This window comes from Molothrus ater, chromosome 6, assembly GCF_012460135.2.
Source record: "Molothrus ater isolate BHLD 08-10-18 breed brown headed cowbird chromosome 6, BPBGC_Mater_1.1, whole genome shotgun sequence".
NCBI classification, from domain to species: Eukaryota; Metazoa; Chordata; class Aves; order Passeriformes; family Icteridae; genus Molothrus; species Molothrus ater.
The window spans coordinates 8,932,407-9,193,154 of record NC_050483.2 but is presented as its reverse complement, the minus strand read 5'-3'; the positions used below and the strand labels follow the sequence as shown (position 1 = coordinate 9,193,154).

Sequence of the window (260,748 nt, the reverse complement as noted above, 5' to 3'; positions counted from 1 at the left end):
GACTGACCAGGAGCATCCCCTTTCCTCCTCTTCTTTAAAATAAACAGCTTGGTGTATTTAACCAGCAGCATTCCCGGCTAAGCCTGCCTGTCCCAGTGGTTTTTGGGATGACAATTCCCTGCCTTACCTTGTTGAGCCCTTCCATGACCACGTAGGGGAGGTGTTCGTGCAGCATGGCCGGGGAGATGATCACCTCGTTGAAGGCCTTGTTGTCCCCCCAGATGGCAAAGTAGGTGGGATCCTCCTGCTCACAGCAGCTGGAAAAGGGGTCCAGACAACAGGGAAAATGGGATGGAAGAGCAGGGCAGTGTTTTGGCATGTGAAAACAGCAGGATGCAGAGGGAGAAAAAGAGGAAAAATAGAGGGAGGAGCTGTTAAAATACATATTGCTCCAAAATCCTGCTTTATGGGGACATGATTATGTATGGACTAATCATCATCTAAAGAGGAAAAGGACTTTGGACAAGGGCCTGGAATAATGGGAAAAGGGGGAGTAGCTTTAAGCAGAAAGAAAGTGGGTTTAGATGGGATACTGGGAAAAAATTCTTCCCTGTGAGGGTGCAGAGGCCCTGGCACAGGTTGCTGCCCTATCCCTGGAAGTGTTCCAGGCCAGGTTGGATGGGCTTGAAGTAACCTGGAATGGTGGAAGGCATCCCTGCCCATGGCAGGGGCTGGAACTGGATGATCCTTAAGTCCCTTCCAACCCAAACCATTACAGCATTCCATGTGCTGGTTTAGATTAGATATTGAAGAAACTCTTCCCTGTGAGGGTGGTGAGACTGGAAAATTGGGTTGGATTTCCAAGGGAAGTTGTGGCTGCCCTATCCCTGGAAGTGTTCAAATCCAGGCTGGACTTGTCTTGGAACAACCTGGTCTGGTGGAAGGCATCCCTCCCCATGATCTCCACAGTCCCTTCCAACCCAAACCGTTCCATAACTCTGCCAGCACAGCCAGAACCACTGGCCCCCGTGAGACAGCGGGGAAGAAAACTCCCTTCTCCTTGTGTCAGGGGGAGTTTTGCATCAAGGATTCCAGCAGGAACTGCAGGACTCACCAGCACTGCTCGGCAGGGTGGTTGTGCACCACGTGGATGATGCGGCCGGGGGGGTACAGGGGGGTGCTGGCACTCAGGGCGATGGTCAGGTCACTGGGATGTGTCCAGAGCCGGTTGCTCGTCACCGAGTTCTCCTCTGGCTCCTCAGGAAGCTCGGATTTGGGAATGCACTTGGTAGCCCCCACAATGATCCGCCACTGTTCCCACAAAGAGAGAGAGAGAGAGAGAGAGGAGGGAGGATTTGAGGAGAGAAAAGCAAAAAACCAGTTTTCTTTCACACAGGAGGGATTTGCCTAAGGAAGGTGTGTGAAACACCACCAAAGGTGTCCAGGAAAAACACAGTGACACTGGGAATAAATAAGGAATGATACAAGGACAGGAAAAGAGGGAAGCTGGATACAGAGATGATCCAAATGTTTCTGAAAGTTGATTTTCCTTTCCCAATTATTTACCCTCTCCAGGTAAATTCCATCATGTATTATCCCTAAAAATCTTTGTATTTAATGGGTTTTTTTCCATCTTGGTGCAATGGTAAAGACTGGGGAGGGACAACTTCCCACATTTCCTATCTCCAAGACATGAGCAGACCATTTATCCTGGAACAGCATCACCCCAATGTTCTGACAAGCACAGGTGTTGGACTTTCAGCCTGTTCCCAGTTTTAACTGGTCAGGAAAATCCACACTCGGAATACAGACTTTAAAAGAGGCTCAGACAGATAATTCCCTGCTCAGTTATTTGGGATGTGTGATGGTGAAGTTTCAGCAAGTGAGCCAGAATGATCCCACTGAGCTCTCCAGCTCTTTCCATCATTCCTCTGGTTCCCTAAATAATGATCCTGAGGAGGCCTGGAGGAAACCCACCCTTCTTGCCACTAAAATTCCCCCCTGCTCAGAGACATCTCCAGGTGTTGGTTCTTCCCTCTTACCTTTGGTTTGGTGCTTCTTTGGAGAACATCCAGAAGCTGCCGGCGAAATCCCTCCAGCTGAGAGAGCCCGATCCTGGAAGAGAGGAAGATGTGACCATGGAAAAGAGGAAGATGTGACTCTGGACAAAAACAGGAGTGGTTATGGAAAAGAGGAAGATGTGATTCTGGAAGGGATTAAGATGTGATTCTGGAAAAGAAGAAGCGAGTCTGAAAAAGAAGAAAATTATGGATATGGAAGACAACACCTGGGCAGGGAACAGGACAGGAAGGATATGGAGCACGGTAAACAAGGCATTGTGTTTAAAAGGACATTAAAAATAGACAACATGGAGCAGATGGATTCAGAAGTGGCATCAACCAGGAGCAGGAGCCAGGAGTGAGAGGCCCAGGGAATTACAAGGACAATAACAAGGATAGGATCAGTGAACAGGGAATGAGGGAGGTGACGACGAAGATGGCACAGAACAGGTGAGTTGGAAAAGTGTCCTGGAGCTGAATGACACCACTGAGTAGATGACAGGATGGACAGGATCATGGCATCCAGGTAATTTCCAGGTTGCCTGGCTCAAATCCCAGGTTCCAAATCCCTGCTCAGCAGAACTTATCCCAGGAGATAAGGAAGGTGAGGAATGCCAAGGCACAAGGAATGAGCTGGTTTGGAGATGAAGTGACATGGAACAGGGATTTTGGGACAAACTGGTCCAAATGAGGTGGCAGCCTATCCAGGACAGGGCCAAGATAACGCAGGAAACCAGGAAAGTGGCACATCTGATTTTCCAGGTACCATAAGGGGGGATTCCAGAGGTAGGACATTCCCCCTTTTCTTTCACACAGGAGGGATTTGCCCATAAAACCCCAACAAAGGTGTCCAGGAAAAACACAGTGACATAGGGAACAATAAAAGGACAGGAAAATGAGGAAGCTGACGACAGAGATGATCCAAGTGTTTCAGACAGAAAACAGATTATTCAGGACAGAACAGCAGAGATTCATCAAGGAATTCAGACAATCCTCCACTTGCCTGGGCACCAGATCTTTGCCAAGCACCACTGCAGTCACAAACTCCTTGGAATACTCCATGGCATCCTCACTAGAAGAGAAACAGGAGCAAGAAGAAGCAAACAGTGTTTCATTCCCAATTCAGTGGCAGGGAAACCAGGGGCACAGACCCCAGTCCAAGCTCCAGGCTTTGGGGATTTGTGCCTTGTGGAAGAAAAGTCTGATCTCCACATCCTATGGCCCAATCATTCACCTGCACAAGACTCTGGATATAGCTGGGAAGGAAATGCTTGAACTGAATGCCTCATAGTCATTTTCCCATAGTTTGGGAATGGTGGGACAGCCAAGGAAGAAGATATTTCCTGCTCCTGAGGCTACAAGGTAGGATGAAATACCCCAATATTTGGGAGAATTCAAATGGCAAATTTCTGCAGCAACCTGACTTCCAAGACAAGAAGAAAGAAATCAAGATTCCCACTCTGAGTTTCCTGGAGAAATTCCCAACCAGTCACCATGGGCAGAGGCTGCCTCACTGACCTAGGGATGATCATGGGCATGACACAAGTCAGGAGCTAGCAAGGGATCCAGGAGTGGAAGTTTGGAGCAGAAGGTTGTACAACTCTCCTGAAATATCCTGCTCTGTGGCTGCAGAAGACCTGGGAATACTACAACAAGGAATGCCAGCATCCAGATTCAGCAGCAGGATGGTTTAAAACCCTTGGCTGCTCCCGGAATATGATGCAGGAACTACCAGGAGAAGCTTCTCATGATCCATAACTGATTGCAAGGATCCCCATGGCATCTGTCAGGACCAGGAGGACCTTCCCTCACTTCCCAGCAATCCAATGGGATGTTTTGTTTGGGAATGACATGACCAGAAGGTCTGTTCTCATTTATAATGGGAGGGATTCACAATTAATCTCTTCCTGGTTTTGCCCCACAGCCAAGGGAGGGAAATCAGAACAAACCCTGTGAGCAATTTTTGGCTGCAGAATGGCAGAAATCACATCCCAATTCCAAATTTTTGGAAAAAGAGTCTAAACAACTGGATCAGCTGCTGCAGATGCCTGCATTTGGTCAAGTATCTCCTTTATTTCCATCTATTCAGTGGGAGGGGGTAGAGAGTAAGGAAATTGCACCCATTTCCCATTAAATTTAGACCCATGGATAATTCAGTTATAAACCAGAATATTTGGGAGCCATTTGCCATCCAACTTGAATACCAAACTATATCCCAGAGGAAACACTCAGCTTCTCCAGGCTGCCTTGTCCATTTCACTGCTCCCTAGAGCCTCACAAGCAGGATCCAGTGTATCCCAACACCTACCTGAGCAGCCCACCTGGGGGGGAATAAGCAAAGCACTTCAGGGATGGATACTGGGGACGCAGCAGGAAGGACAGGATGGCAGCTGTGCCAGCTCCAAGGGAATGCCCAACCACAATCAGGCCGTAGTGTTTTGTTCCTCTTCCCTAAAAAACGTGGAAACAACAAGGAATCGAGGTCAGATGGGAAATGAAATTGAATTTATCCCCCAAATCTCTCCCTTTCCCCAGTTTTGGAGTCTGTTTCTATACATGAGCACTCCAGATTCCAGCTGAATGGCTCCTTGCTTGTTCTGAATCATGGAATCATCAGAGAATCCTGGAATGGTTTAGGTTGGAAAGGAAGGGAGAGATCATTCCAATTCCACACCCTGCCATGGGCAGGGACACCTTCCACTAGCCCAGGCTGCTCCAAGCCCCATCCAAGCCATGCTGGAACACTCCCAGGGATGGGGCAGACACAGCTCTTCTGGGAAACGTGTGCCAGGGCCTCACTGGAGGCTGGAATTCGTTCACTTCTAGAATTCTACATTTGGCCTACTGGGACTTTCCTGAAAGAAAGAAGGTGGGAAGAAAAAGGGAAGGCACACCAGCTATCTAAATTATTTAGGATTTGATGGGAGCTTTTTGTCCCTCCTGATAGCATCCAAGTCCACACAGAAAGTGTCTCTAAACCTCACCGGACACTTTTCTCTGGAATATCTGCCCTTGGCAACTGTCAGAAACAAGGTCCTGGGCTGGTGGGACCTGGGATGGCACTTATGGACCTAAAGCCAGGAAATATTCCTCCTGAGTAACAAAACAACTCCCATTTTCCTTTTCTAGGCAGAGAGGAATGAAGCTCCATCCCCAAAAGCTGGATGCTGGTTTATCTCTCCCTCCCATCCACCAAATATCCCAAGGCAGCACTTCAGCAACTATTTCCAACATATAAACCAAGGTAAGCTGCTTCCCAACATCTCCCCTGAGTCCTGTGACATCTCCCTGCCACCAGAAATGTGCCCACAGGGACAGTCACCACCGCATTCCAAAGAAAATCTCCATAAAAATGGGATTTTAGTTCCTGCTGATTTGGTTTTAATGCTCCCTGTCCTTCATTGCCACCATGTGGGACTTCCTGCCTCAGGAAAAGGAAAATAATCAGGAGCTCTGCACTATTGGTGCTTCCAAAATAAAAAAGCCTTGCAGAAAGTCTGGATGGGGATTGGAGCAACCTGATCTTGTGGAGTGCTCTCTGCCCGTGACAGGGGGTGGAATGGGATGAGCTTTAAGGTCCCTTCCAACCCAAACCATTCAATGAAATGAGTAACTAGCTGGAAATCCTGGAATTAAAGGAAGAGCTGAGAAATTAATACAACAGACTCAGGGACATGGAGATTCCCTTAAAACCCAGTTTTTTATGGAAATTCCATCCTCTGTCCAGAGACAACTTGTACTCACCAAATCCCGCCCAAAAGCTTGGGACAGCACCATCTCCTGCTCCAGCTTCTTCTTGATGTACTCAGCAGACAGCACCATTCCCTGTGGGAAGCAGGAACACACAGCAGGATGTAAATGGGATCTCAACATCCAGAAGGTGAGGAAGCTCTGGAATGTCCCTCAGCATGGATCAGGATGGAGGGAGAACTGATTCCCCTCTGCATTTCCAAAGTTTTGGTGCTTAAGGAGTAAAGGCAGTACTTAATTAAGGAACACTCCAAGGGCCTATTCCTGGGCTTTTAGGGGGAAAACTACCCCAAATCCAATTAACTTAAACACAGGATTGTGGATTTGATACTTCAGGCCAAGGGACCTGGGGCAGAACAGAGAAATAGACTTGGATATTCTAAATATTGGTTGTTTTAAAGCCAAATTATCCTATTCCAGGTAAATCTGGGATGGAGTTTTCAATTTAAATCTGGGAATAAAAGTGTGAATCATTCTAATAGAGATAATGATTCAAACACCAAAGGGAAAAGTGGCAGCACAAGGAATTAGTTCCTGCCTTCTCCAGCCATCAATATTAAGGGGATTTGGTTGTCAGAGGACATTCATCCCAAATTATTAAAAGTTTTTATTCCCTAGAAGTCAAGGAGTGCTGGAAGTTGGGAAAGATCCTATCTGGATCTAAACATTCCTCATCTCTGCTGTTTCTCAGATTCCAAATGTAATTGATGCAATTCCAAGTGCAGTTATAAACAAGCAACTGGAATTTGGTTTATGGCATAAATTCCTGATAATGCTACAGTTTAACTCAGTGGGAAGTGAACCTGAACTCCAAAAAATGGGGAGACATGGGGAAAATCATCTCCTTGGCTGTTTTCCTTTAAATCCCTATCTTAAAATGGTGTGAGTACAATGGGAATGTTACTGGGGGCTCACTCTTCATCTCAGAGATAGGCAAGGATTCCTGGCTCCAAAAGCAAAGAAAAATACATGTAAATAATAATATATAAAACCTCAGTTATTCCAGAGAGCTGGATCAGGGGTTGGAGTTAAACACGGCAGGATAATGAAAGGGAAAAATCAGAGAAACATCAGGGAGAAATCAGAGGTAAATCAGAGGAAGAGCTGAGGGGGAAAATGAGGGGGTGGAAATTTGGTGGGAAAATTGGGTGAGAAAACGAAACCAGGGATAAATAAATCAGGGATAAATCTAAATCAGGGATAACAGTGCTGACTCTCTTGCAGCAGTATCACCTCATCAAGCCTCCAGAGATCAAGTTTTATTCCATCCTTATGGAATTTCTTGGGTTGTTTCAAAGAGGGGCAGAAAGGCATAAGAGAAGCCAGTGAGGAAAAAAGCAAAGAAACATGGATTTTTCCAGGTCCTCAGTATCTGAGATGTCTTTGATCCCAATGTGGATACTGAAGAGGGGAAGCAGGACAGAGGAGACCCCACTCCAAGGAAATGAGATAAACGGCATGCTGCCACCACTAAAAAGCACCACAGTGGTTGTGCCTTGTCCCAGCTCCTCCCCAGCTTCCAGAAGAGTCTCCACTCCCAATCCTAATGAGAAGTGAGCAGCAGGCCACTGATCTAAATTCCCACCGCGAATTTGGGATTCTATTTTTAGGGAGCGTGACCCAAATCCATGGTGATGTCACTGCTGGGATGTTAGTCAGCCTTTGGGACGTGTTTTTGGTAATTATATCCTAATGGAGACAGGGATTTTAATTATTATGGAATGAGACTGTAAACTTCCATTTAGATTCACCATGGGAAAAATTCCCTAAAATTCCTGGAATCCTGGTTTGGGTTGAAAGGGACCTTAAGGATCATCCCATTCCATGGACAGGGACATGTTCCATTAGCCCAGGTTGCTCCAAGCCCTAACCTGGTCTTGGACACTTCCAGAGATGTAGCATCCATAAATTCTCTGGGAAACAAATCTAATTTCAAGTTAATAAAACTATTTGGGCTTAATTTTGCAAGTTCACATGTAAATAACCAAATGGATCAAGGATTTAGGGAAAGGGAATAGAAATATTTCGCATTGTTTTGCATCCCAAAGGCACAAAACTGCTATGAGATATTTGAGATTTTGGGGGAAAACCCCCAGAAGGGTCTATTTATGAGAGAAAAATGTTGAAAATTCTCATTACTGGGATCATGGCTGAGCTTCCAGGACTTTCCAGCAGCTCCTTGTCCTCCTGGTTGGCTCAACACCAGGAAACAAAGCTCTGTAACATCCTATTTTCACTAACTTTGTCCTGGGAGTTCAACAATTAAATCTGGATTCACCCCTTTGGCTGAGGATTATTTTTAAAATTAACTTTGTTATAAAATCAGTGGAGTTTATTGTAAAAATAGTGAAGTTGGATTCTTCTTTGAGTTATAATCCCTTTTTTTTTGCATTCTAATCCCTAAACTTTAGTTCCAGCTCTATTTTTTTGATCCAGAATAGCTCAGAGGCCTGATAAATATTTTTTTTAATTGTGACATTGGAGCTGTGGAGTGATAAAAAATTTCATGTAAACATCAAGACTTGGAATTTTAGGATGGCTGACAGACACCCCCGGGGATGGGTGGGACAGAATTAGCAGGAAAACACCCCAAATGAAACAAATCCTGGGAAAGCTCCCACGTAGCCAAGTCCTTGTTTCCAAATTAAATGTGTAAGTGAGACATTGGATTTGTTTGGATATTAAACTTGACTCCTAGACATTAAAAATGCATTTAAAATTCCATTATCTCCCTTAGTTTTCCCTTGGGAATCAACAGCACATTATTGTCTGCAGATTAATATTGATAATAATTCCAGAGAAAGTGAATATTTCTCTCCTGGCAGCAATCCCAAAAAAGAAATAACACAAAGGACAAATAAAAGCTCTGTCTGGAACAAAGGGAATAAACTGATAGTGTTTCATGGAAGTCGCCAGTGGAGGAATATTTTCATATAAAGATCAAAAGTAAAGCCAATTTCTGCAAGGATCTATTATTCCTGGATTTTCATTGAATCATGGAATTCTGGAGTGGTTTGGATTGGAAGGGACCTAAAAGCCCATTCCAGTCCCATGAGCAGGGACACCTTTCATTAATCCAGGATCCTCCAAGGTGTCCCAGCCTGTGGCAGGGGTTAGAACAGGATTTGTAAAATCCCTTCCAACCCACACTATCCCAGGATTCCACAGTTCTATTTCCTAAAGCAGAGAGAAGAGGTTTGGTACTCCAGCAGGACACCATGAGGCAAGCTGGAGTTCCCAACTCATGGCTTCCAAGGACTTCCAAGCTCCACATCCCACCTTGAGCAACACCTCCTTCCCCCCAGCAGCACTTCCAGCAGCTGCTCTGTTCCTTCCAACCCCCACTCTGGATTTTCCTTCCCCAGCTTGGCACTGCAGCTTTGGAAGCTGCCAAATTCCTGATCATCTTAAAAACTCAGCACGTCGTTCCTTTGCCAGACAGGGGCAAAGGTCAGCTCTGGAATAAATGGATTTAGCCAGCCAGAGCTGCTCACAGACACAGAGCACCCGTCTAATTTCATGGATCCGAGTCCTGCCAGTATCCTTTGAGGACATTCCCATCACAGCAGAATTTTAAGCACATTCTCAGGCTTTTGATTGAAAATTCCTTAAAGGTCTTTGGAAGAAAAAGTCGTTTGAGTGGCTCCAGGAATTTCATTGTGGGTCTCCACGATGCCTTTCCGAATTTGGAATTCCCTAATTGCACAGAGTTTTTAATTACACGCCCAGTGATTTTAACTGTTCCCACTAATTATTTAACACCTCAAAGCCCTTTCTGTAACTTCTTTTTCAAGTAATTAAGACCATTTGGGGGTTTATAATTAAAAAGTGAAATAATTTTAAAAATCCATGGGGTTTTGTTTGGTTTGGGATTGTTTTCCCTTTGTTTTCCCCACCTTGTGTCCCAGCCACGTTCCATGGTGCCCCTCAACTGGCAGGCGCTCCGCGTCCCCCGTCAGATCCGTCAGGGCATCCTGGAAGAAAAGCAGTCACCTTGCTTCAGGTGAGTCAAATCCAAATCAGGATTCCAAACTGGGAAGGGCTGCAACTCTCTGGAATACCCACCAAGGAGGCCACTGGACATCCCACTTACTTTTGGGGACAGAGTTCCCCGGATGCTGATGACCACCTTCTTCTTGTCATGGTCCACAGCCACGTAGAAAGGGGTTTCATAAACCTGCAAGAGATCAGGAGACATATTCCTGTTGGAGTATCCTTGGGGAAAAGGAGACTGAGCATATGGCAGGATTTGTGTCGAAGTAAGAGAATTTTTTGATGGAAATAGAAGAGAAAAAGGCTTCATTTCCCTTCTGTGTCCCAGTAGAGCCAGAAGAGGGTAAATCCTCTTGGGAAGGGGGTCTGGGGTTGTCCTTACGGCGTCGTGGCAGGAAGTGTAGACGATGTCCACGGAGGTCATGTTCTCGTCCAGGAAGTGGCGGCGGATGGCGATGGCGTTGCAGCCACAGCAATTGTCCTCCTCGATGGTGACACCGGGAGCATAGCGCGGCCGCGACGGGCACAGGCAGCAACACCTGCGGGGAAGCAGTGCGGCTGTGAGGGGAAAAGGCTGGATTTGGAGTGGCATTCGAGAGGAAAGGGAAAGGTGGGCCCTCCAAACCTCATCCCGATGGCAGCGAGTGCCAAGTGAAGGATAAAACCATGAAACAGCCTCAAAATCTGGGATCAGGTGCAGTTTTCCTTTTGAGCACCAGAGAGAGCTACAATGCAGCCAGTCCCCAAGGAATCCAAGGATTATGGGATGGGATGGCTCCTCAAAAGATACTATCCTTGGAAGCACAGTTTTCCAGTGCCTCAACATGGAAAAGCCAACACTGACCGAGCTCCAGGTTTATTTTTAGGGAAAAAACGGGTTTAGAATCATCCCAAAATAAAAAGAGAAGCGCAGGTTGATTTTCCTTCTTTCTCGCTCACAAATAAAAGTATTCCCAAGGAATCACATTCCTCCCAGGAAGTGCCAAAAGCTCGTCCCCAAATTGAATCAGTGACAGAATTCTGGCAGCTGGAAACAAACCCTTGCACCGGGGCAAAAATTCTGAGCTGGAAAAATCCAATTAATCTGAGGGAGCACAGCCCAAGCCAGGCAAATCTTGGAGGTCTTTTAATCAGGACCCAAATGTCAACTCCCTGATTTTTGAGCTCCAAGAAGCTCTTTTTGGACTTGGTGTTGTGCCAGGTGAGTTGTCTCTGCTGGCTGTTCCGTGCTCCAGAGAGAATGGAGCAGAGGACAGGCTGGTTTACGTACTAGGAACTGGAAGGGATTCAGAAAGCCTTTGGAATATGAAGCCCAGAGAGATGGAAAGAAAAAACACGGGGAAAAAAAGGCAGAAAAGAAATTGAGCAGGGAGGAAGCACCAAGGGGATGAAATAAACGTGGGGAAAAACAAAGGGTATTTCTAAACGTGGGAAAACCAGGCAGGAAAAAAGAGATGAGGGTGGGCACTCACGAGCAGGATCTGGCCAGGCGGCAGAGTCCACATGTGGGCTTCCTCATGAGGTAAATGGGCCATCCATAGGCAGCCAAGGCGAAGAGCATGTAGTAACACACCTCCCGGTACCGCTGCATCTCTTGCTGGAAGACACGGCACTCCCTGAGCCTGTTATCTCTTGGAATTTCCCCCTCCATTCCCTTTTTCCATAGTTAGGCACGTGCTGAGTGCCAGCCCCCTCTCCCAGCTGCGCTGTGGTGACTGAGGAGAGCGAGGTGGGGATGCCAGGCAAGAGCCACCCCCTCCCAAAGATTCCTCTGCCTGATTTCCTGAGGAATTCTCTGGGGTATCCCACCATGCTGCCAAGGAAGCTGCTTCCTGCAGATTTGGAAATGAGCTCCCTAAATATCCCCTCTCCAGCAGGCCAAAGGATGCCTGGAGAGGGCCACAAAGCCAATGTGAAGCAGTTGCATCCTATAAAAGCTCAGTTATTCCAAAGAGCTGGATCAGGGGTTGGAGTTAAACACAGCAGGATAATCAGAGGGGAAAATCAGAGAAACATCAGAGAGAAATCAGAAGGAGGAAGAGCTGAAGGGGGAAATGGCAGGGGGATAATAAGGGGGTGGAAATTTGGCAGGAAAATCAAAATCAGGGATAAATCAAAATCAGGGATAAATCAGACAACTCTAAATCAGAGATAAATTAGGGATAAACCAAAATCAGGGATGAATCAAAATCTGGACTAAATCAGGGATAACAGTGCTGACTCTCTTGCAGCAATATCACCTCATCAAGCCTCCAGAGATTAAGTTTTATTCCATTCTCATGGAATTTCTTGGATTATTTCAAAGAGGAGCAGAAAGGCATAAGAGAAGCCAGTGAGGAAAAGAAAACAAGGATCACAGGTGGGTTTGGAGGATTCCACATCCCAGGGACTTACCGCATTCTTCAGATCCAGGTATTTGGTGTTCCTGGTCACTGGCATTCCAGACAGGAAAGCTAAAATGTCATTGTTTGCCTGGAAGCCACAAATACACAGAAAAATTCCTCTGTGTGACAGCAAGACAAAAATCCACTCTCAAATATCCCAACCAGGCCCCTCAAATACTTCCAATGGTTTTATTCCTGCCTGATTTGAATCTCAACTCAAGGGGGAAAAAAACATTAAAATAAATCAATTTCCTACTGGGCTGACAATGCACAAACCTCAGCAGCAGCTCAGAAAACTGGGAATTTTTCCTGACTCCCAAATCAAGGGAAAAACTCCAATAAAATAAATCCATTTCCTACTGTCTTGACAACCTGCAAACCTCAATAGCGGCTTGGAAATTCAGGAATTTTGGAAATTTTAGCAATGTTTCCCCCTGCAGATTGCTGGAGTCTTCTCCATATCTTTGTACAGTGGGAGTAATCTTCCCATTCATTTCCAAGTACCTACAACCCCCTTGGAGGTGTTTTGGCATCAAGACGACTTCCTGTGTCACCTGCCTGGAGAGGATCAATCCAGATTCCAGACTTCCCTCAGCACCAGCTGAACCCTTTGACAGGGAAAAACTCATGGAAAGCTGCTGAAGTTGCCATGATTTTTCTTTCCCACCTCAGCGAGCGAGAACAGCCCGGAGATGAGGTGGGCAGAGCCCTGCAGCTGTTTCCCAGGGAATCCCAGAGCAGCTGGGATTGCAGGCATTGCCAGGTTTGCCCACCTCGTCCAGCACGGCGTTGCGCTTGGCGCGCTGCCGCTGCCGCAGCAGAACCAGCCCCGCGATGATGTCGGAGGGGACGATGTCCAGGTCCCGGAAAAATTCCGCAAAAAGGTAGGCGATCTCGGAGTAGGCATCCTGCAAAAGCCAGGGAGAGAGGGCTTGGAGAAGGAGGAGGAGGAGGAGTTTGGGTGTGGGAAGCCTCAAAACAGGACACAAAGTGAGAACTGGACTCGTTTCTGGAGCTCAGCCTCCAAAACAGGCACAAGATTCCTGCAGGGAATGCCAGATCTGGACTAATCACATGATTATTGTGTCTTGTTTGTTTTCCACAGTCCCACTCAGGGGCTGGATTTGTGCCGTGTGTGGGCACCTCAACATCCAAACAGCTCACAGAGGACACAGGGAGAGAAAGGGAATGGTTTTGGCTCTCTCTATTCGACCAAATAGAGAAAATGGAATGAAAACCAAGCAAATCCCAATCCAGTGCTACCTCAGAGTCATCTTTTCTCCTCTAAAGCAGAATAAAGGCCATTCCATGAGGAAAAAACACTAATTTTGTCCTATTTAAGAGTCTCTTCAACTCTAACTTTGCCCTGGGATCCTTTTTCCCATATTTATCCCAGAGCTGAGATCCTGTTGTCCAAACTTAACCCAAACCTGGGAACCTTTCCCCAAATCTACCGCAGACCTGAGATCCTTTTGCCCATATTGCCAGGCTTTTCCAGGTTTATTTTGAATGACACCCAAGCAAAAAGGCATGAAAAGTAAAATCTGAGACACTGAATGCAGAATTCCCAGGAATGAAGGTGACCAAACCCAAAAAAGGAGGGAGAGAAATGGAAGTGACCTGACAGGGTCAAGCAAAGTCCTGAAGCAGAGGGAGAAAGGCATTTTGAAGAGAAATGTCCTTTTTCCACTTTTTGCTCTGTGATACAGGGAAAAAAAAAAACCACAAGACCTTACAGGAGAATATTTTGGGAAGCTGGAGAGGGGCTGGAATGTGGGCCAGTGCTGACCTGTCATTGCTCCAGCCTAAAGACAAGGATGATCCAGAGGCTGGAGCAACAAAACGTGGAGCTGTACCCACCAATGATCCATATTTGACTCCTGCCATCCAAAACTTTTCCTACAAGGATGATCACAGCCTTACCTGAACCTTTACCCTGTGTTTTCATAGTATCCTTCATCCAGCATCAAAACCCGACAGACTGGAGTGTTGTGGAAACCCTGAGCACTCCAGGACGGGATTTCTCCTCTCAGTTCTTTGACCATCAAGACAGTAAATCCCTTCTCTTCCCTGCAGGAATGACCTACATCCTTTTATCCCTGCCAAACTCCTGGCATGTGGGATGACTTTCTGTCATTTTTCACTTCCCCACAAAAGCCAGTTAAATCCCCATTAAGAACTGGGGCTCCAGGTGCCAACTCTCTGTGCCAGCAGTGCCTTTGGAAAGCCAACGGCATTCCAACCGCAGTATCCTTGAAATCCTGACCTCATCAATCCTAGCATGGCTCCTGTGAGCTCACAAGAAATGCCAAGAGCCTCCAAAGGAAATAGGACAAACACCCATTAATCCAAAGTGGCAGCTACAGCCCTGGATGCTGTGACAAAAAAAGGCCCTGATGGAAGTTCAGTGCATATTTTCCGCTCCAAAGGAACAGCTTTCTGTGGGAACACCTGACATTATTCCTGTTTGTCCACCTGGAGTGCTCTGCTACAAACCCTGAAGGCTCTGAGGCTTCAGACTTCACCCCAGATCTCTTCCCCAAAGCCATGTCCGTCCCATAAAACACTTTTCTAGCCCAGAGGACAATAATCTTCTGCTGATACATTTTTTTTTTCCATGGGGTCTGGGATGGGCAGCAATGGATTCATTTCTGATCCATTACGTGCTCATTCATTCCACATGCTGCCATGCCAGGACACAACGTCAGGGCTTGTTCCTGCAGAGAAAAGAGGCTGGAAATTGCTCAAAAGCTGGATGTAAAGTGGAAATTCAACAGCACGAGGAATGTGAGGCATTTGGAATCCACTTTTATTCCAAGCTTAACAAAAAAGAGAAACAGTCACTGCAAAATGGAAAGTTTGTTAAAAAGAACTCGAAATATTTGGAATACTCTGCAATCCTGAATAAAATGGGAGTTGTTCAGGGCATTCAGGTGCCTGTCAGGGCTCCCTCTCCCAGGATGCAGCATCCATGCTGTGCCTCAGGACAGGAGTCTCCAGCACTCTGGCAAGGTGACCTGGATGTGCTCTCAGGGAGAAGGGAAGAGCCTCTGCTCTGGAGCACCAAGGAAAAGCTGCTGCGGGAGCTGCCAGAGCACAAAGCTCCCTTGGTCTCAGTTTTCCAGATGGATTTCCAGATGGATTTCCCAAGCAGATAAGCTGGGAGCTGGCAGGCCTGAGCTTGAACTTCCCAGAAGGACATTCCCAAGGAACATGGTGGCATTTCAGCCAGGGAAAGGAATCCTGGGAAGGGCAGCATTCTGAGATACAGTGCTGGACTTTTGCACAAGGGCTGTGACAATTCCTGAAGCCTTCCACACTCTGGAAGCTGCACCTGTGGACAATTCCACAGCACTCCCTAAGAAATGCTGCTAATCCAATTCATCACCTGGGAAGAACAAACGTTCACCTGACTCTCCTTTATTTTTCCACTTTCCCTTTGGAGCTTTCAATACCAGTCTCATTTCTCTTCCTCTCCACGTTCACATCCCTTCCAATGTGCTCCTTTTCCTGCTGCATCCTTTTGGAGCATGAACTCTGGGCTATATTTAGTGAGGACACGGCGGCTGTGGTCGGTCCCTTGGTGTTTTCCCTGTCATTTTCCATGCCCTTCTAACTGGAGTTAAATGTCTGGGCGGATTTTTTGGCCACTGCTGGTTTTGTTGGAATGTCCTTGATAAATCCCAGCTTTTTCCCTGAGAGGTTGTAACTAATTCAGAGCTCAGTGTCTGCAAGTACACAAATCTCCTGATTTTTATGACTTTCTCCTCCCTTTGGGAACAATTCCCTGGTTCTGCTGGCTCCTTCAGGAGTCCTCAAATCCTCAGAAATTTTAACTAACTTAGTTAAATCAAAAGCAATTTTTCAGCACCAAAGTTTGACTTGCCTCTCCAGCAGATCCTCAGGAATGCTGGTGAATTCCACCCTCAGGCACAAACCTGCTCCTAGTGATTCTAAGGAGAATGGAATAACTTTGGGGAAGGAGTTTCAAAGCCTTTACCCTTCCCTGCCAGAGAACAGCAAGGGAAAATCCCAATGGCAGCACACAAAAATTCCCAGTGACCTTCACGTGGATCTATGGATTGGACAGTTTTTGACTGTCAGGAGATCCAGAAGGATTTTGGTGATTCTTCCAGGTTTTTGTTTTCCCATTTCCAAAATCTCCTCCTTAAGGGTGTGAGACTGATGTAGACAACAGGAGAAAGTGCTCAGGAAGGGGCTGATAAAGGGAAACAGGAGCTGCCCAGGAAGTGCTGCCAAATGTGATCCTAACCTGAGGGAAAACAGGGATTCCTCCCATTGATATTTTGATTCCCAACAGGAGAGTTTTGGTACCCACCGACTGGGAGTCCTTTGTCCGTGTGCAGCAAAGGAACACCTTGAGCCTGCGTGTCCAGCTGCTGGCTTGTCCCTCTTCCAGGCGGTGTCTGGGAATAAAGGGGAGAGCAGGAATGTGAGGAGAGGCAGAACATGGTGTAGGATCCAACATGGAGTGGCACAGCCTGTGCTGTCCCTGGAAAAATAGGGTAAGGTTCCCCCAATCCTGCTTTTCCCCAGGTTGAGCCCCCTGAGCTCCCTCAGCCACCCCTGGTGCTCCAGCTCCTGCCCCAGCTCCGTTCCCTTCCCTGGATATGCTCCAGAGAAGTGTGAACCCACAGGATCAAGCACTGTGTTTGGATACCTGGTATCCTGCCTGATTGGGATGCATGGAATGAAGTTCCCGTTGCAATTTTGGCAGCTGCTCCATGTGCCAGGATATGGAACCACTCAGGAGGAAAAAGTTTCCTCAGGGTGAGGGAGTGGGAATGGCACAAGAGACCCTGAGCATTTCAGACATGCAATTTTTCCCAATCACAAAATCAAGGAATGCTGTGGGTTGGAAGGGATTTTTAGGATCACTGTGTTCCACCCCCTGCCACAGAAGTAGGGACTGACTCCGTGCCAGAGTGCCAAGCTCCCTGAAGTCCACAGCTCCTCTTCTTTTTTAGGGAAACACAGATTTAATCCAGGTCAGAGCAATCCAAAATAAAACATCATTCCATTTTCTGGCAGGGTATCCCATCAGGATAAGCCCAAGCCCAGAAAGTGGTTTGCACCTGGAAGGAAAAGATGCTGGCAAAGGAATATTTGCTTGAAATGGAAGGAGCAGATTCCCACAGGGAGCCATCAGCTCCTGCCTGAGTATCTGAAAACAGCTCTCCATAACCTTTCAGAAGAGGAATGGGAATATGAGTGGCGGCAGGGCTTTGCTCCCCCAGATTCCAAAGAACTCCAGAATTTCCCTGGTTGTGTTCAACAACCAAGTGTACTCTGAGCTGTTTTCCCTCCATCTTTTCCCAAATTCTTTCTTCCTAACTTCCAAACGTTCAGTAGGAGCTCCAAAGCTCCATGGAAAAGCCTTGGCACAGCAAGCCAAGCCTTTTATTGGGTTGTTTCTTTTTCCCAGCCCACACACACCACGATGCCACTGGGAAAGGAAAACCACCGTGGGACACAATCCAGCCAGGCAGAGAACTTCCTCATCTATTCCTTGGAAAGGATTTCTTTCAGCAAGAGGGAGAAGTTGGGAATGTATCCTTTGGAAACAATTGTTTGAGCAGTGAACAGTCACATTTGATGTTTGTTTTTCACATCATAGCCCACAGCGTTTGCTTGTTAACAGCTGTTAACATTCCCTTTCCAGAGGGAAAATCCATGAAGAGCAGGAACAAGCTCTCCATAAATACTGGAGGCCTGGAGGGAAAAACCCAGCCAAGGGAGAAAGGCCTTCACTCAGCTTTCTGGGATCTCAAAATTCCCCACAGAGGAGAGAATTTTGGGGTTGGTTTGAATTTACTTGTGCAAGCTGTGGAACTTGGATTTGCTTTGGAAAAATCATCACAGAATTCTGGAATGGTTTGGGATGGAAAGGACCACAAAGCTCATCCAGTTTCAGCCCCTGCCATGGGCAGGGACAGCTCCCACTGTCCCAGATTGCTCCAAGCCCCATCCAGCCTTGGACATTTCCAGGGATGGAGGAGCCACAGCTGCTCTGGGAAAACCATTCCAGTGCCTCACCACTCTCACAGGAAAGAATTGTTTCCTTGGATGCAGTACTACATCCACAGTATCATCCTTCTTATCTTCCTGGGAATGTCCTGATTCCAAGCAGCAATCACCTTGCTAGGCACTAATTCCAAATATTTCAGGCCACTGTAACACATTGGAAAGGTCAAGAGGAATATCTGGCATTCCACAAAAAAACCCCAGGCTCCTTCTCACAGAACCTGATGCACTATCCTTAGAAAAGCCCAGTTTCCCTCAAAAGGAACATCATTCCAAGTCATTGGAATACAGAAAAATACACAAACCCAATGAAAAATGGGATATTTATGGAGTGGTTTTTGAAAGCCTCATTTTTTATCCCTCGGATCCCGATGCCCGCCAAAGCCACATTCCTCAAGGACAGTCACAAATCAAAGGAAACAAAGCCTGTTTGTGTTGTCCCCTACTGGAAAAAATCCTTCAGAAAAAGCTTTGCTTGGTGAAAAAAAAAGCTTTTTCTCTCCCCATCTGGGGAGCTCCAAGATGGAATCAACTCTTAATTAAAAGATTCAACTGCCAACACAAATGGAATTGTTCCTTGGCCAAGACTAAATAGGAGAAACCACAGGGCAAAAGGTTGGATTTTGGAGAGGAAAAAAAAGGAAGAAAGGGGATTTGGAAGGAGATGCTGCCTCGAAGTAAGGAAAATTCAAGCACACGCTCACTGTTTCCACAGAAAACGCTGCTATGGGATACGGACAAACAGGTTGCTGTGGTCAGCAGGGTCCATGAGGATCCACAAATCCAGTAATTAAGGCAGAATCCAGCTGGATTCTGCATGGCTTTGCCTCCTTTGGATACAGGTGCTCACACACAGCACCTGACAGGGAGCTGCATCCTCCCAAAATCCCCTTCAGCAGAGCAGAATGGTCCCTGCAGCAAGGCAAGGAGAAGGGCAAGATCCCAAAAAAGCAGGACACCCTTCCAGAAACCTTGTCCTGGGAAGCTGTAGTTGCCCCATCCCTGGAAGTGCTCCAGGACAGCTTGGACAGAGCTTGGAACAACCTGGTGAATGGAAGGTGTCCCTGCCCATGGCTTAAAGGGCTTTAAGATCCCTTCCAGCCCAAACCATCCTGGAATTTCCTGGCTTGAGGAGGATTTTGAGTGCCTGTAGCCATAAGGACACAGCACTGGTAATGCTGAAACCCTTCATTGGTTCTTTCCTTAAATCTTTGTGTCCTTGGACAGAAGGGAAATTCAGTCTGCTGTGAAGACAGGCTGGGAGAGCTGGGAATGTTGAGCCTGGACAAGAGAGGGCTCCAGAGAGATCTTAAAGTGCCTAAAGTGGATCCAAAAGAGCTGGAGAGGGGCTTTGGACAAGGGGCTGGAGGGACAGGACAAGGGGAAATGGCCTCCCACTGACAGACAGAGGGCAGGGACAGATGGGAAATTGGGAAGTGATGCTTCCCTGTAAGGGTGGTGAGTCCCTGGAACAGATTTCCCAGAGAAGCTGTGGATGCCCCATCCTTGGAAACACGCAAGGCCGGGCTGGAGCTACCTTTTCTAGTGGAAAGCATCCCTGCACATGAGAGGGGGTTGGAATTCAATGATCTTTAAGGTCCCTTGCACCCAAGGCACCCTGGAATTCTGGGATCCCACGGAATGCTGCCTCACCTGAGGTTGTAGGTCCTTAGGTTGCGCTGCCGGCGCTTGGTGGCGCGGAGCTTGACGAAGGTGCGTCCCGTGGGATCGAAGACACACAGCACAGTGATGCACACACTCAGGATCACCACCCAGTTGCACACCACCATTCCTGAAAAAAAAAAAACCAAAAAACAGGAGTCACGTGCTCTCCAGCCCTTACTTCCCACCCCAAAAGGAAATCCTCTGGAAAGGCTTTTAAGCCACAGCTGGATGAGTCTTCCGGCTGTTTTATGGGGCCATTAAATGCTCCCTGAGTATCCGGGACTGCACCATTAACATCATCCCCACCAGGAGACTGGGAAAGGCTTCCAGGAAAACAGTAAAACCATTCTGAAGGGCAAAAGCGGAATTTACAGACTGCCCTTCCCTGGGAACACAGATCCCTGCCTGAGCGCCGGCAGCACAGGCGGATGAATGGAACGACTGTTCCGAGCAATAAACAGGAAAACAAGCCCCACATTGACAGCTCCCAGCCACTTCCCAGAGTCAATCGGCACAGGGGAATGAAGGATGCCCGCCAATCCTTCGGAATGCTCCCAGGCCACATTCCCGCTCCGTACCCAGGGTGACACTCTTGGCTGTGATGTCGTTGCAGGAGGTGTAGTACTGTGTCAGCCACACGATGCCCACGATGGCGTACACGAACTCAATCACCAGGATCGCTGGAAAAAACGGGAACAGCATGGATGACAGCAGCCTTTTCCCTAAGGATGAGCTCCTCTCCCCATTTTCTCACGAGGAATAGGTATAAAAATGCTTTGGAAGGGCATGTGTAAGGAGATGAGCCTAAAGTGTGACATGTTCCAAACAGCTCCGAAAAAATGGGATCGTGGAGGGGTCAGTGCCCTTGGTTGTGTCACAGGTATGAATCAGAGATCCAGACCTTCCTCCCACGCTGCTGGAAAGACTCCCTGAGGCAGCAGGAATGACAGGACCCAAACCTTAACTACCTCAGACAGCTGGCCTGACTCACAGATCCAAAATATGTGAGTGTGTGGATCCAGGATTAATCTGCTCACTATGCTTAGCAAACATTCTCAGCACCTTTGCAGCCCTTCCCATAACAGTTCCAAGGAGACAGCGCCTAAGGAGCTCCTCAGTTTTGCATGTGACTGACAGCAAACTAGAAACTGGGGATTAACAGTGCTTCCCTGGAACAAGAAAGCTGGGAAACTGCTCTGAAGTGCCCATCCTCCCACCTTCTCCCCAGAATTCCAAAGAACATGTGGGCAATCAGGTGTGGAGAAGGTGAATACCTTGCTTGGGATTGCCTAAATTTTGGTGGAGCTGAGACTAAATCCAGCCTGGCTTATCCCACTCACCCTCCTTATCTCCTGCTGGCACAGAATCTTTCCATAAGTGACATTGCTACAGACCTGGAAAGACCAGTTCCAGGAGACAGAGCTTTCCTGGGCAAGGAATCAGGGCTGGGACTGGTTCCTGATGAACCCAATTTATGCCTGAGTTAGGTTTAGGTTTTGCTTCCCTTGGCTCCTCTCCCCTTTGCCTGCTGCAGGACAGGAGCAGCAGGAGCAGGGATGAGACATTCCCAGGTTCACATTAGAGTTAATTCCCTAAATTCCTCTGCATTAAACAGCACATGCTTAAATTGGGATAGTCACATGGACCTTGCCCACACACTGGTCACGCTCCCACTTCCATCAGCACAACTGATCAACCACCAGGAGCAAAATACCCAGGAAAAAGGGAATACAAGACCCAAAATCCAGAGGAAATCCCACTCCTGAGCACACGGAGAGTTTAAGGAAGAAGAAGGGATGTTTTGGGGGGCAGGAAAACCTTTCTTTTGATTCTCCCTACCTCCTCCACCCCACTTAGTCCAGTTTTAACAAACTGCTTCCCCAGGGAGACTGGCTGGGAAGCTGGAGAGGGAGATTTGTTTGCTGTTTGCATTAATGACTTGCACTGAGCATTCCAAGTCTTCCAGACTGAGCTTTCAAGCAAGGTTATCCTTATTTTAGTGGATTCTGCAGGAAAACAACCCAGCAAAAAGCAGGGATGCAAATGGATGATTTGTTTGGAATGGATTTGGCTCTGCATCCCCAAAGCTTTTTCTCTTAAAACCTTTCATTTGGCACAGAAAAATCTGATTAAATTTCTGTACCTGGAAGGCAACAGAATCCAGGGAAAACAAGCTAAAAGGGAAGGAGGGATCAAGGAATAATTCTCTTCCCTGTTCTAGCTTTTGGAGAGGGAGCAAGACAGGAATTGTTTATAGGAAGAAAAAGGGAGTGAGCAGGTGGAAAACCTCTTTTCCTCCCAGTGCCTGGAGGGATGGATCAGGTGAGTCAAGAGGCAACACCTGGGGGTCAGAACCTTTGGGATTTATTCCTCTATCCTTGGAAAACGTAGTGGGGGGAAAGAGAGACAGAAGGGGAGCAGATTCCACGAGAGGGAAAGGAGGCTATTTGGGACATCGCCTGCCAGTCTGACAGCCGTGACAAGGCGCAGCCTATGGATTCATCGGGATGCACGGCACATCCTGGCAGCCATCTGGCCGTGCCAGAGGAGCCCCACTAGGCAGGGAGAGGAGGCTCCAGGGCAGAGCACAGGGAAGCGTGGAGGCTCCGGCCGCTTACCCAGTCGCACATAGAGGACGTACTGCATGGAATCCCGCGGCTCCGTGTACAGGATGCTCCCGCGCATGCTGAGCCAGATGATGGCCAGCTCGGCGATCATGCAGCTCAGCAGGATTCCCAGGTAACCCCGGCCGTGGTCCACCAGGTTCAGGGAGCACGTCTCATTGGGATTGTACACCAGCCCGAAGAGCACCACCGAGAGAATCACAAACCTGCCGGGCAGGAAAGCCAAGGAAACCATGGAATATCCCACAGCTCTCCCCTCCTCAGTGTCCCACAGCCCCTTACATTATTCTTCATTTGGGCCCCAAATCCCCCAAAGCCATCCAGAGGCCCTGCTACCCCCAGCAGAACCATTTCATCCATGCCACATTATCCTGTGGGATTTGCCACTCCAGAGAAGTCGTGGCCTCCACATCCCTTGGAAGTGTTCAAGACCAAGTTAGACAGGGTTTGGAGCAACCTAGTGGGAGCCGTCCCTGCCCATGGCAGAAGGTTGGAATTGGATGGTCTTTAAGGCCTCTTCCAACCCAAACCATTCCAGAATTCCATGCCTGTTTTTCCTGAGCTTCTGTACAGAAACACGGTCCTAAATTCCAGAGGAGAATCTTAGGCGGCACAGGAGGATAACAAGAAGCTCTGGTCAGGCTCTTTGGAACTAGGCTAGAACTTGGAACAGAGCTAAGCTACAAAAATAGAAGTTGGAAAAATGGTGTTCATCAGGAATGCCCCAACCAAACTTTCTGGCCCCATGTAGAAGCGCAGGGAGAATTTCCAGCCATGCCAGAAATAGCCAGAAGAATTCCTGGGTGAATTCCAAGTATCCTTGTGCCCTTCTCACTTACCAGGTGGTGTGAAGGAGGAAGAGGAAGACGGCTGGCAGAACCAGGTCATCGCTGCCCACAGACCAGCGCCGGCGGAACACGACAATCCCTGGCATGGCTGGCGGGTCCTGGGAAGTTCAGCAGGCACAGCACTCACCTCCTGGAAAAGAATGGAAGCAAAGCTGCTGCTGAGCCTCTCCAGCCCCCTCTGGAGAGCCCCACAACCTGGGAGCCATCCTGGTTTATCCCTGAGCTGCTTCCTTCCAGCACCAGGGGGCATGGCATGCTCGGGAAGGAGGGCTGGGATTTGAAGGAGTGGGAAGTATTAGGTGAAGCCGGTGTGTAACTCATCCAGATCCACTTCATGGGATTACCTGGAATCCTGTTAGGCTGTGATGGTGAGCAGCCACTGTGGGATTTGGGACAGGTCATCCTGGCCTCAAATCTCTGGAAAACCCTGTTACTGTGTTTTTCCATGCACAAACCTGCTGCCAGGCTGTTGTTGTCCAACAATTCTCCCCCCCACACTTGGCTCAGGAAGCCAAAACATCCATTAACAGCCAGTGACAGCATCTGGGGAACTATAGACTGGCTCCCAACAGCACTTTCAGTGAGGATATTGGCTCCTAGGAGATCTCCCCCTGGACCAGCAGGAGCATCTTGCCAGCTCCACATCTCCATCGCATCCGCACCGGCCCTGACAGGCACGACCAATTCCAAGGTGGAAGACTGAGGAGCTGCTGTTCCTCCCTGGGTTTTGTTTGTGCTCCTATTTTTAGGGCTTCCCAAACCCTTTGGAAAATAGAAACAGGAGTGGTGCAAAGTCACGAGACTGCACAGGGCGCTCCAGCCTCCTCCAGCACAGCCATCCCACTCCATCCCAGCTGGCTGTACTCCAAACTGCTCCAGAGGGACTCTGGCAGCACACCTTATCCCACTCCTGCCTTCCTGGCTCAACACATGACCCACTACCAGGAATTTTCCTTGGTTTTGTCAAATCCAGGATGGTGTCTTTGCACTCTTTCCACAGACACCAGGGATTTCTAGATTGGAGGATTAGTCCTGTCCCTCTTTACATGCCCTAATCCCTGTCCCACTTCTTACCTGTGCTAGCAGGGAATGCTCCACCTCACCTGTGCGTCTCTGCTCCAAGCTCTCCCAGTTGGTCCATCTCAGTTCCCAACTCCACCAACCTCCCAATTCCCACATGCATGCACTGCTGCTGGAGTGTTCCAGCCATGCCCTGCGGTGGCCATGCTGTTCCAAAGCTTCACTTGCAAATCCCTAAGTGCTCTTGGATTTTTGCCTCCAGGAACCCAACAGCAAACAACCAAGTGACCTCATCCATTACTTACAACAGGATTTCCAAGAGCATTCCCAAGAGAATATCACCTGCAATACTTCCAGTACCAGGCAAAAAAACCCCCACACTTAGATATGATGCCCCTAATTTAGTGCTGTGGGTAAAACAAATTAGAAAGAGGAGGACATCCATAGAATTCCAGCATAGCTTGGATAGGAAGGGAGCTTGAAGATGATCCAGTTCCATCTCCCTGTCATGAATTGGGACAGCTCCCACCAGTCCAGGTTGCCCATGATTTAAACTAAGTTGAACCTTCCAGATAACACAAATGTTGGGTTTGAGACAGCCCATGGCACCAATTCCTGCCCTGTCCCACTAAATCCAACCCAGCAGTCAGGTGTGGTTACCTCACCACTTCCCAGAATATCCCAAATCCAGAGTCTCCTCTCATGTGCCAACACCCACAGCCACTGGGATGGATCTTCCAACCCATTTTGACCACCCATTACTGAAAACCTACACAATCCCCTCAAATTCCAGGAGATTCCATAGTTAACAGGCCGCTTCCAGCCTGTCACTCAGTTGAAGGAAATGCTCCATTCCACAAACAAAGCAAATGCGAAATTCCAACACCATTTGGATTCCCACTTCCTCAGCACAGAATAATCAGAGCACTGGGTACATTGCAGCTCTACCTTCACTTCTCTGGCCATCTGGAGACTCCCTCCCATCTCCATCGTGCCTGTCATTCACCACCCAGGATAGCTGGGATATCACAAACCCTGGATACACCTCCTGCACTTCCCAGCCCAGCTCCGTTCCCGTCATCCCTCGGCTGCATCCCACCAAAGCGCTTTCCTGAACTCTTCCACCCCTCCAGTTGGGCTCTCCCAGTTCCCAGCACCCTCTCCCAGTTTGAGAAGCAGGATATCAATGACAGCAACAAATATCCAATGTGGATTCCTTATCCACGGCAACAGATGGGGACAGAGCGGAGAAGCCTGTCACTCACTGTCACATACGGGAATACTCACTGTGGAACTGTCACTCCACTTACCAGGCTCCCAGGGCAGGAACATTCCCAATTTATTCCCAAAGATTCCTGAATTTAAACCAGGAGGTTTGGGGCTTTGCCCTGCTTTGGAAAGGAGGGAGATGACGGAAGGCCTGAGACTGGAAAACCCACCAAAAAAAGCTCTCACGGTGAGGACTCTTCAGCTTCATCCCAGCACAGCATATCCCAGGAACTGCTTTAAGATGCTGAAGATATAATCCAGCAGAGGAACCGGGAGGACCGGAAGGCTGGAGTGCAAAGAGCCCTGAGACCACTGACCCCAGCTCTGTGACAGCAAGAACCCTCACACTGTCCCTAAAACTGCTGGAAAGAGCCAAACATTCCCAGGATCTTGAAAGCTGAATCCCAGCACCAGCAGCCCCCAAGCTCCCAACACTGAAATAAGGGAAGCACATGCACAAGGAGCCCCCTCAGAGCCGGGCAAGACCTAGGGAAGCAGGAACCTTACATGGCATGTGGTCCAGCCGCTGCGCATCCTTCTCTCCCAGAAGGGTATTTCAGGAAAAGTGCATATCCAGGAAGACAGGCATCACAAGCTCAGGAGGGAAGAGCAAACTCTTCCTGCAGCCATTGAAAATCCCACTCGGCAAAGGGAAGCACGGCGTGGGAACTGGGATCTGCCTGCCGACAGAGCCGGGCATCATCCTCAGAGCAACTCCCTCCCTGCACCTCATTTATCCACCGGGAATGCCGAGAGCCAGAGGTCGTGACTCCCCCCTTCCACACCCCCCAGCACCCTCTGGAAGGAAGTGACATCATCCCTATTCTGAGGAGATTGTACGTGGATTGTGGGAAGGAGGACTGGGAGCGAGAGCGGGCGATGCTGTCAGAGATGCGGAGCCGGGAGAGGAGGAAAACCCTGGAGCGGCACAAACCTCCTCCCTCTTCCCACCGAGAAAGCGGGAGCGCTGCCGGGAGCCCTCGGACACAGCCATGGCATCGGGCTGGGAAAGGCTCCTGGCCACCGACTCTCCCAGTGAATGGCCAGGGGGAGGGGACTTGGATGGGACACAAAAGGGACACACAGAGGGGGCCACCCCGGGCACAGAAAGGAGAGACTGTTCCAGAGGAGCCTCTCCCGGCCTTTCCAGCCGTTAATTCCTTGTGACATGCTCTGGGCTATGACAGGATGTGGGGGAAGGGGAGAATTAGCTGTCTGTAGGGAAAGGCTTAGGGAAAAGAGCAAGGGAGAAAAACGCTACAGTGAGAAAACATTCCAGCTAAACCTTGGAGACTTAGGCTAATCCAACAGCCCATCCCATCTGACATGAGCCTCCTTAGGGAAAAGTACACCAGGAAATAAAGCTGAAGGAAAAAGGCTGTGCCTGGATCCTGCATGCCAGGAGCCCACCCACACCACAGCAACACCCCCGGAGTCACCCACTCCCTCCACCCAAATCCAGGCAGGATTTGCTCCAAGCTCCCAGAATCGCAGATTCCCGAGGCACCCACACAGCCCAATGCTCCAACCCCCTGCAATCCTCATCCCTGCATCCACAGGCTCATAACCCCCTGCAAATCCCCATCCCTGCAATTCCCTTTCCCTGCATCCACAGGTTCACAACTCCCTGCAATTCTCCATCCCTGCATCCACAGGCTCATAACCTCCTGCAAATCCCCCTCCCTGCAATTCCCTTTCCCTGCATCCACAGGCTCACAACCCCCTGCAAATTCCCAGTCCTGCATCCACATACTTACAACTCCCTGCAATTCTCCATCCCAGTATCCACAGGTTCGTAACCCCCTGCAAATCCCCATCCCTGCATTTCCCTATATCCCTGCATCCACAGGTTCACAACCCATTGCAATTCCCCATTCCTGCATCCACAAGTTCACAACCCCCTATAATTCCCCATCCCTGCATCCACAGGCTAACTCAGGATTCCCACTTCCATCTGCCCAAAACCTTCCCTTGTTCCCGACCTCCTGCTGTTCAGAGCAAAACATGGGAGGACAAACCCAGGCTGAAATCAGATCTGCTGAGAGTTTTTTCTCCCTCTGCCAGATCCCTGGGGATGTCTGCATGGAGGAAGCCCTACTATCCCAATATTCCCTCCCTACCTTTTCCCTCAGGCACCTGATGGCACTTTCACAAGACCCAGGTATGACAAAGCAATCCCATCTCATCTCTGCCAGCACCCTCTTCCAGCTGGCCTCTGCAAATTCCAGAGTTCTCCAGGGTGACTCACCCAAGGAAATTCCCTCTAAACAAGCCAGATGTTTGCCTTCACTGCTCAGGGCTACAGAATTCACCAAAAAGATTGGATTTGTAGGTCTCAGTGGATGGTTGCACGTGTTGCTAAAGGACAGAGCCCTTTGCTGTTCCACAGAAATCCAGCACCATGTCCCAGAATGCTACCCCTCCCAGGATCCCTTTCTCTGGCTGAAATGTCACCATGATCCCCAGGAATGTCCCAGTCCCAACCTGCTGTCCCTGCTGGGAAGTTCAAGTCCAGGCCTGCCAGCTCCCAGCTCAACTTCTGAGGAAATGGAGCTGGAAAACCAAAACCAAAGGAGCTTTGGGTCCTGCCAGCTCCCATAGCAGCTTTTCCTCAGGAGTGATTTTCTGTTCCAGAGCAGAGGTGCTTCCCTTCTCCCTGAGAGCACATCCAGGTCACCTTGCCCAGGTGCTGGAGACACCTGTCCTGAGGGCACAGCATAGATGCTGCAGGCTGCGTTTTCATTCTGCAGGATAACAAACAGTTCACTTCCCTAACCAACAGAATTGTGGTCCCATCAAGTCACCCCAAATACTTCCTTCCCTCACCAGCATGTCTCACATGGAATATGAGCTTCCCATTTCAGGCTGGATCATTCCCTTGTAGCTCTCAGAACCTTCTCGTTCCCATCAAGCACTTACTGGAGTTGACGGAAATCATCAATTCCAGCTTGGATCCAACCCCATCAGGCCCCATCCAGCTGTTCTGAAGGGTTTTTAATGAGGCTCTTTCTGTTTCTGAGTTGGTTTCTCACAATCTGGGAATTGTTCTCGCCTTCCAGGAGAAGGGGGATGGGTGATATCCATACAGAATGTCCTGAAGCTGGCCAGAGGAATTTGCATGGTGCAGCTCTGCTCTCAAGCCAGGCTGGGAGAGCTGGGATGGCTCAGCCCAGAGAGGAGAAGGCTCCAGGGAGCCTTAGAGCCTCTTCCAGTGCCTAAGGGGGCTCCAAGAGAGCTGGAAAGAGCCTTTGGAATAGGGCATGGAGGGACAAGACAAGGGGAAATGGCTTCCCACTTACATGGCGTGGGTTTGGATTAGATATTGGGAAGAAATCCTTCCCTGTGAGAGTGGTGAGGCCCTGGAATGGATTTTCCAGAGAAGCTGTGGCTGCCTCAAGCCTAGAATGACAAGTCCAGGCTGGACAAAGTTTGGAGCAACCTGGGATAGTGGGAAGTGTCCTTGTCCACAGCAGGGAGTAGAATGGGATGAGCATTCGATGTCCTTTCTAAACCAAACCATTCCAGGATTGAATACCAAGAGGGGAAAAATTCCATGGCACCAAAGGAAGGCAAATCCTTTCTGCCATTTCCAAGGGGCAGGAAGTATCTGCTGCAAGCAGTGCCTGCAGGAATTGCAGGGAAAGCTCTTCCCAGGGGGAAGAAGGCACAGCAGCTGCCGGAAGCTTGAGAGGAGAGCTCTGCCCTCACCGGAGGTGATTAAGGGAACAGACCTCTACTTTAAGGAATATTCCATGGATTCATGGAACATTTAAGAACCATATTTATAAGCAAATCCCAGGCAGAGATCACTGGCAAAAATCAACGGGGATTAGAATTTCGGGATATCTTCATGGCTACTTTGAAGATTCTCCTTGATAATCTCCCATTTTCCAAGGAGAATGGAATAAAAAGAGTCAGCAGCAGAGCCAGGGAATGAAGCTTGGAGACAGGAAAGGTTCAAAGAGCCTCCTGTGGCTTGGCACACTTTGGATGTGTCTCCCTCAGGATAAGGCCATGGCACCACAATCACCTCCACAATGTCATTGGGACAGAACTAATGGGATCAGCTTGGATCTGGAACTCCAGCACTGCCCACTGACACAAATTCCCAAAATAATCTCGGAGTATCAACTGACCTTCAAAACACAGGGAACAAGAACTTACCTGCTTGGCCCACTAGTTTAACCCCGAAATCCTGGAATAAATTCCTTGTAGCTGCAATGGTGAGGAATACAGGATCAGTGTAGCTGCTTCCCAGATGGCCCAGCAGTGATCCATCTCCATCCACCTCATTCCTCCCTCAGACTCCTTCCCAAAGCCCCTTTGCCATAAACACAACAAGGTGCATGTTCTCCTCGGTAAAATTCATCCCCTTTTTCTGTAACTCCAAACTCTCCTGCCTAGGGTAGAAACAGGTCTCATGAATCCCACATTTCCCTCAAACACGCACGACATCTCCTTTCTGTTACATTGGGAATGATTAATTTTTAATAAGGAGACTCCAGTCTGCATCTCCTTGGCATGGACTTGACCGCAGCAGTGGAGTTTTCAGGAAAAATGGGACTATCTTGCAAACCCTAATGGATTTAGTGCAAGAGGATGGACAAATCCCAAAGATGCCACTCCCAGCCATTGTTCCCAGTTAAAAGCAGGATAAGGGATTCACTGAATCTAAAAGAAACAAGGAAATTCTCCACTTTGGAATGAACCTCCTCCCAACAACTGGGACCAGTTCTGAGACTGTTCCCAGGGATCCCAGTCCTAGAAACCAGTGACACTGCACATACCAATGCTGCACATCCACTGGATATCCCTGCACCACCCCATGGGCCAGGATTTGTCCACAGCATCACCATTAGGGCTGGAAAAGCCACCCAAGATCGAGTCCAACCATTCCTCCAGCCTTCCAAGGCCACCTCTATCCTATGTCCCCAAATGCCACGTCCACATGGCTTTTAAATCCCTCTGGGGATGGGGATTCTACCACTGGAGCCTGCTCCAATGCTTTAAGACCTTTTCCATTGAGGAATTTTCTCTAATATCCAACCTAAACCTCCCCTGGTGCAATTTGAGGCAATTTCTTCTCATCCTGCCACTTATTCCCTGAGAGCAGAGCCTGATCCCACTCGGCTCCACCCTCCTGTCAGGGATTTGTGGAGAGTGAGAAGATCCCTCCTGATCCTCATTTCTTGCAGGCTGACTCCCCCAGCTGCTCCTTGTGCTCCAAACCCTTCCCTGGACACGGTCCAGCACTTCCATGTCCCCCTTGGTGAAGGATCCACAGAGCTTTATTAATTCCAGACCTCAGCAACCATCCCTGGGCATAAAGGAAGAGGTTTGTAGGGAAAAGTTTATAAAGACAGGGATCACCGTGAGATACTCCAGCTGCCTAAATGAAAGGGAGAATAATGCTTGGAAAGGGATGGAAAAGCCTCACTCACACCTCCAAGATTCCCAGGACTTTTCTCCTTGACCTCGACAAGAGCACACCTTAACTCCAGAGCTCCAAACTCATCAGCCTATGGAAAATCCAAAGCCTGCACAAACACCTGGCTGAGAAACAAGGGAAGCCACCACTTTTTCAGGAATCTGGGAGTGGAGAAGGAACTGTCACACACAGTCCCAATGTGCTGCCAGGAATGGAGTTAAAAACAACCCCCAATCGTTGTCTCGATGCCGGCAGCTCCGCAATTCCACCCACAGTTTGTGCCTGCAGAGCCCACGGGCAGCTTCCCGACCACTCCGAGCTCGGGCAAAAATAACGGCCAAGTTGCCACGGGGGAAAATGTAATAAATTCCAATTAATTTGGGATTTCAAACAGAACTCCATGTTCTACAGGGGAATAAAATCCCCTACAACAAGGAAAGCTTGGTTTGAATGGGGTAGGGAACACAAAAGGAATACCCAGATGAGGTGATGGATACAGCAATAAATGCTCCCAGCATCCCAAATCTGCTCTCCCAGGTGTGGAACAACAGCTCCCTGGATATATTTACTGGGAATCATCGATCCTTGGTTTTGTTGGAATATCCCACAGCTACACACAGAACTTGGTAATTCCTGGTTGGAAAGCACACTGCCTCTGAGTTATTTATAGCCAAAACTCCAAGGGCTGGATTAAGCCAGCCAGGGCAAATCCAAGAGGTGACCAGTAATTACACAAGGAGAATTTTGGATGGAGCCTCATTTCTTTAGGGAAAGCTATTTTCCACTACAATCCTCGCAAATTCCTGACAGTTTTACTCCACCCTGGAATGCTTATCAGCTCAGCCTCCTTTTCAAAAAGACAGAAAAAAAGCAGAAGGAGCAAATATCCAGGTGAGATATTGAATTCAGAGGCGCATCCCTGTTCTGGCGCATCTGGAAGTGATGTGCCTTCTTCAGGAAGAGGGAGGAGAAGCCCAGGCATTTCCAAAAGGAACTGCATCTCTCCCCTCCTGCAAGCAGCTTCTTGGCTCCCTAATTTACACTAGTGGGCAAACAGTTTTCCCAATAACTTGACTCATTGCTTCAGGAATTCCCTGGGGATGAGTCACATGCAGGGAAAGCCACCGGGAGCGGCGCCGGGACCACCGCTGCCAACACGAGGAGAGCGAAAGAAGTGGGAGAACACAAAATCCCTGCCAAACTCGGGAAAACTGTGTGGTCAACACCATTCCTTGGCACTCCTTCCCTGCTCCCCCCTCCCCACAAATGTGCTGGAGAGGAGAAGCGCATCCGGAGAGGCGGCTCCAGGCTCTGGAGCCATGGGAATCGTCAGGGAGAGGTTCCCTCCACGTGCATCTGCCCGCATAGGAGGCAATGCTGGCTCTGCACATCTCCCAGGAATGATCCTAAGGAAATTTAAACTAGGGATTATTTCCCTCCCTCCTGGAGCTGAGGGGGAAAGAGGGACACGTGGAATTCCAGGGCCTCCCACTTCTTACTCTACTCCCTGCTCACCAGCATTCCCAATTTGGCCTTTTTTCTGCATCACATCCCACAACTTATCTCAGGAGTTTTCCTCTTCTCAGATTCCATGACTAAGTGGTTAGGCAGGTACATGCCCAGCTGCAAGTCAAAAATGCTGGGAATCAGGGCTATCTGGAAAGGTTTTTTGGGAATCTAAACCCAAATGCGTATTTTCTCAACACAATTTGTCCTCATTAAACAGGGATCCTGGATCTGTGACACTTCCAGTCTCAAAAACCTTGGGAATGGCTTCAAACAGCCTAAACCTGACGTGGACATGACCTATTCCCACTTTCCTGATGCTGCCTGTTTATTTCTCTCATCGTGTCCCTGCTTGTTTCCTTGGCTGAGGACATGCCTGTATCCCACATTCCTAGAAATCAACCTGGAAAGAGGTCATGGAGGTCATACTTCCCAAAGTCCAAGTGAAACTTCCAGTGGAAGCCACCAACAGCCTATTTGAGGACTTCATCCTGTGGGAGTATGTTCAAGAGGGAACATTCCTGAATGCTATGAATTCCCTGAAAATGCCATTTCTGTGCTTTGCCTGTTCCTGTAACGCCCCAAACCCTCCCAGATTCCCACTTTCCAATATCTTGGGAAGCATCAATCTTACACTTGATTAAGCAGAATCTGCTTCTTGGCCCCAGTTCCAGATTTTTCCCAGCCTCCAGTGAAAATCAAACCAACATCATGATATCCTGGAATCAGTTATTTCTGTAAGCTCATTTGATAAACCAGAACCTACAGGAATATTTATGGATTAAAAAACAAACCCTGAATTCATGTTTTCCCAGCAAGATCCGTGAACTAATCGCCACCATCCAAAGGACTGCTGCTATCCAGGGGCTTCTTTCCACACTGAATGATCCACTTTCACTTCCATGTTTACCCTGGAAGCAAGGATCAAACAGCAAAGTCCCGTCTGGGGAAGAGCCAGGACAGGAACACCTGTACAGGTGGGAATTTTAAATGCACAACAGCAGAGAAGTGGGAATTTCAGCCCAGAAATGTTCATGGCTGGGATATGGACATGGACAACATCCTCCTCCCCTTTTTCCTAAGCTCAATGGGAACATTTCAAGCCTAACTCTGGATTTCCAGCTGCAACTTCCCAAGAAATGTGCTTGATGTGCTTCTGACCCTCCCATCCCAAGGCTTCCACCTCAACGCATGGGAATAGCCCTGGTAGTAAAAGAAAGCATCAGGCTGAGCATTCCCAGCAGGAGAATTCTGCTTTATTCCCACCTGGAGAACAGTTTTCTAAAGGAAGCTGCCAGCTCTGCCCCAGCTCCCACAAAATTGCTAATTACAGTGCAAATCCAAAGAAAGCAGGAGCAGGGAAGGAAGGAGGGAATGAGGAAAGGAGAGGCAGATTCCGAGTCTCCAGCTCATCCAAATGACAGCTTGGGAAAACTTTTCCTGCCTCAGTGCTTGCTCCTAAGAATAAATCACCTATTCCAGTGCTGCAGGACCCCAAAATTCCAGCCCCCATGGAGACCCTTGGGAGCAGCTCCCTCCTTCCACACCCCAACAGCTCCTCTCTCATCCTATCCCAAAAAGGCCCATTGTCCATTAGGAACATGGAGCTCACTGAGGAAGAGCACATGGAAAACCACCAACAGTCCAGCACATGCAGCTCCAACTCTCTCCCAAGTTTATGGAATTAAGTCCCAAATTCCCACCCCATGGTAATCAAATCCTGGGACTTACCAGCCTGCTTCTCCTCCATCTGGTGCTTGGGATAAAGATGTTGGAATCACCACAGGGAACAAATAGCACTGGTCCCACACCTCTCCAAACCACCAGGACCAACAGACCAAATGCTTCCTTCTCCTTTTCCTAGGAATTCCTACCCATCCAGCGCCTCCCTAATGACAACCAAGCAACCTAGAACTGCAGTCCTGGGCTGAATCCTGCCAAGCTGAACTCTCCAGACTCTTCCTCAATCCCAGATTTGTGATGGAAAGCAGGAATCCTCTTTTCCTTTTGCTTATGTAAGCAAGGATGAATCAAACCCAGGCTTCCCTGATCCTGTGTCATATTTAAGCCTTAAATATACTTATTTTTCCACATTCCCTTCTCCTTGGACACTCCAGGAGCTGCATTTCTGAATCCCAGCACACACATGCCTCCTCCTCCTCACCACCCACAGCCTGCACGTGGAGCTGATCCACAGTTTCTCCAGGCCCTCGGGATCTGTGCTCTCCTGGCAGCCACAACACCTATCACTCCCCAGCAGGGATCCAGCCCTGCCCACTGCTCCCCAGGGACAGCCAGGAGATAGGGATTCAGTTTCAAGCTCAGGAACTATTTAATTCCATAAGGCAGCTTTACATCTCCTCAATTTCCACAGGTTTTCCAGCTCTGACTCCTGGAATTACTCACACATATTTACTCCAACTTTTTCCTGCTGACACAGATTCCTTGTGCCTGTTTCTCCCTGTGGATTCATCACTACAGATCCTGGAGTTGGAACTGCTGATTCCTGTATCTACACTCTGATATCCAGCAAACTCGGTGACACAGGAAGCACGACTACACATTCCTGGCTGCAGCCATGGCACCAGGAATCTCCTGCTTCCATGCTTATTCCCTAATGGACACTCCTGGGGTCTCCTTGATACACTGACCTTGCTCAGCCTGGAGAAGGGAAGGCTCCAGAGAGACCATGGAGCTTTTCCAGTGCCTGAAGAGATTCCAAGATTGCTGGAGAGGGACTTTGGATAAAGGCATGAAGTGACAGGACAATGGGAATGGCTTCCCACTGCCACAGGATGGAATTAGATGGGATATTGGCAAGAAATTCTTCCCTGTGAGGGCGATGAGACCCTGAATTTCTCAGAGAAGCTGTGGCTGCCCCATCCCTGGAAGTGTCCAAGGCCAGCCTGGCTGGGGCTTGGAGCAACCTGGGCTAGTGGAAGGTGTCCCTGCCCCTGGCTGGGGGATCGACCTGGATCACATTCCAGATCCCTTCCAACCCAAACTATCCTGGGATTTTTCTCCCTGATACCACCAGTTTCCATACCCTCCTCACTTTCCCTTGTTATGGGGGAGTCCTTCAGCAGGGCTTGCAAGGAGCTTGGAAAGTTGTCACTCCAGGGACACTGTCCCTGCCCTCTCAGCCACCAGCTCCAGAGCCAGAATTCATTTGGAAAAGCTGGACAAGAGGGAGGTGAAAGGAGGTGAGGCAGAAGCAGAGAGCCCATGTGACAAGAGCAGAGCTGCAGCCGAAGAAATCCCTGGAAAAGCATTCCTTGGCTCCCAGCAGCTGTGCAGGCACAAACTGAATGGCACAGATTGGAACTGACTGTTCCTAACAATTGGTTATACCACAGAAAACCAGGAACAATCCTTCCCAAGCAAACAGGGAGCAGGAAAAATCAACTGGCCACGTGTGGGAATGCACCAGCTCTGGAGTTGGGGAATGCCAGGCTATGACAGGAGGTAACTAGAAGAAGCAGGAGATGATCCAGAAACTAAATCAGCCATGTGATTCCTAAAATATAGATAGGAGGATCCCAAAACTGAGATGAATGTGCCCCTCCTAAAACTATCCCTAATTCCAGATGGCTTGGGTAGGAAGGGACCTTAAGCTCATCCCATTCCAGCCAGCCCCTGCAAAGACACCTTGCACTATCCCAGGTTGCTCCAAACCCTGTCCAAGCTGGTCTTGGACACTTCCAGGGATGGGGCAGCCACAGCTTCTCTGGGAAATCCATTCCAGGGCCTTGCCATCCTCCCTGGGAAGCATCTCTTCCCAATATCCCATCTATCCCTGCCCTCTGGCAGTGGGAAGCCATTCCCATTGTTCTGTCCCTCCAGGCCCTTGTGCCAAGTCCCTCTCCAGCTCTCCTGGAACCCCTCTAGGCTCTGGAAGAAGCTCTAAGGTGTCCCTGGAGCTTTCTTTTGTCCAGGCTGAACATTTCCAGCAATCCCAGCCTATCCTCAATTCATGTCTGAATTGAACAGGAGAAACATCCCCTTTCCAGCAGGATCACCCTCAGGGCTGTACCTGGATTTCCCACCTGGCTGCTGGACATCCTGGATCATGGCCAGGTGATCCCAATCCTTCTCTACCAAATTCAACACCCCCACAGCTTTTGGAAAGCAAATCCATTTTTCCAAAGACAAAATGGGCTCAAATCTTGTCCAGGGAAGTTGGCAATCCTCAGAAAACAGGAAGGATCCCTGCTCCAACAGCACAGGGATGCATTTTGCAATTGATTTCCCCTCCTCCAGCAGACACGAATTCCAAACAAATTTCACACTTCAATTTATAATCCTAACAGGATTATAAGGAAAAAATCTGTTCATTGGGATCTACTTCAGGACAAGCCCCTGGCTCCCAGCCCAACCAGTTTGAAGCTGCTGGAAAAGAAATTCCTTTAGAAATTCCTTTTTTCCTCTCATTCCCGAGGCAACGCGTGGCCATCCCGGTAATTAAATGGAGTGCCTTTGCAGAGATTCCTTCGGCAGGATTGGTCCAGGTGTGGATTTTCCCTGCTTTCCTTTAATTATCTTATAATTAACCATGAAGTATCCAATCATCCAGAGCTTTTTCAATTAAGCTTCAAAAGGAAATGCCTGGAAGAGCTCTTGGTGGGAATGCTCTAATCAGCTGGGAAGAGATCACAGGCACCAGAGTTGGGGTTTGGTGACTCATTCCGTTATTGCCAGGACAAGTGAACTTCCAAAGCTTGAAAAAATTCCTTTATTCCACCTTTTTCAGTTCACATCCTCACCCCTGATCAGAGCTCAGAGGCCTGGGAGCAAGATGATATTGTAATTAACACAGTTGATTAAAGAATAATAATCAAGCTCTGAAGGATCAGGAATTATCCCTGCCCAAGTCCGACTCTTCTCCATCCCAGTCCTGTGCCTCTTTTTGCCTCAGTTCCTTGCCTCAGCCTTAAATTCTGAGCACAGGCACAAACTGAGATCTCCTACAGTTCTCTTCAGGGCAGCAAGGGAAAATACTCCCAGACTTTTTGATAAGGAATAACAGGAATTTTGCCTGCATCCTTGTGGAGATGTTTTGGGATCCCACAGCCCAGGGGAGAGGCAAATTGTCCTCAAATGACAGGCTGAGACTTCTGTGTGTCCAACAGCACGGACAAACGGATCATGGAATTGTTCAGGTTGGAAAAGCCCTCCAAGATCATCCAGTCTAACATTCCCCAGCACCGCCAAGGCCACCACAACTATCCCAAGTGCCACATCCATGCAGATTTTAAATCCTTCCAGGAATGGGGATTCCACCACTGGAGCCTGTTCCGATGCTTTGCAACCCCTTCCATGAAGGAATTTTCCCTAGTATCCAACCTAAAACTTCCCTTGGCACAACTCCAGTGTCACTTGTCACCTGGCTTGTCAGATGGCTTTGATTTTTTTTCAAAACACCAAGAGAATTCCAAAGGTGTCTTGGAGAAGGGATCTCTTGAGTGCTCTCCTAACAGCTCCCAGAATTCCAGGAGCTTCTCACACACCTTCCCAGCCAGGTTCCTGACAGTCTTTCCCACATTCCACAGACAACACACCTTCTCCAGTGGGGAAAAAAGAAATCAATCAATGTCTCCAACTGCTGACATTCCTGTTTTTGCAACTTCCCATGGATATTTAAGGATTTATAAAGACCCCATGGATATTGAATGATTTTATTTTTACTGCAAAGAGGGAAACAGCAGAGCACACAGACCCAGGGAATATCCAGCTCCAGCATTCAGCCTGGAATTGTCCAGCACAGGATGAACCCAAGCATTCCTTAAGCTGGAAAAACTCCATGTCAACAGGTTTCTTCCTCCCTCCACCATATTGGTTGCTCCCAGCTGGGATCAGTGTCCAGCAAAAGATCAAATGATCCCTCTGGAGTAAGGGAATCAGGTTATGGAATGACACTAGGAATAATTCCCCCCTCAGTTACATGATTTCCTGGCTGGAATTTTCAAGGCGTTCCAGCTGCCAGACTGAAGCTGGAAAAGGGAAAAAGGACACTGGGATGACCCCATTCCTTTCCATGAGGAAGTTTTAAATTCCAGCACCAGCAGCTCACACATCCCCTTCTTCCCTCTCTCCCCAATAAGCCAGGAAGGAGACAACACACCAAAATGGGAAAATTCTGTGTTTCCACCAGGAAAGCAGCGGGGGATAGGAAGGGACAATCCAGGCTCTGAAATGTGTTGGGATAAAATCTCACCTCCACCCTCATCCAGCTCTTCCCAAGTCCACCACAGGGTTTAGCATTACCAGGATGGGAGCCAAAGAATCCAGAGGTAAACATCCAAGAGAAAACAAGGAGGGAAGGGGTTGGAATCACTGGAAAAGCCAGCAGGAGCTGCCTCTTTAACACCCCTCCCTCAGCTGCCAGCACCCAGGAATCCCATTCCTGCTCTGGGCTGCCAGCAAGGAGTGACCTCTGGAGAACACAGATCTGTCCACCAGCAGCACAACTCACCCCTTTTCCCTCCTACAACGATCCAACACCCCCATTTCAGGGAAATCTGAGGCACAATTCCGTGATTTTCTGCAGGGAAGAACAGAAGCTCTGAATCCCCCACGTTTCTGGGGTGGGCTTTTCCCCCGCTCCAGGAGGAAGATGAAGTCATGTTCCCAAAATAGTTCCAAGGAAAAAGGCTCCAAGGAAGGCAGAGCTCCCCTTCAACCAGAGAGCTGAAACTTCCCTGCCCTCCAAAGGGACAGATGAATTCAAATTCCATTCTGCAGCATTGGAAACATGGAAAATTGAAGTATTAAAGTACCAAGTAATAATTAATAACAGCCACTAATTAATCAAAAATCCAAATTTAGAGGGAAAAAAAAGACAACCCCATTATTACAAAATAAGGGATGACAACCTTCAGGCAGAAGTCCCAAATCCCAGATTTATGACCAATTAAGGGATTGGATCCCTCAGGCAAGAGTCCCAGATGCACTGACCACAACCCAGCCATGGTGCAGTGGCAGAAGAACCCTAGGGAAGCTCCCACAGGGAAAAACTGCACAGCTGCTTCAGTCAGGATCCCAGCACACTGAAACCCAGGCCCCATCCCATGGCACGTGCCTGTTTTCCAATTGGATTTGGCTGGAAACGTTTAAAAACCACAGTTCTTCCTTAACTGACCTCTCATCTTTTTCCCATTTCCATTTTCTAAGTGAACTTTGGGGCTGCAATTCCTCTTCCCTCACACAACGCAGACGTTTTCCTGAATTCCCCCCCCCCCTCCAGCCTTTCTGAGCACACATGGGGCAATATTCCCAGGAAGAGGCATGCAGACAGGACTGGGCAAAGTCCCATATTCCTTGGGAGCTATTTAAACAACAGCTGCACAGAAACCAGATTTCTCTGTCCTGAATATCTTATCTACTTCCAAGGAGGTGGGAAAAGCAGATTCAGGAACAGCTTAACCTGGAAAAGCCATCCCAAGGGGGTTTCTAACCCTGCTCCACAAGCATCTGGAATCCAAGATGGTCTTTTTGCTGCCCCCCTCCCTAAAAAAAGGAACTCTGAGCTGCTGAGTCAGCAAAAAAAACCCAGCAGGGCGGATTTGGGCATCTCCTTATCCAACTTGTAATTAACTCCGAGGCCACAGAGCAGCCTGGAATGGGAAAACTCAGAGCCAGGAGCCAACTGAGAGAGAAGGAATCTTGGTTTTCCACTTAAGTCAGAAATTAAATGCCTTTCCTACCTTTTCTGACAAATCTTCTTATAAATGAGAACTCCAAGCCTTGCAACTCCCTGTTCCCATAGGAACATGAGAACTTCCAACCTCATCTCCTTTTCCAAGAGCAGCAATGTCTAATGGAGCCTCAGCAGCTGGAATACTATAAACACTGGGAAAAGTAAAAGAATAATTCTCTCATTTCTCCTCCAAAAAGGGAGCAGCAGCCACAGCCCCAGGGGCCACCAAGTCCTAAATTCCTCCCTTTTCCTCTCTCCTAATGGGATTTTTCTCACTTTTTCTCCCCAAAAAAACCCCAGAGTTTCAACAGAAACTCCATTTTGAAATGCAAATTCCTTGGAAAACCCTTGCAGTCAGGTGTAAGGAGCTGAGCAAACACCAGGATAGCTATCTCAAGTACAGAGCAACAAATGGTCACGTTGTCTGGGAACAGGATCTCCTGCTTATCCAGGCCTGGACAACCAGGAATTCCAGTATCACACCCTCTGGCACAAAACCTTTTACCTCTGGACACTGAGGCAGAAGATCCATCTGCTTTCCTCCTATCCATGTAAAACTTCCAGGCCCTGACACACTGGAATGGTGAAAGCATTCCAGAAGGAAAAGTGGATTTGCTCCCACTCTCCACCCAAAACCTTCCCTAAATATTAAGGTTGAGCCAAACAGCACCTGCTGGAAGAACAGAAAGGCCAACTCACTGTTTATCGGGAATGCTGAGCCCTCGTGCTCCAGAGCAGAGGCTCCAGGGCTGTGTTTTCCATGCCAGGCAGGAGGGAGTGTTTTGGCCCAGCCCCAGGGAACTCGGAGCTGAGCAGTTCACCAAACAAATCCACGTTAACATTGGGATTTTGGTGTCATAAATCAGGTGCTTTCAGGTGAAAAGGTTCCGGATTGTTCGGACCACACCCTTCCACGCTTTTTGCACTCCAAAGGGCAGCATTTCCCAGCTCTGGCACACAAAAGGCAAAATCCTGCAGCTACAGGAACAGGCACCAGGATGAGTTCTTCCCATTCCATCTGGTTTTCCAAACCCCCTCTATCTAGGCTTTTCTGGAATGAGAAGCCTCAGTTCTTAGCAGTGGGAAGCGCCTCTCACTCTCCTCAATCCACATCCTGCTTCCAAGTGTTGTTCAATTAAGAGTTAACATGGAAAGGAAAACGAGGAGAGCCTCTGGAAAATGACAGGATAAATACAAGGGCAGCTGGGAACACCAAGGACAACAGGATTCCAATATCCCTGTGGGCTCCATCCAACTTGGGATATCCTGTGATTGACTCGTCCATTGCACAACACCCCAAGGTTTTAAGAGGATAATTGGCTGAGGACAGTCCAGGATCCCCCGTGTTGGAGAGATTCCCACATTCCCTGGGGCGACTCCGCCTCTTCCTCAGCCTGCCCAGGTGACACCTCCCCAGCACCTCGTCCACCCGGTTGGAGCTGCCACGGAACGCTGAACTAATCCGAGCCTTGGGATGAGCATCCAGTGAACAAACACAGCGCATTCCCTTCCGCTCTCCTGAGCCAGAAGGATCTGGGTGAGCCCGGAGTCGTTAAAAGCCACCTCGGATCAGTTCCGCTGCCTGAATCCCCTCAGCGTATCCCAAAAACCCGGAACCGCGAGTCCTTACCGGGCTTGCGGATGTCGCAATTCCAAAAGTTCACTTCCCTGTCTTGTCACCCACCAAGAGAAGGAAAATCTGGCAGGATCATTCCCCTGAGGACCAAACTAAACCTTGTGTGTCCCAGGGCATCAAGGCAAAATGTGAGAATCCTTGGAGTTCCTACCCAGAAATGGCTGGAAAACAGGGTTCAAGCCATTCCAGGGAACAAACAGGTAAGGAGCCAACAAATCCATGGACACAAAACATGGGTTATGGTGTGAAGGACATGGGAAAAGTTGGGAACATCAAACCTCTCAGGAGTGCCTGGCCTGCACATAGAGAATCATGGAATTGTTAAGGTTGGAAAAGACTTTTAGGATCGTCAAATCCAACAATCAACCCACTTACCCATGTCCCAAAGTGTCACATCCACATGGATTTTAAATCCCTCCAGGAAAGGGGACTCCACCAGTCCCTGCTGCCCTAGGCAGCATCTTCCAGTGCTTTACAACCTCTTCCATGAAGAAATATTCCCAATATCCAACCTAAACCTCCACTGATGCAGCTTGACGCCGCTTCCTCCTGTCCTGTCATTTGTTCCCTGGGAGAAGAGCCCAATCCCACCTGGCTCCCACATCCAGTCACAGAGTTGTAGGGAATGAGAAGTTCCCCCAACCCTTCTTTTCTCCAGAATAAAACACATCCTGCAAACTCACACGTTAGATAACGGAGAAACTTCCAACACTGGCATGTTCCCGATTTCCCTCCCCAAATTCCTGCTCCCCACCTCACAAGGGAATTTCACCAACTCTGCCAGTATTCCCAGGAGGCTCCGCACTTACTCAGCCGCCCATTCCCGAGAATTTTCTGCAGCTTCCCACGTGCTTCCCACCTCCCAGCTCGCCTCTCCTCATTCCTCCGCCCTCATCCAAGGGGAACACAAAGTCAGAGCAAGGCCCCAGAGAGTCCCGAAATTCTCCTTGCCAGCTGGGATTCCATAAGGCAAAGGGTTCCATGCAACAAATCCCTTTATCTCAGGCTCTATCAGGCCTTGGAGTAACCATGGATAACACTGGATTTGGGGATGTGCCCGTTTCCTACTGAGTTAAATTCGATTATGGCACTGGAGGTGTTCAAACGAGCTCAGGGAGAAAATATGATCCCTTCTTTTTTTTAAAGGCCAAAAGACTCTTTTCCAAAAGCAACACATTGATCCAGGAATAGCCACAAAATTTAGAGGGAAGAAGGTTTTCCGGACAAAGCAACCTGTGGCTTCCCACAGAAGTTTTAACACCACAATTCCACAAAGGGGAAGGGAATTTTGCCCCTGGATTTGTCAGTGAATTTTGAGGAAAGCTCTAATCTTTCCAGTTTTGGAACATGGATGTCTCTTTTTCCACTAGAAAATAAGGGAGAACTGACAAAGGTAGAGGGAAGAGCAATCCCACAGAGCACAAAATCTCTCCACGAAATTTTCCCTTATTCCCTACTCTATCCAGGGAAGAAAATGAGCAGCACAAATCACAAATTCCTGCTTTTATGGGAAGTTGTTCTCCTTCCTCTGACAGGGCATATGTTTTCCCCTCTCCAAGGAAAAATCCAGTTCATCCCTGAATGCTCTCATTTAGGGAAATGCTGGTTGTCATTAGCGGATGCTCTGGTGCCATGGAGATGGTGACAAACAACTGAATCAGCCGGAAAAAACCCGGAGTCACAAAAAGGGGAATGTGCTTCCAAAGGTTAAACGTGGCCCAGAGGTACATGAAGAACATTTATAGGATCTGGATATCACCAAGAAAGAGGGTGCCCAGGGAAGTTGTGGATCCATGGAAGTGTCCAAGGCCAGGTGGGATGGCGCTTGGAGTTGCCTGGGATAGTGGGTGAGTTTTAAGGCCCCTTCCAACCCAAATCATTCCAGGATTCTAATCATGGCATCCAAGCAGAGCAGGATAAAGTTTTTCAGGACAATCCCCGGCTGGCTGAGATGCTGGAAGCTCCTAAGCAGCACCTGCCTTGCTCTGATTTTCTGGGAGGTGAAACAGTTCATTTCCCACAGGAGAAAACAGCACCAATTTGCAGGATCATTTATCAGACCCAATGGGAAAAGCCAAGCCTCCAGAGGCTCCCAGTTTGGAGCTGAAATCCATATTCCAAAAATACATCCAGGCTGTGTCAACACCATGGATCTGGGCTGCAAAGACAAGCCATGACAAAATAATAAATTTCATCCCAAAGGATGCAAAGCTGTGGAAATTCCAACTTCCAGCAGACATGGAGCAGCAGGACACATCCAAATGGGAACCTTCCAGGGAAGAAAAGCACCTTTCAGGGAAGAAAGGGCTGAATTCCATCCCAACCTCCCCATTTTCTATTTGCTGCACTGAACTATAATAGGAATGTCCTGAATTTTCCTGTTTCTTCTCATTATCCAGTTCAAATGTTTTAAGGTGGCCTGAGGGATTCAGCATTTTATTCCAAAAGAACAAGGATAAGGATTCTGTCCTGCAGCCTGCCTGGATGTAAAATCAGGATCACTCAGATCTGTGGGGATAATAAAGCCTTCAGGCCAAGAAATCCCAAGGAAACAGGTTCCAGAGGAAAAAAGTAGTGGAAAATGCTCATTTAAGGTGGCATTCCCATATTTACTGATGGCTATGAGCGAGCTGTACTGGGATATTTGCCACTGACTTCTGATGAAATGGCAAATTAAAAACAACAGGAAAACTTGAAGGCTCTAAATTACATCTTGTATCCTGTTTTCAGGGAAAAATTCCTATTGAGCTCAAAGCCAGCCCTGAAGAAACCACTTGTTTTAATTCTACACCAAGGGAACACGTAGGAACCAAAATCTCAGCTGGAAGGGAACAAAAAGCCAGGAATTTTCAGGCAATTCCACAGATCTTCAAAGAGGAGCTCAGAAGGCTCCTCAAAGAGGGATAAATGCCAATGGATGGGGCAGGATGAGGATTTTCAGGGATCTGCTGGAGCACAAGGGCAGTGAAGCAAGGATTTGAGTTAAAGAAGAAACTCCTGGATTAAGAGCCCAGGACAGAATTCCTGACAGTCTCTGCCTGCCATGCAGATTTCCAGCTCCTGCTGCAAGGAAGAGGAAAATAATCCAAAGCTTTTTTTAATTTCATCTTTCCAAAGAGATCCAGAGGTAAGGAATCCATGTGCCTTCCACTGGAAAGAGGGGAGAATGGAAAGAAAAGGAGGAAGAAGGAATGCCTGAAGGTACAGGGCTCATTTTTCCTGAAACTCTGTGGGAATTACTTCCTGTATCCAAAATCCCTGCTAGGGTCCAGCAGCATTTTTGTCCATATTTCAGGGTAAGATATTCCTCAGCAGGGCAAACCTTCCCATTTTTTACCAAAACCTGGAAGACCATTCTAATTTCTTCCATTTTCAAAGTTCCAAGCTGGGTGGGTGCTGCACCTGGCAAATTTTCCAAGGATTTTTTCTCTGATTTCTCCCTAAAAATCCACACAATAAGGTATAGAAACACACCTGAATTAACAATATCATGTATGAAATAACAAAAATATCAGCTCCAAACTGGCCTGGAATGAAGAGCCTGATTGACTCCCATCTATCCCAGCAGGAATAAACATCCCAGCACTCTCTGCAGATCCCACAAAAGTCCATTGTCACACTTCCCATGGCACAAAGGCCACTTTCATCTGCTCCCAATGCCCAAAAAACTCCAGCCCTGCAGCTCCAGGAGCAGATTAAAATGGTTTCACTCACCCCATCTCAACTGCTGCGTCTTTAACTGGAAATTCCTCAAACTCCAGGGCTCAATCCAGCACGGGATGTTCTTATTCATCAGCTGGATCACTGTTGGGAGCAGAGGTGGAACCAAGGGTCATTTATTTGGGAAAGATGGAATGAGAGGGAGGAAAAGCAGGGTGTAGGGTCCCTAGAATAAAGCTGTGTGGTCTAGGGGAAGTAAAAAGGTTTAATTCTCCCCCAAAAAAGTCTTCAGACAGGACAAGGATGTTTGGGACAGAAGAGAATTCCTGCTGCCTTAGTCCAAGGAAGTTTCATAAATGACAGCCAGGCCTGGGAATGACTGGAAGCTTCTCCAAACTCTTCTCCATCCAAAGCTGAGCAGCTTCCCAAGCTTTACACTCTCCAATTTGAACACTTCTCCTCCCTACATCCTTCCAGCTGCCTGGAAAAGACCCCCAAAAACCAGGATTATGCCACTTTAAGGAAAAATTTCTAAGGCACACAAGCCGTAAATCCTGATTTTGCAAATCCATACAATGATAGGGCAGCTCTGAAATCCAAGTGACCTCGTTTGGAGCAGCCAGCTCTCAATTAATTAACTTCCAAGGGGAGGGAGAGCAGAAGGAGCAGGACTGAGATTCCCACACAAAGTCCAAAAAAACCCCCTCAAGCAGAAGGGTTTTTTTCGGTTGCTCTAATTGTTTGTCCAGAGAATTTTAACAAAGTTTCCAAAACGTAGGAATTTTTTTACTCCTCACATTTTTGGTCATTGGGAGGAGCATTTCCACCCTTCTCACTTTCCCTCCTGGCACAGCACTTCCCTTAAATCCCATCATTGCACAACTGCCCCTCCCCAGCCCTCCGAAAAGGGAACGGGTGGACACAGCCCAGAGAAGCTTCCCTTTCTCACCACCCTTTTCCCAGCAACCACAGAGGGATTTACAGCATTCCCTCTCTCCAGGATTCAGATCTGGCTGTGCAGGTAGCAGGCAAAAAGTGCCCTGTGTCTTAATTTAAATGGGAATTCGGGTCAAATCAGGATTTTTTTAGGTCAGCACTGTCAAAGTCAGTACCTGCAGTACATAGTTCATATCCTTAAATCCCTGATTTTGACCCTCTTGAGTAAAATTTTGGACAGCAGAGCTGACAACTCCCAAATTTCCAATTTAAATTCCTACTCAAAGGGGGAATTTTATCCTGCTCCTTGCTGAAGGGTTTCGGCTGCAGAAATTCCAGGTTATTTGTATCATCTACCACGTAACAGATGCTTTTCCACATCTCTTGTCCCTGTTGGGCATTCCCGACCCCCTCAGCCATTCCCAGTCCAAGCTGGCACTGCTGGAATTTCCCCAGCAGCTTTAAGACCCCCCATGCAACTTTCATGACCCTGAAAGCCAACACCTGGTACAACAAACACCTTCCCCCAGCTCAGGTTTCCAACTTGGAAAGCTTCTTCCAGCAGTGTCCACAGGATACACATTTCAGCCAAGCCAATGCCAGAATCACAGAGAGTCCGAAGCTTTCCAAGAGCCACTTCCCACAATTTCATTATCTCCCATTTAAGAATACTCAGCCTGACCACAAAAACTCGGATGCTTCTCCCTGTCCAGCCAGGAGGATGCAGCAACTCATCCCCACTAAGTTTCATCCCGGGGGGAGATGAATATTCCCACCTTGGAATAGTCCTTTCCTTTAAAACCATTCCCCAGAGTTTTGCTGCTTTCATTTCCCAGGGTTCTATATTCCACCTTGGTGAATTATTCCGTGATTTCCCACCTGGAGCAGGCTCTAAGGACCATGGCATGCACCAGGCTCGGCAATCCCCATTCCCATATTCCCAGTGCCAACTGAAGCCTGTCCCAAATGCACCAGCAGGTACTAATTCCCAGAATTGGGCACAGCGGGAATTCTGGCCGAGCAGCCTGGCAGCATCCCAGCTCCAAGATCTCGGAGCGACATTTCCCTTACTTTCATAAGGATATCTCACTTCTGCAGCTGCCTGCGATCCTAAATTTGGGAATTTTACGGCCACGGCTCAGCATCCGCCCGCGTTGCTCAAGTCAGGTACCGTTCCCTGCGGGAAGTAATAAAAGCTGGGAGCAAGAATCCCTGTGTCACACCCACACCGCAGCTTCTCCTCCCTGGACATCTCGCAGCACCGCTCCCGCCTCCCACCGCAGCATCCCGACTCCCGAACGGCGGCATCACCTTCACGCCTCGCACCTGCCCGGGCCAGGATGGCGGCTTCCCAGAGGCGCAGGTGGAATCCCACCGCTCCCCACGGGGCGCAGGCCACACGGAGCGGGGCCCTCCCGCCGGGAATGCCGCCCTTCCTGCGGGATCCAGACCCCTCGGGCAGCACGGGCCTGCAGCCCAGCGGGGCGGGGGGCGGCGGCGGGCGCTCCCCCGGCCCTGCCAGCGCCCTCCCGGCTCCCCCGCACCTGCCGCAGCGCCGGCCCCCGCTGCCGCGCCATTCCCATCGCCGTCCCTCACCTCGCTCCCGCTGCCGCCGCCTCGGAAGCGCCGCGGCCGCCGCCTCCTCCATGCCGGGGGCCCTGCGGCCCCCGATTCTCCAACGCCGCCTCCGCCCTGCCGGGGCCGCCCCCGCCTCGCCGGGGCCGCCCACTGCGCCAACTGCGTAAGGGCCGCTACGCAACCTGCGGTCGCCACGGCAACCAGGGGTGCGGGGCGCGGCGGCGCCGCCTGGTGGCGCCCGGCGGTAGCGCCACGGGGCGGGGCAGTGCCGGGCCGGCCGCGATTCCAGCGGGGAATTCTCGGGGGGATCCAGGGAACCCCGCCTGCTGCGGGCAGAGGCCGCTCCTGGGCCGATCCTCACCTGCCCTGCCCGTATTATCACAGAAAGATACCACTGGAATCACGGAAGGATCCCACAGGAACCAATTCCCTTGGAAAAGACCTCCAGGACCACTGAGTCCAACCTGCGACAATCCGTGCCTTGTCACCCAGCCCGGAGCGCTGAGTGCCACATCCAGTCATTCCTTAAACACCTCCGGGGATGGGGACTCCACTACCTCCCTGGGCAGCCCCTTCCAGTGTATCATCACCCTTTCCATGAAGAAATTCCTTCTGGTGTCCGATCTGAACTTCCCGTGGCACAAGTTCGGGCCATTTCCTCTTGTCCTGTGCCTTGTTCCCTGGGAGCACAGCCAGGTTCCAACCTTCCTGCCCCTCAATCAGGGAATTCAGGGAGCAATAAAAAACTCCCCTCAGCCACACCTGGGGCTCTCCCAACATCCCTTCCCTCTGGAAAACTACCCAGCACAGCACTGTGGTCTCCCTCATGGAGAGCACTCTGCTTTCCATGCCCAGCATGGAAAAGCAGGCCTTTCCTATCAGGAAAATATGTTCCAATAGAGATGGAGAGCTATTCACAAGGGTATGGAGTGACAGGAAAAGAAAGAATGGCTTCCCACTGACAGAGAGCAGGGTTAGATGGGATATTGGGAAGAAATTGTTAGACCCTGGAATGGATTTCACCAGGAAGCTGTGGCTGCCCCATCCCTGGAAGAGTCCCAGACCAGGCTGGACCAGCCTCGGAGTAACCTGGGACAGTGGAAGGTGTCCCTGCCTGTGGCAGGGGGGCTGGATCTGGATGAGCTGTAAGGTCCCTTCCAACCAACCCCCTCTTCCCAAAAAACCCTTGTGAGGAGGGACACACCACAACAACCATCCCCTTTGGGAGGAAGGACAGCGATTCCCTTTGAACACGGCAGCTGCCATCATCCAAGGACACAACTTAGATGCTCCTACTGCAAAAACAAAAAGGCATTGAAAAATAGCAAAAAAAAAAAAAAAAAAAAAAAATTGAAAAAAAAAAATCTCTGTCCCAGAAAAGCTGATCCAGCAGGTAATAGCAGCACATCCTCGCCTGCCCATTCCTCCTTAAAGCAAGTGGAGCAGCCTTCAAATGGTCTGCTGGGTGATATCACCATACCTGGGAAATAAAACAGCCTGACAGGGGTGGAAAAACATTCAGGAAAGGCTTTGAAGCTCCGGAATTCATTTGTGCCGAGGCCTTTGTATCCCGTTCAGGCAGAAAAATCCCCCTCACGCTCATTCCCAGTCCCTTTATCTTCCCAGACAGGTGCAAAGTGGCTCCACTTTGGATGAAAAGCTGCTGCCAAATTTAGCATTCCAACAAATCGTTTCATCCAGCCTGTGGCACTTCCAAGGTCTCCCTTCGGCAAGATCCGCTCCCGGCTGGGCAGGCACCCCTGGAAGCCCCAAAACCTGGAGCAGACAGAGGGAAGAAGCTCAGGAAGACTGGAAATTATGATTTTATTCAGGGAAGTACAACCAGAAGCCATCCGAGGCTTTCCAAGGGGTGGGATAGAGCACATCCCAGCCCAGATCCTGCCAATTAAGGGACACAAGGCGATTAATCCGATACAGCTCAGGATTTCTGCCTTCCAGCAGCTCCAGCTGCCCGTTTCCAGCCTGGCTCCACCGAATTGCAAGGGCCAGACCACATTTATAGCCCAGCTCCAGGGTCAGGATTCATCCCAGTGACCCCCAGGGCTCCGTTCCCTGACTCCTGCATGGCAGTGGCACCATTTACAGGCAATTTCAGAATGTTTTGGATAAACTCGATGCCTTTTAAAGCATTAAGGGAAGGATTAATGCCCTCAGAAATCCCATTTTTTCCCCCGCTGTCATGACACGGAGGGCGGGTGGCGAAGCATTTAAGGGAATTAAGGAATTAATTTGAGGCCTGTCACAAAAGACATGATTTTCCCTGATTTTCACATGGATCTGTCCCCACCTCCAGCCTCTGGAGTAAATCCATTCATTTCAGAGCTTCCCAACCTGTGGGAAATGGTTGAGTCTGGGTTTAAATGCCTGGGGCAATGGTGTGGTGATGTACACACATTCCTGGGAATCCTACACCTTCAGAGGGATGTAAGGGAGAGTTAGAGCATCCCAGACATCCATCAGCTGGGTTATCCCTCTGGATAACCCAGGTGCAGTGTCTACATCAGGGCATCACCAGCCATTTCACAAGGAAACCTCCAAAGGCCCCACTGGCTTAAGGAATTCCTAGTCCTTACTCACCTCTGGATGGATCTGTGCTCTTTGTGCAGGAACGACCAGGGAATATGAGGGAGAGGGAATTCTGTGGTGTTCTTCCAGCTGGAGCATCATTCCTCCACACATGGACATGGCTCGGGGCTGTTCCACACCACAGCCTTGGAATTCTCCATATCAGCTCCCAGGAAAAGGCTGGACCACTGTAGGCAGCCTTGGAGCTCTGGAGATCCCTGCAATGTGCCAGGAAGGATTCAATCAACAAAGAGCCCATCCAGCTGGGTGTCCTGAAAAAAAAGCCAACAGATTCCAGGGTTAAGGATTCTCCTAAACCTAAAAGCAAACCAACCCCTCCCCCAGGGAATTTGGACAAGGAGCAAGGCTCCAGGAATAGCTGGGAACATGGGAAGCTTTATATTATTATTCAGTTTGTTGTCATTGCCACCGCCCCCAGGCGCAGCACATCCAATCCCGCTGCTGCTCCGGAATCCTGCTCCTGTTGGGCTCCCAGTCGGAGTCAGACGCTCCGTTACTCCCAGGGTAACGAGCCCCTCTCCTCCTCCATCCCAACCCTGCCAATTTCCCTCAGCTGCTCCATTAGGATTACAATAAATCACAGGGAAATAGCCTGAACAGGGCTGGGAGTGCAACAGTCTGCCTGGAGCAGGGATTCCAGCATCCAGGTTATCCAAACCCCCTCCTCGCTCCTCAACCCCTGCAAACACCAGCCTGGGCTCCATCACCGGCACAGGCTGTTCCAGCTGGCTGAATTCCAGGGAGTGACAGCAAGTGTCGTGGGAAGGTGCTTTTGTCCTTCTCAAAGGGGACAGGCCACCAGGGAAAGGTGGACAACAGCGTTATCCTGGCATTTCCTCCAGGGGAAAAAATTCCAGCGCCTCACTCACTGTCTCTCTAGGGAATATCAGTTACTGAAGAATTGAGGTTGGAAAAACCCTCCAAGATCACAGAGTCCAACTGTTCCAAGGCCACCACTAACCCATGTCCCCAAGTGCCACATCCACACAGGTTTTAAATCCCTCCTGGGATGGGGACTCCACCGTGGGCTCACTCTTGGCACGTAGTAAACACACCCGTGCGCACACGGCTGGGTTTGGCTCCACAGAAAAAGCCTGGAAAGGATTTCCTGTTCCAATGCCTTGCAACCCTTTCCATGAAGGAGTTTTCCTCCATACCCAATCTAAACCTCCCCTGCCACAAGCCAAGGCTGCTCCCTCTGTGCAGCCGACCGTAATTCCACACCAAATTCCCACCAAACCACACAGCTGCCCGCCAAGATTTGGGAAGCGCTTTAAAAAACCACACCAACAGGCATCCCTGTCTCCCATTCCCATGTCACCAAGCAGGAAGTGCCTGTGTTTGCTTCCATCCCCATGGTGGCTGTGCCTTCCCAGCCCTCCCTCCCTCCCTCCCTCCCTTCCCAGCGTGATTCCCGCCCGCAACTCTCTGGAGGCATCAGCCTCCATCACCTCCTACCAAAGCGCTGCTAATCCAGTGCCTCCAGACTGTTCCTGCTCCTCAAATCCTTCATTATCCCAGCAGATCTCCCCAGAAACCTGCTCTTCCCCGATGCCCCCCAAGCCAGCACCTCCTGGCTCGACCCTCCATGCAATTCCCAGCCCCTGGGAAGCTCCCAAAGCAGGGATGAGCAGCTGGCAGTGTTCCCCCAGCAGGAGCAGCTGCTGCAGCTCTGCAGAGAAACAGCATCACTCAAACCTTCACTGAAAATCATTCCCTAATGGAGAGGCTTCTCCTGCACTCTGGATGTTTGGAAAAATCTCCCCCTCCAGCTGCCTCAGCTTTCCATGGCTCCTCCAGCACTGGGAAGCGATCTGGGGGCTCCGAGCTGCTGTGCCACCCCTGAGCCTGAATCCCTAAAAGCACTTAAGTCAGAGGGGAGACATCCCAGTCTCATCCCATCCCAAACCTAGGGAGAGCTGGTCCAGGGATAAGCTGGAAGCCCAAATTCAGGCTCAGGCTGGCACACTGGAGGCTGTAATACCAGCCAAAGATAGGGCACAAATTGGGAAACCTCTGTCAGGCACCTGAAGGGATCAGACATGGAATTCTGGAATGGTTTGGGTTGAAAAGGGCCCTAAAGATTATCCCGTTCCACCCCCTGCTGTGGGCAGGGACACTTCCCACTGTCCCAGGTTGCTCCAAGGCTCCTCCAACCTAGTATTGAACACTTCCAGGGATGGGGCAGCCATAGCTTGTCTGGGAAATCCATTCAGGTGACTCACCACCAGAATGGGTTCCGGTGGAATCCACGGATTTCCCCTCCTCAGGGAAAAATTTCTTCCACAAATTCCCGAGGTGTGGGCAGCACCAGGTCCCACTGCCGGGTAAAAGGGCAGAGCAAGGCTGGCACATTCCCAGCTCCTTCCCTTGGGCACAGCTCTTCCCATTCCCACCTGCACAGGCTGGTGACCTGTCCCCTCCTTAGGAACCCCCTTTCCAGCCTCAAAGGCGCTTTCCTAGCGGGATCCCTCCCTTTTCCCAGAGGTTCCCACGCCGTGGGCTCACTCTTGGCACGTAGTAAACACACCCGTGCGCACACGGCTGGGTTTGGCTCCACAGAAAAAGCCTGGAAAGGATTTCTCCCACAGGTTGCATCCTGGAATTCGGCACAGCCCTCGCTGCTCACGATTCCAAGCACAAACTCCTCTTTCCAGCTGCTTTGCTAAATTGGTGCCAGAGCTAACTCTGGAAGCCAAGCCTCGGAGACTTGCTATCAATCCCGCCAGCACTTCCCCCTCCCAAGGACATTATCCAGCATTATCCAAGCTGTGACTCCTCAGCCCAGAAATTTCTCCCTGGGAAGGAGCCATTGCCATGGAAAAGGACCATTAAATAACAGTTCACTGGGGTTTCTCACCACTGCTCAGCAAAGCTCAGGGCATCTTCCTGCCTGGCAGCTCCAGGTGGCTTTTCCTTTGGGAAAAATGAGAGGATAAAGCAGTGCTCCAGGCTGTCGGGATATTTGCCAGCATCCTCCATGCTCCCCCTTGGACAAACCCATCTTTCCATAGCTTTTTCGCCTCAGGTTGTGAAAGCCTCGTTGTTCTGCAGGGAATTAAAAACAAAAAGAATTGTGGATATGAACCCTAAAGGCTCTGAGGGGAGGAAAATGCAATCCCCCGAGCTCCCCTGAGTCACAGGGATGTGCTTGCAGCCCTGGCAGCCGCTGGAATTCCCGGCTCCATCCCGGCCCTGGCTAATCCAGGTGCAATAACAACGTGTCATTTCCCTCATCTGCTTCACCCCCGCCAAAATTCCTTCATGTTATTCCTCCTCCCCGCCCACCTTTCAAATGCCCTTGGCTCCATCCTCCTTCGGGAGGAGAGCTCCAGCCCAGGAATGAATCAGGATTTTAGCAGGAGCTTTAGGGATGTGGGATGCCTTCACCCCCACAAGCAGGAGCGCTGGCCTTTTCCCAGGGCTCTGTGGCATGAACACAACTTCCCTGGCTGGGACTCCAAAGCCCAGGAATTTACCCCGAGGATGAGCTGCTTCCCGATTTCCAGGAGCCCGCTCACCTCCTGGGATGGGAACGGCTGCGGCAGGACAGGGAAATGTAGGGATCAGCTGTGTTGTTCCTGTCAGTGCTCCAGGGAAGCAGTGTCGGCGAGCTCTCCCTCACCAGGCAGCACCTGCAGCCTCCCAGGCTCTCTGGAAGCCTGGAATGCTGCTGTCAGATGTGGGCACAGCACGGAGGACGCGGATGCTCCGTGGAGGATTCGATCCCTCCCCGCAGGCCACGTCTCTGGACATCAGTGGGATGCGACTGGAGAGCAGCAGCTGGAGCCAAGGCACTTGGATAATTTCATTAGGTCAAACCCCTCCCTCCTCTGCTTCCTCAGGATCCTGCTCTTGCTTCTGGAGGCAGGTGGACTGAACCAAGAGGTTTCCCATTGAGGATTCTTTCCTGGCTCTGCTGCTGGCTCCTTTCCCGCTCCTCACACCAGGCTGCAGAGCCATTCCCCACTTCCCCCGGACCTCAAAGCCTTGTCTAACCCACTTGGCTTCATCCCAGCTCCCAGCTGCCGGAGGGGGAAGCTCAGCTCTCACCGGGAGACACGGCTGCCCGTGGAGATCCCAAATCCTCAATTGCAGCACAGCTCTTCCACAAAGGCCTGGCAGAGACCTTGGAATCACAGCCCAGCAGGCAGACAGGAGATGGACCTCAGAGCAAAGCAGAGGCTGGAGACCAATAACTGGGAATAATTATCCTAAGGAGAAGTTCCCAGCTCCCTTCTGTACAAGTCCATGAAATACAGCAGGGAATTGTATCTTAATCCAGAGAGGAGGAGGCTCAGGGGGGACCTTCTCCCTCTCCATGATTCCCTGATGGGGGTCAGGCTCTGCTCCCAGGGAACAAGGGACAAGACTCAAGTTGCCTCAGGGGAATTTCCCTTTGGATTTTAGGGAAAATTCCTTCATGGAAGGTTTGAATCAGGCTGTCCAGGGCAGTGGTGGAGTCCCCATTCCTGGTGGGATTTAAAAGCTGAGTGGATGTGGCATTTGGGGACATGGATTAATGGTGGCCATGGCAGAGCTGGGTGGCTGAACTCATTCTTGGAGGTCTTTTCCAGCCTGAACAACTCCTGAAGGAGAGGAACTGGAAAAGATCAGTCTGGAAAAAAAAAAAAAGTGCAGCAGGCAGGAATGTGAGCAAACAGCCCCTGTCCAAGCTTTGTCCAAGAATCCCTGGGAGAGGAGCGTGCTCTGATGTCAGGACTCTGTGCCACAGTGACAGGAGATGGGCACGATCCAGAGAGGCGAAAAGGGAAGCGGGAGAGGGTGTGCCAGGCAGGATCCGCCTCAGACACTTAATGAAGGAGAAAAGGACGGATGGTTGCTAAGGGAAATGGGACAGATGGCTGGCACCGGGAACTTGCTGACTCTCGGAGACTCCAAACTCTCTTTTTGGGAAATGGCAGGGCCGAGCAGGCAAGCACACAGCGGCCAAGCCCTGATGACCACTTCCCCTTCCCCCCATCCCGAGTGTCAGGACGGATCACGCCAGGAGCGGAAAAGGTCACGGAGGCAGCGGGAGCCAAGGCTCATTTGTGCTTCTGCTCATCACCAGCGCTCCCCCCGCCTGCCCTCCATCCCTCCCCTTCTCCAGGGGTCACCAGCACCATCCCACAGGCAAATCCCAGCAGGCTCCGGGACAGTGACCGGGCTCCCAGAGAGGGAAAACCGCAGGATGCTGGCTCTGGAGCTGCTGTCTGTGAAATCTCATGGCTCCTGGACATGCTGTCTCCCAGATCCGTTTACACCTCTCCCTGACATTTAAAACCATCTGAGCCTTTTGGCTTCTGCTGCTGTCATCTCTGTGCCAGGGCCTTTCTGGCTCTAAAAAAAGGCTGGGAGTTGATTTCCCGGCAAACGCAGCCCTCCCAACAGGTCTCCAGGCACGGTGGCAGGGCAAGGGGAAAGGGGGAGAGGGCGGGAATCGCTGCTGCCACGGGGGCGGGAGACGTGCCAGGAGTCTGTCAGGTCCTGACGGCCACAAACAAGGCTCTGAAAGCAGGAGCTGGAAGAAAAGGGGGGAAAGAATCCCTTGGCAGCAAAGGTGGTGGAGCGCCAAAGCTGAGGCACACAGCACCGTGCGGCTCCAGGCTGGGATTTCAGGGATCCAACGGGAAGATCAGGGGGGTTTGGGGAACTTCTGCCCACCTCGGGCTGTTCCCAAGCACTGGGTATAAAACAGAGGGACTTGGGGAGGAAGCACCTGAAAGGTCTCCCAGAGAGCTGGAGAGAAACTCTGGACAAACTGGAGTGACAGGACAACGGGAATGGCTCCCCGCTGCCAGAGGGCCAGGTTAGATGGGATATTGGGAAAAACTTCCCTGTAAGGGGAGTGAGGCCCTGGAAGGGATTTACCGGAGGAGCTGTGGCTGCCCCATTCCTGGAAGTGTCCAAGGCCGGGCTGGCTGGGGTTTGGAGCAGCCTGGGACAGTGGAAAATGTCCCTGCCCTTCCAACCCAAACTATTATGGGACTCTCTGAAGGGAAAGCTCTGGAAGCAACAATTATGTCTCCCCCATCCCACCTGTTCACAGGCATCTCTTGGAATGAAATCACCCCAGAAAAGTCCACTGCAGTCCAAAAAGGACCCCAAAAAGTCCACTGCAGATCCCAAATTCAGTGACCAAGAGCCCATAGTGAACCTTCACTGGGCACTCATTCCCAGCAATCCCACATCCTACACAACCTGGGGGAAGTCCTGAGCAGCAAGGACAGGATCATCTACTCCCCAGGATTGCTCTGCTCCTGCTGCCAAGAGGAGGAGGAGGGATTTGCTCCAGCCACCTCGGCACTGCACAGCTCCAGCCACACAGCACCTCCACAGCCCTGCCAGGAGCAGCCAGTGCCATGGAAAACATGGAAATCCCCGGATGCTACAGAATCCAAGGATGACAAAAGAGTTAGTGTTGGAAGGGGCCTTTAAGATGACTGAATTCCAGCTCCCTGCCATGGGCAGGGACACCTTCCACTATCCCAGTTTGCTCCAAGCCCTCTTCGACCTGGCCTAGAGCACTTCCAGGGATGGAGCACCCACAGCTTCTCTGGGAAACAATACAAGGCAGCTGATGCTCCACAGAAGGATGGAAGGACACCGGACATGCCACCATCACCCTCTGGACTTCCTTTGGGCCACCAGAGATTCCCAGGAAGGGAAGAAGATGAGGAGAAGTGCCAGTGCCAGCTGGGAGTTGCTCTTCCAGCCCATTCCTCTGGCTGTGTGGGCAGCTCCATCTTGGAGCCACATTCCAAGGAGCTGCTCGGAGCAGCAGCTCCTGGATTCCGTGCCAAGCTGCCACTGGCTGCTGTTGAGATAAACCCACACAAACAAACAGATGCCTGGAGGAGCCAGGAAGATTTGGAATACAGCAGCATGGATGGGCTGTCCCAAGGCTGGCCACTCTCCAGCTTGTCCCTCCCGGTGATCCCGGTATTCAGAGCTGTCACCAAGCACAGATTGGCCCAGTCCCTCAGAGCATCAGGGAGTTTTCCAGGGGGTCACACCCCCTCCTCTTTGCCAGCAGCTCCAGTTCAATTCCCACGCAGTGGGAATGCCCAGGGATTGGGTGGTAGGGGTTGTAGGGAGCATCCACCTCTGGGTAAGGAGGATTCCAGCTCTCCTGGAGCCAAGGGAACAAACCCCATGGACACATCCTTGTCCCATCCCCATTCCTGACTGGTGGAATCTGTGGGAGCAAGGCCAGATGGATTTGTGTCACCCATGCCACTTCCAAGGAGGACACAAAGCTGAAGTCCCTCATCCCAAGACACTGACACTGAACGTCTCCCAGGAACAAAACTGCCTTAACACTCAAACTAAGTATTCCAGGAGAGCCTGATCCCACACACATGGCCAACACTAAACACAGACCCTAAAAAACCCAAGGATGCTCTCTCAAACTTTTTAAACCCTTTACTTTCCTCTGCATCCACAAGGAATTCCATGCCCTCTGTCCCTCCTGCCAGGTGCTAATGAGGGTTTCCCTTCCCCTCAAGCAGGAAATCCCCCTTTCTGGGGGAAGAAGGTCAAGGATGTGTGCCATGGACACATCCTTGTCCCATCCCCATTCCTGACTGGTGGAATCTGTGGGAGCAAGGCCAGATGGATTTGTGTCACCCACGCCACTTCCAAGGAGGGCACAAAGCTGAAGTCCCTCATCCCAAGACACTGACACTGAACGTCTCCCAGGAACAAAACTGCCTTAAAATTCAAGGGAAGTATTCCAGGAGAGCCTGGTCCCACACACGGCCAACACTAAACACAGACCCTAAAAAACCCAAGGATGCTCTCCCAAACTTGGCTTTCCTCTGCATCCACAAGGAATTCCATGCCCTCTGTCCCTCCTGCCAGGTGCTAACGAGGGTTTCCCTTCCCCTCAGGCAGCAAATCCCCGTTTCTGGGGGCAGAGGGCCAAGGATGTGCGCCGTGGCCACCCCTGGCAGGCACGGAGCCAGGGACACGCCGGCATTCCAGATGTCCGGCTGCCGGCACAGTGACTCCGGCTGCGCCAGGGCTGTCCTGCAAATGAGCCCGCCAAGACACAAAGAGCCTGATTTCCCAAATTAAGCTGCTGGAATTACTCATCCCAAAATCAGCAGCATCAGCTGCTCGCCGTGACACCAATTACGCACAGCCACTGCCCGGTGCTGCTTCCCACTCATCCCAGCGCATCCCTACTACAGGCATTCCTAAGGCATGCAGCAGTGAAAAGTCAAGCAGGAATTATTTTAAACCAAAAAAAGGTGGATTTAGATGAGATATTGAGGAGAAATCCATCCTTGTGAGGGTGGAGAGGCTCTGGCACAGGGTGTCCAGAGGGTTGTGGCTGTTCCTGGATCCCTGGAAGTGTCCAAGGCCAGCTTGGATGGGGTTTGGAGCAGCCTGGGATAGTGGAAGGAGATGATCTTTAAAGTCCCTTCCCACCCAAACCATTCCAGAATTCTTCCAGCAGAAGTGCCACCGGCCTGGGACGTGGAATAGGCACGAGGTGACAGGAGAAGCTGGGAGAGCTCCAGCTCTCTCCACTGCTGGACACAGGTGAGGACACAGCTTGGAGCCCCCTGGAGCAGCCATGGATCAGGGGGAGGCTGGGCTGGAGCAGCAGCTCCAGTGAACCATGTCACTGATGCAGAGCGGAGCTTTACAGGAGCCTCTCCTTGAAATGTTTTTTGCTGGATCACCAGCCCGGCTTTCAGGGACACTGACTCATCCTCAGGAGTGCTCTTGCTGCTGGTTGCGCTCCGGATCAGGCAGCAATTCCTGACACACCTCCCAGCTATGGGGGGAGCATCCCTGAATCTGCCAGCTGGATTCTTCTCCTTGACAGGGGCCAGCTGGGATACCCAGAGTCAGGGAGTCATGGAGTGGTTTGGGTTGGAAGGGACCTTAAGGCTCATCCAGTGCCACCCTCTGCCACGGGCAGGGGCATTTTCCACTATCCCAGGCTGCTCCAAGTCTTGTCCAGCCTGGCCTTGGACACTTCCAGGGATCCAGGGGCAGCCACAGCTTCTCTGGGAAATCCATTCCAGGGTCTCACCACCCCCACAGAGAAAAATTCCTTCCCAATCTCCAATCTATACAGGTGCTCAGGCTGTGGAACACATTCCCCCTTGTCCTGTCACTCCAAAGTCCCTCTCCAGCTCTTGGAGACACTTTAGGCACTGGAGGGGGTTCTATGGCCTCCCCTGTGCCTTCCCTTCTCCAGGCTGGACACCCCCAGCTCTCCCAGCCTGTGTCCATCCCTCTGGCATCTCCATGGCCTCCTCTGTCCTCTCTCCAGCAGGTCCACAGCCTCCTTATAGTGAGGCACCCAGAGCTGGACACAGCATTCCAGGTGGCATCTCACCAGAGCAGGAGAGAGGGGGAAAATCCCCTCCCTGAACCTGCTGGCCATGCCAGGGAAAAATTTGTGTGGGAAGAAAATGGAGGAAAAATCCTGGTCCATCCCCCAAGGCCCCCCCGTGCTGCAGACACAATCTGGGAAGTAACTCACCTTCTCCCAAAGCACTTCCAGCAGCTCCAGAGCCCCAGCCTGCATCCATCCCAGCAGCACAGCAAGGAGCTCACCAGGACTTCCAAAGGGCTGGCAGCCTCCCTTAATTCCCCTTTTATCCCACCTCTGCTCCAGCTGTGAGGCTGATGGGCAGCACCTGGGATGAGCAGGGAGGGAAAACAGGAAAAGCTTTTACCAAGGGCAGAACCCCAACATCTCAGGAATTAAAAGTGTTTTGGGAGCCTCCCACTGTTTCTGGCCTGTCCATCCAAACCTGACAATGCCATGCTTTCCACCTCCTCAGTTTCCTGGGGATAATGGGCCCATCCATCCTCCCCTCCCACTCAGGGGTGTCCAAATCCCCTTCCCGATCTCCAGGCCCCAGCCCCGCGTGGGTGCAGCTCCAGAGGCTCTAATGAGGGAGCTCATTTACTGTGACCTAAATATTCCCTGTGCTCTGCCTGCCTGCCTCGGCACCTCCCTCACCCATGGAACAGGAGTGGGATTTCTGCAGGGGAAGAGGGTCAGCATCTCCCCATCCCAGGGTTTTTCCAGCCATCCCTCTCTCTGCTCCCTGCACGAGCTCCCTGTTTGGGGCAGCCCCAGATTCTCCTCCTTTCCACACCCCTTTTTCCCTCTGGGGAGCAATCCCAAGGGAAGGAAGGGCTGGCACTGCTGGCAGCCACCCTATCCCATGCCCAGCAGTGCTCCAGGAGTGGGACAATCCCATCAGGGAGCTTCCTCCCTGTGGAAACCATGGCCAGCAAGGAACAACGGATGGGGTGACTGCGGTAGAATATTCCAGCACAACCAAGCTCTCTTCCTGCTTTTCCAAGGCTGTTTCCCTTGGGAATTCACAGCTAATTTAGCCAGAGGTCGGACTCCCTGGGCCTGGGCTGAGGGAGGATGCAAATGGGACAGGTTGCTATAAAAAGCCACCAGCAGCTGCTTTTTTTGGAAGTCAGGTATTGATTTTTCCTTGTGGAGCTCTGACTGGAGGGCACAGCATGGAATGGGGGTGGGACCCTTTCCCGAATAACAGAGCTGGGAGTGATCCCAATGGTGGCACATCCCACTTGGATCAGGTGCCAGAGGTGATGAGCAAAGCACAACCCCACCACTGGTTACCAAAAACGACCCCAATCCTGCACCTGCCCCCTCCTTTCCAGACATCCCTGTGATACTGCCAGGGCCAAGAGGGATTCCTGGATGTTCCCACCACTTTAGGGACATCTCCCATGGAGGAGCAGCAGGCTGCTGGGCTGGGGACACGGTGCCATCCATGGAAAGCTGTCTGGAAGCGCAGCTGCAGCTGCCCTGAGGGTCCTGGATGTTCCCATTCCTCCTCTCTCCCTCTCATTTTCAATACCTTTGCCAGCAAAAGGAAAAATAAAGGAATTGCTGCTCGCAGCAGAAGTGATTTTCCACTCCCGCCTCTCTCCCACACTCGGATCAGCCAGGACCGTGGCCTGAAATCACATTCCATGCATTAACATCAATCCTTCCCAGAACCCCCCCATGCCGGCGGCGCTCCGGGATTTTCCGGGATGTTTGGTGGCTCTGTGCGGACAGCGGGCCCCGCTGGCGGTGTTCCCATGCCAGGTGGGCCGGGATTGCGGCCCCGTCCCATCCCGGGTGGTTGCGGGAACGGGGAGATCCGTTCCACCCCGGAATTCCCGTCGCTCCGTATTTCCCGGGATGCTGGGACGCTCCGTGCCCGGGCCGTGCCCCGGGGCTCTCCCGCGCATCCCGGGCCTCTCCCGGTAGTTCTCCCCGGGAGCCACGAGGAGGAGCTTTCAGACCGCACCGCCGCATCCCGGGGCTCCCGGCGCATCCCGCTGCATCCCACTGCTCCCTCTTCCCAGACATCCCAGTGCTCCTGGAGCACCCCTGGACCGCCAGGGATCCTGATGCTTCCAGACCTCCCGGTCATCCCATCTGTTCTCAGCGTTCCCGGTGTTCCTGGAGCATCCCTGCGCTCCAAAGAGACCCAGTTCCAATGCATCCCAATGCTTGCAGTGCATTCCAGTGCTCCTTCTGTTCTCAGAACTCCCAGTGCTCCTGGAGCATCCCTCTCATGGATCCTCATGCTCCCAGTGCTCCCAGTAAATCCCTCTGTTCCCAGGGTTCTCCGCGCTCCTGGTGCATCCCAATGTTCCTGGTGTGTTCCAGTGCTCCCACCATTCCCAGTGCTCCCAGTGCATCCTGGTGCTCTTCCCAGGGATCCTGATATTTCCAGTGCATCCCAATAGTCCTGTCCCTCCCAGTGCACCCGGAGTTCCTCATGCTCCCATCCCAGCAGTCCCAGTGCTCCTGGTGCCATTGGTTCCCCTTGGCCCTCCACGGCCATTCCCAGGGCTGCATTCCAGGGATTCCATTCCCCAGCTCCATTCTCCCACCTCGGGACCCACATCTCATCCCTGTGGAAAGGCACTCAGGAAGAGCTGGATTCAGAATGGGATTTTACCACAGTTCTCCAGAAGCTTTTCCAGCTCCTTCTGCCTCGCGCTGCTGCCCTGGGGCTTCCTCATGGATATCTCCTGTGTGCTGGCATAGTGACCCATCCCGTTCTTTCCCACTCCTTCTCATCCCATCTTATTCTTTCCCATCCTTCCCCTTCCCATCCCACCCCATATCCCATCTCATCCCTGGTGAGAGTGTTGGCATGAGGGAAGTGATGGGAGCATCTCCAAGATGGGCGCCAGCATTCCCGCTCCTGTCCAGCTCCAACCATCCCGTCTCTCCCTGGGATTTGCACTTCCAGCTCCTCCAGGATGGATGCCCATCCCATTCCTGCTGGCAGCCGGGCTGTGGGATCCTCCCTGGCAGCGCCGGTGGAGCCGTTCTAAATCCGGCACCTGGGATTGGGGTGGGAGGATTTGCGTCAGCCGGTGACACTCGGCTGAGGAGGGGGATCCCGGCGGGATGAGTCACACAGGGAGGAGTTCCCCGGAGCAGGATGGGGCCCACAAGGGGTGAGACACTCAGGATGAGCTTGGAAGGAAGGGGAAGAGGAGCCTTTCCTGTTCCTGGAGGAAAGTCAGGCTGGGATTGTGGGAAATGCCATCCTCCTGCCTCCTTCCCGCAGCCCCCTGGGATGGGGAGACTCCCTGGAGCCCAGCAGGGCTGAGCCAGCATCAGTCCTTCCCTCTGCACTTCCCAATTGGAATAACCTGCCCTGGGTGTGTTCCTGCTGGACATGAGGGAGTGGGAGCTCATCCACACTTGGAACCCCAAAACACCAGCAGTGGATGGGAGACCCTGTTTGGGGCTCCTCAGATGGGCACAGCCATCATATCCCATCCCATCCCATCCCATCCCATCCCATCCCGTTCTTTTCTCATCCTATTCCATCCCATTCTTTCCCATTACTTCTGATCTGTTCCTGTTCTTTCACATGCCATTCCTTTCAATTGCATTCCTTCCCATTCATTCCCATTCCTCCCCATTCCATCTCCTACACTCCCATCCCTCCCCATCCCATGTCATCCATTTCCATCTGTTCCTAACCTATCCCACCCTATTCCTGCCCCTTATCCCATCCCATCCCATCCCATCCCTCTCCCACTCCCCTGGAAAGGATTCCCTCCAAGTGTGGGCAGAGGCCACAAATGAGGGCAAGACCCAGCAGACCCCAATTAAGTGCTGGCACTGTCCCAACTCCTCCCATCTGAGCCTGGAGTGCCTCCGTGCCCAGAGAATTCCCATCAGGAAAGCAGGAGGAGCAAATTCTCCCACTGGTCTAATCCCTCCCAATGTCCTCCTCTGGCTCTTGTCTCCACTTCCCAATAAAGCCCCTGTTGAACATCACAGACACACCCCAGCCACAGGGATGGCTCTGGAGCCTCTGGAACACCGAGACCTCCCTCTCCTTCCTTGGAGAGGAATCAGGAAGAGCGACAGGCGCTGCCGGAGCGCTGCAAATGCTCACCCAGGCAATGAAATGGCCCGTTCCCAAAATACCCACCAGGATCACACATCCAGGGAAGGCAGCAGGTGCTCGACAGCACTAGCAGGATCCTGCTGCCTTCCAAATCCTTTTTGGGAATTCAGACAGCCTGCTGTGCCATGGAATGTCTCCATATCCATGTGGGAATAGCGGGTAGGGGCAGGAGAGTGGGTTCATCGTCTCAGTGCTCCCTGCCGCGGCAGGAATTGCTTTCCCGCACTGCGCTGGAGCATCGGGAAGCCCATCTGGTGCTGCCCGTGCCAGGAGCTGGGAATTTGTGGAGCGTGCCGGAGGTGGCCGGTGCCGGACATCTGCTCCCGGCCTCAGGGAGCGCAGGAGCGGGAGGGGAGCGGCAGCGGTGCGTGACTCCGGAGCCGCGGGCTGCTGGAAGCGTGCAGGGAGCTGACAGTCCCAACATCTGCCAGCAGCTGGCACGGAGCCGCAGCTCTCCCCATCCAACACAGCATTCCTGGGATGGCTGCTGTGCTTGGATCAGGGCTGAGCACTGGCGACTCAGGATGGAGCAGGTCCTTTTCTGAGGAGCCTTTTCCAGTGTGCCCTTTCCCACTGCAGGACACGAATCCTCCCATCCCGCTAAATCAGGGTGCCAGAGGCTCTGGTGATGGTGTTGAGGAGGGATCAGATGGGATTGGGATTGCTGCGTAACATCTTTTTGGAGGAGAGGATGGGATGAAGTTTCTGTTGCCCTGTGAGGTTGTGGGAGGCCCTGGCACAGGCTGCCCAGAGAAGCTGTGGCATCTCCGTGCCTGGAAGTGTTCCAGGACAGCTTGATTGGGCTTGGAGCAAGTGGAAGGTGTCCTGCCTGTGGCAGGGGGCTGGAATGAGATGAGGTTTAAGACCCTCTCCACCCCAACCATTCCAGAATTCCATGATCTTCAGCTGTGCTGCTCACACTGAGAAACTGGCCCCTTCCCAAGCAGCCAAAGATCCCAGAATCCCGGAATGGTTGGGGTTGGAAGCGACCTTAAGACTCATCTCTGTCCCTGATTACATGGGAGCTGTTAGAGGGCTTTGGCACAAGCTGTTCCCAACAATCCTCGGCCATTAAATCCCTTCTCCCAGCCATTAAGTGCCTCCACGAGCAGCTGTTTATCTCCAGGCCGGGATGTCAGGTGGGTTCCCACCTTGGCTCTTCTGTAGCTGGCATGGGATCAGCCTCCCTCCTCCCTGCTTCTCCCACCCCCTGATCCTGCCTTTCTGCATCCATCAGAGGCAGGTGCTGGAGGCTTTTCCAGCTGGATTTGCTGCAGCACTCGTGGGGCTGGACTTTGCTCCGGCGCCTGCGGCAGGACGGAGATGTTTGGATAACAAGCGGATGTGGCAGTGCTGGCCATGGATCATCACCCCTGTGCCATCGCCTTCCTGCGCTCCTCCACCCCTGGCTTGCCATGAATTCCCAGCATTCCTGGTTTTCCCAGAGTCCTTGGTGTAGCCAGAGTTTTTTGGTTTATTCAAGCAGCGCTCACCCCATTTCCCTGCCCAGACCAGGCTGATGGGGCTCTGTGGGATTTTCTCCCATGTGCCAGGTTTTGGTGCCCACTGGATGAGGATTGGGTATGGCTGTATCTTGGCATCACCCTGGGACCGTGGGATCCCGTTTCCAAATGGAATATTTTCTGGAGCTTTTTTTCCTCCAGGCTATTTCTGTCCCCCCCCCTGCTGCTGCCTTCAGAGGGAAAATCCAGGCTTCTCCCAAGGCTTTGGAAGGAGGGTTCACCCCAAAATATGTCTGGGGAGGCAACAAGTCCGAGGTGGCTGTGCAAAGATTTCCCAGGTGTGGGAGAAATCCATGGAGCTGCTGGTCAGGGCAATGGCTGCAACAGGAATGTCTCTCTCCAGCCCTTTCCTGTCTGATATTCAGGCAGATCCTTCATTTTCTATCTCTATCTGATTTTTCCCGATCCCACTGACCTCATCCCTGCCCTCACAGCCATGAGAATCAAAACTGCTCGTCATCCATCCATCCATCCATCCATCCATCCATCCATCCATCCATCTGAGGCAGGAATGATTTATCCCTAATTGTACAGTGACTCGACCTTTCCATCCTCCTAAAAAAACCCCGGAGAGGCACTTCAAGAGCTCCTGAGAGCCAGAGAGCTTGGCTAATAGAGGTCACCACTCATTACGGAGCCGTGCTCCGCAAATTATCCAACATCAGGATGCGGAGAGCGGTGGTTTCGGATGCGCTGAGAGCTCCTGGCTCCATGTTGGCAGCACCAGAGCACTTTGGAATGGGCAGGGAAAGGGCAGTGCCTGCGCTGTTCCTCCCCTGGCCAGAGTGTCCAAGGGCAGCTTCTTCCAGCTCTGCCTTTCCCAGGCATCGACCGCCGGCGCTCATGAAAAAAAGATGATCCAAGGCTGGCGCTGAAGGGCTGGGAAAGCAGCGGGTGGGAGGATGGGGTTCAACAGGATTTCAAAGGGGGGAAGAACCACTCCCGGGCTGTGTCCCAGCATGGCTCTTCCCCTGGCAGCACCTGGAATGCAGAGCGGGATCATCCAGACATCCTATGTCAGCATTCCCAGCTTCCCCTGGGACAGCATTCCGTGTGCTGGGAGCACCGATCACTCCCAAACCCCTTCCCGGCTGGTTCCAGCCTTCCCAGTCAGGATCCAAAGGCACAGCGGGGACTCTGGGAGTCGGGCCCTGCTGAGTCAGGGCAGCGGGGCTGGAGCGACTCCATCGATCGAAACCTGATCCCAAATTGGCTGCGCAGAAGGACCCCGGCACGACCTGGCTGTGAGCTGCAGGAAGGACAAACCCTCCCGTCTCCGCAGGATTTTGGGAGGCAGGATCCACGCATCCCTAGCCCAAGCTCTCTGCAGAGTCTCCTGGTTCCGCACGGGGTTCTCCTGCATCCCGTGGCAGCCGCGGGCTCGGAGCCAGCAGGAAGGATCCTGTGGCGCAGCCTCGGATCCCGTCTCACCTGCCGAGCAGCTGCTCCCAGGGGCAAAGTCCACAGCGCGACCTTCAGCCTCCACCTGCCGCCTTTCCCGCCTTTCCCGCCTTTCCTTGGGGCTTTCTGGGCACCCTGGTGTTGCCAGAGGGCCCAGAGCTTCCCTCCCTGTTCCAGCAGCCAGGTCATCCCCGTGGAGCCAGGGGTGCCGAACACTGGGAAGGCAGCAGCCTCCAGGATGGCAGAGAGCTCAGCCAAAATTATCCCAAAAAGACAAAGAACATTGGGAAGCTGAGGTTTATATACACCTCAAACTGGACAATGTGACAACAAGGATGAGGTGGCAGGAGGACAGGGAATATGTGACATCTCCCATGGTCATCCACCCTGGCTTGTATCTCTCCATCCCCAGCATTCCACGTGAACTATAATCCATGTTCCTGGCTCCAATTCTTTTGTTCTTTTAATACTTTTCTGCCTGGGTAGAAGAGCAGGAATAAATTCATTGGATGGAGAGTGCAGCTCCAGGGCTGGATGGGTGATCTCCCAGCTCTGTGCTGGAGCATCCCAAGATCTCCACCCAGATTCCTGGTGGCTTCAGGCTCAAACTGGAAGACCCTAAAATTCCCAGCGTGCCTTTTTTGGGAGCCACCACACCTTGGCCCCGCCCAGGGACACGCTGGCGTGCCACGGGCATGGAAAACTCCAGCAGCTCCAAAGGGCTGGAGGCACGCAGAGCAAACAGGGAGGATGTGCCGAGGGCAAACAGCGCCGGGAGTGTCCCTTGGAGCCGCTGGCAAATGTGGCGCCGACCGGCTCTGCCACACGACGGATGCTCCCTCCGTAATTAAAATATCCAGAGGACACTCAGTCGTCACCGGGATAATTATTCCCATTCAGTGAGGGAGGCCTGGCTGGGGTTCTGCTGCATTCCCCGCTCCCCACTGCCCCCACGGGTGGGCTTCCAGCCTTGCCCGCGGATCCACAGCCCGCGGAGCCGCTGCGCTGCTCCTCCACGGGCCAGCGAGCTTGTCCATCATTTATCCACTTACTCATGGAATAACGCACGGGAGGATGAGCATCCCCCCGGAGCCAATCCCCGCCGCTCGCCTTCCCGTGCCCCCCGGGGGCCTCTCCCGGGATGCGCGCCGGGAGGCGCCCGGGGCAGCTCGGCGGGTTCCGCCGGGCCGCCGGACCGGTTCTGCCCCGCGCTGTGTTTGCACAGAGAAGGCAAACACGGCCCTGCTTCCGCAGCGCCGGGAGCGGCGGAGCGGGAATACGGAGCGATGGGAACAATGGGAGCAGCAGCCGGGTGCCGCTGCCGGCTCATTAACATCTTTATTAGCTGTGACAAGCGCCGGGTCACCGCCCGCTCATGTCCGACTTGAGGGACAGTTCGCTTCCTAACCCCCTGTAATTGCTCCTGTTAGGCTCCGAAAATTTCCTCGTTTTCCATGGAATTACCCCGGGCTTGGCCTCGGCCCGGAGATTAATTTGGATAAACAGCTCCAGCGAGGGGTAATAAATAAAAAGGGAAAGGTTCTCTCCGTTGGGTGGGGAGGGAGAAGAGGAAATATCCATTCTCTCCCCCCAAAAAGAGGGGAAATGAGGAGAAAGGAGCGGAATGACTCCTTCTGGAGCAGCCAAGCAGCAGAATGTGCCTTTTCCAGGGAGTCCTGGGCGGGCACTTGGGAGACATCCTGGAGACACACCGAAGTATCTTCCTGCCCAGCAGGGCCATGATGGTTTGGGATTTGGTGTGCCCAGGGATTTAGAAAGGCAGGGGCTTCAGGCATCCAGGGCTTTAGGATGGTAGGGACTCAGATATCCAAGGATTTGGGAATGCAGGTGTCTCTAGGGGCACCTAGAGTTGGGAATGGCAGCAGTTTGGGCACCCAGGGGATTGGGGCACCCAGGAATCCGGAATGGCAGCGACTCAGGTTACCCAAGGGTTTGGGGCACCGGGGACTCACAGGGCCCCATTTTGGGCCAACTTCCTCCTTCCACGCTGGCCTGGGAGGAAGGAGAAGCCTCCGGGGCGGGAGCCGGGGCGCGGCGGGCGTCGGAGGCTCACGCGTGGCCCTGGGCGAGCGCCGGGCCCGTGACTCAGCAGCGCTCCCCGCCCACCGGCCCCGCTGGAAGTGACGGCGGGAGCGGCTGAGTGGGAGCGGGAGGTTACGGAGCTGCCGGGCTGTCTGTGCCTGCGGGGATGGGGATTTCAGAGCTCGCCGGAGTGTGTGGGAAGCGAGCGGAGAGGAGCGGAGTGAAAGCCAGGGCCGCTGCCAAGGGCTCCATGAGAAGATTCCCACGACAGGGGCAGAAATCGTTGCGAAATCAAAACAAAGCTCCGTGGCCGCGGGAAGATGCTCTGCCAGCCCTGGAGCACGGAGGGGCAGAGAGGTGCCCTTTTCCCAGCCCATGGGGAGTGCCAGGAAGGCTGGCAGCAGGCTGGCACCACTCCCCCTCACTGGAAGAGCTCTGCCAGCGTGCACGTGCCGGGGTTTGCCTGGCACGCGGCTCCCAGCCGGCTTTCCAAAGTGGGATGTGGCTGGCCCAGCGCTGAGGTGCTGGGAGAGGCCCCCACCCCCCGGGCAGGGCCGCCGGGATGGAGCCGCTGGTGTGAGTCAGGAGCACAAGACCAGATCCCTCGTCCCTCACCCCTTGTTCCCCTGCCAGGGAATTCCGTGGCACTGGGGAATCACCACTGCCTCCAGTTCAGCCCCATCCCTCAATCCAGTGCCTGAAAGTTCGGGGTTTTTATAAGGAGATATTTCCTGCTTCATTCCCCGCTCCAAACCCAGCCTAGGAGCAAGGAAAGTCCCGCTTTAGTCTCCCAAAGAGCTTCCAAACCGTGGCTGCGGTGGTTTCCTGCTTTTTCCTGGTCCAGTACGACTCCAGAGAGATTCCAGCTGATTCCCAGCAGTTTGGGTTGGAAGGGACCTTTAAAGGTCATCTGGTCCAAGTTCCATTCCACAAGGACAGGTTGGGCTCTGCCTCTGGAGGCTCCCACTAGTCCTGGACCAGCCAGGAGTGTCCCAGCCGCATTGCCCCATCCTCGATGAGTCCCTGACCCCATCACCCCATCCTGGGATGGGTCTCTGATCCCCTCACCCCAGCAGAAAGCGGGAGCCAGCATGGTTCCCCAATTCCAGGAGAAAACCCCCGGTCTCCATCATCTTTCCCCCTACTGCCTTTTCCATCCATGGGCACATCCTGCATCAGCAGGGCCTCCTCCCCGGCCGCACCCCCTCGCACCCCGGGTGCCCTCAGGCCAGCACCCCTGGAACCCGGTTGGAGGGGCAGGAATTGGCCGGGAATTGCCTTTGCGCGGCGGTGTGGGGGGATAGCGGGAGCGAGCTCCGTGAATCCACTCCGTGTTTTTCGGCGCCCGCAGCGCCCGCCGCGCCCGCAGTGCCCCGGCAGCGCCCGCCGCGCCCCGGCCCCGACAAAACCCGGCCTGGATCCGCCGGAGCGCGGCACACGGAGCCTGCAGGGGCCCGGAGGGGTCCCGAGCGCGGCCCCACGCGTGTGCGGGGGGACCCGGGGAGGGCTCGGCCTTCCCAGCGCACGCCACCGTGAGAACACGGGTGCGCGGCCCTGTGTGCCACCCCTGTGCCGGCCCGCCTGTCCCTGCCCCTGCCACGCGTGTCCCCCTCCCCACGCGGGTGCGACGCGTGGATCCGGGAGGTTCGCAGCCCCGCGGCCGCGTTACCGGCGCCGTCAGTGCGGGCCCGCGGGGGCGTCACCGCGGGCGGTGTCACCACCCCACGCGTGTCCCCCTCTCTCCGTGCGCATCCCGAACCCCCCGCCCCCCCCGCCGCTCCGCTCCCTCCTCCCTTCCCGGCGGCTGCAGTTTCCAATCCCGCCAGCAGCGAGCAGCAAGTGGATGCAGGATCGCGCCGCACACGCACCCGCACACACCCGCACACGCACCCGCACACGCACCCGCACACGCGCGCACCCCGCAGCAGCGGGCGGCCAGCACGGGCTCCGCGGGGCTCCCGGCCCCCCGCCGCCGCATGCGGGCCCCCGCCGCCCCGCCGCCGCCCCCCGCCCCGCCGCCCCCTCCCGCCGCCGCCTCCGCCGCCGTCTGATGAGCCGCGGCCCCGCTGCACCGGGCAGCCGCCGCCCCGCCGCCCCGCCGCGCCCCGCCGCCGCCCGCCACCATGTACCTGCACCCGGAGGCTGCCAGCGCAGGTGAGCCCCGGGCCGCCGGGGAGGGGGGACGGACACACGCAGGACGCGGGGACACGCACCGGGGGTGGCCGACCGCTCGCCGCCCCCCCGGGGATCCGCCGTGGCCGCTGCCCGCGTCCCCCCTCGCCTCCCCGGGAGTTACGGTAGTTTGGGGAGAAAGTCACCGCCTGCCGCTGTCACCGCGCTGCGGAGCTGCCGGAGCCACCGACACCCCCCGCCCGGCGACACCCCAACCCCCGCGGGCAGCATCCTGCTCCCCAGCCCCCCAAAAAACGCGGGGCGAGCCCCAAATCCCGCTGGGCGCCGGCACCCAGACAAACACCCAGCACAGCCCCCCTCTCCTCAGCCTGCGGAGCTGCTGGAGCCCCGGATCCCCCCCGGGACACCCCAAGCCCCGGGGGCAGCATCCCGCTCCCCAGACCCCCAGCAAACCCCCCGGACCCCCCGGGCGAGCCCCAAATCCCGCCCCAAATCCAGCGGTCAACACATCCCTGCTCCTCACCTGCCGCCCCCTCCGTCCTTCTGGGGGTCCCCCTGCCCCGTCCTGCTGCACCTCCGGAATGACACCGGGACACGCGGGGGTGGGCGGCTGGGGAAGGGGCTCTCTCCGCCGCGGATTTGCTGAGCTCATGCTGGGAAGGCAGCAGTCGGCCCCGCACCGGGGAATCTGGGACGCTGGCGGGGACGTTTTGGGGGTGCCCGAGCCCGGTGCGGAGACACAGCGATGCTGCCGGAGCGATGCGGATCAGCGGGGCCTGGCGGCCGTCCCCGGCCGTGTCCCGGGGCCCGGGGAGCGGGCAGAAGGACGGCGTGTCCTGCGGTGGCGTGGGGACGTGCCGGCGGGGACGCGGGGACAGCGGGCGCCGCCGGGGAGAGCTGCAGGTGCCAGGCCTGCGGGATCCGGCGGGCTGGGGCACGGCCACGCGCTGTCACCCACGGCAGGTGACGGCGACACCGCTGCCCGGCAGTTGGCGGCCCCGGCCGAGCTGCCTTCGAGGGGAACTTTGCGCCTGCCCGCGGGCTGAGCGCTCCCACCGGCAGCGGCTCCATCCCGGGCCACCGCGACCCCGCAGGGATGCCCGGAGCGCGGCACGGCACGGCTTGGCCCAAGGTCACCCAGGGGGGTGGGTGGCACAGGGGGGACGCCAGCCTGTCCCCGCCGGCAGCAGCGCGACAGGGCTGCCCTTCCCTCCCGGTGCCCGAGACTTGCTCCTGCCTTGTTCCCCCTCCAAACTTTGCACCTGCCCCCAGTCTGTCCCCCTTGTCCCTGCCACATGTCCCCATCTGCGGCCGGTGGGCCGCTGACGGCTGCTTGTGCCATGGCCAGCTCTGCTCGGCAGGCTGGAGGCTCCCAGGGCAGAGCTCGAGCTGCCGGATTTGGGGGGGCAGACCCCCTCTCCCCAATTCCCAAAGCCCGTGCTCCCCGGCTGCTGGGGCTCCCGTCACGTGGGAGTTTTCCCACGTCACCGGCGGCGGCTGTGCCGTGGCGCCCTGGGGTGCTGGGGGTGCACACACACCTGTGCAGGCACCCTGCCACTGCCTGCTTCCCTGCGTGTTCCCACCTCTCCCGGATTTTCCAGACGCGCTGCTGCTGTGGGGGTGCCGGGTCTGTCCCCCACCCTGATGGAAGCTGAGGGGGGTGCTGTCATCTCACACCCCCGCAGGATTTGGGAAGAGCCAGCCAAGCCACATCCCGGGGTGAAGCAGCGCCTGTTGTCCCCCCCAAAACGCTGCCCGAGGTGGCACCAGCCTCGTCCTCCTTGTCCCCTGCTCCGTGTCACTGTGCGGGGACAGTGGCTGCGGCCCCCAGCGCTGGCTGCGTGTCACGGGGGGAGAAGATGCCGGGAAATTCGGGAAACTTTGCTGCCCAGGGAAAGAGGCATCTGTGGGGTAACTGGAGCCCGGAGGTGCTGCTGGGGCGTTCTGGATCTGGGGTTGGAGACGCCCGAGGGAGTCTGGTCTTGGCTGGCGAGGGGTGTTGGGAATTGGGATCAAGCTGAGGCGCTTCCCAAAGCGGCTCCCGCCAGCTGGAGGCATTTTTGGGGAGCTGCAGGGGGCTGTGCTGCTGGGGGACCACCGAACCCTGTGTCGAGAGAGCCGCGTCCAAACGCGAGGCAGAGCTTGGGGCTGCCCGCAAAGGTGCCCTCTGTGCCACAGGGACAGCGTCCCCCTTGCTTTGGGAACCCCGGACAGCTCCCTTGGCCCTGCCAGACTCCCCCCACCCCATCCCTGTCCCCGCTGCTGGCACCAGCTGTCCCCTCTGGGGTGACATTCGCACCCCCAGAGCTCCATCTCGGCGCAGCAGCGAGCGGGTGCCGGGGGCCCTGCTCCCCACGTCCCCATCTTTCCCGGCTGGAAGCGTTCCGAGCCGAGCCGCGCGGCGGCTGGAGGTGGTGAATCAATAACCAGGCAGCAGCTGCCTGTTTTCCCCCCGCACCGCCTCGGAGCGGGCGATGGAGCCCCTGGTGCTGGCGCGGCCGTGGGAGCAGCTCCCCGGGGCTCGGGAGCGGAGCCGCGCTTCCAGAGGGGCCGGCACACGGCGAGCAGCGAGGCGGGGGCCGGCGGAGGGGCTGCGAGCGGCATCAGGGAGCGTGACGGGCGGGAAGGCAGACAAAGAGCGCAGGGATGGCAGCGCACGGGCCTCGCCGGGCACCTGCTGCAGCCCCGCGTCCCGCACGGCGCCCACACGGAGCGGGAGCCCCCGGCCCACCCGGGAGCCCCGTCCTGCGCCGCTCTGGGGTCCCCCTCCCAGCCAGCCCCCCCGCTCCAGCCCGAGGGATGCTCCCGCCGGCGTCTCGGAGCATCCCCCGCGGCCTCACCCCGGCCCTTTGTCCCCCACGGCGGCTCCATCCCGTTTTCCCCGGCGGTGGGGGGGTCCACGCCGATGCCGAGCCCCCCACGGTGGGCGTTCCTTGCTCCCAGCAGCCGCCAACAATTCCAACCCTTCCAGCCTCCCCACGCCCGCACTGGCGTGTCCCGGGACCCCCCTGAGCACGGCTGGGGCACAGCAAGGACAAGGATTGGGGGGCTCCCCGCCGGGCGGGGGGTCTGGCAGGGAGGTCTCGCTGATCCCCCCTGACTCCGAGGAGCAGGAGAGGAGCTGGAGGCGGCTTTTCCAGCGCCTGATCTCGCGGCTTTTCCGCCTGCCGAGGAAGGAGGGGGGGAGCGGGGAATGAAGACAGATGCAGATAATATCGCTGCCACCCCCCGGCCCCCGGGGGCTCGGCTACAATATCCATTATGGATGGATCCGGGGAGGGAACGGCTCCCGGAGAGCCGCCGGAGCGCGGGGACGATGGGCAGAGCCCCAGCGTGGAGCAGGGGGACGGACCCCCCTGGCTGTGACTGCCGGGGGGCCTGGGGGACGTGTGGGGGGCCGGGCTGGGCGTGGGGGGCGGCGGGCTGGGGTGCGCCAAGCGGAGCATCCCCCATCCCCGTGGGTGCCAGCGCTGTGGCTGTGGCACGGGAGGCTCCGCGCCCGCCTGCCAGCCCCGGGTGCCCCCCCAGCGCCCCGTCCCCTCCTGGCGTCCCCGGGCCTGGCTGCAGGAGGGACAGGGTCACCTTGGGGGGAGTTAATGAGGTTTGAAGGGAAGCGGTCGCGCCGGCGGGGACGGAGCCGGCGCGGCGGCGGAGGGACAGCGCAGCAGAGCAGCCCCGCTCCCGGCCCTCCGAGGGGGGCACAGCCCGCGAGATGCACCCCGGGCGTTCCGGGTGTCCAGGGAAGGCGGCGTGAGCGGCTCTCCCCCTGCGGATGGGGCTGTGGGACACTGGCGGCTGCGGGGGGGCGATGGCTCCTGTCCCTGCTCCACCATGGATGACCATCCCTGCTGCCCCATGGATGACCCTGCCTGGGTGTCCCTGGAGGATGCAGCACCGGGATCAGGCTCTCCTGGAGGATTTCCACCACCTCCACCTACCCCGGGCACCATCCCATATCTGAGTCCCCAGTCCTCCCTCTGGGGCCTTCCTCGGCCCTTCATTCCCCTCCTCTGCCTCCTCCTCCGAGCTGCGTTTCTCCATCTTTCCACGTGTTCCCCTCCAAGCCTCCTCTTCCTCTCCCATCACCGACAGCCCCCGGGTCTGAGGGCTGTGGCCGACCCTGAGCATCCCCCATCCTTGAACTCCCTGCGGGAATCCTGTCCCCACGGTGGCCTTGCTATCACAGCGCGTGGGTCCCAGGTGACGTGACCGGGGGGCACTGCCCGGGGGGAACCAGGGAGCTGGGGAAGCCAGCGGGGGCCCCGTGGAGCCGGGATGGGCTGCGAGGAGCCTGCCCGCCCTTGTTCCCTGGGAGCCGCTGGCTCGCTGCCTTCCCTCTCTCCTGCTGTCACCCGAAGGGCTCGGGAATGATGGAGAGCCCCGGGGCGAGAGGCTAAGTGGCGACGGCGCGAGAGCTGGCAGTGCCACTCGGGATGAGAGCCCAGCCCGCTCCTCCAGCGCCAGGAGAGGATCCTGCGCCAAGGGAAGAGGGGCTGGGGTGACTCCAGGGTGGGGAGCGATGCCCAAGGGCTCATTTGGGAGCAGGGATGACGCGGAGCACCAGCCTGGCCGGGGGATGAGCAGCATCCTCTCGGGAGCAGGGCTGGGATGGGAATGGGAATGGGAATGGGGATGGAGATGGGGATGGGGATGAGATGAGATGGGGATGGAGATGGGGATGGATGCAAACCACAGGAGCAGAGGGGGCTCCGGGGTTCTGGGTGCTCCTCAGGAAGAGAGGCACAGTGGGGACCACAAGGCAGAGAAACCACACGGCTCTCCGGAAATCCTCGGCCAAAAATAGCCCAGCACCAGGGAAGGAGCGCCTTCCCTTGCCAAATTCTCCCTCCATGCCCAGCTCCTGCTTGCCGTGGTCGCGGAGCAGGGACAGGTGGCATCAGGTCTGGAGGGGACACAGGAGGGACTCATCCATGCACAGCAGCTGGGGGGGACAGGGGATGCCTAGGAGCATCTGGCCAGAGCTGTGCAGTGTTCTGGGACGGCGTTCACCTGCCCCAGCCCCCGTGGTGGGGCCGGTGTTGGGGGGTTCTGCCACCCAAAGCCCCCCAGGAGTGGCAGCTCGGCGTGGGGGAGGCAGAGCCGGCCGGATTGACAGCTCCGGGGGATGGACAGATGGCTGGATGGAGAGGCAGATGTGTACGAGGGATGGATGGATGGATGGATGGATGGATGGATGGATGGATGGATGGATGGATGGATGGATGGATGGATGGATGGATGTGTTGGAGAGGGGGATGCACGGATAGACAGACAGATGGGGAGCAGACGCCCGTTCCCGCCCAGAGCACGCCTGGGGCACTGAGCTGTGGCACCGCTCCTGTCCCCCGAGGCTCATCCCAGGATCCTGCCGGGCAGCGGGATGGCCGTGGGGCTTCCAACGATCCCTCACATCTCCAGAGCCCCCGGGAGCACGTGGGCAGGTGGCACCGCCGGGCCCAGCTGGCCCAGCCCTCCAGCTCTTCCACGTGACGCGCCCAGCCTGGCTCGCAGCATTCCCAAAATGCCCACTGGGTTGTTTCCAGGGATGGCAGCAAAGCCTCGTCCCCCTCCGTGCCCATCCCTTCTCCCTGTCCCTGTGCCAAGGGCTTGGATTCCACGTTCCTGCTGTGCCCGCCGGGGTCCGGGCCGGCTCCCCCCCGCCCCGCGCCCGGGATCCTGCACAGGAGCGAAAGCTGCAAATTCACAGCTTTTCAGCTGCATCCTAAAAATAAGAGGTTTGGGAAATATCAAGCAAATGAGTGGGAGGATGAGAAGAGGAGGAATTAATGGCCTGGCGCCAGGCAGGCAGCATCTGGGGAGCCCCGGCGTGACAACGCGGCCACCTCGCTCGGTGCCGTGTGGCCCTGCAGGCCGGCAGCACGAGGGGCTGCTCCGACGCCGCATTCCTGCCCTGTCCCTTCCCACCCCGGAGCTCCTCCCCGGCACCACCGTCCCCATCCCCAGGCTCGGCGTCACATCCCGCTCCGGCTCCGCAGCTCACCACCACCACCACCACCACGACGCCGCCCGGTGGAATGTTGGGGAGGGGGCTGGGGGGACGCGCTGCTCGCTTGGCACCTTCTCCCGCTGCCCTTTTCCCGGGAATGCACGCGTTTCCGCTGCCGGTTTGGCGGCTTGGCACATGGAGCCGTTTCTCCGTGTGGAGCTGTGGATGTCGGCTTTGATCACCACTTCCAGGGAGCTCAGCGGGAGCCTGGCCCGGGGGGGCTCACCACAGCTTTGATTTTCCCCCCCAGGGTGCTTGGCATCCATGGATCTCGCCGCTGGAACAGGGTGAGTGGGAGGATGCTCCAGGAGATGGGGCTGCAGTACTGAGTAGCAGCCAGGGAGTGTCCACAAAAGCTGGGAATTTGGGGGTCTGGATCCAAAAATATGGCCCTGAGAGCCTGGACAGGGCCATCCTCTCTGGGACATCTGCAGAGAGGTCGGTTCCAGCCGTGGTGCCTCAGGTGTGAGGCTTGTTCCAAAGCCTTTGCTCATCCAAAGCCTCTGGTACTCCGTGGGGATTCCAGCCTCTGCATCCTGTGCAGGAGCTATTGTTTGGGAGAGCTTGAACCATCCCTGGAGGGCCCTTGCAGGGGCTCTGCCTTCCCAGCCTTGCTCCAGGGCCGTGGGCTTTGGCTGGAGGTGATGGGTCTGAATCCTGGCATAGGCACAGGGAAACAGGAAATTTTGGGGAAATGGGTGGAGCTGCCCATGATGGGCCCAAGCAATGCCTGTCCTGGAGCTGAGCGTGCACAGGGCCACCAGCACCACAAAGCCACCAAGGTGTCCAAGGCTGCTGGGCTGCACAGGGACACTGGGATGCACAGGGACACCAGGATGCCAGAGTCACCAGGATGCACAGGGACACCAAGATGCACAAGGACATCAGGATGCACAGGGATGCTGGGATGTGTGGGATCACTGGGACGCCCAAGGCCACCAAGATGCACAGGATCAGGATGCACAGGATCACCAGGATGCCCAGGGACACTGGGATGCACAGGATCACCAGGATGCACAGGGCCACTGGGATGCACAGGGCCACTGGGATGTGCAGGCTCACTGGGATGCGCAAGTCTACCAAGATCCACAGGATCCCTGGGATGCCCAGGAGTACCAGGATGCACAGGGACACTGGCATGCACAGGATCACTGGGATGCCCAGGGCAACCAGGATGCACAGGGACACCAGGATGCTCAGGGACACTTCTGGGCGCCCCTGGAATGGGCTGTGCCATGGCTCCCACATCCACCATTCCTGCACACGCTGGAGCTGAGCCGTGTGTGGGATCCATCGGCGCTGGCAGCTCTTCCCAGCCCCGGGTGCATCTTGCTGGATCTCGGCTCACACGCCGCTGGAGAGGGCTAATCCCTCTTGGATCTCCGCACCTCTCCTTGTGTCGGGGTCGGGTTTGAAGTGTTTCCTCACATCCATAAAGGCCAGAGCTCACTCCTGCTCCGGAGGCAGCTAATCCAGAGGCAGCAGGAGCGGCGGATAAAGGAGGATAGGCATGTGACCGTATCCCTGTCTCCCAAACATTCCCCACCTCCCACTCCGAAGTGGGCACTGTGAAGGGTGCAGGGGGCTCCCTGCTTGTCCTAGATCTGCCATGGGGACCCTTCCCCCGAATCCAGAACTCTCTCCCCTGGCAGAGGGACCCTCTCCCCTGAGATGAGGACCCTCTGCCTGCATCCAGAGCCCTCTCCCCCTGGAACAGGGACCCTCTTCCCTAGCTCACGCAGCACAAATCCCACGCTGGAGAGCTGCAGCACTAAGGAGGCAGGTAATCCCCTCATCAATACCGGCCTGGAAAAGTGGAATTATATCCCGTCAAGTGGCATTGAATCCTGATGAAAGAGCCGCAGGGATGTTCCACCCCCTTCCATCCCAGCCTCCGCAGCATCCCCTGCTCTGCCAGCACGTGGGACGGGATTGGGACCTCGATCCCTGCGAGGAGCGACGTGTGGTCTCCGCCTCCTGCTCCCCCTCACTGCGCCCTCGGCATGAGGCAGGACCAGCGAAGGGCCGCCGGGATTTGGGACAGGGCCGCAAGGGAGCCCATGGCCGTGGACCCCCAAGTCCCTCCCAGCCGTCTCCGTGCTCCCGCCTGGATCCGCGCTGGCAGCCGCGGAGATTTATGGAGAGCGGCAGGGAAGGAGGGCCAGCGGCGGCGTAAACAAGCGTCGCGTTTTCACCTTGTCCCCCGCTCCCGGGGCTGTGTCCCGGAGCCACGCGGCTCCTCGCGTCCCCCTGGATCCACCCGCCCCAGGGCATCCCGAGCCGCGCATCCCGCCCGGCACAGGGACCCCCGCACCGCGCCCCAGGGCTGGGGACGCGCCAGGAACTCCGAGCGGCTCCGAGTCTTTAATTAATCGAACGCTAATTGCCTGGAAAACGAGTCATTTAAGTCATGCTGAGGGCGGCGCAGCCTGGGGCCGGAGTCGCTCCCCCCGCCCTGGGGACACGGCGTGATCCCACCGGGAAGGGCCGGACCCGCCCCGTGCACAGGGACACCCCCTGGAGCCCCCCAGGCAGGATCCCGCCGGTGAATCCATCAGGATCACGGGGTGACGCCAGGCTGCGGGTGTGTGGCACCTTGGCACGGGGAATTCGGCCCCGGGAACCGGCGCTCGCTGATGTCCCTCTGCAGACACCGCCACGGCCGTGGTGGCCTCCGCAGCGCCCACCCCTTCCCTCTCCTTCTCCTTTGATTCCCTCTCTCCGGATTAATGTGAGGGTGAACTTGACCCCGCGAGGACCGAAGGATCTGTGAGAGCTCCGGGCTGAGCCAGAGGGTTCACGGTGTTCCCAGGCTGGAGCAGGGAGCACCAAGCGGCGGGGCAAGGAGAGCTCACCCCAATTCCCAGCCCGCCCAGTAAGGCCCGGGGCCGCTTGAACTGGCCGGGGTCGCAGCCGAGGGGAGGCGCCCGGAGCTCTCCGGCCGTGCCGGCTGCTCCCCATTCCCCCGGCAGCTTATCCAGCCGGGGTTTATAAATGTTGGAAATTAAGGGCTGGTCCCAAATTCCCTCCTAGGCAACAGTTGCTATGTGAGTTTTATACACAGGCTCCTCGTGATCCGGGAGCGATGGAGGAGCTGCCTTTGGATGGAGAGAGCGCGGGTGCTGCAGGGGGGGACCTGTCCCCAGAGCCACCCCCACCTCATGCCACCCTCATCTCCTGCTCAAGGAATTGTCACAAATCTCCCCTTTCACGGCCACCACCCCCTTTCCTCGTGGGATTCCAGCGGGGATGTGGGAGCCGTGGCTGCCTCGGCACGTGCCGGGAGCGATTCCAGAGCCCTGATCCCCCCTCCCGGTCCACTCTGACTCACCCCGGCCTCGGAGCCGCCGGGAATTTTCGTTACAATAACAAGGTCTGCGGGCGAATTAATTATTAACATTTATTGTTTAATATTTATACTGCAGCACCGCTGCTCCCGGCGCTGCTCCGGCCTCGCCGCCTCCCGCCGCCAGCTGGGGCTCCCGCCACGGACAATCCCATCCCAGCGGGCACGGCGGGAGGCGGAGCATCCACAGGGATGCTGGGCTGGGGGTCCTGCCTGGAGACAAAGATGAGCCGGTCCGGGGTCCCGCCGGACCCCTCCGAGCCGCCTTGGGTCCATATTCTCCGTATCCCGCAGTGGTCATTCCGCATGCTGGGAGCGTGAGCAGAAGTGCTGGATGAGGTTGACGGGCCCTTCCCACGTTTTTGAGGTCCCCAAGGTTGCCCCCAAGGCCAGGCTGGGGAGGAGTGGGTCTGCACTGCCATTTGGGATGAATCCGTGTGGGATCGGCCCACGAAGCAGCGGCCGCGGCCTTTGCCGGCGCTCCCAGGGTGCCAGCGGGGATTAAAGCTCCAAGCTGAGCTGCCGGGAAGCGCTCAGGCCGGATTCCCCCCAGGACACACTCGCCGGGAGCCCAGAAGCCAAGGGGGTGGCCACCGTGACGGGACACTGCAGAGCGGAGTTGGAGCCTGTTGGACCACATTCCCTGTGCTTTCCCTCCCTGTGCCCCGGCGCACGCCAGGGACACCCCAGGATTCAGCTCTGACCCCCGCTTTGTGCTCTGCTCCCCCCAGGGACCCCCTCCCGCGACGTCCTCCTGGTCTCAGCCATCATCACCGTCAGCCTTAGCGTCACCATCGTCCTCTGCGGGATCTGCCAGTGGTGCCAGCGGAAAATGGTGAGTGTCCGCCTTCCCTCCCGCCTTCCCGGCATCCCGGCGCGCCCCCCGTGCCGCCGGCCAGGGGGCGATTCCCTCTTGCAGGGCAGCAGCAGCCAAGCGGAGGCAGCTCCCCGGAGCTGCCGGCTGCAGCTTTTATTTGGGCTTTTCCGGATGTGCTAATGAAATGTTTGGGCGAAACTGTTTGTGTGGCACAAAGGGAAGTTTCCAAATATATGGATATATATTGGTGACGAGCCGGAACGAGCTGGCCCCTGTCCTGCTGGGCACGCTCCTGCCTGGAAAAGCCCCGTGGGAAGGCGGCCAGCCTTTGCCTGGCAGCGCCGGGCGCCGTGAGCCATCCCTGCCACCCGCTGTGCATCCCTCCTTCCCTCCCCGACTGCCACCGGGGGCTCGGGACAGCGCTCCCGCCCGCCCTCATCCTTCCTCCTCCTCCTCCTCCTGCTCCGGCTCCTCTCCCGGGAGCAGGACGTGCTCGGCCACGTTTCCTTCGCCATCGGAATCGAATCTGGGTCAAGTGCTGCGATGGCAGCGGCGCTTCCCGCCGGGGAGATGCCCACCCCCAGCCGTGGGAAGGCAGCATTCCCTTGGGAATGGGAGAGGGGGTCCGCAGGGCGGTGAGGCAGCGGGAGGGCGGTGGGTGGGAAGGGCCCTTCCAGGTGCCACGCAGGGGATGGGGAGAGGGAGGAAAAAGCCCTGGAAAGGAGGAGGCTGGAGCTGGCACGGGAACAAAGGAGCGTGAATTGGCCGGGAAGGCGCATCCCGACCGGCCCTCGAGAGCGCCCGGAGCTGGAGCGGCTGTGTGGGAATGACGGCCAAGCCCGGCCGGCTCCGGGCCCGCCCACGCGGCCACCGCTGCCGTGTCCCCAGGAGCCCCGAGCCACCGCAGCTGGGGACACGGATGATTCCCTCAGGGATGGCCTGTGAGCATCCAGCGAGGTCAGGCACCCGCGGGCCTCCCGGTGGGATTAGCCCAGGGGCATCCAAGGAGGTCCAGGTGCTCCCCTACAGCTCCGGGGCAGCATCTGCCCTTGGGCATCCAAGGAGATCCAACAGTTCCTGGCAGGATTAGCCAATGTGAATCCAAGGAGGTCCAGGTGTGTTTCCCCGCAGCTTCTGGCAGGATTAGTCCTTGGGAATCCAAGGAGGTCCAGGTGTTCCCCAGCAGCTCCTGGCAGGATTAGTCCTTGGGAATCCAAGGAGGTCCAGGTGTTCCCCAGCAGCTCCTGGCAGGATTAGCCCTTGGGAATCCAAGGAGGTCCAGGTGTTCCCCAGCAGCTCCTGGCAGGATTAGCCCTTGGCTGCCCAAGGACACCGTGCTGAGGGTCCAGGTGTCCCAGCAAGCCAGGAGATGGCTCCACGTGGATATGAAGAGGCTGGGAAGAAGGAGAAAGGAGAAACATTCCCATTCCATGGACAGGCAGGGTCAGGCCTGCCTCCTGAGATCCAGGACAGTGGGATGGAAGGGCTGGTTCTCCACCCCATCCTGCTCCAGCAGCTGTTCCCATCCCACCTCATCCACCTGGCACTGCATGGAGCATCCTCGCTCCCACTTGTTGGATAATTGGCATTAATTGGCTCCTGCCCACCCTGGCTCAGAGCAGCGCTCGGAACCTGCCGGAATGCCCTGATTACCAGCCCCAGTTTGGAGCCAGCTCCAGCTTCATTATCCTATGGCAGCACTTCCCTGGCGCTGGGAAACGTGAACTCAATTAATTCAGGCCCAATTAGGCCTAAAATTATCCACTCCTTCCCAGTGAGGCCGTAGAATGGGATGCTGGTGGCTGTGGCCATGCTGTCCTTGGGGTGAGGCAGGGCACGAGCACCCAGGGACCAGGGATGGAGCCTTTGGGAATTTTGCTGCCTGGATGGGTGGGATGGAGCCTGGAGACCATAAGGGAGAGGGCAAAATCCAGATCTCCAGGTGGTGGCAGCTCCCATCTTCCCGATAGTCCAGGGGTCCTCTGTGACCCCCTGACCCCCTCTCCTGTCTTTTCCACAGGGAAAGCGTTACAAGACTTCCCTGGAGACTGTGGGAACTCCGGATTCCAGCCGAGGCCGCAGCGAAAAGAAAACCATCAAGTAGGTGCCAGGAATGGGGGGGGAGAGGAAGGACAGAGGTGGCCATCCCTTCTCCCAGTGGGAGAGGGGCTCCAGGAGACTGGGAGAGCTGGTGGGTGTCTCCAGCATCCCCGTGTATCCCACTGAGCCATGGGCATGACGGAGTCACGGGAACGTCGGCGTGGGTGTCCCCAGGGATGCTCCAGGCCTGGGTGTGGATTCTGAGCTCTGCCCGGCGGGGCTGGAGCAGCTCTGCATTCCCTGGGCATTCCATGGAGAAAGGAGAGCCAAGCTGGGACATCCCACGGCGCTGGGTAGGGAGTGAAGTGGAGGCTGGAAGCTGAGGGTGTTCTCCTGGGCATCCCAGATCCAGCACTGCCTCTCCACAACCTCCACAGGCCTCCAGGGAGGGGGGAGCTGGACCACCAGGAGGGAAAAAGCTCCTGCCTGGAATAAGCCTATGGAAAACTTCCTCCTATGGCTGGCCTGGGTGTTATCGGGGTGCAGGGACACCTGGATGGCTGCTCCCAGCCAACCAGGATGAGTTGGGAATGGAAGGGAAGGCGCATCCCACCCCATGCCATGGCATGGGCAGCTTTCCCAAACTCCAGCACATTCCATACAGCCGGGATCAACCCGGAGTTGCAGGTGGGCACTGGAGACTTTTCCAGTCTCCCAGCATCAGCAGGGAGCTGCTGGGCCCCCCAGCCCCTGGCACGCAGCTCCAGTGGCTTCCCAGAGCCAGGAGGTCCAGGTTCTGTGCTGGCAGCAGGCCGGTTCCATGGGAAGGGATCCGCAAGGGAAGGGATCCACAAGGAAAGGGATCCACAAGGAAGGGATCCGGAAGGATCTGGAAGAGGAGGGATCCACAAGAGAAGGGATCCCCAAGGGAAGGGATCCAGAAGGGTCCCCAGCAGGCAGCACTGTCAGGGTTAACCAAGCGCTTCCAGGAGCCGGCTGCTGAGCAGGCGAGGACACACGGACACGAGTGCCCGAGGGCGCACGGACACACATCTGGGAATGCCGGGCAGGCAGCACCGCACTCGCCGACGCCTCCGTCACCCCCCACATCCTTCTCTCCTTCCCAGCCGGTGGAGCCGCCCGCTCCTGTCTCTCCGCAGCTCTTCCCATCCTTCCATCCTTCCATCCATCCTTCTGTCCGTGCCCGTGTGTGTGTGTGTGTGTATGTGTGTTGGTGTCCGAGGGGTGGGCTCCCTGTCTCTCTCCGCAGGATCCTGGCGCTCCGGGGGCGGAGGGCTGATTTTCCTTCTCTCTCGCAGGAATTCAGCTTCTCTCTCTTGTATTTCCCTTTTCTTTCTCCCCCGGAATCCGGCCGCTGTAGCGATCTAGACAGAGACTTTTGGAATAACAATGACAACACAGTGCAGCAGAAATGGAGCTCCTACCCTCCCAAGGAGTTTATCCTAAACATTTCTCCTTACGCTCCGTACGGTGATCCGCGCCTTTCCCTCAAGTGAGTCTCTCCTTACCGAGTTTGCTCCGTGTAGTGAGTATATGGGCAGCACCCACTCGCCTTCCTCCTCCTCCTCCTCTTCCTCCCCCTTTCCCTCCTCCTTCTCCTCCTCCTCTTGCTCCCGGGCTCCCCGCACGCCACCCCATGGGCCGTCCCATGGAGACGAGCAACCCCTCCTTCCCGCGTTCCCGGGGCCGGCCGGGATCTCCCTCCAGGACGGGGTTGCGCGTTGGGGGCACCCCCTCGGCGCGGGGACGGGTCCCCCCCGGGGCTGGGCTGCCGGCGAGCGGGACCCTCCTTCCCGAGCCCTCTCCCTCCTCCGCCCTTCTCTTGGATGTTTTGCCGAGGCCCCCGCGCACCCCGCGGCCAGGACCCCCCCCCCTTTTTTTTTTGCAGTGCTGATGTCTCTCTTTCTCTCTCTGTCTGTCTGTCCGTCTCTTGTCCGTCTGCCCCCTCCGGCTCTGTCGCCCTCCCCTCATTCCCCGACGGCTCCCCACGTTTTCCACGTCCATCCGTGTGTCCGTCCGGCTCCTTCCGTGTCTGTCTGGGGGGGTCTGGCCGCCGGCCCGGCCCAGTGGCTCTCTGTTATCAGGGGCCAAACTGACGGCGTCGGCCGCCGCCGGGCTGTCCGGGGACCGCGACGGCCGGCCCGGGGACAAGCAGCGGCTCGGCGAGGATGGAATGAGGAGCAGCGTGTCCGCCCACAGCGAGCCCGGAGCTGGAAAGGCGGCACGGGGCCGCTGGCACACGGTGCAGAGCCACTTGGCCGCAGGGAAGCTCAGCCTGTCCAAGTGAGTGAGCACGGCACGGTCCGGCACGGCACGGCCACGGCCGGCGGGCCCGGGGCCCGCTCCCCGCTGCGGATGCGCTTGGATGGGGGACACCGACAGGTCCCCGGGGACCACCGTGCCGAGGGAGAGGAGGCGTTTCCCGTTCTCCCAGCGGTGTTTGGGCTCAGGGGCAGCAGAGGAGGCGGCCGGGCAGGAGCAGCACCTTTGGGCGCTGTCCCCAGCCCTGAGGGTGGCCCTGCACAATCCCGATGGGAAGCAGCTCAGCATTCCCAGATGGGCTTCTCAGGGCAGGCAGCGCCACCTCGGTGGTGTCCCAAAGGCAGGAGGTGCTGTCCCACGCTCCCATCCCTCAGGGACAATCAGGGACAGTGTGTGGCATCTTCCCCCCCCCTCCCCGTGCGCTCCCTTGGCCCCCGGCACAGCCACCGGACCCGGCGCCGGCACCACCACCTGATGCCGAGAAAAGTTGGGGAAACGATCAGGTTTAGGGAAGATCCGAGCTCTGCCAGGCTCTGCGGGGCTCCAGGCCGGGGTGGGGGTCTCGGCGAGACCCTTCACTGCTGGCAGCGCCGTGCCTCTGGCGGGGGGTGCCGGCTGTGGGCTCTGTCCGGCGTTCCCGGTCGCTGCTCCGGTTCTCCGCGCTGGGATGCGGCAGCCGGGGGGTCCCAGGCACTCCGGGACAGCTCGGTGACATCGCCCGCTCGGCGTGAGGCTGCTGCGCTCCAGTCGGGCGCTGGGAAGCAGGAGGGAAGGAAAGGAGAGGAAAAGCAGGAGCGGCGCAGCCTCCAGCCGTCCCCGCGCTGGGAGCGCGGACAGACGGATGGGATGGAGCAAGGCGGCAAGGGCAGGGTTAAGGGGACGTGGCGGAACTCTTCGTTTTCCGGCATTCCCTTGGCGCAGCGCCGCCGGGGTTGGGGTGTCCGGGGGTCCGTGCCGAGGGTCTGGCAGTGCCGGTGCCAGGGGATCCATGCGGGCACGGGCAGGGCGCGGCGCCGCCTGGCACGGCGCTGGAGGAGCTCGCGGCTCCAGCTGGCGCGGGGCCGACAGGAGCCAGATTTAGTTTCCTGTGACTGAGAGGTTGTAAATTGAACTAATTTAGGATTCGATAGGAAAACGAAAGGAGGTCGGCGGCAGCGCGGAGGGGGGGGCGCGGCAGCGTCCGGGCAGTGCCTTTGGCCCCGGCCGTGGGGCTCCGTCCGTCCCAGCTCTCCGCTCCTCTCCACTCCCTTCCCTCCTCTCTCTCTCTTTCTCCCACCTTTCGCTCTTTCTTCACCTCCTTTTTTTTTTTTTTTTGTTTTTTTTGGAGCTGTCTATCCCTCCCCGCTCCTCCTCTGTCCCCGCTGCTGGCACTGCACGATGGCACAGCTTCGGGACGGGGACAGGGTCGGGGGCTGCTGCTCGAGGCCACCCCTCCGTGCCAGGCGGTGGTCCCGGGAGGTCTTTCCTCCCCTGATCTTGCGGCCACGAGCTTCCCAGGCTGCCGTGGGCAATCCGGCGCGGCTGCATGGGCCGCGCCACGCATGTGCTGCATGGCCAGCGCCGCTTCCTCGGGGCATCCCGCTGCTCTCTCCGCTCCGCCGCCCACACGAAGCCCGTCTGCCCCGGGCTCTGTGTCCCACCAGAGCTGCGTCCGTATCCCCCAACCCCATGATCTCCCGCCCCTGTTGGAGCCTGGCTTGGCCCTGGGGACGCCTCGCTGGAATGTCCCACCCCGGGGGTTCGGCCCCCGCCGCGGCGCTGCGGGATTGCCCCCTGCCCGCAGCGTCCAGCACGGAGGGGAAGGGGACGCCGAGCCCCCGCGGCGCCGCTGCTGGGTGCTGGGCTGGGCTGGGAGGGACTGGGACGCTGGGATGGGCTGGCTGGCAGCACGTGAGCGGGCGCCACGGGATTTGCCTCCCCGCAGCAGCCTAATTATCCCGCAGAGCAGGTCGGCCGGCGTGCTGGGAAGGCGCTGGCGGAGCGGCGGCCGCGGGAGCGGGTGGGCATCCGGCCCTGGCGAGCCCCCCGGGAGGCAGGATGGTGGCGGCCCGGGCCCCCCGTGCCGCCGGCAGGGCCGAGCCGCGGGCGAGAGGCGGAGGATCCGGGCGCTGCCCCCGCTGGCTCCCGCCGGAGCGCTCCCTGCGCTGGGGCATCTTCTCTCTAACTCTCTTCTTTTCCTTCCTCCAATTTTGCCCCTTCACCTTCTTCTCCTTTCTCTCCTCTCCTCTACCCTTCCTCTCCCTAAGTTTCGAGGACTCCACCCTGTCCACAGCCACTACCCTTGAGTATATCCCCACCTCAGCAGGCGATCCCAAATTCCAGAGGCCCCGCACGCTCGTGCGCCAGCAAAGTCTGCAGCAGCCCCTGAGCCAGCACCAGCGCGCCAACCACAGCCAGCCCACCACCAGCCAGAGCCTGGGCCACCTCCAGGCCCACAGCGGCTCCTCCGCCGCCGCCGCCAACTCCCGGGGCTCCCGCGGCGGCGGCCCGGCGCGCCAGGGCACCGCCGCCGGCTCCAAGCAACGCATGGCCGGGGGCAGGAGCCGCTCCAACCCCGGCAGCTGGGACCACGTGGTGGGGCAAATCCGCAACCGCGGCTTGGACATGAAGTCCTTCCTGTAAGTGTGCGTTCGCCATCACTGCCCTCTGCGTTCTCCTCTCCACCCCTGTCCATTCCTCTCTCCATCCTTTCCCCTCCTTTGCTCTCTCTGCTCCATCACTCTCCATCACCACTCTGTCCTTCTGCTCTTTTGCTCTCTCCACCCCTCTCTCCATCACTCTCCTCCGCTCCTTTGCTCTCTCCATTTCCTCTCCATCCCCCTCTGCTCTTCTCTATCCCTCCACTCATCCCTCTCTAGAGCCCTCTCTCCATCCCTCTCCCCTCCAGTCCTTCCTTCTGCCCATCCCTCTCTCCTCTGCTCCTTTACTAGCCCCGGCGCGGCCGCTCATCTGTCACCCCCTTGGGGACATGCTGCCCATGGCCTTTGGGAAGGTCCATGTCCCCCCCGGCTCACAGGGGGCTCAGGGAAGAGCTCATGCCCTTCCCCAATGAGCTTTGCCACGTCCCTGGCCATCCCCTTCCATCCCCAGGGATGGCCACCAGCGAGGTCCCCAGGGAGTGACGTTGTCCAGAGTTGTCACAGTGCGGGTGGCAGAGTCTCCTGTGCCGGGTGACCGTGAGTTGGGCCCCGATGTCATTCCCAGCCAGAGGAGCCATGGGATCTCTAATCCGCCTTAACCCCATCTCCTCCATCGGCGCTGGATTTCCAGCATCAAACCCCGGGGACTAATCCGAGTCCCGTGTTGTCACCCTGTCTCGGCACATGACATTGTCCCCCCTCTGCAGAGCTGGGCCCCCCGGCTCCATCTTCCCTTGGATTCTGCAGATCCTCCCCGGCCGCTGTTTGCCCCCTGGCATCCTGGAAAAAGGAATGCTGAGGTCCCAGCTTTGCTTTCCGCAGGCTGGTGGCGCTTGGAGGGGGATGCAGGACTGACCCTGCATCAGGATTAGATGAGAGACACAGATTTGGGTGCCCATCCCACCCCTTCCCGCTCTGGTGAGAGGGTTGAACCTTCCTCCAGGCACCCTCGGGTGCACTGCCCACCATCCCCTCTCCGCTCTCCCAGGTTCCTCCCAGCTCCATTTCCCGGCTTCCCGATGTGGAGCCGCGGCTCACCAGCCATCCCGAGGGTCACGTTCTCCCTGTTTACCCAGCGCCCGTGCTGGTTCCAGCCTGACTTGGCGGAGAGGGAGCAGCAGCCGCAGAGCCCAGACGTGCCGAGTCAGCGCTGCTTCCCAGCGGAGGAGCCGCTGTCATTCCCCACTGCCTCTTTCCCCATCCATCGATTTTTCTTCCGCTCTTTCACCCTGTTCACCCTCCCCGGCGCCGCGGCGTAAATGCAGTTACAGACCCGGAGAGGTCAAAGAGCCCAGCCATGGCACCGCCAATCCCTTCCTCCATGGAATGCTGCTGGCACCTCACTCCTGTCACGCTCTCCCTCATTCCCAGCCCCTCCAGGCATCTTTTCCCCCTTTTCATCAGGATTTTGGCATCCTCCTTTCCCGGACCGGTGGAGGAGAGGGACGGCGCGGGTATCCACGCCTGCCGGGCTCCCTGGAGCCGGCGCCTTTCTCCCCACAGCCCTGTGCGCCCATCCCGGCCACCGTCACCTCGCAGGAGCCGGCGGGGAGAGCCGGGGGTCCCCTCGCCGCCGGGGCTCCGCGGGACGCCGCCGGCTCCTGCCGGTTCCCTGCCTGACGCTGTGTTCTCCTCTCTCTTTCTCTCTTTCTCCCGCTGCCGGCGGGGCCGCCCGGGCAGGGAAGGCCGGATGGTGGTGCTATCCCTGGTTCTGGGACTCTCAGAGCAAGATGACTTTGCCAATATTCCCGACCTGCAACCCGCTGGGACGCAGCCGAACCAGGCGAACGCTCAGGGGGACAAGAGGTATGAGCGAGGACGAGGCCAGTCCCGCAGGAGGAGGAGACGAGGGCCTCACCCAGGGTGGAGGAGGAGGAGGAGGAGGAGGCTGGCCTCGTGGAGCGCGAAGGTTGGAGCGGCACAGGGTGGCCCAGCGGGCCCCGGGACGTCTGAGCTCTCCCCGGCACCGGCACCCGCGGTTCTGCCTCTGGAGCAGCGGCACCGAGAGGACCCCCATCCCTTCCTCCTCCCTCCTCCCTCCTCCCTGCCCCTCCTGCCCTTTCCGGCCCTGGCTGCATGCGGGGAGGGGGGGCGGGGGGACACGCTCAGGGACAGGGGGGCACGGGGGGTACCCCCCAAGCGATGCCGCATGGGCTGAGCCGCGTTCCATCCCGACACGCTGCTGCCACCTCCATCCCGGCGGGATGGGCGGCTCTGCCGGGGATCCGGGGATGCCGCTGCGGTGGCAGGGGGGCAGAGCGAGCGCCACAGGCCGGCGGGATGCCGCACCCCCGTTCTCCTCCGGCACGGCACAGCCCCTCGCCTCCGGCTGCTCCCGCATTCCCGGCGTGCCGCAGGCTCGGCAGCGCATCCAGCCCGGGCACCGGCGCCCGGCCGCGGCCACGGCGCTGGCTGGCAGAGGCAGAGGGTCCGTGCGCCGCCGGGAGCGGTGTTCATCCCCTCCGGAGCGGGGAGGAGGTGTGAAGCCGGCGGGCGCTGCCTCCCCGTGTGCTCGGCGTGCGGATGAACTGGCACCGTTCTCGCCCGCCGGCTATTTTTACCCCGCTCCGCTTGGTTTCGCTCCATCTTTTAGCACTTCCCTCCCCGGCGTCGCGCTGCGCAGCCGGTCCCCGCCGGGAGCACCGGCAGCCCGTGCCGGCCGCCGGCTGCCCCGTGCCGAGGGGACGGGGACGTGGGACACGGCGGGTGGGTGGCTGTGCCGCAAGACCCCGCTCCCTGCTCCCCGCTTGCCGCAGCTCCCTGCTCCGAAGCCCCATCCCAGCACATGCATGGCATTCCCCACCTCCATCCCTCCCGCTCCTCGTTCCCTGGACTCCGCAGGACGCGGCGGTATCAGCCGGCGGAGGGGACGCGCTCCGGCAGCCTCGGCTCTCTCCCGCCCCCCGACGCTGCCGACCACCCGCTCTTCTTCCTCAAAACATCTCCTCCATCCCTGTTTCGCAGCTTCTTCCTTCCAGCCTGTCCCTGGCGGCTCCAGCCCGGCGCCTCGGCGTGTCTCCTGTCCCGGCGACTCCGTCTGTCCGTCCACCCGCCCCGCTCCTCTCTCCCATTCCCTCCCGGCAGGCCGGCTCTGGACGACGCTGCTCCTCCTTTCTTTTGCTCTCTCCCGCTCTCTCTCCCGCTATCCGTGACCTCCGCCGGCATTCCCGGCTCCACCGGCGCCTCCTCGCTCAGCGGCCGCGCCGCCGGCTCCTCCACCTTCATTTTCCCTGGTTTTAACCTGATTTTGCCTCCCCAGCTGCCTCGGCCTCTCCGGTCCTTCCTGGGTGCCATCCCGTGTGTGCGTGTGGGTGTCCCCATCGCCCCCCCCCCCGTGTCCCCTCCCCGTGTGTCTGCGTGTGCTTGGCGTGGTGGCGCGTGTCCGTGGCATGTTGTGGCTTCCCGTGTGTCCCTGCGCCTCTCGGTCCGTCTGGTGGTTTGTCACCGTGTCCCAGCTCGGACAGGAGCCGTGGCGGGGGGGAGCATCCCGGGCCGCCCGTCCCCTCCGCCACGCGCCTGTGTCCCGTTGTCCCCGTGCCTCGTGGCAGCGTGGCCTCGGCGCATTCCCGCCTGTCTCCACCATCGCTGCTCTGTCCGTCTGCCTCCCACCGCTCCCGGCTACCCGCCCTGCCCGGCACTGTGCCCGGGAGCCACCGAGCGTGGGGACAGCCAGGACAGTGATCCCAGGGGTGTCTCAGCCGCAGGGAAGCGGGGCAGGGGGCAGCGAGCCCACGTGGAGCACCCGTGGGTGCCTGGCACCCACCGGGATAAGAGGGTGTTGGTGTGTGAGGAGCAGCCAGAGCCGTGGGTGCTGCGGGGACCGCGCTGTCGCCGTGGGACGTGGCCAGGGGGACCTGCTGCCGTGCCCCAAAGGTGCCGGGCCACCGGCTGGCTCTGGGACAAGGCCGGAACGCTGGCGGGCTGCAGCTACCGCGTGTCCCGGCAGCGTCCGTCGGGCGCTGGCGCAGCGCAGGCTCGGTGTCCGCTGGCAGAGGGCGCCCGGGAAGCCCCTCGCTGTCTCGCCCTCGGCTCCCGGCCCCTCTCCTCCAAGGCCTCTCTTCCCGCAGGTTGCCGGCCGGTGGGAAGGCTGGGAATGCGGCACCGGCACCGGGGCAGCCACCGCACGATGAGTCCGACCGCAAGACGGAGCCGCACTCCTCCGTCTCCGACCTGGTCAACTCCCTGACCAGCGAGATGCTCATGGTGGGTGGGTGGGGTGCGCTGGGTTTGGGGGTCTCCACGCTCGGTATCCAACCCTCCCAGCTCTTCCCCGCGCCATCCGCAAGCGCTCCGGCACGTCCCTGCCCGCTGTGCCAAGTCCCCGTCGGCCGAGCCGACGCGCCGCGGACATGTCCCCCAGGCTGGCACGAGGGAGCGAGCGGTGCTGGACACGTGAGGGATGCACTGTCAGGAGGAATTTGGATAATTGGAGCTCCCGTTCCCCGGGACGAGTGGCGCCGAGCCAGGAGCCGTCGGAAGCGGTGGGGGCAGCGGGAAGCCGGGCAGAGGCTGACGTCCCCTGACAGCTGGCGGGGCTGGGGTCTGGGGGACGGGGGTCGGGTCCCTGCCAGTCCCCGGCACTGCGCTCACCCCCCTCCTCTGCCCCCCTCCCGCAGCTCTCCCCAGGCTCCGAGGATGACGAGGGCCACGAAGGCGTCAGCCGGGAGAACCTGGGCCGCATCCAGTTCAGCGTCGGCTACAACTTCCAGGAGTCCACCCTGACCGTGAAGATCATGAAGGCGCAGGAGCTGCCGGCCAAGGACTTCAGCGGCACCAGCGACCCCTTCGTCAAGATCTACCTGCTCCCCGACAAGAAGCACAAGCTGGAGACCAAGGTCAAGAGGAAGAACCTCAACCCGCACTGGAACGAGACCTTCCTCTTTGAAGGTATGGATTGGGATGGGCTGGAGGGGATCAGGGTGGGAGGGGAGCCTTGTGGGGTTCAGCTCAGCTCGAGTCACCGGAGTGGTGGCTGGTAGTGATGCTATGGGTTGGCCAAGCCACTGAGGCCAGGCTGGATGTGCATCCCATAAAGGGGATGTAGGGGAAGGTTTGGAAGGTTCCATGCTCCCATGAGTGGGTGCAGATGTGGGAATTAATGTGGCAGCAGCTCCTTGTGCGGTGGGCTCCTCCCCATCCTCTGCCTGCTGCCAGGGTCTTGCCACCAGCACGGGGTGGAGCAGCGCTGGAACTGCTCCTCATCTCCTTTGGCTTTTCCTTCTGTGCCACAGGGTTCCCCTACGAGAAGGTGGTGCAGCGGGTGCTGTACCTCCAGGTCCTGGACTACGACCGCTTCAGCCGCAATGATCCCATTGGAGAGGTGTCCATCCCGCTCAACAAGGTGGACCTGACCCAGATGCAGACCTTCTGGAAGGACCTGAAGCCCTGCAGTGATGGCAGTGTAAGGCCCTGGACCCCCCCCCATCCCCCTGGGGAGGGGAGGTGACTCCCTGTCCCTGCAGTGTCCCAACAGGACCACCCTCCATCCAACAGAGACATTTTCTCCTTCAACATCTGATAAAGATTTTTCTCTTCCCAAATGTTATATTAAGTAGCAAAGTCTCATTATGGGTCAAATCAAACTGTTTCAGGTAGACCTAAAATGAAAGTTTTTTCCTTCTCCTGCCTCCAGCAAGACCAGAAAATGTCCCACTGGGGGTGACCCCATTTCCTCCTGCCCTGATTTTCCATGCCTTCCCAAACCCCACCCTTGGGCTGCTCTGGTGGGGGTCCCGTGCCAGCACCCAGCTCCCACAGAGGAGCTCTGGGGGGCGTGGGTGTCCTCAGGGAACATGTGTGTCCTGCAGGGAAGCCGTGGGGAGCTGCTGCTGTCGCTGTGCTACAATCCCTCAGCCAATTCCATCGTGGTGAACATCATCAAGGCAAGGAACCTCAAAGCCATGGACATCGGGGGCACCTCAGGTACGACACCGGCTGGCCCCAATCCCGGGCAGCATTCCCTGGCTCCCATCCGGGGCTGAGAGCGGCTCCTCTCCCGCCAGATCCCTACGTGAAGGTGTGGCTGATGTACAAGGACAAGCGGGTGGAGAAGAAGAAGACGGTGGTGATGAAGAGGTGCCTGAACCCTGTCTTCAACGAGTCCTTCGCCTTCGACATCCCCACGGAGCGGCTGCGCGAGACCACCATCGTCATCACCGTCATGGACAAGGACAGGCTGAGCCGCAATGACGTCATTGGCAAGGTGGGTGACACGCCTGAGGGACACCCAGGTGGGAATTGGGGACAGCCAGGCCCGGGGCTGCCGGCACCTGGTGCCATCTCCAGCGTGGAGTGCGGTGTGAACCCCTCATGCTGGGTGTCATGGCCACAGAGGGCCGGAGCTCTCCCAGAAAGGCAGGGATGGAGGGATGGAGCACGGGGATGGATCCCACCCCCTGGGATTACTCCCGGGGACAGGAGCAGTGGAATTATCCATGAAATCACCCAGCTCATTAGCACAACGATGACAAACGAGCGCCATAATCCCCATCCGTGATCCCCAAACGCTGTGCTGGGGTCGAGACAACTCAGCAGTTGGGATAAATCCATTAAATAAATCCCTGGATCAGCGCTGCGGGCTGCCGGGCAGGGGTGGCGGTGGCGACGTCCCCAGTGTGGGCACATCCAAAAGCCTGATTCCAGGGATGGACAGGCAGTGGCCACGATATCCCACTCTCCGTTAAAACCCCGCGTGGCCTGAGGCTCGCTAATCACTTTCGATCGCACAATTAGCACCGAGCTCGGCTCCATCCCGGCTCTCCGCGATGATCCGCGGAGCGGTGGCTCTGGCTCCCCGAGGTGGCAGCAGCAGCAGCAGTGAGAGCTGGCACACGCGCTTTCCCGCGGTGCCATATGGAAAACTGAGAGATAAAAATAGCCCGGCCCCGTGCCGAGCCCGGAAAAGCGGGGCTGGAGCAGTTTGGGGGTGAAGGCGTCAGCGCCGGGCAGCGGGATGGGTGGGGATGGAGAGGCCGCGGTGGCTCCAGGGATGCGTTTCCCGCAGATTTACCTGTCCTGGAAGAGCGGTCCCGGCGAGGTGAAGCACTGGAAGGACATGATCGCCCGCCCGCGGCAGGCGGTGGCACAGTGGCACCAGCTGAAGGCCTGAGCGCCCCCGCACCGCGGGCTCGGGGTGCCCCTTCCCAGCTCCCAGCCCCTTCCCGCGGCGCTCCCGGCCAGGGACCGGCGGGACAGCGGCCTGGCTCGCGGGAACCCTGCGGGAGGACGGGGACGGAGACCCCCCGAGCCCCTGGGTTCGCCTCTCCCTGGGGTGCGGGGGGTGCGGAGCCGCCCCCACCCCCGGCCGAGGAGGTGCCAGAAGCGATGTCCCCCCCATCCCTATTCCCACCACCGGGCAGGACTCCTGCGAGTGCTTCCAGCCCCGCTCCCGGAGCCCCTCGGCCCCTCCCCGGCCTCGCCCCCCCCGCTATTTCAGGGGGTCAGGCTGTGGGTGCAAGAGGGACCCTCCTCCCTCCCCTTTCAGCTCCATAAAACCTCTCGGAGCCGCCAGCGGAGCCACGGAGCCCCCCTGCCCCACCTCCTCCCCCCGCGCCCCCCTCGAGTCTCCCGGGGCGGGCGGGGGACACCGAGGGCAGGGGACAGCCCCTTTTCCTGGGATCGGAAGCCATGACACAGTTCCTTATCCAAAGCGGGCTCCTTCGTGCACTGCCTTCAGCCGGGTTCGATGCTTTACCTCCGTCTTGGGTTTCGGCGGGAGCGGGGGGATCCCTACGCTGCCCTGGGGACCCCGGTCCTGCCCTCCCGCCCAGCCCGGGCTGGAAGGGGCCCCTCGGGGGAATGCAGAGCTCCACAGGGTCCCCTTCCAGCTGGGCTGATCCGGGCGCCGGGGCTGCCCCGGGAGCTCCGTGCCCACCCCTGGGGATAAAGGGTGGAGCGAGCGCTGTTGTCCCCATCGAGGGCAGGTGACATTCCCTGGGCTGGTGGCATTCCTTGGGACAGCCAGCCTGGCAGGATCAGTGCCAGCAGCAGCATCCCCACGGAGCCCTGGGATGCACACGCCAGACCCCTTCCCACTCCACTCCCTGGGACCCCCAAAAACAGGGACAGACCCACCTGGGAGCCCCACAGGGGTGACAAGGGGGTCGGTGGTGGCTCTCCATGGCAGACACCAGATCATCCTCAGTCTTCCTGCTCCCCCCGTGGCAACCTTGGCTCCCAGCAGCTCCCACAGCCCCAATTTAGACGATTTTGGACAATCTGGAGAGAAGTCATAATACTGCTATTACAGTAATAACAACGCTTTTAGGGACATTTGTATTTTTGTCATATTCTCTCTTTTTTTAACATAAAAGAAGAGACTTACATGCCTGGGGAAGAGGTGGCAGGGCCAGGGCTGTGCCAAGCCGGGTGCCCCCCACGGCCCCTCGGGCACCCCGCTTTTCCAGGCTGGATTCCTCGTCTGCGGTCGGGCTCCCCGGGGGTTTGTGTGTTCATTTTTAACTCTAGAGCTCGTAGCCGTGATCTTGTTCAGGTTCTCTCTTCTTCATGTGACGGTAACATCCAACTGGTGTGTAAAATAAAGAAAAACAGGACAAAAAAAAAAAAGATTAAAAAAAAAACAAAAAAAAAGAAAAAAGAGATAAAAATCCAATAAAGAGCCCGGCCCGGCCTGGCTGAGGAGCGGCTGGAGCGGGGGGTGCCCGGCTGGCGATGCCAAGGATGGGGCGCACGGGTCGGGGCGTCTCCTTTGAAGAATCCTATTTTTGGGGAGTGGGGTCCCTCGTTTTCTGGAGGCAGCCCCTGCTCTCAGTAATAAAGGACAGTCAGTAACTGCCAGCGTGAGTCATCTGTGGGATGGGAAGAATGCAGGGGGTGGATCCTGGGGTGGGAACGGGGCACCACACGTGGGTGAGCACCACAGTTCAGTTGGGGGGGCATCCCCCCAGCACTGAGCATCCCCCTCCAGCATTATCCCTCCCAGCCCTGAGCATTCCCACAGTATTATCCCACCCATCACTGAGTATTTCCCCAAAACTCTGGGATCCTGCTAGCATTAGGATCCCCATGGGGGCTTCAGAAACAACACTGACCCCCGGAGCCAAGTGAGTTCCCATCCCATTCAGGTCTGGGCTGAGCTCCTTGGCATGGGATAGGGACTGGAATGTGGCTTCAAAGGGAAGGAAGAGGCAGGGAACCATATCATGTGTCCTGGTGCCATGGAAAAGGCACTGGTGGCTGTTAAATAATTCACAGAATGCTGGTCTTAAATAAATAAATGAAACTCCAAACGCAGGGATGGCAGGAGGGCCATCCATGTCCTCCCTGCACAGGATAAGATCCCTCTGGATCCCCTTCAGGCCCCAGGATGCAGTGTTGGATGTGACAGCAGGGGACAACACTGTCCCCTTGCCACCTGCACCCCCGTGGAGGGGAGGTGACTGCTGCCTATCCCTGCTCCACCTCCAGCTGAGCCAAACCTGGGAATTTTGGCATTCCCAAGCTGCCAATGGCATTGGTGCCACCGATCCTGGCTCTGCCTGGGCTCTTACACCAACGCCAGGCTCCTTTTATCCTCCCAAATCTTTGGAAGCGCAGCGATCCGGGCGCTCCTGTTGCACGGATCCACAGTGATTCCCGATCCCGGTGCCTTGTGCTGGCAGGCAGCGGGAGCAGATGGAAATAGCAGCGTGATCCCAGCTGCGGAGAGGCCACAAACCATCGCACGCGGGGCCGGGAGAGGAGGCAGGGATATATATAGGGACAGACGTATGGATGATGCACTGCCGGCAGCGGGGACTCGCCGGTGCCAGCGGCCCCAAAATACTCGAGCAGAGCAGAATCTGTCAGATTCCCACCAACTGCGGCAGCTCCTGGCCCTGGTGTCACCACCGTCGTCACCGGTGCCTGGATCCTGAGCCGGCTCCTTGGGAAAAGCTGGGTGGTGAGAAAAGGCTGCAGAGAGGGAGGACCCCCCCTATCCCAGGTGTCAGAGCTCCTGGATCTGATCCCAGCCATGGGGACAGGCTGGTGGCATCCAGAGCCACCTGCATCCCAATTCCTGCCGAATGGCTGGGCTGGCAGGGATCTGCATGGAGCTGCTGGCATCAGATCTTGCCTACATCAGGGGCTTGGAATGCTGAGGGTCTCTGCCAGGGTCAGCACCCTCGGGATCATGGATAATTCCTAGGTTATTAACAGCAATGTCTTCCCAGATAAAGCAGCATCACCCTGGATCGATGGCATGAAGGGCTGGGAGACACCCAGAATTCCAGGAGTGTGTTCCTGGGATGTTGTGGGATCCTGGGATGTTCTGCCCTACAGTGATGGGTATCTGGGTAGGAAAAGGGATTGACAGTCTGTACCTATTAAGATCTCATTCAAAGCTCCTGCTAAGCCCCAAATCCCTGAAATTACCCTGGAGGATCTGGCACCGACAGCTCCTGCAGATCCCACAGCTGAGGAAGTTCCACGTGTCCAAAATAGCCGCGGTTCCTGCTGCGGGATAGGAAGCGGAGGGAAAAGCCGGCAGCATCTGCCCAGCCAGTGCCGGAACGGATGTGGCAGGAGCTCTGGCTGCCTCCCAGCCCCAACCCCAAATCCATGGCCATTAAAAGAGGATGTGTGGTTTGAAACCTCCAGCGAGCTGCAGACCTCGGATCCCCAAGCTTTCCACCACACCGGCTCAGCTCGGAGATGGATGGAGGGAATCAGGATTCCTTGGGTGTCCAAAAGAAGAAGAGCTGGTGGTTGCACACCAGGATAAGTCACTTGGTTTTAGGGGATCCCAAATAAACCCTTCCCTGAGGCTGGTCCCCACCACTTTTCTCTCACAACAAATTCCTTGGATTTGTGCTTTTTATTGCCTGCGTTTGGTCCAAGAGGCACTTGGAGAGAGGAAGAGGAAGGATAAGGTGTCAACCCTGGATCTGGTGGCCGTTTTGGGACAGACAGTGCCAGGGATGAGCCTCCTCTTCCCACAGAGGCAAAACCCTGTCTAGGTTGGAGACAGGCAGTGCTTTGACCCAGGAGGAATTTCCATCGGCTCCTTCCCAAACCTGATGGCCAAGAGGAGCCTGGTGGAAAATTCTCTCCCCCAGCCCAATTCCAGCAGCAGGATGGGGTTCTCAGGGTCTGTGCCTTTGTTCCCAAACCTCAGAGCTCTCCAGGATGATGGGATTCACAGAATGGATGCAACCAGCATTGCTTTTTCCTGTGCTGCCCACTGGAACAGGAGCAAAGGATTTTCAGAGGTGGAGGAGTGGAAATGTCCCCGTTCTCATGGGGTGGCAGTGTGGGATCACCCCTCAGGGAAGAGGGCTGTATCCCAATCCAAGGCACCTGGAGTAGGTGGGATGCTCTCAGGTGGGATAACCTTTGGGATCCATGAGCCCTGCCAGTCCAGGACACAACGCTGCTGTCCCAGACTGTAAGTTTTTCTTTGTGGAGGCTGTGAACTTCCTCCTTTCCCAGCCCTAGATGAGAATTCCCTGGGAGGCAGGGGGAGGCTCTGCACCCCTTCAGGGGGACAGCGGCTCACGTCTCCTCAGGAGATCCCGTCAGGGCCGCAAATTCCCCCTCCCCATCCTCAGGCCCATCCTCCGGGGATACCGGGGCCGCCTCGGTGCCCTCCTCCTCCTCCTCCTCCTGTTGCTGCAGGCTCTGAAGCCGCTCCTGCCGCTCTTCCATGTACTCCTGCGCCCCGTCCCCCACCAGCTGCACTTCATCCCCGACGCAGGGCGGCTGCCGGACGGGATTGTGGTCGTAGGACAGGAGGCGCAGGGAGGCGAGGCTGCTGAGGTCCGGGAAGCTGGCGATGCGGTTGCGATCCAGGTCGAGGACGCGGATGTGATCCATGCGCAGCAGCACGGGCGGGAACTCCTGGAAGCGGTTCCCGTAGAGCCAGAGCCCCCGCAGGCCGGCCATGCGGGGCAGCGCCGCGGGCAGCCGGCACAGCCGGTTGTCCCCCAGCTGGAGGCTGCGCAGCTCCGGCAGCTGCAGGAGGGCGCGGGGGAAGTGCGCCAAGAAGTTCCCCTCGATCCAGAGGCAGCGCAGGCTCTGGAGCTGGGCGAAGGCGGGCGGCAGCCCCTGCAGCCCGTTGCGGCCCAGGTACAGGTGCGCCAGGTGGGGCAGGTCGCACACGGCCTCGGGCACCTCCATCAGCTCGTTGCCGTCCAGGGCGAGGGTCCGTAGGTGCTGCAGCTCCGCCAGCTCGTCCGGGACCTCCCGCAGCCCCGCGTCGCTCAGGTAGAGCTTCCGCAGCCCCTGCTGAGCCCACAACTCGGCCGGGACCTGCCGGCCCCGCACCTCCAGCCGCTGCTCGACGCCGTCGGGGCCCTCGGCGGCCGCCAGCCGAGCCCCGCGCCCCGAGGAGCCGCCGCTGCCCATCGCTCACCGGGACCGGCACCGGGACCTGCACCGGACCCGGCGGGGCGGCGGAGTGGGGGGGGGAGGGCGACGCCGTGGCCATGGCAACGCGCCGCGGCCAATGGGAGCCCGCGCCACCGGGAAGAGGCCCCGCCCCGCCGTTCGCGCCCATTTAGGCCACGCCTACAAATTTCATTCACGCCCCGCCCCACCGTTCCCACGCCCACCGAGCCCCATTCATGCCCCGCCCCGCCATTCCCACGGCCCCATTCCCGTCCTACTTGTCCCGGCTCTGTCCCCAAACCAGGCAGGAGCACCCCAGCAGTCCCAGCCCCTTTTCCAGCAGCCTGGCATCAGCGTCCACAGCCTGAATTCGGCGTGAGGCCCTAAACTGAGTGTGGGGTCCCTGGGCCGGGTGGGAATTCCTAAACTGGCAGGAGGGGCTCCCTGAGTTGTGTGTGGATGCCTTGACGGGGTAGGGGTCCTTAAACTGGTGGGGAGTCCCTTTGTGATTCCTCACATCCCCTGGGACCCTGCCGGGACCCACTCCCTGGGGCACAGATCTTGTTCCCCATGGCCAGGGAAGATACGGATGAAGCCTCTCCTGTGCTCCCCGCCCTGCCATGGCTGCCCACCCTGCGGAGTCCTTCCTCCTCCTCATCCTCCTGGTTCCCACCACAGCCCTGCCCGCATTTTCCTGCCGCAAATCAGCTGTGTCATCCCAAAGGCGGCTCAGAAAGCTGGAAAGCAGGGCTTGTACAGCCCTCCAGCGGCAGCTGGCCAGGTGACACCGCCCGACCACCCAAACCCCTCCTGCCAGCTTTTTGGGATGCAGGAAACCCCCAAAATGAGGGAGCAATCCAATGGCATTGCGCAGGGTCTTTATTCCTCCTAGGGGGATTTGGGAAAAGCCGAGGGTGGGATTCCCAGGATGCAGCAGCACTTTTTGGGGGGGAGTCACGTCAGGGGGTCATCAATGCGCCACAGGTTGGTGGGGCGGTTGTTGGTGCTGAAGCCACTGGGACTTGGGATCTGGATGCCCTCCACAGATCTCGGGGCCCAGGTGATTGGAGTCTCTGCCCACCAGCCTGGAAAATCCAGGAGGGATTAGTGAGGGGGGTGTCCACTCCTCCTGGGGGCTGCGATCCCCCCCCGCAAACTCACCTGGTGCTATGGGGGCCATCTGTGAATGCTTGATCAGGTACTGGTTCTGGATAGTGCCATACCCCAGCGGCTTCTGAGGGATGCAGTGAGTTGGGAGTGTGGTTCCTTGGGAAAAGGGATGGGACAAGGGACATGGTTGCACCCACCTTCATGGCTGTGACTCCCTTGGGTCCCACCTGGATCTCTGGGGGGGCGAAGGGGGCTGGGTAGCCCATGGCAGGCTGGTACTGTGTGGGGACACAGGGATGAGATCCTGCCCATTCCCATGCTCAGAGCCCACTGGGAGCACTGGGACAGGATGTCCCCTCCCCTTGCCACCCCGTCCCTTTGCTTACAGTGCTGCACGTGGCAGAAAAGGAATCCGCCCGACCATCACCGACATCAAGCTGTGGGATAGGAAAAGTGTCCCCTGGGGTGCTGAGGGGTGGGGGGGACAAGGGACACAGTGGGGACAGGGCTCACAGGCTGCTCTGGCACGGTGAGGTCACTCCTCGGGGCGGTCCCGGTGCAGCCCGACAGCTCCGTCGCCCTTGGTGGGACATCTGTGGGAAGGAGATGGAGCAGGAATGTCCCCTGTGTCCCCAGGCCTGGCATTACCTGGATACACCTGTCCCACTGTGTCTGAGAGGGACAGGGGGTCTCCAACGCTCCCAAAACCTCCTGAGGTCTGACCTGGCTCCAGGAACACTGACATCCCAAAATCCCTAGAGTTGGATGTGGCTCTGGGACCATCAATAATCCCAAAACCTTCCTGATGTTGGAGCTGGACCTGGAACCCCCAGGGCCTCAAACCCTCCTGCGGTTGGAGGTTTCCTAGGAATCCTACCACCCTAAAATTCTCCTAAGGACAGAGCTTTCCCTGGGATCACCAAGACCCCAGAATCTCCTAGGAACAGAGCTTTCCCTGGGATCTCAACACCCCAAAACCCTCCCACTAAGGCTGGAGCTCTCCCTGGGATTCCCAAGACCCCAAAATCATACCTGGCTTGGCAGGAGTGGCGCAGTACCTCTGGATGCCATATTCCCCAGATGCATTTGGGGCTCTCACCTCCCCGAAACGGAGGTTGGAAAAGGAGAAGCCAGTGGGATACTGACACTGTGGATCATCCACATGCTTGGGCAAGATCCTGCGGTACTCCGGGCGCCCGAAGACCTTGAAGTCCTCGGCGGTGGTGGAAATGTCGGTGTCCTGGCTGTGGTGGGAATGGCTGTGATGGAGTGATCCCAAAAGGTGCCCCCCAAACTCCTGGAGCAGGGACCTACCGCTCCACATGAGGGCAGATCAGGGATCTGAGCTCTGAGTAGTTGTTGACGACGTATCCCGAGCCGGTGTGGACGCCGAGGAGGGGGTGGATGCTCCTGTCACTGGGGGGCTCAATCCCCAAAATGCGCCCCTCCTTCACCTTTGGGGGCGACCCCCTGGGCCTCTTCCCAAAGGCTGCCTCGTAGGTGGTGATGTAGAAGCCCATGAGCTCGGAGGGGGGGCCCCTCACCATGGGGAAGCCCGTCCCCAATCCCGCGGCGGGTGAGTCCTGCGGCTGGGACGGCATCCTGGCTCTGTGAATGGGCCCCTGGCGCCGGGAATGGCCCGAGGCACGGCCCTACGCCATGGCTGGAGCTGCACTGGAGGTGCGGGGCCTTCCGGCAGGCCCGGAAGCTGTGGAATGTGCCCGTGGAACGCGACTCTATCTCCTGGTAACCGCGACAACGGGGACCTCCCGGGAGGCTGTCACCGGAGGGCAGGAGGTCGGACAACCTCCCTGGTTGTCGCTGGAGGGCACCACGGGGAATGTTCGGCTCCAGCTCCACGAAAGCCCCCGCCCCGGGGTGGGGTCACCTCCTGGGGGTCCTGGGAAAAGGGGCAGGTGGGAATTGGGAATATCAGTGAGGTGGCATGTGCCAGATCGAGTGGGAATGTCACCGAGGGCACGACCCCGATGTCACAAAGCAGGAGAGGGGCAGGGCGAGCATCCAGGCAAGGCCAGTAGTCAGGGCTTTATTCAGCATTCCATGAATGTCCAAAGGCTGCTGGGAGAGGAGGAAAACCATAGGGAAGGTGGAAATGCCAGTCCAGAGCCCCACATCCCTGCGCTAGTCCAGGGAATGGGGACAGAGGCGTCCCCTACCTCAGCGTGGTGGCTCAAACAGATATTCCAGGTCCGGCTGCCGAAGCCTCTGCTCCCTGTTCCTGTTTTTGGCAAATTCCCTCAGCATGGCCATCACATCAGTGTCGAATTCCGCCGGCGTGGGCTTCGCTTCTGAGGGGAAAACAGGGAAAAGTCAGCTCTGTGCTGTGCCCAGGTGCCACCCCAGTGTCCCAGGGCATGGCCGCACGTACCAGTGGCCCAGTAATAAATGTCCCAGTCGTTGCTGGGCTCGTTGATGAGGCGGTCGTAGCGGTTCAGCTGCTCCTCGCTCATGCGCGCCAGGTTCTCCTTGGCAAAGAGGCTGGAGAGGGATGGATCGGGATGAGCGGGAGATGAAGGAAGAGCTGGGATATAGGGACCAGCTCAGTGTGATCCTGGAAAACACCGACCCCCAGCCTGCCCTCCCTCACCTCAGTGGGTGGGAAAACACCTGCACAGCATTCCCAGAGAAGCTGTGGTATCTCCATCCCTGGAATGCCCTTACCCAGCCTGGTCTGGTGGAAGGCGTCCCCACCCATGGCAGGGGGTGAAACTGGATGACCCTTTAGTCCCTTCCATCCCAAACCATTCCAGGATTCCATGTGCTCATTCACATGAGATACTGGAAAGGGATTCTTTCCTGAGAGGGTGGTGAGGCCCTGGTATGGACTTCCCAGAAAGCTGTGGCTGCCCCATCCCTGAAAGTGTCCAAGCCAGGCTGGATAGGGCTTGGAGCAACCTGGGATAGTGAAAGGTCTCCCTAAGGTCCTTTCCCAACCAAACCATTCCAGAATTCCACAATTCTATGTCTCTAATCTCTCCTTCAATCCCAAAACCCAACTGGCCTTGCATTTACATGTCACAGGATTTACATACATCCTTCCCAAAGGATTTTGGCTCACTGAGCTCTCCCAGCTCTACTCCATCATTGGATCCTGGACCAGCAAGATCTTGGAGCAACTTATCCCAAGGATTTTTCCACTACCTCATTGAACTCTTCCCTGTTAATGACCTGGAATGCTCAGAGGCAAGCCTACCTGAGCAGGATGCAGTTTTCCAGCATCCCCCTTTTCCTGCTCTCGTACAGCAGCCGGGCTCTCTTGGTGTCCAGGGGCTCATCCGGACGCTCCTGCCAGGGGGGCAGCGGGATCTCCAGCACGTCCTTCCCGGAATCCGTGGGGGAATCCCCCCGGTAGCCGCGCTGTGGGATGAGCGGCCACAGGAGCTGCCGGCGCAGGGAGCAGAGCTGGAGGGAACAGGGAAAGCACAGGGATATCAGGCCTGGGAGTGCGTGCACACAGGAGCCTCTCCAAATCCTACTGGACATGATTCCCAATCCCACCCTCCCTCAAACCCCGCTACCCAGACCCCATCAATCCACCAGACCTCCCTGTTACCCCAAAAATCCCCTTTTCCCTGCTTAGACTCTCCTTTTTTTCTCCTCTTTTCCCCTCAATATGCTAATTTTCCTCCCATCCTGCTTCTCCCCCAAACTCACCCCTTTCCCTTCCTTTTCCTTCCCCCTCTCTCCCCGTTTTTCCCTCTTTCCCTCCCTTTTCCCCCGTTTTTCCCCTTTCCCTCCCTTTTCCCCCGTTTTTTCCCCACTTTCCCCAATGTTTTTCCCCCTCCTTCCCCTTTTATCCCCTTTTAACCCTTTTCCTCCCATTTTACCCTGTTTTTCCCGCTCTCCCGCCTTTCTCTCCCCTTTTCCCCCTTTTCCTTCCCTTTGCCCTCCCAGTTTTCCCCCCTTCCCCCCCCACCCTGGCCGCCGCCATCTTGCCGGGCGCCGCTCTGGCCACGCCCCCTCCCGGCTCGATGGGGCGGGGCGTGCCGGAAGTGGGCGTGGCCACGCCCGGAAGTGGGCGCGGCGGCGCTGGCGGTGAGCGCGGGCGGCGCGCGCGGGGCTGGGATCGGGGGAGGGGGGCCCCGGGGTGGGGGGCGCGACCTATCGCGACATATCGGGACCCGCCGCCCCCTCCCCTCACATTCCCCCTGCCCACAAACCCCCCAGCCCGGGCCCCGCCGCTCCGCAGGGCCGCATATGGCGGGGACGGGGCGGCGCGGAAAAGGGGGGGGCAGTGGGGGATCGTAGGGGGCACAGGGAATTTGGGGGGGAACAGGGATTTGGGGGGGAGACAGGATATGGAGGGAGAGAAGGATCTGGGGGGACACGGGATTTGGAGGGAAATGGGATTTGGGGGGGCACAGGGATTTGGGGAGCAGAGGGTATTCAGGGGGACACAGGGATTTAGGGGGAACATGGGATTTGGGGGGACACGGGGATTTAGGGGGACGAGGGGGTTTGAGAGGCAGTGGGAATTTAGGGGGGGGCACAGGTATTTGGAGGGAAGAGGGGATTTAGGGGCGCACAGTGCCTGGGGTGAGGAAATGGGATTTGGGGCACACAGGGATTTGGGGAGACGCCCTCAGCGGGTCCCCAGGGCCTCAGTGACCCCCTGCCCCCATTCCCAGAGCACCTTCCGTGTCCTGGCTCCGCCCGGTCCCAGCCCGGGCTCCCGCTCTTCCCGCCTCTGGAAATATGTCCGAGGGAGTGGATCTGATTGACATCTACGCCGACGAGGAGTTCACCCAGGTGAGGGCTGGGATGGGGGTGCAGATCCCCCCCTTTCTTTTGGGAAGAGATCCCAGTGTCCTGCAGCTCATCCCGGTGGAAGATGCAACTGGTGTGGCTGGGAAAAGGGAAGGATCATTCCCAATCGTTCCCAAATCTCGGTGGCTGCCACCTCCAGCTGTGATTAAAGGGTTTCCCTGTGGGTTGTGACACGTGGCTGGTCACAGAATGTTTGGGATTTAGGAGCTTAGCTGTGTCCTGGTTGGAAGAATGAGAAATCCCAACTGGAAGAGGCATTTCCAGGGAATTACACAGTGAGGGGATACTCGGAGCCAAATCCATGGGATCACCCAGGCTGGGAATCTGTGCAGGAGCTTGCTGTTCCTATCCTGCTTGTCCCATCCCAGGAATATCTGGGATTCACAGGAGGAAATGATGAAGGAAGGGGGTGTTGGAGAAGCAGATTTTAGGGAGTTCATGGATATGGGAAAGCAAGTGCGAAGGCAGATGTTGGAAAATTTGAAACTGCCATAGAAAGCTTGTGGAGAGAAGTTGGCAAGAGGAAAAGTCATGGAAACTGGAAGCAAAGCACCCGGAGGAAGGAATCACCATGGAGAAAGGAATTCCTGTGAACTCCTGGAGTGATCAAGAGAAGCTTATTCTGGTTACTGGGTGAGAATATCCCATGGAATCTCCTGGGAGGACCAAGTGGATGGAGGATTCTCAAAGCTGGAATGATGATCCAGGCCAATGACTCTGGCATGTTCCTCCTTTTGGGATGTGTGGCAGGAGAGCACCTTGAATTAATCCATGCCAGGATCAAAGCAGTGGGGAGGTGCTGTGGTGTCCCTGTGGCACTCCAGAGATGCCAGTGTAATTCCAAATCCCACACTCCCACGTGGTGATTCCCTCTAACAGTGCCCAGCTTCATCCCTGTGCACCTCAACTCATTGTGCATGGATGGGGAATAGGAGAATCCCTAAAACCTCCCAAGCTGAATCCCCTAAGTAGCAGAACTCAGGGATTCCAAGGGATTCCTCCTCTAGCCCCTCCTTCCTATTTTTGGTCTTGACTTTCTGAAACTTCCAGGCGGGAATCTTCCAGCCTTGGGCTGTGTCCAAAGGCTCCTGGTGGAGGTGGGAGCGTGGGAGTTGGATTAACCAAACACTTGAGCTTTTTTGGGAAATGAACACAAAACTACAGCTCCCTTTTCAAATCATTCTTTTATCAGCTCCAGGGAAAGAGCTGGATGCAAAAGTTCAGGGAGAGGGAAAATGGTTGGATTTTTGGATTCCTGGGTTTCCACAATCCTTGGAAAGCAGTGTGTGAGTGTCCTTCTCTGTACAGCTCCCAAGAGGATGTTTGCAATGCCCTGACCCTCAGACTGTCTGCAGCAGAAAACATTGTCCAAACTGCCTGGAATTGAAAATTTGGGAGCAGAACCTCTGTTTTTTGTGGCATACCAGCTCCTGTGGGATGGATCCTCATAGAGTGATTTTGTGGGATGAAACACTTGGCACAATCTGAATGAGGAACTGGTATCCATAGTTAACACAGCACTTGCTGGACATTCCAAATTAAATATAGCCTGGGACAGAGTGGGAATTGGGAGGCAGATCTAGGACACGCTGGAATTCCCAGCTCTGGAGCTTCCTGAGCTTCCTCTGCCAAAGGGACAGATCCAATGTGTGGGAACTCATACCCTAAAAAGGGCTTTTTTCCCAAAAATGAGCAAGTTTGGGGTGCTTGGCATGGTTTGAGGGCAGTGTGGAATTCCCAGGTTGGATTTTTGGGATGCATGTGTTGCCAAGGAGTGACAGGCTCATCCCTGTTTGGGATTTGGTTTTGCCTACCATATGGTTTCCACCACTGAATTCTTGCCCTCCAAATTGGGAATTTCTTCCTGGTGGTAGCAACAGGGTCTTGTCCTGTTGTGTGGGATCCAAGTAGGCTGGTCCTTGGAATGTGCTGGAGCTCAGTGGGGGTTTAGATGAGATATTGGGAAGAATTTCTTCCCTGTGAGGATGGTGAGGCCCTGGAATGGATTTCCAGGGAAACTGTGGCTGCTTCATCCCTGGAAGTGTTCCAGGCCAGGCTGGACAGGGCTTGGAGCAACCTGGGATAGTGGAAGGTGTCCCATGGCAGAGGGTGGGATGGGATGATCCTTAAGGTCCTTATTCCAACCCCAACCATTTCATTACTCCATGAAATCAGAGACCATCATCCTGTTTTTTGGGATTGCCCAGGCAAGGGGTGGCTGTAATTCCCAACTGTGCATAGACCCAAACCAAGTGATTTGGGCCTTAAACCTTTGAACTCGGCTTGGAAATTCTGCTTGGGAATCGGGACAGCAGGTTTGGAAAGAGCAAAGAAGGCTTCCCAAGCCCTTCCCAAGGCAGGATCTCATGACGTTTTCCCAGCAGGACCCGGAGTTCAGTAATGCTGACCAGATGGATCTCTACGACGACGTGTTAGCAGCCAGCTCCCAGCCCCAGGAAAAGCGTTCCAGCAGCTCGGAAGCGCCTCCGGAGATCCGTCAGGAGCCATCTCCCAAGCCCAACAGCAAACCCCCGGCCATCCTGTACACCTACAGCGGCCTCCGGAACAAGAGGGCCGCCGTCTACGTCGGGAGCTTCTCCTGGGTGAGCTCATCTTCCTGGGAAATTCAGGATTCCTGGGGAACCTCTGAGGGGCTGCTGGGCTCTCTAGGGGAGTGGCAGGGATTTTGAAGGGCCTGCTCCCCCTCAGTCCTGAGCTGGACTGTGAGTTGGGCTTGGCTTTGTGATCCTCAGGGAAAAGGGATTTGTATCCCTGAGGAGCTGCTGGGCTGGGTATCTGCTGATGTCCCTTTGAAGCTGTGACTTTGGGATGCTGCTCCTGAGTTGCCTTATCCTGCTCAGGGATGCAGGAACAGTTTTGGGAAGCTCTGTCTTGTCAGGAGAACTTGTTGCTGTTATCCATTCCCAAGGCTTGTTCTGGATGGTTTTAAGTTCGCTAAGGAAGTCTGGGGGTGACATTCCTCAGGTGGGTGGGGGGACACTGGGGACAGACATGGATACCATAGCCTGTTCCCTATGCCCTCAGTGGACGACTGACCAGCAGCTGATCCAGACCATCCGCTCCATTGGAGTCTACGACGTGGTGGAGCTGAAATTCGCGGAGAACCGAGCCAATGGCCAATCCAAGGGGTGAGAGCCAATGGAATTTTGGGTGGGAATGATGGGAGCCAGGCCCTCATGGCCACATCCATTGTTTGGTGGAGGGTGAGGGAGAAGCCAGCGCTTTTCCTGCCTGGGATAGGGAATCCATGGAGCATCCCAAAGAGCATGGAAAAGTGAGGAGGGGGCGTGGAACAGTGGGATGGGATCAGGAGGAGGATCTGGGGGAGGTCTCTGCCGTGGGTTCAGGGCTCAACCTCCCTCTCTCCCGCGCAGGTACGCGGAGGTGGTGGTGGCCTCCGAGAACTCAGTCCATAAACTCCTGGAGCTGCTTCCTGGAAAGATCCTGAATGGAGACAAGGTGGAGGTGAGGCTGGCGACCCGGCAGAACCTGTCGCAGTTCGAGGCTCAGGCTCGCAAACGTGAGTGCGGCGCCGGTGTGAGGCGGGCGGGGGGTTCCATCTCACACACATCCCAAATCCCCCCAGATCAGCTGCCAGGTCCAGCCCAGCAAGCCCTCGGGATGGGGGGAAACCTTGCCAGGAGCGTCTGGGGGTTGTTTTTCCCATTCCTGAGCCGGATTAGCTCCTGACCCGAGTCTTTATGATCCCCTTTTAGGTGCTCCCACACTGCGAAGATCCCTCGTAGCCTCCTCCTCCTCCTCTCCAAACTGAATGGGCTTAAGCTCTTCAGGCTCTCAGCATAGCTAAGACCCTCCATATCTATTAGTAGCTCCTCTCTGGATCTGCTCCAGAATTTTTCCATCCCTGCGGAGGTAAGGTGCCCAACACTGGAGGAATATTCCAGCTGGGGCCTGGCCGTGGGCGTCCCTCAATGGCGATAGGTGGTCCTGGCCTCACTCCGCAGCGATGCGATGGGATCCGCAGGGATTGTCCTGGCAGGAGCATGTTCGAGGAGGTCTTGGCCAGCTCTGGTCGTTGTAGATCCCTTGGCATGTTTTGTGCAAGGAAAACTCCCCCTTCCCAGCAGAGTTGCTTCGCTCCCTTCCTTTGGCTCAGGCGCCCGAGGGGATCAGCTGCTTGGTGCTTAGGCTGTGTCCCAACTTGCCCTGCAGTTTTGGTGGAGCAGGGAGTGTTCCCTGGGCCGAGTTCCGGCTGCCCCCAGGGCACAGTGGAGCTCCCATGCAGCCTTTTGGCACAGCTGGGAGCCGTGGCTCTTGTCACACCCCTTCTGTCTCATCCTCAGTGCCTCTTTGGATAGAGCAAGGCTCCTTGACCCTCTCGGAATGCTGAGTTTTCCTTCCTCTAGCAGCAGCGCAGCAGCTCCGTTGCTGTCAGCACTTGAGTTCTCTCCCCTCATGTTCTTCCACTCTTGGGTCTCTCCAAATCCATGTGTGGATCTCAGGCTCTCCGGGTCTTTGGATGTCTTTGGGGATCTCTCACCATTCCTTGTGGCTTTTGGCTCCTGTCCCTATGACCTGCCTGTCCCCAGGGCACTGTGCGGGGTCTTGCTGGAAAGCTGGGCCCATCTTGGAAAAACACATGGAAGTGGAGGCTATGTGTGGCCGGCTGGATCTCTCTCTGGGCACCTCCAGCCCTCCAGGGGTGGGAGGAAGAGGAGGAGCAGGAGATCTCGGAGACCCGGACGCCCTCCAGCTGCACCTCACAGCTCTTCCCCCGTGCCACTTCCAGGTGTGCCGCCGCGGGCCCACTCCCGGGATTCCGTGGATGCGGTGGACGGCCGGGCGACGCCGACGGAGAACGCGCTGCCCCCCGCCCGCATGGAGAAGCCCCCCTCAGTCCTGCCCTTCTTCAGCCGCCCCCCCGCGCTGCCTCTCATGGGGCTACCCCCCCCTCCCATGCCCCCCCCGCCTCCCCTCTCCTCCGCTTTCGGAGTCCCTCCGCCTCCTCCTGGAATTCCCTACCAGCACCTGCTGCCGCCGCCGCCCCGGCTGCCCCCGCCCCTGGCCGTGCCCCCGCCGGGGGCCGTGCCCCCTGCCCTGCACCTCAATCCCGCCTTCTTCCCGCCGCCCACCGCTGCCCTGGGACCCCCTCCGGATACCTACAGCAAGGCCATGGCTCCCTACAACCACAGCAGGTGAGCTGGGCAGGAGTGGGGTTGGGATGCTCGGGGAGGATCCCGCTGAACCCGCATTCCCGCTTTGCCGACAGCCGGGAGCTGGGCCCGCCGATCCCGGCCTTGAGCGAAGGCGAGTTTGAGGAGATCATGAACCGCAACCGCGCCATCTCCAGCAGCGCCATTTCCAAGGCGGTGTCCGGCGCCAGCGCAGGTACTTCCCGTGTCCCTCATGTCCCCTTTCCCTGGGATGGATTCCTGCTCCTGACCCCCTGCTCCGCTCCTCAGGGGATTACAGCAACGCCATCGAGACGCTGCTCACAGCCATCGCTGTCATCAAGCAGTCGCGCGTGGCCAGCGACGAGCGGTGCCGCGTCCTCCTCTCTTCCCTCAAGGATTGCCTGCATGGAATTGAGGCCAAATCCTACAGCAGCAGCTCCAGCAGCAGCTCCAGGTATTCCCCTGGATCCAGAGAAGGGGATCCTCCCTGCAGGTGAGCGACTAAAAAATCACTCTTTGGGTTTTGTCTCCTCCCAAAGGAAAAGGCACCGATCCCGGGAGCGCTCTCCCAGCCGGTCCCGCGAGAGCAGCCGGCGGCACCGGGATCTGCTCCACAGCGACGATCGGCACGAGGATTATTTCCCGGAGCGGAGCCGGGAGCACGAGCGGCATCGGGACAGGGACAGAGACAGGGACCGGCACCACTGAGAAAGGTGGGAGGCTGGGGAATCCCCTGGAAGCGTGAGGGATGAGGGAAGAGCGCTCCCACCATTCCTCTCCTCTCTCCCGACAGGAATTTGGCAGGAAGTGGTTTTTAATGGACTCTATCTCCTCACCTCGACCAGGATGCCGTGCCCGAGGCTGCTCCGCCCCATCCCGGTCCCTTCCTCGCCACCGCAGCCCCCTCCGGGCGGGACCCCCGCCCGCACCTCGTGGCCTTGGGAATCCCCCCCACCACTGCTGCTGCTTCCTGGGGCCATCCCGCTCTGCTCCGTGGATACTCGGACCCAAAGAGAAATGGTGCTTTTATTCCATGGAGGGAGGTTTGTGAGCCCTTCCCAGTCCGGGGGGGAACGGAGGAGACAGAGCCCTCCCTGTGCAGCTTGGGGGCTTGGAGATGCACAGCTCCCGATCCTAGGATCAGGAGCCACGTGCCATCCTCTGGATTGCCTGGGGATACTCGCATCCCCATCACCCTGGTGGGACACTGTGCCACGCTCCTCCTTTGCCCCTTCACCCTCCAGGAGCTGGGAAAAAGGGGCTGGAGCTGGGTTGGGGGTCATCCTCTCTATCCCAACATTCCCCACAGCAGCATTCCCACCCTAACGGCAGCTCCGGCCTCTCCCGCAGAGCCTTCCTTGTTTTAGAGGAAGCGGAAGAGGCAGGGCAGGCTGTGACCCCCTTGTGTCCCCTCAGAATCCCAAGAAGGAGAGGGAGGGAGAGCCCAGGAGGGTCAGGATGAGCCGGGACACACTGGGTGACTTCCAGGGCTGGAATCACACTCAGGTGGGAAAACCCAGGCCCTGGAAGTCTTTTTAAGTTGAAATAACCCAAATTCAGGAAAAACCACCCTGATTTTCCCAAGCCCCACGAGGTGGGAGCACTCAGCAGGAGAGCTCCGGGTTTTTTTTTACTTACCGCCACAGATTTTTAGTTTCTTTCCAAATAGTGGAAGGGGGAAAAGATTCCCCTCAAATTGCAGAGCAAATCCCTGGAAGCCCCGGCGAGGCACCGCCCCTCCTGCTCGCAGTGATTAGATTTGTCTTTGGATAGGTTGGAATTGTGTAATAAACTCAGATGACGTTGTCAGTCTTTTACACAGCGCTCCTGTTGCCTTCCTACGGCGGGATTTGGGATAATGAGGGAATGGGAGGGATTTGGAGAGGTCTGTGCACCCATTGTCCCTCACCCTCTTCCTCCTCCAATGGGTTCCTGTGCTTCCCAAACTGGCTCTGAGGTGCTGGAAGCACCTCAGCATTCCCAGGGGGACCCACATTCCTGGGCACCAAGTAAAAATAAATATTTATTGGAAAATAGTGAATTATTGTGGAAGGTTGTAGAAAAAAAAAAGGATTCTTCATACCTTGAGCTGGCTCAAGCTCTGAGGAGTCCAAGAGGATTGGAGAATGGGAAAGGTGGGAGGGATATGTCCAGGGGGCAGTGAGTGAAGTGGGAAAAGGGAGGGATGAATATGTGGCAGCAGGTCCCTGGTGAAGTGGGAAGAAGGAAAAATGGGAGGGATGTGTCCACGTAGAAGTGACAAATGTGGGAGGGATATGTCCAGGTGGCACCAGGTGAAATGGGCAGTGGGAAAGGAGGGATCCTCCCCCTTCCCGGGACTGGGAAGTGGAGCTGGCACGGGTGATGCTCCCCTGTGTCCCTGGGCCGTGTCCTCAGTAGGGATCCGTGCTGTGGAAAAGGACAGAGACAGAGATGTGTGGGTGCCAAACCAACCTGGCAGCTCCCGCGCCGGCTCCCCCAGTTCCTGGGATGCAGCACCTGGAGAAGGAGAGGAGCGCCAGGACGCCCAGGAGCAGCTCCAGGCCGTAGAAGAGGAGCAGGATGGCGCTCAGGAACGCTTCCAGGCGCAGGGAATATGTCTGGAGCAGCAGGTAGTACACAGCCAGCACAGCTGCCGGCACTGTAAGTGCCAGGCTGAGGGACAGCGGCACCTTCCGCTGGCACAGGTTCCCCTTGGAGCCTGTGGAACACAGAGTTGGGATCAGACCATGGAAATCATGGGAGGGTTTCGGATGGGGAATTAAATGTCCCTTCCCGTGGGCAGGGACACCCTCCTCTAGCCCAGGTTGCTGCCTGCCCTGTCCAACCTGAACATCCAGGGATGTTCTTCGGGGGTGTCCCAGGACTGCGCTCTCTGTGGAGCCTCTGGCATTCAGGGGCACTCACCGAAGAAGATGCGTGTGGCCTCAATGCCGAGGTAGAGGAGGAGCAGCACCACGTCCAACACCAAGTTGGAGACGGGATAGGGCAGGAGCAGCACTGCAGGAAAAGCACCGCCCTCAGCACCACATTCCCGCCCGTCCCGGTGGGATCGAGAGGAGTTCTGGAGCGAAGGACTCACCTTTGTACACGAACACGAACGCTTCCAGGAGAAAATAAGTAGCGCAGTACCAGCCGTTGAGGAAGAGCAGGACCTGCAGCGGAGCCGAGGAGCGATGGCGGTCTGAGGGGACACGGGGCGGCCATGAGGGGGGGCACGGGGCCGGCATGGCAGCGCGGCCCCGGAGCCCTGCAGCGCCTCGGCCGCCCCCCTGCCTCGTTCCCAGCGCCGCTCCCAACTCGGGTTCCTCCCGGTACCCCCCGTAACCCTCCGGGATCCCCCGCTTCCCCCCCCGGTCCTGCTCCTACCCCTGGGCGCCATCTTCCATCTCCATGGGAACCGCCGCCGCCGCGCTCGCCCGCACGGGGGCGCCGAGGGCGAGGGCGCAAGGCGTGAGGGCGGAGCCGCTCTATGGCCCGCCCCTCTCGGTGATTGGCGGCGCGCGCCCTGCCGCTCTACCCGCACCTCTCTATGGTTGGAGGACCGAGCGCTGCCGCGCAGGTTCGAGTCCCCCTCCCTCCTAACCCCGCCCCCTGTATCCATCGGGACAGGAATCCCACATCGGAGCACGGGAATGTCCCCGTTTGGCGGCTGCACGCGCAGCGCCGAGCTGGGGTACAATGTAAGGAGTGCAGCAGTCACACCGGGTGGGCACAAACACCCAGCAGCCTCTGGAAAATACATCCAATTTATTCCTTCAGAGTTTCCAAAAATATTCCAGTCCCAAACAAGGCTGTGGCCCTGAAACGCAGGGATGCCCCACAAGCCTCCCGCTGACTCCCAAAATCCCAAGGGCTGGACCCCAGAGAAAGGATGAGCCAGAACCGACCCCGACAGAGCCGATGGAGTGCAAGGAGACTCCAGGGGATCCATCAGCCACGGAAGTGGGCAAATTCCTTGCGGAGCCAGAGTGAATCCTGGTAGAAGAGGGGGTCTCCCAGGTGCACAGCTGTCCTCTTGTAGAAGTAGCAGTAAAGCACAGCCGCTGCAGGGAATTTCGGGATGAGAGAGGGCCCCCAGCACCCCCAAAGGATGTGGGATCCCACCCTGATCCTTGGAGTCCTTACCCAGCCTCTGGAAAACGAACAGGGTCTGAAGGCCTTCAGTCCAGATGAAGCGGCTGGAGTCACGCCAGCGCAGGTTCTGAGGGGGTTGGAAAACTGGGAGTAACCCCCGGAGCAGTTTTGTTGAGCCCTCCCAGAACTCTCACCCCATTCCAAAGGTTCTGAGCAGGATTGAGGGACATCAAGGCAGGAGTTACACCTGGAGAAATTTGGGAAGCTCCCTACCCCAAAGGTTAAGCAGCTCAGGGGATTTAGGCATTGAGCCCAGACCTATTCCGGCTTCAGACTGCAGATCCCTGCAAATCCCTGCAAATCCCCTTCCTGGACGGCGTGGGCAGCATCAGAGCAGCTGCTGTGGCTCCTGACCCCCCAAACTTTCCCTGTGCTCCAGGGCAGCAGGATGGAGGGAACTCCAGGAGGTGTCCAGGGGATGGGAACTGCTCCATTGGGAAGGAGCTAGGAAGGAGTTTATTCAGGAAAGAAAAGGCGAAGGTGCTGCCAGGAAAGATCCAGGAGCCTGCACAGCCCTTGGAGCTGTGGGAAGGGAGGGGGCTGCCCCCAGATTAATCCCAGAAAAACCAGGAGCTGCTAGCACAGGCTTTCCCTGGGGAAAGAGGATTTTCTGATGGGTCACAGCCCTTAGGGAATGAGCTGGGATGGGGCTGGCATTGGGCAGGACACTTCCAGGCTGATGCCAACCACAGGGTCATGGAATGGGACATCTTCCATGGGACACCTTCCAGGGGAAGACCATGAGAAAGGACTGTGGGAAGCTGGGGGTCATGGAAAAACCCTTTGGGAGAATCCAGCAGCTGTGCCCATGCCATCCTACCATAATCCAGACGTGGAAGGAGATGCTGAGTGCCAGGTAGGCTGCGGAGAGCAGGATGGTTCCCTTGAATTTATGGAACAGGAGGTTGACCAATCCCGCCTGGAACACATAGGTGTTGAAGAACATGAGGAAGACGATGATGACGTTGAAGACAATGGCGATGTCCTGGATGCTGCCGGGAGAACAGAGGGATTGTGGGGTCCTGGGTCTCCTGGATCTGCTTCCAGGACTTTCCCCACATTCCCTGTACTTACATGAAGAGGACGAGCTGCACGGCCGGAGCTGTGCGCAGCAGCTCCGAGAAAGAATTCACAAAGAGGTCGTAGGAAAGCAGCAGGAACTGCAGGAACAGCACCAGGCTGTAGTTGCTGGGCTGGAGCATCCTCCTTCCGGGGGCTTGGAGCCCTCAGCCCCAGCATTCCCAACGGATCATGGCGCTGGGGGGGCTCAGCAGGGCCTCTCCCGACATCCCAAACCTGGAGGGGGAACACAGGAATTGGGATGGATCCCAGAAACCAGGAAAACCCAATGAGCTGTGTCCTCTCTCTCCTCCAGTGTCCTCCTTGCCCCTGAAATGCACCCCAATCCCCATGTGAGGAAATCCAGGGATGAGTGAGACGTGCAGTCCCAAGAAGCAGTGTCCAAGCAGGTTATTCCTGGCTGTTCCCAGCTCCATGGGCAGTTCTGAGCAGGTTTAGGCATGTCCCACTCTGGGCACAGGGAGAGAGGAGTCAGGAGAGACAGACGGGACACCGGAGCAGGTACAGCCCTCGTGGGATACATATCCCACGGGAATAGCCCCCTCAGGGATCATCCTGGCTGGAGAGGGCCGGAGGGTACAGGGATTCCCCGTGTCCCGGCAGGAAAAGGGCTGTGCTTGGGGCTGAATTCCCTGAGGGGCAGACATGGTGACAGACAGGGGTAAAGGGGCCGGACAAGGACGAAAGGTGGCTGGAAATGCGGGGGAAGAAAGGCTGGTCATGGGAGAGAGAAACTGATGGGCATGAGGGGGTAAAGAGCTGGATATGGGGATGAAGAGATCACTCTCTGCCCCTCCAGATCCCGCGTCACTCCGCCCCTTCCCACAGCCACCACTGCGGAGACTCCGGGCCCCCTCTCGCCCGCCTCTCCTTCCGTCCCTGCCCCCCTTCCCGCTCCCGGGCCGCCTCCCCAGATACGCCCAAACCCCGCTGGGTGCCGGAGGTCCCGGTCCCGGGGGTGCCGCTGGGTCCCCGCCGTACCCCCGCCCCGGGCGCTCACCCGCCGCCGCCATCTTGGTCCCCATGGAAACGGCCGCCAGAGCCGGAAGTGAAGGCGGAAGTGGAGGCTGGAGGACCCGCGGGGCCGCTCTGGCCACTGCTCCCCTCTGTGGCAGCACATTGGGGTGCGCGGGAAAACCATAGAGATGAGCAGGCAGAGCGGCGCTCGCCAAGATGGCGGCGCCCAGTGACGAGGAGGGGGCGGTGGGGCCCAGGTACAGCCCCGGGGTTGGGAGAGCCGGTGGGCGGCTCCGGGGTTGGGAGGGGCCGAGGGAGCCCGTGCTCTGGGGTTTGCGTGGTGTCAGGGCCGGGCGTTTTGTTCCAGGTCCAGGGGAGCCTCAGGTTTGGGTGGGGGGGGGCTGTGGAGCCACGTGTTCTCAGATTTCGGGGAGCCATGGCACCGAGTACCCCAGACTTGGGAGATCCGTGAGTCTCTGTGTCCCACATTTTGGGGAACCATAGGGCCGCGTGTCTCCACCCCTTTCCTGTTGCTATGTCCCGTGAGGCAGCTGATTTGAGGGTGTCGGGACATTCCCCGTCCCCAGAGGGGACAGAAATACCCATTTCTGGGCGCACATGCAAATCACATGCAAATGAGAGCGGTCGCGTTCCTGCCAGGGGGACCATGACAGCTGACACCGAGAGCCCCTCGCTGCCATTCCCTGGGGTGCTGTTCCCAGGAATTCTGCTCTGCACATCCTTTTCCATCGCTGGCCTCCTTCCCAGTCCAGGGCACAGCTGGACTCTGGTCACCCCCTCAGCGTTCCCAGTTCCCCTTTCTGTGTTTCCTCCTGGCAATGTCAGAAAGCCCCAAAAGGCACCCTGATCATCCCCAGGTGCCATCATCCTGGATCCATCCCTGCCACCATTCCCAGACTGGGAAGCAGCTGGGCCACCATCCGTGGCTGGGAAGCAGCTCCATCCCTGTCACCTTTCCCAGGCTGGGAAACAGCTGGCCCCCCCACACCCTTTTGGGGTTCCCAGTTCCCCTTTCCGTGGCTCCTCCCTGGGACCGCATCCGGAGACTGAGCCGGCTCCTTGCTCACCCACAGGTGCCACCACCGCTCCCCGGCCATGCTGGACGTGCCCTTCCTGCCCTTCTGTGCCTTCCTGGGAGCGCTGGGATTGCTCTGCGTGGCCATGGTGGGCACCTGGTGCCAGCACTGGCGCGGGGGCTTTTCCCTGGACGGCAGCTCCCGGACGTTCAACTGGCACCCGGTGCTGATGGTGACGGGCTTGGTGGTGCTCTACGGCGCAGGTGAGCAGAGGGAGCGCAGGGATCCCGCCATGGCTCCTTCCTGACATTTTTTCCTTCTCACAGCCGCCCTGGTTTACCGCATTCCCCACACGTGGAGCGGCCCCAAGCTTCCCTGGAAGGTGCTGCACGGCAGCTTGGCTTTGGGAGCATTCGTCCTGACCGTGCTGGGGCTGGCGGCTGTGTTCTGCTTCCATAATTCCCAAGGGACGCCCAACATGTACTCAGTGCACAGCTGGATGGGGCTGGGAACTGTCCTGCTCTTCTCCTGCCAGGTGGGAATCCCTCCTGCATCCCCTAAACCCTCTGACATCCCAAGTTTTCCACCCTCACGTTCTCTTCCCACAGTGGGCAGCGGGTTTTGGAGCGTTCCTGCTTCCCTGGGCTCCCACCTGGCTCCGGGCACTCTACAAGCCCATCCATGTTTTCTTTGGCTCCACCATCCTCATGTTGTCCGTGGCTTCCTGCCTGTCAGGAATCAACGAGAAGCTTTTCTTCAGCCTGTGAGTCAGGGGCAGGGGTGGGGTGGGCTTGGGAAGATCCCTCACAGAGATAATGGGAGGGGGCTCAGGATGTGGATTTGGGCTGGCTCTGGGAGGGATCAGCGCAGAGCAAAGGGAACTGAGCACTTCCTCAGGTGTGTGGCTCTCTGCACACTTCCCTGCAAGGTCTGGGGAGAGGAATTTGGGAATATCCAGAACATTCCCAGCCTCTCTTCCCCACTCCAGGAAGAACGGGACCATGGCGTACAAGCTCCTGCCGGCTGAGGCCGTGTTTGCCAACACCCTGGGGCTCCTCATCCTCATTTTTGGAGTGCTGGTGGTGGCTGCCCTGGCCAGGCCCAGCTGGAAGCGTCCGGATTCCGACTCCCCGGACTCCCGCCAGGTACAGGACGCGCTGGGTGGATCTGGGAAGCTGAACTGGGAAGCTGCCCCCCAGCACAGTCCTGAGGGTGGGGAAGGATTGAGGGATCCTGGCTCATCCCTGTCTCCCACAGCCCCTGCTCTCTGCTGAGCGCTGATCCTGGGGATCTCCCAGCACTGCCAAGCTGCATCCTTGTGCCTCCACGTGGCAGCTCCTGCCTGGATCCCGGGCCATGCCCAACCCCAGCACTTGCCGGTGCCATCCCTCAATGCTGCAGCTGGAGCTGCCAGAGCCTCGCTGGGACAAGGAGGAGCATCCTTATCACTGCCACTCCAGAGGATCCGGCTCAGGGTGGAGCCACTCAGGGACCTCATGGACGTGGAATAAAACATTGGCTTCTGCAGGGCTCTGGCACTCAAATCCCTGGGGACAAGGGAGGGCCTGGGAGCTGGGGTCGGAGAGGTGGGAGCTTGGGAGTAGGTTTTGGCCAAGCCAAGCTGTCCCTTCCAAGGGCTTGTCCTCCCTGCCTCCCTGGAGACATGGGACATCTCCCCGTGGTCACCCCACAGGATTTAGGATCATGCTCTGCCCTGTCCCTGCTTCTCCTCTGCCTCTTTCTCAGACTCGCCCCCAGACCCCGTGCCCAGAACCATGTGAGCTCTGTGGCTTCCCCTCCACACCCTGGGTTTCCTTCCTCCCCCAGTCACAGGATCCCTGTTCCCATCTCCCTTCTGAGCCTGGAGCAACGGGGGGCACCCCCACACCCCCAAATTCCACCATCCCACCCCTCCAGGCTAGCATGGGGGACACAGAGGGTTACTGGGGGCCATGTCCTTAGGTTTATTGAGAAACATCCTTGAAGGAACACAGGGGGTTGTTGGGATACACCTCCCTGTCACATGGCAGGGGACAAGGGTTTATTGGGATAACCGTTTTGATCACCACAAGGGGACACAGATTTTTAGGGATACACATCCCTGTAATTACTGAGTGCCCAGGGGGTCCCGCATCCCCTCCAGCACCGCTCCCAGCACTGCTGCCACAGCCACAGCCCCAGCATCGGGCTGCTCCAGCCGAGATGAGTGCACGTAGCTGGCTCTGCCCGCCCCAGCCTCCATGTGCCTGGTGGCCTCCGCCGCCGCCTCCGCGCTCTGCCGGGGAAAACAGGGTGTTCTCCAGGACAATGGCAGGGATCCCCATCCAATTGTCCCACTATCCCAGCTCTTCATACCTGGACAGCTGCCGCCAGCACTTGGAGCGGGTCAGCACCGGGACTGCGCAGGGAATGCAGAGTCTGTCCAGCTGCAAACAGTGAATCCAGCTGAAAAGAGTGGGAATTAGTCTGGAAGCCAGGGCTGAGGCCAGGTGGGAACTCCCTGGCATCTTCCTGGAAGCCTTCCCGGCTCCTGGGCTCTCCCAGCACTCACCATTGTCCGGTCTCCTGGTGCAGCTCCTCCGTACCTGTGTGGGATGCAGGGAAATTCAGGGGGGATTGGGAATTCCCAGGGGGCACTGGGGTTCCACAGCTCCTGGCACTGACCTCTGCATGGCCTCAATCCCGGCGTCCATGGCATCAGCCCACGCTGCGGAATCGCTGCGGCCACGCAGGCTCTGGCCAGCCGCCGTCAGGAAGAGCCCGTAGAGCTTTGGGAATACCATCAATCTCAGCCTGGAAACACGGCCCCATTCCCAGGTGTGTTCTCCCATTCCCATTTCCATTCCCATTCCCACTCACCACTCCGGAGGAGCCTCCCATCTGCGCCAGCACCACATCAGCCAGGGCGGAGAACAGCTGGGCTGGGGCAGCCGGAGGCGGCCGGGACCGCATCCAGTCCTGGATGGCTGTGGGAATAGAAGGGATAACAGGATGGGAGGTGGCCCTGCAGTCCCCTGTGCCTTGTGGGGACAAGCAGGGACAGCCCTCAGTTCCATAGGGAAGCTGCCCGGATGCAGAGACATTCCAGGATACAATTACAGGAAGGGACACCCAGGTTTCCTCAGTCCCAAGAAGGGATGTCCCGGGGAACTCCCCACTCCTGGGAGGTGCCATTGGGGCAGCACTCCCCACAGTTCCCTGGATAATGTTCCCCACACCCACCTTGGGCCGCCTGGGCGTGGGTGTGGCCACAGTCCCCGTCACCTGCTCCCCGATCCAACTCATTGAGCTTCTCCTTCATATCCAGCAAGGTGCTGCACACCCGCTGCAGGACACGCTGCACCCGCGCCGTGCTGAGCCCTGCGGAGAGGAGATGCATCCTGCACATTCCCGAGGGAAACTGAGGCATGTGACAAGGGATGGGAGCCTTGTACCAGTTCCAGTCTCATCCTCTGGCTTCCTTGGTGGCTCAGTCGGTGCTGGCACCTCCTCCCTCCGGGTGGTCGCCGGTCCCGCGAGAATGTTGGGCCACGCCATGGCCGTGGTCTTGGCATCTGGAAAAGCCAGAGGCATGTGGTGGCTCAGGATCCCATTGGATCCTCACTGGCATATCCAGCAGCCAGGAATTCCACCCCCAGACATCCCACCGACCTTGTGTCCCATCACCCAGCATGTGGAAACCCCCGTGCCCCAATCCCAGGCCACATTCCCACTGGGAACTCACCGATCAACCTGAGCAGCTCCTCATCCACCAGCATGAGGGTGAGGGAGACTCCAGCCATTTCCATCGCCGTCATGAAGGATCCCACCAAGGCCCGGGCGATGCGGATCCCTTGGTTCTCTGCGGGATCCAGGATCGAGACAGGGTCATTCCAGAGCAGCCAGAGCCAGGGAATGGGATCCCAAGCTCCCTTCTGCACTCACCCAGGCAGCGCACAGCAGCTCCGGCCACAATTCCCAGCTCCAGGCAGGACAATCCACCCAGGTTGTTCACCACGAGCACCACAGAGGATCCTGCAGGATGGGGGGCAGGGTGAGACTGGGATCCAGGGGATTTGGAGGAGCACAGAGGGTCCTGGGGAGCTACCTACCAGGGGTCAGGGACAGGTGGGAAGCACTGGATGGATCTGTCATGTGCTTCAGCATCGTCTCCACAGCCTTATCTGCCGGCAGCATCTGGAGGGGGCACAAAGGAGGGGAAGAGCAGAGTGGCAAGGTCTGGGAATAGGAGGATCTGGGAATGGGGAGGAAGCAGCAGGATTTCCTCCTCACCTTCATCCTGCGCACTCCAGCCTCGCCGTGGATCCCTGCGGAGATGGGGCCGTGTCACATCCCAGCCCTGGTGACGCCTCCCCGGAGGGGCAGGGACACTCGGACCCTCCAGGGACCCAAGAGGGACACCAAGGGGCCCCTCCTCACCCAGCCCCAGCTCCATCTCATCCTCAGCCAGCTGGAAGGAGGGCTTGGATCCTGGGATGCTGCAGGGAGACAGGCTGAGCCCCAGGGTACCTGTGCAGGTGGGAATGCTCTGTTAAAACTCGGGGGATTATTGGGGTTCAGGGGCTGGGGGACACAGGACAGCATTCCCATGGGATAACACAACGCACCCATGACTTTGGCAGCCGCCATCGCCTTCTTCTCGATCTCATCCAAGCTCGCTCCCGCCTCGGCCAGAGCTCCCGCCACCTGTCCCGGGCAGAGCGAGTGAGTGACGCCCCAGAATTCCCCAAATCCCCACGAAGGGTCCCAGCAGAACCTTGTGGATGAGGATGGTGCCACAGATCCCGCGGCGCCCGGCTTTCCCTGGCTTGGTGAAGGCGCAGTCGTCGCCCACCACCACCATCCGCACGTCGGTCCCCTCGGCCCGCGCCCGCTCCAGGGCCATCCCGAAATTCAGCCGGTCCCCGGTGTAGTTCTTCACAATCAGAGGATCCCGGCTGCAGGATGGATGTGGAGACAACGGGAATGATGCAGCACCCAGGGAAGGAACCCCACAATTCCACCCCGGTGTGTTCCCAACCTGCTCCGGCCTGTGCCACGGCCCGGATGGCCGCCAGGACACTGCCCACGGACGGGGATGCGAACATGGTTCCGGCCACCACTCCGGTCAGCATTCCCTTCCCCACGTAGCCTGTGGAGAGGGAAGAGGGCTCGGCACTGTGTCTGTGGGTGGCGGGTACGGGTGGGACAGGGGGGGGCTCTCACCTGCATGGGCGGGCTCGTGGCCGGAGCCCCCCCCGGACAGCAGGGCCACACGGCCACGGATGGCCTGCAGGTCATCCCGAAGGACCACCCGGTGTCCCTGGAGCAGCCGGAGCCTGGGATTGCAGGCCACCACTCCGGCCAGTGCGTCATCGGCACAGCCGGACACCGTTGTCACCAGTTTTTTGGGGATCTGTGGGGAAAATGGGGAGCGGTGGGATGGGAAAAGGAGGAATGCCGACCCCACAGGAATGCCAACACCCCTGCTCTAGGCTCACCTCCATGGAAGCTGAGTGCAGCACTCGGAGCCAAAGATGGAATCTGTCTGCAAAGAGGGCAAGGTCCAGTCTGAAATGGACAGCGGTCCGGAGGGGGGGGCTGGGAAGGGGGCGGGATGGGATGGTGTCTGGGGTGATGAGATGGTGATACTATGGGGAGTGGCTGGTGGGAATGGGGTTGGCGTTGGAGTCTCCAAACAGGGACACCTCCCCAGGCAGGGAGCTCTTTTTGGAATGAGGCGCCAGAACGGGGCCACTCCCCCGGCACCCAGCCAGGCCGCCCTTTTGGAATGTGGCGCCAGGACGGGATAACCTCTAAACAGGCCGCCTTTTTGGGGTGAGAGAGGACAGTGACGGCTCCCCCCTCAATGAGGGAAGCCCTTTTGAGGCGGGAAATCAGGATGGGACCTTCCCCCCCCCCCACCCAGCGACCCCTTTTTTTTGTGATGAGGGACTCCCACCTTCAGGGATCTCCTCTCAGTGTAGGCCCTTAACGGATCCACGCTCCCCCCTCACAGCGGGGACCCCTACCCCAGGTTTCGGGGGCACAGAGCTACAGGGAGAGGGCTGCACCCTCCCATGCGGGCCCCTCCCTTCGGGATACGGCGTGGGATCAGGGTGGGATCAGCGCGGGTCCAGTGGGTTTAGGAGGAGACCCCCCGCGCATCCCCCTCCACACCTGCGCTCTGCGGGGCCCTTCAACCGCCCTTATCGGCTTCTCCTCGTGGTCCTCCCAGCGGGCTAGAGCGGCTCCTCTCGGCTGCTCCTCGCGGTCCTCCTAGCGGGCTAGAGCGGCTCTTCTCGTCTGCTCCTCCCAAGTCCTCCCAGCGGGCTAGAGCGGCCCAGTGCGCCTACTTCCCGGAAGTGGCGGCGAAGGCGGTGGAGAGGCCGCGCTCTCCGTTCCCCCCGGTTTCCCCCGCGCCCCGCCGGGACCTCCCGGTTCCCCCAACATGTCCTACAACTACGTGGTGACGGCGCAGAAGCCGACGGCCGTCAATGGCTGCGTCACCGGTACGGCGGGGAGGGGGGTGACGGGAGCACCCTGTTTGGGGCGGCGTGGGAGGGCGGTTATGGGGTACCGGGGGCTGGGGGTACGGGAGACACAGGGGGATAAAGGTGCCGGGGGGCGCTGGGGGTCCCGGGGGGGTTTTGGGGCACTGGGAAGGGATTGGGAGTACCGGGAGGGTTTTGGGGTTCACGGATGGGTTTTGGAGTACGTTTTGGAGTACCGGGGATTTTGGTTTACAGGAGGGTTTTGGGGTATCGGAAGGTCTGGGGATACTGGGGAATTTTGGGGTAGAGGAAAGATCAAAGTGTTCCTGAAATCCATAATAGGAGTGAGAGAGAGTGGGATTTGGGGAAGCTACAGGAGCTCCAAGAGCCTTGGGAGTGCTGGGCGTGGTGGGAAGAGACCCCAGGAATGAGGATTCCTGAGGAAAGACAGTGGAAAGAGCATTTCTGCAGAAAAACAAGGAGTGCAGGCTGAGAGAAAGCAGTTGCTGAGAGCATTTAGCACTGTGGAAGGAAGCTGCTGGGATTTTGGGATGCTCCAGGGAGGTGCTGTGGAAGTGCAGCCTGGCTCCCCGAGCTGCAGCTCATCCCTCCTCTGGGATTCCTTCCCTCTTTTCCCAGGACACTTCACCTCTGCGGAGGACCTGAACCTGCTGATTGCCAAAAACACCCGGCTGGAGATTTACGTTGTGACGGCCGAGGGGCTCCGGCCCGTCAAGGAAGTGGGGATGTACGGGAAAACCGCCGTCATGGAGCTCTTCCGCCCCAAGGTGGCTGTGGCAGAGCAGGGAGGGAGCTGTGCCCGCCTGGGCGGGCTGGGATGGGAATTCCACCCCTGGAATTTGCACTGACTGTGGGTTTTTCTGGGCAGGGGGAGAGCAAGGATTTGCTGTTCATCCTGACGGCCAAGTACAATGCCTGCATCCTGGAATACAAGCAGAACGGGGATAGCATTGACATCATCACCCGTGCCCATGGAAACGTGCAGGTGAGGGGCGATGCAGCACCTGGCATGGGAATGCCCTTCCCTAGGGATGGTTTTGCCCTCCTGGTGCAGCAGGGTGTTGGATTTCTGCTGCTCTGTTGGTGGTTCCTTGCCGGCTGCTGGATCTGGGATGGGTCACAGGATGTTTCCAGAGTTAGTCTTGGTCTATGGAAGGATTCGTGGAATTCTGGGATGGTTTGGGTTGGAAAAGAGATCTTAAAGCTCATCCAGTTCTCTTCTGTCGGCAAGGACACCTTGTGCTATCCCTGGTTGCTCCAAGCCCCATCCAGCCTGGCCTGGAACACTTCCACAGGGATGGAACAGCCACGATTTCTCTGGGAAATCCATCCCAGGGCCTCATTACCCTCACAGAGAAGGATTTCTTCCCAATATCTCATCTAGACCGGCACATGGAATCCTGGAATGGTGTGGGATGGACAGGACTTAGAGATCATCTCATTCCACCCCTTGCCCCTTCCACTAGACCAGGATGCCCCAAGTCCTTTCCCTATGGATTCAACTATATTCTTGGGAGACCTTGTGGAATAACAAGTTAAATTTAAGGAAAATGAAAGCCTAAACTCCTTGTGAGGCCGAATTTTCCCTGGGAAATGAGTCCTGTGGGAATTTGGGGTGAAGCTGTGCGGTGTGGGAGCTCTGCCAAGTGAGGCAGTTGGAAAGGCGTCTCCTCCTTAGGCTTGGTGGCTTCCCAGCTGGAATTCTCAGGCCTGTTGGGAAGTGTGCAAGGAGCCATTCCTCACCTAAGGGCTGGCAGCTAACCCCTGTCCATGTTTTCAGGGATATTATCCTGGCACTAATCCCCTTTCCCCTCTCTCTGGAATTCTCCCTCAGGATCGCATTGGGCGGCCCTCGGAGACCGGGATCATCGGGATCATCGATCCTGAGTGCCGGATGATCGGGCTGCGCCTCTACGACGGCCTCTTCAAGGTCATCCCTCTGGATCGGGACAACAAGGAGTTAAAGGCCTTCAACATCCGCCTGGAAGAGCTCCAGGTCATCGATGTGAAATTCCTTTACGGCTGCCAAGCTCCCACCATCTGCTTCGTCTACCAGGTGCCTGCTTATCCACGGATTACCCAGGTGGAGCCAAGGGCTCCCAAGGTTTTCCAAAGGCTTTTTGGAAGGCAGAATGAGGGATGATTCCAGCTCCTCCAGGTCCATGTTCCTCCATACTGCCTTTTTCCAGCTCTGGGAGGGAGGAAGCAGAGCTTTCCCACAGGATTCCTGGGCATCTCTGCCTTGGGTGGGAATTTTCCTTGTTATACCCCCTGGAGGAGTTTAAGGATCTTTCCAGCAAGATCCACAACCAGTTGTTTCCCAGAGCAAGACTTGAGCCTTTCCTTAAAAAACAAGGCAGTGGCCTGCTTGCTATTCTTGGGAGGTGATTCCAGGTGTGTAAAGAGGATTCATAACCTCTCACATCACTTGGCTCCTCATGGGAGGAGCATTCCTGGTCTTCTCTGGATGCCTTTTTGATCCTACGAGCCATTGCTGTTCTAAATGAGCAAGGGATTAGCTTTCCTGTGTTAAATTCCAGGCTATCCCAAACTTAGCTAAAATCCCATGCCAGCATTGTGTCCATTATTCCTTGTTTGGGCACTGCTGGATCCCCCCCAAACTTCCTGAAGGAGGAAACAACATTGTCACCACATACCTGGGTTTTGGGGGAACAGTTGGAAAAGTGCTTTTCCAACTTCAAGGATTCCAAAATCCATGTCAAAACAACTTCAACCCTTGGAGCAGGAGCAGGATGTCAGTTCTGACTCATAAACCCCTGGATTGTTTCAATCCCTGCCTATGGAGAGGAGAATGTTTCCAAGCTGTTTCCTTGATTCTTTCTCCATTTATTACCCATTATTCCAGGGCTTGGTCTGAATAGGACAGCAGCAGCTGGGATAATTTTTGGGAACTACAGGGAAACATGATAAAACCCCCTGAATTCCTGAACCTTTGCAAGAGCTGGAGGAGGGGGTGATACTCCATTATGCCACTTCTTCCCAGGTTGTCAGAAGAACACAAATTCCAGAATTATCAGTTCCCATATCATTGTAAAACAATGGAAAAATACTTCCCAGTCTTTTCCAGCTCAGGGATTTCCTCAGGGGGTAATTATATATGGAAAAATTCGGGAGAATGGTGGCGTGTGGATGTGGAGGAGGATGAGGAGGTGAGAAGCCTCAGAAGCTCCCTGGAATGGGTGTTTTTGCGGGAGGTGAGGTGGAATCTCCTCACTTCTGGAATCTCATCCACTTTTGCTTCTCTGCCAGGACCCTCAGGGCCGCCACGTGAAGACATATGAGGTGTCCCTGCGGGAGAAGGAATTCAACAAAGGCCCTTGGAAGCAGGAAAACGTGGAGGCCGAAGCCTCCATGGTCATTGCAGGTTGGGCCTTGTTTGTAAAAGATCTTCCCATGTTTTTCCAGGCTGAATGGCTCCTTTTTTCCAGGCAGGTTGTCTCATGTTTGTTGTGTCTCCTGCAGTGCCGGAGCCCTTCGGAGGCGCCATTATCATTGGGCAGGAATCCATCACCTACCACAATGGGGATAAATATCTGGCTATCGCTCCTCCCATCATCAAGGTGAGGAGATCCAGGACTGCATCCCAAAAAATCCCTCCTTTCCCAGGCCTTCCAGACAGGAATTCAAACCCCTGTTGTCCCAGCTGTGGTCTAACAGTGCCACTTACTTGGACTTCCAGAGGTTTGGCTTCCTGGTCACTGTTTTTGGGGGCTGAGGGACATCCATGATCCCTGTGTGCCTCCTCTTTCTGTAGAGCTCTTGGAATTTTGTTTGGGCCCCAGGGAATGGGATTAATTAGGAATTAGTGCATGGTCTGGGCACAGTTCCAGGGCAGAGCCTGGTTTCATTTCAGGCAGTGGAAAACATGGATGAGCCCCTTGGAGACTTGTTCAGAGGAGAAAAGGCTTAAAGATTTCAGGACAGCAATTGGACTTGTGGGTTTTGTGGGAATAACAGGCCACTACCCACATTTAATAGCAGGAGGAAGCACCAATGCCATGGCTGAGGTGCTGTTCCAAGCTGAAAGAGGGCTGGAATTGCCATCCAAAAGTCCTTTTAAGATGGAAATAAGCACAAGCTAAATATCTTGGGGGAAGAAACAGGAATATTGGTGCCTGAAGGTCTCGGTCTGCTCCTGGAGCTCTGGAAGGGGTGGGATACTGGAGCTGGGAGCATGTCACCTGCACAGAACTTTTGGGGACCAGTTTGGGGCTGTTCCAGTGGAATCCTGAAATTCCCTTCTTTCCCTGCAGCAAAGCACCATCGTGTGCCACAACCGCGTGGATCCCAACGGATCGCGGTATTTGCTGGGAGACATGGAAGGGAGGCTCTTCATGCTGCTCCTGGAAAAGGAGGAGCAGATGGACGGCACTGTCACCTTGAAGGATCTGCGTGTGGAGCTGCTGGGAGAGGTAGGAATCACCTGGGTCATCCCTGGCACTTGCCTGGGATTCTCCCAAGTCTGGAAGGGCGCTGTTCAGGAATTAGTGGGAATTCTGGGAGCTGGAGGTGTTGATACTTCACATTTGACACAGCCCTGAACTGTTGGGAAAATTCCCTCTGGGCACTAAAACTTATACCTCCTTCCCATTTTTTTTCCTGGTACCTGTACTGGGAGGAGCTTGGACTCTGTGCGATTTATGAAGGGATTAAATCCCCTTACCTTGCCCAGGGTGTTTCTGTTGGATAACAGCTCAGTGGTGGAAGGTGTGTGTGTGTGTGTGTGTGCCAGGACCTTTCCATGCCACTGGAGGGTCACCTGCCTCTTCCCATTTCCCAGACATCCATTGCTGAGTGCCTGACCTACCTGGATAACGGAGTGGTGTTTGTTGGCTCCAGGCTTGGAGATTCCCAGCTCGTGAAGGTGCGTGGCAGCTCCTGGCTGTGTGTTCCCCCAGGACTCAATTTCCGTCAAAACCTGGAGATGTGGATACATTTTCCTGTCTCCTCCTTGCCCACCCTTTCCCTCTCCTGCTTCTTGAAAGACGGAAATTGATTCCAGTATTTATTCCCAGCTCAACGTGGACAGCAACGAGCAGGGATCCTACGTGGTGGCCATGGAGACCTTCACCAACCTCGGGCCCATCGTGGACATGTGCGTGGTGGACCTGGAGAGGCAAGGCCAAGGCCAGGTAACATCCCTGCTTTTCCCTCCCACTGCTGGGAATTTTTGCCCGAGTGTGTCCATAAAATCACAGGATCCCAGAATGGTCTGGGTTGGAGGGGACCTTAAGGAACATCTCATTCCATGGGCAGGGACACCTTCCAGTAGACCAGGTTACTCTAAGCCCTGTCCAGCCTGGCCTTGGTGGATCTTTCAGTCCTTCCAACCGAAAGCATTCCAGAATTCCATGATTCGAGAATGGCTTCCCCATTTCCATGAGAAGTGGGACCTCACAGAGAAGAGTGAGAAAGCTTCCCAGCCACAGCTGGTAAAGTCCATCTGCTTTTCCTCCAGCTGGTCACCTGCTCCGGGGCCTTCAAAGAGGGATCGCTGCGGATCATCCGTAACGGCATCGGGATCCATGAGCATGCCAGCATCGACCTGCCGGGAATTAAAGGTGTGGGAGGTGTTCCACAGCCTGAGGGGGGACATGGTGGGCACAGATGAGGTTGAGATGTGGAATTGTGAGGAACTGTGGCCTCCTTGTTGCAGGATTGTGGCCACTGAGGTCGGATCCACACCGGGAGACAGACAACACCTTGGTGCTGTCATTTGTTGGCCAGACCAGGTAAAGGTGGGGTGAGCTGGTCCAGGCTCTTAGCCCCATGTTGGAGCAGGAATTAATGGGAATTCCCTTCCCTGCTCAGGGTTCTGATGTTGAACGGAGAGGAAGTGGAAGAGACAGAGCTCACGGGATTTGTGGATGACCAGCAGACCTTCTTCTGTGGCAATGTGGCACATCAGCAGCTGATCCAGGTAAATCCAGCATGAGGAAAACATGGATATGGCTCTCCTGGTGCCGTATGGATTGTGACATATCCAAAGCAGAGGTTGGAGTGCTTCCCTGAGCTGATGGGATCAGCAAACAGGATCCTGGGCTCATGTTTGTAAGGGATATGGAAAGAGGGAGGTTCTTGCTGTGCCAGCCACCTTGGAAACACTGTTTTCCATTATTTTTCCTGTCTCCCCAGATCACGTCTGCCTCGGTGCGACTGGTCAGCCAGGAGCCCAAATCCCTGGTGAGTGAGTGGAAAGAGCCCAATGGGAAGAACATCAGCGTCGCTTCCTGCAACAGCAACCAGGTGGTGGTGGCCGTGGGAAGAGCCTTGTACTACCTGGAAATCCGGCCTCAGGAGCTGCGGCAGATCAGGTGAGCCCACATCCTGAGGGCTCTGGGGATGCTGGGATTTGGGATCCAGGCAGACACCTGTCCTCTCTTCTTCCTCCCAGCTGCACGGAGATGGAGCACGAGGTGGCCTGCCTGGACATCACCCCCCTGGGAGACTCCAACGGGATGTCCCCGCTCTGTGCCATCGGGCTCTGGACCGACATCTCTGCCCGCATCCTGAAGCTCCCGTCCTTCGAGCTGCTGCACAAGGAGATGCTGGGAGGAGGTAGGAGCCTCCCAAGGGTGGCAGTGGTCACTGTCCATGTCCTGAATGACCTCATCCATCCCTTTGCCTGCTTCCCACAGAGATTATCCCTCGCTCCATCCTGATGACGACCTTCGAGAGCAGCCACTACCTCCTGTGTGCCCTGGGGGACGGAGCTCTCTTCTACTTCGGCCTCAGCCTTGAGACAGGTGACCTTTTTCCTTCCTTTCCAGTTTTTGGGAAAGATCCTCCTTGCTTTCTCAGCCTCATGCTCAGGGCCTGGCTGTGGGCTGGGGGATTTCTCCAGCACACTGAAGGAAGGAGATGGATTCTTAAATCTGGGGTGTGCTTAGCCTCAATCCTTTTTTCCCTGAGGTGTTGTGGCATATCCCAGTCTGTTTTCCCTTTGAATCCAGGCTTGCTGAGTGACAGGAAGAAGGTGACCCTGGGCACGCAGCCCACGGTGCTGAGGACATTCCGCTCCTTGTCCACCACCAACGTGTTTGCCTGCTCCGACCGCCCCACCGTCATCTACAGCAGCAACCACAAGCTGGTCTTCTCCAACGTCAACCTCAAGGAGGTCAACTACATGTGCCCCCTCAATTCCGACGGATACCCCGACAGGTGAGCCTGCCACGAGTTCCTGATCCTAAGGGATATGGAGGAGAGGGAGGTTCTTGCTGTTTCACCCAGTTTTCCATGATTTTTTTTTCCCCCACAAGTTTGGCCTTGGCCAACAACAGCACCCTGACCATTGGCACCATCGATGAGATCCAGAAGCTGCACATCCGCACTGTTCCCCTCTATGAGTCGCCCAGGTGAGGATTCCTGGGATGAGGATTCCTGGGATCAGGGTGCTCTGCTGCACAGGACAAGAGTTGGGGCAATGTTGCCATCCCAGGAGCAAACAGACAGCTCTTGTTGCTTCCAGAGCTCTTGCAATGGCCTTTCCTGGCTCTCCCACCCACATGGCTCTGTTTGTCCCACAGGAAAATCTGCTACCAGGAGGTATCCCAGTGCTTTGGGGTGCTCTCCAGCCGGATTGAGGTGCAGGATGCCAGTGGGGGCACCACAGCGCTCAGACCCAGTGCCAGCACCCAGGTGAGATCCCAGACTGGGTCATCCCTATGCTGTGGGGATCAGAATTTCTGATCCAGGTTTTCCTTGATGGTCCTCCTTTCCAAAGCTGTGAGTCCAGTCCCATTCCTCAGCTGGGGAGGAATGGGATGGTGGGATCTCTCCGAGGGGGTGACACAGCCACTGTTCCACCTGATCCCCTTTTTTGGGTGCTGCTCCTTCCACATCCCATACAGGCTTCTGTGTGGTCTCCAGTTTTCCTTTTCCCAAGGATCCAGCTCTGGAAACCAGCTCTTTGTAAACTCAGATTAACACCATCACTCATCCCTGCCAGGAGCAGGGAGTGTGTGTCCCTTTACTCATTCCCTGCTCCACCTGTTCTCCTATTCCTTTGCCCACTCACTGGCTACCTGAGGCTGTGTGGACATCCCAAGTAGCACCAGGATGTGATGGATTTTCCTGTTTCCCAGGCCTTGTCCAGCAGTGTGAGCACCAGCAAGCTGTTTTCCAGCAGCACAGCTCCGCACGAGACATCCTTCGGAGAGGAGGTGGAAGTGCACAACCTGCTCATCATAGACCAGCACACCTTTGAAGGTACCTGTCCCATTCCAAAATCCAGCTTTTCCCATCCTGGAGAAGCCATGGGGAGCTTCAGCCAAAGCATTTTCCTGGAGGAACATCAGCCATAAGATTTAAGGAAGAGCAATTTTTGATGGGCACAAAGTGGTGGGGAATAGGGCAGGGAATCTCTCGGATATGTCTTAAGCTTTCAGTTTAAGGACTTTGGAATCCCAGTTGTTCCTACCTTTCCTGCTTTTTTTTTTTCCCCCAGTGCTCCATGCTCACCAATTCCTGCAAAATGAGTACGCCCTCAGCCTGGTCTCCTGCAAGCTGGGAAAGGATCCCAACACCTACTTCATTGTGGGCACTGCCATGGTGTATCCCGAGGAAGCGGAGCCCAAGCAGGGCCGGATTGTTGTCTTCCACTACTCCGATGGTAAGATCAAGGTGTTCTCACCTGGAAAAATCCAGCTTTTTTGGTGGGAGATCAGGGATGAGCTCCTCAAGCCCCCAAGATCTTGTGTCATAGTAGCAGGCAGTTTTTCCCAAGGAATCTGTTGTTGAGGTGCTGTGTTCCCTTTCCCCCTGTCTCCGAGAGATGCCTGAGAATCCCTCACCAGCCCTGGATTCTGGGATTTGCTTTCCATGTCACTTGTCCCCCTCAGAGACAGTTTTTTTAGGAAACAAAATTCAGGCCAGCTGGGCTGAACCCCCTTGACTTCCCACTCTTTGGATAAACAACCCAAGTAATGCCTGGCTTTATTCCAGGGAAGCTGCAGAGCCTGGCTGAGAAGGAGGTCAAGGGAGCTGTGTATTCCATGGTGGAATTCAACGGGAAGCTGTTAGCCAGCATCAACAGCACGGTAGGCAAGGCCCTGACTTCTTTTTGGGAGCATGCTTGTGGATCTGGATGTCAGCCAGGTGTCTGTTGAGGAGCATATCCCAGCTCCCATTTGGAGAATCCCGATCCGTGTCCCATCCCACAGGTCCGCCTGTACGAGTGGACAGCGGAGAAGGAATTGCGCACGGAGTGCAACCACTACAACAACATCATGGCCCTGTACCTGAAAACCAAGGGGGATTTCATCCTGGTGGGAGACCTCATGCGCTCCGTGCTGCTCCTGGCCTACAAACCCATGGAAGGGAATTTCGAGGAGGTAAGGAAGTGGTGCCAGGAATCAATTCTGACAGCTCTGGGCACAGGAATGGTGTTGGAGGGGATAAAAGGAGGAGTTTAGCTTGACTGGATAAGGTTTGACATGGATCCCTGTGGTTCCTGGAGGGATGGATCCCTCAGTTTCCAGGGAACTGGCTGTGGGAAGAGCAGCTGGTGCCTGGTGGGTGGGAGGTGCCATCTGGGATGCCTGGTGTCCACTTGGAATGGGGGTTTAAATTGCTGGAGTGGCTTTGGCATAGGCTGCTCCACGCTTTCTCAGGATGTTATCCAAGTGCCACTTGGACTAGGACCATCTCCAGGAGTGCCTTTCCTGCTCTGCTGCTTCCTGGAGCAGAGAGGGACATGCCTGGATACTGCCTTGCTCCTGAATATTGGTGTTGGGTGGGATGAGGATGCAGGATCCCAGGCCAGGCCACCTGGACACAGCGTGTCCCTTCTTGGCCCCTTCCAGATTGCCCGGGATTTCAATCCAAACTGGATGAGTGCCGTGGAGATCCTGGATGATGATAATTTCTTGGGAGCGGAGAATGCTTTCAATCTGTTCGTGTGCCAGAAGGACAGGTAAACTGGATGGGGATGTGATGTGACAGCACATGCTGGGAGGGATGGATTATGGGATCTTCAGGAAAACTGGAGGAGTATTCCCAGCTTTTGGGAGCAAGGGAAAGTTTCAGAGTGCCCCCATCCGGGACTGAGCGGTGTTTGGGATTCCAGTGCGGCCACGACGGACGAGGAGCGGCAGCACCTGCAGGAAGTGGGATTATCCCACCTGGGAGAGTTCGTCAATGTCTTCTGCCACGGATCCCTGGTCATGCAGAACTTGGGAGAGACTTCCACACCCACCCAGGGATCCGTGCTCTTTGGCACTGTCAATGGAATGATTGGTAAGGAGCAAGGGCTGAGGATTCCCTGCAGAGTCCTGGAATGGTTTGGGTTGGGAAGCTCATCCAGCTCCACCCCCTGCCACATTCCCATGACCGTTATTCCTGTGCAGGCCTGGTGACATCCCTGTCGGAAAGCTGGTACAACCTGCTCCTGGACATGCAGAACAGGCTCAACAAAGTCATCAAGAGCGTGGGGAAGATTGAGCATTCCTTATATCCTTTAGCATTCCAGCCAGGAGCTTGTGCTGGGTGGAGTTTACCAGCTGGAGAGGGTGGGAGTGGGTTTGCCATTGCCCTGAGCAATCATGGAATTGAAGATGGGAAATCTCTGTGAGACCACAGAGTCCAGCCATTAACCCAGCACTGCCATCCCACCATTAACCATGTCCAGGGCTGGTGTTATTCCCTGTGGATTTGGCTCCTTGACAGCGGCACCTGGAGATCGTTCCACACTGAACGGAAGACGGAGCCAGCCACAGGATTCATTGATGGAGACTTGATTGAGAGTTTCCTGGACATCAGCAGGCCCAAGATGCAGGAAGTGGTGGCAAACCTGCAGGTGAGCTTAGGAATGTAGCCTTGGATCCTTCAAGGATCTTGCTCAGGAATCCAGGCTCAGTAAGTCATGGAATTGTAGAGTTATGGAATGGTTTGGGTTGGAAGGAACTTAAAGACACCTCACTGAACCATGTTGCTCCAAGCCTTGTCCAACCTGGCCTGGGACACTTCCAGGGGAAGCCCTGGAAGCCACAGTCTCTCTGGGAAGTGCTAAATCCACACCTTCCTGAATGATCTGGGAATCTTTTTTGGCACCTGCCAATGTCTCCAATGCCTTTTGCTCCCTGTGCAGATCGACGACGGAAGCGGGATGAAGAGGGAAGCCACCGTGGATGACCTGATCAAGATCGTAGAGGAGCTGACCCGGATCCATTAGCAGGACTCGAGATTGTTCCCTACCCCTGCCCTCCACATGGAGCAAGGGAATCCTTCCCCAGCTGTGCCCAACACTGGCAGCAGTGGCCAGAGGGGGACGGAATCTCGCAGGGGACGCAGCTTGTTAGGAATTTGGGGAGGTGTCAGTCATCTCCTGCTGGGATTTATGGATTCTGCAGAATTGGCTGGACCCAGAACTGTCCCTTTCCTTGGGTGATCCACTGGGATCTGATGCCCTCGCCTCGATTCCCTTTTCCCTGATGTCCTTAGATATTTTATTACTTTTTTTGGCTTTTGGTTTTGCTTTTGATCCTGGTTTTTTTTTTTTTTTTTTGATTCCTTGTGGTTTTTTGGAAGAGGAATCAAAGCTGGAGGAGCAGCTGAGGCTGGAGACGAGCGGGATAACTCTCCATAGGATCCATGCCTTGCTCAGGGAGGGAAGTTCTGGGAAGTTTAAGCTGTTGCTGATTTCGGAGTTTTACCAAATAAAGTAGTCCAAGAGGAAAGATCTGTGTCCTGAGGAATGATGGTATCCGTGTCCTCGGCTCTGGGATCTTGGGAACACCTGTTTTGCAGGTGCATTTTTCTGGCTTTTCTTGGATTTGTAGGAAATTTTAGTTCCTTGTCTGGTTGCCAGTAGCACTGTGAGTGCCTTGAGAGGCAGATTGTAATGGAATTTTTTGGGAAAGCTGGATTTTCCAGCCTCTGGCTAGTCATTAATAGTTCTTGTGGTCTCCCACCTCCTTCACATCTCTCATGGAATCTGGGGCTTATCCTGGATCTTACCATGCTCTCCCCTGCCTAGATCTCCCCTGTAGCCCCTGATTAAGTGCCTCCCAAGTCCCATTCCCTGCGGGTTTTCCCCAAATCCTTCCCTCCCAGAGACACCTCGTGCTGGAATCATCCCTGGCTCCCGCTTCCATCCTGTGTTTCCAGAGGAGACCGCAGGGACAAGGCTATATTTGGACATCTCTTCCGAGAGCTGGGGGAGCAGGGAGTGACCTTGGACTCTGTGCTGCTGCTGCTGCTTTTGTTACCTCGGGCTCTGTTTACCTGCCTGGAGCAGCCTGTTCCCAAATTTTGGGAGGCCCAGGGAGCAGCACAGCCCAGGACCTGGCAGTGCTCTTTTTTCCCCACCAAAACTGGGGGTGGTGGTGCCAATGCAATGTTGGCACCCTGCTTTTTTTGGGATAAAAGCACTGCTGGCTAGGGCTGGATCATTTATCCACTGCCACTGGAGCTGCCTCCCAGGGATTTGGGATCACATTCCCTTAGGACAGGAGCTTCTCATGGCTGCATTGGGTTCCTAAAAAAAACAGCATGACCCCACCCCACCGTGGTTTTTAGTTGGAAGGGGGCTGTGTCTTGCCTGGGTGATCCCAACCCTTGGGCAGGATTTTCTGGGGAGAAATCCATGCTGGATTGGGAATTTTGGAGGCAGCAGCACCTTTTGCTCCATGGGATCAATCATTTACCTGCCTCCAACCTTTGCTTCATTCCCTGCCCTGGGATGGGGGCATGGGGCCGGGGGGAATCTGGGGGTCACCAGAGTGGGGTGTCCCACAGCATCCCTCTCCCTCCTGGCTGCATCCAACCATCCCGGCTCCACTTGGCCCCTTTCTCCGCCGCGTGGGTCCCCGTGCAGGGCTGGGAAGGCGGCCCAGCGCCTCCAGGAGAAGGAGCAGGAGGAGGAGGGGTGGGGAGAGGCCATGCCGGATCTTTGCCAGATGTGGGAAAGGAGAGAAGGGGGGACGCCTTTCCCGCTGCTTCCCAAACCTGGGGGGGACCCCGTTCCCCGGCGCGCAGCCAGGGCAGGAATGGCCGGGATGGGTCCCACTCGCCCCAGTTGAACGGGACAACCCTGGGGTGACCCCAGGGCCCCGTGTGGGTTTGGGGGGGGTGGGTGGGTGCCGCTGGCGACCCCCCCCGCTCTCGCCCCCCTCCAATCCCGCATTGTTCCCGGCTCGGCGGGAGGAGGAGGAGCAGGGCCAAGGGCCAGCGGGAAGGCAGGCGGGAAGGCGGGCGCCGGGACGTGCTGGAGCCGCCTGTCATGTTGGTGGAGCTGCTCTTCCAGGCTGCCTGTGTGTCCCTGTTCCTCTCCAGCGGCCAGGGCAGGGTGTATCCCGCGAGGAAGAAGCCGGCCAGCTTTGCCGTGGAGAGGTAGCTGGATTCCCCCCTTTTCCTTCTCCCTCTTCCAGCTACACCTGGGATGGGCAGCCTGCCGGGCTCGGTCTATCCCTGCCTCCCGCTGCAGGAGGGCTTGGCCGGAGGGGTCCCGGCCGGAGGGGCTGGCACCCCACAATTCCCTCCCTCTTCCCGGGTCCAGGGGAGCATGACACTGCTCCCCGCATCCCTGTGCTGCTCCCCTCATCCCTGTCCTTCTCCCCACATCCCTGTCTTGCTCCCCGTATCCCCGTCCAGCCGGGGGGCGCTTCTCCCGTCACCACGTGCTGGGATGTTCAGGATGGCTGGGAAGTGGTTGTCCCCTCTCCGTCCCACCTTATCCTACCTCTCTCTGATCTGTGCCATGCTCTGCTTCCCGGTACATGGGCACATCCTGACCGCTCTGGCTGTCCTCCTGTCCTCCCATTCCTGGGACCTTTGCTCTGTGCAGGGGGCTCAGGACAGGGTGGCCTCAGGCTCTGGTGTCCCACAGGCGCCGCGTGGGGCCCCACGTCTGCTTCCCAGGCTCCGGCAGCGGATGTTGTCCTGGCTGGATGCTGTCTCCGGGCAGCGGGAAGTGCACCCTGCGTGAGTATGGGGGTCTGGGGGGCTTGTGGGAGTCCTGTTCCCATTCCCAGAGCTCCTGTTTTCATTCCCACAGCACTCTGCTCCTTCGGCTGCGGTGGTGGTTCCTGCATCGCTCCCAACCTTTGCATGTGCCCGGATGGAGAGCAGGGAATCACCTGCCCAGGTACTGACAGAAGTGGCTATGCTGGATGCCCTTCCTTCTCCACACCATGAATCCCAAGGGATAGAGATGGCCACAATCCCATGGGCACCGTGCCCAACCCTCTTCCCTCTCCATGCCACAAATCCCAGTAGATGGAGGTGACTGTGGCTCCTTGTCACCTCTCCCTGGCACTGTCCCCATCCCTGGGGGAATCCATGGAGTGGGATGGGAAGCGGGTTGTCCTGGGGTGGCATGGGTACCCCATGGACGCCATGTCCGTGTTCCAGAGCCACCGGGGACTTGCGGAGAGTACGGCTGTGACCTGTCCTGTAACCACGGTGGCTGCCAGGAGGTCGCCCGCGTGTGTCCCGTTGGCTTCTCCATGGCCGAGACGGCCAACGGTGTCCGCTGCACCGGTGAGTGGGAGTGGTGCATCCTGATGGCTGTGGGGAGTGGGAGTGGTGCATCCTGATGGGAGTGCACATCCCCGTGGTGCCCACGCCCCAAATCTGACCGTTCCCCGTGTCCCCTAGACATCGATGAGTGCCAGAGCGCGGCCTGCGAGGGGACGTGTGTGAACACGGAGGGCGGCTTCGCCTGCGAGTGCGGAGCTGGCCGGGAGCTCTCTGCTGACCGCCGCAGCTGCCGGGGTGCGTGGGGTCCCAGGGGGGCGGCTGGGGCTCCCGAGGGATCCTGACCCTCATCCCAACCCCCAGACACGGATGAATGCCAGGCCACGCCGTGCCAGCACCGCTGCGAGAACAGCGTGGGCAGCTACCGCTGCTCCTGCCGGCCCGGATACCACCTCCACGGGAATCGGCATTCCTGCGTGGGTGAGCACTGGGATGGGGCTCTTCCCATCACTCCTGGGGGATGGAGGTGGCCCTGAGATCCTGAACACTGCCACACCCCCTTCCCTCTCCATGCCATGAATCTCAAGCGTGGAGGTGGTCACTGAGCCCCTGCATGTATGCTTAACCCTTATCCCTCTCCATGCCATGAATCCCAAGGGATGCAGGTGGCCATGAGCCTGTGGGCACTGTGCCAGACCCCCTTTCCTCATCATGCCACAAATCCCAAGGGATGGAGGTGTCCATCAGCCCATGACCACAGTGCTGCCACCTCATCCTCATCCCTGCATGGGCCATCCTGGTGCTTCTGGCTCTTTTCTGGGCCACATCCCAGGGTGCAGCAGCTCCTGCCACGTTCCCTTATCCCACAGATGTGGACGAGTGCCAGCGGCCTGGCACCCGCCGCTCCTGCCAGCACAGCTGCCACAACATTCCCGGCAGCTTTCGCTGCTCCTGCCGCCCTGGATACCGGCTCAGCGCGGACAGGGTGTCCTGCGAAGGTATTCGTGTCCTTCTCCTGGCTGGAGGAGCAGAATGGGATGCTCCTATCTCCCTGCCAGCCCCAAGTGATGTCTCTGCCTTCCTGATTTCCTTCCTAGGGTACCCCAAATCTATCCTGGCCCCATCGCCCATCCTGCAATCCCTGCAGCATCCACCCACTCTTGTCCTGCTCCCTCCTGGCTCCCACCTGCTCCCGAGGGGCTCCCCCTCTCCCCACCTCCCTGTGGCAGCTCCTGGTACCCAATTCCCTCCCTCCTCCCCATCCCTGTCCCCTGAGCCATCCCCACGTGCCATGAATCAGGGAGCCCCCGGCACCTCCATCCCACCATCCCGTCACTGTTGGCACCGGGGAATCTCTCGGGAGCCCGGCAGTCGCTGGACAGAGCCAGGCTGCCAGAGCTGCACCTGCCAGGTGAGCATCCCATCCTGCCATCCCATCCTTCCCATGGCACCATCCCGACCTGGGATGAGCCACCACATGTCCTGGCAGGGGGGACAAGTCCTCTGTGACACCGTGAGCTGCTCCGTTCCCTGCTCCCACCCGCTTCCCGCTCCGGCTGGGGGTTGCTGCCCCACCTGCACGGGTGAGTCCCGACCCCCTGATCCCCCCAATTCCCAGGATGGCCCCCCTTGAATTCCCAGGGGGATGCCCCTGACCCCCATGGCTTGCAGGGTGCCTGCACGAGGGGGTGGCCAGGGCCGAGGGCGATGTCTTCTCCCCATCCAATGGGAATTGCACCATCTGCGTCTGCTTGGTGAGCTGGATTGGGATGGGAGAATCCCCCCTCATCCCTGGGAACCTCCCACCTCTGGAGACCCTTATCAGGACCCTCATCCTGCATCCTGGCTCAACCATGGATTGGGATGCACTGGAGCTGATGACACCCTTCCCTCATCCCTCCATGGGGAATCAGGGTCCTCTTTCCCAGCCCCATGTTCCCCTCCACAGGCCGGGAATGTCTCCTGCCTGTCCCCGGAATGTCCCCCAGGATCCTGCCCCAGCCCCTCTCCGGCTGACTGCTGCTCCTGCAATCCAGGTGATCCCAGAACCCCTAGTCTGGGGGTGTGAGTACCCCCGGGCTGAGCTGGGGGCGAGGGAAGAGCCATGCTTGGCTCTCCAGCACCACTCCTTCCCCTTTTCCCAGAAAAGTGCAATTTCCGGGGACGCACATATGTGCACGGAGCCCGGTTCAGCCTGGATGGGGACGACTGCACCACCTGTGTCTGCCAGGTGGGTCCTGGATGTCCCCAGGCATGCGGATCCCCAAAGCTGGGAGGTCCCCAGGGATGAGGATCCCCGGGGATACTCCAGTGCTTCCCAGCACCGGCTGGGGGCATCCCAGCTTCACTGGGGGCTGATGGTAGGGACAGCAGGTGACCCATTCCCGTGTCTCCAGGGAGGAGAGGTGGAATGTTCCTTCACTCCCTGCCCCGTGCTGGATTGTCCCCAGCACCAGCGGCAGCTGGGTCCCGGGCAGTGCTGCTCCACCTGCCGGGACCCTCCAGCCCCTGCCGGTGAGTCGGGATGAGTGACACAGCTGGGAATGGACAGGGAGGGACAGGGAGAGAGGAATGAGGGGGAAAAGCTGGGGGAAACGGGAGTGGCATGGCACGGGAAAAACAGCTGGGATAGAGGATGTGGGGGACACTTGGGGAGGGGAAGAGTGAGATGTTGGGACATTTGGGGATGGGATGTGGGGAAGGGCAGGGTGGGATGAAGGGGGGACAGCTGGAGACAGAGAGGGTGGGATGTGGGGATACTCAGGAAGGGTGTGAGATGGAGAAAATCTAGGAACAGGAAGGGTGGAATATAGGGAACCCCTGGGGACAGGAAGGGTAGGTTTTACAGGACAGCTGGGAACAGGGATCCTACCCAGGTTGCTTCCTGGATGACAATGGCGTGGAGTTTCCCGTTGGACAGATCTGGTCTCCGGGCGATCCCTGTGAGTTATGCATCTGCCAGGTGAATGAGAACCTGCTCTGCTTCATTCCCTCTTCCCTATCCCTGCCCCAGCGCACGGCTCCTGCTCCATTCCCGCCCTCAGGATGCCCGTGGCCTGTCAGGCCCCAAATCCCCCAAATCCGGCGGGTTTGGGAATCCCGAGGTGTCTGTCAGGGTGTTCCCGCCTGCAGGCAGACGGCTCCGTGAGCTGCCAGCGCACGGACTGTGTGGAGACGTGTCCTTATCCCATCCGCATTCCCGGGCAGTGCTGCCCCGACTGCTCCGCAGGTGAGGGCGCGCCCGGAATTCCGGGATTCTGAGCCGCCCGGGGACCGCCTGAGCCCCTCTCCCCGCAGGCTGCACCTACATGGGGAGGATCTTTTCCAACAATGAGACCTTCCCGTCGGCGCTGGATCCCTGCCTGAGCTGCATCTGCCTGGTGAGGGCTGGGCCGGGCATTCCCAGAGGATTTGCGGCTCCCGCCCCGTGGGCTGAAGCCCGGTTTTTGGCTCCGTTGCAGGGAAAAGCTCCGGGGGCGCTCCGGGGTTCCTAACGCCCGGCCCTCGGGGGTCTCTCCCGTCTCTCGCAGCTGGGCTCGGTGGCCTGCTCGCCTCTGGAATGTGCCATCGTGTGCTCCTACCCCTTCCACCCCGAGGGTCGGTGCTGCCCCGTCTGTGAGGGTACGAGCTTGGGCGGGTCCTCAAAATCCCACTGAACCCCCGAAAATCTCCCCGAGCCCCCCAAAACCCCCTCTGGACCTTGGTCCCTGCAGACTGCAACTACCAGGGCAGGAAGGTGGAGAACGGCCAGAGCTTCATTCCTGAGGGACAGCCCTGTACCCGCTGCACCTGCCAGGTTAGACCTCCCACCCATTCCCGTGGGATGCCCATGTCCATGGTGCCTGTGCCAGTGTCATTGGATCCCAGCAAGGGCTGGGCTGGCTGATCCCTGTTTTTCCAGCTTGGAGAGGTGAGCTGTGAGGAGAGGCCGTGCCCCCGCTCTTGCTCTGAGCCCCACATACTGCCCGTGGGCTGCTGCCCATCCTGCCCAGGTAATGGGATCCCTGGATCCAACCTCAGGCACTTGGATGTGCCCCCTCCGGACTGGGGGTCCTGGCCTGGGAAAGAGGTGGGTGCTGACCATAATCCTCCCTCCGTCAGCCACAGACATCCGGCTCCTGCTGCAGGGCAGTGATCTGTCCACATCCTCATCCCCATCTTCACCCCAGTCCTCGTCCTCACCCCCATTCTCATCCCAGTCCCCATCCTCACCCCCATCCTCATCCCAGTCCCCAGTCCCTGAAGATTCATCCCCCTGGCACCCCTCAACACCGCCGCTACCGCCTGGCCCAGCTCCTGCTTCCCACCACACCCCCCCTCGGCCCCTCTCCAGGGATTTGGGGTGCTGGGATGCCCCCTCCGACCACTCCAAGCCCCTCTGGATACCCCTTGGCACCCACTGTGCCCCCCGACCCCCTCTGTGAGGCCACAGCCCCCGCCAATCCCATGGGCAGCCCTGAGGTTCAGGGATCCCCCAGGAATGAGGATCCCTCTGCGGTGCCATCGGACAGCCCCAGGTTCCAGGTGCCAGGTGTGCCTGGAACGCCGTGAAGAGGAGAAGGAGGATGAAGGAAAGGAGGAAAAGGGGGTGTGCAGGACCAGCAGGCCTGGCCCTGGGGAGGGAGCAGCTGTCCCCCTGCCACCAATAAAGTCACTCTGGTATTTATTCCCTGTCCCCTCATCCCTGCACCCACCAGCACAGGGAGCCCTGGGGCTTGTCCTCTGGGAATTTTGGGATGAGTGGCTTTCCAGGATGATGAGGGCAGTGCTGGAGGTGTTTACCAGGTGTTTACCCTGAGTAGGGTTTGGGGACAGGAGGGACATGTCCTGCCCCAGGTTCCCCAGGCTGGGAGCTCCTCAGGGATCAGCAGAGCCACATCCAGGCTCCCATCCTTGGGGCACAGGGACATCCTTGGCGGGTGCAGCTGAGTGGCACCAGGGACACGCCACATTCCCAGGGATGTGTTGGCCTTCCTCAGAGAGACACGGCACAGGGGCGCTTCTCCACACCTTTATTGTTCTCGGCGGCGGCAGGAGGGCCGGGAAAGGGACCAGCTCTGCCAGCCACCGAGTTGGGGACACCTGGGATTCCCGTCCCAGCTCAGGGCAGCCGGGACAGCCCCACCTTGTTGTTGGCCCTGTCGAAGATGACGTAATACTCCCGGATAAAGACATCCCCCAGGATCCAGAGCTCGCCCTCCTCCGTGGGCACATCCATGCCTTGCAATCCCAGGCTGCAGTACCCGTTACTCTGCTCCAAGGACATGGAAGGGGGTGGTCACCAGCTGTTGGATCCCTCCCTCTATCCCCACAAACCCATTCCCAGTGGGATGCTCACCCTTAACACGTAGGCTCTGGGCGGCACTGGGAATTCTTTGCCATTGATATGGAAGATGAGGCTGGGAAGGTTTCTGATGGCCTCACAGCTGATCTGGGGAGGACATGGCAGGTTAGTGGCCATTCCAGCTGGGATCAAATGTCCTAAGGAGCATCCTGAGCCTCACCTCACCACTGGAGCTGGCACCAAGGCGCATCATGAGGGTCCGGAGGGCACGGATAGGAACGGCCAACAGAGTGGTTCCTGTATCCACGATGGCCTGGCATCCCGAGGAACAGGCCACCGGAGTCCCGCTGATGGAGACACTGGAAGAGGGATGCAGAGTGAGCCTGGACTCCCCAAAACACCAGCCGGAGGGCAAGGAATACTGGCAATACCTCTCCATGGAGATCTGCCAGTAGGTTTCAGCAGAGAGAGGGATCCAGGAGATGCCTCTGGTGGTGTAGTAGGGATCGATGGCACCAAAGAGGACAAAGCTCCCACCTTCGTCGTCCCTGGAAAGGGGGATCCATCTGGGCTGGTTCCCAGCCCCTCAACACCTCCATTCCCATCGGGAAATGGGGCCAGTATGAGGGAAAAGGGAGAAATCCTCAGCAGCTTTGGCTGGGATTTACCTGCTCAGGTAGACAGAGAAAAGATTCCTATCCACAAGGTTTTCTATCATCATGTTGTCGAAGACAGGGGTAGCTCCGGAGGAGGCAATGCTTGGGAATGCCAATCCCAGGATGCCATCAAAGGGAGTGTAGTAGAAGAAATCCCCTGGCTCTGTCTCAGCCAGCCCAAAAATCTGGTTGCGGACATTGATGCCGGCAACCTGGGAGAAAGGAGACAGGTGTGGATTGGGCAGGATCCCGTGGGATCCCATGGGATGAGGGGGCTGGAGCTCCTGGCCGTACGTCGACGGTGTCGTATCCCAGGACTCCGGTCATGCTTCCCGTGCCGTAGGCGATGAACAGGGTGTCATTGGTGCTGAGGAACGTGGAGGATTCCGCGGGATTGAAGCGGTTGTGGTTCCCTGTGGGGGTGGGAAGGATGGGGATTGCCTGGGATTTGTCCCTTGGGAAAGATGGGCAGAGCCATGCAGGACTCCCAAAGGACACATTCCAGACTCATTCCAGACACCTACTGCAGGCTGGGCTGGAGCAGAAGACTGAGGGAACCCAGAGGTTGGAGGAGCCAGTGTCGAAGACCACGGTGAATTCCTGAGGTGGGGTCCCAATGGAGATGGTGCCAAAGTACTCATCCTGTTGGAATGGGATTGGGAAGGGGTTAAGGGGATGGGGAAAGGAGAATGGATAAGGGGCTAATGGAAGAAGTTACAGGGATGGGGAAGGGGCTAGTGGAATGGATAACAGGCCAATGGGATGGGGAAGGAGCCAGTGTCAGTCCCCCTAGTGCTCCCTGATCCCTGTTCCCAATCCCAGTCCCTCACATCCATGTAGTTCTCCAGGGGCTCCACAGCGATGCCCGGGAAATACTTGGCAGCCAGGTTGTAGGGATGCTGCTCCAGGTAACTCTCCAGCAATCCCTGCTCCCGCAGCCTCTGCCGCAGCGACTTCATCTTCCTCAGGGGCACCCTGTGGACAGGGACCGGGATGCATCACTGGGATGTGCCATTGGGATCACCCCGCATCCCACATCCCTCTTTTGGGGACCACCTGGGGCTCACCTGGTCTCGAGGCCCTGGGCCAGGCCCACCAGGGCGAGGAGCAGGAGCAGCTTCATGGTGGGAGCTCACGGAAAATGTGCCTCCGATCCCGGCCCCGCTCCTTATATCCTGGCTCCGGTGTTTGGCCGGAGGCCCCGATAAGAAAGGCAAACTGCTCCTGGGATGGTTATCAAAATGTCCTTAAGGGGGGTGGGAATGTCAAGCCAGGGGATCCCCGTATTCCTGGGGGGATTCAGGCCACTAGTATGTTGGGATGGGCAGGAAGCACTCCTGGTTGTTCTGTGGGAGCTGGTGGGAATGCAGGGTTGTTTGTACCCTGAACCCTCTAATTCCTTGCTGGAGGGTTTGAGCCAGACGCTTCCAGGAATGGGGCAGGCATAGCTTCCGTGGGAATTCCATTCCCAGGAATGACTCACCACCCTCTCAAGGAAGAATTTCTTCCCAATATCCCATCTAAACCTGTCCTCTGCTACTAGGAAGCCATTTCCCCTTGTCCTGTCACTCCAGGTCCTTTTACAAAGTCCCTCTCCAGCCCTCCTGGAAGTCCTTAAAGTACTGGAAGAGGGTCCAAGGTCTCTCCAGGTCCTTCTCCTCTTGCCAAGGCTCCATGAAGGATTTTCAGGCTGCCAGGTCCAGATTTTCCATTCTGGGAATCAGCCAAGGCTTTCTCATTTCCAGCCCTCTACAACACATCCCATCCTCCTTTTTTTTCCCTCAGTGATCATCTAGTGCTCCATCCCTTTTCTCCCAACATTCCCCATCCATGTTCTTCTTCATTTCACTCCCTCAGTGCAACCTAGCATCATGCCCCCAGATTCTTCTATCATTCTGAGCTGGGATGGGGCTGATTCCAAGGGAGGAATGCCAGCTCCAGCCTGGGGAGCCTTTGATCTCCTCCAGGACAAGGTGACCGTTCAGGAGCCATGGATCCAGCACGTGGTGACGTGACCGAAGCCAAGTTGCCCAATCCCGCTCCTGTGACCTTCATCCAGAGCTTGGCTTTCCCCCAGCTCATCCCAGTTTTCCCCCAGTTCAGGGACTTTGGATGTGGGAATGGAGTGGCAGGAGAAGGGGAATGGCCCCAAACTGGAAAACAGGATATTGGGAAGAACCTCTTACCTGTGAGGCTGGTGAGGCCCTGGAATGGATTTCCCAGAGAAACTGTGGCTTCCCCATCCCTGGAAGTGTCCAAATCCAGGTTGGAGAAACCAACCTGGAAGGTGTCCCTGTAGATTTTGGAGTTACCAAGTTTTCCTACTTTTTTGGCCAGAATAGTAGAGAAAACAAAAATATTAACCTTTCCCAGAGCTATTTATCCATTGAATTCCCAGAATGGACATCCTTAGGGATCAGGATTCCTGTTTTCTCAATGGGAAAAAAACCCCACATTTGCCCAATTATGGGAAGTTCTAGGACAAGCTTATTGTGCTGCTGGTAAATCCCACCCAAGCAGAACAATGGATCCAACAGGGATGGATTTTTGGATGGATGATATCCACAGAAGGAAGAAGCTGTGGAACTCAGGACTGGGAAAAAAAATGGGAATTGCTATTTAGCACTAATTAAATCCAGACTAAAATCTGGGAGGATGGAAAAATAACCCCTTTAGGGCATGAAATGGCTTCCTGCGAGAGAAATCCTGGATTTTCCCAACCTTGGTAGGGAAATGGAGGGCATGAGATGCTGGATCCTGGAATAATCCATCGCGGTGCTTGGGAGCTCTGTGGATGGGAGCAGGTGGCCTCCCTGTCACAGCTTTCCTTGGCACCAGAGGGCACCACAGCATGCCGAGATCCCAAAAACCCCCAGCTGGAAAGATGGATCTGGAAGCTTTCCCTCCCGGTTGATGCAGCCGGGGCTGGGTGAGGATTCCCGGGCAATAAAACCCTCCCAGAATTTAGGCTTTTACCCGGACAATCCAGATTTTTAATGTAATTTTTGATGTGGAAACACCCCTTGGGATGAATTTAACGTTCATGGGAATCACCCTCTGGAACAAACGGGGATTTTCAGGCTTTTGGGACATCAAAACTCGTTCTGACAAAACTTCCTTAATTTTATCTCTGCAGCCTCCCAAAAAATTCCCCTTATGGAGACAGAGCTTTTCTTGGAAATGGATTCATGAAGTCAACTTTTCCAGGCCCTGTTCCCAGTTTTTCTTGTCCCTTCCCTCAAGGCTTTTATCACACGGGTGCTTTATCGGAGCTGTCAGATGAAAGGAGGGAAATCTGACGCTCCTGAGGTGTCAAGTTTCCAGGATTGGATTAAAAATATTTGATTAACTTATCAAGGAAGCCCAGGGATGTTGGCTGATCCTTGTGGGAATGGAATTTGGCAGAACAGGACCTCAGGGTTCTTTTCTGACTTCAGGTCACCTTTTCCTACCTGCTGTGGATGATTTTGGCTGGGATTAAGATATCATCCAAGGGAAAAAAACATGTGGAACCATCTTTTGTGGAAATTAAGGATATTAATAAGTAGCTACTGGAAATATCCTTCCAAACCCACCTGTTTATCCCAGATTTATTTCTGGATAACACTTTCAAATGGGTATTTTTCCATTTCTTCTGTGCAAATCCAAACACAATTTTCCCCTCTCCTCAAACCTTATGTTTTAATATAAAATGTTAATTAAGCATTTTCCAGCTTTTCCAGGTCTGTGGAAACTGTTCCAAAAGAAGCCTGGAAAATGTTTTTTCCCTTTGGCAAGTCAAGTCCCTTTTCTTTCCCATGGCACTGGGGGTTTGACCTGTTATCAGCCACGCTTGGAACAAATTGTCCTTGATTTACCCAGAATTATTTGGGATCATATGACTCCCATTTGTTCCACAACAACTCTCAGGTGATGGGGTCAGAGGTGCCTTTCCCAGATCCCAGCACTTCTGGAACAGCTGGGTGACCTTGCCCAGACTTCCAAAGTCTCCCAAAGGAGCAGAAATCATGGAGCTCTTCCCCTGCCTCATCCTTGCTTGGGTTTTGGGAATGTGGAGTTACAGGTGGAAAAGTGGAGCATTTTCCAAGCATATTTTGGAAAATTTGGGTTTGTGGAGAGGATGATGGGACTGGAGCTTTCTCAGGAATATTCCTGTGTCATGCGAGGAGGAGCTAACCAGGTATTCCAGAGGAATTTGCTTTGATCCAGCTGGAAGAACCCGAAATTTTATGAATTTTTGGGATATTGCCGAGGTCTGTATGTGCTTCTTAAACCACTTCCAACCTGGCCTCGGACACTTCCAGGTATGAAGCAACTGTAGCTTCTCTGGGCATCTCGCTTCGCAACCCTCACAGGGAAGGAAATATTCCCGATCTCCAACTTAAACCCGCCCTGTGGCCATGCGAAGCCTTTCCCCTTTCCCTATCGCTCCACGCCCTTCTCTAAAACCTCTCTCCAGCTCTTCCTGAACCCCTTACACCCCGGAAACACGAAGGATATAATTCCTAGAGCAGCTACAGCTCAGGGAGAGCCCCGCGGGTAGCCAAAGAGCGATTATTGATTAAAAAATGCCATTAAATTGATCCGTGCTCCTGCCCCCCCCCAACATGGCGGCGCTGGGCGGAACCACCCCCCTCACGCCCGGGGGGGGGCACACCTCCCGCCCCTCCGCGTGGCTCCGCCCACTTCCGGTTTGCTCCGGAAGCCGGAAGCGGCGGCGGCCGGAGGGTCGCGGTGGGGCTTTGGTGAGTCCGGGAGAGGGCCGGGAATGGAAATAACGGCGGGATAACGGGGATAATGGCGCTGCTCCCGCCACGGAGTTCGCTGCAGCCCCGCAAGTGGGCAGCCCTTTGCGTCCAGTTTCCTGAGCGCCTGTGGATGCTTCCCAGACCCCACCCCAAGCTTTCCCACTCCCTCCGTTCCCTCTTCTCCTTCTTAAACTCCATGAAAGTTCGCTAATACGCCCCTAAAAAACCCAAATCAGGTGGTTTCTGCCTTACACCTGCAGGGCGGGATTTAATTCCCAGTTTTTCCCTCGGATAGGTTCGTCTGGATCGTGGGTTTGGCAACCCTGAGCCTCAGCGTGGCTGTTGCGGCATTTCCGGTGTAATATCCTTGGGATGAGAGATAGAAGAACTTGGAGCGAATAGGACAGCGCAGGTGTGTTGTGTTTCGTTGGTTTTTAGGACATTCCCACATTATTCCGTCCCACCTCTTGAATTTACACCACACACGGGATACTTGCTAAACATATCAGACAGCTGGGAATGCTTGGGGTAAATCATGGATATGGTGCAGGACGTCCATAATTTCCCTGATCTTTTTGTTAATTTCACTGAATTCTATGGCAGGAAGGTGGAATGAGATGGTCCCTGAGGTGCTTCCCAGCCCTGTGGGCATGGTGGGATATCAATTTCCCATGGTCAGATCTCAATTTCCTTGGTGAGATGGGATGGAGACTGAAATGAGGTGGATTCTGGAGTGGGATGGAGACATCCAGCTGGAATTTGCAAGTTGGGGCTGTGGGTGGATTTTTCCTTGACAAAACACCCTGGGACATGCAAAATTCTATCCAGATAAGCTCAGGAAAGGGGGAAAAGTCTTTTCCCAAGCAGGAGTTCGTGGGAATGTTGTTTCTCCCTCTCAGTTAACAGAACCCAGTGCAGCTGCTCCAGGGGCTTTAACCACCCTGGATTTCAGCTGGAAACCTATTCCCAGTTGAATTTGGGAATTGATTTGCCTCTTTTTCCATGTTCCAGCAGTCTGGGAGGATGGATACGCTGAGGAACCGGACAGTGGAGGAGCTGCGGGAGCTGCAGGAGGATTCCCAGGAGATCGAGCGCTTGGCTTTGGAATCCCAGGAGGTTTGTGCAGGAGGTGGCCCTGGGGTGTCCTTGTCCCCTTCCTGTGCTCACCAATCCAAATTCCATAGGTCCAGGAGCTCCAGCTGGAAAGGGAGATGGCCCTGGCTGCCAACCGGAGCTTGGCCGAGCAGAACCTGAAATTCCAGGCACCGCTGGAGATGGGGCGCAGTGACCTCTCCAAGAAATACCAGGAGCTGCAGGAGCTGGCTGGGAGGTGCAGGGAGCAGAAGGAAAAGCTGGGTGAGCACTGGCATCTTTGCCCAGGAAGGATTCTGCTTCCTGGAAAACTGATATCCCTCTTTTTTCCAGCAGCTGGAGAGATCGAGGATGTTATTCCTCTCAGGTTTCCCTCCTTCCATCAGCAGTTCCCAAGCCCTTTCCTGTGGGTTCTTTGCTGGTTTTTCCCCGGTTTCTGTTTTGTGATAGTGATTTTTCCTTGGTTTTTCTTTCCCCCCTTGTTTCTCACAGAGAAATTCTCGGCAGCGCTGCAGCCTCAGACGTTGCTGGATCTCCTCCAGGTGGAAAGCCAGAAGATTGAAGAGGAGTCTGAGGTGAGTTTAGGCCTTAAATCCATTGGAAATTCCAGTGATTCATCCTCAGAAGACTTACAATTAAACCCAGTCCCTACAGTAATGGATTATCTTTGGAGTCTGCTGGGTTTTCTCCAAAGAACTGGATCCATCCTTGTTTGTGTGTGGGATGTGGCTGGGAGAGACCTAAATCAGGATTTTAGGGAAGAGGAGCAGAGGGATGCAGGGCTGGAGTGGTGGGATGCAGGAATGAGCCCGAGGCTGTTCCTCTCTTGCAGAAAATGGCTGAGAAATTCCTGGAGGGGGAAGTGCCCCTGGAGACATTCCTGGAGCAGTTTTCGGGGATGAGGAAGTTGTCCCACCTGCGCCGGGTCCGAGTGGAAAAGCTGCAGGAGATCGTGAGGAAGTCGGAAGGATCTCAGGAGCGCACCAGGGACTCTCAGCCTCCTCTTCCTCCTCCTCCTCACATTCCCACAGATCCACCAAAACCCTTCCCATCAGGATCTCCGGCCTTCCCTCTGCCCTACAGCCCGGCTCCGACCCTCCCTCCTGGCCCCACTGCCCACGGAGCGCTTCCTCCTGCCCCTTTCCCGGGATCCCCGGTCGCTGTGGGACACGTGGCTTCCTCCCAGCCCAGCTCCCAGACCTCCTTTCCCTACCCTCTTGCTCCAGCTCCCGGATATCCAGCAGCTTCCGCTGCTGACTCTGCACCAGGGTATCCCAAATCCACCTCGGGAGGCTTTTCCTGGTCTCCATCCCGGGGCCCACCACAGCCCTTGCCCTATCCTGCTCCCCAACCCTCTCCTCCCCCTGCCAGACCAGGATACTCTCCCTACATCCCACCTGGACCAGGGAGACCGCAGTGTCCGTACCCCACTCAGCCCCCTCTCCCGAATTTCCCGATCCCAACACAGGCTCCCTATCCCGGGCCTCCCCCACCCTTTGGATACCCCCCACCTCCAAACCCTCAGCGTCCTACCTGGCCTGGATACTAATCCAGGACTTCTGAGGAGCATCCTGTGCTGATTCCTCCTTTTTTTTGGGACTGAGGAAGAGGAGGGATTCCAGAGTGTTGCTCCTGGATCCGTCGGTGCAAAGGAATTACATGGGATAAGTAACGGCTCTGGAGGTCGGAGCGAGAGGCAGAGCCAGACCAGCAGAAATCCGAAGAGGAGAAACCTCCAGGGAAACCTTGGAGCACCTTCCAGTGCCTAGAGGGGCTCCAAAAGAACTGGACAAAGACTTGGAGTGATGGGATAACGGGGAATGGTTTTACCCTGTCAAAGGGTGGGTTTAGGTGGGATTTTGGGAAGAAATTCTTCCCTGTGATGGTGATGAGACCCTGGAATAGATTTCCTAGGGAAGTCATGGCAGCTCCATCCCTGGAAATATCTGAGGCAAGGTTGGACAGGGCTTGGAGCAAGTGGAAAGGGGTTGGAAGTGGCTGATCCCTAAGATCCCTTTTCACCCAAACCATTCCAGGGCTGTCAGTGGGAGTTGGTGATTCCCACCTGGGCCTGGGCAGCCTCCAGTATTCCCGACCTCCCGTGTGGTTTTTCGGGCTCCTCACATCTCCCTTCTCAGGAAACACTTGGAAACGGAGGGAATGACAAACGATGGAAACGGGATTTGCTTTGCTCAGCACTTTATCCTTCAAATCCTGCCTGTATCCCTTTAAGTTATTTATAAGGAATGGTTACTAATGGACTAGGATGAGGGATTGATGGAAGTAATTCCATCCCTGGGATTAATTAGAGTAATAAAAGTGGATGAATTAATTGCACTCTGGAGTCGTGGCCCTGGTTACTTTGGGAAACAATGGAACATCCGGATAAGAATTGATCCCTTTATCCTTTCCTGGCATCCAACTTCCTTTGGATCCCATCGCTAAAATCTTTCACGCCCTCCCAGAACCATCTTCAAGCCTGCTGCAATTCCTGCTTTTCTTGCATTTATCCCTGGGATAAAAACCAGGGAAAAAGGAGTTTCCCTGTCCCACTTTTCCCTCCTACTGAGGGTTTGGAGTCACACTGGGATAGTGGAAGGAAGAGGACAAGGTGTAATTAGTACAAAACCCCAATTTTATTACAAGTATTTGTTATTAAATATCTCAGTCTCATTCTCAGTATTCCCACCCTTGCATCCCTATCCTTTATCCATCGTCCCAGCTCTTTATCCTGGTTTGGAGAAGCTGGTGATCCCACTATTCCAAAGGGCTCCTTGCACCCCCTACCTCTTAAATTCCTATAAATAGCTTACAAAAAACCCAAAACCCTCCTTTTCTCCCATGAGGAGGCTGGGAAGTGTGCTGAATTGAAGAAGGCTTCTGGAAGGGTGCTGGAATGCTGGGATGCCCCCAAAGCTGAGGTGGGAGGTGGGATTAGCTTCTTTGGGAAGCAGGGAATCACACCCTGCGGGCAGAGTGCAGGTCATAGTCACTGTCTGAGGAGTTATCCGGAAGGTTGGAACGCCGGCATGCTGCTTCCAGAGCTGTGGAGAGCATGGATACACCTCACTGGATGCACATCCATGGGAAAGGAACGGGAAGGAGCCACTTCCAGCACTTACCTGGGTAAGCGGAGAGCTGGGAGCTCTTTTTGGGAGGCTGAGCATAGTCATTGTCCCCTCCCTGTCCCCGAGGCCTCGGAGTGGTGCTGGAGCGGTGGAAAGATACTGGAGAAGACAGCAGGATTGGGATTTTGGGGTTGGAACTGCAGCTTGGAGGGAGCAAACCCACCCGGGAAGGGGCTGAGTAAAACAGGTCCCTGCTCCAGGCCCACATCTCCTGGGTGAGTTATATTCCAAAAGGAAGCGAGATCCAGGGCCCTTGTGCCAGGATCCAAGGGGGAACAGCCCACTCAGACCCCAGATCCATCCCCAGGAGCTCCAAACCCCATTCCCAGCTCTCCAGCGAGCTGCCCCTCACCCGTCTGGTTGAGTCCCGTGGGGCCGATCCACTGGCGCTGCTTCTTCTTGGAAACTGAGAGAGAGGGGGAATTGTGTCTCCAAGGATCTTCCCGATCCTTCCTCCAGCTGCTTCCCCCCCGCCACCCCCATATGTCATCCCCAATAATCCCCCCCTTCCCAATAATCCCCCCCCAGGATCCTCCACCTGCTCTTTTGTGCCTGCTTGGAGCTTAATCCCTCTTCCCGCTCCCACACTCCATGTGGAACAGGCTTGGGGACAATGGGGCAGGTCTGGGGATAATGGGACAGGGGGATCTGTCAGGCAGAGCAGCCAAATCCCCCCCCCCCAAGGAGTTTAGGGAAGCATCCATGGAGCTGCCAGCCCTGAGCCAGCACGTGGGGATGGTGGAGCGGGAGAAGGAAGAAAAGAAGGATGAGGATCCCGAGGTTGTCCCCTACTTCTCTTCATCAGCTTCCGATAGGCAGGAGGGCCACAGATCAGGAAAAGGATGAGGAAAAGCAGCAGGGCCAGGCAGATGCTCACGACGGTTCCAGCAGATGTTCCAGTGGGAAGCGGCTTTGAATCCTGACCTGGAAAGAGCACAGATGTCACTGGATGTGTCCAGCTGGAGGTTGGTGCTGAGATGTGAATATCCATTACCCCGCCAGGAACCCACATCCCACGTGGACTTGGTCCCCCCCATCCCTGCCCGTTCCATAGGAGTGGGAATTCCAGCTCCCAGCCCGGATCACGTGGCTTACACACAACTCTGGTCCGGGAGCAGCTCCGGATATTCCCAGGTTTGGGCTGGCAGAGGTGCAGGGGTTCAAGCCCACAGGTGACTCCCGTCGAGGGAGGCTCCCGGATTTCCATGCTGGAGGTGAGATTCCCGCAGCCCAGCTCCCGGCAGATCTGCTGGCCCCGCCTGTCTCGCTGTGCTGCTCTGGATTCACACAGATCCCACCACTGTCCCGCATGGAACACCTGGATGTCCCCTTCGCACGGAGTGGGACCGGCTGCCAGCCTCCGCAGGGCCCGCGGCTGGGATTCTGTGGGAGAAAGAGCACATCCACAGGGAGAGGGGTTGGATCCACAGGGAGGGGTCAGACCCGTGGGGAGGGGTGAAATCCATGAGGAGAGGGAGCAGATACATGGATACAGGGGGATCAGACCCATGGGAAGACAGGGGTCAGATCCAGGGAGTGGGGTCAGAGCTACAAGGAGAAGGGAGTCAGATCCATGGAGATGGGTCAGACCTGTGGGAAGAAGAGCCAGAACCACAGGGAGAGAGGAGTTGGACCCACAGGCAGACAGAGATGATATCGACAGGGATGCTGCTGGCACATGCTCCTCCTCCTCCCAGCACCAGCTCCTGGCACAAGGATGATCCCAGCATCTCCCCTCATGCCACAGGGACTGAACCAAACCAGAGCCAGGCATGGAAGGGCTTTGAACTCTTCTCATGGGAAATGCAGCATGGAGCCGGCTCTGCCAGCTGTCACAGCCCGTTAAGCCCCCAAATCCCACGGGATTCCAAGCTGGGGCAGATGGCAGGACCCACAAGGAGCCTGCTCCGAGCTTCATGGTTTGGCTCTCTGTGCCACGGAGCTGGCACCGAGCTGATTTCCAGGGAAACACTCATGGAAAATGACGGGGAGAGGCCTGTGGCTGGGAGATGCTCATGGCAAGGGAAAGATGCTCTGGCAGGGACATGCCTGTAGTAGGGAAGAGGCTCATGGAAAAGAAGGGATATGCCTGTGGCAGGGAAGATATCCAGGGCATTGCCTGAGGCAGGGAGATGATGGGAGCATGGAGATGCCCAAGGCTGGAAGGTGCTCAGGGAAATGCCCGAGGCATGCAAGTTCCTCAGGGAGCTGCCTACAGCCTGGTGCCTGCCAGTGTTCCCCACCCCCAGCTGGAATTTGGGATGCTGCCATGGCTGCCCTCCCTCCAGGGCTCATCCTCCTCGGAACTGCCGTGCTCGGCAATGCCGGGAACTGAGATTTCCTGTTTTGCCTTCGCACCCCAGAGAGGAAGAGCAGGAGTGGGTGGATGGGGCCCATGGGGCAGGCTGGGATGGGGCTGTTTCTCTGTTCCGGGCCCCAAAATCCCCCCGGGGTATCCCACCGGAGGAGCAGGAAATGACGGGTGCTCCAGGACCGTTCTCACCTGAGCAGGTGATGAAGGCGGGCGTTTTCCCCCGGGCGCTGCTCCTGTTGAAGCAGTCCAGCAGGGAACGGCTCCCGCAGGAATCCACCGCCTCCCACCGCACCGGCAGGTGGATCCCTGGGTCCGGCTCGCCGTGGCTGCTCCCAGCAGTGCCACAGCGCAATTCCTGGCAGATCAGGGTGACCAGATGTGTCCAGGAGTGCGGGATGCTCGCCACGGCCCCCCACAGCCCCTGCTTGTGCAGCTCCAGGAAGCCGGAGCAGCTGAAATTCCCGTCCACCAGCCGCAGCCTTGGGGGTCCTGGAGAGGGATTGGGGGTGGAAGGGGAAGTGTTATGGATTGGGATGGCAATTTTCCCATTATTTAGCGGGAAGTTCCCAAATTTGAGGCTATGGATTCCTTGGGATGAGGTGCTTACCCGTGGGCTCTGGGGTGGTGGTCGGGGGTGCCGGTGGGGGCTTGGGAGTGGTTTTCACTGGCTCTGGAATGAGAAGAGAGGGGCCACGTGGGCATGGATGATCCCTAGGGATTGAGGTGGCTGGGCTGGGGATCCAGGCTCACCTCCACAGGCAACAATGACGTGCTCTGTGCAGTTTTCCAGCTCCCATTGGCATTCAGGTGGGGAAATGCACCTCCTGGGCTGACTCTGTGGCCCTTTCCCACTGGGAATGATGAGCTCCAAGGGCTCAGAGGTCGGGGGGCCGCACTCCAGCCACTGGCAGATCCAACCCAGGTCTTCCATGCTCACACTCTCCCTGCAAATCGGTCTCCATTGGTTTTCCCTCTTCACCTCCAGTATCCCAGTGCAGCGGCAGCCACCTCTGGTGAGTCTCAGGATGGATTCTGTGGGAAAACACCAGGAAAATGCCATCATTAGGGGCTTTCCTTCCCTTCCCAGAGGGTTTTCACCCTGGGAATGATGGAAAAGCCCCTGGTGGGGGCCTTGGGAAGCAGCACAAGGAATGGGAGCATGGAGGGGTCGAAGGAATGTGGGGGCCTGAGCTGGGACCCCACGACGCTGCTTCCGGATGATGCAACTCCAGCATCCGCCATGCTCACGGAGCTGTGGAGGCATTCCCAAAGGGCTGCTCCCAAATTCTCACCTCCACGGATCTGGGTGGCTCCTCCATGGTCCGGGATGGCTGCGAGAAAGAGCGGAAATGGGGTGTCAATCCTGCATCCCACCCTGCGGACCCCGAGTTTGGGACAGCGCCTCTGCTGCTCACCCCATTCATGGTTATTTTGAGGAAAAGGGGGATTTTGTGGGAAAACTGGGATTTTAGGGAGAGAAAGGCGATTTGCTGCCTCCCCATCTGTCTGCTGGGGGGTTTTTAGGGCTGAGAAAAGACGAGGGCCCTGCAAATTGCCGCTAATTAGCCTTGCTCCTGGGTGGAATGTTCGGGAATGGTGCCATGAAGACGGAGGGAAGGGCGGGAGCTGTCAGGGAATGAAGATGTGGGGATACCTGGCTGCCCTCAGCACCATTGGCTCAATCTTGGGACCCTGGGGACCCCCAGGGTGAGCTGGGTGGGGTTTGGGGGGTCACCAGGGCACTCCTCACCCCAAGCCCCAAACTGTGGCTCGCTCAAGGTGCCGATCCCGCCCGGAGCGGGAAAACCGGGGGGGCTCTGCCCCGAGATCTGAGCGGTGCGCCGAGGTCAGGGTGCCTGATACTCACCCCACATTCCCAGCAGGAGGCACAGGATGGGCAGCCGGGTTGCCATGGGCTCGCTGGTGCCATGGGGGCACGGGAGGCTCCGGGGGCTCCGCCGCCTCCGCTGCCCAGCCCGGAGCAGGCGAGGGAGGGGGCCCGGACAGGAACCGGCTGTTTTTCCTCCCTCTGTGGTTTTTTGACGTCACCTCTGGGCCCGTTTGAAGACTCTGTTGCCTCCCTGGGTCCCGCCAAGCACGAGAGGAAAGGGGTGAGAAGCGTGTGGGGTTCAGCCCCCACCAAATCCCCGGGTCTCTGCAGCTCTGGGAAAGGGAGGTAGTGAATATATCCAGTTCCAAGGGAGATTTTGGGGTCCCCGAGCCCCCCAGGGTTACAAAGGAGTTGATGCCCTTGGCATCCCCTAAAACCCTGTGATTACCCCCAGGAATGGGACAGGGGAAGGTTTTATCCAGGCACATTCCAGGTTCTGGCATTCCAGGGACACCCTACACCCCTGCAAGGGCACATGGAGCACCAGTGGTGCTGGACCTGGCCAGGACAGAGGCGTTAATTGATTGTGCCCTAATTAAATGCTCTGAATCCAGGTCAGGCATGCTAATGAGGCAGCTGGTTTCCATTGACTCCGTGGTATTCCTGCTGGAAGGAGAGATGGATGGAACTTCCCATCCCATCCTGCTCCAGCATCCCTGGATGCTCCAGTCCCCAGCCCTGGAGTAGGATCTCAGCATCTGGGTGCTCCCTGTATCCAGCACTCATTCCCATCCCACTTATCCCAGCGGTTCTGCTGATCCTGGTGGGAGCAGGCCCCGTTGGATTATCTCACATGGGGGTCCTGGGTCTGCCCACCACCCAATTTGGCTTTGAAAATTCCCTGGAAAAGGGGTGCAATTCCCAGGCCTGCTCTCACGATTCAGTGGAGAGTCTGCAAGCTGCAATCCCTCAAAATCAACCTGAAATTTGGGATTCACCTCAAACATCCCAGGATTCTGTGCTATCCAGAGGTGTGTGACCCCCATGGATATGGGGTGCTTGGGGCCCAGCCCTTCCCTCAGAGCCGTGGCAGCCTCTGGAGGCCATGAGATCCCAGGGTAGGATTTGGCTTCTGATCGAGCATCTGCCTTGCCTCGGGCACTGCGAGTCAGCTCAGCATCCTGAGCATGCCGCGGCAGCTCGGGATGATTGGAATCCCTTCCCGGGGGCAGTCTGGGGGGCGCTGGGAAGTGCTGACAACGCTGCCAGCCGTGAGGAGCCTTTCAAAAAGCAGGAGCTGCCTTTGGAGCGAGCGGGAAGGGGCTTGTCGGCTGTCGGCACACTGCTGGGATCATAATGATGAGGAAAAGGGGGATTTTCTGGGCGGGAGCAGCTCGGAGGAACGGTTGGCAGTGATGTGGCTGTGTGGGGATGGAGGTGACACCTTGGCTGGGCTGTCACGCTCCAAGGGCACTGGTATCCCCAGGGAACTGGTGCTCCCAGGATGTTGGTATCCCCAGGGAACTGGTGCCCCCAGGATGTTGGTATCCCCAGGGCTTTGGTACCTTCCAGGGCTTTGTTATCCCCAGGGAATTGGCGCCCTACCGGGAATCAGCACCCTCAGGACGCTGCTACCCCTCTGCACATCGGGATCCCGCCCAGCGCATCCACACCCCTGAATTTTGGGACCCCTCCAGGGCATCAGGATGCCCCGCAATTCATGGATCCCTCCAGGCTTGTCCATGCCACAATCCCAGCGATCCCAGCATCACCACCTCCCTCCCAGCCCCCCTGGCACCCGGAGCAGGAGCAGGGCTGGGGCACCCCCCGTGCCCGCCCCGTGCCCGCCCCGTGCCCGCTCCGCTTGCAGCCCGCGCCTCGCCCGTGCCCTTTGTCGGGGTTTTGCTGCTATTTTGGGATTTCCTCCGTTGTTGCGGCTCCTTTGTGCGGGGCCTCTCGCTCAGCAACCAGCTGGAGGATGTGGGGGGGGCCCACATTTTCCACTTGGGGTGCAGCTGAACCCCGACCTCCTCCCCGGGGAGGCAGAAATCCGATGACAGGGCCCGGGGTGGGAGCAGCTGGCTTGGAATGGGATGGACAGCAGGGAAGGGGTAGAGGGGTCCCAGTCCCGGGGTGATGGGTGGGTGCTGTGCCCCCTCCCAGCTGGGAACACCCCAAATCCCAAGCTGGGATGGTGCTTGGCTCCAGGAAGCTGCTTGGCTCCAGCTTCCTGCTGGGATATGGATGGACTGGGAGGTGCTGAAGGATTTGGGGGCTGTATCCCACCTTCATAGGGCACCATCCAGTGGGTTTGGGGTGGCACCTCAGTGGCTTCCCTTCCAGCATCCCTGGAGCCTTCCTGGACTGGATTTATGGACAGTATGTTCCCGGGATGGGGACTGTCCAGAAGGGTGTAGGCAAGCTCTGGGGGGACACATGGGACTTCCATGTCTGCCCTTCCTGCAGTTTAATTTTCACCCCTGGTGCTATGGAGCTGGGTCAGGGCCCTGCAGCCCCCTTCCCTGCTCCTGTGGGCTGGGAGTGGGATATTTGGCCATCTTTGTGCCAGTGGGACAAGTGGGAGCACTTGGTGGACAAGTGGGAGCACTTGGTGGCCCAGCCTCGCTGTGGGGCTGGTGGCACCCCTATGGACAAGGGACACGGTGGGAAAAGCTTTTAATGGCAGCACAGAGGAAATGGCTGGAGAATTCTGGAGGAGAAAGCCAGAGAATTCCAGGAGATTTGGCCTCTGGAGTGGTGGGACAGGCTCAGTAGGCAGAGTCCTGGATGTCGTCGTAGTCGCTGCCCTCGGAAAAGTCGGGATCCTCCCCGTGTTCCCCCGAAGGATAGGATGGATCTGACCAGGCTGCAGAGACAGAGCCCATCAGGAGGATTTGGGAATGCCTGGAACTCCGTGTGTGCCCCACCTCCAGCGCAGGATCCTCACCTGGATGTGAGGAGGGATTTCCAGGGGGCTCCCTCTCCTGCACGTTCTCGTACCACTCGCCTGAGGAGGTGCTGGAGCTGCCGTCGGGATCGGGATCTGCCGGAGCTGCAGGTGCCCAGGGCTGGGAGGGCGCTGGGGTGGGCGCTGCCGGGGGAGCTGGGAGGAGCAGAGTCACGGACTGGCACTGTCCAGCCCTTCTCCCACTCCATGGGGTCCTATTTCCTCACTGAGGCTGAACCCATCCATCTTCCCATCCTTGGGGTCCCTCTGTCCCTGCTCCCATCCCTGCTCCTCTGCTTGGGGTCCCTGAACCCCCATTCCTTCCCCATCCCCGTGGTCTCTGCGTCCCTTTTTCCCATCCTTGGGGTCTCCCCATCCCTGCTCCCATCCCTGCTCCCACACTTCCCACCTGTGCCGTAGCCATGGGCAGGGGGGGGAATGCTGCCATTCCAATAGGGCTCCATGGATGAGGATGAGCTGGAGGAGCTGCGGAGTGGGGGGCCCGGCCTGGCCGGCTCTGTGGGAACAAGGGCATAAAATGTGGGAACAAAGATACTGGAAAAGGGCATGGCCACCCTTCCATCCATGGGATAGACCCCCTTGTGTCATACCATCCTCAGGGAATGACTCCATCTTGTCCTGGCTGGGTCTCAGAGGGAGAAGATCCTCCCTGGGATGCCGGCGCAGGGAGTCTGTGGGAAGGGCAGAGGGGTGGGAACATCCTGGGTGACAGGGATCCCGGGACAGGGCATCAGGGATCCCAGAGGAAGTGGGATGCTCACTGTAGAAGGTGGACAGGGCGATGGGAGGCTTGCTGCTGAACTCATAATATTCCGAGTCAGAATCAGAATCCTTGGAAATGGCTTTGACCAGACCGTCTGGGGGGTGACAAGGGGATGTGGCATCTGTCACCAGCTGGCACCTCTGGCCCCACCGCCCCTGGGGGGACCTGCCAGACCCACCTGATCCTTTGGGAAGGCTGGTGGGAGTCTCCCTGTAGTCGTTGGGGATCCCGGAGGGTGCGTTGGGGCTCTGGGAGCTGTGGGTCACCAGGACTGGCATGGGTATTCCCAAGGAGGACATGGCTGTGGGGACAAGGAGATGCACCCACTCTATGGCTGAGCTGAGCCCAGAAAGTCGGGATTGTGTCCCAATTCCATGTCCGGATCCAGAATTCCTTACCACTCCTCTTCCTCAGCCTCAGCAGGGCAGTGGAAAAGGCCAGCACGGAGAGCAGGAGCAGCGCGGCCAGCACCAGGCACAGGACAAAGAGGGGACTGTCCACTGGTGGTGTCCCCAGGGTCGGGGTCCCCTCCTCGGCTGGGACAGAGAACGGACACAGCTCATCCCACGTGACTCTTACCTCCTGGGAATTTTACCCTGATCCCAGGGAATGGCCGAGGGCTCCGACACTCACCCTGCAGGACACTGACATTCCTGGGCGTCACCTCAGCCACTGTGGGCGTTGGAGTCTCCAAACCCTGGGAGCCTGGGAAGAGCGGGAACAGAAATGGGATGCTTGGGAGAGAGCCGGACCCAGGCCGTGCCTCAAATCCCATCGGGAAGGATGCGGTACCGTTGCAGATGACCCCGGCAGCCCCTGACTGGTAACAGGGAGCGGATTTGTTGAAGGTCCAGTGGCACTGCGCCAGCGAGGGCTGCAGGCTCCCGCACATGTACGTCATCTTCCCGGGGAGCGTGTGTGTGAAGGCCGGCCGCTGGAGCACATCCCCGCATCCCAGCGTCCGGCACAGCACCGTGGCCTCCGTGTCGTACCAGGTGCTGTTACACACCGTGCTCCAAGTGCCTCGGAAAAACACCTCCACCCTGCCGGCACACCCATCCCGGCCTCCGGAGAGCCGCCACTCCTGGTGCTCTGCGGGAAGAGCGCAGAGGTGAGGATGCGCAATCCGCATCCCCAGCTCTGGAATGTTCCAAACCCACCTGAGCAAACCACACCGGCGTCCTCCTTGTGGCTGCAGTCGTGCTCCAGCATGGCTGGGCATTCCCAGAGGTCCCGCTCGTGTCCCTGGCATTGCACCTCATCCCGGAGGATGGGGCCGCGCCCGCGGCCGAAGGTGGCGTTGCCGGGGGCTCTCACGGCGCGGCCGCACCGCAGCTGGCGGCACACGACGTCGGCGTCAGAAATGTCCCAGCCGTCGTCACACACCGTCCCCCATGTCCCCTCCTGCTCCAGCTCCACACGGCCCTCGCAGCGGCTCCGGCCACCCACCAGCCGCAGCGCTCTGGGACCTGGCAGATGCACCGGGAAGGGTGAACTGGCGTTGTCCCAGAATCCCGAAAAGTGGGTGTAGGGATGTCCCTCACCCTCCCACACTCACCTGGAGTCACCGAGGTGTTCCCTGCTGGAGTGTTGGGCGATTCTGTTGTTTCTGTGGGGACTGTGGGGAGAAAGGACAGAGGGATGAGGACCTGAGCCCCCCAGCATTCCCAGTTCGGTGGGGTGCATCCCAAACCCACCAAAATGTGGGCAAGAGGATTCTCCCAGCTGTGAGTGGCACAGTGGGAATCCCCCCGGGCTCTGGCAAAGTGGTCACGGAGCTGCTGCATCCCAAAAATCAATCCCTGTGTGCCCCAGGATGTTTCTCAAGGCTAAATCCTGGTGTGGGATCTGCTGGGAGAATTTGGCCTTAAATATGGGAATACTGGGACACGACTCAGCGGTGGAAGAGCTGAAATTTGGGATGTCATCCTGCATCTGTGTTGTTCCCGCCTTCCGGTTCATCCCTGCAGACACAGAGGGGCTGGATCTGTCCGTACCCACCTGCCTACACCCATTCCAGAGCCACAGGTGAGTGGATGATCCAGTTATCCCTAAAAATGCCCCATTTGGCTCCTCCAGGGGGAAGGATTCAGCCCCAGAAGTGAGGCATCCAAGGGGCTGCTGTGGGTGGGAATCCTGGGAAGAGCCACCAGAACTGGTGCAGTGTGGATTTGAGTTAAAATGTTCAAGGAAAAGGCCTGGGATGAGGGGAGAAGGTGGGAATGAGCTGCTCCAGGTGGGGATGGAGGCGTGACAAGGGCGGAAATGGGGTGATGGGGGGCCGTTTCCTCATCAATTGGAGGCCTTGAAGCAGCTCCTGGCAGACATTTTGGCAGCCAAACAATTCCAAATCCTGCCAGGGTGGGGAGGACAGGTGGCATCACATCCCCAAACCATCCAGGGGGTACATGAGAGACAGGATGGGCTTCAGGCCCTGAGTGTCGCCCTGTTCCCAAAGGGATTGTAGGTGGGATGGCTCCGAGAGCACCTTTAGGGGCTTAGGGTCCTCTTCTAGGGGTTCCCAGGGTGCTTTTGGGGGGATCCAAGGGGACCTTAACCCTTAGGAGAATCCCCAAGCCTTAGGACATCCTTTCAGGGGATCCCTTTCCCTCTGAGCGTGTTGAGGGGCAGCATCCTCCACCACTGACCCGCCTGCTGGGGAGCCCCCAGGACCCCCAGTGCTCCCCATCCCAGGGGGGTGGCAGGTCCCCCACCCCCAAATCTGTGGCTCCACCACCCCAAGGTGCCAAGAGAGCGACAGCAAGGGCCAGGATGGGGACAGTGACGTACCTTGTGCAGGTGCCGCGGCAGAAAGAGCCACCAAGAGCAGGCAGAGCCCCCCCATGCCATCAGCGGGGCAGCCCCATGGAATTCAGGGCTCTGGGATTTGGGGGGTCCCTCTCTCAGCAGCCTGGGGACGTGGCTTGGCCGTGCCCCCGCGCTCCGGCAGCTCCGGGACTGTGGCGGTGGGCAGGAAGCCGACTCAGTGCTCTGGGGTGGAGGAGGTGATGGGGTGGCTCCATCCTGCCCTGGCAGGGAGGAAACAGAGTTTTGGGGACCCCAGAGACCCTCCAGGGCACGGGAGCCTCATGGTCTGGTGCTCCCAGCCCGGGGGACACAGATCTGGTGGAGCCATCCACCAGATGGCTGGAATTCCAGCCAGGAATTCCCCTCTTCTCCCTGTTTTTTGGAGTCAATGTTACCTGCAGCTCCACATCCTGAGCATCTTCCAGCACATGTAGGATCACCCCAGAACCCTCCAGGAATATTAGGTGAGGGGTAAGGCTGGAATTTCCACGGATGGGAGGTGGGGCATCCCAGGAGACATTGATCTCCACTGTGGGATCAATGGTTTTGGGAAGTTTGGGGAAGCTGGGAGCAGGGTGACGGGATGGGGGATCTCCTGCTGTTATCAAGGGTGTCTTGGAATTGCTGGGACTTACTGGGAAGCTGGAAGAGTGAGAATCCCTGTGGCCACTAATATAGGGAGGGGCTGAGGGAACACTTGGGAATGTCGGGGACATGCCGTACCCGGCTGGTGTTGGGGTTGGAAAGGTGGAGGAGGAAGATGGCAGGAGAGGGAGGAAGGAGATCCCTTATCCCAAGGTGACCCCAGCTGGGCCAGAGCCAGGCCCAGCCCTGGATCCAGTCCCGTGACCAGCTCCCACGTGGAGCCAAGGTCAAGGGCATGTGCCCATTCCCAGGAGCCTGGCACTGCCATGGGGGCAGGGTGGGACCCGGTGTCAGGATCACAAGGGACGGCACAGAGGAGAATCCCAATTGTTTTTTTAAATACTTTATTTTTGTAACAACGTCAGAATTAAAAATTTTCCATAAATACCAGCCCCTGGCAGCCCCTTCCCGGGCGTTCCCGATAAAAAATGTGTACAAAACGGATGCGTGGCCGGGGTGAAGGTGGGGGGGATACAGGATCCTCCCCGGGATCAGACCACAGGAATCATCACCACCATCATCATCACCACTATGAACACCATGTCGCAATGAGACCCAAAGCAGTAAGAGCATCCCGAATTCCTCCCCGCTGCCGCCGGGACCCAGCCCCCATATGGATAGGGCTGGGAGACCCCCCCTCACCCTCTGTGGGCACCTCGGGGTGGTCCCAGGAGGCCACCAGTGGTCCCCGGCCCATCCCGCTGGGAAGGGGGGTCGGTGTCCCCCCAGCACGGCACAGGGAGGAGGTCAGGCCCTTACTGGTTTGCCCGGGAATTGGGGGGTCCGGGAGTCGCCCCCTCGGGGTCAGGAGCTGCCGCGGATCCTCTCCATGTAGCTCCGGAGCTCCTCGGGATCCCGCAGCCCCATGTCCTCGCACACCCAGCGGATGTCGTCCTCGCTGGCCACCAGGATAGACTGGACGTGGGGGGCGGCCGGGGGGGGCTCCTCGGGGACACGGGAGGGCCCAAAGGTGACAAACTCCACCCGCTTCCTGCGGCCGCCCCCTGGAGCCGACCCCTCCTTGCGGGACGGCGGGGCCGGGGAGCCGGGGGGAGCCCCGTCCTCGCCGGAGCCCGGGGGGCCCCCGCAGCCGCAGGGCGGGCCCGGGGATGCCGGGGGTTCCGGCTGCCGGCGATCCGGCTGCGGCCGATCCAGCTGCTGCCGATCCAGCTGCCGGCTCAGCTCCTCCTGGTCGGTGCCCAGCCAGACCCAGTTGTGGGGCTGTGGGGCCGAGGGGGCCCCGCCCGGCTCGGGCAGCTCCTTCTGCTGGTAGCGGAGCACGAAGAAGATGCAGTTGACGAGGAAGATGAAGATGGCGAGGCAGAAGACTCCCAGGAGCACGTACATCCCGATTTCCAGGTCAGTCACCCGCTCCGGAGCCTTCACCATCTCCTCCTCCTCCTCTTCCTCTTCCTCTTCATTGCTGGCACGGTTGCGTCCATAGCCTTCCTCCTCGTTCTCCTCCGAGGAAGACCCCTGGAGCTTGGTGGCCGCTGGCCCCACGCCCGCAGGGGTCCCTCTGTCCCACGGTCACCGCTTCCCCGGACATGGCGCCCTCGGCCCGCGGGAAGGGCCGGGGGCTCCCGGGAGAGGGGACCCCCACCTCGAGCCAGGCCGTGCCAGTGGCCAGGGCAGCCGCACGGTGCCGACCACGCCGGCACAGATCCGGGGGGTGCAGGCTGAGCTGGAGCAGGGCCCCCCGGCCCGGCCCCTCGGCCACCACCCACGGGTGGGCAGCGGGGACCCCAGGGGACCCCCTGACAGTGGCGACGGCACGGTCGAGGGACGTCACAGGTCAAGGCCACGTCGTGCCACCCGTAGAGCTCCAGCGGGGCCAGCGTGTGGTCAGAGAAGGACAGCCAGATGGACAGGGTCGCTTCCTGGCAGGATGACAAGCGGGATGGCAGAGGTTTGGGGGACACCTAGGAGGCTGGGGTCACCCCCCACCCGTCTCACCTGCTTGAGGGCCCGTAGCGTGGGTGTCCCCAGGACGGTGGCGGTGACCACACCAGGATGATCCGACTGTGTCCGCAGGGACAAGGAGAGCCCAGCCACCACCTGGGCACGGAGCTCTGTCACCGTCACCTTCTCCTCAGAAACCACCAGCGTCTGCTCCCCCAGGATGGAGTCGGAGAGCGGGGACCGCACCTGGAAGCACCTTGTGAGTCCCCCAACATTCCTCACACCCCCTGCTTCCTCTTCCCATCCTGTGCCAGCCCCTCCGTTCCCTCCCTCCCTGTATCCTGCCCAGCTCCCACTGGGATTCATTTCCAGCCCCCCAGCTCCATCCCTGCAATCTTCCCACACCCCAAATCTTCCCAGGATCCCACAAACAGCCCCCGTTTACCTCCACGGAGGTGACTCCAGGCTCCCGGCCCACCACCACAGCCCCCGCTTCCAGCGAGGCCACGCGGGGGTCCTGGACACGGGTCCGGGCAGCCACCAGATGGGTGACATCCAGGAGCCACTCGGGGCCGGGCAGGTAGGACAGGTGACGGCCACCATCCAGGGGGTGGGCCACAAAGTGTGCCAGGACACGGAGCCCTGTGCGCTGGAACTGGGGCCGGCAGCCCCGCGCCCGCCGCTCCGGCTCCTCTGCGAGGTCCTCGGACTCCACCACGGCACTGGGGACAAGGGACAAGGACAGGGTGACAAGAGTCCCAGGATGGGGTGACAAGGCGTTCCCCAAGGACAAGGGAACAAGGATTGCAAGACAGGGAGACTGGGAATCCACAACTGAGTGACAAGAATCCCCGGACAGAGGAGCTGTTGGGGGCTCACTGATGCATCCCCACACATCAGGTCCCAGCCCCATTCCCATCTCCCCCCTTTCCCACCATCCCATTCTGTAGGCCTCACCTGTCAGGCCCCCCAGGGCAGTTTCCAGCCCCGGAGCTGCTCCAGGATGGGATCTCCCAGCTGGACACGGAGCGGGAGCAGCGGAGCCCAGACGGAAAAGCTCAGCTCTGCCCGCAGCCGGCGCACCCAGAAATCCACGCGGGCCCCCCGCGCCCCTCGGCTCTCCTTGCCTCCCACGAACACCAGGTCGCAGGAATCCGACACCTGCAAGAGCACGTGGAATTCCATGGGAATGTCCCAGGGTGAGGCGGGATAACGAGGGGATAGCAGCACTCACCTGCAGCACCTGCTTGTCAGCGGATTCGCATCTGACAGGATCCGTGAGCTCGGACACTCCACCCCCTGCTTCCACAGCCACCAGTTTGACCGGGATAACGCGGGGGACCCCGGTCAGCGGCGCCGTGTTCAGGATCTCCAGCTCCTGGAAGCACAGCGGGATGAGGGGGCGCTTCCCGCGGGATGGAGGGCTGGAATGGGATGGGGACACCCACCTGCACCAGTGGGACGAGGGCACGGACATCCCGCTCCGACACCTGGATTTCCCAGACCAGTTTGTCCTTCTGCGCCTCAGGATCCTGGCCAGGATACTCCACCTGCCACGTGAGGGGCCGCGCCGGCGCCAGCCCCCCTGTCCCGTTTTCCACAGCCACATCCAGGTGCAGGAACTCAGCTGGCTCGGACACCCTGCAGCACCACACCGGGATCAGGGTGGAACAACCCATAATTCCCACTGGGATGGGGGATTCTGATATTCCCTACCTGGAGCTGTCAGGGATGGCAGGGATGTCCCCGAGCCGCCGGCACGTCACCACGGCTGTGGAATGCTTGGGACCACGGGAACGCTCCAGGTGCACGCTCCAGGTACTGGGAACTGTGGGACGGGCGGAGACCACCTGCAGGCCCTTCTTGGCCTTGATCCTGTGTGGGGCACATGGTGTCACACAGGGTCAGCTGGTGTCACACAAAGCCCCAAAATGTCACACAGTGTTAAACAGTGTCACACAGTGTCAGACGGTGTCCCACAGAGTCACCCGCAATCACTCGGTGTCACTCGCTGTCACACAGCTGTCACACAGTGTCACACAGTGTCGCTCACTGTCACACAATGTCACACAGTATCCGATGGTGTCACACAGTGTCACAGTCACACTGTCACACAATGTCACACAGTGCACATGGTATCAGATGTTCACATACTGCCACACATTGCCACACAATGTCACAAACTGTCACACAGTGTCGCTCACTGTCACAGTGTGTCACTCACAGCCACACACTGTCACACACTTTCACATAGTGTCACGCAGTGTCCCATAGTGTCCCCATTGTCCCTGCTCTCACCTCAGCGTCAGGCTGTCGGCAGTGAAGTTGTGGCGCAGGGCGATGGTGGCCGTGAAGCGCTGCCCGGGCCGCAGGGGGACATTGGGGACACGCAGCAGCACCTTCTCGTCCAGCCGCGCCTCCTGCCGCCGCTCCGGCTCTCCTGCCCGCAGCTCCAGCATTGCCAGGAATCTGGGAGCCTCCCGCTCCCGACCCCCGCACTCCCCCACGCTGTAGTGCAGCTCAGCCGGCTCTGGGCGCTCCGGAGGCTCCACGGGGTCGGAATCTCGCCGGCGGCTCCGTGGGAATGGAGGGATCCCAGGGAGAACCAGCGTGGAGGGATCTCCAGCTCCACCACACACACGCCCAGTGGGGCCTGCAGGGGAGAGGGGGTCCTGGGATTAGGCTGGGGGGGAGCTGTGGGTCCCCAGGGTCCCCAGGGTGGCACTGACCTGCAGGTGACATGTCCCCCGGGCCATCCGGCCGCGGTGGTGAGCGTGGAGGGTGACACAGGGGAGATCCCGAGCTCTGGAGTGATCCCAATCCCTTGAAGAATCCCAGTTCCCAGGGTGGTCCCGGTCCTTGAGGTGGTCCCAGTACTTGGGGTGATCATGGATCCCAGGGTGGTGCCGGTCTTTGGGGTGATCCCGGACTCCATGGTGGTCCTGCTGCTCAGGGTGGTCCTGGTCCCTGGGGTGGTCACGATCCCCAGGGTGATCCCAGTTCCTGGGGTGATCCCAGACCCCAGGGTGGTCCTGCTCCCTGGGATGATCCCAGTCCCTGGGATGACCCTGACCCCCAGGGTGGTCCCGGACTTCAAGGTGATCCCAGAGCCCAGGATGGTCCCAGTCCTTGGGATGATTCCGGGCCCCGGCATGGTCCTGCTTCCCAGGCATCCAGTCAGGCCCATGCAGATGGAAGAGGACACGGGCCACGGGCTCAGCAGGGGACACAGAGCTCTCCAGGGACACAGCACGGATGGCCCAAGCTGCTGAGCCGGGGGAGCTCTCCATGGACACCTCCTGTAAGGACACCAGGATGGTGGTGGGGGCTGGGACACCCTGGTGTGGCCCAGGGACACAGGACCCTCGGTTACCTGGCGGATGCTGAACGGGGGGTAGGTGGCCTGGAACAGGGGCTGGGATCCAGCACGGAGCAGCAGGAATGTCTCGGAGCGGGTGTGCAGGGAAGAGTTGGGGGCCACGTCCTGATCCACCCTCTGCAGACGGTAGGACTCAGGCACCCCAAGGACCTCCAGCTCTGCTGGCAGGAACACGGGATCCGGGGGCTCCCCGTCACCCCTCACTGCAGGGACAAGGATGTGTCACATCCCGCAGGGACACAGCGGGAATAGGGTGTGCAGCTGGGGTCTTTGTGCCCACCTTTGTGGCAGCACACGGGGTGACCCCTTGCCTGGGCCACCACATTCTGAGGTCACCCTGCCATGGCTGCCCCATCCCGGGGTTATCCCATCCCGGGGTTATCCCATCCCTGCATCAGGACTGGGGGGCCACTCGGTTCCCCCAGTCCTGGTTGTTCCCCGTGGGAATGCATTCCCCACTGGGGAGAGGGTTGGAACCGTGTCCTGCAGGGTGGGATACAGGCTCATGGTGCCCTGATCAAAGGGATCCCTCATCACAGGGAGCAGATCCCACCTGGATGCCCGGGCTGGGCTTCCTCGCGGCCGGGAATTGATCCCACCTAAGGGATCAGGCGTGCGGGGAGAGAGGCCAGGCAGATCCCGGGATCCGGGGGGAAGGGGAGTCCCTCGGGCGGCGGGTTCCCGTGGGGATTGGGAGGTGATTCCCCCCTCGAGATCCCCGCGGGTCCACGTTCCTCGGGTGACCACCTCGGGATCCCAGGCGGTGGAAGGGGCACGGATCCCCGCGGAATGGGGGACGCGGATCCCGGGGAACGCGGGGAAGAAGGAGGAGGGGGTGAGGTCGCCCCGGCTCCCTGGATCCCGGCGGAACGGAGGGACCCGAACGTGGGGAAAGGGGAGAATCGACCCGGGTTGCGGGTCCACGCGGGAGCGGATCAGCAGGACGGCGGGAGGGGTGCGGAGCGGGGTCGGAATCGGTGCCCGGTGCCGTTCCCGGTGCCAGCTGCCGTTCCCGATGCCTTTCCCGTTGCCGTTCCCACTTACCCGGGGCGCAGAGCAGGGCGGCGGCCAGCAGCGCCAGCCAGGGCGCCGAGGCCATGGCCGGCGGGGGGCTCGGTCCGTGCGCCGGTGCCGCCGGTGCCGGTGCCGCCGGTGCCTCCTGTCGCTCCGCCGGTGCCTCCCGTCCCTCCGCCCCCGCGCCGAGACAATGGGGCCGGGGCGGGACCGGCACCGGCGCCGCCTCGTCCCGCCGGGTCCTAAAGCCCGGCCGTGCCCGGTGCTCCGGGTCCTGCTCCACAGCCCGAGCCACATCCCATCCCACTCCCCATTCCCATCCCACTCCCCATTCCCAGCCCTGCTCCCCCTCCTGCTCCCCATTCCCAGCACTGCTCCCCATTCTCATCCTCACCCCATTCCCCATTACCATCCCTGCTCCCCATTCCGACCCTCATCCCGTTCCTCATCCCCATCTCTACTCTTCATCCTCTTCCTCATCCCCATCCCAATCCTTGCTCTTCATCCCATTCCCAGCCCCACCCAGCACCGGACACCCCAGGCCACCCCGGAGCAGAGCAGGAGGGTGGGAATTCTTCCCCCAGCTGCCATCCATCTTTCCCTGTTCCACCATGGATACTGGGGACATGGGAAGGACAAGGACATCCACGGTGAGGGGCACGGAGCGAGCGGGAAGCACAGCAGGAACAGCTGGAGGACAGTGGGATCCTGGCATGGATAAACTACCTTCCTCCTCCTCCTCTTCCTCCTCCTCCCTTTCCACCCTGAATGGACTTGGGGGCTGGCTTGAGCCTGACCCCCATCCCCTGGGAAAGCAGCAGGGCCAGGCCGGATAAATCCATCTTTATTCCAAACCACATTATCAAAACCGTTTAAAAAGCAGCTTAAAACCCAAAACCTGACAGTGAGGGGACCCCAAAACAAGCAGAGCCCCCGGCACGGGGAATGGGATCCCCTCTGCACCCCAAGCTGGCTGGGCTGGGCCAGCATCCCTGGTGAGCAGGGAATGTGGGAGCTCTTCTCCCACTCTTGGGGTGTGTGGGGGCTTTTGGGGTGAAGGCACTTGTGGCACGTGTGGCAAGGCACAGCCCCCAATTTTGGGGTGCTCCCAGAGGGATGGGGGGCCCCCAGGACCCCTGGGAGAACCGGGAAGCAGCGCTGGGGGTGCAGGGGGCTCAGCAGAGCGCAGGGACACATGCTCGGGATGCTTGGGATGGTGGAGCCAAGCTCTGGGGAAGCTTCAGGGGAGCTCAATCCTCCCGGTTCCGGGGCCCCCCAAACTTCTGGCGCCGCCGCAGCTCCTCCACCTTCCACTCCAGGCTCTTCACGGCCGCATCCAGCCGGGCGCTGGGATCCGGGGATGCCACCAGGCTGCCCAGGAAGGTGTAGAGCAGCCACAGGCCCAGCAGCATTCCCGCCTGCACCGTGGGGCTCTCCTGCGAAGCCGCCACGTGCAGGAAGGCTCCCAGGAAGAAGAAAAGCTTCACGCCACGGAGCAGTGGGAGCAGCAGCCTTCGGAGCCGGGCTAGCACCCAGGATCCCACCAGGGCGGCCACTGCCCACAGGAGCACCCTCTGCACTTCCCCGGGAGCCAGCGCTGCTGCTCGGACCAGCCGGTGGCCTGGGAATGGGATCTGGGAGTCAGCAGTGGCACCAGGAATGGGGGCAGGAGCCGTCCCACGGGGTGAGCCCCACTCACCGTTGATGCTGGAGGCGGCCAGGAGATCCCCCAGGATCCCACAGAGAGTGGTCAGGGCTGCTGAGATCCCAGAGGAAACGATCCAGAGGGTGGTGGAGAGGCTCTGCGGGGAAAGATGGGGAAAAGGGAGTGGGAAAATGTCCCGCGCCCCTGCACAAGGAACTCCAGGGAAAGTTTGGGAATGGGCATCCCACCTCCGCCACCATCCGCAGGGGCTGGTGTCCCACCCAGTTTTCCAGGGTGTCCCAAGTGGATCTTCCCAGCCGGAGCAGCAGGTCATCGGAGGTGGTGGCATGTCCCCGGAATCCCTCCTGGCCATCCTTGGTTCCGTCCCCCGCCGATCCCATGAGGAATGGGATCCACAGCAGCAGGGCCAGCAGGGCCTGGTGCCCCACAGGTACTCCCCATCCTGGAACCCGGGATCTGTGGGCAAAGAGACATGTGGGGGTGCTGGGAGGAGGAAACCCTGCTGGTTTTGGGGTCCACCTGCTGGTTTTGGGGTGCCCCAAGCAGGAGGGGAGGCTGGAGGTCCCACAGCCCAGTTCCATGCCCCCCCTCAGCACAGGCCTGGGTGTCCTGGCTATTTTTGGGATAGACCAGAGTCAGCGGGACACAGCCAAGGGCACCGGGCCTGGCTGGGAAGGGGGGGCACCCCTTCCCAAAGGAGGGAGCGGGGTGCTCCAGGAGGGGACACTGCCACCCCCGAGACCCCCCCTGCTCCCCATTTCTCCCCAGTCCCCCCAGGATCTCCCCAGTCCCACTGTGCCCAGCCCCGCCCAGTTCCCTCCATTCCCCTGGAACCCCGATCGCCCCTGTGCCCGCCCCTCCGCTCAGGGCCCTCCACCCTCCACGATCCCCCAAATCCCCCCAGACTTCCCTGGATCTCCCCAATGCCCACTGGATCCTCAAATCCCTCTGTGCGCACCCCACCCACATCTCCGGGGTGTCCGGGATCCCTCGGATCCTCCCAGGATCCCCCCCAGGCCCCTCTGTACCCACCTCCCACTGTCCCCCCCCCTCCCCGCAGGATCCCCCGGGTTCCCCCGGGATCCCCCCCAGGACCCCCCCCCGCGGCTCCCTCATCCCGCCTATCCCCCCCTGGAGCGCTCCCCGCCCACTTTCCCTCCATTCCCCCCCCGGCTTCCCCGAATTTGCCCCAATTTTCCCCGAATTCCACCCCCCACCCCGGGGTCCCCCCCGACCCCCCCTCACCGGGGCTTCCCTCGGCTCCGCCGCGGGGCACGCCGGGAGCTGTAGTCCCCGGGACGGCCGCGGGGCACGCCGGGAGCGCGGTCCCCATGGCAACAGCAGGAGGCGGGAGGCGGTGCGCGGTGCACGCCGGGAAGCGCCGTTCCCGCCGGCCGGGGGAGCGCGGGGGATGCCGGGAGCGTTTCCGGTTCCGGCGGCGGCGGCGCACGCGTGAGCGCTCGGGAGCGGCGCGGGGGCCGCGCGCGCCAACCGGAACCGGAACCGGGATCCCGGACCGGAAAGGAGAACCGGAAACAGCTTCGGAAGGGCAGCGGGGCCGTAACCGGCGCGCCGCGACCCCCCGGCCTCCGCCATGGCGCTCATCTGCTCCAGTGAGTGCGGAGAGAGAGCGGCCGCGGGAGTGCGGGGGGGGGGGAGCGCTACCGAACGGGGCGTCCCGGGCTGCGGGGCGGGGACAGTCGGGGTCTCACAGGGGGATCACCGGGCAGGGAGTTCCCAAAGCCTGTTCCCGTCCCGTCCCATCCTTCCCTTTCTCCCGCAGTTTCCAACGAGGTCCCGGAGCACCCATGTGTGTCGCCGGTGTCCAACCACGTGTACGAGCGGCGGCTGATCGAGAAATACATCGCGGAGAACGGCACCGACCCTGTCAACAACCAGCCGCTGTCCGAGGAGCAGCTCATCGACATCAAAGGTGCCGGGAACGGGCGTGGGAAAGGCTTTCCCGGGAAAAGCGCCTCTCCCGGGAAAAGTGGCTCTCTCGGGGGCGGGAATGGCAGTGCCCGAGGTGTTCTGGGGTTTGAGGTGCCAAACTCAGCTGTGGAGGCCGGGAAGGAGAGGGGCGAAGGAGAGATGGTGAAATGGCAAAGGCAAGGGATGGGAGTGCCATATCCATAGGGATATCAGGGACATGGATGATGCGTCCATCTTTCTTCCAGTCGCCCACCCGATCCGGCCCAAGCCCCCCTCGGCCACCAGCATCCCGGCCATCCTGAAAGCCCTGCAGGACGAGTGGGTGAGTGAGTGCCGGGGGGGCTGCCGGGGGGCCGGGATCCCGGCGCTGTTCCCCGGCTGACGGCGGCGCTTCCCGGCAGGATGCCGTGATGCTGCACAGCTTCACTCTGCGGCAGCAGCTGCAGACCACGCGCCAGGAGCTGTCCCACGCCCTGTACCAGCACGACGCCGCCTGCAGGGTCATCGCCCGCCTCACCAAGGAGGTCACTGCCGCCAGAGAAGGTGACACGCACACGGGGCATTCCCACATCTGGCATTCCTGGGAAGGGGTGCTGGGAAGTGCTTTATCCCGGTGTTCCTTTAAACCTGTCGTGTTTTTGCAGCTCTGGCCACGCTGAAGCCTCAGGCCGGGCTCATCGTGCCCCAGGCGGTGCCGTCAGCGCAGCCCAACGTGGCCGTGAGTCCTGCTCCCCATCCCGGCCCTTTTCCCGCTCATTCCCAACCCTTTTCCCACTCATTGCTCCTGAATTTCCTCTCTGCATGTCCCTTCTCTGTGTGCCACGCAGGGCGCTGGCGAGGCCATGGATCTGGGAGAGCTGGCAGGAATGACCCCAGAGATCATCCAGAAGGTAGGGGCAGTGTTCCATGTGTTCCCCTCTCCATCTCTCCATCGCAGAATTCCTGCTCTGTGCCCACCCTCCTCTTGTTTTCTAGCTCCAAGACAAGGCCACAGTGCTGACCACGGAGCGTAAGAAGGTGAGTGGCCTTATCCAAGGATTTAGAGGGAGCTGGGATGTGCCATGCTCCAGCCAAGGCTGATGTTTATCCCTGATTTTTCCAGAGGGGCAAGACAGTCCCAGAGGAGCTGGTGAAGCCAGAGGAGCTCAGCAAGTACCGGCAGGTGGCCTCGCATGTGGTGAGTGCTGGGAGGGGAAAAGACTGGGAAACTCCCACATGGAGCTGGGAATTGCTTCTTGATTGCTTTTGGGAGGGTTTTGCTGCTTGTGGCAGTAATTTGGGGTTCTCCTCCCTCACACAGGGGCTGCACAGTGCCAGCATCCCAGGAATTCTTGCCTTAGATCTGTGTCCTTCCGACACCAACAAGATCCTCACTGGTAAGGGAGCTTTCCTGGGGGTTTCCCAACTGGGAATAGATCTCTTTCTCTGTGTTTTTGGGAATTTGAAGGGGAACAAGGGACATAAGGCAGGTGGATTTGGGTTTGGTTGGCCCCACACTCCCATTCCAGCGCTTTCCGCTCGGTTTTCCAGGTGGAGCCGACAAAAACGTCATCGTGTTCGACAAGAGCTCGGAGCAGATCCTGGCCACGCTCAAGGGCCACACCAAGAAAGTCACCAGCGTCGTCTTCCACCCATCCCAGGTGCGTCTGGCTCTTTCCTCACTTCCAGGATGCCTCAAGTCTGGATATCAGCACCCTTCTCCGCTGGAATCTCCTGCTGGGAGTTCTCAGAGAGGTGAATTCTTCCCGTGTGAACCTTCTGGTGTTGTCCTTGTGCAGGACTTGGTGTTCTCGGCTTCTCCCGACGCCACGATCCGGATCTGGTCCGTTCCCAACGCCTCCTGTGTCCAGGTGGTCCGTGCCCACGAGGGCTCCGTGACCGGGCTCAGCCTCCACGCCACGGGTGATTACCTGCTCAGCTCCTCGGATGATCAGGTGAATCCCTCCCCATCCCACAGCTCCCACCTTTGCTTCCCACCCTTCCCATATCCAACGCTCTTTCTCTCTCCCAGTACTGGGCTTTCTCGGATATCCAGACCGGCCGCGTCCTCACCAAGGTGACGGATGAGAGCTCTGGATGTGGTAAGCCTTGGGGTCGATTATCCCATTCTGGGCATCCCTTGGCTCTTGGAGTTCATGGGAGCTCCTTTGGAGGGCTCTTGGTAGCCTTCCCAACCTTCCTGAGTCTTCCCAACCCTTCCAATCTCATCAACCTTCTTGAGTGTTCCTAACTCTCAAAATATTCCCAACTCCCTGTATCTTCCCAACCCTGTGACTCTCCCCAACCCTCTTGAGCCTTCCCAACCTTCCAACTCTTCCTAACCCTCTTGGGAGTCTTCCCAAGCGTCTGATTCCCTACTGTCTCCACAGCTCTCACCTGTGCCCAGTTCCACCCGGACGGGCTCATTTTTGGGACGGGAACGATGGATTCCCAAATCAAGATCTGGGATCTGAAGGTGAGGGCTGATGAGAATGTGTGAGAACAGGGGTTTGGGGTGTCCGAGCTTGGTTGGGGGATCAGTCCAAGGAGCAGGACTTTGAGGAATGTTTTTGGAGGTTTCTCCAAAAGTCCCAAGGTTCCAGCTGCAGAGCAGCCGCTGGTGACACTGTGACCATGCAGGCCGGTTGGGAACGATGCCACATCCCAGCTCTGTGATTCCCTGTGCCCACCTTGTCCCCAGGAACGCACCAACGTGGCCAACTTCCCGGGACACTCGGGCCCCATCACCAGCATCGCCTTCTCCGAGAACGGATACTACCTGGCCACGGCAGCCGACGACTCCTCCGTCAAGCTCTGGGATTTGAGGAAGCTCAAGAACTTCAAGACGTTGCAGCTGGATAACAACTTCGAGGTGTGTGATGTCCCTCTCTGCTCCAGGGGTTGTGGCATGCCAGAAAAGCCTTTTTGGGAGCTTTTTAAATGCCTTGTTGTGATTCTTCTCTGCAGGTGAAATCCCTGATTTTCGACCAGAGCGGGACCTACCTGGCACTGGGCGGGACTGATGTCCAGATCTACATCTGCAAGCAGTGGACAGAGATCCTCCACTTCACAGGTGAGGGGTTCTGGGAATCATGGAAGTGGCTGGGGCGGGAATGGGACAAATCCACTCGCAATTGTGACCGTGGATTGTTTTCTGTCCCCAGAGCACAGTGGTCTGACCACAGGAGTGGCCTTTGGCCACCATGCCAAGTTCATCGCTTCCACAGGCATGGATCGGAGCCTCAAGTTCTACAGCCTGTAGCCCTGGAAGTGGGGCTGGGATTTTTGGGATTCGGGGTGGGAGGTGGGTGGGAATATCCAGGTGGGATTATCCAGGTGGGATTATCAAGCTCCCCTGTTGTAGCTGTTGGTGTAAGGGAAGTCAGACATTGCCTTCCCCGTGCTCCATGGATTTATTGTTTAGGTTTTTTTCCCAATTCTGTGTGTTTTCTGCCTTTAGATTGTTTTGTGATTGTAACTGATTTGACAAAAAGCCTCAATCCCGGTGCTGGTGGAAGTTAGAGGCCGGGATGTGTGGAAGGAGGGAGGGAGGGGAGGGAGGACTGTGCAGTTTTGTAAGCAGTTACTTAGTTTCAGTATGGAAATAAAGAATTATTCCCTGTCATCTCAGCTGGAAAAGGCTCCTGTCAAGGGCTGGGGTGTAGCAGGGTGGGATTTGGGGGATCTGTGGCTGCTGCCAGCTTGGGAATGGGGATGAGGGACCCTCTTTCCTCCCCTCCAAAGGACAAACCACCCTTAGAGACGTGTTTTGCACTAGTTTTATTTTTCCAGCTTTCCCAGAGACATCCAACAGCACCCAGGTAGAGGCTGGAGCTGGAAGGAGGAGGAGAGGGAAGAGATAATTTAGAAGGATGAAGGGGTGTTTGGGAGGAAGGGGTTTTTAGGGAGCAGAAGGCACTTACTCCTCAGCCTCTCTGCTGAGTTCTCCCTCTCTTGGGAACCTCAGGAAAGACAAGGCATCCCTGGGATGTGACTGTCCCTGTGCTGTCACCTGTGCTCCTATTCCCCAGAGACCTCCGTGCTCCTGTGGGGAGCAGCAGGTTGGCTTGGGAAGAGTGGGACATGTAGAGGTCTTCCCAAATCCCTGGAGGCTCCCAGACTCACGTGAGGGCACTCCCAGCTGGCAGGAGGGCCGGCAGGGCTCCGGCTGGGCCAGGTGGCACACGGAGGCGCTGCAGGAGATGTACACCTGGGAGCCACAGGAATGCCAGCCTCACCTGGGATCCCCAAAAAGGGTCCCCGAGCCTGAAGAGATTCCCAGGAAAGCATCCCCAAGCCTTGAGGAACCTCCCAAAAGTAGCGTGAGCTTCCCAACAGGAAAGGATTATGGGCAGCTGAAAGTGAGCTCAGTGCTGGGGTGGGTTTGGGGGTGTTGGGATGAGAGATTCTCAACACATGGATTCAGGGGGATCCCCCTCACCTCCCCCTCCAGCACAGCCATTCTGGGGGGCTCCACAAAGGCAAAGGTGGAGATGACAAAGCGCTGGTAGTGGCTTGGGAAGGGCAGCTCTGGAGACGCCGGACCCATCGGAATCAGCCGTGTCCTGTAGTTGTCCCCTTGGAAGGGACACCTGGGTGGGAAACAAGGACACTGTGTCAGCGCAGTGACCCCCTCACTTCCATCTTCCCATCCTTTTCCACTTACCCTTCCACCAGGATGGGCCACTGGGGCTGGGATGTGGCGTGGGAGCCAGGGGAGGCCCAGCAGTGGTGCAGCACCAGCACCAAATTGGGATCCGTCTTCTGGAGCAGACGGACTTCCACGTAAATGGGGTCCCGGAGCACCCTCACCAGGGGGAAGTCACCCACAGCGTGGTAGGAGCTGTAGGATTCGTCTGTGGGAATGTTGGGAGGGGTTGAGTGGGATGGGGAGCGGGATGGGGAGAGGGATAGGGAGCACTCACCGGTGGCAATCCGCAGCTGGAGCCCCAGCGGGCCCGGCATGGCCAGGGGGGCGGCCGTGGGGGGCACGGCCACCTCCACTCCCAAGGGAAGGAGGTCGCTGGAGTTGTAGATGCACCGAGCTCGGAGACTGGGGAAAAGAGGGAGAGAAAAGTGGGAGACTCCCAAATCCTCCATCAGCCCCTCCTTCACCCAAGTTGTGGGGACACCACCGGGGATATAGCAGGAGCGAGGGTTGGTTTGATCCAAGGGGGAATCCAGGCTCTCTGCCTCGATTTTTCCACCCTCTTCCCTTACATGTAGACACTGTCCCGAGTGACAGAGCCACGGGGGGATCCCTGGACATCGATGGTGGAGATGAGCTGGTTCTCATAGATCAGCATGTCCTCGATCACCTGTGCAGGGAACACCGGGATGGGAAACATCCCGGGGGATGCACGGATCAGGATTCGAGGCAGGAGGCAGCATGTGGGCGAGTTTTTCATTGAAGTTCTGGAGGGACTGGGGGCATCCTGGGCGCACTTCTATCCTGGAGTGACCCCACCAGGCCCACCTGGGGGTTCTCCGGGGTTTTCCCGCCCTACCTGGACGGTGGTGCCGCAGTGGGTGACCGGGAAGCGGAACATGACGAAGGCCTCGGACACGTGGCGGGGCTCGCATCCCGCCTGGCCGCTGGCCAGCCGCACGCTGTCCAGGTTGTACGGCAGGGCCACCATTCCCCGCGGCACCACCAGGACAAAGTGTCCCTCCAGCAGGCACTGCACGGTGGCTGCGACACCACGGAGAGGCTCCATCACTCTGAGCACCCTCTCCCGGTGGGTGCTGGGGAGGGATTTTTGGGACGTGCCCTCCGGCTGTCCTACCGGTATTCCCGTAATAGCAGGGCGTGGTGCGGTCCATATCGTCATAGCAGCATCCCGCCTGCAGGCATGCATCCCGTCCCTGTGGAGCCACGCACGGCATCCGGCCCACCGGCACCTGGCACTGCTCCCGGGTCAGCTGCGTTCCTGGAGGGAAGCAGAGAGGGGGCACAGCAGGAATGTGGGTTGAAAAAGCACCTCGAGGCCATTTCCCTTTGTCCCAGCATCCCATCTTCCTGCCTTACCTGCCCCTGGCGAGGGGTAGAAGAGCGCTGTAGGCTGCAGCAGGCTGGGCTGGGTGTGAATCCCAGGATGCAGCAATCCAGGCTGGGGCTCAGCCTGGAGTCCAGGGCTAATGAAACCTGGCCAGGATGAGAGTCCTGGGTGCACCAAAGCCGGGCTGGGATGGAGCAGCCCAGTGTGGCCTGGGAGCCCGGTTTGGGAGTTGGAGGGTTGACCGGGACGAGATATTCCTGGCTGGTTTAAGAGCTGAGGTCCCGGGTGCAGGAATCCTGCTGGAGTCTGGGCACCAGTGGAGGTCAAGCCAGGCTGGTTGGGGGATACAAACCCTGGGCGAATCCCTGGTTGGTTTTGGTATACAGACCCTGGGCGAATCCCTGGTTGGTTTTGACCCACAGAATGCATCATCCCAGGCTGATTTTGGGATACAGACCCTGGACGAATCCCTGGTTGGTTGTGGGATGCAGACCCTGGACGAATCCCTGGTTGGTTTTGACCCACAGAATGCATCATCCCAGGCTGATTTTGGGATACAGACCCTGGACGAATCCCTGGTTGGTTGTGGGATGCAGACCCTGGATGAATCCCTGGTTGGTTGTGGGATGCAGACCCTGGACGAATCCCTGGTTGGTTTTGACCCCCAGCATGCATCATCCCAGGCTGATTTTGGGATACAGACCCTGGACGAATCCCTGGTTGGTTGTGGGATGCAGACCCTGGACGAATCCCTGGTTGGTTTTGACCCCCAGCATGCATCATCCCAGGCTGGTTGTGGGATGCAGACCCTGGATGAATCCCTGGTTGGTTGTGGGATGCAGACCCTGGACGAATCCCTGGTTGGTTGTGGGATGCAGACCCTGGACGAATCCCTGGTTGGTTGTGGGATGCAGACCCTGGACGAATCCCTGGTTGGTTTTGACCCACAGAATGCATCATCCCAGGCTGATTTTGGGATACAGACCCTGGGCGAATCCCAGGTTGGTTTTGACCCACAGAATGCATCATCCCAGGCTGATTTTGGGATACAGACCCTGGGCGAATCCCTGGTTGGTTTTGACCCACAGAATGCATCATCCCAGGCTGATTTTGGGATACAGACCCTGGACGCAGGTGCCCCGGCTGTGTCTGCCCCCCGTGATGCCCCAAACTGGGATGGTTTTGGGATACAAGCACTGGGCGAAGGAACCCTGGCTGGCTCTGCCCCCCAGGCTGGGGGGGCTGCACTGCTGGGTGGAAGAAGCTTCCCTGGATTTGGTTGACAGGATGAACCCCACCAGGCTGGGACAGAAGCCCCGACTGGGCTGGACTGGAATGGTGCGGGATCCCGGGAAGCACTGAGCTGGGCTGGTACTGTCCCACGGTGTGAACCTGCTCCACGTGATCTTGGGATGAGAAGTGGGATCCCGTGAGGGTGAGGGAGGACTCCGAGACCTGGTGCAGGCCGGTGTGGGAGAACACCATTCCGCTGTCCCGGGTCTTCTCCTGGGTTCCATCTGGGAGCATCTCAGAGCCACCTGGCTTGGGGCAGGTCATGTTGACCTCGTAGGAGGTGATGGGGATCCCGCTGGACAACAGCTCCTCCAGCTGCACCCGCAGGACGTAGCGGTTCTCCTGAGGGGGGACACGAGGGACAGTCACCCCCATCCTGCTGGAGGGGACCATGGAGGGGACGGGAGCGTCACCTTGAACAGGACGTGGCAGCCCTTGTAGCCAGAGGAGAAGATGACAGAGCCATCGTCCCTGGAATTCAGCCAGTGGAGGCAGATGGAGCAGTTGGCCACGTCAAAGCGGGAGCCAAACTCGTCTGGAGGGACACCATGGACACGGGGATGTGACACATCCATGTGCATGGAAACCCCCCAGGCAGCAGCAACAGCTCATCCATGCCATGGGGGCTCATCCCACTGGGACACCATCACCACAGAACACGCTGGGACTGCGGGGAATCCCAGAGAAATGCAGCACCCCAAGGGGATCCAGGGAGTCCCCCACTCACCCAGAACCTTGAAGCGGACAGTGCGGCCATGGGGCGGGAAGACCAGGAGCTGCATTCCCAACTCTCCGCAGTCGTGGCGGTACTGCAGGAGTGCCACCGTGACTCTGGGCCATGGGGACAGGAGGAAGAGGAGCAGGAGGAAGGAGCAGCTCCGTCCCATGGCGGTTACACGGACGGAGCACGGGGCTCTGCGGTGTGGATTTATATCCGGATGGCTGGGATGCGGGGGAGGATCAGGATCAGCTGATCCCGTGGGATGAGCTCTGCCCAGGGCTCCTCGCTCCCCTGCCACTGGTGACCTCAGTGCCCCAGCCCTGTGCTCAGCTCCTGTGGCTGTGTCACAGTGACCAGGGACAAACTGAGCTTATCCCACACTTGGAGGCTGTCCCAGTGACCAGGGAATGGAACTGGTGCCAGGCGGGATGCCCAGCTGGATCAAGTTATCCAGGGGGAAAGGAGGAGGCTGGTGTGTGCCCACCTGCACAGAGCTAGTGGGGACAGCAGTGACATCTGGACATGCCACTTCTGGAATAGCCACGGGACCAGGGGACACAGTGGCATGGTCACAGTGACACCTGAGGGACAGGGAATCAGAAAGTTACCCCAGATCCCTGCTGTGCCCTGCTGGCAGTGCCACAGGGAATCCAAAGTCCTCCATGTGCGTTCCCTGTACCTACCTTTCCCCAAGTTTCCCTTCTGGGATTTATCTTTACTGCGGATTACACTGCATCACCCCTCCCCACCCTTCCCAGAGTGACAGTCACAGCCACTCCCTGTCCCATGCCCTGGGTGTGGGAATGGGGTCACGCCAGGTCCCAGGAGCACAGGGATCCCAGCCAGAGGAGCCAGGGCCTGGATGTGATTCCCTCAAACCTCCTCTGGAAGTGAGGGCAGCTGCAGAGAGAGCAGTGTGACCCCAGAGCCACAGCTGGGCTGATATATGGCCAATGTATGTTCTATATGTGCCCCATATATGTCCTATATATATATATGTGTGTGTGTGTGTATATATATGTATATATATATATACACACATATATACATATATATATACACACATACATATATACAAGATATATATATATAAGATATAGATATATATAGATATAGGTCTAACATCTATTTTATATATGTGCTATATACTTCCAATATATGTCTGGGCTGTCTGTTCTATATGTTCCATATGTATCCAATATATATCCTATATATATGTCCAATATATAGCCAGTATATATCCAATATATCTATCCCACATGTCCAATATACATCCTATATATATCTGATGTATATCCCACATGTATCCAACATATATCTGATGCATCTCCCAAATATCTCCAACAAATCTAAATCTGTGTCCAACCTTTGTCCCACACATCATCCCCCAGGAACACAGGCAGCAGCCACCAGTGGTGACACTTTATTCCCCACAGTGACAATCCCGGTGACCACCACCCCTTCTCCCTACCCCTCACAGCTTCATGGCAGCAACCGACCCCAGATGGAGCTCCAAGAACTGCAGGATCTCCTGCCAGGAATGTTCCTGTGCCCGGGCGTGGGCCTGGAGCTCTCCTCCCCACGCCACTGGCTTGGGAGTGCCGCGGATGGCGGAGTTGCTGCACAGGGGGGATCCGGGGGGCTCGATCAGGTGCCCGGCGCCGGGGTAGGACAGGACCCGGCCGCTCTCCAGCGGCATCCGCGCCAGGGCCAGCTCAGCAAAGAGCTTGCTGTTGAAGCTGCGGTCGGCCTCTCCCACCACAAACAGCACCTTTCCCCGGATCCTCTCCACCGGGATGGCCGAGGCGCGGTGGGCGGCGTCCCGGGGGTCGTCGAAGATGGCCGAGTTGTCCATGGCTCCCACCTCGGTGAACAGGACGCGCTCGGTGTGGTAGGGGATGGCAGGAATGCGCAGATCCTTGTAGAGCAGAGGGTTTCCATACAGGAAGCTCGTGCCGTTGATCCACACCGTGGCCACCACCTGTGGCAGGAAGGTGGCCATGGCCAAGGCCACCTCTGCGCCTTTGGAGACGCCCACTACACCCAGGCCAGGGCCTCGGACCTGAAGGAAGAGGAAATGGAGCCAGCTGGGATAATACTCAGGGATGATACATTTACTGGGACATCCCTGGGTGGCAGGACAAGGGTGTCCTCATGGGATATCCCCCAGTCCCTGGGACATTCCTGGTGCTCAGGATAGCCCTGGGACACTACCCCTGGCCACCTGGGATACTTCCTGCTCACCAGGATGAGGATGTCCCCAGGACATTCCTGGTCCCCAGGACAATCCCTGGCCACCTGGATGTCCAGTTGTCCCCAAGCACATCCTGGCTGACAGGTGGCTTTCTCCACACTCCAGGACTCACCTTGGGATGCTGGAGCAGCAGCTCTGCTGCTTCCTCAAAATATTCCAGGTCCAGCTGGGCCAGGACTCGGGGCAGGTCGTCGTAGGCGAAGAAGGCGAGGGCCAGCACGGCAAAGCCCCGGCTGGCCAGGAGCCCTGCCCGGAACTCAATCAGCCCCCCCGCACCCCCAAACAGGTCGATGACTCCGGGGAAGGGGCCCGGACCTGTGGGAAGACAGGGAGAATGTCAGGGATGGGTAGCCACCCCTGCTGTCCTGCATCCCAGAGGTTCCATGGCTGGGCATCCCAGGGGGCACAAGGTCCAGTATCCTGGGGGTCCCAAGATCCTAAGGTTTGATATCTCAAGGATCCCAAGTCTGGATAACCCAGGAATCCCAACTTTGGGCATCCCAGGCATCCCGAGGTTTGCTAACCCAGGGCTTCCAGGGCTGGACAACCCAGGCATTTTATGGTTTAGCATCCCAGGAGTCCCAGTGCTGTTTCCCAGGGGTCCCCATGTTTAACATCCCCAGGATCCCAAGGCTCAGTATCAGTATCCAGGGCTCCCAAGGTCCAGTATCCCAAGGGAATACTGGCTGGCTATCCCAGGAGTCCCAAGGCTGGGCACCGAAGGGCTCCCAAGAACAAGCGCCCTGCCAGTCCCTAGGTTTGATATCCTGGAATTCCCTGCTCCCTGGGTTTGATATCCTGGAATTCCCCGCTCCCTGGGTTTGATATCCTGGAATTCCCCGCTCCCTGGGTTTGATATCCTGGAATTTCCTGCTCCTTGGGTTTGATGTCCCAAAATTCCCCGCTCCCTGGGTTTGATATCCCGGGATTCCCCCCTGCGCAGTGCTCACCAGGAGGCAGGAACAGGGCGCCACGGACCCTTCCCTCACGGATGGGCACCCGCTGCACTCCGGGGCCCACGTACCAGCGCTCGGCCTCACAGGATGCCAGCGGCTGCTCCCGCGGATCCGTGCCCAGGCTGAGCCCGTCCAACACTTCCAGCCGCACGCGGAAGGGGCTGCCAGCCACATCCCGCTTCACCAGCCGCCGGAACAGCGTGTCAGGCTGCAGGAACCACAGCAGCCCCATGGGCCAGACCCCGGAATAGCTGCCCCCCAGGGCGGCATGGAGCCCCGGATCCACCTCTCCCGCTTCATCAGCGCGGAAGAAGGCACGGGATTGGAAGCACTCGCCCTGCTCGTCCTTCAGCCATGCCCGGAGCGTGACAAGTTGGGATGGGGACAGTCCCTGCACACGGATCTGCACCGGCCGGTCGGCCAGCGAGGACTGCGGCGTCACTGTCACCTCCACCATGGTGCACCTGGGAATGGGAATCACCCTGAGTGTCCCACAGGGATTGCCACGCCCAGGAGGGGGAGGCTGGCAGTGGCCTTTCCCCAGGGATCCTCATGGGAGACCCCCAGGATGGGGTCTGTGGTCCAGATAGTTCTGCTGGCATCCCTCCTTCCCATGTCCCTATCCCTCTTTCCCATGTCCCCCATCCCCTCATGGTACCTGTCCCTTCTTTCCTGGTCCTTGTCCCCTCCTTCTCTGGTCCCCTCCTTCCATGATCCCCATCCTCTGCTTCCCTGTCCCCATCCCCTCCCTTCCTCACCCCCTCCCACCCTCTGAACCCACATCCCTGCTCCAAAACTCACCCGGCAGCCGGGACACCCCTTTTCCATGTGTCTCCCAGCCCCGCCATTCCCAGCACCCACTGTCCCCCCTCCTTATCCTCCTCCTCCCCACCCTGGAGCCGCAGCAGGGTGGGGATCCAGGGGCTCCGAGCCCCCTGGTCCTGCGTGCAACCCGCTCCCGCTCCGTGCAGCAGGGCAGGCTGGGAACTGGGATGTTGGCCCCAGTCCAGCCCTGGGAGGAGACTTGTGGTTCTGCTGGTTCTCCCACACCCATCCCAGCAGGAAATCAGCCCCCAAGGGCCCGAGTTTCCCCTTCTCTTACCCTGCTGGGCACAGCTGGGCCGTGGGCTCTGCAGAGGGAGACGCTCGAGGATTCCTTGGAAATCATTAACCCGGAATGGTGAGGGCAGAGACCTCCTGCCCCATGACCCCGTGCCTGCCTGGCACCGGCCACACCCCAAAATTCCTGTCAGTCCCCACATTCCCTGTGGCACTCCCCGCATCCTGGTCATGGGTGGGACACATCCCATTCCAATTCAGGGCCCCCCCCCAAAATTGCCACCCCAGGATGAAGCTCCAGGGCCCCATATTCCCATCCCAGGGCTTCACACTGATTCCTGCAGTCCCATTTTCCTCCCAGTGTACCCCTTTGTCCCCCCATCCCCTCCATCCCAGCTCAGAGCCACATCCCTCCCCAGGAATGCAGAAAGGGGTGTCCATGGACCAAGAAAAAACAGGAATGTTAAGAAATCCATGTGGATTTCCAACTTCCAACCCCCACCGAATTCCCAGCGTTGCCCCCAACAGGAAGGTGTGTGACACCGTACCCCCTTCCCTGCTGACAGGTTCCATGGCTCATTCCCAATGGGAATTCCGCCTTTGGAGAAAGGGGAACTGCAAAGAATGAGGCCACGGCACGCTCCAATCCTAGGAATGCCTTAGGGAAGGCCCCACCTGGAGCCCTCAGTCCCCAGAGCCACTGGAGGCAAATCTGTCTCAGTTCATTTTTATAAGAACAAGGCAAATTTGGGAAAGCAAAGTTCTGTTCCAGCCTCCGGCACCGGCCACATCCTGATTCCACAGGGACTGTGGGGATCCCACAGCAGGTGCCTGTGGAACGCATCCCCCTCAGCTCTGTCCCGTTGTTTGTCCAACACTGAGGGTCCTGGCAGTGATTCCTGCCTGGTGAGCTGAGGAGAAGCCCCTGGGGAGGAGCAGGATCCCAAATCCTGCCTCATTCCGTGGCTGTGCTGCGCCTCACGGGCGTCTTCTGGAGCAGGGCCAGCGTGTCCCGCTTCTCCACCCGCCTCAGCTGCTTCTTCCTGGCCCTCTTCAGCTTCAGGGGGTTCCGGATCTGGGAAACAGGGAAGGAGAGGAGATTCCATGGAATCACAGGATGCTGGAATTGTTTGGGTGGGAAGGGACCTTAGGGATGATCCAGTTCCCCGCCTGGCCATGGGCAGGGACGCTTCCCAGTGGTTGCAGGTTGCTCCAAGCCCTGTCCCAGAGCACTTCCAGGAATGGAGCAGAGTGTGGGAATGAGGCAGGACGGACATGGAGGGCTCCCAGCCTCCCAGCACCTTCAGGATCTAGGAAGGGATTTATCCCAAAACTAACCCCATCCTCACCCACAGGTGAGGTCTTTGCGACACCCACCCTGAGCTCCCAGGTCTCTTCCCAAAGGAAAAGCCACGATTTCCCCACATGGATCCCCACCAGCGCAGCATTTTCCTCACTCCACCACCCCATTATCCCTGAATTCTGGTGTTCCCCACAGGGGGCTGGAGGTTGTGGGGTGCTCCAGGGCTGTTCCCAGCTGGCACAGGGGACTCACCACTTGGACAATCTCGGCTTTCCGCTCGTTTTCCAGGCGCCGCTTCAGGTTCTCCTCCCGCCGCCGCTTCTTTTCCTGTGGGAGGAGCACCACAGCATTCCCTGAGCATCCCTTCCACTGGGATTAAACCCAAAGCCCAGCCAAGTGTGAAATCTGTCATTCCAGCAGCTTTTCCACCCGGGTGAGGCTGGAATCGACCCAGGGAGTTTATTCCGAGTCAGTGACTTGGGGCATGTGACCGTCAGCGACTGGATTTGGCACCAGGACAGGGAATTCTCCATCCCTTTTCCTGGGCTCTGCCCCAGCTCTGAGGCCCGGGAAGAGGGCAGAGACGTGGGACTGTACTTGGGAAAGACGGGAATTCTCTAGCTCCCAAGCCCTGTTACCTCTTTCTCCCTCTGCTTGGCTTCCTCCAGCTGCCGTGCCAGATCCCGGACCAGCTTCCTCTCCTGCCTCTCCTTCATTTTCCGTGCCCAGGAGCTGCGGAGCGCCTTGTCCTGGATCATGTGGGAGAACCTGCGCGGGCACACGGGAGGTGTTGGATCCCCAAACACCCCAGGATGCAGCCGGGGCCACTCCAGCTCCTCTCCAGAGTTCCATGAAACTCCGCCAAGCGCGGAGCAGCCCACGGCATCCTCAGCATCCCCTCCAAGTCATCCCTGTCACCTCTGGATCCTTCCTAAAACACATGGATACCTCCGGAACCCGCTCACAAGCCTCCCAAACAAACCTGTCCCCCTCAAAACTCCCCCAGCCCTCGTGATCCCCCAAAGAGTCCTTCTGGAGCCCAGAGCCCCCCAATAACTGCCCCTATTCCCTGCCTCCCTTCCTACCTCTTCTTCCCGGGATCCTTCCACACGCGTCCCGACTTGGGCTTGCCCCGCGGGATGGCTACCACCGCCTCCTGCCGCTTCTTGCCACTTTTCCGCCGCCGCCGCCGAGCCGCGGCCGGAGCCGAGGGGGCCCCGCTGGGCCCCTCGGGGGTCGCTCCTGGTCCCGGTCCCGGGGTCCCCCCGTTCTCCCCCTCCATGATCCACGCGGCCCCGCGGCGTCGTGGAGAGATGACGTCAGAGAGGCGATCGCCGCAGGAGCGCGAAGCCAGAGCGCCTCCCCGGCCGCCATTTTTGTATTGGGCAACACCCTCTGCGCACGGCGGCGCCCGCCATGTCTGTGCCGGGCATGGTCGCCATCTTTGTGCCGGGCAGCACCCTCCGCGCACGCTGCGATGGCCGCCATCTTTGTACTGGGTACCGCCGTCTTTGTACTGGGCCGCCATCTTTGTGCCGGGCAGCACCGCCCACCACCGTGGCCGCCGGTACCGGGACCCTCCGAACTCCCACAAACACACCCGGGGCGAGTCCCCCCCGCACCCCGAGTAACCTCCGGAGACACGGGCGGGCCGGGCTGGGGGAGAGGCCTTTATTGGGGACCGAACACGCTGAGGGCATCCCAGGGGGCTCCACGTGCGGGGCTGGGCCGTGGCTACAGCGCCTGGGGAAGCAAACACAGGGAAATCAAGGGAAATCTCCGGGAAGGACACGGGAATTCCCGCACTGGGGCGGCCCTTGGGAGGGAGGAAGAAGTGGATCAGCATTCCCGGGATTTGCAGGATTCCCCCCTCCCTCACCAGCTGGGTGTATGTGTGCTGCCGGACTGTGTCGTAGCCAAACGCCAGAACCGCCACGGCCACGCAGAATTCCAGGAGGGCGAGCAGCACCAGGATGGAATCCAGGCCGTTGCTCAGCATCTGCCAGGAGGAGGAGGACGGGAGTGTGAAAAATGCCTGTTTTGTGATTGGCTTTTAGCAAATATTAAAATGAATGTTATATGTGTTGTGTTAGAAAGTTATGCTGTATTAATTCTTTTAAGTAGTGTGTTAAATATACGTGAAAAACGCCAATCGCTTGTTTTTAGAATTTTAAAAGTTTAATAGTAATAAAATAGTTATAAAAATAGTAATACAATTAGAGTAATAATAATTTGGACGAGTTGAATTAGGACACTATAAGACAATAAAAACAAAGAGTTACGGACGCCCAGGTACCTTTTTGTGGGCAGCACGAGCCCGAAAAAGGACCCCCGTTAACAGAGGATTAACCCTTAAAAACAATAACTTGTTACATATTCATACACCTCACCCATGATGCATAAATTCCATTCAAACACAGGATTCTGTCTGGTCAGTGTCAACTTCTTCCTCTTAATCCTAATGGCATCTTCAGAGCTGAGAGAGGAAGGAAGAAGTTTGTTTCTCCTGATAATAGAGCAATAAATTCTCTTTCTCTGAAATATTTAGGTGTCCTGTGACTGCTATCTCACTGCGAGTCCTTTCTTTAGAAAAAAAAAATATCCCACCTACATAGTTTCTATTTCAACATTTTGTTACAACTTAAAACTATATTTACCACACTACTTAAGAGAATTAATACAGCATTACTTTCCAACACAGCACTTACAACATTAATTTTAATATTTGCGAAAAGCCGATCATAAAATATGCATTTTTCACATATCGTTTTAGGTTACAACATAATGTTAAAATAGAAACTATGCTATGTAAGATACTTTTTTTAAAAGAGAGGAATGAGGTACTCGCACTGAGATAGCAGCCACAGGACACCTAAATCTTTCAGAGAAAGAAAATTTATTGTTCCCTTATCAGAAGAAACGAACTTCTTCCTGCCTCTCTCAGCTCTGAAGATGCCATTAGGATTAAGAGGAAGAAGTTGACACTGACCAGACAGACTCCTGTGTTTGAATGGAATTTATGCATCAAGGATGAGGTGTATGAATATGCAACAGGCTCTTGCTTTTAAGGGTTAATCCTCTGTTAACATGTGTTCTTTTTCGGGCTTATTTTGCCCAGAAAAAGGTACCCGGGCTGTCCAGAACTCTTTGTTTTTATTGTCTCGTACTGTCCTAATTCCTAATTGTCCAAATTATTATTACTCTAATTATATTACTATTTTTATAACCATTTTATTACTATTAAACCTTTAAAATTCTAAAAGCAAGCGACTGGCATTTTTCACAGGAATATCCCAGGATCCACCACCCAGAACAGGACGGGACCCTTGAGCACCCCACCCAGACTGGGATTCCCCCACAATCCCAGCTGTCCTACCTTGCTCTCCATGTGGAAGCACCATTGCGGGCGGGCCTGGTAGGGCTCGGGTTTCCCGCAGCCGGGTGTGATCTGGGTGATGGCCGTGCCGTGGATCCCGGTGGCCACCAGCGTGCCCAGGACAATGCCCACGCTGAGCACACAGCAGGCCTTGACCTGCGGGAAGCACCCGGTGACACACACCCCGGGAAGGGCTCCTTCCCACAGGGATTATCCAACTGGGATCAGAGATCTCCTGGAGAAGCCACCCAGTTCTGTCCCACTCATCCCACAGTGATTCCAAAGCCATCAGGGCTTCCTGGACTTTTCATTCCCCTCATCCCACAGTGATTCCAAAGACCATGAGGGTATCCTTGGACCTTTCATCCCCCTCCTCCCACAGCAATTCCAAAGACCATGAGGGTCTCCTTGGACCTTTTATCCCTGGAATCCCATAGTGATTCCAAAGCCATGAGGGTCTCATTGAACCTTTTATCCCCCTCATCCCACAGTGATTCCAAAGCCATGAGGGTCTCCTTGGACCTTTTATCCCCCTCATCCCACAGTGATTCCAAAGCCATGAGGGTCTCCTTGGACCTTTTATCCCCCTCATCCCACAGTGATTCCAAAGCCATGAGGGTCTCCTTGGACCTTTTATCCCCCTCATCCCACAGTGATTCCAAAGCCATGAGGGTCTCCTTGGACCTTTTATCCCCCTCATCCCACAGTGATTCCAAAGCCATGAGGGTCTCCTCGAACCTTTCATCCCCCTCATCCCACAGTGACCCCAATCCCCATCCTGTGCTCCGTGTGGGCGAGCTGGGCACTTTCCAAGGGGGAGACTGGCCTGTGGATCCCATGGGATGAATCCAGGCTGTAGAGGGGTCCTGGCAGCTGCTGGAAGGGACATAAGGAAGAGGGGGACACCTTGTCCCTCCTAGCCTGGATCTTACCAGCACAGGGCTGTCTCTCCTTTCACTTTCCACCAACAACGAGCCTGAGACCAGGAGCTACTTGGAAAACAGTGGGAATTGGTGTCAGCAGCAAGGCACCCTTCCCTGGCACCCTTCCTGGTGGGAACTGGGGTTCAGGGATGCACAAACACCCCAGAATGTGGGGGGAAATGGTTATTGGATATTGTCACCAGGATTCCCTGAGATTCCCATGTCCTCGTCCCAACTTACCAGGATCCCCAGCCAGAAGAGGATCCCGCTGGCCACAGGGAGGGAAGGGTTCCTGTGCTCCGACAGTGTCAGGATGATCCCGAAGCAGATGTGGACAATTCCAGTGAAGATGTGGATGGTCTGGGGAAGGATGAGGGAGAGGGTTCCCGATCCCGTTACTGTGAGGCACATCCCAGCCCAATCCCACATCACAGTGCTGGGAAGGGACTGGGAGAGGCACCTGTCCCAACATCCCCTCCATCCAGCCAGGGAGAACATCCAGCAGGACGATCCCTGAGGATCCCCAATCCTGCTGGGCCCCTGGAAGGCCGTGTCTCACCCCCAACACCTTGGGATGAGCCCTGCGGAAGCCTTGTGTTTGGAACGAGGTCCTGGCAGGTGCCGGGGAGCCTGAGGCCAGCTGGGCCGCCCGGGGATCCGTGGCCGGGATCACCTCCGTGATGATCCTCACGCTGCCCGCGTCCGTCACCGTAGTGGCTGCCATGGCCCGGGAACCAGCCCAGGGGGCTGAAGAAATTCCCAGGTACCTTCCTCCTCCTCCTCCTCACCGTGATCCCTTTGCAGCCCAAAATCCCCGGGAGGTGCTGGCCAGGCAGGCACACGCTCCCGCTGCCCTTTGCTCCCTGCAGGCAGCTCGCTCATGAATTCTCGTCAGGGCCCTCTTGCTCAACGAGGCGGCTTTGCCAGCGGAGGCTCCCAAAATCCTGCACGGAAAGAGGGAGGGAGGGACAGGGAAGGGCTGGATGCTTTTCCCTCACGATGTACCAAGACCCCCTTTCCATCCCAAATTGTGGATGTTTTGCTTGGGAATCGCTCCTGCAATTAGCTTGGTACCTAGTGAGGTGTTCATAACATAACCTGCCCACTTCCCAGGAAAACTCGCATTGAGACAGGGAACTTTATAAATCCTGCTATAAAGGAAGTTCCTTTATTGCCATTTTTGGGGATTCTCCCTCCTCCATCCCTGTGGGTTTGTCTCCAGTGAGGACACGCAGGAGGGATTCAGGGATCTCTGGCCATCTCCACTGGGAGTCAGAGGGAAAGGAGATGCTGTTATTTATGATGGGAAATGGGAGCTCAGGCTGGGAACGGAGCCACCACACACGGCGAGGGGATCCCGGGGGATTCAGAGGCCCCTTCCTGCCTCCATCCCTCCCTCCTCCCAGAAAACAGCCATGTCCTTTTCTCCAGGAGCATTCAGATACACCATGCCGACCTGGAGGACCCCCCCCCCCGGATGTCCGATGTGTGCAGGGTAGGGATTTCTTGGTGGAGCCGGAATTTTTAGGTCCAGGATTCTGGCACCACCCCATCACCTCACTCTCTGCCTGGGAAAGGACAGGACCTCCAGCTGACGATTTCAGGAGCAGGTGGAGCAACTTCTGGAAGTTTTTTCCTTCTCTCTGGCTCTAGAGGGAGCTGAGAGGCCGCGTTTGGAAGCACTGTGCTTCCAAAGCCCAGGAGCGGCTTCCAGCCCTGGGGCCGGCTTGAACAACCTGGGCTAGTGGGAGATGTCCCTGCCCATGGCAGGGGGGTGGAACTGGATGATCCTTGAGATTCCGTCCATCCCAAACCATTCCAGGATTCCGTGCCCTCCCCATGCTCCCACACACCAGGGAACGGGACACCCCCTCCAAACCGGCCCAAATCACATCCCAAAAAAGAGCTGGAAGAACAGACCTGGAGAGCAAAGAGCAGCAGCTCACGCCTCCATCCCAGCTCCAATGGCATTCCTCCATCCCACCCATGACCTTCCTCCATTCTGCATCCCTGATGGAAGCGTGCACTTGGCCTTGTAAAGGGCTGCATCTGGCAGCACGGCTTTCCAGGAAAAACATGGACGTGGATGAGATTCAGCCTCTTCATCACATTCCTGATGCCTCAGAGCCTTTAATTCCTGCTGGTGCCTCATCCCTCTCAACACTCCAATCCTAACAATCCCAGGGATCTCGTTCCAGCCGCAGGAAGGAACACTTGAGCCCCCGTGGAAATTCTGGGATCCCCTCTTTAGCCTTTAGGCAGCCAGGGTATCCTCCACCATTATCCACGGCTCACATTCCCAGCCAAAACCACCCTACACGGTGGATTTCCTCCCAAATCCGCCTTTCCAGATTCCTACAGCATTCCTCAAGTTCCAGCCTTGCAGCCAGTAACAGCCATGACTGCCCTCAGCCCCCCAAACCCCACTTTCCAAGTGGGTGATCCATGGAAAAAGCGCTTTCCCCTTCCTAAATAAGCCCAGGGCCAGCTGGGGATGGCAGGAGCCCAAGGTAGGATGTCAGGATTTGTTTTGGAAGCGGATTCCAGAGGAGGTGAAGCTTTGAAGCACATGCAGGGGAGCAGCAGGGCCGGGTGGTGGAGCTTTCCAACCTTTTCTTTATAGGAATTTTTGGCTTTGTAGACATATAAAACACATTCCTTGGATTTTAATGTTCATTTTCTATTTTCTAGGACAAGTTTTGGATGGGGGAAGCCTGACTGGATGCTCAGGGGGGATCAACTAGACCCTCCCAAATTCCCTCCCACCAGCACAGGACAAAATTTATGAGCCTGGTGGAACCAAAATTCTTTTTCCAACCCCAAAATCCCTGAGTTTTTTTCCAAAGAAAATAGATTACGATGGAGAAAAGCTCTCCAAAGAAACTTGCTGCTTCCTGGGACTAACTTTATATCCCCATAAAAATACCAAAAGTCAACATTTTGCTTTGCTTCCAGGTGTTTCTGCTTCCCACAGGGCTCTTTCCATACTGATTCCAGAAGGAAAGTAATGTTTTCTGGGAAAGGTTTCAGGGTTTTTGGCTTTAAACATCCCCCCTGTCCATCCTGGATAAGGGAATCTGGAACAGGGAGCAGGCAGGAGGTTGGGGGGCATTGCTGCCTGCTGGAGTGATCCATACCTGACATTTGGGACACGGTGACATCGCTCCCAAACCCTGTCCCAGATGTGTCCATCAACCCCCACACGTGACGTTCCAGCCTTTGATCCACTCATTCCCAGAAAAACTCCTGAGGCTGCAGAAAAGTTCCAGAAAACTTCTCCAAGGCTTCACCAGCATCCACTTCCACTGGCAGTCCTGGAATGGGACCTTAAACGCTTCCAGGGATGGGGCAGCCACAGCTTCCCTGGGAAATACATTCCACCACCTTCACACCTCACAGGGAGGAATTTCTTCCCAATATCTCATCTAAACCCACCCCCTGGCAGTGGGAAGTCATCCCTTGTGCTGGCACTCCAGGCTCTTCTAAAGTACCTCTCCAGCTCTCTTGGGGCACCTTTAAGTGCTGGGAGATTTGCCAAGGTCTCCCTGGATCCTTCTCTTCCCAAGGGGAAGAGCCTTTGGGACACCTCAGTGCATCTCACAGTTCCCCCCTTTCCAGCTCCTCCAAGGGTTTTGATTTTCCTTAGGGATCACCACCAGCAGGGACACAAAACTCTGTGGTCCCTGCCACCTTCTATTCCCAGCTCCTGGAAGTCTCCACTCCCCCTGGATCTGCAAATTCCCACCTACAAATAAAAATATATTTAAAACCCCCACATTCCCACAGAGCCTTAAACGCTTATTCCAACATTTTCAGGGAAAGCCACATCTAAACACTGGGATACTCCAGGAAAACAGACCCTGCTGCCAGTGGAAGAGGAGGAAGCCTCCTTCCCAGGAAACCACCACAGAGCTCGGCTGGGGGGTGGAATGGCTCCGTGCTGGTCCCCATGGAGCCAGGAGAGGTCGGGATGCTCCGGAGCCGCAGGTGAGGAGCCGGGGCTGTAATGGGCTGTGGCCATGGGCTGAGCAGAGGCAGCCTGTTCATCCTGCTCCCCAAATCCCTGGGGCTTTTCCTACTGATCAGGCTCATTATTTTTTCAGAGCCGGGAACAGAAATAACTGACAGGGAGTGAATAATCCATGAGGCTTTGGCTGAGCAGCCGGAGCATTGTCAGAGAGCGTGGAAAGGAGAAAGAAAACACTGAAGTCACCCCAAAACCTCAGGGAATGTTCAAGGAGGAGGTCACTGATCCCACTCTGGCACTGGAGGGGAAATTTGGGATGGATCCTGTGCCCAGAAAGGATCCTCCCCCAGAGCACTGGGAACTCACCAGGATGTTCCCATCCCTTGGAAAATCAGCACTGGGGTCTCTTTCCTCACCTCCATCCCACCTTTCCCTTCCATGGACTTGGGATGCTCCTTAAATACCTCGATGCTGCTGGATGCTCATCCCCACCTCATTAAACCCACCAGCATTCCTACAAATGCAGGACAATCAAGGGTGGAGCCGTAAATGAGCTTGTCAGGAGCTGACAAACCTGCTCCTGTTCAAAATGATCCCAGAACCCTTTTCCTTCCCTGAAAATAAAGAATTTTTTAGGAACTGCCACATGGATAAGGTTCGGGACTGCCCCTCAGCCCCATTCCCGCCTCCCAGGATGGTGGGAACAGGGAGCACATGACACCGGTGTCCCCGCGTCACCTCCCGGAGCAGCTCCATCCCTGGGGCAGCTTCCCGGGTGGCGGCGGCAGGACCGGGATGCGCTGTGCTGGAGTCACCGGCGCCGCCGCCGGCTGCTCCAGCCACGCTAAATATAGCGGGACCGTGCTGGAATGGGGGGGTGAGGGGGGTTGGGGAGCAGAATTCCCCCCGGGAGACAAGGTACCCTGGTTTGGAGGGTGGAATTCCAGCAGGAGAGGGGATTAGAGGGGCAGAATTCCCCTCAGGTGAGCAGGAATTGAGGGATGTATGGGGACAGAATTCCTTCAGAATCAGGTACCAGGTTTAGAAGGATGGAATTCCCTCTGGAGAGGGGTTTTGAGGGGCAGAATTCCCTCTCGAGAAGGGTCTTGAGGGGCAGAATTCCCTCTGGAAAGGAGACACCAGGAGTTCAGAGGAGCAAAACTCCCTTGGGAGCAGATGCCAGGGGTTTAGGGGAGCAGAATTTCCCTCAAGGAAAGCAAGTAGGAGTTCAGGGGGAGGGCAGAATTCCCTCAGGAGAGAGCAAGTATCCCTAGATCAGGCAGGATGAGCCTCTTTCCTGAGGGGCAGCAGCTCTGTGAGGGGGAAGGGTAGCTTCCACGCTGAAAATTCCCAAATTCAGGAGACACAAGCCCGGAGAGAGCATTTATTCCCAAGAGAAGATGAAGCCAACAGGGGACGAGCCGAGGTAGATGCTCCAGTGACCCACCCGGCTCCCGGCACACATCAGGGTCACTCCAAACCACCAGGAATTCCTGAACCCCCACACGAGTGAACCCCAGCATCCCACCAGGGATTTACAGGCAGGAATTGCCCAAGATTTCCCCCCTGGAGAAGCCCCTTCCCACAGCAGCCAGCAAGTGGAGCCCCTCAGGCCAGGCCCAGGGGCAGAGGGGCAGGGAATTTGGGGGTGTCCCTGGCTTTTGGGGGGGACCAGCACTTCCCAGCCAGCAGCACAGTGGGAGGAGGATGCTGTAGCCCTGGGATTTAGGAGCGATGGAGGCAGGATCCCATTCCAACATCCTCCATGTCAGACTTCAGGAGCAGCCAGCTGCAAAGAGACCAGCAGGTGTTTTGGGAAGGGGACAGGATTTGGGGGGACCCTCCCCTCCCCAGCACCCACCACCCATGGGGGTTTGGGATCTCCTCCCGATTCCCAGAGCAGAGGGATGGATGCTCCAGGAGGCTCCCTGGGGATTGGGGTGGTATGTTTTCCCAGGGAAGGGACAGTGATGGCAGCAGGATAGGGGACTGGCATCCCAGGAGCCATCCCAATGCTGATTCCACCCCTTATCCAGGCTATTCCCTGGATCACCTCGCTGTAGCTGGGAGGCTGAGGCAGCTCCGCCGGTGGCACGGCCAGATCCACACGGGTGGCACTGGGGACGATCAGCATGGCCTGGAAAACACCAGGATTATGGGAGATGCTGGGATCATGGGATGCAGCTTTTAGGGACCCATCCCTGGCACCCCCTCATCTTACCTCGTTGGAGCTGAGGCGGGTGGCCCGGCACCAGAAGTTGGCGGTGGCCACGGCGATGCAGAATTCCAGGATGGTGAAGATGAGCAGCACGATGGAAATCCCATTCCCTGCGAGCTCCAGGATGGGGAAAACCCCATCAGTCCCCCACCCCAGCAGCGCCCAGGAGGATGAATCCCACACAGGGCAGCATTCTGTGGCTCCCCTTTCCCCTCCCTCGGCATTCCCAGCTCCAAGGTCTCGCTCCAAGCCCTCCATGCCGCCGTTTTTACGGCTCATGGATGCTTCCAGGGGGTGACTCATCTCCCGAGGTACCAACTGAAAATAGGTCGCGCCAGCAGAGGAGAAACCGCCATCCCAACAGGGATTTGGGAAAGGACACCACACCCCTGGAGGGCCGGAGAAAAGGCCCCAGGGGAATTCCCAGGGGCAGGAATTCCGGCCAGTGGGATTTTACCAGGACGAGATAGCTGTAGTAGTTGAAGCTGGAGCGGTAGAGCCCGTTGAGGTTGAGGTCCACAATGAAGGCCACGATTCCCAGGAGGGCAAAGATGGCACTGATGACGTTCATGGTCTGGCTGCCCTTCACCTGTGGGCACCCAGGGGGTTTTGAGGGGGGTGGCAGAGCCCCCTAAAACCCCAGAGGGACACCCCACCCACCCCACGGCATCATTCTCAGTGTGCTCCCAGGAAAACTCACTGCGCATTCCGTGGGGCTCTTCTCGGCGCCGATGGAGAGGCACCCGGAGATGATGAACTGCAGCAAGAGAGACGGGGCTCAGCTGGCACTGAGGGCACCCCAGGCACCCCAAACCTGCCCAGAGGTGGCACTAACGGGGCGCAGGGGACACAGTGACACCCCTGCCCTTGTTCTCAAGCTGCCGAGGCCTCAGGAGCCGCAGGTGCATCATTCCTGGTGGGCATCCCTTCCAATGGGTGTCCCACCTGCTGGCATCCCCCCCAGCAGGATTCCCTTCCCTGTGGGCATTGTTCCCTGGCAAGACCCCCTTCCCGGTGGGCATCCCACCCCCCCCAGGCATTCTTTTCCCGGTGGGAATCCCTTCCCAGCCCCCTGGCACGCACCGACACGCCGCCCAGGAAAGGGATCTCTCCGATGACGAAGACAGAGGTGTAGACATTGGTGAGCGTGGTCAGGACGATCCCGAAGCCGATGTGCAGGAATCCCGTCATAATCTGGATGGTCTGGAAGAGCGGGATGAGTTGGAATGGGGTCAACTCAAGCCCCCCCCCGCCCACAGAGCCACCCTGGGGTTGGGGGATGCCTTAATCCCAGGGCCTCTCCAGAGGCACAGCACCCCCCGAGGGAACTGCAGGAATCCCCCGGGAAGGGGCTGAGGGGGCATTTTCCAAGCGTTTCTCCCCACGAACTCCCTCCAACCCCCCAGACTCACCCCCATGACGCGGTTCTTGCCCTTGGGCAGGGTCTCCGCCGTGTACATGACGGCGCGGCTGCCCAGCCGGAGGCTCCCCATGCCCTGCATGAGGAGAGCGGGGGGCACCGGGACCCCCCGGAGCAGCCCCGGTCCCCACCGGGGCCGCCCCCACCCCACCCCGCCACAGCCCGCGCCCATTGGCTGAGCACCGTGACGTCAGCGGCTGAGGCTTTCATCCCCCCCGGGGCACCGCCCAGCCCACGGGGGGACACAGGGGAACGGAGGGGACAGCCCCCCAAAACCCGGGGAGGGGCGGGAAGTGGGGCTGCGTGGGGTGGGAAGTTGCTCCGTGGGGTCCCCTAGCTCCGTGGGCAATTGCCAGTGTTGCCCCCCCGTTCCGGGCAGGGCTCCAGGACACCGTGTTCCCCCCGCCGGGAAGAGCTGCTCATCCCAAACCCTCACTCAAGGGAGTCAAGGAAATCGGGGTGCCAACCCTGCCCTGAAAGCCCCCACTCCCCAAGCTGCGTGCGCCCCCCTCATTCCCGCTCCTTCCAGCTCCACGCTGGGTTTACAGGAGCGCAGAAAAGGAAGGAAAAAAAATAGAGTAAGGAAAAAAAAAAGAAAATGAGAAAAAAAAAGAAAATGAGAAAAAAAAAAATCAAAACCACCCCGCAGCGAATTCCTGGAAGAAAAATCCATCAAGGGCCATTAGGCTCCTGCGGCTCCTCCCCGCAGAGCGGGGGCACGGGCGGGGGCAGGGGCGGCACCAGGACGGAGCTGGGCACTGCCCAGGCGTGATTTCCCCTGCATCTCCTTCCCCAGGAAGGGGTGGACCTGAATATCCCGGACCCCTGCTGCAGGAGGGGAGGAGTAGAGGGGGTCCCCCACACTTTCCTCCCAAACTGTCTTCATTCCCCATTTTTAGGGCGTCCAGCCCCGAGGAGAAGGAGCCAAGAGCTCCAGGCAGAAGATTAAACCTGAAATCAGGGAATAATGAACACCCTGGGAATGAGAGGGACACACGATACCGCCCTGTACCCCAAAATTCATGGAGGACACCCCTGTATCCCATCCTGATCCCGACAACACTACACCCCCCTGCCAGGAATCCCTCATGGAGAGATCCCATCATGGGGGCCACAGGGAGGCTCAGAGCTGCAGATCCCGAGAGGAATCTGGGGCTCTGGGAGGGATCCCCATTTCCCTGGAGCAGGAACATTCCATAGGGAGGGAGAAGGGCCTGCTGCCACAGCCAGGAGCCCTCTGGCCAAGTGCAGGATGTTCCTGTGCTGGATGCTGTGGGAAGAAGCAGAATTGGGGCTGGGGGTGTCACCCAACTCAGAGCAGGTGACAGAAAATCCATGGGGCTGACAGGGTCCCCTCACTGCCACCCTACACCCATCAGGGACACACGGTGTCCCCATTCCTCACCTGCAGGGTGGTCCCCATCCCTGTCACCTCTGGGTGGTGTCACCATCCCTGTCCCATCCCTGCCAGCGTGGGTCACCCCACAGCCACACCCCAGGACAGCAGCCAGCACCGAGAGCCACATGTGGCCACTAGTGACAGAGACTGGCACGATGAGCACACACAGGGCTGTGACAGGGATTTGGGGAGCCCCATGGTCCTTCTCCCCAGGGAGGGCAGCCAGGTGCCCCAAACACCCCCTCACCCAGAGCATCCCGTGCAGGGCTGGGGCTGCAAGGAACAGCACAAAGGACATTCCCCTAGGAGCCTCCTTGGGGATAGGGAAACCAGAGAGAGCCAGCCCAAGTAATGGCTTTAACAGCTGGGAGGAGGGTGCTGGCCACAGGGGAAGCTGGGTGGGGCAGGCCTGTCCCTTGCACCCACCTGGGGCTTGTTTCCAGAGTCTCCCAGGGATTTGATCCTGAACACTCTTCCCCCCTTGCCCAGCAGGAAGCTCTGTGAGGAGAGCAAGCCCTGCTCAGCAGCAACCAAAGCACCCATGTGTGATCCACAGGATTCCTATCCTGAATCTAAAGCCAACTATTGGGAAGGAAGGAACCCTCTTGTCACAGTGAGATGGCCCCACAGAGTATCACCACACAATATCAGAAAGCTTCAACTCACACAAAGCAACACCTCACCACCTCAGAAGGCCGCAAGCATCTGCCCTCCCTGTTTGTTAGCCCAGCCTTTTATCCCCTCCTGTTGATGCCCTGCACCTGTGTGCCCTCTGCTCCCTTTGGGGGTTGCTCAGTGTCCCTGGGCACTCCCTGGCTCATTGCTGTCAGTGCTGCTCACAGCTGAGCCCATTGGGGATGAGGCTGGGCCAGCCCCACTCCTAGTTACCACAACTGTGTGCCTACACCCCATCCCAGCCCAAACTCGGTGCTGTGGGGAAATGCCGATTTATTTAAAACACAGCATCCTCAGAAGCATCTGAGCAGCCAGCAGGGGCCTCATCCTGCTTGTAGGAGCCCCCCGGAGGTGGGGGAACTCCAGCTCCCGTTGCTTCTGGAGGATCTTCTGACTCGGAGCGGCTCGGCCGCCCTGCAGCGCTGCGGGAGCTGTGGGTCGGGCTCCAGGGGCTCCGGGACGCTTCCTGCTGTGCCGCCCGCCGCTGGGAGTTCCTCACGGGAGCAGGCCGCGCTCCCAGCTTCACTTCCAGGCTCTTCTTGGCCACGTGCATCCTCAGGGCCGAGCGGGCCCCGCTGATATCCGCGGAGCCGGCGGAGCTGCAGGACCTGTCCGAGGCCTCCTCCGCGTCCGGGCAGCTCCCGCCGGGGCTCTCGGAGCCGGGCAGGCTCTCGGAGGAAGGGGATGACGCTTCCCCCTGCCCCAGCCGCTCCTGGGATCGCCGCACTGCCAGGGGCTGGGCTCTCAGCTTCACTTCCAGGCTCTTCCTGGCCACGTGCATCCTCAGGGACGAGCGGCTTTTCCTCATGCCTGCGGCTGTGAGGGAGCAGTGAGATCTGTCCATGGCGCCTTCTCCAGCCGGGGTCCGGCAGCTCTCGCCGAGGCTCCGGGAAGGATGGAGGCTCCCGGAGGAGCAGCAGGGCAGGTGGCCTTGCTCCAGCAGCTGCTCCAGATCCTCCCACGACAGCTGCCACATCTCTGAGTCCCGCGGGAAGGACACCTCGGGCCACAGCGGCGTCACCAGGTCCTGCAGCTCCCGCGCCGCTGTCACACAAGGGGGTGCAGCAGGGGCCGCAGCCGCAGGGGATGTACAGGGGGCTGTCGGGGGCAGCCGGGCCCTGGGGAGGGGCCCGGATCCCGAGGCGCTTCCGCACCTTCCAAATGCGGGTGGCCAGCAGGATGGCCGTACTGGCCACCAGGAGGACGAGCGAGGGGAGCAGGAAACTCATGGCATCATCCGTGTCCCATCGTGGCCGCACTGGGAGCCAGGGGTGGTGGCACGTGTCCTGTAGAGACAGCGTGCTGATGTCACAGTGCTGCGGGTGGGACACCTGTGTGACATCACAGCCCCGCCTCGCCCCGGCGCTCACCCCTTTTGTGACGTCACGGCCGCAGATTGCCCATCCCGAATCCAAACCCAGCGCTGTGCCAGCTGCTGGGAAGAATATGAAACCTATCCCTATAAACCAGCACACCAGCCCAGCACAAAGGCTGGGAGCACATCCAGGCCACTTCCAGCACCTCCCTCGGGACCCTCGGGGGTGACCCCCGCCCGGTACGGGGCTGGGAACGGGATGCGCCGTGTTTCCATGCGGAACTAATGTCCCCACCGCGTTTCCCGGCCGGACCGCGGGCGGGGCGTGTTTGAGAACGGACCAATGGCGGCGCCCTTGCGGCACTTCCGGCGTGTCCCGGCGATGTGGCGATGGCGGCTCCCGGGGCTGCTGCGGGCCGGGGGAGGTCAGGGGGGCTTGGCCGCGCTCCGAGGGGCCGCCCGTGCCTTCCAGGGGGTTCAGACGGCCGGGGGGACCTTCTCGGGCGCCTGAGGCTGGCTGGGAGGGCTCGGGCGGGCCGTGGAAGGACTGACACGGGGGAGGTACCGAGGGCTTGGTGGGACTCCCGGCTGGGCTGTGGTGGCTTGAGAGCGGGAAGGGGAGGCCCCGCGGGGTCCCTCCTCCTCTCCCGGCCCTGCCCTAGACCCCCCCGCTCTGTCCCGCAGGTCCCGGCGGCGTCGCGGTTCCCTGGGCGGGGCTGAAGAAGTGGACGCTGCCCCCGGATTACAGCGGTGAGGAGGATGGACGGCGGGAGATCCCCGCAAGGGGAGGCGGGGGCACTGCCCGGTGTGTTCCCGGAGATCCCGGGGATGCTGATCCTGGTGTTCCCCGGCAGGGATCACCATCCCTGAGAAGCCGAAGCTGAAGTTCATGGACAAGGTGCCGGCGGTTCCCAAGGTCCGGCGGGAGCCGCGGCGGCTCCGTGACATCCGCGGCCCGTCCCAGGTGGCCACCGACTTCACTCAGGGGCAGTACGGGATCCTGGTGAGCGGGAACAGGCTCGGAACGGATCGGGGGGAGTGTTCCAGAGGCCGGGATTGCGTGTCCCTGAGCTGTCCCACCGTCTGCCCCCACAGGCTTTGGGCGGGGGGTACCTGCACTGGGGCCACTTCGAGATGATCCGCCTGACCATCGGGCGCAGCATCGATCCCAAATCCATGTTCGCCGTGTGGCGAGTGCCCGCCCCCTACAAGTCGGTGACGAGGAAAAGCCTGGGGCACCGGATGGGCGGCGGGAAGGGCCCTATCGACCGCTACGTGACGGCGGTGAAGAGCGGCAGGCTGGTGGTGGAGGTGGGCGGGCGCTGCGAGTTCGGGGAGGTGCGGCCCTTCCTCGACCGCGTGGCCCAGAAATTGCCCTTCCCGGCGGTGGCCGTCAGCCGGGAGAGCCTCCAGGAGATGCGGCGGGAGGAGGAGCAGAGGAGGCTGGACAACCAAAACCCCTGGACTTTCGAGCGTGTGGTGACCTCCAATATGTTGGGGATGAGGAAGTACCTGAGCCCCTACGACCTGCGGCTCAAGGGACGCTACTGGGGCAAGTTTTTCCTGAAGCACAGGGTGTGAGGAGCGGCTGGATGGGATTCCTTTTGGGATTAAACTTTACCACAAGAGCCTAGAGTGGGTTTTGGAACTGGGAATGCAGGGCTGGGGGATAAATGGGTCAGGGTTTGAAGCACAAGGCTCTTTATCCTGAAGTGGATTTTAGGGCTGGGAGCATCCCGAGGGATCCATGGATCAGGTCAGAGCCAGGAGGCAGAGTGTGGGTGAGCTCTTTATTTAGGAGGAAGGCTCCAGCATGGGTGGCTGCACATCCAAGGAGCTCCAAGCACAGGGAGAGGCTCCTCCGGCCGCCCCGGCAAGGCAGAGCCCTGTATCCCCCCCCGGGAGGGACATGGCCCCTCTGGCCACTCTGTGCCACTGAGGAGGGGCTGCTTGTCACAGCGGCCACCGACTGTCACCCGAGAGGAGGAGGAGGAGGAGGGTGCTGGGAGGGCAGCAAGGAGCACAGTGGGTGGGCTCCACTCCTCCAGGGACACGTGGGATGTCCTCAGGGATCGGGGCTGGGCCAGGGTCTCTCCCGTGGATCATCCGGGCAGGGGGGCAGGAGGGGGAAAGGCCACCTGTGACAGGGAGGAGGGTGAGGTGACACTCAGGAAGGGGACATGACTCCCAGTGCCATCCCCATCCCTCCCCAGCGTGGCACTCAGGGTGAATCCAACCCTGGCGAGGCCTGAACCCACTCCCTGGGATTGGGGGGCACCAGGGACCCCCTGTGCCACCCCCAGCCCTGTCCCTGTCACCTGGAGGGCAGCGGGTGGGGGGCTCAGGCGAAGATGCTCCCGATGCTGGATGCCAGGATGATGGCGAGGATGATGCAGCACAACATGATCATGATCTTCTTCTGCTCGGGGAGAGAGGGAATGTGAGGCAGGGACACGGCTGGGGAGGGGATAGGGACAGGGAATGGGCTGGGGAGGGGACAGGGACAGGGAATGGGCTGGGCAGGAGGACAGGGTATAAGGATGGGGCTGGGGAGGGGAGCAAGGAATGGGGAGGGGGACAACAAGGATATGGGCTGGGTAGTGGGGAGAAAGGATAGAGATAGGGCAAGGGACAAAGACAGGGGCTGGGGAGGGTGCAGGGAAGGTGGCAGGGCAGGTGTGAGCTGGTTCTGTGTGGCACAGGGAGGTGACAGTGCCAGCGTGCCCTGGGACGGGTGACCAAACACCGTGACTTACCCAAAAACTTGGTGGGGGGGGACAGTGTGGACAGAGCCCGGGAGCTGGGGGTGTCCCCAGCCCCGCGCTTCCTCCTCGTGTCCTACAGCACCGGGAAACGGGGCCGGTGCAGCCCCCAGATCCCCGGGCACCGGGAGCCGAGCCGGAGCCGTGCCGGCGGCTTTGGGCGCTCCCGGAGCCAGCACGGAGAGGAGGCGCAGGGCGGGTTCGGCGGGATTTTATTACAGCGGGAGTTAAATATCCATGATCAACACATCCTCCCGCCCGGGCATCAAAGCCAAGAGGGGGCGGGGACAGCTCCGTCTGTCACAGCGCGGGGACAACAAACCACGCTGGTGCCACCAAACCCCGTGTCCTGTCCCTATTCCCGCCCTCGTTCCACCGGGATGCCCGCGCGGGTGAGCGTCCGGCCCTTGGATTTGTGTCCTTGTCACCCCTCGCAGCGTCCCCACGGACGGAATCCTGTCCCCTTCCGTGGGGACATGAGGGGCAGATCCCAGGGATTGGCAGGACCGGCGGGAAAGGCGGCGGTGTTGGAGCCGGCGGCGGGAACCGGGATACGGAGGGCTGGGAGCAGCAGGTCCGGGAGGAGCAGGGAGAGGAGGGGTCCAGGATCAGAGCCGGGGAGGATCCCGCCGGGAGGTGACATCGCTGGGATGGTCGGGAGCGTCTGGAGGAGGGAAAGGGGAGCTGGAGGAGAGGGGACGGGGACTGCAGCAGGAAGGGGGGAGCGGGGATGGCAGAGATGGATGCAGGGAAGAGACAAAATCCAGAGCCTGGAGCAACACGGACCCCCAAAGAACACAGACCCTCAAGCACTGCAGACCCCCAAAAATGCAGATCCCAAACAGCACAGAGCCCTGAGCACCAGAGACTCCTGAGCATCACAGACGCCTGAGCACTGCAGACCCCAAAAACACAGACCCCAAAGTACCAGAGATCCCAGACATTGCAGACCCTCACAGAACACCCCCAGCACCACAGACCCGAGATCACCAAAGCCAGAAGGCAGCACCCCCAGCCCCAAATCCCAAAGCACTGGAGCCCCCAAAGCAGGAGATGGCATTGGGATCCCCCAGGGCTCTGTGTCCCCGCAGTGGGGGTCCCCTGCCCCCCAACACTTACAGACTCCCGCCCCAGGGGCTATTTCGTGTTCAGCCCCACCGAGAGTCCAATGATGAGGGCAACTGTCCCCAGCAAGAGCACGGCCACTGCCACCAAAGTCAGCAGCTTCTGAGGGAACAGGGGCGAGTTGGGGGTGGTGACACCTGTCCCGTGTGGGGGGACACAGGGGCAGCGAGGTGCTGCAAAGCCCTGGAGATGGGGCAGGAGGGGCTGAGTCCTCACCAGTCCATCACACCTGAGGGTGGGAGGGGGCTCAGGGGGGGCAGTGGAACAGAGAGGGACAGAGCTGCCAGCCTCCCATGGAGTCACTGGGGGCAGGTGGGAGTTGTTGGGGTCAGCTGGGGGATAGGAGGGGTGGCTGAGTGGGACAGGAGGTGACTGAGGGAAATAAAGGGATCTCAGGGCTGCTGGAGGATATGGGGAGGTGCTGGGAACAGTGGGATGTGAAGGCACAATGAGGGTCAGAGGGGACAAGACTGGGAGTACCTCTGGAATGCTGGGGGGTGCAGTGGGGACATTGGGGGGTGCAGAGGGCACATTGGGGGCTATGCAGGGGACAAGGGGCTGTCAGTCTGTCTCACCCTCCTGGCCTCACTTTGGTACTTCACAGCCTTTTTGGTGTCAGCCACAGCCCGTTCCACGAATCCCACAGACTGGTCCATGTTGTTCTCTATGCGGTCGATCATGGCTCCCTACGGAGCACCCGGGGACACAGAGAGAGGAGGGGACACTGAGAGCACCCCGGGGTGCTGGCACCCACCCACCTGGCACCAGATCGTCTCTGTGCTCTGCTCCAAGTGCTTGGCTCTGCATTATCCAGCAGCCCACCCTGGGGGAGAAGAGACAGGTGACACAGTGAAGACACGGTGACACAGCCCCACAGCACGTGGCAGGCCCACACACGCAGGTACTCACCCATCCCTGGGGCACACAGCGGCTCCTCGCGTGGCATGGGGGACAGAGAGGGGCTGAGAGAGGGGACAGCACCACCACAGAGTGGGGGACACGCCTGTGTCCCCTCCAGGCCACCACGGGGTGGTGGGTGGCTCCATGGGAACACGTGCAGTGGTCACACCCCAGCCCATATTGCTCCATGCCTGGACCCCCCTGTGCAGGTCCCTGGGCCACTCCATGGTCCCAGGCAAGTCCCTGTGACCCCACACTCAGGTCCCTGCGACCCCACACTCAGGTCCCTGCTTGTCCCTAGTCACCCTATGCACAGGTCCCTGCTCGTCCCTGTGACCCTGTGCCCAAATCCCTCATGGCTCACATCCATGTCCCCATACACAATGGGGTCATCCCTGTGACCCCATACCCAGATTCCTCCTTGTCCCCATGCTCAGGTCCCTGTTCACACTGCCCACAGGCCCCTGCTCATCCCTATGACCCCATGGCCAGGTCCCTGCCTGTCCCTGTGACCCCATGCCCAGGTCTCCGCTTGTCCCCCTGTCCCCACAGCCGGGTCCCTGTGTGTCCCTGTGTCCCCATGGCGAGGTCCCTGCATGTCTCTGTGTCCCTGTGGCCAGGTGCCTGCATGTCCCCGTGTCCCCATGGCCAGGATCCTGCGTGTCCCCATACCTGGTTCTCCACCAGCATGGCAATGTCCACGAACATGTCGTGGAGCTCCTTGATGCTGCTCTCCAGGCGCACGATGTCCTTGTGCCGCCCCTCGATCTCGCTCAGCGCCTGCTTCGAGATCTGCGAGTCCATGATCTATGGGGACAGGGACAGGGACACGTCAGCAGGGAGGCCTGGCCCTGGGACACACCCCCGTGTTCCCTGGTGTCCCCCACGTCAGGGCTCACCCCTGAGGTGAAGATGGAGGGGTTCCCACTCTCCAGCATCTCCTCCAGCTCCTCATCCGTCGTGTTCTTGCCGGCTGTGGGCACGTGGGGAGAGGTGGGAACAAGCCCCGCCCAGTCGGATAAGGGGTGGGGTCTGTATGGTCTGGCTCCTCCCACTTGACTAAACTTGGTCAAATGGGAGAGGCCTGTGTGAGTTGGCTCCTCCCACTCCATGGAGGAGGTGGGGGTTGATGCCGGGGCTCTGGGTCACGCACTGATTTCCAGCTGGCGCTGGATCCGGCCCTTGCTCCGCTCCCGGAAATCCACCTGCGCCTCGTTGTACTTGGTCATGACATCCACGAACTTGCGGGACAGGACCGAGTGCTGGGGACAGGGACAGGGTCGTGAGGATGGGGACAGGGACACCCAGGGCATGGTGGGACCCTGGGGGACTGGACCTGGTCCTGGGGACAGGGACATGGAACACCCGAGGCATGGCATATTCCCATGGGCCACTCTCACAGGGGACAGGAGTGAGGACAGAGGTGTGACACTGCCCAGGGGACAAGGTGAGGGGGTGGGGGTAGGGATGGGAAGTCACATCAGTGATACTGGGCATGGTGTGTTCCTGGTCCCAGGATGGACAGGACAACATGATGGGAGTGGGGACAGTGGCATGAGACCCAGGGGACCCGGGATGTGGCATGTCCCAGAACAGGGCAACAGGACAGAGGGTTGGGGACAGGACAGAGGGACACTAAACCTGGGATCACAGAGTGCTGTTGGGGACCCCTGGATATGCCACATCCCCAGCTCATGGGGGGCAGGGTGGGACCTGGGGACACTGGCCTGAGCTCACCTGGGACTTGCGTATCCGGAGGTCGGCGGAGGATCGTGCCTCGTCCTGCTCGATGTTCCTCTCCATGCCTAGAGAGAGACAGACCTCAACCCGCCAGGAACCTTTCCCACTGCCAGCCCCCATGGTCCCAGAGTGCCAGGGGGACAGGGACACCCATGACACGGCAGTGGGGACAGGGCCACTCACTCTTCAGCTTGTTACGGACACTGTTGGCCATTTTCTTGATCTCTGTCGTCAGCTGCTCCAGGTCATCTTTGGTCTCTGCGGGATCACAGGTGTGAGCCACCGTGGGAATGTCCCCAGGGAGGGTCCCTGTGACCAGGGGAGGCTGTGGGGACACTGTGACAGCACTCACTCTGCTCTGGGATGGGGGCTGAGAGGATGATGCTGTAGAGCTTCTTGGCTTCCTCCACGTTCTCTGAGATCTTGTCGATGTTCTGCCGGGTCTCCTCAATCTGGGCAGGCCCGGGAGGATTTTGGGGGGGTTAGGAGGCAGCCCTACACCCCCCAGCCCCACTCCCAGCCCTCCCTCACCTCCGAGAAGAACTCATCCATGAAGGCCGTGTTGTCCACGGCGATCTCCAGCTCCTCCTCATCGTCTGCATCCTGCTTCTGTTGGGATACAGTGCTCAGGGGGGACCCTGTGCCCTGCCAGCGCCCCCAGACTCCCCCCCGGGGGTGACAGGGGCACAGGAGGAGCAGCCATGGGGATGTGGTGGCACAGGGGGGACATCTGCAGCGGGGGAGAGCAGGGGGGGCCGAGCCCAGCTCACATCTGGCCACACGTGGCTGGGAATTAAGGGATTGCTGGGCTCGGCCAGAGGGAGGGAACGGGGACAGCGATGGGATGGGGACAGGACAGGGTTTATGTCCCAAACCGTGGCCCCACGGTGGGTCTGGGGCAGCCCTGGGGGGCACGAAGGTGGCTGCTGCCCCTCACCCTGGTGTCATGCCCAGGCCCCCCTCCATGTGCTCCCAAATCCAGCCCTTCCCAAATCTCAACTTCAGCCCTTCTTCCTGCCCTCACCCCCTCAGCTCCACCAGTACCCCGGGGGTGCTGTTGGGGTGTCCTGGAGATGGGGACAGACCCCAGGCTGGGACCCCCCACCCCCCTCCTCCTGCTGCTGGAGTAAAAATAAAATTAATCCCTTCGCTCCCCCCCGAGGGCTTTATCTGATGGCTCCATAATCCCGCTAAATCCCTGCCAAGCCTCCCTGCCATGCCTAGGGGCCCGGCTGGGAGCTGGGGGCCTGCTGGGACCCCCACGGACCGAGGGGAGCAGGGGGAGCCCCCCGGGAGTGCCTGGGGGGAAGTGGGGCCCCAGGCAGAGCGGAAAAGGGAGAAGGAAGCGGCGCTGGTGGCGGGAACACAGGAACATGTGGGGTGCAGAGTGGGGAAGTGTGGGGTGCAGAGTGGGGCGTGGGCACCCCAAATCCACCGCCATCCCTGCGGGATGGACACCCCACACAGGCCAGGGGGTGCACCCCATGGTGTGGGGGGACAGGACTCGGCTGGGGAGGTCACATCACCCCAAAACACCCACCGTGCCCCCAAACCTCACAGGGATGACCCCCCGGGCCCTCCCAGCTGACCCCCCCCGTTGGAGGCGGACTCAGGGTGCCCCACCTGCCGTGGGGTCACCCCCGTGACACCCCACGCACAGCAGGGTAGGGTCTCGGTGCCATCCCCCCCGTGGTGTCCCCACCCACCAAGGATTGGGGTGTCCCTGAGACTCCAGCCCACCATGGGATAGGGCCTGAGCTCCCCCCATCCCCGTGACACCTCCAGCACCGTGGGGTGGCGTTTCGGTGACATCCACCCCGTGACGTCCCCATCCACACAGACTTTGGGGTCCCCTCTCCCCGTGATGCCCCTGCCCGCCATGGGGTGGGGTCTCGGGGACCCCCATCCCAGTGTCACCCTTTTTCCTGAGGGGTTCCCCTGGGGGTGTCCCCTGTCCCCTGCCCACGCCGGGGGTCCCCTCACCGCCTTGAGCTGCTCCAGCCGGTCCTTCATGGTGCCCCCGGAGGCTGGGGGGGCGCGGGGGGTTCCCCGTCCTCGCCCAGCGCAGGGATGGGCGATGTCACCCTCGGTCCTCGCCGCTCGGCCAGGCCTCCTACATCCAGGCGAGGTGGCGGGTGGCCCTGTCCCCTGTGCCTGTCGCCAAGGCCGGGGCTGTCCCTGCGCTAATCCCCAGTGACGGGCACAGGGAAGGCGCCGAGGGGAGGGACGAGCTGGAGCCGCCCCTTCACCTGGGACACGCGGGGACACCGGACCCGCCGCAGACGGCGGCTGGGGGTGGCCCCCGGGCCCCCTGGGAGGTGACAGAGGTGGGCTAGGGTGTGGGTTTGGAGGCTATGAGGAAGCTAGTCTCCCTCGGGGGTCACACGGTGAGGACGTGTCACCCCCTGCCACGTGTGGCTGCAGCAGGAGCACGGCTGGGGACAGGGAGCACGGCTGGGGACACGGCAGTGGGTGTGGGTCACAGCTGGGGACACGGCTGTGGGTGTGGGTCACAGCTGGGGACATGGCTGGGTTCGGGGAGCACGGCTGGGAGAACGAGGCTGTAGATAGGAGTCACATCTGGGGACACAGCTGTGGATTCGGGACGCGGCTGGGGGACACGGCTGGGCATGAGCAGGCACAGGGGACGACAGCTTGAGGACACGGGTGCAGTTAGGGGACACAACTGAGCGTCGTGACTGGGGAAAGGGGTCCCGGCCTGGGGAGGCACGGCTGGGGACAGGGGACACGGGTGGGGGACATGGCTGTGGATGGGACACGGGTGGGGGACATGGCTGTGGATGGGACACGGCTGAGGACAGGGCTGGGCGGGCACTGCTGCCGCTGTGGATGGGGTGACACTGGCTCTGGGGGTGACACTGGGGGTCACGGCTGCGGGCGGAGTCATACGAGTGTCACCGCTGTGCGCGGGAGAAAAAGGGACACTGCCCCTTTAAAACACACAGGCGAGGGGGGCGTGGTCTATAGTGAGCGTGGTCCGAGTTGGCCCCGCCCCACGCGCAGCGGGCGGGTGGGACGCGGGGCGGTGGCGGCGATAACGTCATGCGGCTGCGCCCGCGGCGGCGCATGCGCGGCGGGGCCCGGGGCCTGGTCGGGCGGCGCGGAGCCTGCGGGCGGGGGGCGCCGGCGCCGCCATGTTCCGGTACCCGGTGAGCGGGGAGGGGCCAGGGGGGGCCGGGGCGGGCGGGGCCCCGCGGGGCCTGCGGTAGAACCCTGCTGGGACGGCACCGGGGCGGTGTAACGGGGTGGGGGGGGGTATAACGGGCTGGGGCGGGGGAAGTAAAATGAGTTGGGGAGGGCGGCTGCAGAGGGGGTCTGAGGGGCTGGGAGGGGGCTCCAGGGTGGCAGAAGGAGTCTGGGAGACACTGGGGACCTGGAACGGACTGGGGGAGCCTATAACGGGAGGGGTCACTCTCTAGGTGTGGAGGGTCATTGGGGAGATGTAATGGCTTGGGGGAGTCACTGCATAGGAATAATGGGTTGGGGGGATTCCCAGGGGTGGATAATGGAACTGGGGGGGATATCGCTGGTGGGGGGTTGTATTGTATAGGTATAATGGGCTGGGAGATCGTCAGGGAGGTCCAGTGGGGCTGACCCCGTTCCTGGCTGTCCCAGTCCCTGGAGGACTGCCCGCTGGACGAGGATGAAGATGCCTTCCAGGCCCTGGGGGAGGAGGATGAAGACATCGACCAGTTCAACGATGACACCTTCGGGGCCGGTGCCGTCGGTGAGACCCTGCGTGTCACCCCCAGAGCTCCCTGACCCCACAGGTGCCCCCGGCCCACGCCCCTCATCCTGTGCCCCCTCGCAGATGATGACTGGCAGGAGGCCCACGAGCGGCTGGCGGAGCTGGAGGACAAGGCCAGCTCAAGCCGGGAGCCGGATGGTCCCGTTGGGAATGACGGGGACGTCCTGGGCGATCCCGAGGACGCGCTGGCCGAGCGGCTGACGCGCCTCGTCATCGACAGCGAGCTGGAGGACCCGGCCATCATGCAGGCCGTGCACACCAGGGATCCCCCGCAGGTGGGAGCGGGCAAGGGGATCCAGGGGGATGTGGGGATGGATCCCACGGCACTGTCCTGACTCTCCCTGTGCTCTGCAGCAGCCTGGAGGGCTGAATTCCAGCATCTGGGACAGCTCAGCCATGCTGCGGCGCATCCGGGGGCCGCTCCTCGCTCAGGTAGGGTGCTGGGGGGCAGGGGGCTCTTCCCTGCTGATCCCAAATGCCTGTGGGAGCCTGCTGGGTGGGATAGACTGGTCCTGGGATAGTGGAGTGTCCTGCTTCCCTCCTGTGTGTCTGTGACTTGTGGGGGACCCTCATAGCTGTCACCGCTCAGACCCTGGAGGGGTGGGATGATGGAGTTCTGCTGTTCTGGGATGCCTGGTGATGTCTGAGGGATTTCAGGGCTCCTAGCAGGATTTGGGAATGTTGATGCCTGGAGGCAGAGGATTTTTGTGTTGTTGTGGTTTTATTAAGAGTCAGGCTTTGAAGTGCTGCGTGTCCAACCCTCTGCTGGCTCTGCCAGGCTGGGAGGTGACCCAGAATTCCCGCCCCACGCCCTATTATCCCAAACGGGATGCTCTCGGCAGTCTGGGTGCTCTGGGAATGCCCAGCCTCACGTGGAGATCCCAGGGAAGTGCAGTGGGAGGTGGAGAGCTGGCAGGAGGAAGGGAGGACACCGACCCTTGTCCGTGTCCCAGCCTGTGGCTCCAGGGGGGTGTCCCTCCCGTTCTCCTGCAGGAGATGCCGTCGGTGTCCGTGCTGGATTATGCCCTGCCCCAGAGGCCTCCGCAGGCTCGGGATGAGGAGCGGGATCCATCGGAGCGGGCGCTGCCCCGGCGCTCCTCCTCCCCCATCATCGGGAGCCCCCCGGTCCGGGCCATTCCCATCGGCACCCCACCCAAACAGGCCGCCATCCCAAACTTCAACCAGCAGGTATCTCCTCGCTTCCCAGCTTCCCACTGCTCCCAAGGGTGGAAGCTGCTTCCCAGGGGAAGTGACTGTGCCACTTGTCTCCCCCCAGATCCTGTGTCCCAAGCCTGTCCACATCCGAGCTACCATGCAGCAGCGTTATCCCACTCCCTATGGAGAGAGGATGTCCCCCAACCAGCTCTGCAATGTTCCGGTATCCAGCTTTCCCTCCTCCATCTTTTTGGGGATTGATGACCAGTCCTCCCAAAACCTCCCTGTGGTCCTGTGGCTGGTCCCCACCCCATGGAGCTTGGCCATCCTGGGGTTTGTCCCATCTGCCAGTCATGGTCTGTGACTGGGGTCCCTTTTCCCAACTCTTTCCCCAGAATTCCTCCCTCCTGGGCCACCCGTTCCCCCACAGCGTCTCTCCCGTCCTCACACACCTGCAGAGAGCCCAGCTGCTCGGAGGAGCCCAGGTAAAGCTCCTTCCTGTGCTTTATCCCACCTTTCTCTCTGCGTGCCTCCAGGACCTGGCACTCCATGGCTCTTACTGGCTATCCCAGATCCTTTTCCTGCCTGGCTGACTCCAGGTGTCCTCTCTGCCCCCTCAGGCCGGCCGAATGTCCCCCAGCCAGTTTGCCCGTGTGTCGGGGCTGGTGGGGAGCCCGCTGCCCTCGGTGAACCCCAAGCTGCTCCAGGGCAGAGTTGGGCAGATGATGTCCCCGGCCGGAGGGTTCCGTGCCTTTTTCGGGGCTCCCCCCGCCCCGCCCCCCTCGCAGCTGCCGCACCCTCCGGGCCCCGGATCCCACCTGCAGAACCTGAGGTTGGTGCTATCCCTGTCCCAGCGTCCCAGCTGCCCCCTGCCTCCCTCCCTGACCGTTCCCGCCCTCCCCAGGCCACAGCCCCAGATGTTCCGGCCAGACACGACCCACCTGCACCCGCAGCACCGCCGGCTCCTGCACCAGCGGCAGCAGCAGAACCGCAAGTGAGTGCAGGGCCGGGGCCGCGCGGCACGGGGACGTGTCCTGCTTCCGGGGTCACCTGTCCCCCCTCTCTGTCCCTTCCTGTAGCTCCGGTGTGCTCACGGGTGCCCTTCTTCTCCTGCCAGCCAGCACCGGAGCCTCAACGGCTCTGGGGGGGACCGAGGGGGCCACCGGAGCAGCCATCAGGAGCAGATCCGTAAGGATCCCTACGCCAACCTCATGCTGCAGCGGGAAAAGGACTGGGTGTCCAAGATCCAGATGATGCAGCTGCAGAGCACTGATCCCTACCTGGATGATTATTATTATCAGGTACTTGGAGCAGCATCTTCCCCCTGGCCATTGGATATTGGGTGGGAAGGGGATGTCAATCCAGGGAGAAGGGCAGTGGGTTGTCTTCCTCCCTGGAAGAGGAAGGCAAAGGGACAGGGTGGGATCAGCGTCCCTGGGAACAGCTGACTCCTTTTTGGGTGGGATTTCCAGGAGTGAGGAGATGTTGGGGTACACTGGTTTCATAGGTCTGGGATAACAGGAGAGCAGCTCCTCTCCATCAGAAGTGTGACAGAGCCAGGATAAAACCCCTGGAATGAGACAAGGGAAATGCTAAATGGAAAACTCAAGAGAGATCCTTGTCAGGGAAAGGCTGACTTTGGTCTGACTGCGAATGGTGGTGGTGAACCCTGTGGGAATCCAAGCAATGCAGTGGAGAAGGTGGATAGGGAGGGATTGCTCCTGCTTTTTTCCAGTTTGGGAATAAGGAATGTCAGACAGTGCTGGGAAAGGCCAGACTTGGAGCAGACAGAGCAAGCTGGGCTGTTTGAGGATCCCCAGGGAGAGAGGGAAATGTCTAGGATGGACACTGGGAGACTGAATGGGGTGGGAGAGCTATGGCTCCTCTCCTGAGCTGGCAGAGTTTTTTTTGGGATCTGTGGGTGAGCTGGTCCCAGTAGAGAAGAGGAACTGGTGCAGGATGTGAGTCAGCAAAGCTCTGCTGTTACAAAATAGGGTGGATGGGGTGGGGAGGTCCTGGCATGGTGCCAATGGATCAAGGCAGGCTAACTGGGATGTGCTGGGAAGGACTGGGAACCCCACACAGAGAATGGATTTGTCATTGTCCTGAGAGAGGGCTGAGGAGAGCCTCGACCTCTGTCATCCTGAGGGATGGGAGAGGAGGATGGGCTCAGCTGTGGCTTAAATTATGATGTTGAGAAGATGATGGAGCTGAGGACAGGAAGATTTCCAATGGCTTTTTGGGAGAAGGCACTCAACATTTCCTCCCCCTGCCTCAGAATTACTTCCAGAAGCTGGAGAAGTTGGCAGCAGCCGAGGAAGTGCACGGTGACGGTCCCAAGAAGGAGCGCACTAAACTCATCACCCCTCAGGTGGCCAAGCTGGAGCACACCTACAAGCCAGGTAAAGCCCTCCAGCAGCCCCAGGGCTCCTTTTATCCAGGAATTGAGGGGACTCATCCCTCGGCTTCCCTGCTCCCTCCTTCCTGCAGTGCAGTTTGAGGGCTCGCTGGGAAAGCTCACCGTCTCCAGTGTCAACAACCCCCGGAAGATGATTGACGCCGTGGTGACGTCCCGCAGTGAGGATGATGTGAGTTCCTCCTGGCCTTCCTCCCTTCCAACAGCCCTGTGGCTGCTTCCCACAGCCCTGATTCCCTCTTCCCTCCCCGGCAGGAGACGAAGGAGAAGCAGGTTCGGGATAAGAGGCGACAGACTCTCGTCACCATTGAGAAGGTGAGGTTAAGGGGGATTGTCCCGACCCTCAGAGGTCCATGGTGGGATAAAAAGTGGGCCAGCCCCACCATTCCATGGTTCTCTGAGTGATCCATGCTTCCTGCAGACGTACAGCCTCCTCCTGGACGTGGAGGACTACGAGCGCCGCTACCTCCTGAGCCTGGAAGGGGAGCGGCCAGCCCTGATGGGAGAGAGGAAGCAGAAGATATGTGACATGTATGACAATCTGAGGGGGAAGGCACCTGGGCAGGACAGGTGAGTGGGATTTGGGAGCTCCAACACTCTGGGACCACTGAAACCAGTTTTCCATGGATCTCTTTGGGTCTTGCAGGGGGCTGAAGTAACCTTTCTTTAGCCATTTTACCTTCACTGTGGTTACAAAGTTACAACTTCCATCCTCTCCCTCAGGCAGAGTTGAGGATTAGGGGTGTCTTTCCCGTGTAGTTTTTCCCACCTCAGGGATGTTTTTTCAGGCGCACCAGGTGTGTTTTCCACCTGGTGCTGGGGCAGATCCAGCCATGGGATAACCCTGGGATGCTCCCAGGTGAGGGTTGACACCTTCCTCCCTCCCTGCTCAGGCCGAGCGATGACCACTTCATGCAGATCATGTGCATCCGGAAAGGAAAGCGCCTGGTGGCCCGGATCCTGCCCTTCCTGGCTCCGGAGCAAGCAGCCGATGTGCTCATGGCCACGGCCAGGAACCTGCCCTTCCTCATCAAGAAGGATGCTCAGGATGAGGTGAGCTTCCAGAGGCTGGGAGGGTCTTCAGGGTGGCAGTTCCTGCCTTTCCTGGGAGGCAGGAAAGGTCCCAGAGGTTTGGAGGGCCCTGTGTGGGAGAAGCTGTTTGCAATTCCAACCAGGCACAGGGAAAGGTGAGGAGCTCCCAACTGTGTTCCTTTCTCCACAGGTGCTTCCCTGCCTCTTGAGGCCCTTTTCCCATGTCCTCTACCACCTTCCCTTGGGAACAGTCACCAGCCTTGTGCAGCAGCTCACGAACCTACCTCAGAGCGCCGCCGCTCCCACCAACCTGCACCTCACTGCTGTGCTCCAAAACAAGGTGCTCCTCATTCCCACCCCTTCCCAGCCTTGGGAATTGCTCCAGCAGCCTCTCAGCACTGTTCCCCTCGCTAATTAACGAGGGTGTCTGGCACATTAATTAATGGTCTGAGGTGGCCCCGGGCTCTACTTCAGCCTGGCAGCAGCTTCTGGGTCTGTCCCACTGTGCTCCATGCTCCAGTCCTGGAATCTAGGAATTTGCTCCAGTAAATCCCTCCTGGGCTGGGAGTGGTCTGTGGCCTTTTCTTCCTCCTCCTGCAAAGGCAGCCAGGGATCTTCCTCCTCGTGCCAGCATTCCAGGAGGGTTGGGAAGTGTTGGGGATTCTCCAGCTCTCTCAAGGAATGCTTGGAGGTGACTGATCCCCTCCCTGTTCCTACAGTTTGGTCTGTCCCTGCTGTACCTGGTCCTGAGCCGAGGGGAGGAATTGCAGAGCTCGGACACGAACACAGAGCTGATGCAGGACAACCAATGGTAACTCCCTGTCCTGGGCTGGGGTGCTCCTGCCTGGACTGTCACCACATTCCCAGCCCTTTGGGGTGGAAAAGGCAGCCTCCATGCTCCTGGAACCCCCACAGCACTCACTGCTCCCTCCTCCCTCCCATTTTTCCGGCAGGACGGAGCTGATGCTGATGGCAACCCGGGAGCTGCTGCGGATCCCTCAGGGAGCCTTGGCAAAGCCCGTGTCCATCCCCTCCAACCTGATCTCCCTCTTCTCCCGCTACGTTGACCAGCAGAAGCTGAACCTGCTGGAGACAAAATTGCAGTGAGTGCCAGCCCTCTTTTCCCATGGGAATGTGGCCCTGTGCCACCAGGGGACTGGGAGAAAGGGGAAACCAGAGGTGGGGGTGCAGCTGGAGAAGGATTGGAGTGGGGAAAAGCAGCTTGGGGAGAGGGGAATTGCTACCTCCCTCTGATCTCAGCACTGATGTTCCCTGGTTCCAGCTTAGTGCAGGGGATCCGGTAGATCTCCGTGGCTCCTCGCCACCACTGGAATGTTCCAGAGGAAGGAAGGAAGGAAGGAAGGATGGATGGATGGAGGGCACACGGTTCACCCCACACGCCCCCCGACGCCCGGCCTGGCACATGGGGCGCATCTACCCCCCCAATCCCTGGATCAGCAGGAAGAGGGGGATGTTTGGCTGCTCCCCCCTTTCCCACAAAGTGCTGCCTTTCCCTGCTGCTCCCACTTTCCCCACGACTCCCTCTGCACCCCAGAATCTGCTGCTTCCCCCCCAAACAGACACACACACACACACACACACACTACTGAGGATCCCGGGGAGCAGGGAGCCCCTCGCTCCACATCCATGGCCAGGGGTTCTCTGCTCGTTCCCTGCTCCTTCTCCAGCCCTTTCCACAAGCACTGAGCTCTGCTTCCTGCCCTTCCCCACACTTCACACACTTGTTTCGCACACTTGCCTCGTCTTCCCAAAATTCGGCTCCTTCCCTCTCCCCGGGATCAGCCCAGCAGCTCCGGGGCGAGGGGCACAGCCGGGTTTCTGTCCCCTCCAGATCAGATCCGGGTGGCTTCAGCTGTGCTGCTCCTCGGGAAGGTGGTGGTTGGGGGATAAATTTACCTTTTTTTTTTTTTTTTTTTTTTTTTTTTTTTTTTTTTTTTTGCTTTTAAAAAGAAAAAAAAAAAAAACAAGAGATTTGCACATCTAGGGATTTTACACCCCGGAATTCTTCCTGGCATTAACCAGCCCCTTCTTCTGCTCCCAGCCCTTTCCCTGTCCTTTTTCTCTGACAGATCAAGTGGAGAGTTCATTTATTATTTTTATTTTATTTTATTGCTTTTTTTCCTGTTTTTTTTTTCTGTTTTTTTTTTCTTTTTCCCCCTCTGTTTTGCTTTCTTTCTTAATTTCATTTGCTTGCAGTAATTTTTTTTTGTTTGGTTTTTTTCCCTTCCCCGTCCCTCCCAGTTTTTGGTTCTGGTTAATGAGAATAAAGTTTCTAAATTTACATTTTTATAGGGTATTGTAAATAAAGATGAATTGTATACGGCTGCCAGCCTGGCCTCTCCTTCTCTGGCCCGTGCCACTTCCCTGCGCGACCCGGCCGTGTCCCCGCTCTGTCCTCTGGGGGGGTCTCGAACCCTCGACCCCCGGGAGTTCCTCCGTGGGCAGAGGGCAGGGGCGTGGTTACGCCTCAGCCAATGGCAGCGTGCCTGGTGCAAAGCCCCGCCCCTCCGCCAATCACTGGCGGGTGACTCACCTCTCGGCGTCAGCACGCGCGGCGCGCAGCTTTCACCGTCCATTGGCTTCCTTCTTGATTGATAGTCTAGGAGTCCGCTCTCGACCAACCGCAACGCGCGAACCGCCCCGCAGGCGCTCGGGCCGCCAATGGGGCGCGGACGTGGGCGGGGCGAGTGACGGCAACGCGGCGGGGCGGTGGCGGCGGCGGCGGCGATGGCGGAGCTGCGTGCGGCGGGCGCGGGGCCCGGCCCGGCCGCGCCCCCCGGGCCCGCGGCGCTGCCCGCGGCCCCCGGCGCACCCCCGGCCCTGCCCTCACCGGCTGCGAACGTCGGGGCGGCGCCCGCACCGACGGCAGCGCCGGCGGCACCGACAACGTCGGCGGGCGGCGGAGCCGGCGCGGGCGGCGGCGGGGCCGGTCCCGGCTCGGCCCGCGAGGGTTGGCTCTTCAAATGGACCAACTACATCAAGGGATACCAGCGCCGCTGGTTCGTGCTCAGCAATGGGCTGCTCAGCTACTACCGGTACGCACCGGGAGCCGCCCCGCCGCCCCCCGGGCCCCCCGTGACCTTGGCACCGGGCTGAGCCCCCGCGGCGGGAGGGAAGCGGGTGGGGGCCCCCCGCAACGAGCGGGGCAGCGCTCGGTGCCCCGGTGCCAGCTGGGAAGGAGGGCGGCTGTCACCTCCCTGTCCCCGCGGCTGTCACCTCCGTGTCACGGGGGATGTCACCTCCCGGTCACCCGGGCTGCTCTTGCCGGGGCAGGGGGTCGTTAGCCCTCTCCCCGCCGCCCCACTGTGCCACCAGGAAAGGGGTGCGGTTGTCACATCCCGGTCCCCGTGGTTGTCACCTGTCTGTCCCCGGGATTGTCACATCCCTGTCCCCGTGGGTATTTGAGGGGGCTGGGGGCGGGGGTCTGCAGCCCATTAGCCTTCCGCAGCTCCCGGATCCCGTTGTCCCTCCCAGCGGCTCTTCCCGGTGGCCTCGTGTGTTGTCACCCGCGGGGACACCTGAGCCTGGTCGGGGGGGCCTTGTCGCTCCATTATTGATGGGAAACCGGAGCCTCGGGCAGCTGCCGGCTCCGGTTACACCGCCGCCAACGGGGGGGCGCCGGGCCGGGGGTGTCCCGGCTGGATGTCACCTCTGTCACCCGGTGACGTGGAAGGGGAGTGCCAGCCTGGCGCGGCCTCGCTGGGACTTCACCCTCGTCCCAGCCCGTGCCAGGATCCGGGAAGCACCGGATCCCTGAGGCTCCAGGATCCCCGAGGCCACTCCTGGGAGCTGTGGATTTGTCCCCCACAAAGCGCCATCCCCTGGCTTGGCCCCGCTCCGGCGCCAGCAAACCCTCCCTATTAATAGCCCTGGCTGCCGGGCTGGGAATGCCGAGCCCCCTGCACAGCCCCCCGCGGGCTCATCCCGGGGATCCCGGCCCCGTCCTTCCCTCATGCAGCCTCATCCCGGGGATCCCAGCCCTGTCCTTCCCTCATGCAGCCTCATCCCAGGGATCCCGGCCCCGTCCTTCCCTCATGCAGCCTCATGCCGAAGATCCCAGCCCTGTCCTTCCCTCATGCAGCCTCATCCCGGGGATCCCAGCCCTGTCCTTCCCTCATGCAGCCTCATCCCAGGGATCCCGGCCCTGTCCTTCCCTCATGCAGCCTCATTCCAGGGATCCCAGCCCTGTCCTTCCCTCAGCACAGCCTCGTCCCAGGGATCCCAGCCCTGTCCTTCCCTCAGCACAGCCTCGTCCCAGGGATCCCAGCCCTGTCCTTCCCTCACCATGGCCTGATCCCGGGGATCCCAGCCCTGTCCTTCCCTCAGCACAGCCTCGTCCCAGGGATCCCAGCCCTGTCCTTCTCTCACTGCAGCCTCATCCCAGGGATCTCGGCCCTGTCCTTCCCTCACCATGGCCTCATCCCGGGGATCTCGGCCCTGTCCTTCCCTCACTGCGGCCTCATCCCAGGGATCTCGGCCCTGTCCTTCCCTCACCATGGCCTCATCCCGGGGATCCCGGCCCTGTCCTTCCCTCACCATGGCCTCATCCTGGGGATCCCAGCCCTGTCCTTCCCTCACTGTGTCCTTCCCGTGCAGATCCAAGGCGGAGATGGGCCACACGTGCCGCGGCACCATCAACTTGGCCACGGCCAACATCAGCGTGGAGGATTCCTGCAATTTCATCATCTCCAACGGCGGAGCCCAGACCTACCACCTCAAGGCCAGCTCTGAGGTGGAGCGGCAGCGCTGGGTCACCGCCCTCGAGCTCGCCAAGGCCAAGGCTGTCAAGATGCTGGAGGAGTCAGGTACGGAATTCCTGGGTCCATGGCGGGGTCATGGTGCACTCAGGGAGAAACCCCAGTGCCTGACAGTGCCCAGGGCAGGATCAGTGTCCTCAGAGTGGTATCCCAGTGCCAGGTTCCCAGAGCCTCACAGGTGGCAAGAATCCCAGGGCAGGATCCCAGTGCTTGGAGGACTTGGGACAGGATATTAGTGTTCCACAGGATCCCAGTGTCCCCAGGGCAGAATCCCAGTGCCTCACAGGACCGAGGGCAGGATCCCAATGCCCAGACAGGAGAATCTCAGTCCCACAGGGCACAGGATCCCAGTGACCCCAGGGCAAGATCACAGGGCAGCATCAATGTCCTTAGGGCAGCCTTTGAGTTCCTCACAAACCCAGTGCCCCTAGGGCAGGATCCCAGTGCCCCACAGGACCTAGGGCAGGATCCCAGGGCCCTGGGCAGCATCCCAGCATCTCCAGCAAGACGGTTTGGAAGGGGATGGCTGTGTCCATGCATATGTGACCCAAACAGCCTGGCATGCAGAGAGGTGGACCATCAGCCCTCAGGGGGTTGGGGATCCCCCTGTGCCCTTCCTGGCAGCCCCACCACTAGCTCCTGGTGTGGAATGACAATCCCACATCCCTTCCCGCCTGCAGACGACTCCGGTGACGAGTCGGTGTCGCAGACGGACAAGACGGAGCTGCAGAACACCCTGCGGATTTTATCCAGCAAGGTCGAGGACCTGAGCACCTGCAACGACCTGATTGCCAAGCACGGCACGGCCCTGCAGCGCTCCCTCAGCGAGCTCGAGGCCCTGCGGCTCCCCCCGGAGAGCACGGACAAGATCAAGCAGGTCAACGAGCGGGCCACGCTCTTCCGCATCACCTCCAACGCCATGATCAACGTGAGTCCCCATCCCGAGGATCCCACAGTGGGAAAAGCCCCCACTTCCATGCTGAGCGCTGTTTCCCCACAGGCCTGCCGGGATTTCATGCTCCTGGCACAAACTCACGGGAAGAAGTGGCAGAAGTCACTACAGCAGGAGCGGGATCAGCGGATCCGGCTGGAGGAGACGCTGGAGCAGCTGGCCAAGCAGCACAACCACCTGGAAAGGGCTTTCCGGGGGGCCACGGTGCTCCCCGCCAGCACGCCCGGCACTGCAGGCTCTGGCAAAGGTGGGGAGGGGGACAAGCGCTGTGCCCAAGTGTCCCCCAGATGCTTCCTGGGATTTTCCAAGCCAGGCTGAGCTTCTCTCGCTGTGCTGATCCCAGAGGATGTGTCTGTCCCAGCTCATCTGTGTAGCCAAGTGATTCTGGCATCCCCAACAGGGTCCAAACTGGCTCCTCTGAGCCTTATCCGACACCCCTCAGGGCTGGGGTAGGGATGATGGTGACGGGGGAGCTTTCAGCAGGAAACTGGGAATGATGTTCCTTCCTCACCAGCCCTGTCCCCTTTCCCAGATCTGTGCTGCCCTGCCAAAGGCGACCTGAGTGACGAGGACGATGACAACAACGAGTTCTTTGATGCCCCGGAGATCTTCCCCATGCCCGACGTCATGGGCCACAAGTGAGTTTTGGGGGAGAGGGGAGTCCCCTCGCTACTCTGCCCTGCTCGGGAATGTTCACCCCCTTTCCCCCCTTCCCAGGAGAACTGGGAGCAACATCAGCGGCACCAGCAGTGACATCAGCCTGGACGAGCAGGTGGGATGGGGTTTTATGGCTTTGGGGTGCCCAAATTCCCATGGAAGGGTTTTGTAGGGATATAGCAGCCTTTGCCTCCCCTCTCCCTAGTACAAGCACCAGGTTGAGGACACCAAGAAGGAAAAGAGAACCCGCATTCCCTACAAACCCAACTACAGCCTCAACCTCTGGAGCATCATGAAGAACTGCATTGGGAAGGAGCTGTCCAAGATTCCCATGCCAGTGAGCACAGATGCAGCCGGTGGGCGGGCACGGGGCACCCCGGAACCCCCTTTTTTCTGACCCTTTCCCTCTTCCAGGTGAATTTCAACGAGCCGCTGTCCATGCTGCAGCGGCTGACGGAGGACCTGGAATACCACGAGCTGCTGGATCGGGCGGCGCGGTGCGAGAGCTCCCTGGAGCAGCTGTGCTACGTGGCTGCTTTCACCGTGTCCTCCTACTCCACCACCGTCTTCCGCACCAGCAAACCCTTCAACCCGCTCCTGGGGGAGACCTTTGAGCTGGATCGCCTGGAGGAGAACGGATACCGCTCCCTCTGCGAGCAGGTGTGGCCAGCTCCTCTCTGCCAGCCTTTCCCGGGCTGTTGGGATGGCTGGCACTGAGCTGTCCCCAATCCCGTGTCCAGGTGAGCCACCACCCACCAGCTGCTGCCCACCACGCCGACTCCAAGAACGGCTGGACGCTGCGCCAGGAAATCAAAATCACCAGCAAATTCCGAGGGAAATACCTCTCCATCATGCCTCTGGGTGAGCACCCCAGGAGTATGTGGGATTTTCAGGACCACCCGAGGCTCCAGGTGTGGTTCCCAGCACAATCTCCCTCCCTCAGGTACCATCCACTGCGTCTTCCACTCCTCCGGCAACCACTACACGTGGAAAAAGGTGACAACCACCGTGCACAACATCATCGTGGGGAAGCTCTGGATAGACCAGGTGGGAAGTTGTGGATGGGAGGTGTAGGGAAGTGTGGATCCCTGGGGAATGGGGCATGGGTGGGCCTGACTGTCCTTTCCCCTCCACAGTCAGGTGAGATCGAGATCGTCAACCACAAGACAGGGGACAAGTGCATCCTCAAGTTTGTCCCTTACAGCTACTTCTCCCGGGATGTGGCGAGGAAGGTAGGGACATGGAGCCATGGAACACACTGGGCTGCTCATGACTCCAGTGTGTCCTGATCCAGGCTGTCCCCTCTCCCACCAGGTGACCGGGGAGGTGATGGACCCCTCGGGAAAGGTGCATTTTGCCCTGCTGGGCACGTGGGACGAGAAGATGGATTGCTACAAGGTCCAGCTGGGAACAGGGGAAAACGGAGCCGAGGCACGGCCACGAGCCCACGAGGCTGAGGACAGCCGGGTGCTGCTGTGGAAGCGGAACCCGCTGCCGTGAGTGGGGAAAACGGGAATGAGGCATCCTCGGGAGCAGGGCTGCGGGGACTAGCGCTGAACCCCGTTCCTTGCCATGCTGTAGGAAGTATGCAGAGAACATGTACTACTTCTCGGAGCTGGCGCTGACCCTGAACGCGCCGGAGAGCGGGACGGCCCCCACGGACAGCCGGTGGCGCCCGGACCAGCGCCTCATGGAGAACGGGAGGTGGGACGAGGCCAACGCCGAGAAGCAGCGGCTGGAGGAGAAGCAGCGGCTCTCCCGCAAGCGCCGCGAGGCCGAGGCCGCCCGCGCCACTGAGGACGGTAAGGCACGGCTGTCAGACAGGGGTGTCCCCCATGGATGTCCCCCCCCAGGCCCTCACCCCACTGTGTCTCCCCCTTCCCCAGGGACACCCTACGATCCCTACAAACCGCTGTGGTTCGAGCGGAAGAAGGACCCGGTGACGCAGGAGCTGGCACATGTCTACAAGGGGGGCTACTGGGAGAGCAAGGAGAAGCAGGACTGGAGCTTGTGCCCGGATATTTTCTGAGCCCGGAGAGGAGGAGGAGGAGGAGGAGGAGCGGCGAGGGGGGAGGGATGAAGGCCAGGACCCCCCCTGTCCATCCGTCTGTCTTAACCGTGTGTCCCTGTGCCTCGCCGTGAGCGCCGGCCGGGCTTTGCCTTAGCCCACCCAAACTGACCTTGGGGAGCAGGAGCCAACACAGCCCCCCTCAAATCCGAGCTGGAGCAGGGGGGGTCCATTCGTCCCACCCACCTCCTCGGCACCCTGGGGTGGGGGGCACGGCCACCCCTGGGGTGGGGTGCCCCGGGGAAGGCACAGCGGGGCGAGCCCAAGGCTGGCCTTGGTCTCCCCCCCTCCCCTTTTATTCCCGTTCCCCTTCGCCCCCAGGAGTTCGGGTGCTTTTGGGGTCCGGGGGGGCCAGACTCCCCCCCAGCCTGTTCTATAGGTGTATATTATATATATGTAGAGAGCAATCGGGGTCCCCTTCTCCCCCACAGCCTCCAGTTTGGGGGGTCCCTGCCGTCCCCGGGGTGGCCCCCACGTTTGGGGACCCCCCATGAGGTGCCTTCCCTGTAGGTTTAGGGCAGGGGGAGGGCCTGGGTTTTGGGGGGGTCTCTCCAGGGTGCAGTGGGACCCCTGCACCCCCAGACACTACAGGGGTGGGGAGATGCGCCGTGGGGGGAGTCTCTGCACCCCCGAATCTGAAAATGGGGGCTTTTGATGCCTTTTTATTTTATTTTTTTCTTTTTTTGGGTTGTTTTTTTTTTTTTTTTTGTCTCCAGAAAAGAACTAAATTAAAATCTGTGAATGCCCCAGCCCTGTGCCTGCTCTGTGGGGTAGAGGGAGGGTCCAGCCCCTCCCTGCGACTGATTTTGGGGGGGAATCCCTAGTCCTGTAGGGACCTGAGTGGCAGCACCCAAACGGGGACTTGAACCCCATTCATGGGATTCTCCAGGAGCCTCCTTGTCCACTCCCCAGGTTCTGCTGCCCTGGTGGGGGAAATTGAGGGGTGTCCCCCTGTGTTCCCCACCGGATTTGGGGTGCTGGGGATACACTGGGTGACTTTGGGGGGACTCATTTTGACCCAGGGGGTCACCTGATCTGGGGGGTGGCATCCAAGGAAGGGAGGTCCTGAGTGGTCCTGGGACCCCCTGGGGGCACTTCCATGGGCGGGGATGTCCCCAGGGATCGTGGGGACTCCCTGCGAGTGACACAGGTGCCCCCATGCCCTCCCCGTCCCCATGGTACGGGGCCTCTGATTGGCCAATTGGCTTGAGTGACAGTTCCGGGAGGGCCTTGTTTCCCCGCCCACCTTGAATTGGAGCGTGCTGATTGGCTGATCGATCGCAGCGGGTCAGAGCCAGCCAGTGGGAGGGCGCGGTGTGGCCCTTCAGCCACGCCCCCCGGCAGCGCCCACCCCTTGTCCTCCGTGGGACCCCGGTGTCCCCACCCCCGGGGGGGCAGTGGCCCCATGTCCCACCCCACAACCAGCAGACATTCCTCCAGCTCCGGTCACAGGGGTTTATTGGGGCCCGGCCTCCGCTGGCTCTGCCGCCACCGCCGGTGGCTCTTGGGGTCGGGGGTGTCGCCTCTGCCCCATTGCCACATGCTCCGCTCCAGCTGTTCCCTCTGAACCCCGATGCTGGCAGAGCTCTCGGGTCGGTCGGCCGGGCAGGGAGGGGCTGAGGAGGGGCTGGGGGCATCATCCGGGGGTCCCCTCCTGCCCGGTGTCTCCGTTACCGGGATGACAGCATCATCACGAACTCTGCGGGGCGAGGAGGGGACATCAGGGACGCGGGGCTCAGCCCCGCCGCGGCCCCAATGGGAAGGGGGTGCCCTCACCGTCGAAGTCCACGTGACCGTCCCCGTTGAGATCCACGTCCTGCAGGATCTCGTCCACCTCCTGCGCCTTCAGCTGCTCCCCGAGCAGCGCTGCAATGGCCTCCCGCATCTCGGCCGTGCTGATCTCCCCGTCCCCGTTCATGTCGAACTGCAGCACCCGTGGGCTGGGGGTCACCCTCCAACCATGGCCACCAGCACCCCCAGCTCCCTGTAGTCACTGTCTCTGCGCTTGTGGTCACCACCATGGTCATCATTCCCCCCTGGTCACTGTCCCCTCCATGCCTCTGGTCACCCCATGGTCATTGCTTCCCCACTGTCACTGTCCTCTCCTGCCTGTGGTCACTAGCGTGGTCTTCCCATGGTCAGTGTCCCCTCCATGTCTTTGGTCATCCCGTGTTCCCTCCTATGGTGACCATCTCACCATGGTCTTCCTGTGATCACCACCCCCTCCATGCCCCATCATCACTGTCCCCACCAGGGTGTCTCCAGGGTCCCTGTCCCCTTATGGCTGTGGTGTCCCTGAAGAGGGGACGCCATGCCCGCTGTCCCCGTGGCGGTGGCCATACCTCGCGGAAGGCGATCTTGAGCTCCCTCACGCCCACCATGTGCGCCGTCTCCTCCCGCAGCTTCGGGCCCATCATCTGCACAAAGTCCTCGAAGTCCACGCGGCCGCCCACTGTGGCAGGAAGGGGACAGACACCCTCAGCACCCCAGCGACCCCAGGTCCCCTCCCTGTCCCCCCGAGCCCACTCACTCCTCATCTTGATGTGCTGGGAGATCTCAATGAGCTCCATCTCGGTGGGCATGTAGCCCAGCGTGCGCATACAGGCACCCAGGTCCTTGTAGCTGATGTAGCCATCCTGGTCCGTGTCAAACTCCTTGAAGGCGTCCAGCAGCTCTGGGCATGGCCACGGGTGGGGACAGGGACATCATCAGGAGCGGAGGGTCACACAGACACCATGTCACCCCAGGGCAGGTCCCTTCTTGGATGTGGGAGACTCCTCCATGGCCATGTCCCCACGGCAGATCCCTCCATGAGGACGGATCCATCCCTCCCCACCAATTCCCCCACCCCGCCCCCCTTGCTCACCATCCAGCTCCTCCGGTGACAGCTCCCGCTCCTGCATGGGACACACAGAAGGGGTGACAGCAGAATGACACCCAGCTCCGTGTCCATCCCCCCTCCTTGCCCCCACAAACAAACCTCGGTGTCACCTTTCTTAAGCGTGGGCCAAAATTAACTCCAGCGGAGGATTAGTGGGATTGGAGGCAAAGCCCAGCCCTGCCCTGTGCCTGCACCTCCTACCCACCCTGTCCTGGTCCCTGTGTCCCTCCTCCTGTCACCCACCCCAGGGGTGTCCCACCCTGGGACCCCCAGGCTCTGGATGGGATGTGCTGGGTGGCCACAGAGGGGGGTTGTACTCCAGAGGTGGAGGGGCAGCATTTTTACCCCCACAGAGCTCAGCTGCCCCTGCTCTAGATGTGCCCTCAGTATGCCTCCTCTGTCCCCAGGGCCCTGGAGTGTCCCCAACACCATGTCCCACCTATCCCCACGACTCCAGGCTGTCCCTGACTGTTCCCAGTGCCCCATATCCCCTTCATCCCCAGGTTCCCAGCCAGTCCCTGAGCCCATCCTCGCTGTCCCCATGTCCTCATCCCTAGGGTCCCAGAGTGTTCCTGACTGTGTCCCCACTGTCCCCATGTCCTTTTAATTCCTAGGGACCCAGAGTGGCCTGACCATGTCCCCAGTGCCCAACATCCCTCCATCCCCAGGGTCCTGGAGTGTCCCAACCCCATCTTCACTGGCCCCATGTCCCCTCCCTCCCTAGGGTTCCAGAACATTCCCATCCCACTGTCCCCAGGCCCATCCTGACTGCCTCATTGCCTTCTTCATCTGCAGGGTCCTGGACTGTCCCTGTCCCCATCCCCACTTTCCCCATGTCCCTTCCATAGCCAGGGACTTGGAACAGCCCCACTGTGCCGATGTCCCCATGGCTCAAATGCTCCAAATCACCTCAAAAGCCCCTGTCCCCCTTCCATCCACAGGATCCTGGACTATCCGTGTCCCCATCTCCCCTGTCCCCACATCCCCTCCATTTCCAGGGTCCCTCCATGCCCACCCTCATGCCCATGTCCCCTCCCGGTGTCCCCACCTTGCCGAAGACGGTGTTGAGGAAGGGGGAGTAGGTCTTGATGGCAGCAGCGTGGGGGTCCACGGGACCCTTCTTCCCACTCTTCTGCCCGTGCCCGCCGTGCCGGGATTCGGAGCCGGAACTCTTGGGGGCCAGGGCACTGACGTCCTCGGGGGCTTTGGGGGCTTTCTCCCCCTCCTCGTGCCCCCCTTTCCCCTTCTGTGGGGGCTCCGTGTCCTTGTTGTCCTTGGGGGTCCCCTTGTCCCCGCGGGAGCGTGGCATGGGGCCGGGGCCGGGTGGGCAGCGGGTGGGCAGGGAGCGGGACCCCGGGATGGCCGAGCCGGAGGAAGGAGCCGGGAAATCCTCTTACACCCCCCGTGACCCCCCCGAGCTCCCCCCGCCACCAGGGCAAAGCCAATTAGCGGTGATTAATGGCAGGAAACAGCCACGGCCACCGGCCCCCGGGCACCGCACAGGTCCCCAACAGCATCCCAGGGTCACCACCGAGGCCCCGAGTGCAGAAGTGACACCCCACAGCCACCAGTGTCCCCAGCATTGCTCCCAGAGGTGACACCCTAAAGCCACCACGGTGTCTCCAGACCAAGCCACATCCCCAGTGGTGACACCGCAAGGCCACCACTGTGTCCCCTCACCTGGCACCTCTCCCGAGGTCCCCCCACCTCTAAGGTAGGTGCATTTATTGTCCCCCAGGATGGGGACTGGTGGCGTGTCCCCAAGACATGACTGCGTGAGCACAGGGTGTCACAGGGGGCTTCAGAGGAGAGGGACCCCCCAAAATGAGAGCAGGGTAAAGCCCGGCCCGGGGGGTGACCCTGGCTGCCGTGTCACCTCGGGGTGACACAGAGGGGCGACACCGGTGGGGGTGACAGTACCCCTGTGTCACCCGCTACCATTGTCCCTGTGCCACCCGCCACTGTCACCGCTGTGCCACCCACTGGCGCTGTCCACGGGGACCGAACCCCCGGTTGTCCCCGTCCATGGGGTGTCCCAGTCCATGGGGGGTCCCCGTCCATGGGGTGCCCCCTGTCCCCACCCCCGCCGGTGCCCCCGCCCCGGAGCCGCGCAGGCGCGGGGCGGCCCCGGTCACTTCCTGCCCCGCCCCCGCCGCCGCCGCCGCTCCTGCCGCCCCCGAGACCGGCACCGGCCCCGGGCACCGACCCGCCGGTGAGTGCGGGCACCGGGACCAGGCACCGAGCCCCGTCCCGACCCGCCGGGCTCGGGCCCCCCGGGCCCCCCATCCGCCTTCCCGGGGCAGCCCCATCCCCGTTCCCGGCGGGGCCACCCCCTGTCCCGGTCCCCATCCCTGTCCCTCTCCCAGTCCCTGTCCCCATACCTAGCCGGGCCACCCTTTCCCCGTCCATGTCCCCATCCTCGTCCCTGTCCCCATTCCTGTTGCTGTACCTAGCGCGGCCACCACCGGCCCCATTCCTGACCCCGCCCCCGTCCCCATCCTTTTTCCTGTCCCCATCCTTGTCCCTGTCCTCGTCACTGTCCACGTACAGAATGAGGCCACCGCCGGCCCCATTCGCGTCCCCCATCCCTGTCCTTGTCCTATCCCTTTCCCTGTCCCTGACCCCATATCCAGCAGGGCCACCCCTGTTCCGTGATCTGCTGGAGCTGTCCCTGCCCTCCTTTCCATCCCCACCCGTGTTTCCGGGAGGACACCCTTGTCCCTGTCCCCATGCCGAATGGGGCGCTCCTTGTCTCACTCAGAGCCCCCATTCCTGGGGTGCTTCCCGAGTTCCCTTCAGGGAGCTGGCAGGGACAGGGGTGTGTCCCCCAGGAGTGGCTGAGCCACCCTTTACCGGGCTGGAAGACAGCGACAAACCCGCTTCAGGGGACACCCCATTCCCTGGTGTCCCCGCCTGCCTTTTTGGGGTATCCCAGCGTGCCTGACCGCGGCCGGGGCGCTCCCCAGCCATGTCCTTCCGGAAGGTGGTGCGGCAGAGCAAATTCCGGCACGTGTTCGGGCAGCCGGTGAAGACGGACCAGTGCTACGATGACATCCGCGTGTCCCGCGTCACCTGGGACAGCACCTTCTGCGCCGTCAACCCCTCCTTCGTCGCCATCATCGTGGAGGCCAGCGGCGGCGGCGCCTTCCTCGTCCTCCCCCTGCACAAGGTGACAGCAGGGCGGTGACGCGGGGAAGGGGGGCTTGTGCCGGTGGGTGACCCCCTCCCCGCTGTCACTCTGTCCCCAGACCGGACGCATTGACAAGTCATACCCCACGGTGTGCGGCCACACGGGCCCCGTCCTGGACATCGACTGGTGTCCCCACAACGACCACGTCATCGCCAGCGGGTCCGAGGACTGCACCGTCATGGTGAGGGGTGGCCCTGAATCCCGGGGGGTGGCAGGGTCACCCCGCTTCGCTCACCATCCCCTCTGTCCCCTCAGGTGTGGCAGATCCCAGAGAACGGGCTGAGCCAGCCGCTGACGGAGCCGGTGGTGGTGCTGGAGGGCCACTCGAAGCGCGTTGGCATCGTCACCTGGCACCCCACAGCCCGCAACGTCCTGCTCAGTGCGGGTATGGGGGGACACGGCGGGCACGGGGAGGGGGCCGCGCGCCCGAGGTGACCCCTGCCGTGTCCCCCAGGCTGTGACAACGTGGTGCTGATCTGGAACGTGGGCACGGCCGAGGAGCTGTACCGGCTGGACGGGCTGCACCCCGACCTCATCTACAGCGTCAGCTGGAGCCGCGATGGCTCCCGCTTCTGCACCGCCTGCAAGGACAAGAGCGTCCGTGTCATCGACCCCCGCCGTGGCACCGTGGTGGCCGTGAGTGTCCCCACTCCTGCGGGGGACCTGTGTCACCAGGACACTGCCCTGCGCTGGTTCCTGGGGGGAATCCCCTGCTCCCTGCCCTTGTCCCTTGGTGCACCCCGTCGTCCTGCGTTCCATGGGTGTCCTTGTCCCCCGGTGCTCCCCGCTGTCCCCTGTCCCTTGGTGCCTGTCCCTGGGGTGCTGCAGGCGCTGGTGACAGCTGTGCCCCCCAGGAGAAGGAGCGGGCGCACGAGGGGGCCCGTCCCATGCGCGCCATCTTCCTGGCTGACGGCAAGATCTTCACCACCGGCTTCAGCCGCATGAGCGAGCGGCAGCTGGCACTCTGGGACACGGTGAGTGCCACCCCGGGGCTCCCCCAGAACCATCCTGGGGTTCCCAGCGTGCCTGACACCTCATCCCACCCCAGGAGAACCTGGAGGAGCCCATGGGGCTGCAGGAGCTGGACTCCAGCAACGGGGCTCTGCTGCCCTTCTACGACCCCGACACCAACGTGGTCTACGTCTGCGGCAAGGTAGGGAGCCCCCCGCCCTGCCGGTGGCACCCCCGGAGCCAGGGTCCCCCCTAACAGCGTGTCCCCAGGGGGACTCGAGCATCCGGTACTTCGAGATCACGGATGAGCCACCCTACATCCACTTCCTCAACACCTTCACCAGCAAGGAGCCCCAGCGGGGAATGGGCTGGATGCCCAAGCGCGGGCTGGACGTTAGCAAGTGCGAGATCGCCAGGTGGGCACAGGGACAAGGGGGGTGAGGTGAGGGACCCCCAGAACCTCCCGTGACCCCCTCTGCTCCCCTGGCAGGTTCTACAAGCTGCACGAGCGCAAGTGTGAGCCCATCATCATGACCGTGCCAAGGAAGGTGGGTGGGGATAGGGGAATGTGAGGTGGTGGGAGTCCTTAGGGGGACCAAGAGGGGTCACCAGGCAGGACATGGGGCCATGTGGGCAGGACTTGGTGACTGGGCAAGGAGTTCCTAGTCAGTCTGGGTGGGGGTCCCTATGGGGGGGTCCCTGAGCAGGACATGGGAGCAGTGGGGGGTCCCCAGTGAGGCCGTGGTGTCTCTCTGGGGGTCCCCCTGAGGATGCCACCCCTCTGACACTGTTGGGGGCAGTCGGACCTGTTCCAGGACGACCTGTACCCGGACACGGCGGGCCCCGAGGCGGCCATGGAGGCGGAGGAGTGGGTGGCGGGGCGCACGGCGGGGCCCGTGCTGGTGTCCCTGCGCCAGGCCTACGTCCCCAGCAAGCAGCGGGACCTCAAGGTGAGCCGGCGGACGCTGCTCCACGACAGCCGCGCCGCCACCGGGGCCACCACCGGGGCCACCACGCCACCTCCCACGCCCCCCGCGGCCCCCGCGTCCGCCCGCTTCAGTGCCCCGCCGGTGCTGGGCTCCGGCAGCGCCACGGTAAGGGGACAGGGGGACAGGGAGGGACAGGGGGGACAAGCGGGAAAGGGACGGAGGGGTGTGATGGGTGTGGGTGTGGCTGTGCGGTGGGTGCGGTTCCTCTGATGGGCGATGGGTGGGTGTGGCAGTGGGTGTGGCTCTGCTGGGCGTGTCCCGTGACGGGGCTGTCCCTCAGGGAGGTCGCCTGGACGAGGTGCTGCAGGAGGTGGCGGCGCTGCGGGCGCTGGTGGCGGAGCAGGGCCAGCGCATCTCCCGCCTGGAGGAGCAGCTCAGCCGCCTGGAGAACGGCCACGTGTAGGGACCCCCTCAGGGACCACCGCCCCAGGGACCACGCCTGCGCCCCAGGGACCCCCCTGAACCATCTCGCCCCCCTGGGGTGCCCCCCCTTGCCCCGCTCTGGGCCCTTCTCCCATTGGGGGGCTGGCCGCCCCTCTGGCAGCTCCCTGCTTCCCCCCATTGCCTTACTGGGTGCTGCCCCCCCGAATCATGGACCATTCTCCACCCCTGCCCCCGTTCCTTGGGCTGGGGGTTGCTCCTGGGATCAAAGATTACCCCCTGCACCCCCCAATCCCTATGGGGTCTCCCCCCTTTCTGTGGGGCAGGGCATGATCTGCCTTCCTAAACTGTGAGATATCATCCCCCCTATATTTTGGGGGCTTTTCCTCCCCTCCTCCTCCTCCTCGTGTCCCCCCTCTCCATTCCAGTGCAGGGTCAAAAACTATATTTTCACTCCAAATAAAGGATTTATAAGAAAAGTGCTGGGGGTGATTTGTAGGAAAAGCTGCAGGGCCACCTGCGGGGTGGCAGAGCGGGGGCAGGCAGGAAGGCGCAGCGGTCACGGGTGGGAGCTCAGCGCCTCAGCAGGAAGTGGGGGGGCACGGGGCGGCATTTTGGGCAGCAGAGAGGGTGAGGGGGTGCAGAGCTCGGCCCCCCCTGCTCGGTACATCCGCTGCACGGGCAGGAAGTTGGGGGGGGCTCCCCCATCTCGCAGCGCGCCCGCGGCATCGGGACCCGCTCTGGCTGCACCCCACTGATGGTGAGCACCCCAAAACCGGGCAGGGTGGGAGACTGGGAGGGGCTGGGAGCGCAGAGGATGGGGGAAAGGTTGGGGGAGCCAGGATCAGGGAGCCAGAGTGGGGGTGGGGGAAGTGGGAAGGTAAGGGGAGTCTGGAATGTTTGGGGGGATAAGAGGAGCACAGTGGGGTTGGGGAGAAGGAGGGGGGGTCCTTCAGGGGAGCATGGTGGGCTTGGGGGTAGGTCTGGTATTGGGGTGGGGCTGGGGGCTGTGCACGCTGGGTTTGGGGGGCTCTGGAGCTTTGGCAGGGGGTGCGGTGGGGCTGCAGCCCTGTGGGCAGGGGGATTCTAGGGGGGCTGTGCAGCCATGTGGGGTGGCAGGACTCGGTTCCTCTCCCCCAGCACCTGCAGGTGCTGCTGCACCCGCCACCCACGGCTTCCGTCCCCGAGGGTCACCTCCCCCTCCGCGGCCCTTGTCCCCTGCCCTGTACCTTGCCCCGGCCCTTCCCTGCGTTCCAGCTCCGGGAAGCCACGTGCCCGGCGCCGTGTGACCCCGCTGCCCTCCCCGCAGGCTGCCCCGCGATGGCACCCGCTGCTGCTGGCGCTGGCGGGGCCGGTGGCAGCGGGGGACCCCGCGGTGGCCCGCAACGACCGGACTGTGGCCGCGCTGCTGGGGCTGCTGCTGTGCCTGGCGCTGGGGCTGGCGCTGGCCTGGCACCACCTGTGCCGCCTCTCGGCCGGCCAGTACCACCCCCGGCCCCTGGGCCGCCGGGCGCTGCAGCTGCTGCGGGGACAGTGGCACCGGCTGCGCTCGCCGGGGGACCCCGCCGTGACCCCCGGGGACAGCCACGGGGAGGTGGCCGTGCGCGACGAGGAGGAAGAGCTGATGCCATGGAGCCTGGAGCGGCGACCGCAGCAGGAGGAGGAGGATGAGCAGGAGGAGGATGAGAAGGAGGAGGATGAGCAGGAAGAGGATGAGGATGAGGCCGAGGCAGCACCGGAGGGCGGGGAGAGCCCCCTGAGTGAGGGGCAGGCGGTGGGGGGCAGCGCCGAGGCCCTGCTCAGTGACCTGCACGCATTCTCGGGGACAGCAGCCTGGGGGGATGCGCGGCCACACGTCACCGCCTTGTGACATCACCGTCCTGACGTCACCACCCTTTATCATCTCCCTGTAGTATCACCTCCTTGTAATGTCACTGTCCTGTAGTGTCACTCCCTGTAATGGCACCTCCTTGTAATGTCACCTCCCTGTAATGTCACTGCCCTGTAGTGTCACTCCCTGTAGTGTCACTGCCCTGTAGTGTCACTCCCTGTAATTTCACTGCCCTGTAGTGTCACTGCCTGTAGTGTCACCTCCCTGTAGTGTCACCACCCTGCCATCAAAGGGACCCTCTCTCTGTCCCCCACCAGCCCCCAGCCGTGGGTCCTGAATGGCTGCAGGGGCCTTGTCCGAATTTGCACTGACCAATAAAAGAGCAGCTCTGGGGGCAGAGCAGATATGGGGTGTGGTTTGCAGAGAAGTGGGTGGAGCCAACCAAAGGGTGTGACGAGTGGGAGGAGCCTAAAACAGGGCGGGGCATCACACAGGGGGTGGAGCCTGGACCCTCCCCTGATGGGGCAACTCCCCCAGCCCCCCAGCACCAGCAGAGGGACCACCACAGCCTCAGCAAGTCCTTTAATTGGCACACATCCAGCAGCAGGGCCACGCCCCAGGGGGCCACACCCCAAAGGCCGTACCCCAGAGGGGCCACACCCCAAAAGGCCACGCCCACGGGGCCACACCCCTGGGGGTTCTCCCCGTGCCCCCAAACCCGGCGGGCAGGGGGCTGTGCCGGAGGGGGACGAGCCCCCCAGAGCACAGGCAGCACCGTGGGGTTCCCCCCACCCCGTGGGGAGCACCAGGCCCCCCCCAGAACCCCCCACCCTCCCCACCCCTACCTGGGCACCCGTCCCCGGCCCCCCTTCTGCTTCTTGGCCCCGCCCGAGGGTTTGATGGGCAGGGGGGCCGTGCCCTCGGGCGGGGGGGCCTGGGGGGGCCCCAGCTCCATGGGGTCGCCTGGGGCCACCGGCTTGAACGCCTCGAAGGGGGAGAACTTCACAGGGCTGGGGGGGACACGGGAGGGGGTGAGTGGGGGGGCAGCCAGTGCCCACAGAGCTCCTTCCCCACCCCTGGAGGCCCCAACTCCCCCCATATTCCATGGACCTCCCCTACTCCTCCTCCACCCCTTGGGGCCCACCCTGATTCCCTCACCCCAAAGCACCCCAAACGCTCACCCCACTGCCCCACAGCCTCTCTGTACCCCCAGGATGGGACAGGTTGAGCCCCCCCACTGCACCCCCAGCACTGTCCCCTGTTGCCCACCCTGAAACCCCCATCCCAAAGCGCCTCCATCCCAAAGCCCCCCCACCCCAGGCACCCCCTGTGCCCCAATACCTGACAGGGGTGCGGGGGCTGCTGTTGAGGCGGCGGGGGGAGCGCACCTTGGGCTGGAAGGAGAACCCCTCCTTGATGCTCTCCAGCACCGAGGGGGCCACGTAGGTGAAGCCCTGTGGGTTTGGGGGTGTCACGGGGGGATCCTGGTCATGCCAGGGGTCCCCCCCGGGGCTGTGCCCCCCTACCAGGAAGGCCTGGTTGGCGCTCTCGCTGATGGCAGCGTCGTCAGGGCTGTCCACGGGGGTCTGGCGGGTGAAGCGGGTGTCGAACTGGCTCACGTCCTCCTCCGACTGCTGCGGGGAACACGGAACACGGCAGCTGCTCCCACGGGGCCCCCCAAAAAACATTGCCAGCCTCCCCCCTCGGCCCCCCATACCAGGCAGGGTTTGAAGGGGGGGTCCAGCCTGCGTGCCAGCAGGTCCTCCCAGTTGATGTGGCGGAAGAAAGGCTGTTTCTGTGGGGTTTGGGGGTGTCAGGCAGCATTTGGGGGGTGTCCCCTGGCACCCCTCCCATCCCCACCCACCCCTGTACCTGCACATCAGCCGCGTCACCGGGGCCCCCCCCAACCCTCTGGCTGGGGTTCCGCTTCAGGAACTGGAAGAGAAACGGGGATGGAGATGGGAATGGGGGGAGGACCTACATGAATAAAGGTGGGGGAGGGAATTTTGGGGGGTGGGGGGCACCTTCTTGAGGAGGTCACGAGCGTCGGGTGTCAGGTAGGGCGGCAGCACCAGCTTCCCCTTGAGGATCTTGTCGATGGTCTTCTTGCGGTTCTCGGCGGTGAACGGTGGCTGTGGGGGGCACGGGGGGGCCATGAAGAGCCAGGCGGCCAGGAAGGCTCGGGGTCACCCCGGGATGCCCCCCCAGTCGCCAGGGAGGAGGGAGGGAGCAGCGGTGGCACTTGCCGATCCGGTGAGCATGTCGTACATCAGGGCGCCCAGGCTCCACCAGTCCACCGCCCGGTTGTGCCCGCTCCGCACCAGGATCTCGGGGGCCCTGGGGGGTGCAGGGGGGGCCCTGAGCGAATGGAGGGGCCAGGACAGACCCCCCCAAATTCCCCCCAGTGCTGCATCCACCTCACATGTACTCGATGGTGCCGCAGAAGGTGTGGGTGACAGCCCCGTCGTGGATGGACTCCTTGCATAGCCCGAAGTCCGTCAGCTTGATGTGACCTGAGGGACATGGGGGGGTCAGCACTGCCCCCAGAGAACCCCCCAGGCTCCCCAGTTTGCCCCCCGAAACCCACCTTGGCTATTGAGCATGATATTCTCTGGCTTAAGGTCCCGGTAGATGATCCCATGGGAATGCAGGTGACCCAGGGCCAGCGTGATCTCGCTCAGGTAGAAGCTGCAGTGGGATCGGGGTGGCTGTGAGCCATGTCGGGGTGCCCACCCCAACCACACCCACCACCACCACCACCTCATCCCTACCAGGCAGTGTCCTCCAGGAAGATCCCTTCCCGCTCCAGCTGCATGAAGAGCTCTCCACCTGCATAAAGAGCCCAAGAGGGACTCTCCTGAGCCATCCCTGGAAACTCCTTAATCACTCCTGGGAACATCTGAGCCATCCTGGGACACCTTTAAACCACCCCAGAACCCCCTGAGCCAACCTTGGACACCCTCCCTGGACACTGTAGCCACCCCAGGTCCCACTTTAACCATCCCTGGACACCCTGAGCCATTCCTGGACACTGTAGCCACCCCAGGTCCCACTTTAACCATCCCTGCACCCCCTGAGCCACCCCTGGACACTGCAGCCACCGCAGATCACCCTTTAACCATCCCTGGATACCCTGAGCCACTCCTGGACACTGCAGCCACCGCAGATCACGCTTTAACCATCCCTGGATACCCTGAGCCATTCCTGGAAGCCCTCCCTGGACACTGTAGCCACCCCAGGTCACACTTTAACCATCCCTGGACACCCTGAGGCATTCCAGGACGCGCTCCCTGGACACTGTAGCCACCCCAGGTCATGCTTTAACCATCCCTGGATACCCTGAGCCATTCCTGGACACTGCAGCCACCACAGATCACGCTTTAACCATCCCTGGATACCCTGAGCCATTCCTGGAAGCCCTAGAGCCCCCCCTGGGACAATTTGCAGCCACCCCTGGAGTAGCCCCCGGCTGCCCCGAGCCCGCCCGCACCGCTGAGGCACTCCAGGATGAGGTAGAGCTTGCCGCCCGTCTGGAAGGCGTAGATGAGGTCGACGATGAAGGGGTGCTTGACGGCCTCCAGGATGTTCCTCTCGGCCCGGGTGTGCGCCGTGTCCTTGGCGTTGCAGGCGATCTTGGCCTGGGGGGGAGGCGGTGAGCGGGGGGGGGTCCCCGGGGGGGCTGGGGGGGCCAGGGCGCCCCTACCTTCTTCAGGACCTTCATGGCAAAGATCTTGCCCGTGTTGGTGCCCTGCACTTTGCGCACCTGGAACACCTGGAAGGACGGGCAGGGAAGGTTGGGAACGCTGTTGGGGAGCACCGGAGTCCCCTCAGAGGTCCCCGGCCCGGCCGTGTCCCCACCTTGCCGTAGCCGCCCTTGCCCAGGACGCGGAGCAGCTCGAAGCAGTGCGGGCCGATGTGCTCGGGGCCATTGTTGACACTGCTCTCGGAAATCTCGATCTCTTCATAGTGTCCCACCGGCCTGGCGAGAGAGGGGGTGAGCGGGGACAGCCCCCTGCCTGTCGCCTGTCTGCACACCCAGGCTGTCCCCTGTCTGCACACCCCCCCCGCAGGCTGTCCCCCACTTACTCCAGGCCGTTTCCCCGGGGCTCCAGCTCCATCTCCTGCGGGAGGGAACTCGCGGTCAGAGGTGGGCAGGGGACGCATGGCAGGGAGGGGACATATGGCATGGAGGGGAGACACAGCACAGAGAGGACCCACGGCAGGGAGGGGACACATGGCAAGGAGGGGACACGGCAGGCAGGACACGGGTACGGCAAGGGCAGGACGCGAGCAGGACGCGGGCAGGACGCGGGCAGGACGCGGCAGCGCGGGGCGAGGCAGCGCCGAGCCGGCCCAGCCGGATGTTTTGGGGCCGAGGCCGGGCCCTGCCCAGCGGGAGCCGCCCGCTGCCCGCCCGGGATCCGCGGCTGCCCCCGGTGCCCCGGCGCCCCGTCCCGCGGACAGCCCGGCTGCACCCCTGTCCCGCCACCGGCGGGACCCCTGTCACTGCCCTGCCGCTGTCCCCCCAAGCCCCTGCCCGCCGTTCCCGGCACCGAGCGGACCCCACGCCACCCCGACACCCCCGATCCCGTCCCCACCGCGTCCCGGTGCCGCTCGCCGCCTCCACCGCCCGTCCCGCTGCCGGTGCCCCCCGTCCCCGCGGCGCCCCCCGCCCCAGCCCCGGTGCCGGTGGCAGCCCCGGTGCCCCCCCGCGCCCCGCTGCCGGCTCACGGCGCCCAGCTCAGGCTCGTCCCCGTCGCTGCCCTCCTCGGTCTCCAGGTCGATGTCGAACACCCCCGCCATGACGGCGCCGCGCCGGGACCCCCGGGGACCCGCCCCGATGCCCACGCCCCCAGCGCGGCCACGCCCCCGCCACGCCCCCGTGACACCGCCTTATCGGGACCCCGGGGAACCCGCCGCGCTGGCCACGCCCACGGCCACGCCCCACCCACGGCCACGCCCCCGAGCGCGTCACCGGGGTATCCCCAGCGCGGGGGACACGGGCACGGGGGTCGCCGGGGGTGGCGCAGGAACATGACAGAGACAGCGCGGCCGCTCACAGCCTTTACTGGGGACCCCGGCCCGCCACGCCCCCTGCGCCGCGCTGACGTCAGCGGCGCCGCGCTGACGTCAGAGGAGGGGCAGGAAGAGAGGGGGACACCCCGGTGACCTCACGTGGAGATCCCGGCCGGGGTTTCCGCGGGGTTGGGGGGCACGAGTGGGGCTGCGGGGCGCCAGGGTTATTGTGGGGTCACTGGGGTGGTTGTGGGGTCACTGCTGCTACTGCGGGGGCTGCGTGTTGGTGTAGGGTCTCTGGTGTTATTGTAGGGTCGTGGATGTTATTGTAGGGTCAGGGGCACTGCAGGGACTGGGGTTTGTTGGAGGGTTTCAGGCACTACAGTGTCTGTGTGTTATTGCAGGCTCCAAGGCACTACAGGGGCTCTGTGTTATTGTAGGATCTCTGGTGTTATTGTAGAGTCGTGAGGGCTGTAGGATGTGGGTGTTATTGTAGGATCTCTGCTGTTATTATAGGGTCAGGAGCACTGCAGGGCTCTGTGTTAGTGTGGGGTGCCTGGTGTTGCTGTAGGATCTCGGGCATTACAGGGGCTGGGTGTTAGTGTGGGGTCACTGGTGTTACTGTAGGGCCTCCCCAGTGACAGCCCTATATCACATCACACAAGCCTTCCCGAGGATTTTCTGAGCTGCTCCAGGGAATCCCTGGGTGCCCCTCTGTTGCTGTAGGGTCCCCTGGTGCGAGTCTATCATTGCAGGGTCTCCCCAAGCCAGTTTGTTATTGTAGGGTCTCCCTTTCAGTGTATGCTGTTGTAGGGTCTCCCCTAAGCACAGGTTTGTTACTGTGGGTTCTCCCCCTTTGTTATTGTAGGGTCTTCCCTTCCAGGGGGTCATTGTGGGGTCTCCCCACCTCAGTCTGTTACTGTGGGGTCTCCCCTTGCTGGTGTGTTATTGTGGGGTCTTGCCACATTTCTTTGTTATTATGGGATGTCCCAATGATTCGTTGTCATTATGGGGTCTCCCTCCCCATAGTGGTTTGTTACTGTGGGGTCTCCCCATGACAGCAGGTGCCAACACACCTCGCGCTTCACCTGCTGCTCTCATGGGGTGGCCTGGCTGCCTCGGGGGTCCTGGCTGCCCCACCCTGGGGGTGGCACGGGGACAGCAGGGGACAGTGTGCCCCTGTGTGTCCCCAGGCATGGGACAGACCCCCAGCTTCAGGGACAGGGGGTACAGACTGTAGGGACAGGGCAGGGGGGACAGGGAAGGGTGTTGGGAAACAGGGAACGGGATGCTAGGGCAGGAGGATGAGGTGTCTGGACTGGGAGAGCGGGAATCTTAGGACGAAGGGTGTCAGTGTGAGGATGAAGTGCCAGGATGGACAGGGATGCCAGGGAATGTGGTGCCAGGACATGGGCGATGCCGGGGATTGGGGTGTCAGAATAGTGGGGGGTGCCAGGAGATGGGGTTTCAGGATGCCAGGGGATGGGCTGCCAGGGGGGCGAGGGGATGCCAGGGGATGGAGTGCCAGGATGAAGGGGAATGCCAGGCAATGGGGTAGCAGGACAGGTGCCTGGGATGCAGGGCGGTACGGGGGTGCCAGGACATGGTGTGCCAGGCCAGGGGATGGGGGGACAGCGGGACGGGGTGCCGGGGGGATGCCAGGGAGGGGCGGCGGGGCGGCGGGAGCTGGTGCCGGCTGTGCCGGGGCACCCATTCCCCCGCTCTCCCCGCTGCCTGCCCGGCGCTATTTGAAGTGGGACAAGAAATGCTCCACGGGATATCGCGGGGAGTCGATGCCCAGCCCCTGGCAGAGCCCCAGCAGGCGCTCGCAGGCCTCGGCCAGCGTGGCCCCGGCGCACGCCACGCTCAGCAGCGGCTCCTCGTACTCGCCGGCCCCCTCGGGCTCCTCGAAGAGCCGGTTGAGGCGGACGAGCCCGCGGCCGTGCAGCTCCCGCAGAGCCTCCATGCCCCCGCCGCCCGCCAGGCTCGGGCCGTGCTCCGAGGCCAGGCACATCACCCCGGCCAGGTGCGTGCGGGGCGCGGGGCGGGCGGGCAGCACGGGCGGCACTCCCAGCGCCACCAGCACGGCGGCCAGCAGCAGGTCGGGGCCGTAGACCTCGCGGATCCAGTCGCGCAGGTAGAAGCCCCCCATGCGGGGGTTGATCTCCAGCAGGCGCGGCCCCGCCGGGCCCAGCTTGAGCTCCACGTTGAAGACGCCGTCGCGCAGCCCGCACGCCCGGCAGCACTGCAGCGCCGCCCGCACCAGCTGCGCCTGCCGGTCGGCGGGCAGGCAGGAGGGCAGGCAGGCCGCCGTCTCCAGGAAGGCGGGGACACGCGTGGGGCCGTTGTCCGACACCCAGGCGCCCAGCAGCCGCCCCTCGAAGACCACCAGGTCCACGTCGTGCTCGGTGCCCGGCACGTACTCCATGAGCAGCATGGCGTTGCCCCAGCCCAGCCCGATGCCCGGGTGGTCGGCGTCGTCGCGCAGGTCCCTCCAGAGGCGGGCGGCGTGAGCGTGGCACTGCCCGGCGTTCTCCACCAGCCGCACGCCCACGCCGCCCGCGCCGAACTCCAGCTTGGCCACGGCGGGGAAGGGCACGGCGCCCGCCGCCCGCTCCACGTCGCCGTGGCTCCGCAGGCGGCGGCAGGGCACGGCGAAGGCGGCGGGCGGCGGGCGGCCGCGGCGGCAGCGCTGCAGGTGCCGGTGCGTGCGGCTCTTCTGCTTGGCCACCCGCACGGCGGCGGGCGCGGGGCCGCGGAGCCCCAGCCCCTGGCACACCAGGGCCGCCAGCACCACGCAGTCGTCCCAGTAGGAGAGGCAGGCGTGGGGCCGCAGCCCCCGGGAGCGCAGCAGCTCCAGCACCCGCTCCGCGTGCTCCTCGTCGCGCCGGTGCTCCCGGCTGTCGTAGGGCAGGAAGGTCTGCACCAGCCCCGCCGCGAAGTGCTCCGGGTCCGACTCCACCAGGTGGATCTGCGGCCCCGGAGAGGCGTCACCGGGGGGGCGGCCGGCCCCGGGCCCGCGGCTGTGCCGCCCCGAGCCCGCTGGCGCCCCGGGCCCCTCACCTTCAGCCCGTAGTCGCGGGCCGCCTCCCACACGAAGCTCTTGCTGACGCCGCCGGCCCCGATGAGCAGGATGTCCTTGCCCTCGACCAGGTGGCGCTGCGCCCGGTGCAGCATGGCCTCGGCCAGCAGCCGCGGCAAATCCCCGCGGGGCTCGCCCACGCCGCGCCCCATGGCCTCGGCCAGCGCGCACGTCTCCAGGCACCGCTGCCCGTTCGTGGCCAGCGCCACCAGCTCCAGCGTCTCATCTACGCACGCCAGCAGGAAATCCACGCCTGGGGACGGTGACACGACGCTCAGCACCGCGCGGTGACCGCGGGCACCGACGGCGTCCCCCGCGCCCTGCTCACCCAGGATGTCGGTGCGGGCCCGGCCGCCGCCGCGCTGCCGCGGGCTCAGCTCGGCCTCGCTGGCCATCAGGGCGGCCGCGGCGGCCTCGGTGGCCTCCCGCAGCCGCGTGGCCAGCGCCTGTCGCTGGCTGGGGGCCGCCACCCCCCACTGCTGCAGGCTGGAGTCCAGGCCCTGGGGCAGCGCCGCGCCGTGACGCACCGGGCTCTCCGCGCGTCCCACGGCGCAGGCCACCTGTGTGTGGGGACACGGCGACACCCACGCGTGTGTGGGGACACCGGCTGCCACCAGGGTACGGGGACATTGGCTGCCAGCCCATAGCTTGGGGATGCAGCTGCCGCCAGGGCGTAGGGACGTGGGGTGACACAATGACCCAAGGCAGGGATGTGGATGGCCAGCAGTCCTGGGGACACCCAGGGCCACCAGGGCATGTGGACACGGACAGGCACACAGGGCATAGCACACAGATTACTACAGCCTGGGCGCAAGACTGCCATCGTAGGCTGGGGACACACAGAGCCACCAGGGTGTGGGGACACGCCGTACCTGGCAGAGCTGGGGCCGGTCCCCCCAGGACCTGCAGACGAGGGTGCAGATGCGCAGGGCCATGGGCAGCCGCGGGGCTGGGCTGCCTGGGGGGCAAGGGACAGGGCAGGCACGGCCGCCATGCGGGGACGGGGCCGCCCTGCCCCACCTCCCCCTCGCCCTCCTCCGGGGCCTTTTGGGACTCCCTGCGGCACCGCGGTGGCCCCGGCCAAGCCCAGCCCCAGGGAGTGAGGGGTACAGCATCGCCACTGTCATCCCCAGCCCCACGGGACTGTCGGGAGTCAGAGGGGGTCACCCTAACACCCTGCCCAGCCCCGGGGGACCGTGGGGCTCCAGGGTGACTTTCCCTCCCACTACAGGGGACCATGGAAGTCCAGGGTGACCTTCCCCACCTCTCCCCATGGGTCTGTGGGGGTCCAAGGTGGCAAACTGTCCCCCAAACCCTAACCCAGGGGACTGTGGGCTCTTCAGGGTGACCCTCGTGCCCTCCCCCAGGACCCCAGTAATTTGGGCACCCCGATGGCCCCCACCCACCCGCCCCAGGGCACAGACACGTGGCCGGCACAGCTGCAGGGACCCGTGGGATCCCGGGAGTCTCTTCCCCCCCCTCCCAGGGTGGTGGGCGCCCGAGGGCGGGGGCCTTACGTGGGGGGGGCACGGGCAGGCGGGCGGTGGGCACCATGGCCTCCAGCAGGACGCTGTCCTCCTCCGTCAGCCCCCGGAGCCGGGCACCCACCGCCTGCGCCACCGCCACCCCCTCCTCCTTCCTGTGGGTGCTGCTGGTGCCTGTCCCCCGCCACCGCCACCCCGCCGGCCGCACCACCACCTGCGTGCACCTCCGTGTCACCCCGGGCCACCTGCTGCCACCCCGGCAGCCAGCCGGCCCGCCCGTGTCACCTTTGCCACCCCACCACCTGCACCCCCCCAGTGCCACCTGGTTGCCACCCTCACAGCCACCCCACCCCGTGCTTCTCGATGTCCCCCAGCGCCACCTGGCGCCACCAGCACCGCCCGCCCTGCCGTGCCCACCTGGCCGTAGGGCTCCATGGCGGTGCCCCCCAGGAAGGCGCCCACCTCCTCCTGCACCAGGCTCTGCTGGCCCTGGGGGTCCTGCAGCCGCACCAGCCTCACCCCGGGGGCCGCGGGCTGGGCGGGCAGGTCCCCCCTGGTCCCCAGGACGAAGGCCAGCGTGGGGGGCACGGGCAGGTTGGCCCGAGCCGCCAGCACCCAGCGGGTGACCAGCGTGTCCTCGAGGCGGTGGGCGAGCGGCACCGAGCCCCCCGTGGGGCAGTCGAGGTCACGGGCCAGCTCGCCCACCCAGCCGCCCTCAGAGTCCCCCGGCGCGAAGGTGCCCGTCACGTAGTTGGCGCGGCGGGGTGGCACGAAGGTCTCTAGGGCGCTGTGCCCTCCCACCTTGAAGGAGACGCCCCGGGAGAGCAGCAGGGACCAGGCGCCCGGGCACGACTCCGATGGCACCCGGCTGGCCCAGGAGGGGGACAGGCACAGCACCATGGCACCTGCGGGTGGGCACGGCGGTGGGCGGCGGGCACCCCGCACCTCCTGTCCCAAACTGCCCCCCATGGGGTGGTGCTGGGGGGAGGGTGGGCGCTTGCTGCTGAACTGGTGTGTACTGGGATTAACGGGACACAGGGGGCTGCTGCCACCCTGCTCCCCTGCCTCAGTTTCCCTCACAGTGCGGGTCAGGCAGCACAGGCGGGTTTGGGGACAAGGGGATGGCACCCACCTGGGCAGCGGGTGCCACCCTCCAGCAGGACGGGCAGGAAGGGGGTGGGCGAGCCCAGGATGCAAACGGTCATGTCCAGCGGGCCAAATCCTGCCGGGAAGGGAAGGGTTAACAGCGCCGGGATGGGGACCCTGGCGCCACCCTGCCCGGGGCACCCCAGTGTGGCTGGGAGCCCCCAGACCCCCTGTGTCCCTAGCCTGGCACCGCATCCCCATTGCCACCCTTATCCCTGCCACCCCCGTGTCCCCAGCCTGGCACCACGCCCACATCACTGTCCCTGCCACCCCCATGCCTCCAGCCTGGCACCAAGCCCATAACACTGTCCCTGCCACCCCCTATCCCAGCCTGGCATTGCACCCACATCACTGTTCCTGCCACCCCCGTGTCCCCAGCCTGGCACCGTTCCCCCATCACTGTTCCTGCCACCCCCGTGTCCCCAGCCTGGTACTGTTCCCCCATCACTGTCCCTGCCACCCCCGTGTCCCCAGCCTGGCACGGTGCCCCCCGTGTCCCCAACCCGTGCGGGGCTCTGTGGAGCAGTCCAGCGTGGGGGGCAGCCCCTCCTGGCACAGGGCGCTCTGGAGCCGCTCGTAGGCCTGGGTGGCATCGTCAGGGTCCCCGCTGTCCCCGGGCACTTCGCCATCGGGGGCCTCGTCCTCCAGCCAGCCCGGGCACAGCGCCTCGGGCCCTGCCCACTCCTGCTCCTCCGGGCTGGGCACCCGCTCCGGGCTCGCCTGGGACGTCGAGAGCTGCGGGAGCAGGGACAGGGCTGGCACGGGGCTGGCACGGGGGTAAGGGGGTGCTCTGGGGCTGGCGTGGGGTTAAGGGGCTGTCACGGGGCTGTCACGGGTTCGGCGCGGAGCTGGCACACGGACGGAACCCGGGTGGGCACGGGGTAGGCACCGGGGGGCTGGCACGGGGCACGGCGGGAGCCGCTGCCCACCCGTGGGGTGGGGGCGTGGGGGTGCTGGGGGGCTGCGGGCGCCGGGCACGGCGCCAGCGCCTCGGGGACAGCGGGGCAGCAGTGCCAGCCGCCGGGGCCGCCAGCTCCGGGACAAAGCGTCCCCTTGTCCCCGCGGGGTCACGCGGCGGGTGGGCACAGCACGCCGCGCTGCCCGCTGCCCCGCGCCAGTGCCCGGCACCGCCGGGATCCCGGGATGGGGCACCCACCTCCGCCCGGACCCCCCACCCGGGGGCCACTCACCATCCTGGTGACAGAGGGGCTGCAAGAGAAGGACAGGCAGAGTCAGCGCGGCTTCCCGGGGACATGCCACCCCTCCCCGGCCACCCCCGGCCGTGCTGGGAGCCCCAGCCCCGGCTCCCGTGGGGGGATCCGTCCTGCGGCACCCACCAGAGCCTGGCACGCTCCCTGGGGCACACCTCGGTGCCAGCTCCGGTGTCTTCACGTTGTCCCCTCAGTGCTAGTCCCAGTCTCCCCAGACTGACCCCTCGGTGCCAGTCCCTGTGGCCCCAGCTTGTCCCCTCGTTGACAGGTCTGGTGGCCCCAGATTGACCCCTTGGTGCCAGTCACGGTGGCCTCAGGTTGTCCCCTCGGTGCCAGCCTCGGTGGCCCCGGCACCTCCGGCTTAGTGTAATCCCGTGCCAGCTCAGCACAGCCGGGGGCACCTCCCCGTCCCGGGGGTGCCAAGGTGCCCTGGGGGTGCAGAGCCGGTGACTGGGGTGTTCCCACCCCCCCGGGTGCCTCCGCTCCCAGCAGGTGCCCGGCAGAGCTGGGCACAGAGGGAAACTGAGGCACGGAGCTGAGCGGTGCCCGCTGGCAGCCAGGGTGTCCCCAAGCCCGGTGCCCGGTGACAGCGTTAGGGGGGGGACACACGGCTCGGTGGCGTGGCACGAGGACCCCCCAAAACCCAGTCGCGGGGGTCCCTCAAAGCCCGCGCCCGCCCCAGCCGCGGGACCGCCCTGTCCCCCCCCCCGTCCCCAGCTGGGAGGTGCTGCTGCTGCTGCTGTCCCCAGGCTGGGACAGCTGTGTCGCCCGGTACCTTGGGGTGGGAGCCGTGGCCTGAGAACGCGCAGGGGACGAGGGCTCGGGGACGCCTGGCGCAGGGGACACCGGCCGGTCTGGCCTTTAAACCCCCCCCGCGCCACCCCGGGGTGCCAACCCCGGCCCCGTGCCCCGGATTAGGCGACACAGAGCCCCATTGTCCCCTCTGCCACCTCGCGCCAGGCGCTGGCACCCCTGTCCGTGTCCCTGTCCCCGTCACAAGCGAGCTGCCTCAGCGGGAGCCGGGGGGTGGCTCAGCCTGACGGGGCTCTCCTGTCCCCCTGTCCCGTGTCCCCTGGCCGGGCACGCCCCTCGTCCTCCCCCCCGCCCTGTCCCCCTGTCCCCAGCGTGGCGGAGCTGCCAGCACGCACGTCCCCCGGCTTAGTTCCAGCTGCCCGCGGCGTCACTGTCACTGTCACCGTCACCGCCACCGGCAGGCACGGGGCCACCAGCGCGGCTGCCGCGCCGCAGAGTCCCGCACGCGCTGTCACCCGCTCCCTGTCACCCGCGCCACCCCCGCACCCTGCCACCCTCTCATTGTCACCTGGAGTGTCACGTGCACCCTTGTCACCCACCACACGCCGTCACCGTCACCTGCACCATCACCGGGGTCTTGTCACCCGCACCTGTCACTCACATCGTCACCCACACCGCGACACCGCACCGTCACCGGCACCCTGTCACCTGCACTGTCACCTGCATCTGTCACCCACCTGCATTTGCCACGCACATCACCTACCTGTCACCTGTGTCCTGCCACCCGCACCCTGTCACCCGCACTGCCACCCAGACCCCCTAATCTGCACCGTGCCACCGCCCTGTCACCCGCACCGTGTCGTGAACATCATCACCCACCTGTCACCTGCGCTGTCACCTGCACCGTGTCACAGGTGTGCGCACACCCCCCACCTCCATCCCGCTGCTCCCGTCCCCCCGGCACCGGCACTCCCAAACCCACCCACACCCCCCGCTGCCGCCAGCACCCACCGGCGGTGCCGGTGCTGGTGTCTGTCCGTGTCTGTCGGTGTCTGTCTGTCGGTGTCGGTTTCTCCTGGTGTTGCAGCACCTGGCGTGGCTCTGCCCGCTCCGGTCTCGGCGGTGTCGGGCTCTGGCGGGGTTTCCTGGTGTCGGTCCCGGTGCTGTCGCAGCTCCAGCAGCGGCTCTGCCCGCTCCGGTCCCGGCGGTGGCGGCGGCGCCCTGTCCTGCTCGGACGGGGCGGGGCGGGGCGGGACCGGGGGCACCGAGGGGACCGGGACACCGGAGGGGGTGGCAGAGCGAAGGGGGCAGCGGGGCCGGGGTGCCACCGTCGGGAGACGGGAACAAGGGACTGGGGTAGGGAGCGGGACAAGGGACGGAGACGGGGGTAGGGGACGGGGCCAGCCCGGGGTCACCCGGGGCCGGCTGTAAAACTGACACCGCGGAGCAGAAATGTCAGGGCAGGCCCTGGGAGCTATTCGCGACCTCCCCGCACGACATGGAATGGGACACAGCGAATGGCATGGCGTGGCACGGCGTGGGCACAGTCAGTGAGGACAGGGGACAGCCATGAGCCCATCCCTGCCACTGCCACCCTCCACGAGCGGTGGCACAAATGTGTCACCCTCCCCCGTGTCCCCAGCGGGAGCCCGCCCTTCGGGGTGTGACCGGGGACCTCAGGGTAGCAACAATCTCCCGGCAACCGCCCGGTGCTGCTCCCGACGGTGTCCCCGGGGCCCCCGGGTGGGGACATCCCTGGGCTCTGCCAAGCATCCTGTCCCCTCGCGTCCTCCCGTGTCCCCAGGCTGTCCCTGTGCTCCCAGGACCGGGATGTGGATCCCCGGTTGCCTCCGTGTCCACTCCTGTCCCCTCGCAGTCCCGGGAGCCGCTATCTGTGCCGAGGCTGTTCCCCTCCCTCTCCCTCTCTAGCCCTGTGTCCCCAGGCCCAGGACACGGGTCCATGTCCCCCTGTCCCCGTGTCCCCTTGCCCGAACTCTACCCCTTACCCCCTTGTCCGCCTGCCCGGGTTGTTCGCTTGCCCGAGATGTCCCCTTTTCCAGGATGTCCCTTTTCTCGGGATGTCCTCTTTCCCGTGAAGTTCTCCGTTCCAGGGAAGGCTTTCTGCCCGCGGTGTCCCCTTGCCCGGGATTATCCCGTTGCTGCGGTATCCCTTTTCCCGGGACGTTCCCCTTTCCAGGCATGTTCCTTTGCCCGGGATGTCCCTTTGCCCGGGGTGTCACCTTTCCCGGGATGTTCCCCTGCCTGGAATGTCCCCCTGCGAAGCGTGTCCCTTCTCCACGGCTGTCCCCCTGCCTCCGTGACACCGCCGTCGCCCCCCCCGCCATGCTGTCCCCGTTTCCCGCCCCTCCGGGGCTGGGACGCCGAGGCCCAGGGGACAGCGGGACGCGGGGACAGCGGGACAGGAGGACAACGAGACACGGGGACAACGGGACACGGGGACAACGGGACACGGGGACAGCGGGACACGGGGCAGCCGCGCTGCGCTGTGTCCTCCGGGCCATCAGGGGGCGCCAGGCGCGCCGGAGCCGCTCTGGGCGGGCGCGCGGGGCGGGGCGGCGCGCGGGCGGCCATGGCGGACACCGAGAAGCTCAACCTCGACTCCATCATCAGCCGCCTCCTGGAGGGTGAGCGGCCCCCGCCGCCCCCCGAGCACCGGGGACGCCCTCCCTCCGCTCGGGGAACCTCTCGGGGCCGGCTCGGGCCGCGTCCCGGCGCCGCGGCGGCGTCCCCGGCCTAGGCCTGGCGGGGGCGGGTTAGGCCGCGGTGGTTTGGGGGGGGAGAGTCAGGTCTGGGAAGGGTTTTGGGGGGGTCCCTGTGGGGTCTGCGGAGCTGGAGATGAGTCCCGAGAGCGTGGGGGATGTGAGGGGGGATCCCGAATGGGTCTGTGCCCCGCGGGAGGGGGCTGGAGGAAATGGGGGTCCCCAAAGGGTGTGTACCCCGTGGAGGGGGAACGGGAGGGGACGGGGGTGTCCCCAAGGGTCTGGGGGCTGGAGCTGAGCCTGGAGGGCGGGGAGGATATGGGCAGGGAGCTGAGGCGGGTAGAGCAGGGGTTCCTGGGGCACTCTGGGGGTCCCCGAGCTCTTGGGGATCCCTGATCCCGTTCTCTGCGCTGGGAGCAGTCCAAGGGTCGCGGCCGGGGAAGAACGTGCAGCTGACGGAGAACGAGATCCGCGGGCTGTGCCTCAAATCCCGGGAGATCTTCCTGAGCCAGCCCATCCTGCTGGAGCTGGAGGCACCCCTCAAGATCTGCGGTGAGGCCTGCGTGGCTGCTGGGCAGCACTGGGGTGGCGTGGGGGGCTGCAGGGTGCCACTCACGGCCTGTGTCCCCCCCCAGGTGACATCCACGGGCAGTACTACGACCTCCTGAGGCTCTTTGAGTACGGGGGCTTCCCCCCTGAGAGCAATTACCTGTTTTTGGGGGACTACGTGGACCGGGGCAAGCAGTCTCTGGAGACCATCTGCCTGCTGCTCGCCTACAAGATCAAGTACCCCGAGAACTTCTTCCTGCTGCGGGGCAACCACGAGTGTGCCAGCATCAACCGCATCTATGGCTTCTATGACGAGTGTGAGTGCCTGGGCAGTGTCCCCCAAACCCTGCTGCCATCCCTGGGCTCCCCCTTTCCCGGTGTTGCGCCAGTGCTGTCCTACACTTGACCCACCTGTGGGCTCCTTCCCTCCCCGCCATGTCTTCCTGCCCTTCTTCCTCTGTGTCCTCCTGCCCTTCCATGTCCTGCCCACCCCCAGGCTGTCCCCAGGATCACCTCCAAGCCCCCTTTGTCTCCTGCAGGCAAGCGAAGATACAACATCAAGCTCTGGAAGACCTTCACCGACTGCTTCAATTGTTTGCCCATTGCCGCCATCGTGGATGAGAAGATCTTCTGCTGCCACGGAGGTGGAATGGTCCCTTCCCAGGGATTTGGGCGGGCTGGAGGAGGGGTGGGATCTCCCTGCTGAGCTCTGGTGGTGCCCCTTTCCCGCAGGGCTGTCCCCAGACCTGCAGTCGATGGAGCAGATCCGGCGGATCATGCGGCCCACGGATGTCCCGGATCAGGGGCTGCTCTGTGACCTGCTCTGGTCCGACCCCGACAAGGACGTGCAGGGCTGGGGGGAGAACGACCGTGGGGTCTCCTTCACCTTCGGGGCCGAGGTGGTGGCCAAGTTCCTGCACAAGCACGACCTGGACCTCATCTGCCGGGCACACCAGGTACCAGCGGGACCCCCGGATACTGGGGACACATGGGGTTGGGTCTCCAGTGGGTGCCAGCTGGTTCTACCCCGAGTATTTCCCCATCAAGGGCAGTGTGTACCCCAGGAGTGTGTGGGGTGGAATTCTGGGGGTGTTTGCCCTCAGATTTGGGTATTTGCTCTGATGTCAAACTATTTGCCCAGGAGGGATGAATAGTCACCCTTGGATGTGGCTGTTCCTCCTAGAGGTTGGATAATCACTCTGGATGATGGATACCTGCCCTGGGGCAGTGGGTGTTTGTCCCAGTGGTGGCTGTTCGCTGCAGGGCAGGGAGTGGCTCACCCTGGTAGAGAGAGCTGGAGATTCAGCCTGGGGCACTGGGAATTAGCCGGGGCAGGTGGATACTGGCCATGGGAGGTGGATTTTTGCCAACTCCATGTCCCCCCCCCACCCAGGTGGTGGAGGACGGCTACGAGTTCTTCGCCAAGCGCCAGCTCGTCACCCTCTTCTCGGCCCCCAACTACTGCGGCGAGTTCGACAACGCCGGCGCCATGATGAGCGTGGATGAGACCCTCATGTGCTCTTTCCAGGTGAGCCCAGGGAGGGGAAGCACCCCCAGTTCCTGCCGGGAGGGCTGCAGGGAGTTCTGCCCTCCAGGGGAGTGGAGAGCCAGGGCAGGAGCTCACTGATTTCTTTCCCCCTTCGCCTGCAGATTTTGAAGCCGGCCGACAAGAACAAAGGCAAATACGGGCAGTTCAGCGGGCTGAACCCCGCCGGGCGCCCCGTCACCCCTCCCCGAAACTCTGCCAAAGCCAAGAAATGAGCTGGGAGCCGCCCCCGTGCTGCCCACGCCCCCCAGCCCCCCGCCCAAGCATCAGGTCGCTTTTCTTTCGACTCGTTTTTTTATTTGTAGGATCCTGCCCCCCCCCCGCCACGCTCCACCAAAGCAAATCCAGGCCCAGGGCAGGGAGTGCTGGGGCGAGGGGGGAGCCCAGAGCCCAGCCCTGGGGTGGCAGCGGAGGGGGGGGCAGGAGGATTTTTTGAGGAATAAACTTGTAATGGGTCACTGGGGGGTGCCTGTCCTGGTGGTTGGATGGAGGCTGGGGGTGGCAGTGACTCGGGGGCTCAGCTTTCTCCATCGCTGTCCTCCGCCAGCACCTCCTGGGTGGTGGCCGGACCAGGCCTTCCTGGTGTCATCACCGAGCCAAAAAACAGGGAGCGAAACTGTGGGAGAAATGGGGGGGTCAGGAGGAGGCTCTGCCCACCCCCTGCCCCCAGGCACACCCATCCCTCACCTTCTTGTGCGGGGGGGTCCCTGGCACAGCTCCTTCCTCCTCCTCCTCCTCCTCCTCCTCCTCCTGGGGTTTGCTCTTGGCTGGCTGGGGGGTGCGCAGTGGGAAGGTGGGGCTGGGGGGCCCCTCTGAGCACCCCTCGCCGGTTTCCATGGCAGCCATGTAGGACTCCAGGTCGTCAGCGAAGTCGTCTGACGGGGCGGGCAGGTGGGACACGCTGGTGGGGACAGAGAGGATTGGGAATGGTCACTCTGCTCCCTGCCCATGGCCGCTGGAGGGATCATCTGGGACTCACCCATTGGTCGAAGGGGACTGGGAGCTGCTTTCTAGATCAGAGAGGGTGGCCAGCACCAGGTGAACCTCCAGGACAGTGTCATCCAGGGTGAAGATCACTGGCCTGGGGACACAGAGGGGCTGAGGGGGTGCCAGGCACGGGGCTGGCACAGGGTGGGGACATGGTGACCGTTCCTACCTGCCGGGCTCGTCAAAGTGGATGGTGAGGGGCAGGTTGGAGGCCTCGGCAAAGCTCAGCAGGCCCTGGGGACAAAGGGGAGGGTGAGGGGGGCCAGGGGGTGACACAGGGCTGGGGGGCTTGGCTGGGGACTCACACGGAATTCCTTGAGGCAGAAGGTGATGTGGGAGCCCGGGGCCACGGCCACTGACTGGAACTCGTCCTCAGCCAGCCACAGCTCCGTCACCATCGTCTTGCTCGGCTCTGGAGGGAGGAACGGGGTGGGTGAGGGGCTGGAGGGCACCCCGAGGTGGGGAGGGGTCCCCTTACCCTGCAGGACTCACCTGCCTCATCCTCCACGTAGTTCCGCAGGCTGATTTTGCCACCGGTGCCAGTCCCCAGTGTCACCTCAGCCAGCGTCGGGGGAAAGTGCACCACGGCCTCTGCCAGCAGCCTGAGGGGCACAGGAGGGGGCTGAGCACCCCAAATCCTGTGGGGCTGGCCGGGGTCCTTCCTTCCATCCGCCCTCACCCCCCCAGTGCCACCCCCGCGGTGTCCCCCTCACTCACCGTGCCGGGGCGCAGAGGCGGCTGGCACAGCGCTGCGTGTCGAACACGGCCTGCAGCCGCTCGCACTCCTGGAAGGCCAAGTTGTGTGTCTTGGTGACACCTGGTGGCAGAGGGGACAGCGGCTCAGCAGGGCAGGAGGCGGTGCCAGCAGGTCCCCGCTGTGCCTGTCCCCGCCGGTACTCACCGTGCTTGCAGTGGAGCTGCAGGACCAGGCGGCTGGCACGGGGCTTGAGCAGCATGAGGCATTTCCCCACCGACTTCTCCAGCGAGGGCAGCGAGCGGAAGACGCCCAGGAAGGACTGTGGGGATGGATACGGGGACTGTCACCTGCCTGGGACCCCGGAACAACAAGGAGTTCTCGGGGGGGCCCGGGCAGGGCACTGCACCTTCATGTGGACTTTGCATCGGAAGAGCTCGGTGTCGGGCCCGGCGCTGCCCGGCTCGTACAGCTGGAAGAACAGGGGTGCGAAGAGGAAGGCGGCGAAGGCAGAACGGGAGGAGTTGACAGCACGGAGGGACAGCTGGGGACACAGCCACAGTGTTGGCACTGCCCGCACAGAGGGAGGGGGGCACAGCTGCCCCCCAGCTCCCAGCCAGCCCCCCGGTGCTGCATACCCCACTCTCGGTGGGCTCCAGGTAGAGCTCGTCGCCGATGCGGGACAGGGAGTGCACGGCCCGGCCGAGGACTGGGAAGGAGAGGGTGCGGGGGTGAGGCCGGGCTCCCGGGCACGCCGCGCTCCCCGGGCCCCCAGCCCCGCTCACCTTTGACGTTGCCGCCGGCGATCACACATTTCATGGCACCGGCACCGGGACCGGCACGGGCACCGGGCGGGCACGTGGGGCCTTCGCGCCCGCCCCCGGGCCCCGCCCCCGCCCGCAGACCACGCCCCTCCGCGGAGCGTGCGGACTAGGCCACGCCCCCAGCGGGCTGCGCTCGGCCTGGCCGCTCCCCCCGCCGCGCTGGTTGTTCCGTCCCCGCCCCGCCGGTGCCGTCTCTCCGCAGCGGCCTCGCAGCGGTGCCCCCCAGCCCCCCTGCCCCGTCCCTTCCCGGCGGTTCCGGCCTCTTCCCCGCCGCGCCCCGCCGGTGCCTTCCCGGCTTCCCGCGCCCGCCCTCCCAGGCCGCCTCCCCATTGGCCGGGGGCGCCGCTCCGTCCCGCCCCCGCCGCCAGCCGATTGGTCCACGCTGAGGGGGCGCGTGACGGCACGGCGCGAGGGCCTCACGTGACCGGCAGGAGGGCCGGTAAGTCCCGCCGGTAAGCCCCGCCGGTAAGCCCCGCCTTCCACAGTGCGCTATTGGGCGTCGGTTGGAGCGACGTGCGGCTCAGCCAATGGGGCTTCGACGCGCCCCTCAGCGCGGCTCCCGGCGCTCAGCCCCGCACCGGGTCCTTCCCGGGGCCTCCCGACCCGTCCTGGGGCTCTGCCGGGGTCGTTCCCCGGTGCTTGTGCCTCCCAGCACCCTGATCCTCCCTTCATTCCCGGCAGCATCCCGGGCGAGGCTGCCCTTCCACCGCACTGCCCGCACCTCCCGGTCCCTTTGCCGCTTCCCGCATTCCCGGGGCACGGTGCTCCCCAGGAAGGGCTGCAACTCCCTGGAGCTGCTCCGGTGCTTCCCGAGATCCCGGTGTTTTGGGAATCCCTGTCTCCCAGGATAGGGAATTTGGGGATCCCTATCTCCACTTCCACAAGGGAATAGCAATGCTGTAAGTTAGTGCTCGAGGGTCTCTCTCCATGCTGGAGGTGCTGCCGGCTGGGCATCCCATGTAATCATGGAATGGCTGGGCTTGGAAGGGACTTTGAAGCTCATCCAGTTCCATCCCCTGCCATGGGCAGAGACACCATTCACTAGACCAAGTTGCTCCAAGCCCCATTCAGCTCTTCCAGGGATGGATTTTTGGGGTGTCCCAGAATTCTGCAGTGGAGGCTACACTCTAAATTCTGGGCTAGCCAGGTGTATCCATGGGTGGTCCACAGAATCCCAGAATGGTCAGGGTTGGAAGGGACCTTAAAACCCACCTCATCCCACCCCCCTGCCATGGGCAGGGACATTTCCCAGGGGCCCCAGTTGCTCCCGTGCGTCCATGAGCCCTTGCGGGGATGTGACACTGCCCGGGGATGTGACACTGGCCCAGCAGTGTGACACTGGCCTGGGGATGTGACACTGCCCCGGGGATGTGACACTGGCTCAGGGATGTGACACTGGCCCGGGCAGCAGCCTGTGCTCGCAGCCAGCCCGGAGCAGCAGGCTCTGGAGCCGTGGCCTCGAGGGAGCGGGGGGATGTGGCTGTGAGGAACTCGAGTCGTGCTCACAGCAGGGTCCCCCCGCCGGCTCCCGCCTGCCGCTGGAGCAGCCGCTCCCCCCGTCCCTCCTCCCGGCCCCGGTGGCCCCGGAGCCTGAGCCGAGGGGCCCCGCTGCAGAGCAGGGCTGGCACCTGAGCAGGGGAAACGGGAAGGGCATTGCAGGCATTGCAGAGCCCTTGTCCCATGGCTGCCGTCCTCCAGGGCATGGTGACAGCCTCTCCTCCTCCTCCTTTCCCTGGCTGGAGTGCTCCATGCCTTTTATCCGGGATTTGTAGGTACAGGTACAGGAGCTGCTGGCCCTGCTGGGGCTCCGTGGCCCAGCCACGTGTAGGGACTGTGCTGGGACAGCCAGCACGGAGCCCCAGGGACTCCAGGCCTGCCTTGGCCTGGGCTCGGGCTCCAGCCGGATCTGGCTCCTCCACCCCTGGGGTGAGCACTGGCTGCTCCCCTTCCTCCCAGGAGGAGGAGGAGGATGGGATTGTGTGGGAGCCTCCGTTCCAGCTCTGGCAGAGCAGCCGGGCTCCTCTGGAGCCGCCGTCCCCAGGAGGGGCTCTGGCCGCGGGGCTCGGCGTTTTATGGGGCTGCGGAGAGGACGCAGCTGGCTGCGGTCGTGACACACACACCTCAGCGGGGGCCAGCGCCGGGCCACCCCTCTTTCTCCCAGGGAACGGGCTGGATGCGGGCCGGGAGCAGGAGCCTGGCAGCCCTCGGGGGGCTCCGCGCCCAGGGCTCCCCCTGGGGCCGGGCAGTTCACTCGAGGATGGCGGAGAAGGTGACAGCGCTGTTCCCTCGCACCCGGCGGGCTCGGGGCCGAGTCCCAGCTCC

General features: G+C 59.1%; 34 protein-coding genes, 1 long non-coding RNA gene and 1 pseudogene across 55 annotated transcripts in view; 13 read left to right on the top strand and 23 right to left on the bottom strand.

Moving 5' to 3' along the window:
• DAGLA (diacylglycerol lipase alpha) overlaps positions 1–48,205 on the bottom strand; it is a 56,597-nt gene extending 8,392 nt beyond the window's left edge. The window contains exons 1-19 of one of the 5 annotated variants that reach the window (XM_036383509.2): positions 48,057–48,205; positions 45,579–45,668; positions 23,301–23,439; positions 22,456–22,667; positions 20,416–20,517; positions 19,826–19,964; positions 16,467–16,554; positions 12,901–13,035; positions 12,138–12,215; positions 11,216–11,340; positions 10,126–10,282; positions 9,844–9,927; positions 9,647–9,724; positions 5,745–5,825; positions 4,309–4,451; positions 3,004–3,072; positions 1,983–2,055; positions 1,055–1,251; positions 128–257 (exon numbers count right to left, since the gene is read on the bottom strand). In XM_036383509.2, the coding sequence (XP_036239402.1) occupies positions 128–257; positions 1,055–1,251; positions 1,983–2,055; positions 3,004–3,072; positions 4,309–4,451; positions 5,745–5,825; positions 9,647–9,724; positions 9,844–9,927; positions 10,126–10,282; positions 11,216–11,340; positions 12,138–12,215; positions 12,901–13,035; positions 16,467–16,554; positions 19,826–19,964; positions 20,416–20,517; positions 22,456–22,667; positions 23,301–23,395 (1,986 nt within the window). In that variant the 5' untranslated portion in view covers positions 23,396–23,439; positions 45,579–45,668; positions 48,057–48,205. Of the gene's footprint in view, positions 1–127; positions 258–1,054; positions 1,252–1,982; positions 2,056–3,003; positions 3,073–4,308; positions 4,452–5,744; positions 5,826–9,646; positions 9,725–9,843; positions 9,928–10,125; positions 10,283–11,215; positions 11,341–12,137; positions 12,216–12,900; positions 13,036–16,466; positions 16,555–19,825; positions 19,965–20,415; positions 20,518–22,455; positions 22,668–23,300; positions 23,440–26,105; positions 26,305–29,762; positions 29,792–45,578; positions 45,669–47,531; positions 47,554–47,771; positions 47,821–48,056 lie in introns of those variants that run through there. The other 4 variants (XM_036383511.2, XM_036383510.2, XM_036383513.2 and 1 more) reach the window with 4 other exon arrangements.
• Positions 48,206–49,567: 1,362 nt separating this feature from the next.
• Positions 49,568–50,782, bottom strand: LOC118686936 (uncharacterized). The gene is made up of 2 exons (XR_004980277.1): positions 50,637–50,782; positions 49,568–49,814 (listed from the first exon to the last, which is right to left on the bottom strand). It is a non-coding gene; the product is annotated as an uncharacterized LOC118686936 (long non-coding RNA).
• Positions 50,783–71,109: 20,327 nt separating this feature from the next.
• Positions 71,110–97,124, top strand: SYT7 (synaptotagmin 7). 4 transcript variants are annotated; one of them, XM_036383438.2, is made up of 13 exons: positions 71,110–71,217; positions 81,281–81,384; positions 83,387–83,466; positions 84,788–84,919; positions 85,495–85,710; positions 87,936–88,307; positions 90,009–90,134; positions 92,396–92,531; positions 92,945–93,215; positions 93,560–93,729; positions 94,136–94,250; positions 94,331–94,530; positions 95,332–97,124. In XM_036383438.2, exons 1-13 carry the CDS (start codon positions 71,187–71,189, stop codon positions 95,434–95,436), a joined length of 2,058 nt encoding a protein of 685 aa, XP_036239331.1. In that variant the 5' UTR covers positions 71,110–71,186; the 3' UTR covers positions 95,437–97,124. The 4 variants fall into 4 exon arrangements, with proteins under 4 accessions (XP_036239331.1, XP_036239332.1, XP_036239333.1 ...); XM_036383439.2 differs by lacking the exons at positions 87,936–88,307; positions 90,009–90,134; XM_036383440.2 differs by lacking the exons at positions 85,495–85,710; positions 87,936–88,307; positions 90,009–90,134.
• A 2,697-nt stretch (positions 97,125–99,821) lies between these two features.
• LRRC10B (leucine rich repeat containing 10B) lies at positions 99,822–100,673 on the bottom strand. The gene has a single exon (XM_036383669.1). The coding sequence runs from the start codon at positions 100,671–100,673 to the stop codon at positions 99,822–99,824; it is 852 nt and encodes a 283-aa protein (XP_036239562.1).
• An 843-nt stretch (positions 100,674–101,516) lies between these two features.
• Positions 101,517–103,672, bottom strand: LOC118686925 (uncharacterized). 4 transcript variants are annotated; one of them, XM_036383475.2, is made up of 7 exons: positions 103,080–103,672; positions 102,798–103,009; positions 102,279–102,358; positions 102,152–102,202; positions 101,963–102,043; positions 101,817–101,889; positions 101,517–101,740 (listed from the first exon to the last, which is right to left on the bottom strand). In XM_036383475.2, the coding sequence occupies exons 1-7, from the start codon at positions 103,364–103,366 to the stop codon at positions 101,610–101,612; spliced, it is 915 nt and encodes a 304-aa protein (XP_036239368.1). In that variant the 5' UTR covers positions 103,367–103,672; the 3' UTR covers positions 101,517–101,609. The 4 variants fall into 4 exon arrangements, with proteins under 4 accessions (XP_036239368.1, XP_036239366.1, XP_036239365.1 ...); XM_036383473.2 differs by having other exon boundaries at positions 101,817–102,043; XM_036383472.2 differs by having other exon boundaries at positions 101,517–101,889.
• A 114-nt stretch (positions 103,673–103,786) lies between these two features.
• On the bottom strand, positions 103,787–105,803 carry SDHAF2 (succinate dehydrogenase complex assembly factor 2). The gene is made up of 4 exons (XM_036383479.2): positions 105,703–105,803; positions 104,980–105,188; positions 104,155–104,264; positions 103,787–104,074 (listed from the first exon to the last, which is right to left on the bottom strand). Exons 1-4 carry the CDS (start codon positions 105,715–105,717, stop codon positions 103,944–103,946), a joined length of 465 nt encoding a protein of 154 aa, XP_036239372.1. The 5' UTR covers positions 105,718–105,803; the 3' UTR covers positions 103,787–103,943.
• Positions 105,804–106,425: 622 nt separating this feature from the next.
• On the top strand, positions 106,426–113,526 carry CPSF7 (cleavage and polyadenylation specific factor 7). Of its 2 annotated transcripts, none has more exons than XM_054515256.1 (9): positions 106,426–106,535; positions 108,938–109,156; positions 109,599–109,702; positions 109,949–110,094; positions 111,325–111,730; positions 111,805–111,923; positions 111,998–112,163; positions 112,249–112,422; positions 112,555–113,526. In XM_054515256.1, exons 1-8 carry the CDS (start codon positions 106,482–106,484, stop codon positions 112,415–112,417), a joined length of 1,383 nt encoding a protein of 460 aa, XP_054371231.1. In that variant the 5' UTR covers positions 106,426–106,481; the 3' UTR covers positions 112,418–112,422; positions 112,555–113,526. The 2 variants fall into 2 exon arrangements, with proteins under 2 accessions (XP_054371231.1, XP_036239363.1); XM_036383470.2 differs by having other exon boundaries at positions 112,503–113,526.
• TMEM216 (transmembrane protein 216) lies at positions 113,462–115,137 on the bottom strand. 2 transcript variants are annotated; one of them, XR_004980275.2, is made up of 6 exons: positions 115,079–115,137; positions 114,792–114,893; positions 114,617–114,709; positions 114,209–114,410; positions 113,793–114,118; positions 113,462–113,547 (listed from the first exon to the last, which is right to left on the bottom strand). XR_004980275.2 is itself a non-coding variant. In XM_036383480.1 (5 exons), the coding sequence occupies exons 1-5, from the start codon at positions 115,089–115,091 to the stop codon at positions 114,103–114,105; spliced, it is 426 nt and encodes a 141-aa protein (XP_036239373.1). In that variant the 5' UTR covers positions 115,092–115,137; the 3' UTR covers positions 113,720–114,102. The 2 variants fall into 2 exon arrangements, 1 of the variants encoding a protein (XP_036239373.1); XM_036383480.1 differs by lacking the exon at positions 113,462–113,547 and having other exon boundaries at positions 113,720–114,118.
• Positions 114,813–117,972, bottom strand: TMEM138 (transmembrane protein 138). Of its 2 annotated transcripts, XM_036383478.1 has the most exons (6): positions 117,927–117,972; positions 116,921–117,142; positions 116,667–116,838; positions 115,838–115,913; positions 115,600–115,755; positions 114,813–114,893 (listed from the first exon to the last, which is right to left on the bottom strand). In XM_036383478.1, the coding sequence occupies exons 2-5, from the start codon at positions 117,046–117,048 to the stop codon at positions 115,643–115,645; spliced, it is 489 nt and encodes a 162-aa protein (XP_036239371.1). In that variant the 5' UTR covers positions 117,049–117,142; positions 117,927–117,972; the 3' UTR covers positions 114,813–114,893; positions 115,600–115,642. The 2 variants fall into 2 exon arrangements, with proteins under 2 accessions (XP_036239371.1, XP_036239370.1); XM_036383477.1 differs by lacking the exon at positions 114,813–114,893 and having other exon boundaries at positions 115,440–115,755.
• Positions 117,973–118,057: 85 nt separating this feature from the next.
• LOC118687241 (lysosomal membrane ascorbate-dependent ferrireductase CYB561A3) lies at positions 118,058–120,447 on the top strand. 2 transcript variants are annotated; one of them, XM_036384107.2, is made up of 6 exons: positions 118,058–118,140; positions 118,978–119,183; positions 119,247–119,455; positions 119,529–119,683; positions 119,909–120,065; positions 120,178–120,447. In XM_036384107.2, exons 1-6 carry the CDS (start codon positions 118,100–118,102, stop codon positions 120,199–120,201), a joined length of 792 nt encoding a protein of 263 aa, XP_036240000.1. In that variant the 5' UTR covers positions 118,058–118,099; the 3' UTR covers positions 120,202–120,447. The 2 variants fall into 2 exon arrangements, with proteins under 2 accessions (XP_036240000.1, XP_036240001.1); XM_036384108.2 differs by lacking the exon at positions 118,058–118,140 and adding an exon at positions 118,300–118,351.
• Positions 120,448–120,860: 413 nt separating this feature from the next.
• On the bottom strand, positions 120,861–125,208 carry TKFC (triokinase and FMN cyclase). The gene is given in 19 exon segments (XM_036384106.2): positions 120,861–121,195; positions 121,276–121,365; positions 121,472–121,505; positions 121,585–121,688; positions 121,780–121,886; positions 122,143–122,280; positions 122,355–122,474; positions 122,645–122,761; positions 122,845–122,934; positions 123,012–123,096; positions 123,193–123,227; positions 123,340–123,429; positions 123,528–123,606; positions 123,677–123,849; positions 123,852–123,857; positions 123,941–124,051; positions 124,126–124,315; positions 124,401–124,443; positions 125,080–125,208. Coding segments are annotated over 18 exon segments (1,743 nt in total). The 5' UTR covers positions 124,407–124,443; positions 125,080–125,208; the 3' UTR covers positions 120,861–121,027.
• A 48-nt stretch (positions 125,209–125,256) lies between these two features.
• On the top strand, positions 125,257–137,110 carry DDB1 (damage specific DNA binding protein 1). The gene is made up of 27 exons (XM_036384105.1): positions 125,257–125,411; positions 126,033–126,181; positions 126,283–126,399; positions 127,249–127,470; positions 128,685–128,799; positions 128,898–128,995; positions 129,689–129,847; positions 130,216–130,299; positions 130,451–130,567; positions 130,894–130,996; positions 131,092–131,167; positions 131,247–131,355; positions 131,571–131,749; positions 131,830–131,993; positions 132,074–132,181; positions 132,389–132,596; positions 132,695–132,790; positions 132,962–133,073; positions 133,520–133,643; positions 133,882–134,046; positions 134,379–134,473; positions 134,597–134,767; positions 135,239–135,348; positions 135,502–135,671; positions 135,782–135,884; positions 136,107–136,230; positions 136,522–137,110. Exons 1-27 carry the CDS (start codon positions 125,351–125,353, stop codon positions 136,603–136,605), a joined length of 3,423 nt encoding a protein of 1,140 aa, XP_036239998.1. The 5' UTR covers positions 125,257–125,350; the 3' UTR covers positions 136,606–137,110.
• A 1,544-nt stretch (positions 137,111–138,654) lies between these two features.
• On the top strand, positions 138,655–144,401 carry VWCE (von Willebrand factor C and EGF domains). The gene is given in 21 exon segments (XM_036383668.1): positions 138,655–138,764; positions 139,261–139,355; positions 139,429–139,518; positions 139,785–139,913; positions 140,031–140,147; positions 140,214–140,330; positions 140,720–140,848; positions 140,948–141,261; positions 141,340–141,433; positions 141,522–141,604; positions 141,799–141,886; positions 141,995–142,080; positions 142,247–142,364; positions 142,727–142,812; positions 142,983–143,079; positions 143,148–143,230; positions 143,381–143,471; positions 143,564–143,646; positions 143,752–143,842; positions 143,952–144,100; positions 144,102–144,401. Coding segments are annotated over 21 exon segments (2,550 nt in total).
• Positions 144,402–144,951: 550 nt separating this feature from the next.
• PGA5 (pepsinogen A5) lies at positions 144,952–146,948 on the bottom strand. Its single transcript, XM_036384474.1, has 9 exons — positions 146,858–146,948; positions 146,621–146,765; positions 146,315–146,432; positions 146,085–146,203; positions 145,803–146,002; positions 145,566–145,682; positions 145,355–145,493; positions 145,189–145,281; positions 144,952–145,101 (listed from the first exon to the last, which is right to left on the bottom strand). The coding sequence occupies exons 1-9, from the start codon at positions 146,911–146,913 to the stop codon at positions 144,952–144,954; spliced, it is 1,137 nt and encodes a 378-aa protein (XP_036240367.1). The 5' UTR covers positions 146,914–146,948.
• A 3,543-nt stretch (positions 146,949–150,491) lies between these two features.
• Positions 150,492–153,967, top strand: VPS37C (VPS37C subunit of ESCRT-I). 2 transcript variants are annotated; one of them, XM_036385092.1, is made up of 6 exons: positions 150,492–150,535; positions 150,834–150,950; positions 151,553–151,654; positions 151,723–151,894; positions 152,123–152,205; positions 152,463–153,967. In XM_036385092.1, the coding sequence occupies exons 3-6, from the start codon at positions 151,562–151,564 to the stop codon at positions 153,177–153,179; spliced, it is 1,065 nt and encodes a 354-aa protein (XP_036240985.1). In that variant the 5' UTR covers positions 150,492–150,535; positions 150,834–150,950; positions 151,553–151,561; the 3' UTR covers positions 153,180–153,967. The 2 variants fall into 2 exon arrangements, with proteins under 2 accessions (XP_036240985.1, XP_036240984.1); XM_036385091.2 differs by having other exon boundaries at positions 151,550–151,654.
• A 277-nt stretch (positions 153,968–154,244) lies between these two features.
• Positions 154,245–158,985, bottom strand: CD5 (CD5 molecule). Its single transcript, XM_054515262.1, has 10 exons — positions 158,940–158,985; positions 158,365–158,403; positions 157,823–158,104; positions 157,680–157,742; positions 157,262–157,561; positions 155,854–156,141; positions 155,551–155,682; positions 155,111–155,164; positions 154,753–154,857; positions 154,245–154,674 (listed from the first exon to the last, which is right to left on the bottom strand). The coding sequence occupies exons 1-10, from the start codon at positions 158,983–158,985 to the stop codon at positions 154,589–154,591; spliced, it is 1,395 nt and encodes a 464-aa protein (XP_054371237.1). The 3' UTR covers positions 154,245–154,588.
• A 2,676-nt stretch (positions 158,986–161,661) lies between these two features.
• On the bottom strand, positions 161,662–165,479 carry CD6 (CD6 molecule). Its single transcript, XM_036384792.1, has 12 exons — positions 165,425–165,479; positions 164,193–164,243; positions 163,795–164,103; positions 163,427–163,726; positions 163,268–163,339; positions 163,033–163,170; positions 162,813–162,935; positions 162,633–162,728; positions 162,447–162,542; positions 162,260–162,367; positions 161,851–162,006; positions 161,662–161,769 (listed from the first exon to the last, which is right to left on the bottom strand). Exons 1-12 carry the CDS (start codon positions 165,477–165,479, stop codon positions 161,672–161,674), a joined length of 1,602 nt encoding a protein of 533 aa, XP_036240685.1. The 3' UTR covers positions 161,662–161,671.
• Positions 165,480–166,414: 935 nt separating this feature from the next.
• Positions 166,415–172,679, bottom strand: TMEM132A (transmembrane protein 132A). Its single transcript, XM_036384956.2, is given in 16 exon segments — positions 166,415–167,599; positions 167,601–167,879; positions 167,881–167,967; positions 168,044–168,235; positions 168,435–168,711; positions 168,947–168,963; positions 168,965–169,150; positions 169,224–169,367; positions 169,438–169,630; positions 169,706–169,864; positions 170,288–170,567; positions 170,570–170,642; positions 170,719–171,288; positions 171,363–171,571; positions 172,413–172,476; positions 172,479–172,679. Coding segments are annotated over 16 exon segments (3,639 nt in total). The 3' UTR covers positions 166,415–166,891.
• A 531-nt stretch (positions 172,680–173,210) lies between these two features.
• On the bottom strand, positions 173,211–175,653 carry TMEM109 (transmembrane protein 109). Its single transcript, XM_036384729.2, is given in 5 exon segments — positions 173,211–174,003; positions 174,082–174,184; positions 174,276–174,490; positions 175,294–175,527; positions 175,530–175,653. Coding segments are annotated over 5 exon segments (1,047 nt in total). The 3' UTR covers positions 173,211–173,632.
• Positions 175,546–179,584, top strand: PRPF19 (pre-mRNA processing factor 19). Its single transcript, XM_036384728.2, has 16 exons — positions 175,546–175,661; positions 175,832–175,981; positions 176,226–176,302; positions 176,382–176,523; positions 176,625–176,698; positions 176,808–176,870; positions 176,956–176,997; positions 177,083–177,157; positions 177,281–177,356; positions 177,511–177,620; positions 177,759–177,914; positions 177,992–178,061; positions 178,350–178,435; positions 178,661–178,831; positions 178,927–179,032; positions 179,124–179,584. Exons 1-16 carry the CDS (start codon positions 175,643–175,645, stop codon positions 179,219–179,221), a joined length of 1,515 nt encoding a protein of 504 aa, XP_036240621.1. The 5' UTR covers positions 175,546–175,642; the 3' UTR covers positions 179,222–179,584.
• Positions 179,585–179,885: 301 nt separating this feature from the next.
• ZP1 (zona pellucida glycoprotein 1) lies at positions 179,886–184,138 on the bottom strand. The gene is made up of 13 exons (XM_036385105.1): positions 183,979–184,138; positions 183,665–183,786; positions 182,846–183,593; positions 182,634–182,698; positions 181,988–182,336; positions 181,746–181,889; positions 181,467–181,651; positions 181,180–181,277; positions 180,885–181,012; positions 180,626–180,815; positions 180,401–180,551; positions 180,085–180,169; positions 179,886–180,004 (listed from the first exon to the last, which is right to left on the bottom strand). The coding sequence occupies exons 1-13, from the start codon at positions 184,136–184,138 to the stop codon at positions 179,886–179,888; spliced, it is 2,544 nt and encodes an 847-aa protein (XP_036240998.1).
• Positions 184,139–185,422: 1,284 nt separating this feature from the next.
• Positions 185,423–188,332, bottom strand: LOC118687903 (acyl-coenzyme A amino acid N-acyltransferase 2-like). The gene is made up of 4 exons (XM_036385107.2): positions 188,285–188,332; positions 187,177–187,646; positions 186,339–186,541; positions 185,423–186,034 (listed from the first exon to the last, which is right to left on the bottom strand). Exons 2-4 carry the CDS (start codon positions 187,637–187,639, stop codon positions 185,447–185,449), a joined length of 1,254 nt encoding a protein of 417 aa, XP_036241000.1. The 5' UTR covers positions 187,640–187,646; positions 188,285–188,332; the 3' UTR covers positions 185,423–185,446.
• Positions 188,333–188,952: 620 nt separating this feature from the next.
• Positions 188,953–190,841, bottom strand: CCDC86 (coiled-coil domain containing 86). Its single transcript, XM_036385106.1, has 4 exons — positions 190,630–190,841; positions 190,183–190,312; positions 189,797–189,871; positions 188,953–189,316 (listed from the first exon to the last, which is right to left on the bottom strand). Exons 1-4 carry the CDS (start codon positions 190,824–190,826, stop codon positions 189,197–189,199), a joined length of 522 nt encoding a protein of 173 aa, XP_036240999.1. The 5' UTR covers positions 190,827–190,841; the 3' UTR covers positions 188,953–189,196.
• A 542-nt stretch (positions 190,842–191,383) lies between these two features.
• On the bottom strand, positions 191,384–194,567 carry LOC118687015 (membrane-spanning 4-domains subfamily A member 15-like; annotated as a pseudogene).
• A 4,613-nt stretch (positions 194,568–199,180) lies between these two features.
• Positions 199,181–201,602, bottom strand: LOC118687295 (membrane-spanning 4-domains subfamily A member 12-like). Of its 2 annotated transcripts, none has more exons than XR_004980315.2 (7): positions 201,441–201,602; positions 201,112–201,231; positions 200,729–200,785; positions 200,486–200,617; positions 200,032–200,138; positions 199,864–199,947; positions 199,181–199,599 (listed from the first exon to the last, which is right to left on the bottom strand). XR_004980315.2 is itself a non-coding variant. In XM_036384188.2 (7 exons), the coding sequence occupies exons 1-7, from the start codon at positions 201,528–201,530 to the stop codon at positions 199,579–199,581; spliced, it is 618 nt and encodes a 205-aa protein (XP_036240081.1). In that variant the 5' UTR covers positions 201,531–201,598; the 3' UTR covers positions 199,181–199,578. The 2 variants fall into 2 exon arrangements, 1 of the variants encoding a protein (XP_036240081.1); XM_036384188.2 differs by having other exon boundaries at positions 200,032–200,145; positions 201,441–201,598.
• A 3,578-nt stretch (positions 201,603–205,180) lies between these two features.
• Positions 205,181–206,465, top strand: MRPL16 (mitochondrial ribosomal protein L16). Its single transcript, XM_036384941.2, has 4 exons — positions 205,181–205,262; positions 205,522–205,587; positions 205,692–205,840; positions 205,933–206,465. Exons 1-4 carry the CDS (start codon positions 205,181–205,183, stop codon positions 206,416–206,418), a joined length of 783 nt encoding a protein of 260 aa, XP_036240834.1. The 3' UTR covers positions 206,419–206,465.
• A 200-nt stretch (positions 206,466–206,665) lies between these two features.
• Positions 206,666–213,479, bottom strand: STX3 (syntaxin 3). Its single transcript, XM_036384942.1, has 11 exons — positions 213,348–213,479; positions 211,896–211,973; positions 211,717–211,816; positions 211,548–211,622; positions 211,362–211,429; positions 210,778–210,886; positions 210,524–210,597; positions 210,297–210,431; positions 209,300–209,410; positions 207,156–207,256; positions 206,666–206,975 (listed from the first exon to the last, which is right to left on the bottom strand). Exons 1-10 carry the CDS (start codon positions 213,375–213,377, stop codon positions 207,179–207,181), a joined length of 858 nt encoding a protein of 285 aa, XP_036240835.1. The 5' UTR covers positions 213,378–213,479; the 3' UTR covers positions 206,666–206,975; positions 207,156–207,178.
• Positions 213,480–214,467: 988 nt separating this feature from the next.
• On the top strand, positions 214,468–221,663 carry PATL1 (PAT1 homolog 1, processing body mRNA decay factor). Of its 2 annotated transcripts, none has more exons than XM_036384421.2 (19): positions 214,468–214,534; positions 215,001–215,112; positions 215,197–215,408; positions 215,491–215,565; positions 216,127–216,321; positions 216,410–216,511; positions 216,684–216,773; positions 216,909–217,120; positions 217,193–217,282; positions 217,406–217,589; positions 218,567–218,690; positions 218,779–218,876; positions 218,960–219,019; positions 219,126–219,274; positions 219,598–219,757; positions 219,927–220,076; positions 220,456–220,547; positions 220,690–220,839; positions 221,019–221,663. In XM_036384421.2, the coding sequence occupies exons 1-19, from the start codon at positions 214,520–214,522 to the stop codon at positions 221,038–221,040; spliced, it is 2,292 nt and encodes a 763-aa protein (XP_036240314.1). In that variant the 5' UTR covers positions 214,468–214,519; the 3' UTR covers positions 221,041–221,663. The 2 variants fall into 2 exon arrangements, with proteins under 2 accessions (XP_036240314.1, XP_036240313.1); XM_036384420.2 differs by having other exon boundaries at positions 215,488–215,565.
• An 818-nt stretch (positions 221,664–222,481) lies between these two features.
• On the top strand, positions 222,482–228,882 carry OSBP (oxysterol binding protein). Of its 2 annotated transcripts, XM_036384419.2 has the most exons (14): positions 222,610–222,792; positions 224,354–224,562; positions 225,195–225,442; positions 225,515–225,713; positions 225,999–226,104; positions 226,184–226,238; positions 226,329–226,460; positions 226,538–226,783; positions 226,864–226,984; positions 227,067–227,170; positions 227,260–227,355; positions 227,438–227,619; positions 227,705–227,925; positions 228,010–228,882. In XM_036384419.2, exons 2-14 carry the CDS (start codon positions 224,367–224,369, stop codon positions 228,150–228,152), a joined length of 2,049 nt encoding a protein of 682 aa, XP_036240312.1. In that variant the 5' UTR covers positions 222,610–222,792; positions 224,354–224,366; the 3' UTR covers positions 228,153–228,882. The 2 variants fall into 2 exon arrangements, with proteins under 2 accessions (XP_036240311.1, XP_036240312.1); XM_036384418.2 differs by having other exon boundaries at positions 222,482–222,792; positions 227,705–228,882.
• Positions 228,883–229,632: 750 nt separating this feature from the next.
• CABP4 (calcium binding protein 4) lies at positions 229,633–232,429 on the bottom strand. Its single transcript, XM_036384424.2, has 6 exons — positions 232,121–232,429; positions 231,058–231,088; positions 230,722–230,865; positions 230,534–230,643; positions 229,968–230,115; positions 229,633–229,890 (listed from the first exon to the last, which is right to left on the bottom strand). Exons 1-6 carry the CDS (start codon positions 232,379–232,381, stop codon positions 229,862–229,864), a joined length of 723 nt encoding a protein of 240 aa, XP_036240317.1. The 5' UTR covers positions 232,382–232,429; the 3' UTR covers positions 229,633–229,861.
• Positions 232,430–233,210: 781 nt separating this feature from the next.
• CORO1B (coronin 1B) lies at positions 233,211–237,062 on the top strand. The gene is made up of 11 exons (XM_036384880.2): positions 233,211–233,284; positions 234,039–234,241; positions 234,321–234,443; positions 234,518–234,647; positions 234,717–234,898; positions 235,117–235,236; positions 235,311–235,415; positions 235,484–235,629; positions 235,704–235,761; positions 236,014–236,307; positions 236,483–237,062. The coding sequence occupies exons 2-11, from the start codon at positions 234,041–234,043 to the stop codon at positions 236,603–236,605; spliced, it is 1,482 nt and encodes a 493-aa protein (XP_036240773.1). The 5' UTR covers positions 233,211–233,284; positions 234,039–234,040; the 3' UTR covers positions 236,606–237,062.
• Positions 237,063–237,163: 101 nt separating this feature from the next.
• Positions 237,164–238,818, top strand: PTPRCAP (protein tyrosine phosphatase receptor type C associated protein). The gene is made up of 2 exons (XM_036384881.1): positions 237,164–237,343; positions 237,893–238,818. The coding sequence occupies exons 1-2, from the start codon at positions 237,341–237,343 to the stop codon at positions 238,451–238,453; spliced, it is 564 nt and encodes a 187-aa protein (XP_036240774.1). The 5' UTR covers positions 237,164–237,340; the 3' UTR covers positions 238,454–238,818.
• A 437-nt stretch (positions 238,819–239,255) lies between these two features.
• RPS6KB2 (ribosomal protein S6 kinase B2) lies at positions 239,256–243,470 on the bottom strand. 2 transcript variants are annotated; one of them, XM_036384701.1, is made up of 15 exons: positions 243,390–243,470; positions 242,501–242,535; positions 242,273–242,393; positions 242,118–242,186; positions 241,905–242,052; positions 241,186–241,243; positions 241,002–241,102; positions 240,837–240,927; positions 240,661–240,751; positions 240,439–240,546; positions 240,287–240,349; positions 240,132–240,209; positions 239,941–240,048; positions 239,756–239,868; positions 239,256–239,424 (listed from the first exon to the last, which is right to left on the bottom strand). In XM_036384701.1, the coding sequence occupies exons 2-15, from the start codon at positions 242,530–242,532 to the stop codon at positions 239,256–239,258; spliced, it is 1,350 nt and encodes a 449-aa protein (XP_036240594.1). In that variant the 5' UTR covers positions 242,533–242,535; positions 243,390–243,470. The 2 variants fall into 2 exon arrangements, with proteins under 2 accessions (XP_036240594.1, XP_036240593.1); XM_036384700.2 differs by lacking the exon at positions 243,390–243,470 and adding an exon at positions 243,146–243,267.
• On the bottom strand, positions 243,466–252,319 carry CARNS1 (carnosine synthase 1). 2 transcript variants are annotated; one of them, XM_036384702.2, is made up of 10 exons: positions 252,118–252,319; positions 250,333–250,351; positions 249,646–249,877; positions 249,129–249,218; positions 248,414–248,901; positions 248,030–248,210; positions 247,385–247,470; positions 246,841–247,072; positions 246,494–246,765; positions 243,466–246,401 (listed from the first exon to the last, which is right to left on the bottom strand). In XM_036384702.2, exons 2-10 carry the CDS (start codon positions 250,333–250,335, stop codon positions 245,175–245,177), a joined length of 2,811 nt encoding a protein of 936 aa, XP_036240595.1. In that variant the 5' UTR covers positions 250,336–250,351; positions 252,118–252,319; the 3' UTR covers positions 243,466–245,174. The 2 variants fall into 2 exon arrangements, with proteins under 2 accessions (XP_036240595.1, XP_054371232.1); XM_054515257.1 differs by lacking the exon at positions 252,118–252,319 and adding an exon at positions 251,129–251,176.
• Positions 252,320–253,672: 1,353 nt separating this feature from the next.
• PPP1CA (protein phosphatase 1 catalytic subunit alpha) lies at positions 253,673–256,379 on the top strand. The gene is made up of 7 exons (XM_036384868.1): positions 253,673–253,751; positions 254,247–254,378; positions 254,462–254,692; positions 254,915–255,019; positions 255,108–255,331; positions 255,769–255,903; positions 256,026–256,379. The coding sequence occupies exons 1-7, from the start codon at positions 253,697–253,699 to the stop codon at positions 256,134–256,136; spliced, it is 993 nt and encodes a 330-aa protein (XP_036240761.1). The 5' UTR covers positions 253,673–253,696; the 3' UTR covers positions 256,137–256,379.
• RAD9A (RAD9 checkpoint clamp component A) lies at positions 256,197–258,610 on the bottom strand. The gene is made up of 11 exons (XM_036384867.2): positions 258,388–258,610; positions 258,241–258,311; positions 258,012–258,146; positions 257,810–257,924; positions 257,626–257,725; positions 257,401–257,510; positions 257,214–257,320; positions 257,078–257,142; positions 256,901–257,002; positions 256,609–256,822; positions 256,197–256,537 (listed from the first exon to the last, which is right to left on the bottom strand). Exons 1-11 carry the CDS (start codon positions 258,419–258,421, stop codon positions 256,439–256,441), a joined length of 1,152 nt encoding a protein of 383 aa, XP_036240760.1. The 5' UTR covers positions 258,422–258,610; the 3' UTR covers positions 256,197–256,438.
• Between the last annotated feature and the right edge of the window lie 2,138 nt (positions 258,611–260,748).

What these genes read in the sequence shown, in the direction of transcription:
- SYT7 (XM_036383438.2), top strand. Translation starts at nt 71,187, where the DNA reads ATGTACCTGCACCCGGAGGCTGCCAGCGCAG. An exon ending in AGCGAAAAGAAAACCATCAA is followed by an intron (nt 83,467 to 84,787) that starts GTAGGTGCCAGG and finishes CGGCCGCTGTAG; the next exon opens with CGATCTAGACAGAGACTTTT. An exon ending in AACGCTCAGGGGGACAAGAG is followed by an intron (nt 90,135 to 92,395) that starts GTATGAGCGAGG and finishes CTCTTCCCGCAG; the next exon opens with GTTGCCGGCCGGTGGGAAGG.
- LRRC10B (XM_036383669.1), bottom strand. Translation starts at nt 100,673, where the DNA reads ATGGGCAGCGGCGGCTCCTCGGGGCGCGGGGCTCGGCTGGCGGCCGCC.
- LOC118686925 (XM_036383472.2), bottom strand. Translation starts at nt 103,366, where the DNA reads ATGCCGTCCCAGCCGCAGGACTCACCCGCCGCGGGATTGGGGACGGGC. An exon ending in ATCTGCCCTCATGTGGAGCG is followed by an intron (nt 103,010 to 103,079) that starts GTAGGTCCCTGC and finishes TTCCCACCACAG; the next exon opens with CCAGGACACCGACATTTCCA. An exon ending in CGCCACTCCTGCCAAGCCAG is followed by an intron (nt 102,359 to 102,797) that starts GTATGATTTTGG and finishes TCCTTCCCACAG; the next exon opens with ATGTCCCACCAAGGGCGACG.
- SDHAF2 (XM_036383479.2), bottom strand. An exon ending in GAAAACTGCATCCTGCTCAG is followed by an intron (nt 104,265 to 104,979) that starts GTAGGCTTGCCT and finishes ATCCCTCTCCAG; the next exon opens with CCTCTTTGCCAAGGAGAACC. An exon ending in CATTTATTACTGGGCCACTG is followed by an intron (nt 104,075 to 104,154) that starts GTACGTGCGGCC and finishes TTTTCCCCTCAG; the next exon opens with AAGCGAAGCCCACGCCGGCG.
- CPSF7 (XM_054515256.1), top strand. Translation starts at nt 106,482, where the DNA reads ATGTCCGAGGGAGTGGATCTGATTGACATCTACGCCGACGAGGAGTTC. An exon ending in ACGTCGGGAGCTTCTCCTGG is followed by an intron (nt 109,157 to 109,598) that starts GTGAGCTCATCT and finishes CTATGCCCTCAG; the next exon opens with TGGACGACTGACCAGCAGCT. An exon ending in GCCAATGGCCAATCCAAGGG is followed by an intron (nt 109,703 to 109,948) that starts GTGAGAGCCAAT and finishes TCTCCCGCGCAG; the next exon opens with GTACGCGGAGGTGGTGGTGG.
- TMEM216 (XM_036383480.1), bottom strand. An exon ending in GTTCGTGTTCGTGTACAAAG is followed by an intron (nt 114,710 to 114,791) that starts GTGAGTCCTTCG and finishes CTTTTCCTGCAG; the next exon opens with TGCTGCTCCTGCCCTATCCC. An exon ending in GGCCACACGCATCTTCTTCG is followed by an intron (nt 114,411 to 114,616) that starts GTGAGTGCCCCT and finishes TGTGTTCCACAG; the next exon opens with GCTCCAAGGGGAACCTGTGC.
- TMEM138 (XM_036383478.1), bottom strand. Translation starts at nt 117,048, where the DNA reads ATGCTCCAGCCCAGCAACTACAGCCTGGTGCTGTTCCTGCAGTTCCTG. An exon ending in CCTTCCACGTCTGGATTATG is followed by an intron (nt 115,914 to 116,666) that starts GTAGGATGGCAT and finishes CAACCCCCTCAG; the next exon opens with AACCTGCGCTGGCGTGACTC. An exon ending in GTTCGTTTTCCAGAGGCTGG is followed by an intron (nt 115,756 to 115,837) that starts GTAAGGACTCCA and finishes AATTCCCTGCAG; the next exon opens with CGGCTGTGCTTTACTGCTAC.
- LOC118687241 (XM_036384107.2), top strand. Translation starts at nt 118,100, where the DNA reads ATGGCGGCGCCCAGTGACGAGGAGGGGGCGGTGGGGCCCAG. An exon ending in TCCTGCTCTTCTCCTGCCAG is followed by an intron (nt 119,456 to 119,528) that starts GTGGGAATCCCT and finishes CTCTTCCCACAG; the next exon opens with TGGGCAGCGGGTTTTGGAGC. An exon ending in ACTCCCCGGACTCCCGCCAG is followed by an intron (nt 120,066 to 120,177) that starts GTACAGGACGCG and finishes TGTCTCCCACAG; the next exon opens with CCCCTGCTCTCTGCTGAGCG.
- DDB1 (XM_036384105.1), top strand. Translation starts at nt 125,351, where the DNA reads ATGTCCTACAACTACGTGGTGACGGCGCAGAAGCCGACGGCCGTCAAT. An exon ending in TGTCTTCCACTACTCCGATG is followed by an intron (nt 134,047 to 134,378) that starts GTAAGATCAAGG and finishes GCTTTATTCCAG; the next exon opens with GGAAGCTGCAGAGCCTGGCT. An exon ending in AAGTGGTGGCAAACCTGCAG is followed by an intron (nt 136,231 to 136,521) that starts GTGAGCTTAGGA and finishes CTCCCTGTGCAG; the next exon opens with ATCGACGACGGAAGCGGGAT.
- PGA5 (XM_036384474.1), bottom strand. Translation starts at nt 146,913, where the DNA reads ATGAAGCTGCTCCTGCTCCTCGCCCTGGTGGGCCTGGCCCAGGGCCTC. An exon ending in TGGCAGATCTCCATGGAGAG is followed by an intron (nt 145,494 to 145,565) that starts GTATTGCCAGTA and finishes TCCCTCTTCCAG; the next exon opens with TGTCTCCATCAGCGGGACTC. An exon ending in CCAGAGCCTACGTGTTAAGG is followed by an intron (nt 145,102 to 145,188) that starts GTGAGCATCCCA and finishes TCCTTGGAGCAG; the next exon opens with AGTAACGGGTACTGCAGCCT.
- VPS37C (XM_036385092.1), top strand. Translation starts at nt 151,562, where the DNA reads ATGGATACGCTGAGGAACCGGACAGTGGAGGAGCTGCGGGAGCTGCAG. An exon ending in TGGCTTTGGAATCCCAGGAG is followed by an intron (nt 151,655 to 151,722) that starts GTTTGTGCAGGA and finishes CAAATTCCATAG; the next exon opens with GTCCAGGAGCTCCAGCTGGA. An exon ending in AGATTGAAGAGGAGTCTGAG is followed by an intron (nt 152,206 to 152,462) that starts GTGAGTTTAGGC and finishes CCTCTCTTGCAG; the next exon opens with AAAATGGCTGAGAAATTCCT.
- CD5 (XM_054515262.1), bottom strand. Translation starts at nt 158,985, where the DNA reads ATGGCAACCCGGCTGCCCATCCTGTGCCTCCTGCTGGGAATGTGGG. An exon ending in CCTCCTGCTGGGAATGTGGG is followed by an intron (nt 158,404 to 158,939) that starts GTGAGTATCAGG and finishes TCTTTCTCGCAG; the next exon opens with CCATCCCGGACCATGGAGGA. An exon ending in CACCACCCCAGAGCCCACGG is followed by an intron (nt 157,562 to 157,679) that starts GTAAGCACCTCA and finishes ATCCCTCTCCAG; the next exon opens with GACCCCCAAGGCTGCGGCTG.
- CD6 (XM_036384792.1), bottom strand. Translation starts at nt 165,479, where the DNA reads ATGGGGGGGCTCTGCCTGCTCTTGGTGGCTCTTTCTGCCGCGGCACCT. An exon ending in GAATGTCAGTGTCCTGCAGG is followed by an intron (nt 163,171 to 163,267) that starts GTGAGTGTCGGA and finishes TCTCTGTCCCAG; the next exon opens with CCGAGGAGGGGACCCCGACC. An exon ending in GAGGCTGAGGAAGAGGAGTG is followed by an intron (nt 162,936 to 163,032) that starts GTAAGGAATTCT and finishes TTGTCCCCACAG; the next exon opens with CCATGTCCTCCTTGGGAATA.
- PRPF19 (XM_036384728.2), top strand. An exon ending in TGACCACGGAGCGTAAGAAG is followed by an intron (nt 176,998 to 177,082) that starts GTGAGTGGCCTT and finishes TGATTTTTCCAG; the next exon opens with AGGGGCAAGACAGTCCCAGA. An exon ending in TCAGCTCCTCGGATGATCAG is followed by an intron (nt 177,915 to 177,991) that starts GTGAATCCCTCC and finishes TCTCTCTCCCAG; the next exon opens with TACTGGGCTTTCTCGGATAT.
- ZP1 (XM_036385105.1), bottom strand. Translation starts at nt 184,138, where the DNA reads ATGGGACGGAGCTGCTCCTTCCTCCTGCTCCTCTTCCTCCTGTCCCCA. An exon ending in CTACCCCTCGCCAGGGGCAG is followed by an intron (nt 181,890 to 181,987) that starts GTAAGGCAGGAA and finishes GCTTCCCTCCAG; the next exon opens with GAACGCAGCTGACCCGGGAG. An exon ending in TGGCTGTGCTGGAGGGGGAG is followed by an intron (nt 180,170 to 180,400) that starts GTGAGGGGGATC and finishes TGTGGCTCCCAG; the next exon opens with GTGTACATCTCCTGCAGCGC.
- LOC118687903 (XM_036385107.2), bottom strand. Translation starts at nt 187,639, where the DNA reads ATGGTGGAGGTGACAGTGACGCCGCAGTCCTCGCTGGCCGACCGGCCG. An exon ending in CGCCCTGTTCCTGCCTCCTG is followed by an intron (nt 186,542 to 187,176) that starts GTGAGCACTGCG and finishes GTCTTCCCACAG; the next exon opens with GTCCGGGCCCCTTCCCCGGA. An exon ending in TGCTGCTCCAGCATCCCAAG is followed by an intron (nt 186,035 to 186,338) that starts GTGAGTCCTGGA and finishes CTCTTCCTTCAG; the next exon opens with GTCCGAGGCCCTGGCCTGGG.
- CCDC86 (XM_036385106.1), bottom strand. Translation starts at nt 190,826, where the DNA reads ATGGAGGGGGAGAACGGGGGGACCCCGGGACCGGGACCAGGAGCGACC. An exon ending in AAGGATCCCGGGAAGAAGAG is followed by an intron (nt 190,313 to 190,629) that starts GTAGGAAGGGAG and finishes GTGCCCGCGCAG; the next exon opens with GTTCTCCCACATGATCCAGG. An exon ending in CCAAGCAGAGGGAGAAAGAG is followed by an intron (nt 189,872 to 190,182) that starts GTAACAGGGCTT and finishes CTCCTCCCACAG; the next exon opens with GAAAAGAAGCGGCGGCGGGA.
- LOC118687295 (XM_036384188.2), bottom strand. Translation starts at nt 201,530, where the DNA reads ATGCAGGGCATGGGGAGCCTCCGGCTGGGCAGCCGCGCCGTCATGTAC. An exon ending in CTTTCCTGGGCGGCGTGTCG is followed by an intron (nt 200,786 to 201,111) that starts GTGCGTGCCAGG and finishes CTCTTGCTGCAG; the next exon opens with TTCATCATCTCCGGGTGCCT. An exon ending in ACTACAGCTATCTCGTCCTG is followed by an intron (nt 200,146 to 200,485) that starts GTAAAATCCCAC and finishes CCCATCCTGGAG; the next exon opens with CTCGCAGGGAATGGGATTTC.
- MRPL16 (XM_036384941.2), top strand. Translation starts at nt 205,181, where the DNA reads ATGGCGGCGCCCTTGCGGCACTTCCGGCGTGTCCCGGCGATGTGGCGA. An exon ending in GCTGCTGCGGGCCGGGGGAG is followed by an intron (nt 205,263 to 205,521) that starts GTCAGGGGGGCT and finishes TCTGTCCCGCAG; the next exon opens with GTCCCGGCGGCGTCGCGGTT. An exon ending in AGGGGCAGTACGGGATCCTG is followed by an intron (nt 205,841 to 205,932) that starts GTGAGCGGGAAC and finishes CTGCCCCCACAG; the next exon opens with GCTTTGGGCGGGGGGTACCT.
- STX3 (XM_036384942.1), bottom strand. Translation starts at nt 213,377, where the DNA reads ATGAAGGACCGGCTGGAGCAGCTCAAGGCG. An exon ending in TCCGGATACGCAAGTCCCAG is followed by an intron (nt 210,887 to 211,361) that starts GTGAGCTCAGGC and finishes CCCTGTCCCCAG; the next exon opens with CACTCGGTCCTGTCCCGCAA. An exon ending in CCTCCATCTTCACCTCAGGG is followed by an intron (nt 210,432 to 210,523) that starts GTGAGCCCTGAC and finishes CTGTCCCCATAG; the next exon opens with ATCATGGACTCGCAGATCTC.
- PATL1 (XM_036384420.2), top strand. An exon ending in CTTCGGGGCCGGTGCCGTCG is followed by an intron (nt 215,113 to 215,196) that starts GTGAGACCCTGC and finishes GCCCCCTCGCAG; the next exon opens with ATGATGACTGGCAGGAGGCC. An exon ending in CTGCTGTGCTCCAAAACAAG is followed by an intron (nt 220,077 to 220,455) that starts GTGCTCCTCATT and finishes CTGTTCCTACAG; the next exon opens with TTTGGTCTGTCCCTGCTGTA.
- OSBP (XM_036384418.2), top strand. Translation starts at nt 222,485, where the DNA reads ATGGCGGAGCTGCGTGCGGCGGGCGCGGGGCCCGGCCCGGCCGCGCCC. An exon ending in CACTGCAGGCTCTGGCAAAG is followed by an intron (nt 225,714 to 225,998) that starts GTGGGGAGGGGG and finishes CCCCTTTCCCAG; the next exon opens with ATCTGTGCTGCCCTGCCAAA. An exon ending in ACATCAGCCTGGACGAGCAG is followed by an intron (nt 226,239 to 226,328) that starts GTGGGATGGGGT and finishes CCCTCTCCCTAG; the next exon opens with TACAAGCACCAGGTTGAGGA.
- CABP4 (XM_036384424.2), bottom strand. Translation starts at nt 232,381, where the DNA reads ATGCCACGCTCCCGCGGGGACAAGGGGACCCCCAAGGACAACAAGGAC. An exon ending in CCAGCACATCAAGATGAGGA is followed by an intron (nt 230,644 to 230,721) that starts GTGAGTGGGCTC and finishes TTCCTGCCACAG; the next exon opens with TGGGCGGCCGCGTGGACTTC. An exon ending in CGGTCACGTGGACTTCGACG is followed by an intron (nt 229,891 to 229,967) that starts GTGAGGGCACCC and finishes CTCGCCCCGCAG; the next exon opens with AGTTCGTGATGATGCTGTCA.
- CORO1B (XM_036384880.2), top strand. Translation starts at nt 234,041, where the DNA reads ATGTCCTTCCGGAAGGTGGTGCGGCAGAGCAAATTCCGGCACGTGTTC. An exon ending in AGCTGGCACTCTGGGACACG is followed by an intron (nt 235,237 to 235,310) that starts GTGAGTGCCACC and finishes ATCCCACCCCAG; the next exon opens with GAGAACCTGGAGGAGCCCAT. An exon ending in TGGTCTACGTCTGCGGCAAG is followed by an intron (nt 235,416 to 235,483) that starts GTAGGGAGCCCC and finishes GCGTGTCCCCAG; the next exon opens with GGGGACTCGAGCATCCGGTA.
- RPS6KB2 (XM_036384700.2), bottom strand. Translation starts at nt 243,217, where the DNA reads ATGGCGGGGGTGTTCGACATCGACCTGGAGACCGAGGAGGGCAGCGAC. An exon ending in TGCGGCACCATCGAGTACAT is followed by an intron (nt 240,752 to 240,836) that starts GTGAGGTGGATG and finishes TGCACCCCCCAG; the next exon opens with GGCCCCCGAGATCCTGGTGC. An exon ending in GCGCCAACCAGGCCTTCCTG is followed by an intron (nt 239,869 to 239,940) that starts GTAGGGGGGCAC and finishes CCAAACCCACAG; the next exon opens with GGCTTCACCTACGTGGCCCC.
- CARNS1 (XM_036384702.2), bottom strand. An exon ending in CTCCACAGAGCCCCGCACGG is followed by an intron (nt 249,219 to 249,645) that starts GTTGGGGACACG and finishes CCTTCCCGGCAG; the next exon opens with GATTTGGCCCGCTGGACATG. An exon ending in CCCGCGACTACGGGCTGAAG is followed by an intron (nt 246,402 to 246,493) that starts GTGAGGGGCCCG and finishes CCGGGGCCGCAG; the next exon opens with ATCCACCTGGTGGAGTCGGA.
- PPP1CA (XM_036384868.1), top strand. Translation starts at nt 253,697, where the DNA reads ATGGCGGACACCGAGAAGCTCAACCTCGACTCCATCATCAGCCGCCTC. An exon ending in GGCACCCCTCAAGATCTGCG is followed by an intron (nt 254,379 to 254,461) that starts GTGAGGCCTGCG and finishes GTCCCCCCCCAG; the next exon opens with GTGACATCCACGGGCAGTAC. An exon ending in CTATGGCTTCTATGACGAGT is followed by an intron (nt 254,693 to 254,914) that starts GTGAGTGCCTGG and finishes TGTCTCCTGCAG; the next exon opens with GCAAGCGAAGATACAACATC.
- RAD9A (XM_036384867.2), bottom strand. Translation starts at nt 258,421, where the DNA reads ATGAAATGTGTGATCGCCGGCGGCAACGTCAAAG. An exon ending in GATGCAAAGTCCACATGAAG is followed by an intron (nt 257,925 to 258,011) that starts GTGCAGTGCCCT and finishes CCATCCCCACAG; the next exon opens with TCCTTCCTGGGCGTCTTCCG. An exon ending in CTACGTGGAGGATGAGGCAG is followed by an intron (nt 257,321 to 257,400) that starts GTGAGTCCTGCA and finishes TCCTCCCTCCAG; the next exon opens with AGCCGAGCAAGACGATGGTG.